At 46.6% G+C, this 288,358-nt stretch overlaps 2 protein-coding genes across 6 annotated transcripts; both read right to left on the bottom strand.

Annotated features, from left to right (window-relative positions):
- Positions 1–4,677: 4,677 nt before the first annotated feature.
- Positions 4,678–54,093, bottom strand: LOC144161687 (uncharacterized). The gene is made up of 8 exons (XM_077692312.1): positions 53,898–54,093; positions 52,158–52,255; positions 49,290–49,512; positions 42,826–42,880; positions 31,249–31,337; positions 27,983–28,065; positions 7,302–7,539; positions 4,678–4,734 (listed from the first exon to the last, which is right to left on the bottom strand). Exons 1-8 carry the CDS (start codon positions 53,997–53,999, stop codon positions 4,678–4,680), a joined length of 945 nt encoding a protein of 314 aa, XP_077548438.1. The 5' UTR covers positions 54,000–54,093.
- Positions 54,094–77,875: 23,782 nt separating this feature from the next.
- Positions 77,876–257,467, bottom strand: LOC144162834 (phosphatidylinositol phosphatase PTPRQ-like). Of its 5 annotated transcripts, XM_077693513.1 has the most exons (71): positions 257,308–257,467; positions 253,414–253,578; positions 249,651–249,776; positions 245,301–245,591; positions 241,560–241,691; positions 238,864–239,022; positions 236,617–236,769; positions 232,404–232,537; positions 220,160–220,343; positions 220,029–220,099; positions 217,157–217,370; positions 212,856–213,164; positions 210,466–210,762; positions 208,485–208,735; positions 206,957–207,029; positions 205,842–205,948; positions 204,805–205,009; positions 197,938–198,044; positions 197,166–197,370; positions 196,261–196,367; positions 195,365–195,569; positions 192,672–192,778; positions 191,307–191,511; positions 189,335–189,441; positions 186,340–186,544; positions 182,772–182,878; positions 182,000–182,204; positions 181,091–181,197; positions 180,194–180,398; positions 177,400–177,506; positions 173,731–173,935; positions 169,901–170,007; positions 167,349–167,553; positions 162,776–162,882; positions 161,990–162,194; positions 158,571–158,677; positions 156,474–156,678; positions 154,874–154,980; positions 151,578–151,782; positions 148,679–148,785; positions 145,605–145,809; positions 144,791–144,897; positions 143,066–143,270; positions 138,962–139,068; positions 135,588–135,792; positions 134,781–134,887; positions 133,409–133,613; positions 129,504–129,610; positions 127,299–127,503; positions 126,204–126,310; positions 124,093–124,297; positions 123,193–123,299; positions 122,696–122,900; positions 121,166–121,272; positions 120,375–120,579; positions 118,971–119,077; positions 115,595–115,799; positions 114,782–114,888; positions 113,248–113,452; positions 108,378–108,484; positions 105,527–105,731; positions 98,427–98,533; positions 97,360–97,564; positions 96,647–96,743; positions 94,242–94,494; positions 90,793–90,832; positions 90,568–90,673; positions 81,891–81,940; positions 81,387–81,559; positions 79,093–79,235; positions 77,876–78,067 (listed from the first exon to the last, which is right to left on the bottom strand). In XM_077693513.1, exons 1-70 carry the CDS (start codon positions 257,357–257,359, stop codon positions 79,233–79,235), a joined length of 10,821 nt encoding a protein of 3,606 aa, XP_077549639.1. In that variant the 5' UTR covers positions 257,360–257,467; the 3' UTR covers positions 77,876–78,067; positions 79,093–79,232. The 5 variants fall into 5 exon arrangements, with proteins under 5 accessions (XP_077549639.1, XP_077549640.1, XP_077549641.1 ...); XM_077693514.1 differs by lacking the exon at positions 236,617–236,769; XM_077693515.1 differs by lacking the exon at positions 253,414–253,578 and having other exon boundaries at positions 257,308–257,466.
- Positions 257,468–288,358: the final 30,891 nt, after the last annotated feature.

The raw sequence follows: 288,358 nt of genomic DNA, 5'->3' as shown, positions 1-288,358 counted from the left end.
TAAGTAATGACATTATGAAAGCATAAAAAACAGTAACAAACAGAGGATTGATTGAGAGACAAGAAATTAAACCACACCTCTTTCTGAGTCGTCACCAGGTATGCTGTACTTATGCCAGCTCTAAGAAACTTCTAGAATGAGTTTCTGAGGACTCCGGCACATGCTTGACTTCGTACTTAGAATGAGCTCGCCATGTTTTTCAGGAGGTACTTCGGCGGATACAGCCTGAAGTGACTGTTGACTAGGTAAGAATGACTAAGTGTTTCTAAGTGTGTGAAGTATTCTTAATCCTAGGCTCTAAACTAAAGATTCGAAATTAAGTGGCGATTGTATAGTTCCCCTCACAAACTACGTGCAGCACTGTGGATGCTACGACACCATAAACGAATCGGCGGAGCAAAAATCTCCCATATTGGCTGCTACGTTTCCCATTGCAGCTTCTAAATAACACCACCTAGCTAGAGGTGTAAGTTTGGGAGTAAATGAGCCGTCCCATATCGCCGAGAGGAACCTGCCCAACCGCATGCAACTTACAGCTAGGAGCTTTCGTATGAAGAGAAAACAAATACAGAATAGGAATATTCCTATTCAGGCGACACAGTTTAAAGACTAAGAATACTAGTGGAAGTAAATTGTTTGTTGTCAGTTCCAAAGCGATGCTTCTTGCAACGGAAACAAAACAATTGGCTCCAATCCACGCTGTGAAGGTGGTTGGAAAGCAAAGCTTAAACGACACCCGCAACAATTGCCCATGCGACATCACTTGAATTCACACACGTGGCTGTGCCGTCACGCTCGTCCCAAGGTAAACACACTTAAGGTTTGCGCAGGGCGATTTGAATTTACCGCGATCCACTGCTACAGGCCAGGTTTCTGGATGCCAGCGCTGCAGTACGGCGGAGACGCACGTGAATGGAGGCGGCCGACTACAAGGTTTATAGAACCGCGTGGCCGTGCTCCACGTGCGTTCCAAGCAGAACGTGGAACCTAGCTAGTGGAACCTTTCGTTGCTGTTGGCGCGTGATTTTTCATATGCCGCCAGGAGGCGGCGGTTTTCTGCAGTAGATGTGGAATATCATTTGCTATCGAAGAACCAAGCATCCATGAATTTTTTAATAAAGGAACACTGTAAATATCCCTTGTGTAATAATTTCCTGTCTTACATTTGCGCAATGTCTTGTTCTTGTTCAACAAAGTTGACAAGTATGAACATATAAACCGGGCTTAGACGTTTACATTTGGCTGTGAGTATATAAGACTGTATAAGTATATATAAGTATATAATATCAGTTTTACTTTGGCCGGGTAGCTGAATTGAGTCACAGACAGACAGACAGACAGACAGACAGACATACAGACAGACAGACCAAAATTTCTGTGTTTAAGTAGCCCAAGAAAGACTATCGTCTTTAAAAACGGAGAGGAACGTCTTTTGAAGGGGGAGACAACGGAACTTATCCATTCTAATATTCTAGTTTGGGGCGACACAAGCGCGGACACCGAAACAATGCGACATGTGCGCTTAGTGATTCCCATTTATACCGATTTAAACAAGCTAGTTTATTAAGTTTGAGAATTGCAAGAAAGCTGAGGGAACTTTTACATACATACATACATACATACGTACATACATACATACATACATACATACATACATACATACATACATACATACATACATACATACATACATGCATGCATACATACATACATACATACATACATACATACATCATGCAGCACTAGCCGAAAATAAGTTCAGTTTGGTAAAAGTGTTAATAAAGTAAATAACCCTAAATAAGTATTCATCTAACTAGAAATTCGCCGGTTTCAGCTAGCACATAACTCCAATCGATTATGCCTTCCACTGACACTCAAATGCGCAGAATTCACGTTTGGTCGTTTCTCGAGTTTTTCAACCACACATTCTGATGTTAGAGTTTATAGCATTGCGCTCGTAACGGAGGCGTAGCTAGCAATGTGCGCAGTGCTCGTGGTTTTTTTTTTCCTGTATAAATAAACAGCCTGCGGCAATGGATTGACTTGTCATGCTAAGTATGTCCGCATACTTTGGATCGTCTCATATTTTTTCGAACCTCGCCAGTGGACTTCATCTTCTACAACCTTGCGCGGAGAACCTCTAAGAACCGTGGCATACGCACACACTAATTTCCTGTCGTGGTGTGTCTACTCTCGATGTTATCAGATCTTAATGTGATATGTGGTGAATGCCAGAGACGGGCGCAAGGCCACTACGAGGTGATGTTTTAGTCAAATAAAAGTTATTTGCTTTCCGTTCGGCAGTTATGTTTTAAATACTCATCCGCTTATTTCGCTGTCACACGTGAATGCCGACAATAAAATACATAAGGAAAAGCGAGTGAGCCTGAAATCTCAGTCATGTGTTAAAAATATTTATTCTTTGAAAGGGTGTAGAAACCACTTAAAGAACTGCGTATTAAAGGAGAATCCCCTGTTCTGCAGGGATTTCAGACAACTGCTGCGGTCTTGGACTAGTAGGGCGAACTCTGAAAAAAAAAAAAGAAAAAGAATTGGCTCCAATCCGCGCTGTGAAGGTGGTTGGAAAGCAAAGCTTTCAACGACACCCACAACAGTTTCCCAGGCAACGTCACTTGAATTCACACACGTGGCTCTACAAAGAGTCAAACCAGAAATTCTGCCAGCCGTTACCTGAATTTCGCGGGGGTGGCGTCCCGAACGTAGCAGCAGTGTCGGCCACGGTCGGGCTAGAGCGGCGGACGCCGCCGCTGTAGCCCGGCCGTGAGTCGGGAGAAAGAAAACGGAGAGGAGCGTCTTTTCGAATGGTTAGGCAGCGGAATATAGCCATCCTGATGTACCAGCTTAGGGCTACACCACCGCGCGACACAAGCGCAGACACCGAAACAATTCGGCATGTGAGCTTAGCGATTCCCATTTATAACGATTTAATTAACTAGTTACTTTTATAAGTTTGAGAATTGCGAGAAAGCTGAGGGAACTTTTATGATCGCTTTTTATCAGAACCAGCTGCTCCTTTCGCCTTTTGTAATAACTCTTAAAACGCAACCGAATTTGTATTCACCAATTACGAAAACGGAGCCCCATTCGTGGCAAGCAGTGCGCAAAAGGTACCGTTTCTCTAGCTGCCTGTCTGTATGTTGTCTCTACATTTTGTTTTCCCACCCTGCAAACCAATCCTTAGTGTATGTTTGCCGCACGACCACTTAATTCCGTAGGGGGCGGGTTATTCTGGAGATGCTGTCGAACAAGTTCATCAAGCCGTGCGAAGGCAGCGCGCAATGGACGTGAAGCTGCACCAAAACAGGCCCAAAACAACCGCCTCTAAAGCAGACGACAAAGCCGTGCCGCCGACGCCGCCGCCGGCGAGCAGGCACTTCCGCGCGGTAAATTCACAGTGTGCCCCGTGAGTGAAACCCTCCGCAGCGTTAAGGGTTTGTTGCCCCGCATGTCACGAAAGAACCGTTGGCTGGTAGAACTAGAAAGCTTTGCTTTAAAAAGGAGAGAACCAATAGACTACGGCGAGGGTTTGTGGCAGAAGGCGAACGATATATTCACCGCTGCATACATGTGTACTAAAGGGTCACTTGTACCCATTGAAAAGGACTGAATTGGTATGTATTATATGACTACTGAAAGTTTACCTGCACAAGCCACTTGAAGTACATTCAGGCATGCGTGAACCAAGAGGACGAGGGCGCTAAAGCAAGTAGTAGCAGCCAACAGTCAAATTAGGGGTGGATGACGGCCAAGCACTGCTGGAAACAGAGTGCTGGAAACTGAGACATGAATCCAGCATAGAGTTTCATACTAATATACACTAGAGGGAACTGTGGCGCCACTGTCTGCGAGAGCCGCACTTCGGCGAGCGTTCCGTCATGTACCGGGCAGGCACGTTCCATTTGTCCTTGGCATGGCTCATGAACAGGCTGAAAAGTTGGCTCTGGCCGCAAAAAGCGACAATATTACTGTAGAAGGTTCATCAAATTTCTTTTGTTATTATAAAATTGAACACCCAGAAAGATTATTTGTCAGTGATTATGTAGAACCTTCATGCACGATGAACAAGAAAAAATGTTACCCTTTTTTGTTGATTTTGGCTTCGAGACAAAAAAGAAGCCATATGGCTATCTAAGCCAAGTAGGCCTAGAACGACGTCACTAGCTATCAGCCATATCGCCTACGTTACTGCCTTTCACAACTGGCGAAAACAAGAGCAAGGCCGCATCAATGCTACTATCCGTAAAGTCTACAAGATCGCATTGGGTCTGCTACAACGTGCGAGCACCGAAAGGCTTCTTGCTCTAGGGGTCTACAATACCCTAGATGAAATAGCTGAAGCACAACGCGTCGCTCAAGTTGAACGACTCTGCAACACGAACTGGACGTTACATACTACAAAGAGCCAGCCTTACACCTTCAAGCAACCCAGAGCTCATGAACAAAAGTCTACCAGATACACTTCGACAGCACCTCGTCGTATCACAGCTACCCCGCAACATGCATCCTGAGCATAAACGGGAACGACGGCTCACCAGGGCGAAAACCTTGATCGACCTCCATGCACGGGACAACGGAGCAGTGTATGTCGATGCATCCCATCTGCAGCATAACATGTAAGTTGCCGCAACGATGCCTGCCACTACGGGAGTACTTCAATCAGCAGCCGGCGTCCGAGTATCTACAATCGCCCAGGCAGAAGAAGTCGCCATCACCCTGGCCATCACAGATCCCCAGTGTACAATGGTCCTCAGCGACTCCAAGACTGCAATCCTCCACTACGCCAGAAACACTGTGTGTGCGGAAGCTGCTCGTATCCTTCGCGGTGTGCGAGCCACTGACCGTGCCATCTACATCAAATGGTTCCCTGCCCACATGGGACATGATGTCTCGGGGAAGGGCAACCCTAATCATAATGAGACAGTCCACTCTGCAGCGTGACATCTAGCTTGCCGCACGGCAGGGAACGACTGCACTGACGCCTCGGAGTCACACGACACGGGCAAGGAACCCCTGTTAGCCTACAGTGAAATTTTACAACGGGACCGCAACAATAGAAGACCTATACCTCCCGCACACCTTGGTGTAATCCGTACGGAGGCGGTCCTCTTTCGTCAACTTCAAACTTACTCTGTTCTTACCCCAGCCTTTGCCCGGTACGTATGCCCGGAGGTGTACGCCAGTGACATCTGTCGTCTATGTCAAGAAGCACGAGCTACCCTGGTACATCTACTATCTGCCAGCCTCCTACTAGCACCACTACGACGTTCCCACCGCAGTTTGAGGCTGCGATGAGAAGCGAAGACTACGAGACACAAGCCCGGGCCACTAGACTACTCAACAACGCACTAGACCAACAGAGGCCGGCTCGCCGTCCAGAGGGGATTACCCATGGCACCACCCAGGATAATACCGGACAGCACCGGTATTTGGGTTTGACAGTGCCTGGGACAACCACATCCCCCTCACCGGACGGCTGAGCACTGGTCGCTCTCACTGGCTCCCCTAACAGGGTAGCCTCCCCTTGACTCGCTCTTGGGTGCTGTAATAAAGTTTTTACTCACTCACTCACTCACTCACTCACTCACTCACTCACTCACTCACTCACTCACTCACTCACTCACTCACTCACTCACTCACTCACTCACTCACTCACTCACTCACTCACTCACTCACTCACTCACTCACTCACTCACTCACTCACTCACTCACTCACTAGCTGCAATGGTGCCGCCCACGGTGGCCCGAGACTGCAGCGACAGATTTCCCCCTAGTATATATTAGTATAAAACTCTATGCAATACAGTGGACCACGGGCAAACCCTGTCTGCGTGGCTGGTTGTAACGACGTGAGACAGCCTTCTTTCCGCTACGTTTTTTTTTGCGCACAACATTACTTTGAGGATTCCTATAGATATGAGAAGTTCAAACTGTGAAGGATCGTTAATTTCGCTGGTTTACAATATAGTGGCTATATATGTAAATTGAAGACAACGCAGGCGCAGGCGTTCAAAACAAGACGCGAGATGGGGTCGTAATGTAATGCACCCAAATCAAGTTTCGCAGCAACGGGACTGGGCCAGGATATTCTGACGAAGAGACGTCGGGCACCTCAGTTCGAATGACGTTTGTAAGCGGTTAAAGGGGCCATGAAGACATTGTACAATTAGGTAAATAAAAAATTAGCAGTGGCTTAGCTACGCTATGCCAGGATATACGTAGCGTGAATTAAGGTTGAGCTGGTTATTCTTATGTTTCCTGGTTGTCTAGTATTATCTGATTATCATGGTTACAACTGCTAAAATGATTTTCAATCCAATCGAATCTAATCCAATCCAATCCAATCCAATCCAATCTAATTCAATCCAGTCCAGTCCAGTCCAGTCCAATCCACTCCAGTCCAGTCACTGCTCCTCGTTCATGCGTAGCACGGCTCTCCAGGAGCCACGCGAAACGGCTATCAAGCGGCTCCGGCGCAACGCGAGACTTGGCTACTGCGCAACGGAGGCGCACAGCTGGGCACGCGCCGGCGCCAGTGCGTCTGCCGCGGCTATGACGTCACTCCTCTGGAATGCGCAGACCGTCGAATATGCAGACCTAATTCTCTGCACACCCATTTCCAAACCAAGACAATACAATGGAATTTAATCCAATCTAATTCAAATCCAATCCAATCCAGTGTTCATCGCTCTCGCGCCATTCTCGCGCAGCACGGCCCTTCAAGGTCCACGCGAAACTGCTCAACCCCGGTCAGTGTAGTTTACGATACGAAAAGATTGCTTCGTCGGGATTAGAATAATATAGCTGGATCACAAACTTCGCAACAATAATGGAGATATTAAAGAAAAAATGAAGCCGTGGGAACTCCTCAGCCACTTTCGGCCGATTTCTGTATGACGTTCAAAGATTTTGTTTCCCCGGTTAGCGAGTCCTGGTCAAAGCGATCGCTAAGAAACAAGACCGGGGGATTTTAGTGAAGCCTCTAGTTCCGTTTTATTGTATCAGGTGAATGGTAACCCGCAGTTAACACACCGATGACTGCTTTTAGCGCTGGCCTCTACTGAGCCACTTCTGCACACATTCCTTCTGTTAGCGTAAGATCTAACAGTTTTAAAATATTTCCTGTATTTTTTTTTTGCGGCAAGAAACGTCTTTTACGGCTGGAATGAAGCTCAGGAAGTTGCGAAATGCTAGTTCCTTGAAAGCAACAAAGCGGAATTTTGTTTTCATGATCACTTCAATGCGAGTATTAAAGTTATTGGTGTTAAAATTCCATAACTTACGTAGTGGGATTGCTTCTGTCGGACGTTCGCCGAGAATGTTACCTCCAGGCGGTTCCAACGTTGTAGCTTTTCATTCGGCACAAACACTTCAGGCTTGGGCTCGAAAGACAAGGAGAATACAAAACTTGACACCCCCATCTGCACTGTGCACGTAAACTTTTCCCACGATTCCAACGTGACTGCGGACGAGTATACTCGTGTGGGGGCGCCGGACTGATCTCCGATGAATACTTCGACACTGAAAGAGATACGGCGTTTACAATGAGGCGGTTTCAACGAGGACCAAGACACTGGCACAGACTACGGAACGCAATTAATAGTACTTGTAAATAACTTTTTAATTATTGCAGTTAGGCTTGGGATTGTAATGTGCAAATTATAGAGGGTCATGAGTAAACCCGATATCCAGTGTTAGATGCGTGAAACAGCGATTGCTCGCAGACCGATAGGTTATAGAGGTTCATACTAATATATACTAGAGGGAAATGTGTCGCTGCAGTCGCGGGCCGCCGTGGGCGGCGCCACTGCCGATAGCGACGTTCCTCGCTTACTTGGCTTAGCTATCATTATGGCTTCTGTTTTGTTTCAAAGCCAAAACAAACAAAAAAGGGTAACGTTATTTTTCTTGTTCATCGTGCATGAAGCTTCTATATAATCACTGACAAATTAGTCTTTTTTGAGGTTCAATATTACAACAAGAAAACATATTTAATGAACCTTATATACACTAGTTTTTTTTTTTTTTTTTTTTGCAGCCAGAGCCAACTTTTCAGCCTGTTCATGAGCCATGCCAAGGACAAGTGGAACGTGCCTGCCCGGTACATGACGGCACGCTCGCTGAAGCGCGGCTCCCCTGGACAGTGGCGCCAGATTTCCCTCTAGTGTATATTAGCAGAGTCCTTCAATGCTTCTCTGGTCATGAAACTCCCGGCCAAGTTTCGTACGGGGACAAAGGCTACCGCGAGTGGCGCCACCGCAGATTGGAGGGCATCGGGCGGCCGCCGCTGCACTGTAGCCAGACCGGCAGTCACGAACGCAGTAGCAGCATGCCCGTTCGTACCAAATTTTTTTCGCCACTCACAAAATGACAAGTCCATTTGAGCGGCCCACGACACGTAAAGCGAAAGCGCACTGCTGATAAGGCGGCGAGCGTCTGTTTTATCTTAGTGACCCGTTCCCTGCCACACGCGCTCTGACCACGCCCCCGGTTGCCCTCCGATCAACACCAGCGCCGCGGCGCGGCAGCGTACAAAGCTCTCCCAGAGCGTGATGGCGAAGTTTCATGACCAGAAGGGCATTGAAGGACTCTGATATTAGTATGAAACTCTATGCTATAGGTAGGTTTCACCGCACAGAGGCCGCTGTGAGAGCACCACTTTTCCTACTAAAGTTGTCTTCTGTGCACGCTTGGACATCGATAAAGGAGTGGCGATTTCCCGAGCAGTTATCACCCACTGCCTGCAGCATGCCGTGCCAACAATCTATGGGCTAGACACTGAGACGCTGTGTGAAGAAAGACGGCCGTGATGAATGCACCTGTTCCTCGCTTCCATTTGTATTATCTGCAATCTTACTGGTCGGCTACAATAGCAGCAACTGACCTATTTTCGCCTGCGCCCCTTAAGCTGTTCGTTCTTCTCGTCCTTGCTATCATGGCGTTACCTTAGATGCCTTCTTTGTGTGGGCGCCCGTGGTTGACTAGTGATAATCCCAGCTGTTGGTGTCTGGGACAGAGCACCGACACATACGTAATACGAAGGCTACGAATCGATAGCGTGATATGCGTGGCATCTTTCCTTCAAGAGATGACACCCCGAACCACCAGGATATAGAAAATGGCGCTGCTTCTTGTGAGGCAAACATCAGCGCAACGTGCCTATAGTGCGTTTGGGCTGAGTACTGCAGCTTCTACGGCCGCGCGCATCGGGAGCTCGGAAGCTGCAAAGCTCCGCAAAGCCATGCCGATGTTCTGAAGTCACTCAGAGGTGCACACTTCACACGCACGCCGCGCTTTATCACGGCCGAGCAAGAGCGGGCGAGCGCCTGCGCTCTTACTCGGCCGTGGCTTCATCTTGCCTGCAACGGAAAGTGCAGTGCGGCGTTGCTCTGTGTGATGTCAAGGCGTGGCCATGGGTGTGCAGCGCTTTGCGGCTGCCGAGTTCCAGATGCGCCCGTCCGGACATGACATGACATGACAAAGACTTCATTAGATGCGAAGCATCTCATGGTCGGGGCTATGTCCCACGTGCGCCGTCCGCACTCCACTGCGCATGCGTGTCTCTCCTCCATTCTCCTCCCCTCCAGCTGCATGACACTGCACATTCGCGCCTCTCCTCCATTATCCTCTCCCCAGCTGTATAAAAGCAGGTGCGCGCTCTGCGCGGCGTCCAGTCTGCTCCGAGGCACCGCCTGCTCCGGTTCTGCTCCGGTGCTGTAGGATGAGTTCGGATGGAACCAACAGCCCCGAACCAACGGCACCCACAAATGGGAAGTTGAGTGAACCCCCATGCTGATTCGCATCCTACTCATGGTTCCCCTATGGGAAGATGGTGAAATTTCGAATCGCCTGCAGTAGGCACCGCGTTGCCGGGATACCTTGACGCGGCCTAACGTCGGTCCTGTCTGGACCCTCTACTCGTCAGCGCCCTCGCTACCCGCCCCCAGGCTAGTCGCCTTTACCTCGAGGGGTGGGTTATGCCTCGCAGCTTTCGCTCGGTCGCTGTCTTTCGAGGGCCTCTAGGATCTGCTGGACGGCCGGGAGTCGGTCTTCCTTGTTATAGCTCTGCGCTGCGTCTTGAAGCCACGGCGGGATCACAGTCTCTGTTTCCGCTTCTGCTGGTCTTGCTGCACAATCCCACAGGATGTGGATCATAGTGGCCCGAGCCCTGCGGCACACCTTACACGTGCCGCGGCGGCCGCTTTTCTGATAGAGGCGAAAAGCAAAAACGCCCGTGTATACGAGATTTCGGCGCACGTTAAAGATCCCCAGGTGATCAAAATTAATCCGGAGCCCTCCACTACGGCGCGCCTCATCTGACTGCGTTGTGTCGGCGCGTTAAAACCCTAAAATCAATCAATCAACACCTTACACGTGTCGTCCGGGTACTGTTCTGGGCATATGTGCTTCATTATGACCGGAGTCAGTAACGAGCCCGTCTGCTGCTGTCTAAATGGCGCTGCCATTACTGGTCTGTTCATCCGATAGTACTTTGTCGTTTCGCATCCGGAGAGCTGAAGTACTCAGCCCATAGGCTGCGGGCAATTACTGTTTCACGGATCTAGCGCTGGATATCGGGTTTACTGACGATCCTCTGCAATTTCCACATTACAATCACACGCCTAACAGCAGTCATAAAAAATTAGCATGTACAAGTTAAAGGGGCCCTGAAAGAGGTTTTGCTGATACATGGGTGTTCACATTTTCTGGTAAAACCACGTCCTAGTAATCACCTCCTTCAAGAATTTTTGTGAAAGCAATCATTATTGGAGGAGTTCTTACAAATCAAAACATCGCATTTTCGCCCACGCCGCGATTCTCCCTCGTTTCGTCCACCTCCTCGCACCACGCGAGCGTGGCGGCCCGTGATGCCCCGCTTCTCGGTGACATCTAATACTTTTAATACTTTATTTGTACTCATGGTAGGTGAAACCAGGCGTACAGGGCCGGAAAAGACAGAATTGCCCATACCAGTCAGGCTTGCCAGTCAGGCTTGCAAGAACATCCGGTTGCACGCGTCGTCTGCTACTGCGATATTCTGCGCCGCAGCTTCGCTTTGGGACGCGGCCGTCCGACTTTCCGACTGTCTGACTACGAGTGCCTATGTGAACACTCAAACCGTTCCTGCAGCCATAGAGTTTCATACTAATATTGTCACGAAGACAAGGACGAAGCAGTTGTCTTGAATGAGAAATACGTTTATTGGAGCGAACTTGTGCTCCTCTAACAACTCAAAAGAATACAGAGGCGGCGAAGCAGCGGTCAACAAAGTGACTTGCACAGGCGAGTGTCGTCGAATCGAATGCCCCGGCGTCCGCACTGCAGGCTTTTTATCTTTCGGCGCGCGTGGTTCTCGAAACGTCGATTCGCATCGAGAACATAGTAGATCCAAGAAGATTATTCTGGGCTGTTCACGTTAGATCGGAATGCTCTCCCTATCACAACAGATAACACATGCGGCACAGAAAGAAAGAATGGAACACGCGCTTCCCTTGGCGCAGAGATAACGCAGACCGGCGCAGCCGGGCGGTAAAAGCAAAACACAAATAAACAAACCCAATGTATGGTTCGCGGCATTACCCCCCCTCTAAGAGTGCATCGACCCGATGCTAACATAAGCGACAGTCCGAACAAATGAAAATAAAAGTTCGTCATCGTCCGTAGAAAGGTTTTAGGCGAACCACGTGGACGACTTCAGGCCGCCTGCGTTGTCGTGATGTGCCGGAGTCACCATCAGGGATCACTTCGTAGGTAAGTTGGCCAACACGTCGTAGAATCTGGTAGGGTCCGAAATAGCGTCGCAGGAGCTTCTCACTGAGTCCGCGTCGTCGGATGGGAGTCTAAACCCACACACGATCCCCTGGTTGGTACTCGGCGTCTCGGCGTCGGAGGTTGTAGCGGCCCGCATCCACCAGCTGCTGGTCCGTTATACGAACTCGAGCGAGCTGGCGGGCCTCCTCCGCACGTTGAAGATATCCGTGGACGTCGGCGTTGAGGTCGTCGTCTTCTACGTGCGGAGGCATGGCGTCGAGCATCGTAGTCGGCCTTCTACCGTAGACAAGCTCGAACGGCGTCAGCTGCGTCGTCTCCTGGATAGCCGTGTTGTACGCAAACGTGACATACGGGAGCACTTCGTCCCAAGTCTTATGTTCAACGTCAACGTACATTGACAGCATATCTGCGATTGTCTTGTTCAGACGTTCTGTTAGTCCGTTCGTTTGGGGGTGGTACGCCGTCGTTCTTCGGTGATCCGTGTTGCTGTAGCGTAATACTCCTTGCATCAGCTCCGCAGTAAATGCCGTTCCGCGGTCTGTGATTAGGACTTCCGGGGCTCCATGTCGCAGCACAACTTGGCTTATAAAGAACTTTGCCACTTCTTGTGCAGTCCCCCTCGGAAGAGCGGCGGTCTCTGCGTAGCGCGTCATGTAGTCTGTCGCTACGACAATCCACTTGTTCTGTGATCGTGACGTAGGGAACGGGCCTAAAAGGTCCATTCCAATCTGTTGAAATGGTCTCGATGGGACGGCGATCGGTTGCAGAAGTCCGGCGGGTCTTGTCGGCGGCGTTTTTCGTCGCTGGCAGTCACGGCAGCTCCGGACGTAGTGGGTGACGTCAGAGGTAAGGCCGGGCCAGTAGTACCTCGCCTTGATTTTTCCAATAGTGCGGGCTGTGCCTAGATGTCCGGAAGACGGGTCGTCGTGGCACGCTTCCAAAATTTCGTCACGAAGGTCCGCGGGGATGACGAGAAGGTAATTCGCTCTTGTTCCGGGGCTGAAATTCTTCTTCACGAGGACGGAGTTTCTCAGGCTGAATGCTGGTAAGCTGCGTTTGAAAGTCCTAGGAACGGCAACGTTGCATCCCTCGAGGTACTCGATTATGACGCGTAAGTCGGGGTCGGCACGCTGCTGGGCGGCTAGGTCGCTCTCCGTCACGATCCCGAAGAACGCGCTGTCTTCATCAGAGTCTTGTGGTGGTGGGTCGACGGGGGCGCGGGACAGGCAGTCGGCGTCGGAGTGTTTCCTGCCGGATTTATAAACGACTGTAACGTCGAACTCCTGCAGGCGCAAGCTCCACCGCCCAAGACGGCCAGAGGGGTCCTTCAAATTGGCGAGCCAACACAGCGCATGGTGGTCTGTTACAACCTTGAATGGCCTTCCATACACGTATGGGCGAAATTTTGAAATCGCCCATATAATAGCCAGGCACTCTTTCTCAGAGGCAGAATAGTTTTTCTCCTCCTTCGACAGACCACGGCTGGCATAGGCGATTACCCTTTCGCAGCCGCTTTGCTTTTGGACAAGGACGGCACCCAAGCCTATATCACTGGCGTCCGTGTGCATTTCCGTTTCGGCATTTTCGTCGAAATGAGCGAGCACGGGCGGGCTTTGCAGGCGTTTTTGCAGCTCGCAGAATGCTTTTTCTTGGTCGTTTTCCCAGCTGAAAGGGGTGCTGTCTTTCGTCAAGCGCGTGAGTGGCTCTGCAATGCGTGCGAAGTTTGCGACGAAGCGCCGGTAGTATGCGCACAGCCCGAGAAATCTTCGCACGCTCTTCTTGTCTTTCGGCCTAGGGAAGTTCGCGATAGCTGAAGTTTTTGCCGGGTCAGGTAGGACTCCCGCGGCGTTGACGACGTGGCCCAAGAACTTGAGTTCCTCGTATGCGAAACGGCACTTTTCAGGCTTCAGCGTCAACCCCGACGTACGAATGGCCTCGAGTACAGACTCCAACCTTGCAAGGTGTTCGTCGAAAGTCCGGGCGAATACCACTACGTCGTCGAGGTATACGAGGCAGGTGTGCCACTTAAGGCCAGCTAGCACAGTGTCCATGACTCTTTGAAACGTCGCTGGTGCTGTGCACAGCCCAAACGGCATCACCTTGAACTCGTATAGGCCGTCTGGGGTTATAAATGCAGTCTTCTCTCGGTCTCTCTCGTCCACTTCAATTTGCCAGTAGCCGGTCTTCAGGTCCATCGATGAGAAGTACTTCGCGTGGCAGAGGTGGTCGAGGGCGTCGTCGATTCGGGGGAGGGGGTACACGTCCTTTTTCGTGATTTTGTTCAGTCGCCGGTAGTCAACACAAAACCTTAATGTGCCGTCTTTTTTCTTTACGAGTACGACGGGCGCAGCCCAGGGGCTTTTCGATGGCTGTATAATGTCGTCGCTGAGCATGTCGTCGACTTGAGTCCGGATGGCTTCCCGTTCGTGTGAAGAGACGCGGTACGGTGACTGTCGGGTAGGTCGGGCTCCATCTTCGGTTATTATTCGGTGCTTCGCTAGAGGGGTCTGACGTAGTTTTGCGCTCGACGAAAAACATTCGCTATAGCGACGCAGCAAAGCCAATAATTTTTTCCGTTGTTCTTGCGGTAGCGCCGGATTCACGTCGAAGGGCTGCGGGAGCTTGAAGGTTTCTACGGGGGTGCGTTCAAAGTCGGCGACCGCGATCACGTCACTTGCTTCTTGCGTTTCTTCGAGGAATGCAATTACCGCGCCCTTGTTTAAATGCTGGTACTCCTCGGTGAAATTAGTAACCAAAATGTGGGATTGGTGTTCCTTGAAGCGCGCAATGCCTCTTGCGACAGACACACCGCGGTCGAGAAGCAACCTTTGGTCACTCTCCACGATAGCGTCAACGTCAGGAGCAGCACCTTCACAGTAGACGGTGATCATCAAACTTGCGCGGGGTGGCAGGGTGACATGATCATCGGCTATCCTTACAGCTGCACGCTGTTCGGGGTTCGGTTCCGGCGTCATCGAGTGATCGGAGGAAAAAGTTATCGCCTTGGTCTGCAGATCAATTATTGCGCCGTTGTCCGTCAAAAAGTCCATTCCGAGAATTACGTCGCGGGAGCAGTTAGGCAAGATGACGAACGCGGCAGGGTACGTCGTGCCGTCTATGGTGACGCGCGATGTGCACGTTCCACTTGGCGTCACGAGGTGGCCTCCTGCTGTGCGTATATGCGGACCGTCCCATCTGGTCATAACTTTCTTCAGTTTAGACGCAAATGGTCCGCTCATTACCGAATAGTCAGCTCCAGTGTCTACGAGGGCGACTACGTCAAAGCCGTCGATGGACACCTTGACGTCAGATGCAGTCTTCCTCGAGTTCCGGGTTCGTCGGGGCGTCGTATCTCTGCTTGTACGTGTTGACGGTCGGGCACTGTGCACCGTCGTCGTCGTCGTCTTCTCAACGGACGTCTCGGTCAGGTCGGGTACCCGTCGCGCCGTGTAGCTGTCGTCGTGTTCAGGAGTCTCGTCAGGGCTGGGTCGGGTCGTCGGGATGAGGGCATGTCGTGAATCACTGTTTTCGGCGCGTCCTTGCGTCGTTGGAGGGTTTCCAGTATTTCGCCGTAGAGCAACTTCACCTCCAGAAGTTGCTGCTTTTAGTTTCCCCCGCGTGGGCTGGGGGACCTTCCACGTGCGAAATCAGCATTGCTACGGCGGTTAGGCGACTGGTATGGGTAGGGCGATGGCGATCGGTGTGAGCGGGCTGGTCCTCGGTTGGTGTTGGACAGGTATTCGTCGATCTCAGTAGGGCGCTGGCCGGGTCGGGGGCGTGGGGCGTCGACGGAGAAACCACGCAGTCCGAGTCTCCTGTACGGGCAGCGACGATAGATGTGATCGGCCTCCCCGCAATGGTAGCACAGCGGACGATGATCTGGCGTTCGCCAAACGTCAGTCTTCCTCGGCGTCTGGGTTTGGGCTGTGTACGGCGGTACGGTCGACGGCGGCGAGAGTGGGGACGGCGGCGACAGTGGACGGCGGTACGGTGGAGCTTCTTGTAGACGGGCTGGAGCAGGGCGGGGTCGACGAACAGCCGCAGAATAGGTCATCGCCTGTGGCTCGCGGGGTGCCTCGGATGGCATAGAAGTGCCCAAAGCGTGTTGAACCTCTTCGCGGATGACGTCAGTCAGGGAAGCCACTTGAGGTTGCGGCGTCGTCGGAAAAAGCTTCCGAAGCTCCTCCCTGACCACTGCTCGGATGGTCTCACGCAGTGTGTCGGAGCTTGTAGCCCCGGCACCGATCGTCTCGGGAACCATCACGTTGACCGGGCGATCGTACTGCTTCGTTCGAACTTCCAGCGTCTTCTCCATCGCGGCCGCCTCAGACGCGAATTCGGCCACCGTCTTGGGAGGATTGCGGACAAGGCAAGCAAAAAGCTCCTGCTTTACCCCTCGCATGAGAAACCTTAGTTGCTTTTCTTCTGTCATCTCCGGATCCGCACGTCGAAACAACCTCTTCATCTCCTCAACGAAGATCACTACCCCTTCGTTGGGGTGCTGCGTTCGAGTTTCGAGTAAAAGCGCTGCGCGTTCTTTTCTGACCACGGTAGTGAAGGTCTTAGTGAACTCGCTTTTGAACTGAGCCCAGTTTGTCAAGGAGCTCTCGTGGTTCTCGAACCAAGTGCGAGCCGAATCTTCCAAGTAAAAGAAAACGTGCCGGAACGTTTCTGCGTCGTCCCACCTGTTGAATTTCCGGACGCGCTCCAGTTTTTCCAACCATTCTTCCGGGTCTTCTGCGGGGGCTCCTCGGAATGATGGCGGTTCCCGTGGCTGCTGCAGAACGACAGGAGGATTGGCTTGGTTGAGCATGGTGCTGGTTGCGACGTCTTTCTTCTTCGTCTTCTCCGGTAGTAGACCGAACTCGGGTGGTAAATCTTGCACGCGGAGGCTGGCTCTTGTTGGACTGGCTTGGCGGCTTCCAGAGGTTGTAGTGGGCATGAAGGGTGCGTACCCCGCACCTCCACCAGATGTCACGAAGACAAGGACGAAGCAGTTGTCTTGAATGAGAAATACGTTTATTGGAGCGAACTTGTGCTCCTCTAACAACTCAAAAGAATACAGAGGCGGCGAAGCAGCGGTCAACAAAGTGACTTGCACAGGCGAGTGTCGTCGAATCGAATGCCCCGGCGTCCGCACTGCAGGCTTTTTATCTTTCGGCGCGCGTGGTTCTCGAAACGTCGATTCGCATCGAGAACATAGTAGATCCAAGAAGATTATTCTGGGCTGTTCACGTTAGATCGGAATGCTCTCCCTATCACAACAGATAACACATGCGGCACAGAAAGAAAGAATGGAACACGCGCTTCCCTTGGCGCAGAGATAACGCAGACCGGCGCAGCCGGGCGGTAAAAGCAAAACACAAATAAACAAACCCAATGTATGGTTCGCGGCAATATATAGTAGAGGGAAATCTGTCGCTGCAGTCGCGGGCCGCTGTGGGCGGCGCCATTGCTGCTAGCGACGTTCCTCGCCTGCTTGGCTTAGCTAGCCGTACGGTTTCTTTTTTGTCTCGAAGCCAAAATCAACAAAAAAAGTAACATTTTTTTTGTTCATTGTACATTAAGCTTCTAAAAAACTACTGAAATTTTGGAGGTTCAATTTTATAATAAGAAAACAAATTTCATGAACCATCTACGGTAATATTGTTGCTTTTTTGCAGCCATAGCCAACGTTTCAGCCTGTTCATGAGCCGTGCCAAGGACAAGTGGAACGTACCTGCCGGGTACATGACGGCACGCTGTGGCGGCAGACAGTGGCGCCAGATTTCCCTCCAGTATATATTAGTATGAAACTCTATGCCTGCAGCTAACCGGAACAGAAACTCTGAACGACTACAACGTCATGTGATCATTATTGGTAATTCGGGTCTTGCTCTTTCCCCCTGACCCACACCAGGGCCTCAGGCCTCCTCCTAAATAAAGGTCATTCATTCATTCATCGTTTTGCTAATGAACCCTGCACTCCCCTCACGGCTGGAATAGCTGATGGAAGGAATGGGGACGGACTGTTTCGCTTCCACGCCACGCCGAAAGATGGCGCGAAAAGAGAGCGACCAGCTGTCACTGCGCGTTCGCAGCGACGACAGGTATTGGTACATATGGGAGTCTAAAAATTTCCCCGCATTTCCCCGAGGGGAAGAATGTGAAAGTGCGAATGCAGGAGTTGAATTTGCGCGGTTCGGTAATGTTCGCGAAAGAGAGATCACACACACACACACAACTACAAAGAAAGAAAGATGCATTTATTCACAGACACCTATTTGTGTTGTCGTTGTACTTGATTGCTAGAGCGGATCTCAGCTTTGAAATTTCGTGTCAGTACTCCTTTAAGCGGGTGCATTAGCCCTTCTCACGCCCGATTCCTGGCCAATCCCCCACGTGGGTATGTGCCATGTCAGCGGCCAGGCAGCGCGCGCCCATCTCCCCCCGTTGCCAAGGAAGACGAGGAGACTCCTGGCCAATCCCCCACGTGGGTATGTGCCATGTCAGCGGCCAGGCAGCGCGCGCCCATCTCCCCCCGTTGCCAAGGAAGACGAGGAGCGCGCGCTCCCGCAGCTGTTGCTATGTGGACGGACGGCGGTCGCCGGAATTCAGGGTCGCTTATAAAGTGCATTCGCACTTAAAATATGTGAGGAAGGGACCGAATAATCGCCCCAAAATTTGTTAGAGTGAGTGCGCACATGCGTTCCGAACCAGCGTCAGTTTATGTATTGCTTAATTCGCGCCAATACCGAGCTAAATGGTGTTTTGGTAGCGCCATGCACGTGCGTACACAGGCCGTAGTAGCATTTGATTCCGTTATTCCGATCGATTCTAAACATTTATAACCGGAACAAAAACCAGCCGAAGGGTTGCACGGTACGGCACCGCAACTTTTCCAAAGTTCGTCGTACACTCCATTTTCATGCTCCCCCTTTACTTTCCGGGAAACTTCTAAGCGACCCTGTGTTTACCAACAACTAGACAAGTACGCCTTAACAGATATTACGAGATGTCTCGGAAGAACAGTGGAGTTTTGGGGCCTAGCACGCCCGCCTCTTTGTTCGACTGTGCATATGATTGCACAAAATGATTAATCCACCCTCGCTTTTTCCCATGATGGCCTGAGGCCGTTTTCTCTCTATAAAGGCTATTCGTTCATTTTTGTTCACGTGCTCAGTGCTTCCGATTGCAATATGGGGAGGGTTTGGTGGCCGGTGGCGGCCCTATATTCCCCCTCCCCCTCCCCCCCCTCCCAGCCTACCTTGTGTCTTGTCTAAGTGTACAAACGGAAACTGCGTTTACTCTATGCAAAGACATACCAATTTATGCAAAATACACAAATCAGTATTTCTTTCTCTGAAAGTACAATTACCTCTTAATACTATATACAAACAGATCGTTCTAATGACCTAAACGATGCACTGACGGTTGATGTGGAGGTTGCGCAGTTCTACTAAAAAGTTTTATTTTGGACTCGCGAATGCGATTCGCCAACCATGCCACTTAGAATATACCGCCACTTGGAACAGCATTTGGCCATTTGACCAAACCATGCCGCTTGAAATAGAATTTGAACCCGAGACTTTGAATGAGTGATCGCGAGGCTTTAGTCTAGTGCGCCACGTCAAAACTGAAAACTGCGCGGGAATAGTCTGCTTACTAGATTGAGACCTACCCTTTGTGTAACCTCAATGCTTTCTCCCTGATTTCAAGAATTACCGGCTGGTTGACTGAACATTTCTTAAATAACAGTTGCGCAGTTAGGTTCCACGTACCTTAGCTGATCTCCAGCAACAACACTGTTTCCACTCCGACTGCGATTTCGCCTTGAGGTAATAGTGCTTGTCGTACTTTTGTTTTACGCCTTACGCTAAATACTTTGGTCGACATTGATTCCTTATTACCTAACAAACCTTACGTAATTCCTCTTCCGGGGTGCTATTCTAGAAGGCCCGAGTTCTGCCTACTCCCGAGTTTCCAGCTGCATGGGTTATGAAAGTAGTGACTACGGAGCATCCGATACACCTCGAGCGAAACGGCGCAGTCGCGTACAGCACGCCTGGCATATTCAGCGCGCTGTATTGGCGCCGCTTACGTTGATAAAGTACGGCTTGTGCTATCTTCCGCATGCAGCACCATATGAAATCGATCTCCCCTAGCATAGCACTAGCATAGCACCTCCCCTAACACTGCTACTTTGAAATCCCCAGCCTGGCTGTTGATAAGCGCCCGGACCGGGGAGGTCCGTTCTAGATGCAAAGCATCTCTTGCTCTCGGCTCCGTCATCTGTCGTCCGTCCGTCCGCACCTCTCCCGCTCTCCCCACCAGCTGTGAGATAGCGCGCGCGCTTCTCCTCCTCTCCCTATCTCCACGGCAGCTGTGCAATAGCGCGCGCGCTGCTCCTCCTCTCCCCCTCTCCACGCCAGCAGTGCGATAGTGCGCGCGCTACTCATCACCACAGCTGCGCGATAAGCGCGCATTGCGCGCCTCCTCTCTCATCTCCTCCTCTCCACTCCACATGCTTTATATAATAAACCCGGTCCGCGCGTCGCTCCCTCAGTTGCTGCTTCGGTTGAGTCACGCTGCGCCGTCCGGAGTTCCGTCATTTTCCGTTATTTGAATACCCAATCTCGTGAACGCTTCGGAACCTCCGAGATGCTTGGCATCAACTCAGGGTTCTCTCGCGGGAAGGTGGTGTCATTTTTTTTCTCGGTGTTCTGTTCTTCCACTGAATTGTGTTTGCCACGTCACTTGAGGGTAGACGCAGTGCATCTCTGCGCAAGCACAAACTAAGTGATCGAAGGGGTCCACTGTAGCGAACGGAACGCGCCCTGCTCCCGCCGACCATCAAATATGGCTTTTGTTTACGGCTTGGTTGAGTGTGCACGATGGACGCTTATCAGAAATCACCCGTTGCATGACCGTGCGTTTTGTTTATTAGAGCGGCAGACAGCTGCCCTCGAGGGGTTGCGTGACGCGCGTTTCTTGTGAAAACGTTAATGACAGGATAGCTTATAAACGTATTACATATACTGTCAAGGAGACAGTCGACACACCGATAGCCGGTTGAGGCGGTCTATTCACAGGGGTGAGGCCGATAGGAACGCAGGTCCGAGCGTTGAGATAACCCAGATCGTTTTCGTGCATGCACCTTCTTCCATGCATCGCGCATGCACGGTGCATGCACGGTGCAAGAAGATGCATGCACCATGCATGCATCTTCTTTTTCTGGCACGTGTTTGGAGCATATTCCGGCATCTTATTGGACCTAATCCTACCTTCCTCTTCCACACGGTTGATGCTGGTGCGGCGCATACCCTGATAGCTTGATGGCCTGTGGCATCTGTTTATTATCCTCGCTACAATACAATCAACGGAGCGTGTATATTGTCAGAGGCGATCTTTACACATTTCAACGGGTTTTGTTCAGCGCCACCGTCGTATGGCAGGAAGCAGAGCATGACAAGCGAGTAAAGGGGAGAGCTAAGAATTAAAGTAACCGCGTGACGCCCGAGGCGGGTAAGCGGGAGTGGAAAGGGCGCGAAAGAAGAGAGGGGAATGAGGGGATTGAACTCTATGAGAAAAAAAAAAAACACCTGTGGAGAGCTTCGTCGACAAGAGCGGTGAGGAGCAAAATGAAATAAAGCAAACAAATCTGAAAATCTGTTGTCATTGTTGCCTTTCCGTCCTTTGTAGTACATGACCACTTGTGGGATTGCCCGGCAATTGGGAGCTTCGAGGAACTAATGGGGCCGGTTCGCAAAATTCATAACGCTTTTAATTTGAGAAGTAAACGTTGTAGAATAGCGCCTGCAGCGTGATGAAGCCTGAACGTGATGTCACGGGAGTAGGACAGGTGCACACTACCCCCGAAAACCGCCGATTCTAGGGAGGCCGCGGCGTGTTCCTGTCTGCTTGCTGACGTTATTAACACACTAATACGAACAGAGAAAAAAGAAGAAACTGACGCAAACTCGTAATAGCAGAAAAGAAGCCTTTTGAAGCAATCCGTGCCAAAAGGCAAAGAAACAAAAGCGACGAAAAAGGCGCAAGTAAAATGTATCACAAAAGAAGTTGCTAATACGTATCGCCAGGCTTTCACCTCAAAACCACGTAAGCAAACTGGAGTGCCCCGAGGAAATTTTTGTGTCGAAAAGCGGAGGGTTCCAATAACGTAATACGAGTCCCAACTGTTTTGAATGTGGCGCGCTTCTATCACCTGCTTTCTTTTTTGCCACTCAGCCATTGTCACGTGATTGCACTGTCTGCCACCGACGGCAGAAACTGCTTTTTAGGAAGAATCATTTTAAACAAAAAGCTCATATGAACGCGTAGAATAAAAGATAAACTGAACTTTGTAGTGAAATAGAGATTAATCAAGTAAAAGTACAATGAAATAGAGTAGTTCGATTTGCTCGACCCCAGTAGCCACTGGTGCAGCAGCGGAGTGAGAGAACGCAGTGGAAGATGCGCCACGCCCTAGTCGCGCATCCTTGCAGTGCTCTGCCCTGGACCGGTTCCGTCACCTCAATAATCAGCAACTAGCATGAATCGCATTTTAAAGCTTTTTAACTCTGCCTCGAAACATTATCATGAGCTTATTATTATCACCCCAGCTCCGACTTGCCTGAGTTTCGCTCAAACTCGGGTCTAGTGGAATCCGGCTGCTAGCGGGTCTAGCGGGTCCTGCTGCTCTTAACTGGGGCGCTATTCCAGAAGGCCCGAGATAGCTCGCTTCCGAGTTTCTAGCCTCTCGAGTTAACGATCATTCGATAAACCTCAGGCGACACCGGCGCAATCACGCGGAGCAAGCTGAGCGTTACCAGCGAACCCGGTTGAGGCCGCTCACGTTGAAAAGGACGACTTGTGCGAACATCCGCGTGCAGGGCCACCTAGAATCCAGTTGCAATATGCACTCAGTTGCGTAAAGTAGATAATCCAGCTATTTCTTTTAAAAATCCGGCCTGGCTTCAGCCTTCTTGTAAAACTCCGCCCTCTAAAAGCGGCGCACGGCGCCTCCGATTTTATCAGTGTTCTGCTCTTCCGCTGAAATGTGTTTGCTACGTGGTTTGAGGGTGGCTCCAGTGCAGCTCAGCGCAAGGCTAAACCAAGTAAGCGAAGCAGTTCGCTGTGGCGAAAGGAACGGGACCTTCTCCCGCCTGTCAAACGTGACCGGCTTTGTTTACGTGCGGGCGGCGGGCTTTGTATCAGACATTGCCCTAATTTAGCGTGTCATGAGCGTGTTTCAACATTTTACGAGTGCGTTTGAGACGTTGAAGGTGTTTCATCCGTCGTTGATTGTGTTTTTGCTGTGTATGAATACGGCTGCCGTGGGAAAATCTTGCCGTCTTGGCCGCTCCTATCGTTCTGACTAGAGCGAACTCATCGTTCGGACCGAACCCCCCGGCTGTGGCAGCATTTGACTGATGGTGGCCTGGCGAGTTCGTTCGTTCGTTTTTTCTGCTACGCTTTGTTACCAGAGCATCAAATGCAAGTGACTTCGTGGCTGCGGCGCCACACAACCGACGAAGTGGACGCCATGGCGGCCATGGTTGGGTGGGGCTTCGGTCGCTACGCCGCGCCCACGAATGGGCTGGGTGTGTGTGATTGACACGAGAACTCGGAGGAAACTCTGGATAGATATTGCATGGCCGAGTTGAACTCGTGACGCTCGTGTTGGCGGCTGCTGCGGCGTGGTTCATTGTTCATTGTCGCCGTAGCAAGCATATACCTATCCCGAAAGAGTTTTTTCTTTAGCGGAGGAGGAATTTCAAGCCCTCTTTTGTCTCTCGGATGTACAGTGGGGTCCACTGTTAAAGGGAAACGGCGAGCGCGTGTCCGCTGCGCTCCGCGTAGCGCCGGCGCCGAGAAGTGGCGAGAATCGGAGACAGCCGGCACATGCGCACTGACCGCTTCAGGCGTGAGAAGCCGCTCTGTCGTCTGCTACGCCACTCCGCCGCGCCGCTCAGCTTGCGATAGCTGAGGAATTTCGTACTTAGCGGCCAGGCGAAGCGCCGAAGCAGACGACAGAGCGGCTTCTCACGCCTGAAGCGGTCAGTGCGCATGTGCCGGCTGTCTCCGATTCTCGCCACTTCTCGGCGCCGGCGCTACGCGGAGCGCAGCGGACACGCGCTCGCCGTTTCCCTTTAGCAGTGGACCCCACTGTACTATGCATTGGCTGTGCAGCCATCTGGCGCACGACCCCCTTTGCGATGAGTTTGAGGCGGCTTTCGCTTCATCACTGCAGAGGGCAAGTGTTGTGTGCGCTGCGGTTTTACGCGAAGGACACCATCCACGAAAGTGTTGGTAGCGACCGAACCAGCGACCGCCCCCAGTCGACAGTTAGCCGGTGTGTGTGCAGTAGGATTACTGCAGGCATTTTTTTTCGCCTTTTTTTAGGTGGTTCACCGGACATGGCATCCGCATGTTCTACAGAAAAGGAGCCGGTCGAAGTAATGCCAAGACAAAGAAATGAAAGCGCGGAAAAACATGCAGGTGAAATATATCAGTTAAGAATTATCGCAGGTACAATTATGTGTTGTTATTAAGTATCGCCAAGTTTTCGCCTTCAAATCACGTAAGAAGACTTAAGTGCGCTTAGGGAATTTCGTATCTGAAAGCGGAAGGAGGGTTTCGATAACACCGGGCAGCAATTACTTGGAATGTCTGGCGTTTTCGTCACCCACTTTCTTTTTTTTTGCCCGTCACGTGATTGCATTGTCTGCCATCGACGGCAGAAATGGGCAGAAACTGCTTCTTAGGACGGCAAATTTGGAACAAAAAGCTCATCAGAGTGCCTAAAATGAGAAATAAATGAACGTTCTAGTGAAATACAGATTAATAAAAAAAAAGCGCGATAAAGTAAAATAAGTTGGATTTGCTCGCCCCCAGTAGCCACCAGGCAACAGCGGAGCAAGAGAACGCAGTAAAAAAAAATCGCGCCATATCCACGGAATGAATGATGATAAGTTGGGCGAAGCTCGAGAGGGGGAGATCATCGGTAATCGTAACTCTCCCGTGAAAGTTCGCCCATTACATCATTAAGAAAGACGTAAGACTGTGTGCGTACATTGTACAAATCAACTTTTATTTTCGGAGTCAATGCTCCCAGGCCCAGACCTGGTGAAAGACCCCGCGCCATCGAGGACTACCCCGCACCTCCACCACAATTTGTCACGTAGGATGGGACACAACGGTAAAGAAAGAACTTTTATTTAGGGCGAACTTGTGCCCGAACAAGACGAGAGGAAACGAGCAAAGGTCCTTGCGTCTCGTTCGATCTCCGAGAACGACTGCCTGCGTTCGTGGCGTGATCTCTTGCGTGATCTCCCCCTCGCAGTGCACGTGCGCTCGCGCCTCCGTTGGCGAACACAGACAAGCTCGCGCTCCCGGTGCCGAGTTTGCGCTGCCGGTTGCAGCCGGTTCTTGCGCGTGCAACGCGGCCCACTTTGCGACATCTCCGAAAGCATGCGGCGGTCACGTACCACGAGACACAAGGGATGGACAGACCCATGACTTAAGGAGCTTCGCCCCTAAAAATACGCCACGCCGTAGTTGCGCCTCCTTGGAACGCGCTGCCCAGGACCGGTTACGTCACCGCAATGATCAGCAAATAGCATGAATTGCATTTTTAAAGCGCTTGAAACCCGCCTCGAAATATTAATATTACGTTACGTGGGCGTCGCTAGAGCTCGTGTTTCCCGCGTTCAGCTCCATCTCAGGCCCTCTGGAATTGCACCCCTGAGCTTACAAGCGTTGCTGGTCGCACACGAATATGCAGTGTGCAACTCCGGGAAACGAATTGTTGCCAAAGTGAACGGCCGAAGCGTTGTAAGCCGAAATACGGATTGCATCAGCGCTATAGTGTTGAGTTGTATTGTTTGTGTGGGCTTCATGTGCCTTACAGTGTTTACTACACTCTAGGAACTAACCAAACAGAGCAGCATTCATTACGGCACGAATGTTGTCGGGGCGCAGTTTTCACCTCTCGATCGATTACCGATGACCGCTAAGCCGATTGGTCTTGCCGGCGCCTTCGGTCAGCGAGCCAGTCACACCACGCGGACTTTCGATCGGCCGACGTGTTCGTATCACCGTCGGCGACGTGTGACGAGGCGGTCTGCCAACTCCGAAGTCGGCGTCGCCGTCTTGTCGCCCTCGTGTCGGCCTAGCCAATTCTCCTTAACGAGAAGCGTGGTAATACGGTAAAAAAGACACAAAAAAAGATAAATATCGACGGACACGATAGCGTTAAGCGTGCTGTAGGAAACGCGAATTTACCGAATGGGCCGCAGCGACCCGTAGACGCTGAGCAGACGACGCTTCTTTTCGACGGAAGTGCGGGAAAAAGGCATCCAATTGCAGGATTTCTGCTTTGTGACGCACATGGGAGAATCAATGACGTACATGCGTCGCAATGGTGGTGCTGAAAGACACGCGGGAAAGGGTGCGAACGCGGCAACAAACTTTGCAACGAAAGTGTGAGCTTTACGCTGCAAATAAAAAAAGTTATACTTGGAAAAGATGACGTTGTCCACCCAATTTAACACTGCTCTTGTTTCATTTAGTCTGCTCTAAACGCCTTTCAGAACCCCTTTAACTGTTGCCCTAAATACCAATTGAAACTCGTTTTATTGCGTCCGCCACAGATCACGTCGCGCAAGAAAAACAATTTTACCCCGGAAAGTATATTTTTGAAAGTTACCTAAAGTCTTTCCTGAAACACCCTGTATAACTCTTTACTGCAGGGATTCGGCTGGTTCCTGCGGCGCAGTGGGAGTATATGACAGCGCGGGAGTATATGAGGAGTTTTTTTTCTCGAAATGCGCCAAATCAAGAAACCGAAACTAAATCATCTAAAACTGTAGTGATAAAAAAAAAAACGCGGCAACTTCCCCCTAAAAATTTTAACAAAAAAGGCCGGATAACGCCCTGCAAACGTGTACTTAGAACGCTTTGCGTTTCGACAATGAGCCCGATTCTGTTTTGGCGCGGATCTAAATGAGGCAAGTCTATTTTCCCGATGGGAATGTGATTTTGGATTGACGTCATATCAACAACATGGCAGCCCCCTTCCGAGTTCCCGCCTGACAGTTAGAGCTGTCAGGCGGGAAGAAGTAACCATTTAGGATATTAGTAAATCACCAAATAAAGTTATGACTAGAAATTGCTAACAAAGCAATTTTTAATTACTTGTGTCAAGGTACTTTCCCTGGCTGACGTGTAAAGCACATCACAAAAAACCTTTGACAGCGTTGCATTTAGGCCCCGTAACAAAGTTTCGCTGTTTCCTCATTTTCGTGGGTGGATTTGGCTCAACAGGAAAAAAAAAAAAAACGCCTCATATACCACTGTGACTACGGTATCACGAGGGTGGCCATTTACGCGCACGCAGACCCGATCAGACAGGACCATAATGGCGACCTACGCGTAGGTCTTTACATCAACCAAGTTCTCTCTCTCCTTCTTGCGTGCAATGACCATCTTTTTCATCCGGGCAGCGATACTTGCACTTGCCTTGTCTCGAGGACACAGCTACGCGCTTTGCAGAAACAGAAATGTGAATTTTGCATTGCACTAGGCCAAAAAAAAAGCGCGTCATCCCTATTTCATATTTGCCGCGCTTTCGAGGCGCTTTTGCAAAGAAAGTGCTACGAGTTGTGCCGCGCCTCCGCCAGATGGCACCACGGGTCCCGCGACCGCGAGAAGACGCAGTGAAACATCCCCCTCGCGAGGGGCATGATCAAATGCAGAGCATTTCCGGGGGCGCACGACGTTAAGTAGTTTGCGTTACGTTAATGTTGTTGCACTTTTGGCAACTGCTGACGAGAGAGCGCTCGCCAGCAGTAATTTGAATGAGTCAACGATATAAGGCGCGTTCGTAGCGTCCCATTCTGTGTCGGCTTTATGGCGCAGTGGGTAGAGCACCATGTACATTGCGTTCCGCCGGCAGGGTCGAGGGATCGAAACCGGGCGCCGGAGAGTTTTTTTTTATATAGTAGAAAGGGGTGCGGTGCGGACTACGGACGTCAACGCGGGTGACATCGTGAGTTACTGAAATGCTCTGCATTTAAAAGCGCCCTTGAAACAGTCTTTCAAATGCTTTTCTCAAGGTTTACCGTTACGCTTCTCACATTTCTGCCTTTCCGTTCAACCATAATTACCGAACACAAGTCAAATTGCAGTGAACGCACTGCGTCCCACTTACTCTCCTTGTCCATCGTACTCGGAGGTGTGTACTACGTACGTTCCTACAGGAAATGTCAAACCCTTCACGTGAAGGTGCGTCCCCTGCAAAACAATGAGGACGGGGAAAAGTTGTGTGGTAAAAGATCATCATCATCATAATCATCATCATCATAATACTCGTCATCACCACCATCATCATCATCACCATCGCCACCACCATCATCATCACCACCATCACCATCATCATAATCATAGCAGCAACAGCAGCAGGCTATCTACGTCCACTGCAGGGCAAAGGCCTCTTTCACAGATCTCCAATTATCCCGGTCCTGTGCTAACTGTGACCAATTTATCCCGCAAATTTCTTGATCTCATCTGCCCGCCTAATTTTCTGCCGTCCCCTGTCACGCTTGCCTTCTCTAGGAATCCACTCGGTTACCCTGAATGACCAACGGTTATATTTCCTCCGCATTACATGCCCTGCCCACACCCATTTCTTCTTCTCAATTTCTACTAATATGTCCTTAACACGAGTGTGTTCCCTGACCCACTCCGCTCTCTTCTTGTCCCTTAATGTTACACCTATCATCTTCAGTTCTATTGCTCGCAGAGTCGTCCTAAATTTAAGTTGAACCCTCTTAGTGAGCCTCCAAGTTTCTGCCCCGCAAGTGAGTACCGGTAAGATGCAGCTGTCATACAGTTTGTTCTTCAGGGACAATGGTAGGCTGCCATTCATTATTTGCGAATGCCTGCCCAATGCACTCCCCATTCTTATCCTTCTAACTACCTCTGCCTCATGGTTGGGATAGATATATTTAAGCAAAAAACGCCCAATTTTACCAACGCACTTCAGCCGACCATCGGCTACACTTCGCGGTGCACGTTAATATATTGCGTGAGCAATGAAACGGTCACGTCGGCAAAAAGTTGACTGCCGCGGTTCTCCGGACTAAGCGGAATGAGGATTGGGGAGCCCTGGAAAGGGTGAGGGGAGCGGGTTGCGATGGATTGCTGAGGCGGGGGGGGGGAGAGGCAGTATGGCGACAATCAGTATCCCTCCTCCTATCGATAAGCACTGTGGAGGTTCGCCCAAATGGATTCAATTCTCCCGCTTTCCACTGCCCGAGCTCCATCTACGGGAACCTTTCGTTACTGTGGGTCTGTTGGAATGCCGCCACTAGGGCTAAGCTGGCGCACGAGCGATTTTTGTATTTTAGGTTCGAAGCATTGTTTTCAACGCGTATATTTTATTTGCAATCACAAGTTAAGCCCACATTTCTTTTCAATTAAGGGAATACTGCGAGTACCAGCTGTGTTATGGTGTTTTGCCTAAAATTTGCGTCATGTTTTCTTTTTGCTCAACAATGTTGACAAGTAAGAAGTGTGCGTCCAGATTACGCGGTTCGGAAAAGTTTTGCCTGAATAAAGTGCTGGTTTCAGAATGCTGTTAGGTATTGGCCGGTTGGCTCAATCGATGCCATGATTTGAAGCGCAACAAAAACACACGGCCGAAGAACAGAGTAGGACAGACAGACAGAGACAGAGAGACAGACGGACGGACGGACAGACGGACGGACGGACGGACGGACAGACAGACAGACAGACAGACAGACAGACAGACAGACAGACAGACAGACAGACAGACAGACAGACAGACAGACAGACGGACGGACGGACGGACGGACGGACGGACGGACGGATCAATATTTTTGGGTTTAGGTAGACCACGAAAGTCTTTATAAACATTACTGGGGTTGTTAATTAACTGCTCCCCTAATTATAATCCTCGTGTAATTAGCATGTTGAAATCGCTCGTCTAGGCCCCCACTACATGTTCCTAAAAGACGTTGCTAAGTCGAAGGGCACAACGCAATGAATATGCCCACTTTTTTACTCAGCTAGAACCCTTGGGGACAGGGTAACGTTGGTGCTGCATGCACGCCCCTCCCTCATTTCTGAGGCCCTGGGCTCGACTCCCATCCAGTCTCTAGTTCGCCTCATTTCTCTTCAACTCAGTTTTCTTCTTATCTATTTGTGCCGTCGACTCCTTTGTCTGCCGTCTCTCGGTGGTGCCACATTTCTTACCTACCGCGTCAACTAATAGCGTAATGTCTTTGCAGCAGTGAGTCTCTGGTTGGTTAACTACCTGATCCGATATGGAATCTGCTTGTACTACACGAATAAGAGGAGACGTGACACACGCTCAATGCAATTGCCTAGCCAAATGCTGTACCATTTTAGTTTATTTTTAGAGCTGTACGGACATTTGAGGAAGAAACATGAGTAAATAAATATAGAAAAATGAGCGCTGCGTTTTAAAGTGTCGGTGATCAATGTTCTCAATATTCGTGCCCTTAAAATATGGCCTTAAACGAGCTACCCCGAAGAAGGTGCTGTTATAAGGCGAAAATACACTGGAGTGCTGACCAACGGTACTGAAAGTAAGGTTTTCACAGCCTCGTAGGCCTCAGTGCGTAACGGCTTCTTAGGCTATATAAGAAGCTGATAGTATAGGAAAAACCACAAAGTATTGATTCATTCATTACTTTTTCAGTACTCTGTGTGGGAACAGGTGTCAGGAGGCATTTTGAAATGATAAATCCTGAAGTTTATTGGAAACATCCTCCGGGTGTTCGGCGCTCGTTGACACTGCTTGCGGGCACAGCGTTCGTGCGCCCAGGAACGCTTGACCCCGAGTGTTAAAAAAAAAACAAAAAAAAAAAAACTTTTCGTTATTGCTGTCTGACACCGAAAGCCAATTATCTCTGCTTTAGTGTTTACTAGACCTATTACGTGAGGTTGTATTATCGACTGACATGAAGTCATCATTGGGCAGGTCGCATGAGAAGTTTTGCCTGTCGTTCGTTATCAGACAAGCGTGCAGCTTTGCTTTGAAGCTACGTTAATTTCTCGGGTCCAAAACATCGCTTGAAGGTTCCCTATATCGGTACCTATTTATCTTTCCGTTTTAAAAAAGAAACAAAAAAAAAAAACGTGAACGCGCAATTCTGTTATATGGCCAACTCTGTATGTTATATGACTGGATCCGCAATCGTAGAGCCATTCGGCAATATTTATTTATTTATTTATTTTATTTCTCACATTACCCACAGCGCCAGTTTTACATTACTGTGGGGGCGGGGGGGGGGGGGGGCACAGCACCTATTTCATTGATAACTAAAAGCAGTTAGTGCAGCACACGTGTATACAACGATAGCTACAGTTACCGGTCATTACAGACGGTGTAGAATCATACACCTAGATGAAACAGCTTGTGGAACTTACAAAAAAATCAACGTCTCCGCTCTCCCATGAGAAGTGCATTGACAGAGTTGTGTGTTGGGGATTTTTGAGCCACAATTTGAACAGATGTTCTAAGAAAAGAGAGAAAAGGGAGGTGTCCGTTACTACTCAGAACTTCGAATATAGAATTCTTCCGCAAACAATGTCACAGGTTAAGACACAAATGAATACGCTTTTCATGTGAAATTGTAACAACTGTTGCCATTTTATTATCCTGACGTGCATAGTTATTACAGAGCATGGGTGCTTAGGAAACGCTGTTATATTTGGCATGCTTACTTGTTTCTTTTAAAATGGGAAAGAAACAATGCTTCAAGAAAGATCCAGCCTCGCACTCCCTCACCAATGATCGCGCCGCCTCATCCAACGGCCTTTTTTGTCGTTCTTGAGACGCCTTGGTACCTCTGGCCGATTTTTCAGCCACTTTATGAGCTGTGACACACCACAAAGGTTGTCGGTAAACGTTAAAGACAACGCGCTGACACATTGAGTAAACTCACTGATAACTTTGTGCTACGGAATATTGTTCTGATGCTGGAGGAATAGCGGCACTCCTATCCAGGATATGTTTTCGTGCTTTTGAGTCTGCATCTCATCTATCTTGTTTGCAGCGAACACGATTTCTGTGTAAGACGCGTAGACGAACAGGCTAGAATTTCAGTTGAGCATTCATCACTTGCTATAAATAAAAATAGCGCTTCACCGTACTGCTTGGCACGCTGCAACAGAGCACGAGTGCAAGCAGGTGGCCTTCCTGGACCCACCATGGTGGCTCAGTGGCTAAGGTGCTGTGCTGCTGGGCTGAACGCCGAGCCTTCAATCCCGGCAGCCATGGTCGCTTTTCAGATGGAGGCGCTAAGCGCAAATTCCCGTGTGTCCGGATTTCGGCGGGCGTTAAAGATGTTCAGGTGGTCAAAATTAATCCGGAGCCCTCCACTACAGTGTGCCTCACAGCCCAGTTGATGCTTCAGCGCGTTAAACCACCAAAATTAGTTGAGTAGGTTTTCTGGTAGGGTGTGCGAGGATTTAAGCCAGTGGTCGCAACCTTTCGAGGTGAACGGCCAAGTTGCATGAAGCCGACGCGGCAAGGGGCGCACGGCAAATCGGAACGAGTAGGGGGAGTGTGCTTGTCTTTTAGCGGTGCAAATAAATGACGTGAAGACGTTATCTTGCTAGGTGTCAAGGATGGGGGCAATTCCAACTCCAAGCGATCTTTCTTCGTATCTAATACCACTTGAGGCTAACATTGCCATGTCAGGCTTCTGCTAGATAGGAAGTGGCAAGGGGAAGGTGGTTATGACGGCGTGCCGAGAGCCGTATAATACTTGCCCGCTCGCCAGGTTGCCTAGCGTCACTAAATAAAGGCTTTTAGAGTATCGGAGCTCTTTTCTCTCATTGTTATGTGCCGCCAGGATTTTCATTGGTCGGTCGGCACCACGTAATATTTGTTTACATATGGGCGCAGCCATTTTGTTTCTGGGCGCCTCTCTTCTCTCTCTCTCTCTGCTGCGTGGACGATAAAGCGGCCGGTCGCACTCTGCCCGTCACAACCGGCAGAGAGATCGTTGGGGGTGATGGCAACACTGCAAGCCTGAAACAAAATGGCCCCCAGACGCTTCCGGGAGCACGAAGTGGCGGTACTCTTAAGCGTAGCCTATTTAGTGACGCTAAGGTTGCCGACCCCTGATTTAAGCTGTTATAGCCAATCCCCATAGGGGGTAGGTGCCATGCGTTGATATCCGTAACGGCGGGCGGCAGCTTGTTTTGGCGCTAGAAGGCTCCCACAGACATGCACCCCACTGGCCCACGTATTCGCGGAGAGTAGTGGCTTCACACGTTTCCTTCGGCCCACATGCATGCTTCCACTCCGACATGTTGAAATGGAAGTGTGGAACAGAATGTTTGAGGTGGCGATATTTCGTTGTAAGAGTGTGCAAGCACGACGCTAGAACGCTAACTAAACACGTTGATATGCCACGCTCCACCTCTTAACCAACGAAAAGGATACGAACGCACTTTTAATTACGAAACGAATACTCAGAATTGAGCTAGGAGTACAGTTTACAATACAAAATCACGGGAGTTGACAAGAAAATGGCATTGCTGAGGCTCCGAATGTCCAAGTTCTTAACCCCTAGTATTCTTAGGCAGAACAGCAGCGCTGCTTTAGCAAATGCATAAAAAATGGAAGGAGTGTTTCAAGCTAAGCAGAAGATGGCGTTGGTGTGCACAGGCAAAACCGGGATTGTCCCCTCAAGGGAACGGAGTCTTTCTTTGACGTGTTCCTGATATTCGACAAATGTTCGCTCGGATGTGCACATGTCACAAGAGATCAAAACCCTTTTCTCGAGATAAAGATGTTTAAAAGGCGAAGCTTTCTGCAGCGAACCTGAGTCATAGTCAAAGTCCAAAATCCAAACTGGTTCGACCACGTCCCCCTAGCAACGTTGACTACAAAATATCCGCAAAAATTTTATTTAGTTACCGTCAACTTGTAGTCACTAGTTTAGTTGGGTCCCACCAAACGTGCGGTATTCGGGGCAGGAGTATTCAAAAAAATATTCAAACAAATATTCAAACAAAAAATGGACTTTTTTTGGCTTTTGATCGGCAGCAGTCAACGTAGACGACGTGTTGTGTAAGACATCAAACTGTGCTATAATCAGTGCACTACACAGCTTATCGTCAATCGTATTCTGTCTAAGCGATTTCTATCAAGTCTTCTGTCAGAGAAGGCTGCCCCCTCTGACCATTTCTGTTCGCCTGTACCTCGAGCCTCTTTGTCTTAGCATTCAGCAGACTCAACGAGTGAGGGCTTTTTGCTTACAATCATGCGAGGTTAAGGTACTTGCTTATGCGGATGTTTTAGCGTATTTTTGCGCTGACAAAAACAGTATCCAGGAAGCCCTTACAGTTACTAAGCCGTTCTGTGATGTGTCTGGAACGGACGTTAACATGTAAAAAACCAAGGGATTCGAACGAAACCATCTATATGCGCTAACATTATTTGGGATAGTGCCCCTCTTCCGTAACTAGGCGTATCTTTGCATCAAATATGGAACACAGAGCCTCATTAGTCGTCAGCACTCACACAAATAAGTGCGCATAGAAGGCACGGAAAGGGTGCGATCTCTCTCTTTAGAGAGAGAGAGAGAGAGAGAGAGAGAGAGAGAGAGAGAGAGAGAGAGAGAGAGAGAGAGAGAGGTCGTGATTCGGGTGAAAAGAAAGGAAGTGCACTGGGGATATTATTGAGCCCATCTGGGGGCTCACCTGCATACAACCTAGTCCGGGGGGAGGGGGAGGAGGGGGGATGAAAGATTAGAGAGGAGAACGGGGGTGATAAAAGAGATAGGTAAGCTAGAAAAAGAAAAGCGTGGAGCCTATACGTAAAGCTAAGCGAAGCAGCAGCAATGGCGCGCACAGCAGACTGCCGTCTACAGGCGCTTGTTGAATCCGGCGGCCTCCAGGTAGAGCAGCAGGTGGCGGAAGACGTCACTATGTTTGCACGTGCACAAGTGTGTAATGCCTTTCTTGCTACAAAGCTCCTTCATGCGCCTCAGGTGCTTCTCTTTGCGCGATCAAAAGTTCAGGCTCCACATTTAGTTTTTGCTACATTTGTGTGAAGTTCTCAATGGAAGCTCATGTGCAGGGGCAACTTGTTTCTTCTTTGAAAGGCTGGGCTCATGAATTAAGGTTTTGCGCTCATGTATAAAGGTTTTGGGCTCATGCCATTGTTTGTACACTAACTTGCGTCTGTTTTTTTTTTCTGCAAATTGGTTGATCTTTTAAAGGCTGGGGGTTTTGGTCTTACGCATTTGTTTGTACACCAACGTGCGTCTAGTTTTTTCTTCTACAAATTGGTTGATTTTCATGCATTTGTTTGTACACCACCTTGCGTCTCGTTTTTTCTTCTACAAACTGGTTGATATTCTTTTAAAGGCTGGGGGTTTTGTGCTCATGCATTTGTTTGTACACCAACTTGCGTCTCGTTTTTTCTTCTACAAAATGGTTGATCTTTTTTTAAAGGCTGGGGGTTTTGTGCTCATGCATTTGTTTGTACACCAACTTGCGTCTCGTTTTTTCTTCTACAAAATGGTTGATCTTCTTTAACAAGCTGGGGGTTTGGGGCTCATGCATTTGTTTGTACACCACCTTGCGTCTCGTTTTTTCTTCTACAAACTGGTTGATATTCTTTTAAAGGCTGGGGGTTTTGTGCTCATGCATTTATTTGTACACCAACTTGCGTCTCGTTTTTTCTTCTACAAAATGGTTGATCTTCTTTTACAAGCTGGGGGTTTGGGGCTCATGTATTTGTTTGTACACCAACTTGCGTCTCGTTTTTTCCTCTACAAATTGATTGATCACTCACATTTTCTGACTGTACTTCAGCAGCGCATAAGTTTCCATTTGCCTTTTTTTTCTGTTTAAAAGAACGGGTGAAGTTAAAACAAAGCCCCCATGGGGATTTCTCGACGAGGTTGTGCAATCCTTTCACTTACACTCAACTAGGGGTTCGGAAGGTAGTCACCGATTCCCAACAAACCTACCGGAATTACCAGTCGGGGTGGGGGTCCCGAGCTGCACTTCGTGTGTTCAATACTCCCAAGCCAGTTCCATTCAGCTCATCTGGACGCCCGCTCACGCTTCCATGGAGGGCAACGAATACGCCTACCAACAAGCCTGCGCTTTTACGCCCCCGGCTACGTAGCTGCACGAGGGCAGTCACCCGCTTGTCACGGTCAGGGACATATCCCAACATTATCGCCTTCAGAGACAGGCCGTACACCCGCCCCACCGTGATCTTTCAAGGGAACAGCAAACTACCCTACGGCTCATACAATCCGGCTCCTTCCCACACCCGATGCGTATTCAATTAATGCACCCGAATGGCTACGACACTGAATGTAAATTTCACTCAAAATAGGAACACTCTGCCACATAATCGGGGTGTGCGACTTTCGCCCTGAGCACCCTCCTCTCTTTCCGCCAACTACCGAACAAGAGCAGTGGGGATGCAGCTGTTCAGCCCCTCTCTGCCTACACATATTCAGCTGGTGGACAGAGTACAGGCGGCGCGGACTCTATATGGGCTCCAGTGAAGAAGGAACCACTCCCCTGGGCTGCCCTCTGGGCCGTTCAGAAATCTCAATAAAAGTATTTCCTCATCCTCTTCCACCTTAAACTTTCTTACCGTGCGTTATTCCTTGGAATATCTGTTCAGTATGCCAAGGAAAACTATGTCGAGCACTCTAATTGAAAGTATATTCCCTGTGCCTATTTATCGACAGCTTTACTTAGGCCACCATAGACGCAATGTTTTAAAGCGTGTAATGAGTATGCCAGTTCCGTCAAATGCAAAAACGTTTTTCTTCAAGCTTCATTCTTCCACGCTCCCAGTTAAGACATGGCTGCGCGAAAAGGGAATGTCTATTCCTTGGTCCGACAATTGTCGCCTATGCAATGAACCAGCGACAATTGATAATTGTTTTGCGTTGTCTCGTGCCGCAGTGTTCTTCCGGGACGTTTTGCAGCGGACTCTCAAAAAGGAAATTGAAATTACTGCGCGCAACATTCGGTTCCTGCCTTTTCGTAATGTTACTCGGGTACCTTATGACGTTTTTGTAGTGCCAGGCTGGCACAGCTTGTGGCAGTTCTGCATGACTAACCGGCATGGGGAACTCCCCAGTCCAGCTAAGTCTATTTTTCGTGAGCTGGCTGCATTGCTGTGATCGTGAGTGGGCCTACATTTTCAATGCATTAAGGAAAGAGAAGTCCGAATCGCGTGATCGCAGAGACGTTGGATTTATAACGCGAATGACCCAGGTTCGATTCCACCCACGGGCAGCGTTTTTTTTAGGCGCTTGATGTACCTTAGCTATGCGGGGCAAACCCTCGGGGAAGACGGTGCTTTGTAGGGTGCGCAGCTGGCGTGGCCTCCCTTATTTTCACACTGTGCATATGGTAAATAAATCGGTCATCGTATAGCATGGTTCGTTTCTTTTGTAGCGTAAGCTACACTGGCCGATAGATAGATAGAAACTTTATTGTTCATGTGACGGTGGGGCGAATCAGCCGCCTCGGTCCAGGCAGCCGCTGTGGGCCCTGATGATGTGGGCCGCCAGTTCCCGTTGCTCTTGGAGACTCGCCGCAACAGCCAGCCACTCTCCGGTGTAATTGTGTGGTTGGGTAGGGTTGTAGGGACACTCCCACAGAATGTGGTCCTGGGTAGCGGGAATAAGGCAGTGCGGACAGTGTGGGACAGGGGTTTCCGGCATGCGTTGGAACAGATGGAGCCGAGTGGGTGTGTGCAGTGTATATGTTTGCGCCTGCCGAATGACTACTTGCTCGCGACGGGTAAGCCCGGAATGGAGAGGAGGGAACGTGCGGCGTATGCTTAGAAGGTCTGCTAAGGTGGGGAGGGGAGGGGAGGACAAGTATTTGTGTCGCGAGCGTCGACAGGGCCCGGAGGAGAGCTTCGCGGGCAAGCTGATGAACGCGTTCGTTCCCTGCAACGCCTGCGTGACCAGAGATCCAGTGCACGTGAAAAGGCCCTTTAACATTGTTGAAGAGGGACAGTGAGGAGGGGAAAGCGAGTAACATGCTGACTTGGAATCGGTGTAGACGTTGGTCGTGCAGACGGGGGATGAGTGTCAGCAGTAGCAAAAGTGGTGGCGGGAAGTTCGGCTTCTTCTGGGGAGGTGCAGCGTCGAGTGATGGAGTAGTGAGTACCGACTGAAGTAATGAAGGCGACCGCACCGAAGTTATCTTCAAATGCCGCATATCTGAATACGTGGCGGATATCGGTATCAAGGTTTATTTTCTTGGTGTAGTAAGCGGCACGAATAAGGTGGCGTTCAAGTGGGATTGCGTTCCTTGTCCATGTGGCGGGGAATTGGTGCTACGGTCATATGTTGGAGTATTTTGTTGTCTAAAGGAGTCGTTTGAAGCCGGGAAGGAAGGGACGGTTATCCTAATGTGCGTAAGATATGAAGGCCTGTTGCAGTTTCGGAGAGGCGTTGTCGTTGGTGGCTGCTATGAATGTCAAATATATCGGAAACCGTCGGGAGAACACCAAGTTGCGCAAGTCGGGTGGTGCTAGTGGTAATCGGAAGACCCAGAGATAATTTTGTAGCTTTGCGGATAATAGGGCCAAGCTTCCCTTCCAAGGTGCGAGTTAGGACGGCGTACGGCGCTTGATAACGAATGCGGGAGATGATAACAGCATGGCGGAGTTGAAGAAGGTCTTGTTCTTTGAGTCCCCTGGAGCATGTAGTGACACGGCGCATCATGTTAAGGATGGGTTCGGCCTGACAGAGGATGTGTTGCACGGCCGAAGCTCCTCCTCCATCAGATTGCATGTGAAGGCCAATAACTTTCAAAGTTTTTTGTGGGTGGATGGTGTTGTCGTAATGATGAAGGACAACTCGAGGTGGTTTTCTATGACGGGAGGGCGCAAGGAGCAATGAAGTTTTCTCAGCCGAGCAAGCTAGATCGATGGTGTGAGCTGCTTGATCAACACCTCTGAGGGGGGCTTGAAGGGTGTCTTGAATGAATCCCGGACTGCCGCGTTTGATCCAGATAGTAATATCGTCGGCATACAGAGAGTACTGAATTTCAGGGAAAGATTGTAGAGCGCGGTGGATACGGCGCATGGCGCGGTTAAATAATGTAGGAGAGAGGACCGCGCCCTGAGGAATGCCTCTCTGAGGGTGAGGTACCGCGTCAAGCTTGTGGTCGCCAATTCGTATGGTCAGGGTACGAGATTGAAGGAAGTCCCGGACGTAAATGTACATGTTCGAGCCGCAATTTGTACCTGCTAGTTCTGAGAGCATAGCGTCGTGATCCACATAGTCAAATACCTTCATTAGGTCTATAGCGAGGGTGGCTTTTAGCTAGGCTGAGCTGGGAGACTGAAGGATGTCCTCGTATATGCGAAGCAGTGTGTCTTGAGTAGATAGCTGTGAGCGATATCCCATTATAGAGTGAGGGAGTGCTTGGTTATAAAAGGGGAAACAGCGCAAACTCAGACAAGACACAAGAAGAAGGAGGTGACAAAAACGAGCGCAGCACTCGTGTTTGTCACCTCCTTCTTTTTGTGTCTTGTCTCAGTTTGCGCTGTTTCCCCTTTTATAATCATGCACCAACTCGCCCAAGCCTTAACTCTTGGAGTGCTTGGGTATCCTCCAGATGTTGCTGAAGGTGATTGAGGGCTATGAGCTCCATACCTTTGCCAACGTGAGAGGTCAGTGTTATAGGACAGAGATTCAGGAGATGTAGATGTTTGCCGGGCTTCGGGATGAAGATCATGTGGCCCTTCTTCCATAAGTTACAGAGTGATATTTGTCCTGTCCAAACGAGGTTGATGGCATGTAAGAGATGGTGTTGGTCAGCATCTGGCATATTCCGAAGTAGGGTGGTAGTTACCGAGTCGGGACCAGGAGCTTTGCTGCCTCTACACATACACAGGGCGATGCGAAGCTCAGCCAAAGTGGATTCCTCATCAAGTTCGGGGTTTGGAAAGCCATTAATATTCAGAATACCTAGGTTGACACAAAGAAGGGATATAAAGTTTCTTCATGGTGGCCAGTACAGTGGCTGGGTCTTTGTGTTGACTGGTGAGGCGATTGATCTTCTGGGTGGTTATTATCTATGTGGAATCGGGATTTATAAAGCTTTGAGTATACGCCACATCTTGCTAGTGCTCAGGGTGTTCTTAAGTTCATCACATATGCTATTCCAGTGTTCCATACGTAGGTGGTTAGAGTATTCTTGAATGTGTTCGCTAAGTCGATTGATTCGGGCAGGGAGTCTACGGTTTGTTTTGCAGCGAGTACACCGCTTCAGGAGAGAAGCGTGGGCTTCCCAATTGTGTGACAGGTGTGCTTCTATGTGAGAAGTGATCTCGTTCGTGGCAAGAACCTTGGTATGCTTATCAAGAGCATGCATAAGTTGCCATGTCCAGGTAGGTACGTCTGTGAAAGGGGGGTTGCAGCGCTGTTGTCGATTTTTATGCCAATCGGTGGTGCGCACAGATTTTCCCTTGATTCGTTTTGGAGATGCGGAGACCGTGATGCGTAGGATTGCATGGTCACTGCTCATATATTCTTGAGTGTGTTTCCATCGTAGAAGGAGAGCTCGAGTAGCGAAAGTGAGGTCGGGTTGTTATTGCGTTCCACGGAGTTGCCCATACGTGTGTATTCTTATACGTCGTTGTGTAGTGTGTACCCAGCTTCTTGTCCAGCACAGTGCACCCGGCGGCCTTTCCTGCATTTCCTGGTATAGCCCCAGGCAGGATGTGGGGCGTTGAAGTCGTTGGCCAGGATATGCTGAAGGCGAGTTTTGGTTCAAACAAGGATGGAACAGTTCTTCAAGCTCCCGTAGAGTATTACGAGGGGTCTGTATACACGTTGGTGATGAGCAGAGGGCCGCGCTTAAGAGAAATTGAAACAGTGAGGCTATTGGCGGTTTCATGGTTTCATGTTCAAGAGTAGCCGTGAGGGTGGAGTGGACCAGCGTGGCAAGGCAGGGACTTTGCTGAAACGTGACATATCCAGGTGGCGTAGGATTTAGTCCTGTCTCTTGGAGGAGAAGGATGTCTGGTAGCTGAGGTTGTGACTCAAGCCAAATGAAGAAGGCATTACGCTTGTTCTTGAAACCATGGCAGTTCCATTGAAATATGAGTACGTGGTTTGCCATGATTATTCCGCGAGAGGTGACGGTACTGGAGGGAGGGGATAAGTAGACTGCAGTTGAATGAGTAATAAAGCTGGAGAAGAGAGATTGAAAGTGCTTACTCTGCTCTTCAAATCGCATATTCGGCTCAGTAGAAAAGTGGGAAACGTTGTCGGTGTATTCTTGATGTTTCTGCTTGAAAAGGGCTTGCTGCTCGTGTGTGAGGGAAAGTTGGTGAGTCAACTGCTCGAGGCTTTACCGACCGAGCTGGCGCCGACACTTCTGACCCAGACGCTCACTCGCTTCGCTGGACGAGCAGAGACAGGCTTGCGTCTTACAGGGAGCTGACTACTCATTACCGGCTTGAACGAGCCCGCTACCCCCCCGCTCATCCATCCCTCAGTAAAAGGCAATCTGTGGTTGGGCGGCTTCTTCATACGAACTCGTACCTGAACCCCGTCGCGTATAGTCATTGTTATCCTGGGCAGTTTTCAGAAAAATGTCGGAGATGCAAGGAACGGGCCGATCTTGCAGATATATTATAGGCATATCCTCACGACTCCTCAGAGCCGCAAAATTAGCAGTAATGAGCAGTGGGAGACCGCACTGCTCAGCTCAGACCCGGCGGATAAAGTCTGGGCCATCCAGTTAGCCGAAGACGCTGCTAGGACCCAAGGGCTCCTGGCCGACGCCTAGGATGGAGGTCTAGCTCTTCTCCACAAACTGGACAAATAAAAGTTATTTCTCTCTCTCTCTCTCTCAACTGCTGTTGGAGATGGGATATTGCCGCATCAAACGTCTGGGCGTACTCTTCAATACGATGGGAGAGAGAGGCGTAATGGTCTTCTGGTGAAAGGGTCACTGGGGCGGACGGTGAGCCCTCTGAAGAGCGGCTGCGTTTGGTTGCCGGTGTCGAAGCCTACACTGGCCGAGGTTGAGCAGTTTCGCATGGACCCTGAAGTGCCGTGCTGCGCAAGCGCGAGAATTGTATTGAATTTTATTGGATTGGATTACATTGTATTGCATTGTATTGGATTGGAAATCCAATCCAAATGGAGTGTGGGTGTGTAGAGAATTGGGTCTGCACATTCGCCGGTCTGCGCATTCCTGAGGAGTGACGTCATAGCCGCGGCAGCCACACTGGCGCCGGCGCGTGCCCAGCTGTGCGCTTCCGTTGCGCAGTAGCCAAGTCTGACGCTGCACCGGAGCCGCTTGATAGCCGTTTCGCGTGGCTCCTGGAGAGCTGTGCTGCGAATGGACGAGGAGCAGTGACTGAACTGGACTGGCTGGACCGGACTGGACTGGATTGGATTGAACTGGACTGGACTGAATTGGATTGGATTGGATTGTTGGACCTTAGCTCACGCTACGTATATTCTGGCATAGCCGAGCTAAGCCACTGCTAATTTTTATTCTGCCGCCACGTAACAATGTTATGGCTGTTTTACGCGCCGTATTTAAGCTTCGGCGATGAGAAGAGCCACAACGGCTTGCTCCGGCGAATTTTACCCTGTGGAGATAATTAATGTGTGTCGAAATCTGGGCATACGGGTGTTCTTGGTTTTTGCCGGCATATGAAAATCTGCCGCAGCGGCTGGGAGTCGAATCCGCGTCCTTGGACTCAGGTGCAGTTTTCGGGAATATCCGCTCCGACAACATTACTTGGTATGCGTTCGGCTTTGATTCCGAAAAGTTCTGAAACACCTGCAGAATCATATATCCAGATGCGCAATGGCATCACCTGCCAGTGTTTGTTGTCGCATTAATGGTTCGTATATCCTTTTGACATTTATTTTCAGCTCGTTGGAGGCGCTATACAAAATATTAGATGCAGCGCTCTTAGAATGGTTACGGAAATATTTGAAAATATCAAGTGTCATAGCTTACTTGTTACATCCCTATACATTGTTACCCGTCCGAGATGGGTGTAGTTGAAATAGGCCTGAAAAAGAAACAATTCGGTTGATTGCGTTGCTTAGGGAAATCCAAGTATGTCATTACTGAAAGTACACGTTTGTTCAATGCTAGGTTTTTTTTGACAAAGGTATAGGTTGCTGCTCAGAATTTCAATGTGCTTATCGAATGCACTGCCCACATCATACTTCATCTTCAAGTTTCCTTTTCATGACTTGGATCAGTACAATTAACTCTCACATAGATACGATAACGAGGCACTTCTTCTAAATAATTTTGGGCCTACTACTTTCATCCTGAAGGCGTGTCGTTCACACTTGTGTAAACATATCTTTTGGTATTTGTATGTTTGCCTTTGAATAGCAACTGAACTTTCCAACTACTATTGTGACAGCATATCTTCCCTAATTTCTGATTGTACTGACTGTACCAGACGTCACACGTAAGCGTCAGGTGGCTCATGGTTTGCCCATGTATTCACAGCCCCGACATTCTCTGATGAGGCGACTTGAACGCCTTTCCTGAACAGGCTCTAAATAGTTTTGGGCCTACTACTTCTAATTGTGTAATACCCTTCCTTAAAGGGGCCCTGAAAGGCGTTTTGAGCACACTAAATGAACTAGCGCAATCGTTAGATTAAGTCGTCAACATCATCTCTGCCAAGTATTACTGTCTTAAGCGCAGCGGAAAGCTCACACTTTTGTTGCAAAGTTTGTCGCTTTTTTCTCACCCTTCCCTTCGTGTTTTTGGACGACACCATCTTCACATGTCTACGTCGTCGATTCCCAGATGTTCGTCATGAGCTAGACATCGTGCTATTAGGCGACTTTTTCATGCACTTCCGGCAAAGAGATGAGTCGTCTGCTCAGCGTCGGCTCGCCGGCTGATCTGCCAGCGTAGTGCCACAGTGCTTGGACATTTTACGACAAACGAAACAAGTGTAAACAAACGGTTAACCGTTTGTATTGAATGCAACACGGCCATAACACGACATGGATATTCTCTTACCTGAGCACGTTCCATAAAGAAAGCGTTGAAGGCCCGTGGCACTTCTTTCGTGCAATCGCAGAAAACGCCCTGAGCCGAATGCCCGGGTTTGACGCATACATTTTATTCAACTTCAAAACGATCCAGAGATGCGTTTCGAACAAACACAACGTCACAACATGCGTTGCAAGTCTGAACCGCGATTGACAGACGATGGGTTGTCTCCTCCTGCCCGTCGTAAATTCGGCACTCACCTCGCGCGCGGTTTGCGGGGACGAACAGCAAGGCACTTAACTCTGGCGCACAATCCGAGATGGCTTTTAGCCACGCACACTGCACATACCCCATGCGAGGTTGAGTCGTACGTCACTCGAGAAAGATAATTCAGACCATGGGAAGCACTGTCCACCCGCCGAAGCACAACGTCGCATTTCATCGCGAAACAAAGGCGTCCACAACACACACACCATCGCCTCCTGTAATGCCAAACGCATCTCGCACTTCCCAATGGGAGTGAGCGGTACGCCTGCAGTGCCCACATGTCGCGAGGTGGGGCCCCAAGCTGAACCGGGATCACGGAACCATAACGGACATCTAGAGTGGTTTGTGCCTTGTTGCCAAGGTTTGAGATTGTCAACGAAATGGCTCTCGCTCCAGCGCTAGAAAGCTCAGAGCCGCGCCGGAGCATGTTTTGCCAACGTTGCCGCTCTCCACCACGCGTCGCCCCAAGCTGAACTGGTCACATGATTGAAGCGTTTTGTGCACGGGTTCTGTATCGGTTAAAATGTCTTTTTCACATGCCGCTGGCAGGAATTACCACCGCCGCAAAATAAGACCCGGCACCAGCGGGGCCACATCTGATACGGCGCTTTTTGGATAAACAGTGCGCGGTGCATCAAAGAGAACGAGCGCACGATCCTCCCCGTGCGGCTGCGAGTTCACCACCAATAAAAAGTCACGTGCCGCCGATAGCAACTGCAGCAACGTACACCGCGAAAGGGCAAGGCCAGGCCGCCGCACACATGCGGCCAGATTTTTCGTTCGCTTTTCCAGCCTTGAGCGGAGTGCGGGATTCATGGTGTCAACAAAGCTTGCCCGTAGAAGACGGCAGTATGAGCAGCGCAATAGCGGAAGTACGTCACCGCTGAGGAGCGCAGCATCATGGGAGGGAAGGCTATCGCGCCGTCAACAGCGGATAGCAAGTTGAAAGGAGGAGGAAACGCGGCGCGACGATATTGCGCGGTTTTGTCTTACGATTTCTCAGCTAGTACTCATCGCTTTAACAAAGTTCTTGCGGGAGGAGATTGCTAATACGTTGCTTTATTTGGTTACATGTGCATCCATGCATCGGCAGGAGGTATTTCAGGACCCCTTTAAAACAATTCTCAGTCTTTCCGCCTACTCGGACTCACCATCCCCCCACAGGACGGACCAGGCTCCCATACAGTCATACAACTTTAACGCACCATGACTCGGCTAAGCCAATTATTTCGTCGTATCACGCACAATGAGACGGGACGGAAGGAACCAGACATTATCCGCCTCATTCAAGCTTTTCTCATAAGTCACGTTACGTACGGCACACGTTGCCCGCCCCTCAAACCAGCCTAACCGCGAAAGCTAATATTCTTACTTGACAAACCTACAAGACGGCCCTCGGGCTTTCTACAGGCACATCGAATGTCACGCTCTTACATCTGGGCATACACAACACGTGATAAGAGCTCTGTGAGGCACAACGCAATTCGCAACTAAAACGGCTTCAGCCCACTAATGCTGGACGCGCGATCCTGGTGCGGCTTGGATATCCATCGCCTCCGGTCTCCGGATGCAGACTACGTATTCCAATGTCTATACGGAAACACTATACAGAAACACAGACAGCCCAATTCCTCGAAATATGAACCGTACCTGTAACATTGGAAGACGAGGGTCCCGCTCCAACTATCTTCAGGCACAATATCAACATCAAAAGGATATACTTTACACAAATGCCTCTCCCTACGTAACCAAAAACGCCTATGCAATATCAGTGGTGAATAACAAACTTCAGACAGTCGCCACAGCCACTGTCCTCACCACGGACACCGCCGTAGCCGAGGAGGCAGCAATTAGCCATGGCAGCCACCACAACACAGAGCCACTACCTGACGATACTGACGTATTCCCAAGAAGCTTGGGGCAACTTCCTGCGAGCCACTCTCTCCTCGACAGCCTTCCACATTCTCAAACATAATCCTCACCTACCTGACCTCTGCACTATCTGGGCACAAAGTCATTCAGGAATAGTCGGCAATGAAGCGGCTCATACCGCGGCTCAAGAATCACTATACCTGGCCATTGCGGACAGCCACAACCCTATGTCAACCACCCCCACCCACTACACGCCCAAATCCCTACTAACACGCAACGACATAGTCTCTCACTGCCGACTAGACCTCCAACGGTATCGTCCCCCACACAAGCAACTAACCAAAGATGACGGAGTCATTTCGCTAGCTTCAAACTAACACCTTCCCCCACAACACACTCTGGTACAAAATATTTCCCACCTGATACTCACCCCAATGCCTCTTCTGCCCCACATCAGGAACACTATATCACACAATGTAAGCATACCCAAACACGCCAGATTTTCTTCCCAATCTCAACCCTACCCGTTCACATCGGGCAGCGACGATGACCAGCTCCGACCCCCGCTCCCAGCTTCGGCTGGTCAATAGGGCACGTAAGGCCGACTACAGCCATGGAGGCCTGCACGGAGGACACCCCTCACTGGTCCGGACGGGCCGCAATCACAACGGATTTGATAAATATGTTTTTTTTCGCCTCCTCCTCCTATAAAGGGGAATAATTTCCATGTCGTCGTCGTCGTCGTCGTCGTCACCACCACCACCACCATCACCAGCACCAGCACCAGCACCACCACCACCACCACCACCATCATCATCATCATCATCATCACGATCCTGTCTAACCAGGCAAAGGCCTCCCCCGTAGATCTCCAATTATCCCGGTCCTGTGCTAACTGCTGCCAATTTATCTCCGCAAACTTCTTGATCTCATCTGCCCGCCTAATTTTCTGCCGTCCCCTGTCACGCTTGCCTTCTCTAGGGATCCACTCTGTCACCCTTAATGACCAACGGTTATCTTGCCTTCGCATTACATGCCCTGCCCACGTCATTTCTTCTTCTTAATTTCTACTAATATTTCCTTAACACGCGTTTGTTCCCTGACCCACTCCACTCTGTTCTTCTCCCTTAGTGTTACACCTATATTCTTCGGTTCCATTTCTCTCTGGGTCGTCCTCAATTCAAGTTGAATCCTTTTAGTGAACCTCCAGGTTTCTGCCCCGTACGTGTGTACCGGTAAGATGCAGCTGTCACACACTTTCCTCTTCAGCTACAATGGTAGGCTGCCATTCATTACCTGAGAATGCCTGCCGAATCCACTCTACCCCATTCTTATCCTTCTAATTACCTCTGCCTCATGGTTGAGATCCGGGATCACTACTTGGCCTAAGTAGATATATTCGCTTACCACTTCCACTGCCTCTCCACCTATCTCAAACCGCTGTGCTCTCCCGAGGCTATTGAGCATTACTTTACTTTTCTGCATATTAGTTTTCAGTCCCACAATTCTACTCTGCTTGTCCAGTGCGGTAAGCATGCTTTGGAATACGTCCCCCGAGTTACTTAGCAAGGCAACGTCAGCAGCCAATCTGAGGTTAGTGAGGAATTCTGCGGTAACCCTTACGACCACCTGTTCGCAGTTCAATTTTCCGAATACCTCTTGAAAGCGCGCTGTGGATAACATTGTAGAGATTGTCTCTGCTTGTATGACGCCCTTCCTTATACTATGTTACTTTACCTTCCTTATAGGTATTTTACGTCCCAGTGTAGTAACAACAACAACAAAAAAAAATTGGCCACTTATTTGCCCGCTTCGCTGCAGAAGACGGTATTATTCTGCTGCCTCTGCCCCGTAACTGCGTCTCCCCTCTCCCCGACCCACCTCACACCCTACCCTACCCTACCCACCTCCACCCCACCTCACCTCACTTTCCCCTTCTGTCTCGCTCTCCCCACTGGAAATACGATGAAGATCTGCTGAAATCAATTCAAATTTCCCGCGTTCGCACCGTTCACGCGCAATTTGCAGGTTTGGATGCTTTTTTACTGTTATGTTTGAGGTGCCGCCACCTGCTGGAACATCAGCTCTTTTTTAGGGGTTTTTTAAATAAAACGCTGCTCCAACGTTCTTTTTATTACCTCTAATGAAAATCGAGCCCACGTCTATACTTATTAAAGGAACGCTTCTGGTATAAGTTATTTATTTTCGTTTTGCCTGAAATCCGCCTAATGTTTTTTTTTTTTCGTGAAGACAAGTAGGCAGGCAGGCAGAGGTTTAGGGGACCAGATTTAGGGGAAATCTCCAAGGTGGATGTCAAACTTTTCTTCACATAAAAAAAGGTACTGTGGCCGTCTTAAGAAATTAAGGGGCCTAAAATAATGACATTAAAACTACAACTACTAAAATATATTATGTGCACTCAGCGTACAATAGGCTAAGTACGGTGTATACACCTACATCCAGTTCAGCATGCGCCCTGCGTACAGGCACGTATAAATAGTATGTCTGCAGCTTTTTGTTGTAGCACCGCAATGAAACCTGCAGAGATTTATTACGAACAATACACAATGGCCGCAATTGAGCAAGCACACATTCGCCTTAACGCAGCGCAACACATAACCCCCATGCGTGTTGTCATCCTCATGCAGGTGGATGTGCCTCCATTTCGATGGTGTTGAAATGTTAGCAGCCATTGTTAGAATATCAATAGGCCTAGCTATCCAGGGATTTAAAGGAGCCATGAAGAGAAAATACAACTTCGTGTAATTTGAAAGAACTAGGATTCAGTATCTCACTCAGCTCCATTACAGCCACAAAAGATGTTTTTTAACGAAAAAAAAGCAAGAAGTATTTAAAAACTTTCAAATTTTGCGCCACAGTGACGTGTTAAGAGCAAGAATGACGTCGTACGGGCCAACAATAAAACATAATTTTCAGTGCGTTAACTGCACGTTAGCATTCAAGTGATGCGATCAAATGGAACTAGAGGCCTCATTACAGACGTCCAGTCATGTGTCATCGCGACAGGTCAGTTAGGCGGCCGCCAATCGCACAAACAAGGTTCCGTGACGTCATAGAAAAGTTGCGGGAAATTGGCTAGAGGGTCGCCACTGCTTCACACGTTTTCTTTAATATCTCCGTTATTTGTTCGAAGATTGCGATGATATTGGCATCATTGTTATTGGAACTAAGCAGTCTTTCTAATACACCCAACTTGTATTTTGTCTTCATGGCTCCTTTAAATAGAGCTAGAAGTGTCGCAAATACATGAAAATATCAATGACAGAGGACGTCACTCATACAAAAAGAAAACTCACCTCAAACGTTTCTTTTCCTACAACCGCGATAGATACTGTGTAGACGTCGCCTTCTGTCACGCTGCCCCTTATGTCCGTCACAGCTTCCTTAGGGTCTGGGCTATTGTCGACCGAGCGCAAGCGAACATCGCCACCTGTTAAGGTCACACGTATAGCCGACAAAGTAAACTTTTTGAAGTGTCTAGACAGACCGCTGTAATGGCAGCCATAGGTGCCCCCTTCCCTGAAAAGAGAAGATCGCAATATCGCAATGCATTTACTGATTTCTCATGAATACGGGAAACGTCAAGCTCAGCACTAACGCGTTGTTATTTTGCACTCTAAATGTACTGTTTTCATACTTTCATTTTTTGTTGTTGCGACGATTCTGCGACGCTTTACGATGAGTAGACCCATGACGAACAAGATACAATGCTAACCGGGCGGAACATACAGTACATTTCTGTAATCGCGTAATGACCGCATGGGTAGTTAGTTACCCGTACACGGAAAACAGAGGGCAAAGCTTTGGGAGCTGAAGCCTCCGCAGAAGGAGCCACAGGAAAGTTAGGCGTCAACGGGCCATGATCGAAATACAGCATGGCGTGATGCAGGCTGAGGGTTTTATTGAAGCCGTAACGAGAGTGTTTTAAATGAGGACAAACTGGGAAGACATCATCATCATCACCACCAACAACAATAACAACAACAACAACAGCCTGCTTAGGTCCACTGCAGACGGAAGGCCTCCCCGTTGACCTCCAAACCCCTGTCCTGCGCTGATCGAGCCCCTTCTTTGCCTCTTAACTTCCTTATTACGACCCTCCATCGAGATATTCTATGGACAACTCCCAAAGAAGTATTTTTACCGAAGAAAGAAGTACTTCTCTCAGAGCCACTGAATTTCCAGACGTAGGCGGTGAAAGGAGGAGAAAAACTAGAACCGGAGGACGCAACCACTGCACTCGCCATAGTCTCCAGATCTTTGTGAGGAATTCACACACATTTTTAAAAAGCCTCGACCAGCCTGCCTCAACAAACAGCCAGGATATAATTTCTCGCACGCCAAATTATCAGAAGCAACGATGTAATAGTACGAACAGCTCAGAAAACAAGGACACCACGCTGTAGTGGTGTCTACTCATGGCAATCGGGCGACACAGGAAGAGGACTCGAAACGATCCTTCCTACCAGGGCTCCTGGAATGCAATGTCATCATGCAACACCACCCACTCAACCATGTAACAATGGCAACCGCCTTAGAAGACTAGATTGGAAGATTTGATCCCCATCCCATACGGTTCTCACTGTATGTGGGGGTGGAATCGGATGGGGAAAACTACCGAACAACAGGTATCGTCATTTCACCACTCTGGACGTCACACTATGCTCCAACAAATACCCCCCCTAAGCAAGTACCCAGCACATCGGATTTCCACGGCGAACAAGCATCCATAAAAATCGCAACTCTGCAGACGAGCTGTCGGAGCTCGCTTGGGACCAGCACGGCTCCACAAAACTTGCGGTAGCTAGTTCAACAGGCCCGAAGCACAGAAAGGGCTACAGGAACCTGAAAAGGACACTGAAGGATACAGGAAGGACACTGAAAAACAGGATTCACGGGTTATGCCTATTGTTGTGGTGAACCCCGCGAAGTTTAGAATACCAACTAGGGCAAGAAATCACGCTAGTAAAGCTTAAGGCACTCTCCGTCTGGACGGAGAGGTGCCCTAGGCCTCGGTAGCGTGATTTCTTCGCTTTTAATAAAAGCGAAGTGACGTCGAAGGACGTCACTTTTAATAAAAATATCCTGCTGCCTTTTTGTTTTTTGTTAATTACGCAAGGGCATCACGACTTACATAAGCGGGTGGCGCTGCCATTCACCATGGTCCTCTACATTCCTTTCTACATCTACATTTACATCCCTGCTTTCTCGCATGCCGAAAGATCTCCCTTTAGAACTGTTTTATGCAAGGCTGCTTAGCATGCTTCACTTAGCTGCATTGGAACAATGTGGGAAAGCCAATAGTACAGCTAAGGTCACCTTATTTCGGATGAGAATTATGGACAAAGCCACTTCAGCGTTCCTACCCAATACCAATTAAATGCTTAGAAGACATATTTCTAGGTCAAAATATGAGGGCCCTTGGGTATTTTGTGTTTGTAGCGTGATGCTAGGCGCGCAGACCGGCTCCATCGCACCAAAGGACAGATGGCTGAACGGACGTAGCTCATCAGCTCCGTACCAAAAACAGCGGAATATAGCTCCCGTCTGTTAAATGAAATTATATAACCCCTATCGCGCGTGGAGGCAGCTAACTCCGTCCCTACTAAAACCATGGGCAATTATTCCTGCTGGGTGGTACAATACCGCTTCATCGTCATCGTCATCATCATCATCACCATCAGCCTGGTTGTTTCCACTGCAGGACGAAAGCCTCTCCGAAAGCCTCACAATATCGCTCAGCAGGTCACAAATCCCCGCAAGCTTTCACTGCACAGTGTACGATTCGCCGAAGTAATCGTATACGAGCTACAAAGCTTGTTGCCATGGGAAGTAAAACCTGCATCATCGAAGTTGAGTACGACGACTGAAAGTTGTGTTTTCATCACATCACATCCAATCCTTTTATTACCTTAAAGACCTCCTAGAGGGGGTATTACATAAGGGGTGGGAAACAGATACAACAAATGCAATACATATGCAGGGTGGGTATAAGTACTAACAGGGGTAGCCACTGCAGAAAGGACAACCATAACGAAATTTAAAATTTCATGCTTCCGCATTTCAAGTTCCACGTGACGGCGCATAAAGGGCCTACTTCCTCGGTACATAACGCCAAGTCTTTTCATTACGTTTGAGAAGTTAACAAGAAGAGGCGGTCTTACTTGGCACCTGCGAAAATGAAGAATCGCATCGTCCAGCCAACGTAGCGCGGAAAGGGAAGAAGAAGTCCTTTTATTTCCTCTCCAAACCGTCTACCGGCCTGAAAAAACAAGTATTAAAAAAAGCGACGGTTGTTATAAAACCCCAATTTATCAGAAAAAGCTTTTCCACTTACAACAGCATTTGTAAGGCGGACGCGTTGAAGGGGCACTTTTTTCAGAAAGATAAAAAAACTGCGGTTGATTCCTCTTTCATAGGAACCAGTAATTAATTTTTATTAGATGCGAAGCAGCTTATGGTCGAGCCTGTTTCCTCCGCCGTTGTGTGGGTGCCGCTGTGCGGCGTCCACACCCCCACTGCGCATGCCTGGCCAGGTACCGCTGATGATGATTGTGGCAGGATGCCCCTAGGGATTGGCCAACCAAAGAATCCATCACGAGATAGCTTCGCGTTCAACCACTGTCGTCATCTTCCCGTAAGGGAACCCTGAGTAGTATGCGAGGCATTCCTCCTCTCCTATCCGACGCTCCTCTCCTCTCCGGCATTCCTCCCCTCCTCTCCGAAGTTCCTCTCCTCTCCGGGATTGCGCAACGAATGGCAACACCTGCGGCTCCGCGCGCGATAATGCGAAGCAGCTTAGGGTTAGGACGCGACGGTAGCCGCTGCATACTCCGCTGGGGGCGCCACTGTGGCTCCGCGGTATAAATGACGCGCGCGCGCGCTCCGCTCTCCTCATTCTCCTCCCGCAACGCCGCGATCGAACTGAAAACTAATGGGAACTTGAGTCGACCCCATGGCTGCTTTTTTGCATCAAGGATTGCACATCGGGTCCCGAAAAGAGAAAAGTACTATCACCAGCATATATTACATAATTTACTTCTTCACCAATATTAACGATGTCGTTTATGTACATGATGAATAACAATGATTAATAAATAACAATACTTTCGTAAAAGTTGTCTTTGCTTCATATTTCGCAGCCTGCCATCTAGCTTTATCTAGTGGATGATTGGACTCATCATTTCGCTTACGTGTTAGGCCACGCACAGAACGCCAGACGGGGCGCCATCGATGGCGAGATTGAGGGACAAAGCGTTGTCGGATCAGCCATTTCACCCTCGCCTTGTCCCGTGGTACGGCAGCGGGGAGGCTCAGAGCGAGCGAAGCAACAAGAAAGAAAGGCACAGCTTGCCCACAGAAGATTAAATGCCAGTTGCGACTTGATGAATGCCCTCGAAATACAGTAGCGTAGTAGATCTTTCGCTATAGCGCGTTTGGAAGGAAGGTTGTGCTACGCATAAAAAAACATTCAGCTACAATTACAAACTAAAGTGCCCGCTGAAAGCAGGCTCCTTAATGCTGTTTACAAAAAGAGCAATTCATTACCAAAAGAGTAAATTGGCCCCATCTATTTTAAATGTCAAACAGTCGACGCTTTTGTTTTCATTGAGGCCAGTTCACTTATACCACAGAAAAGTAATAATTTTTGCCTAATGATGTCGGCTTGGTTAAACTTAAGCTCGAATTTAAAGACAAAATGTACCGGCGAATCCCCTCGGGATTCCCCGGTTTTTGTTTAAAGTTGCGTTTCTCGTTTAAAGTTTCCTTCCGCATTCATACGCCCGTTGGGGCGCCTACAAACTAGTCGTTAAACCCGATGAATTTTTTCAGCTTTTGCTTAAAACCAACCGGTTCGACTACCCAAAGCGGCCACCCAGAAAGACAGGGGTCTGTTTACTCACCTGAAATGTGTAGTGAATCCCGGGATATCGAAGGACCTGCTCGTACCTTTCCTTCATCGGCAATGGCCACGTGTAGGTGGATGGGAACTGTCGCACGGCCATTGCGTATTGCTATTCAAAAGAACAGCTCAGCTTGAAGTTCCCAGAATTAGGGGAAAAATTGCGGCCTGTCGGTCTCACGAAGGATCGGAGTACACACGTCCTTCGTGCACGAGACGTAAGCGCGCTGTGCGTGAAAGACCACAGATGGGTTAGGTATATGGCCTGATGCACCGCCCTCTGAATGCCTAGTGGCGCTTCTTGATTTGTGGCAACTCTGTCGAATATTGCATTGAAAATAGATTGCTGGATGAATATGAGGGGATCGCCGGTACTGTCTACGAGCTCCCTATTGCAACTTCAGATGTTAGGGCCTTCATCTATCTACTGTAAAATATAGCCCACTTGCGTACGCATCTGCCAGTGGAACCGAGACTCACAGGCTACAACCGAAAACCTTTGCATTGGGGGGTGGCGTCTAATTCAGTGATGCCTTAGTGAATCATCCACGAGAATACATGATTTTTGATTGGCTACTGGTGAGAGTGCCATGAAGAAGGATATAATCTGCACTCTGCGATTGTCTTTCTCTGTAAGACGTCTTAATAGTGTCAGAGATTTCCAGAAGAGCTTCTGGCATATTGTGCTAAACTCGCAAGAGGCAAGGGAAATTTATTGTCGAATTTGACGCTATGTTATCGCCAGAAAGAGGTCGTTCATTTTCCCGTTTCCAAAGGCGTAGAAAAAGACGGGCTCTCGACGGCCTATCTGTGAACTGGGCCGGTATTCAACGTTAAACTGACAGCATTTAACAACCGATCCAAAGCAGCATATGCATTGCTGAAGAATATATGTAATAAGGTCGCGAATATTGGAGCATTTTTGTACAAGGGGATCATACCGATGGTGGAGAAGTACAGGGACTACAGCTCTTCAGCTCTGCATCGACCCTTAACCCCCTCAGCACTGCTGCTAGGAAACCAGTTTTGATGCTGAATTACCCACCGAAGAAACGAAATTGACGACTTCAAGTGGAGGGCGAGGACAAATAACGAAACCTGTTTATTGCAAACATTCTCAAGTGAAAATATCAGCTATGGCAAAGTTGAAGCAAAATCCAAATAATTAAGCTGCATATCAAGATGATCACATGAAACAGTGCCGACCCACCAGTAACTTTCTCGCACTTGCCATATGACGTCATGGGGTCAAGGTATCCCTTATGACGTCACTGAGACAAGGCGCAGCACGGTATATATAAGGTTAATTCTAGTAAAATCAGGAACTGATCGCATATTTGAGCTAACAAATGTGAAAGATTTCTCAGTGTGCTCGGCAGCCCTAAATGGTAAAATTCGCGCTTCATTTTGTGCACTGAAACTACCGCTGCTCTCTAAACGCCCCGCATACTTTAGACTCCTTTCAGACTTCCAATAAAGGTGGCGCCGGATGCGGAGAGCTTTCAAAGCACGAACATCGGTTACATGGTGATCTATAGAGCAATAAATTTGTCGCGCTTCCCGACTTAGAGGCAAACGTTAGCGACGGCGTGCAGTGTCCGCAAGCGGCGCAGTTGAAGTGTAACTCGCCGAAATATAATTATTAAAGCCGTGTTAGGACTTGCCAATCACTGCTACAATTTAAGTTTAGCAAACATTCCACTCTGTACGAGTATAACGCAATAATTTTAGCCGGCGAACGCAGTTCCCCTATTATATTTTATATGAGTACGTCAATCAACTTCCATCCTAAGCCCTTCGAACAGTTCGCCTTTCACCGTCGGAATACCGGTAATAAACTCCGTACTTGGCCTATAGGGTTACATAGACAAACCACGCAGCTGCAGAGCGCGGTGCAGCGTTCATATGGCTGCCAGCTGCGAAAGGTATACGGTGCTTAGATGACCATACAACCGCACGTGTGAAGCGCCCGAGCTTCCGACGCCACGTTTTATACAACGACGCGAGGGGTGTGAATCATTTATGAGCGGAAAGTGCAGTCGAGAATTGCAAGCCAGCTGCATTTCCAGGTGCAAAAGCAAAGAATAAAATCGACCAATTTGCTTTGCGTATAGATTGTATTTACTAGCGAGGCACGCATGCAGGCAACAATGCGTACGTCGGCACTGGTTACGACGGGCACCGCGGGATGGCGGTACTTGTCCGTGCTAAGCACATGACTGTTGGAAGTTCTAAACTCTACCCCATCAAACGCAAAGTGATGCATCGACTCCTCCAATGTAAGTGTGATTAATAGAATATCTGTTCACACCACCAATGCGAATCGGGTTGAAGTGGAGCAGACGACGCACGCCAGTGTTTCTTTTTCTACGGCGTGCGCGCCCAGTGGCACAAAATTGTCGTGAACTGGGCTAGTTGGTACAGATTCATAGTGGTGAAACAGCGCGCAAAAAACAAGGCAGAAAGAAGAGGACAACAACACGAGCGCTGTCCTCCAGCAGACAACAACACGAGTGTTGTTGTCCTTTTTTTTGTCCTGGTTTTTCGAGCGCTGTTTCACCACTATGAAAGCACTGGCCACGCCCTGTGAGTGGCGCTTCGGCTATGTCCGTGGCCGTTTCCTGTGTTGCCACGCGAATAAATTTACAGCTAAGCGTTTCAGTGAATACCATCTATACCCTGGGAACTAATTGTGTTGTATTTGTCAGCTCCAATAAACGAACATGTTCGCCTTCGAACATGTTCCCCATAACTAGGGGTATACCAATATTGCTCACTTCTACTTGCAACTTCCAAACTTGTAGTTCATTTGACCTTAAATGTACAATGAAGTGATTTGTAAACATTGCGGGATTACAAGTGCGAATTGTAGACCGGAGCAACGTTTATAGATACTATAAACGTTGGTCCGGAGTCCATAGGCCTTGTTTCGACCATTGTGAGCGCGTTTACGCGAATTTATTTAGTAGAAAAATCAATTCGAAAATGCTGTCCTCCTCTCTTTACGCTCGCCCATTTTCTGTGGCGTTTTCATGTGACGTCAGGAGGAGATCACTTGGCTTTACTGAGCTACTGCACGGCAGAGTCAGTCGTCCCAGCGTTTAGTCCGCCGGCCGCCGACGGCTCGTCGCAATTCGTTCGCTCAGTTGAAACGAAGCCACGACACGTTTGTGAATGAAAGATTGTACCTTTCTTTACTTTTTTAGTTTGTACACTGTATCTAGCTCCAAGTCAAGGTCGCTCCACACAAGCGCTGCACAAGCGCACGTGCGACGTTTAGCTGACTGGTACGCTAGTAGGAAAATCTAAGGCCACTTGAAGGCGGGATAAGAGTCAGCGAAGTCAATATAGGTACTAAGGAACTAAAATCAACGGATACTTTTGCTGTACAGCGTTAAACTAGGGAGCACGAAGTACTTTTTTGCGCTGGGAGGACAAGCACAGCGTTCAGCAGCACGACCACACATCTCCGAATGCTTTTACGTCGAAGAAATACAAGTGCTAGACGTGAGATATTGTGAAAATTTGGGTAAAGCTTCCTACACGAGTGCTATACAAGAAATAGTCACCTAAGCTACTTGAAATGCTAAAACTAAATAAAAGTGTCCACTTGGTACATATTACCAATATACCTTATATTTGGAATGCTGCCCGCGCTGGCCCGTGGCCGACTTGTCTGGAGCGCTGGGTATGTTATTTTGCAAGTCACAAGTTCGAATCCCCAAAGGTACTGTGCTGTGTGTTTACGCCGAGACGCAAGGGAAACCCGAGCCGACGGCGCGCAGCCGGCGGCTCGGCCCGCCCGACGAGGGAATTACGAGGGCGCGACCCGGGGAGGGGAAGCGAAAAATAAAGGCACTCTCAGACTGAACGCCAGACGTGTCGGCTGTATGTTTCTCGCGCTCCGCGAACACTACATGGTGGCAGCGTACGTTCGAACCTGCTACGAAGGCACCGATGGAGGGGTCGCAAGCCCAGGAAGGAAAAATGGCCATGTCCAGTTTTCAATGCAAGCCTCCGGAGGAATTTACTTTCGCAAGCCCAAGTGAGTGGCCGCAATGGAAGCGGCGTTTTGAACGTTTTCGCATCGTGAGTGGCCTCGCCTCGAAATGCGCGGTGGAACAAGTCTACGCATTGGTCTACTTTATGGGCGACAAGGCAGAGGACATCTTTGCCTCATTCAAGTTGACAGAGGAACAGAAGAACAGCTACAACGATGTTTTGCAGGCGTTCGAGAACCACTTCGTGGTTCGAAGAAATGTCGTGTACGAAAGAGCGACATTCTTCAGAAGAGAACAGCGGGAAGGAGAAGGTGTCGAAGAGTTCGTCACTGAGCTACACCGACTGGCCAAGTTGTGCAGTTTCGGAGAACTGCATGACGAGATGATCCGGGACCGGATAGTAGTGGGCATCAGGGACCGCAAGCTGTCTGAACGAATGCAGCTGGATGCGGAGCTGACCCTCGAAAAGGCCACCAACATGGCGCGACAGTCTGAAGTCGTAAAAGAACAAGCTGCTACGCTCCACCGAGACAAGGAAGGAAACGTGGACAGAGTCGGCCAGACTCGTAAAATGACTGTACCTCCAAGAAATCGGAAGGGGTCTGCAACACGAGACAAGAAGCCGCCTGAATCCGAAGCAAAGCAGTGTATGTTCTGTGGCTACTCGCAGCACACTACAGGGAAGTGCCCTGCACAAACCGCGACGTGCAACAAGTGCCGCAAAAAGGGACATTTTGCCCGTGTCTGCAAAGGAGGAGCATCAGTTCGGGAGATCGTCAGTAGCAACGATGCATTTCTCGGAGCCGTCTCATCCAGCTGCGACGACAAGTGGATGGCTACTGTGGACATCAATGGGTCGCCCGTCACCTTCAAAGTGGACACTGGAGCTGATGTGACTGTGATTCCTGTGAAAACGTACCGGAGATTTTTCAGGGATCTTCATCTCCAGAAGCCAGACAAGGTTTTGAAGGGACCCAATGAGCGACAACTTCCTGTTTCCGGCATGATAACGGCAGACATGTCATACCGCGACACGTCTATGAAAGGAAGCATCTACGTTGTGGATGGTCTTCAGATGCCTCTCCTGTCAAGGAAAGCTAGCGAAGAGCTAGGCATTGTAAAACGTCTTGATCAAGTCCTCATTCAGAAAAGCGAAGCTGTCAACCCACAGGGTGAGTTTCCCAAGCTGTTCTCCGGTCTTGGTAAAATTAAGCTCGCATACAAGATCAAGCTTAAAGAAGATGCTGTACCGTTAGCGTTGACCACTCCTCGAAAAGTTGCCATACCATTAATGTCGAAGGCCAAAGCAAAACTTCAAGAGATGGTTCAGCTTGATGTTATCGAGCCAGTTGAGGAACCAACAGAATGGTGTTCTGGAATGGTCATTGTTCAGAAACCTGACGGAGATGTACGCATCTGCGTAGACCTGACTGAGCTAAACAAGTTTGTAGAGCGAGAAGTTCACCCTCTGCCTGTCAGTGAACATGTCCTTGCGCAACTTGCCGGAGCCCAGTACTTCTCCAAAGTCGACGCCAATTCAGGATTTTGGCAGTTTGAGCTTGCGGAAGAGTCTCGAAGCATGACCACGTTCATAACGCCATTTGGCAGGTACCGGTTCAAGAGAATACCGTTCGGAATCAGTTCAGCGCCTGAATTCTTCCAAAGGAAGATGTCACAGTTTTTGGATAACCTGGAAGGCGTCGTGTGTAACATGGATGATATCCTGATCTACGGCAGGACACAAGCAGAGCATAACGCCCGTCTCAGAGCGGTTCTGGAAAGGTTACAGAAACATGGCGTCACGTTGAACCGTGGAAAGTGCGAGTTCAATGTTCAAAGGGTAAAGTTCTTGGGACACATCGTTGATAACCAAGGAATTCATGCCGACCCGTCAAAAGTGCAGGCTATCATTGACATGAGACCACCATCAAACACTCAGGAGCTGAGAAAGTTTCTCGGAATGGCAAACTACCTGATGAAGTTTGTCCCGAACATGTCAGAAATAGCTCACCCCATGAACGCTCTTCTAAACACGAAAAGCGAGTGGGTATGGACCTCAGCCCAACAGAAAAGCTTCGAACTGCTGAAGAAAAAGCTCTCTGAAAGTCCAGTTCTATCAGTATTTGACCCAGAGAACATGACTGTTGTTTCAGCAGATGCCTCATCGTTCGGGTTAGGTGCAGTTCTGCGACAGAAGCAGAAAGATGGAGTCTATCGACCTGTAGCGTACGCATCCCGTAGCCTGTCAGAGACAGAAAGGAGGTACGCTCAGATTGAGAAAGAAGGCCTTGCTGTGACCTGGGCATGTGAGAAGTTTCAGGAGTATGTCACTGGATTACAGTTTACCATTGAAACTGACCATAAGCCGTTAGTTCCGATTTTCATGTCGAAACATTTGTCAGATATCACTCCCAGGCTACAAAGGCTAAAAATGCGCATGATGCGTTTTTCCTATAAAATGACACATGTGCCGGGCAAGGACCTTGTTGCTGCTGACGCTCTGTCTCGACAGCCGCTACCTCACCGAGATAGCACTGAGCTTGAAGAAGAAGTTGCATGCTACTGTAACGTAGTATTTTGGTTCACATACTGCCGCTACTGTAGCATGAAGATCGGAAGGAAAAAGTCGAGACGTCGAAGAAGTTTTAAGGTTAACTTGTTTACTTTACTGGTAACATTGATGAAATTTAGCACATACAAACTTGAAATTACACTTATTACATAGATTAGAAAGACAGTCAAAGATTCAGAGTACTTAGCGGGACATAGTTGGCGGGCGAATGGCTCCCGGCGGGAGGGCACGACGACGAGCGGCAGAGTGCGGCTTTCCTGGTGTTGCTCGCTCTCAATCGCCAGAGGGGCCGCGTTATATTTGCTTTGGGGGGACGCATTGGGGGAAAAAGCGCATCCTAGCGTGTGCGGACTATCGGGAGCAAGTCTTAGGCACAGCCGCAGCCAATCAGGAAGACGCTTCTAAGCTCCAATCAGACATGTCCCCACCAAAGTGAAAAGGACCAAAAACACAGACACAAGGTTTCGACTCGAAGGCGCCCGCTTCTGGCAAAAGAATTACTGGGAAGAATAAAGTAAAGGTATACAAACTCGAAAAGGAGAAAAGACAGGCGGCCGTTTGAAGGAGACCGAGGGAGAACATAGCGGCCCGCGTCGGCGCGCAACGGGGGTCGGAGACGCCAGTGCGCGGTAATACAAGCCGAGGCGAGGGTTCGCTTCCCCCAACAGCCGTCGTCTCCCGGTCGGCCGACGGGCCGACACACGTGCCGGAGCCGTTTCTCAGAAAAATAGGGGGCCACCGCCCAGCCGCGTCCGAAGCGCTTTCGCACACAACATTTTGGAGGAAGAGCCCTGGCTGTGGGCAGAACTTAAAAAACAACCAGAAAACATCAAGAGATCTCCGCTTCGCGACACTACGTTAGAAGCGTAATTGCCAATCTTCCGTCAACTGACAAGAGACTTGCGGAAATTCGACGAGAGCAAGCGGCAGATACAATTTGCAGCAAGTTGAGCAGCTACTGCAATGATGGATGGCCAGACCGCAAAGAGCTCCCTTTCGAATGTAAAGATTATTGGCAGCACAGGTCAGACATAGCTGTTCAAGATGGCCTTCTCATGAAAGGATCAAGGATTATAATTCCTGGGCCCATGCGCAAAGAAATACTCGCGAAGATACACCAGGGACATCAAGGAATTGTTAAGTGTCGAGCAAGAGCCCGAGAGTCGGTATGGTGGCCGGGTGTATCGACAGAAATCGAAGAGCTTGTTCGCCGATGTACACAGTGCGTTAAAGAACAGGGATACAGACATGAGCCGTTGATGCCATCTGATTTTCCCGATCGACCCTGGCAGAAAGTTGCCATGGACATGTTTCACTGTGGAGGGAAGAACTACTTGCTTGTGACCGATTATTATTCAAGGTATCCCGAGATCGCCCTGCTTCCGAGTATGACAGCGCAAGAAGTTATCAAGCACGTGAAGTCTATTTTCGCAAGGCATGGCACGCCTGAGACAGTTTTCAGCGACAATGGACCTCAGTTCAAAAAACTTGATGGCTCTGCTTTCCGCCAGTTCGCGGAAGAATGGGGCTTCGAACACGTAACATCAAGCCCCAGGTTTCCGCAAAGCAATGGCTTCGTTGAGGCAGCCGTGCGGATCATAAAGAAGAGCCTACAGAAAACGGGGGACAGTTATGTTGCTCTTCAGGCGTACAGAGCCACGCCACTTGCAAATGGCTTTAGCCCTGCGGAGTTGTTAATGGGACGGCGTCTGAGAACGTCTGTTCCGGCAGTGTCTAATTCGCTAGATCCCGCTGTTGTCGACAATACAGCGCTCCGGGCGTGGGAACTGCGCCGAGCAGCCCAGCAGAAGAGAAACCACGACAGAAGGCACGGGGCTCGGATCCTCCGTGATTTAGAGCCGGGAGAAACTGTGTGGATAAAGAACCAGAACAAGACTGGAACGGTGCTTTCATCGGCGGGGTCTCCGAGGTCTTACATCGTGGAGACAGACACAGACCAACTGAGAAGGAACCGAATCCACTTAGCCCCAGTCCCTGAAGTTGAGGTTCCAGACTCATCGAATGAATCAACGCCTGGGAGAAACCCGCCAGCTTCGCAAGATGCAAGGAGACGTGAGGTGGGAGAAGCGCCGGTTTACGACGACCAAAAGCCGCCAGAAACAAATGAACCCCAGGAGAGCTCATCCACCCCACAAGGCTACAAGACACGGAGTGGACGTGTAGTCAAGCCTGTCCAACGCTTGTGAAAGGGAAGGCTGAGAGGGGAAGATGTGCTGTGTGTTTACGCCGAGACGCAAGGGAAACCCGAGCCGACGGCGCGCAGCCGGCGGCTCGGCCCGCCCGACGAGGGAATTACGAGGGCGCGACCCGGGGAGGGGAAGCGAAAAATAAAGGCACTCTCAGACTGAACGCCAGACGTGTCGGCTGTATGTTTCTCGCGCTCCGCGAACACTACAGGTACATTGTGTTTTTTTTTTGTATGTTGACTTTTTCGTTTTCGGCCGATGTTTTCTGTACTGAGTTCACCATTTTTGGGCCGTACCGTTCACTGCTCCACGAACTAGTTCACAGAACGCGCGCTGGCTGACACTGACGCGCTAGCGAGTTCTCGTTGGCGTGCTGTCGCCATAAGCACCGACTGCTTGCGGGCAGTGGGCACAGGCCAGAATCAGCAGATCCTTGGCCTGGTGCGAACACGCTTTTTACGATACAGGCATGAGTGAGGCAAGCTCCAAATATGCGGGAAAAGCGCACGGCATTTGAGCGTCTGCGGTGACGCGGAGCGTTCATCCACTGCATAGGCCTCGGCTAGTGATTGCTACGATTCCAAGCCGTCGTGGGAGGCTTATCTTAAGCATTTTACAGCCGTCAACATGGCAGAAGCGCGGTACGACGATTACTGAGATATCGAGAATGCCCATCTAACGATGCCGTCGGATGTCAAGCATGTTGTTTTATAGGAACGAAACCGAAAGTTGTTTGAATGCTAACCAATCAAGGTGCGTCTCCTCCCGCCGTCACAGCCTTTAGTTAGTGCGGCCGCCGCAAACCGCGCATGGTAGTTTTAAATGCAGAGCATTTCTTTGACTCACGATGTCACCCGGCGTTGGCGTGCCTCGGCGTCCGCAACAGCCGTTCCAGGTGCGCCCTCTCCCCCACTCCTCCTCTCCCGCATCACGCTACCCTCCTCGCTCTCAACAACAGGTCCGCACCCCTCCCCCTACACTATATAAAAAATAATACTTACCGGCGCCTGGTTTCGATCCCACGACCCTGCGGGTGGAACGCAAGGTACATGGTGCTCTACCCACTGCGCCACAAAGCCGACACAGAATAGAAGGCTACGAACGCGCCTTATATCCTTCACTCATTCAAACTACGTCAAGAAGCTGCTGATACAACGCATTCACTACCTGTGGGCGGAACGCGAGGTACATGGTGCTCTTCCCACTGCGCCACAAAACCGACACAAAATGAAAGGCTAGGAACGCGCCTAAATCCTTGACTCATTCAAACTACGTCAAGAAGCTGCTGATACAACGCATTCACTACCACCAACTCCCCAAACACTAAACGTTAACGCAATACACCCACCCCCTATGCGACGCATTTACTCGAGTCCCCCTCGCGGGGTTTTTTCTTTCGCGCTTTGTAAAATAATTACCGACTTGTCAACCGGATAAACGATGAAAAGTTGTGCTAATTTGAGCCAGTCTACGCAGTGCAAGCAAAAACGGGAGCTTGACAAATTCACTTCAGTGTCCCTTTAAAGGGACACTGAAGTGATATGTAAACATTGCGGGATTACTAGCGCAAATTGTAGTCCGGAGTCCCCAGGCCATGTTTCGACCACTCTAGGCGCGTTTACGCGATTTTATTTAGTAGAAAAACTAATTCGAAAACGCTGTCCTCCTCTCTTTACGCTCGCTCATTTTCTGTGGCGTTTTCGTGTGACGTCAGGAGGGGATGAGCTGGCAATTGGCTGCGCCACGGCTGCGCTACTGCACGGCTCCCCGGCCGACAGAGTCAGTCGGCCCAGCGTTTCGTCCGCCGGCCGCCGGCGGGTCGTCGCAATCAAGGAGGTTAAAAAAAATTGCTTGGTCGCAATTCGTTCGCTTAGTTGAAACGAAGCCAGGACACGTTTGTGAATGGAAGAATGTGCCTTTCTTTACTTGGTTTGTTTGTACACTGTATCTAGCTCCAAGTCAAGGTCGCTTCACACAAGCGCTGCACATGCGACGCTTCGCTGACTGGTACGCCAGTAGGAAAATATAAGGCCTCTTGAAGGCGGGAGAAGAGTCAGCGAAGTCAATATAGGTACTAAGCAAATAAAATCAACTGATATTTTTACCGTACAGCGTAAAACTAGGGCGCGGGAAGCACTTTTTTGCGCTGGGCGAACAAGCCCAGCGGTCAGCAGCACGACTACGCATCTGCGAACGCTTTTCCGTCTACGAAATGCAATTGCTAGACATGAGCTACTGTGGAAACTCGGGCGACGCTTACTGCACGATCGCAGTACAACAAATAGTCACCTAAGCGGCTTGAAATGCCAAAACTAAATAAAACTGTAAACCGGTTGTACAATACATACCCTATATTAGCAAAGCATTCGCGTCCCGCTCCGTGGCCTAGCAGTCTGGGGCGCTAGGAATTCACCGCGAATGTTTTGCGAGTCACGAGTTCGAATCCCCGCGGGTACGTGCTTTTTTTTTTGTAAGTTAACTTTTTTTGTTTTCCGCCGATGTTTTCTATATTGAGTTCACCTTTTTTGGGGCCGCAACGTTCATGGCTACACAAACTAGTTCACAAAACGCGCGCAGGCTGGCACTGGCGCGCTAGCGAGTTCTCGTTGGCGTGCTGTTGCCATAAGCACCGACTGCTTGCAGGCAGTGGGCACAGGCCAGAATGAACAGACCCTTGGCCTGGTGCGAACACGCTTTTTACGATACAGGCATGAGGGAGGCAAGCTCCAAATATGGGGGAAAAGCGCATGACATTTGGGCGTCTGCGGGTACGCGGAGGGCGTTCATGCACTGCGTAGGTCTCGGCTAGTGAATGCTACGACTACAAGCCGTCCTGGGAGGCTTATCTTGTGCATTTTACAGCCGACAACATGGCAGAAGCGCGGTACGATGATTACTGAGATATTGAGAATGCCCATCCAACAAAGCCATTGGTTATGTTTTACAGAACCGAAACCGAAACCTAAACTTGTGTGATAGCTAACCTTGGGCATCGTCCAATCACGGCGCCCCCCCTCTCAACGTCACAGCCTTAGTTGGTGCGCCCGCCGCAAACCGCGCATGGTAGTTTTTCTTCTTTCGCGCTTTGTAAAATAATTACCGATTTGTCAACCGGATAAACGATGAAAAGTGTGCTAATTTGAGCCAGTCTACGCAGTGCAAGCAAAAACGGGAGCTTGACAAATTCACTTCAGTGTCCCTTTAAGTTTTTAGATCATCTCATGCTCGGGGCTGTGTCTCTCCCTCCCTTGTTGTTGTCCGCCGTCCGCACTCTACTGCGCATGCGCGTCTCTTCAGCCCCGTCAGCGTTTTGGCTGACGTCAGGGAAGACCACTATAAAAAGAAATAGTTAGGCCGCACCCGGTTTCGATCCCACGACTCTCTGGCCACAATGGGAGGTACGTGGAGCTTTTCCAACTGCGCTACAAACCGAGACGGCAGCATGTGCTACGAACGCACCTTATGTCCTTCACTCATTCAAACTACGTCAAGAAGCTAGTGATACAACGAAGGCACGCGAAGCTGAACGTCAACGGAAACGACGAACTGAAAACATTAGAGGAGGATGTTGAATTTCCCGTGGGAAAGCTGTGGCGGGAAGCGCAACGCGCCTTGCAGCTCAACCAGAGAAAAGGACGAAGAGGGCGGGCAGCGGGGTAGGAGCGTGAGCACGCAATAAAGAAAGGCGAGAACTAGGAGGTGTTCGATCAGGTAACGTTGGTGTCGGTCTCTTTGCTGTCTCTACATTTCTCTGTCTCTACACGGGAGTTCACACTACGTTCCCATTCGGGCTCCGATAAATGAAACAACATAACGGCAACACAATGGAACCTACACGGAACCCCCATGAAGCTTCCCATCCTCCTCATGATTCCCCACGGGAAGGTGGTGTAATTTTTGAGTTTTGTTAAGCTTGCTCCATTCATGCCACTGAACGCTGCGAGCAATCGTTCACGAATTCATATGCTTGCACGTTTAGTATGCGGGGCGGAAGTAATCGGGCGCCTTTTACACAACTGCATTATGTAATATATACGTATGCAAAGAAAACATCGCTGATGAATTGGTGTTCATAAATCGCAGGACTGCATCTCCATGCTTACTCCCGCACTGAAGAAGAATGAAATTGCAATTTCACTCTTCCTACTGGAGAGAGGGAGACGATGCGCAGGTTTGCTCTTCACTGGCGCAGGGGCGGAACTGGGGCTCCACTCCGCCCCACACGAGAAGAATACGCGGTCAGTTTTGCTCTTCCTCCTCGTGGGGAGCGAACATTGCATTCAACTCCCCGCAGCTTTGGAGGGGAGTGCGCCAACGCTTACCAGAGTACAATAACTGTTGGACTCTCGAAATACTCCCCAAATTTTTATAGTGAAGAGCGTCTCGCTGTCGGCGTGATTCGAACTTCACGGGCGGCAGACTCTGGGAGTGGAGACTTGTCCGAAGGACGCAGATGCCGCAGCCATAGAGTTTTATACAATAACAAAGGAATCTGGCGCTGCGATCGTCCGCTGCAATGGGCGTGATGGTTAGTTCTGTCCGGCTTGGCGCTCTATGGCTTGTCGAAGTTGCTATGGATTGAATCGGGCAGGTAGTTTCGTTTTCGTTTTGGACGTACATGAACGCATTTGCTTCCCTACACGGGGTGTTGGAAGAAGCATTCAAGAATACGTTTCTCCTGCATGCCACGCGCGCACTGACGCCGCCCTGAGTAGAATGTTTTACTAGCAGAGTTGCGAATTGGGTGGGTTATTAATTCGTTGCCGGCACAGCGATCACAAAAACACAAATGACGGCGCTGTGTGCGGCGAAGTTGTCTGCGAATTAGGAATTGCGGCGCTGCTCATTCGGCAGAGAAATGTATTTCCGAAGCTGATGACGGCTGCGAAATGCTTGGAACAGCCACTCCTCTCGTGCGAACGCCGGCTCCTACGGCGTAGACCAGCTGTACCGATGGCTGATAGGAACGCTGCTTGATGAATGACACTAATTCGGGCTAGAATAACTTCCCCAAAAAGTAATAGATTTTCTTAGGAGCAGAATACCTTTCTTAATATTAAAAACTACCAGTGTCAAAACTTTTACGAACAGTTGTTGGAGAAGTCCGCGTCCCGCTGTAATTGGCGGCAAATGGCAAACGTACTCCGCAAACCTTCTCGACTCTGAGTTTGCTTTTATTTAAACGCGCCGTTTTATTTCGCACCAAACCTGTTTTTGGTTGGTAACTTTTTTGTTTGCCATGTAATTTGTAAACTGCGAACCGCGCAATAAGAGTTTTGTTGAGAACAAACACAATTTGCGGAGCCTTAGGGCCGTTTCGATCCTACGCAATCCGGTTCCAGAACTATCCATCATTCCCATCGAAGCGTAAGCTCCGTCTCGGGATTTGCGTTGACACTAGCGCCAGTTTCCCCTCTAGTTATTATTGTCTGAAACTCTATGGCCTCCTCCTCCCTCTCCTCTCTCATACTCAGCGTGCGCCGCTATTACCAACCCCTCACGAACTCTGGAAAGAGTGTTGTGTGTGTCTGTACTATGTTCGCGCCGTGTGCAAAACACAAGGGGAGAACTTGCTTGATGTTGGCGCTTTGGGTATAAATAATGGCCCCCAAGTGCTGAAGTGTATTCGTTTTGGAGCAGCGAATCAATGCTCTGACTGTTCAAGTCCTGTACTGTAACCTCGTGCGGAAGGGTGTTGTTCTTGTATTGCTTCGGCTCGTCTTTCGACATGCACTAAATCAATTCAGTTTGCCTTCAGCTCCACGGCAGCAACATTTTCTCATCCCCACGCTACCACTCGCATGATGGAAACGACGAAGTCCGCTGCTGGGACGCCTTCCCGTATGTAACAACCGGTTGCAAACGGTGGGATGGCAACTTTGCAACAGCACCCCGATGAAGGAGGGTAAGCAAGGTGCAGTGTGGTCACTGCAATTTGGCTTGTGTTGAATAAAATGTACGGTTAAATGGAAAGTCAGAAATTTTGGTAGCACAACGTTAAACTTAGAACAGGCATTCGAAATATTACTTTAGGTGCGCTTTTGGTCTACTCTAAGCAAGCATGTACTTAACTCCAGCGCTGCGTTTGAATAAATGTACCAAAAACCTTATGCATTGCACAATTCACACGCCTATTGCAACAAAGCAGAGATCTGCCTCCTACACGGCAAGTGCAAGTATTCTTTCCCGGATAGATTGGGTGGTAATTACGCGCAAGAAAGAGAGAGAGAGAACTTGGTTGATGTAAGGACCTACGCACATGTCGCCGTTAAAGTCAAGGCTGTATTCTGTCTGTGACCGCGTGACTGGCTTTATGAACCCTAGGTAAAGTGGTCGTACCTATCTTCTCTGCCGGCCTGGACGTCCGTTGCGCTGCGGGAACCAGGCGTGCCTGCGAGGCATTTAGTGAATTATCGAAGAGCGGAGAACAGGCCTCAGTAAGGTACACATTACACTGTAAACGCAAACTAGCCGGAAATGGAGTTTCAATCAAGTAATGTGCCCTGAAAAGTACCTATAGCAAAAAATGTACTCCCTAGGCATGATCTAAAGAAGTGGACGAACCTCCATGGTAGTACCGTTGCCCATCCGGGTAGCAAAAGGGAGGATTTAGAACAACTTAACACCATTTGTGAGATGGCGTTCCGTTCCTTGTATACTACCACGTCCACAATAAACGCCCTATCTGAGGTAATCATCTCAAGCGGGCGGTCGCCATGTTAGTCTTCTGTTGTCTCCGTGCACCAGCACTTCAACCGTGGCCTAATGCTAATTCGAACGAGTAAGCAGGACGCGACGGTTGCACGCAGCTACAAAACCAATACCGTACGTATACCCGTATAGATGCTTCAACCAGCGCGATCACAGGCAGAGAGCGCGGCCGTGTTGTCTCAATCTGTTTATTTTGGCGATAGGTGTTGTCAAACTCTGCTGCTAACGAAGATGCAGTTCTCGCCGTTGCAAACAATTGCAATGTTCATCTGCTTCGCTTGCTTGCGCATACATAGACGATTTAAATTCTCGTGCCAGCGCGCCAACGCACCCGACTGCAGCGACTCAACTTGCCCTGGCGGCACGACTGGCTGCCCGGATGTAAACAACTATCAACGCAGCGCGGCCGGTGACGGCGCGGCCGGAGCTTCAAGCCTCGCCTTGGGCCGTCGTTTTTTCTTATTTGTGAAGGACTAGTAGTGCCATTTGGTGGAAAGATTTTCATGTGCCCCTGTCACACGAGGAACGGCCGCAAACAGCATTTGGATACGGCGGCAGGTGTGGACAGCTCGCTGGTAAGTGGTCTTTCATCAGTCGATGCATTTATCAAACGTTTGGATAGGGTTAACAGCGCAGTACCCGGGTTCCCGTGCCGCTCACAGCTCGTACACGCACGGGCAAAGAAAAAAGCGCACACTCGTATTATTTTACTTGTTTGTGGGTTTTGGGGTATGCGTTCGCATTCTTTTGTAGGCCGCTTTGTAACAGGGCATTCGAGATAAAATCGTTTGTCGCGCGCGGCGTCGTTTCAAAGCAACGTGACGGTTACTTCGTGCTGGCGAAAATCAGCGCAGTCAGACGGAAGCGGGAAGGAAGGTGGAGAGATCGGGAAAGAGGGCGCTAATATATAAAAGAAAGCGTAATGCAAGACGAGAAATGTAACACAACCCGCCTGCATTTCTCCGAACTTCAGGACAGAGCCGCACACGGGTACGTTGTCACAAACTCGAGCGTACGACGTCTAAAAGTACCGTATATATATATATATTTTTTTTTTCATTTTTCAACGTGACCTGAGCCACTTATCTTCTCATTGCCGCGCATGCAGACCTGATTGTGTCCCTGTGTTTGAGCGCACAGCCATCCTTTTGCGACATAAGAACCAGCGAACGCGAGAAATTGTAGAAGCCAGCCACATCAGAAAAGCTGGTTCCGAATGTATCAGTCATCCCTCTACGCCCTGCTTAATCGAGAAGTCGCATATTTAGACGCACATTGAGCGCTATTTCGGTGCTTCTTCTGGGAATGCGTGTTGGGGGTGGGAGGGGGGTCTTAATCCATGTATGATGCGGTTATCGGTGCTGATTTTTCGCCTTTCCTGCGCCTCAAAGTTCGTTTTGTGGTTTTGTTGTTACGGTTTTTTAGTATTTTCGGCTGATTGCGCCGAGAACTGTGACGCATTGGGGGCGCGGCAATTGGGCGCTTGGGCATATAAAGCTTTGAATTGTGCAATAATAAACTAGTTGCGAGTGTGCGCTTGTGCCGTCTTCATGTGTTTTTTCCTCGTTAATTTGCGCGCAGTTTATTTTTCGCAATGCATAATTACCAACTCACCCAACTCGCAACCCTTTTACAGATCCTATACTCCGTAAAAATGAGTTGCCTGTCCTTTTAGGTACGTCAAAATCTCGCGCAGCGCATCATTCTGCCAGGGGGCCATATCCTAATGTCAATGCACACACTATGAAAGCAGCTTGCACTTAATGCGTCACATTGTCTGCTGATAAGCATTTTAGATTCGCCCCTCTCATCATCATTCACTTCGTGGAGATGGCGGGATTTTTTTTCATAGCTTGTTGTCACTGCAGTAATTAATAGCAGAATCAGTCCTACAAATCACAGAAACGGTTCGTTTCACGTTGAAAATACTCACAGTAACACACTTTGCACCACACGGAGGAACAATCGGTTGCAGTGATGAGGCATAAGGGTAACTTGTTGTTAAAGGGGCATTGAAGACAACCAGCAAGTTGATTTCAAACGGAAGTCGGACCTCCGCATAGCCATTTCAGCATTGATTTAGTGCCAAGATGCCTTAAGTGCTGAGAAATCGCTGTTAAACTGCTCATCAAATGTGACGCAAACACGACTGCAGTCGCTGTTTGCATCAGGATAAACCGGAAGCAAGTGAAGCAGCGGTGATTAATAGCAGTATACAAGCAACTGAATACAACATTACCACGTACCAGGCAGTTTGGTCAGTTCCGGTGAAATCGCTCATGCTTCCCCAAACTCCCCTGTCATTTGCCGTTCGAGACCACTAAGCAAAATGTTTCTCCATTGGACCTGTGATCAGTATTTACGCTTCACTGAAGAAAAACATTGGCCTTTTGAGGCCCCGCAAGTTTTGGCGTCGAACGATTTTCTCATGCGTAGCTCGCATGCTCCCTTGGAAAGCGGTACTGCCACCCCAAGTATGGACGAGTAGCACCATCCAGCGGCAGCCAAGAAAGAAGTTGTGCGCGTCAGGCCACTTAAGCCCTTCCGGTGAAAACGTGTTTTTGCTAGTTTCAACCTTATTTAAAAAAAAAAATGCCAGGTGTAAGAGGGGTATAATAGTGTTCTCCGTGAGCGAATCTATCAACCTAGAGAGACTTGCATTTTAACTTCACTGTCATTTAAAGTTGTGCTCGAGTATATTGTGCGGAAGTAATATCTTTTTTATTGCTGCAAAAGCCACGATGGTTAATGTACTGGCACTTGGTTTTATGAAGCCTTTGCATTCCTAATTTAAGTACTGAATCTTCGCAGGGAACCTGGCATAACAATTTTATTACTGTACCGAATTATTAAGTTCATTTAACCATAGTGTCTGTTTTGAATTTTACATGTGGGTCATTTTTTTTTCTTTTTTGCTTTTTCAGGTAGATGTTCCTTTGACTCCCTGCCTGCATTCCGCGAACGGGGAAATTAGCCTCCGCATCGATGGCCAGAGTGTCTTGACTGCATCACCTTTACTGGGAGGACTGTGTAGTCTGTTTGCATCGTTCTGGGTTTTCAACATTCAATATCCCAAGAAGGCACACAGAGCTCTAACGTTTGTGGAACATGCCTTTTTGGACCTTGCCAGCACCAAACCACGTGTGAAGGATTTAGAACTAATTAACTTTTATCGCATCAATATCCCTCACCAATATTTTATTTGTTTTCAATACTGTAATCATTGGATAGTAGTTTAAAGAATTTCGTATTATGTTTCTGATGTTTTCTTTTATTTTACTGAACAGGGGATATTTGATGGGCCCTTCAATATGCTGATAATACAGCTATCTTTTAGTGAAGCAATATTATTAACCAACTAATATAGCTTGAAACAATTATCTAAATAATGTTGGCAACTGGTGCCAAATGAATCAACTTAAAATTATCGGAAAAACACGAATTACATGGCTTTTTCTTCTCACTCTGAAGAATCTGTCGCAAAACCACGCATTCTGTTCTATATCCTTGCAATTAACCCCTCAGACTGGGTCACTTTTCTTGGCGCATTTGTGTCTTTATCAAAACACACTGGTATTTTCCGCAGCATATTTCTCGTTCTTTATATTACTCATTTATCCATAGCCATCTCATTGCTGTCTGTCTCCTACATCATTTATCTCTTGTGCCTTTACCATCTACAAAATGCTCGTTACCTTTCAATATGAAATCGTTACACAGCTCTCGCTCATTTCACCACCAATTGAAAAAATTTTTTGTTGTAAACCACTGCAACCATTTTTTTCACTTTCTGTACTGAGTACTGATGCGTACTGATAAGTACACACGCGTTCTCAATCCTCTAGTATTATATAATGATGTCACTTACCATGCCGTTGTGTTTGTGCCTATATGTTTTTCGCGTATTTCCAGTTCTTGTAGTAATATTGTTTCTACAGTTTGTTCAACTAGCACACAGATCGCTCATTTCACCACCAACTGAAATATTTTTGTTGCTGTAAACCACTGCAACCATTTTTTTCACTTTCTGTACTGAGTGCTGATGCGTTCTGATAAGTTCTGATAAGTACTGACGCGTTCCCGACCCGCTATTATTATATAATGATTTCACTTACCATGTGGTTGTGTTTGCGCCTATCTTTGTTTGTCGCGTATTTCCAGTTCTTGTAGTAATATTAATTGTACGGTTTGTTCAACTAGCATTCTATTGCTGTCTTCCATTCCTAACTGGCGTGTTTTTAGCAATTTACCATTTTTGCTTTCTTATAGGAGGTCGCCCAAAGTTTTTATTTCGGAGCCTCCTTGTGTACACCATGTACCATGTAAACTTGTATGCGAAAGTTCGTTTGAAATAAACCTGAAACCGAGAAAAACCGTGTGAAATCAGTACTCCCGCAGGGAACTAGAAACTCTCCCTTGTGGCCTTGAAAAAACTCCTTTCGGAAGGCCTACAAAACGTAAAACTCCATGCAAAAGAAGTAAATGCTTCCCTTGAACCTCCTCAAAACGCCCCTAAAATAACATAAGTACTTCCCAAGGGAGCCATAATAGGCTCCTATTCAACCGCCTAAAAAGTCCATAAACATCACTTAAAAACGCCTTGAGGAAGTAAAGAATACTCCATTTTGATCTCCTTAAATTCTCCCTAACATTTCTTAACACTCCCTAACTACCTCCTTTCTATCACCTAAAAACACCCTGTTTTGAGGAGGTAAACAAAACCTCCCTGTTCTATGTACTAAAAAAACTCCTACAAGGAGGATCACTAGAGGACAGGCGAAAAAGAACCTCTAGGGAGTATATGGGTGGAAAAAAAGTTTAGAGTGTAGAAACCAGTCCGACTGCGCACGCGCAGAATGGCCACCAACAATTGTGCGCGTGCGCAGAAGCACCCACCGCGCACCGAGCGCCTTATCGGTCTCAGTTCTCTGTGCTGTAACTTTAGTGATGAGATCAACGATACGGGAAATGAAAGGAGCCACTTCGAGTAGAGACGGGCCAGACAAGTTTTAAGGAAGAAGGAAGTGGTGGTGGCGAAAACATTTATTGCATTCGTTGGGTGGCGCAACAGCAGACTTTTTGTGTGGGGTCCTCAGTCCAAGACTATATTCGGTGGGCCCGCTCGATAAGCCGTTGTTGGTCTTTCAGGGCAATGCTGGAGAGAGGAGCCTATCAAGATGAGAGGGTGTGGGTATGTATAGGAATGAGCATGTCTAATGGTGATACTAACGGATCCAGCGCGAAGCACTGTGCAAGAGAAGTGGAGGGTTGTGCCGGGCGCACAACGTATGCCTGCGCCCCGTACATGAACGGTGGTGTACTTGAACGACCAAGGCAGAAGGAACGTAGTTTGGGGACGCACTACAGAGGGGCCACTGCGCAGTAAAGCATGTTGTGTGTACTCGTGGGAAATGCCCCCTTGCCTGCTCTGTTGGAACGAACAGACTTCGCAGCCCACGATTGCTGTTCCTGCACCGTGCACGAGTTCTTCGCTGTCTTGAATGCAGTTTGTGCACTTAAAATTGTTTCATTTATTCCACCTTAAATGCCCGAAGGCTTTCTACCGATGGTTTCTACCAACCAATGGTTTCTACCAACTAATTGGTTTCCAGTAACTAAATGGTTTCTACCAACACCAATACGTATTCTTTGCCAATGGCTGGTTCCTTGTTGCAATCATCCAGTTGTTAACGCAATCTCTCTTTCAGTATCCAAGTATTTGTCATTACCGCAACACGATGTATGGCAGGATTCATCGTTCTATATACTCACCACCCGGCAAGCTAAAGCCCAGTAGAAATATTTATACGCACAGTCCAAATTGTGCCGGCCGGGTTCGTAGTCTCAGTGCCTTTCGAACCCAAGTTTCAGGTTTTTTAGCGGTCCTGAACCGCCGGAAATCAACGTTCTCGTCCAGCGTCCAGCTATCCAATCCTACCATGTAAGTTCTGGCAATATAACAACCCCAATATTTGCATCAAACGGACTGTGAAACGGAGCAAATGCAACTTTGTTACCTAGAGAGAACTAGCCTTTGGGAACTCACTCAGCCCCAAACCGGCCACGAAAGAATTTTGTTAACAGGAAAACCGAAGCAATAAATAAAAACTCCAATTTCGCGGCAAGTAATGAAATCCGGGGAATGATGCAATAAAAGCCAGCACTAAAGCATAGTTGTCAGTCTGTTAACTGCCGTTATCATTTAATTGATGCAATCGAATTGAACTGAAGGCCCCAATACAATCATGCAGTCATGCTCTTTGGTAGTCGCTTTAATCGGTTCCCAGCAGTTGCACCAACAAGACTGTGTTTCGCCATACAGACGTCAGCGGAATGTATCTGGGGAGTCGTCACTGCGTCATTCCTTTTCCTAGTGGATTCATTATTTGTTTCAAAGCAAAGCTTTGTACCTCAACACCACCTCCTTCCCCCCCCGCTCCCCAGGGTTCTTTCGCGACCGTTGGTGTCAGCAGAAAACTCCCGCGAACAAATAAAACAAGTTACGGCACCACCAGGAACCGAATCCAGAATGAATAGAGAAACTGAGGGAGAGCTCGTTGTCTTACCTATTGAGCTACAATCCCACGCGGAGACGAGCGAGACAGACAGTGCTTATGCCAAAGGGCATACTGTCGCAATTAAAAAAAAAGAGACAGAGAGTGCACTCACCAAGCACATTTGCGGGTTTACCCCCTGCATTTTCGCGGAGAGGTATGTGATAGCGTCACGCAACCTCTCGCGCCACTGTGCGCTCCGCACACTGCACATGTAGCGGCAGTGTGCGTGCCTTGCGCATGCGCTAAGAGTTCGCAAAAATTAAAGGATGCTCACACCAATGCATGTCATCTCTCCTCCGTCTCTGCCACCGACCTCGTCACCTCCGTCGGCGGCGGCAGAGACAGAGGAGAAGTGAGACCGTCTAACACATCGGGTTTGAGCTTCCTCTAATTTTATGCAAAAATAATTTCCACTCAGGTGCTTCACCAATACAACTCTACCAACCACCATTCATGGATCAAGCATTGATTTAACCTCAGCAACGAGTATTTCTTTGAAGTAAAATAGCGTGTGGTTATGTGCATTTCACTTGTGTCTTGTTTCATTCTTTACGCGTGTGAATTCAAGTGACATCGCATGGGTAATCGTTGTGGGTGTCGTTTACAGCTTCGCTTTCCAACCATTTTCACAGTGTCGATTGGCGCGCACTTTTTTAGTTTACGATAAGGTATGTCATTATTATCCGGACGAAGCGATATTTCAACGAACCAAACTTGTATATCGTCTTCATGGCCCCTTTCCCGCTTTAAAATATTGATCGCAGTAGGTGTGCCATGCCTCTTCGTCATACTACGCTGGCAACGGCGCATTGCTGCGAAACTTTATTTGGATACATGGTAAAACGGCACCCATCCTGGTTTTTGCTTTGAGCGCCTACGTCTGCGCTTACGTCTGCTCCTTGACCTTTGATACCCCCCAAAAAACATAACGGAAATGAGGCTGTCTGACGCAGCCACATCCATACACCGTGCGCGTGTTTGGCTTACGGTAGTGGAATCTCAAGTTCGCGCGTGGCTTACGGTAGTGGAATCTCAAGTTCCAGCACTAACTTGTTCAGCAGTATTGGTCAAGCCACTCTGGTCTTCATACCACAGTTTCGTCTCGGCTAGTTGCTTCTGCGTCCTTCTTAGCTTGGTTCACGGATGCCTAGATGTACCTGCAAAGCTTGCGCGAACTCGCACTAGCCACATAATAGAGACTGACTCGGTTCACTTCGAACGAGACAAGATAATAATGACTATGGGTATATGATTCTAGGTATGTGCTTGAGAACACCGGAGCAACGCTCTTCGCGACATCCCAATTCCTTTCTTGTTATTATTTATCGTGCCCTTGTAGTGCAACTCTCCGGAAGTGGCCCAGAAATATGCCTCACGAACGGAAAATCCCTCCGATGTCCAGTTTTCTATAAGTGGTTTTAAGTTATTTTCTTCGAAAAGTAGGCGTTTCACCAATTTTAAATGCAGAGCATTTCAGTAACTCACGATGTCACCCGCGTTGACGTCCGTAGTCGTAGTCCGCACCCCTCCCCCTACACTATATAAAAAAATACTATCCGGCGCCTGGTTTCGATCCCTCGACCCTGCGGGCGGAACGCGAGGTACATGGTGCTCTGCCCACTGCGCCACAAAGCCGACACAGAATGGGAGGCTACGAACGCGCCTTATATCCTTGACTCATTCAAACTACGTCAAGAAGCTGCTGATACAACGCATTCACTACCACCAACTCCCCAAACACTAAACGTTAGCGCAATACACCCACCCCCTATGCGACGCATTTACTCGAGTCCCCCTCGCGGGGAGATGGGCCCAATTTTTATTTAAAATTTGGGCTCACTAACCTTCTCTTGTGTGTTTTAGTGTGACCACTTTAGCGGGACAGTGAAATACGCGGAAAGATTATAATGGAAGCAGTTATTCCAAACAAAAAACTAATCACGTTTTTTTTATTTCGGTGAAACGTTACGTCACAATGTGCTTAAAGCCTGCCTGGTCTTTCCATTCAGCACATGGTCGTTTGGTAACATCAAGAGTGGACACAGCATGCACGAAAGTTTTTGTGCGCGTACGCCAATGTCGTCAGTGGTGCTCCATGCAAGGTCGTAGAAGCTGCACTCCACCTGCGACGTGTAAACACTGTTAATAAAGAGATCCCGTATGAGAGAATGTAGAGTGAGCACGAGATGTCGATTGTATGTTGCAGGCTGCCTATTTGTGGAGGCGAAAACGTGATGCAGCATGCGTTTCAAATTTTTTTACTAATCGGAAAATGTCAGTTGGAGAAAATTGGATCAGAGACTTGCGTCACTGCGCACTTCATTAACTATGTCTCACGACATAAAGTTCCACTACAAATTGTAATTTTGCAACTTGAATGTAGTTTAAAAGAGTACTGTGGGTGACCAAAATGGGGTGGTGCAAATTTAAAAGTTGTTGCGAGGTATAAGTGCTTGGAATTGTGTGCTAGTAAACTGATTGATTCTGAGTAAATTGGTTCCGCGCAACTGCAGTTTATCGATTATCATTTTTATCAAACTCGACCAGTCCTTTTCGTGAGAATGTGCTCCACTATATGTACAATGATGTGTGTCTATTGTATGCATGCATGTACGCAATATGGGCAGGCATGTTTGCGTGTATGTACGCATGTATTTATGTGCGTATGTATATATGTACGTATCCATGCATGTGTGTACGCATTGGTGTGCGTATGTATGTATGTATGTATGTATGTATGTATGTATGTATGTATGTATGTATGTATGTATGTATGTATGTATGTATGTATGTATGTATGTATGTATGTATGTATGTATGTATGTATGTATGTATGTACGTTTGCATCTATGCACCATGGACATGTGAAACTTGGCCATCAAAACAATACATTCGGGCGTCATAACTCACGGTAATCCTCTCCCTGACAGCCGACACTATAATTTTATCAGCAGCTGAAGAACGAAGAAAGCAGCCACAATAACTGAAGATGTTTTTGTGTCACTGATGGGATGACGGTGATATAGCATACCCAGTGCAGCACCTAGTATGTGAGATGGACTATAGAATCATCACGTTTTTTCGAGGCTTTCATTTAGAGGGGAGCAACAGAAATTGCGTACCTACATAGCAACACCATCGTTCTTACCTAGTCAACAGTAACTTCAAGATGGCTGGCACGGACGTTGCACATGGACGGGGCACTTCCGGGTATTGCTCAAAGTAGATGTTATCACAGGTGGGTGTGACACCCCAAAGTGTTGTCCGTGCCCTCTGGCGAATATACTGTCACTAATAATGCAAAAGGCCGAACACAAATACATGAGTAACGGTACGCAATACAGAATAAGTATGCACAGCCACTAATTGACCCTGCTGAGCATGCACAGCTCCGCAGTGTCAATCTTGCAGTGAAATGTCAAAAAGCCTGCTACTAGGGTTGTTATGCACTGGTTGCTAGTAATAATAAAGAACTATCACTTGACAATTCTTTTCTTAAACATGCTTTGTGCTCACAGCATTATTTAAAATCTGTAGCAGTGAAAACATTTGTTTTCCTTCACGCGTCTTTTGCAAGAATTATGCTTTACCATAATTACGGCCACGAATACGTTACTGGCCAGTCATTGACTCTGCCAGTTATATTCTCTTAACAATAATTTTTAAAGATTATCGTGTTTAAAAGTGAGTTCTTTCTTTTTTTCAAAGCTCTTGCGGCTAAGTTACTGACGGCTGATCAAGACACATCGCTGAAGTTGCGCAGAGAGGTGGCGCAAGTGTTATAATTTATATATACCATAACTGAGCATGATACAAACCAGATAACTGTTACAAAATAGCATCACACTAATAACCGGGGAAATACCTGGAATTGCAAGTTTTAGAAAATCTCTATGATGCCTTCGGCCTGGTAAAATGTGCGACAACACGCGGACACAAGAAGAGACAGTTACACAAGACGAGCGGAAGTGCAACTACCTGTTATTGTGTCCCCGTGTTGTCGTGCTTTTTACCATGTCGAAGTCGTTTACCTATCTAGTGACACTGATTTTACCAACTAGCCCAAATAACTGCGTCGAACTATGACTTTTTTGTTTAGGCAGACGTGAATTGCTCGGGGCTGGCTGCACCTTGAAGGACCCGTTAGTTCTCCGTGATCCAGATAAAAACCCTCTATTAAGGCGCCACCATGAACTTGACAGTAAAGATCACAACGGAGAAATACTCCTGCCGAAGGGCTTATCATTTTGGCAGTTTCGAAGGGCAAAATTGCAAAAACCAGCCTTAATGGACCAGTAGCCATGCTGGAATCGCCACCTAAGGGACGAAATCGTACTTCTCCCCAAAATATTTTGCTGTTTTTCCGGCACGTGAGAAACCAAGATGATTTGTCTGATTGCGGACGCAGATGCGATCTTTTCCTGTCATATTAGGTTTAACAGAGTGTGCCCCAATCCTAGAAACAGTTTACCTTTCCACTGTTGGGCCACTCGGCGGGCAGCGTATTCGAACCAAATCATCTGTATACTGTGGGTCTGTCCAACGTTGACAACGCAAGCTCGAAAGCATGCGAGTTTTCACTCGCACTTGCAGTCAGCTCAGTCAAGTTTCCAGATCCAGACAAGCCTTACGGGTAGTGTGGGTGCTTAGAGCTTTCTAAGAATGTGAAGGCAAAAGCCTAATTAGGAATTCAGGGAAGGAAAATCTTCAGAGAGCTTCCCTCACTCCTCAAGAAAGGTGGGGCCGCTCTCTCAAGACTTCTCCCTGACATCCCTCTAGCGTTGCTGAGGAGCAAAACTTTCCTTCCCTGACACCCATCTATGGCAAATAAATACCGTCACTCACTCTTCACCGCGTCCTCTGTCGCCCTTTCTCAGAGCCCTTCGCCGACCATCCCCCGGCACTTCTGTTTCGCCTTTCCAGGGTGCGATTCCCGGCTCGCGACCCCGTTTTACGAACTTACTGCTTTCTGTACGTCACAACGATCGCGCTTGAAACAAACATCTAAGGCTTCCGCTTTGAAAATCTAATGGAACTCACGCGAAAGGGTGGTCGAACGTACAAAACGCGAAGGCCGTACCTCTGCTACTCGATTAAAACTTGTCAGAACAATTTTAACAGGCGAAGCGTTGAACAAGGGGAGCGGCTACGTGTGTTTTATTTCCCACCATGTGTCTGTGGAGCCTTGAGTCAGTGATGGCGAGGTGGATCACTTCGGAACACAGACTGCTTATCTGGTTGGCGACATTAGCACTAGTTTTTGAAAAAAATATGCGGTTGCATTAAAAACGTTCACTTTTGTTGACACTAGTTTTTTCCCAGGCGCTGACGTTGACATACGTTTCAAATATTTTTTCGGTATACGTCGTATGCACGACATCGCAGAACAGTAAAGATGTGAAAAAGTAGCGCATTATGTGAAAAAAAGAAGAGAGGCATCACCATGCGATCTTCAACGCCGAGATTCGCTTTGTCTTCTGTAACGCGCTCATGGAGGTTTTTCACAAGGTCTGGCCTAGACGAAAGGCCACAGTGTGGTTCAGCCAACGTTCCCGACGCGTCTTCGCTGAGCGTTTTATATGCCGTGGTGACGAACGACATCCCGTGCTCCTCAGCTGAAAATAACAAAAAATGTGGGCTCGTATCATTTTACGAACAAACAGATGTTTGTCTTCTGTATTTTAGCGATAAATCGCAAAAAAAATGTATCCAGTGAGCAACGGTACTACGGCAAGACTCGTTTACATCAAGTTCAGAAGTGAATGTTTTACCCAGCAAAATTTAGAAGATTAGCCTGCCTAAATTGCTCCTTACAAATCTGTCCAAAAAACTGTAAGCATTATGTGCATTGTGTTCCGATGAGACTATGTAGTCTTGTACGTTTGTCAAGAGAATTTGAAAATGAATATAAGAGGTGCACTTAGATTGGCGGAAATTGAGTCTCACCAGCTTGGTTTGGCGATGTGTCACTCTGCTTCGCTGCAATGAACTTTCGCCTGCAAACCGGAAAACAATAGCGGCTTATGGCGTATTGGTGGAAGAGTAAGGTAATATTGTGTGGAACTATAACCAACTGCCACAGCGTTTGCAAGGAAGTCCTGTTAAGGAATAGTGCATTTAGAAATGGTGCATCAGTGTGTTCGTCCCTGGTAGATCAACCCTTCGTTCTACACGCCCGTATGGGCTTTTCATTCCTTTCCTGGGTATCATTCCGACTCCGAAAGCATTCACTTGAACAAATTGAACGAACTGAGCGGAGCAAATTGAACGAAAAAATAGCTGCGGATTATCTCAGCTAACCTGTATGTGGACGATATAACAATCTGGATTGCCAAAGGCTCTCCCGGCGTTATGTAAGACAGCCTACACATGGCAGCGGACTTAGTCCGCACCTACGCCAGCCGATGTGGTTTAGCTTGTGCCCCGCAGAAGTCGGAACTTATAATAGTACAAAAATGCCGCAGGGACATTTCAGACATCAAATTTTGGCTCGATGGCGTACTCATCAAACCGAAACCCTCAATCAAGATATTAGGGATGACGTACCAGGAAAACTGCAAAAACACCCTGCTTCTCAACAGGCTCCAAGAAACCACGGCTCAAATTGTTCGGATGCTGCGTTGGGTGGGGAACAGGAGCCATGCACTAAAAGAAAACGACATGGTCCATCTTGTGCAGGCCTTCGTCGTCTCCAGAATCGTTTACGTGGCTCCTTATGCGGTTTTGGGGACATCGGAGCGCAAAAAGCTAGACGTCCTTCTTAGAAAGGCATATAAACAAGCCCTGGCACTTCCTCCAAGCACTTCTACGGTACGACTCACGGCTTTGGGACTGCACAACACCATCGAAGAGCTCATGGAGGCCCACCTAACGGCGCAGAAAGTAAGACTCGGAGCAAGCCCAACGGGTCGGGAAACGCTAGCTACGCTTGGTTACACGGCGCCGCACATCACGGAAAAAGCAGTGGACATCCCGCCTGAACTAAGGACCAGAATTCTTGCCCGTCCAATACCCCGGAACATGTCCCCTCAACATCATGAGGGAAGACGTTTAGCAAGAGCAACTGCGCTAGAAAAACAGTACGGAGGACAAGACTACGTCGTATATACAGACGCGGCGGAATACGCGAGGTACGGGGTAAGATCGGCGGCCGTTACCTCCACAACCAACCTCCTTTCCAGTCTGACGCTTCGGTCGTCGAACACCCAACAGGCTGAAGAGACGGCTATCGCCGTTGCCCTCTCCCAGACAAAGGCCAGCGTAATTATTACGGACAGCCAAGCCGCCTGCCGAGCATACCAAGCAGGTAGGGTTTCAAGACAAGCCCTTCGGGTTCTCCTTCAACGGCCACCGCAGAAGCAGGTCACAATCATTTGGACCCCGGCCCACTCTGCTCTTCGCGGCAACCAGACGGCACACGTCCTGACCCGAGAACTCGCCCACCGGGCACCGCAAGAAGAGTCGGAGCGAACCTGGCAACCGCTCCTCACATACGCCGACATCACCCAACATTATCGATTAGCGAGACAACTCTATCCCCCAGTCACCGATCAGGCCACGAAAGAACAGGAAGTCATCCTGAGACAACTACAAACTAATACACTGTAAACGCAAACTAGCCGGAAATGGAGTTTTAATCAAGTAATGTGCCCTGAAAAGTACCTATAGCAAAAAATGTACTCCCTAGGCATGATCTAAAGAAGTGGACGAACCTCCACGGTAGTACCTTTGCCCATCCGGGTAGCAAAAGGGAGGATTTAGAACGACTTAACACCATTTGTGAGATGGCGTTCGGTTCCTTGTATACTACCACGTCCACAATAAACGCCCTATCTGAGGTAATCATCTCAAGCGGGCGGTCGCCATGTTAGTCTTCTGTTGTCTCCGTGCACCAGCACTTCAACCGTGGCCTAATGCTAATTAGAACGAGTAAGCAGGACGCAACGGTTGCACGCAGCTACAAAACCAATACCGTACGTATACCCGTATAGATGCTTCAACCAGCGCGATCACAGGCAGAGAGCGCGGCCGTGTTGTCTCAATCTGTTTATTTTGGCGATAGGTGGTGTCAAACTCTGCTGCTAACGAAGAGGCAGTTCTCGCCGTTGCAAACAATTGCAACGTTCATCTGCTTCGCTTGCTTGCGCATACATAGACGATTTAAATTCCCGTGCCAGCGCGCCAACGCACCCGACTGCAGCGACTCAACTTGCCCTGGCGGCACGACTGGCTGCCCGGATGTATACAACGACGCAGCACGGCCGGTGACTCGGCGCGGCCGGAGCTGCAAGCCTCGCCTTGGGCCGTCGTTTTTTCTTATTTGTGAAGGACTAGTAGTGCCATTTGGTGGAAAGATTTTCATGTGCCCCTGTCACACGAGGAACGGCCGCAAACAGCATTTGGATACGGCGACAGGTGTGGACAGCTCGCTGGTAAGTGGTCTTTCATCAGTCGATGCGTTTGTCAAACGTTTGGATAGGGTTAACAGCGAAGTACCCGGGTACCCGTGCCGCTCACCGCTCGTACGCGCACGGGCAAAGAAAAAAGCGCACACTCGTATTATTTTACTTGATTGTGGGTTTTGGGGTATGCGTTCGCATTCTTTTGTAGGCTGGTTTGTAACAGGGCATTCGAGGTAAAATCGTTTGTCGCGCGCGGCGTCTTTCAAAGCAACGTGACGGTTACTTCGTGCTGGCGAAAATCAGCGCAGTCAGACGGAAGCGGTAAGGAAGGTAGAGAGGTTGGGGAAGAGGGCGCTAATATATAAAAGAAAGCGTAATGCAAGACGAGAAATATAACACAACCCGCCTGCATTTCTCCGAACTTCAGGACAGAGCCGCACACGGGTACGTTGTCACAAACTCGAGCGTACGACGTCTAAAAGTACCGTATATATTTTTTTTTTTGCATTTTTCAACGTGACCTGAGCCACTTATCTTCTCATTGCCGCGCATGCAGACCTGATTGTGTCCCTGTGTTTAAGCGCACAGCCATCCTTTTGCGACATAAGAACCAGTAAACGCGAGAAATTGTAGAAGCCAGCCACATCAGAAAAGCTGGTTCCGAATGTGTCAGTCATCCCTCTATCGCCCTGCTTAATCGAGAAGTCGCATATTTAGACGCACATTGAGCGCTATTTCGGTGCTTCTGGGAATGCGTGTTGGGGGTGGGAGGGGGGTCTTAATCCATGTATGATGCGGTTAGCTTCGCTGATTTTTCGCCTTTCGTGCGCCTCAAAGTTCGTTTTGTGGTTTTGTTGTTACGGTTTTTTAGTATTTTCGGTTGAGTGCGCCGAGAACTGTGACGCATTGGGGGCGCGGCAATTGGGCGCTTGGGCATATAAAGCTTTGAATTGTGCAATAATAAACTAGTTGCGAGTGTGCGCTTGTGCCGTCTTCATGTGTTCTTGTCCTCGTTAATTTGCGCGCAGTTTATTTTTCGCAATGCATAATTACCAACTCGCAACCCTTTTACAGATCCTATACTCCGTAAAAATGAGTTGCCTGTCCTTTTAGGTACGGCAAAATCTCGCGCAGCGCATCATTCTGCCAGGGGGCCGTATCCTAATGTCAATGCACACACTATGAAAGCAGCTTGCACTTAATGCGTCACATTGTCTGCTGATAAGCATTTTAGATTCCCCCCTCTCATCATCATTCACTTCGTGGATATGGCGGGATTTTCTTTCATAGCTTGTTGTCACTGCAGTAATTAATAGCAGAATCAGTCCTACAAATCTCAGAAACGGTTCGTTTCACGTTACACACTAACACACTTTGCACCACACGGAGGAACAATCGGTTGCAGTGATGAGGCATAAGGGTAACTTGTTGTTAAAGGGTCATTGAAGACAACCAGCAAGTTGATTTCAAACGGAAGTCGGACCTCCGCATAGCCATTTCAGCATTGATTTAGTGCCAAGATGCCTTAAGTGCTGAGAAATCGCTGTTCAACTGCTCATCAAGCGTGACGCAAACAGTATACAAGCAACTGAATACAACATTACCACGTACCAAGCAGTTTGGTGAGTTCCGGTCAAATCGCTCATGCTTCCCCAAACTCCCGTGTCATTTGCCGTTCGAGACCACTGAGCAAAATGTTTCTCCATTGGACCTGTGATCAGTATTTACGCTTCACTGAAGAAGAACATTGGCCTTTTGAGGCCTCGCAAGTTTTGGCGTCGAACGATTTTCTCATGCGTAGCTCGCATGCTCCCTTGGAAAGCGGTACTGCCACCCCAAGTATGGACGAGTAGCACCATCCAGCGGCAGCCAAGAAAGAAGTTGTGCGCGTCAGGCCACTTAAGCCCTTCCGGTGAAAACGTGTTTTTGCTAGTTTCAACCTTATTTAAAAAAAAAATGCCAGGTGTAAGAGGGGTATAATAGTGTTCCCCGTGAGCTAATCTATCAACCTAGAGAGACTTGCATTTTAACTTCACTGTCATTTAAAGTTGTGCTCGAGTATATTGTGCGGAAGTAATATCTTTTTATTGCTGCAAAAGCCACGATGGTTAATGTACTGGCACTTGGTTTTATGAAGCCTTTGCATTCCTAATTTAAGTACTGAAATTCGCAGGGAACCTGGCATAACAATTTTATTACTGTGCCGAATTATTAAGTTCGTTTAACCATAGTGTCTGTTTTGAATTTTACATGTGGGGCATTTTTTTTTCTTTTTTGCTTTTTCAGGTAGATGTTCCTTTGACTCCCTGCCTGCATTCCGCGAAAGGGGAAATTAGCCTCCGCATCGATGGCCAGAGTGCCTTGACTGCATCATCTTTACTGGGAGGACTGTGTAGTCTGTTTGCATCGTTCTGGGTTTTCAACATTCAATATCCCAAGAAGGCACACAGAGCTCTAACGTTTGTGGAACATGCCTTTTTGGACCTTGCCAGCACCAAACCACGTGTGAAGGATTTAGAACTAATTAACTTTTATCGCATCAATATCCCTCACCAATATTTTATTTGTTTTCAATCCTGTAATCATTGGATAGTAGTTTAAAGAATTTCGTATTATGTTTCTGACGTTTTCTTTTTTTTTTTACTGAACAGGGGATATTTGATGGGCCCTTCTGTATGCTGATAATACAGCTATCTTTTAGTGAAGCAATAATATTAACCAACTAATATAACTTGAAACAATTATCTAAATAATGTTGGCAACTGGTGTCAAATGAATCAACTCAAAATTATCGGAAAAACACGAATTACATGGCTTTTTCTTCTCACTCTGAAGAAGCTGTCGCGATACCACCCATTCTGTTCTATATCCTTGCAATTAACCCCTCAGACTGGGTCACTTTTCTTGGCGCATTTGTGTCTTTATCAAAACGCACTGGTATTTTCCGCAGCATATTTCTCGTTCTTTATATTACTCATTTATCCATAGCCATCTCATTGCTGTCTGTCTCCTACATCATTTATCTCTTGTGCCTTTACCATCTACAAAATGCTCGTTACCTTTCAATATCAAATCGTTACACAGCTCTCGCACATTTCACCACCAATTGAAAAAAAAATTTGTTGTTGTAAACCACTGCAATCATTTTTTTCACTTTGTGTACTGAGTACTGATGCGTACTGATAAGTACTCACGCGTTCTCAATCCTCTAGTATTATATAATGATGTCACTTACCATGCCGTTGTGTTTGTGCCTATATGTTTTTCGCGTATTTCCAGTTCTTGTAGTAATATTGTTTCTACAGTTTGTTCAACTAGCACACAGATCGCTCATTTCACCAACTGAAATTTTTTTGTTGTTGTAAACCACTGCAACCATTTTTTTCACTTTGTGTACTGAGTGCTGATGCGTTCTGATAAGTTCTGATAAGTACTGACGCGTTCTTGATCCGCTATTATTATATAATGATTTCACTTACCATGTGGTTGTGTTTGCGCCTATCTTTGTTTTTCGCGTATTTCCAGTTCTTGTAGTAATATTAATTCTACGGTTTGTTCAACTAGCATTCTATTGCTGTCTTCCATTCCTAACTGGCGTGTTTTTAGCAATTTACCATTTTTGCTTTCTTATAGGAGGTCGCCCTAAGTTTTTATTTCGGAGCCTCCTTGTGTACACCATATACCATGTAAACTTGTATGCGAAAGTTCGTTTGAAATAAACCTGAAACCGAGCAAAACCGTGTGAAATCAGTACTCCCGCAGGGAACTAGAAACTCTCCCTTGTGGCCTTGAAAAAACTCCTTTCGGAAGGCCTACAAAACCGCCCCAGCTTTGCAAAACTCCATTCAAAAGAAATATATGCTTCCCTTGAACCTCCTAAAAACTCCCCTCGCGAGGCCTACAAAACGTAAAACTCCATGCAAAAGAAGTAGATGCTTCCCTTGAACCTCCTCAAAACGCCCCTAAAATAACATAAGTACTTCCCAAGGGAGCCATAATAAGCTCCTATTCAACCGCCTAAAAAGTCCATAAACATCACTTAAAAACGCCTTGAGGAAGTAAAGAATACTCCATTTTGATCTCCTTAAATTCTCCCTAACATTTCTTAACACTCCCTAACTACCTCCTTTCTATCACCTAAAAACACCCTGTTGTGAGGAGGTAAACAAAACCTCCCTGTTCCATGTAGTAAAAAAAACTCCTACAAGGAGGATCACTAGAGGACGGGCGAAAAAAAACCTCTAGGGAGTATATGGGTGGAAAAAAAGTTTAGAGTGTACCTACCCCCACCCAACACGACTACACGCCATCCACCCTACTCTTTACGATCCCCTATGTACTCACTGCCAAGCACCAGGCACGCTGTACCATATTGTCTGGGAATGTCAACTGAACCCAGATCTTCCCCCCATCCCCAACCCTTCACGCGAGCAGTGGGAGAGTACGCTGGCCAGCTCTTCTCCTGAAACGCAGCTTTTGCTAGCGGAAAGGGCGAAGACAGCCGGTCGTACCAACAGAGTCTTGGACTGAAGACCCCGACCACAAATATGCTCACTTCAACTGTGATTAAAGTTTTCTCTCTCTCTCTCTCTCTCTCTCTCTCTCTCTCTCTCTCTCTCTCTCTCTCTCTCTCTCTCTCTCTCTCTCTCTCTCTCTCTCTCTCTCTCTCTCTTCGCCGGGCGCGAGGCGAGTCACGTAGCCTGAGACGACCCAGCGGCGCATGTATTGAAAGCTGCGCGGGTGGTAGGCTGCCACCGATCAGCTGATCGGTGGCAGCGGTTGCTGCGGCCGTCGCTTGTGCTGAGCAGAACGACTAAAAACGGGGCCTTGTGCGCAGCGCCGAGAGCGGGCCCGAGGAATCACGCGATGAGCTTCGAGGGGTGTGTCGCCGGAGGTGCGTCTCCGGTGAAGAGGTGAAACTGCGCATCCGCCGCGAAAACGTTGGACGAAAGTAGTAAAGCTTTGCTTTAAAAGCACCCGTCCAACGTCTGCAGCAAGGAAATGGCTCCTAGACGCCCTAACTACAGTTCTAAGTTCAAGTTGAAGTTCAAGGTTATTTCCCTTTTTTAATAACACAAACAAAAGAGGTCCCGAAGTGAACTGTCGGGGGGAACCTCGTTACATAACGTAGTTTTCATTAAAAAAACGCAGCAAGCAGTTGAGCAGGTTTTAGAACTCTAGCTTGACCAACGCCTTAAGAAAATACAAATTCAGTTTCAAAGAAAATCGACCAAGGTAGAGATTGGATGGGAATTGAACCCAAAACTACCCCACTGCAAGTTAAGCGCGTATCTCCTACGTCACTCATGGCTCTAGATGACTGTATGTGGACGTTTAGTAATTGCTCATTTGCCTTTGTCTTTTTAACGCGTGTAAAAGATTAGTTCTGGGGCCTACAGCGGCAATTCGAGCATGGCAATTGGAGGCGTAACAATTTCCCGAGTGGCAAACAGGTTTCAGAGAATTATGTGCCGGTTGGCAAGCACATAATTCTCTGAAACATGCGTCGCCACTCTCTGAATTCTCTAAACGCTAACCGGCACATAATTATGTGCCGGTTTACATAAGTGGCGCCATCGTGCGGCATCCATTCAAATCTCCGATATTAGGGCATTCCCTTAACATATGGCGCCTGGGAAGTCCAAACAGCTGGGTATGTGCCTCCCTGATACTAGGCCTAACAGTATACTTAAACCCTTCTTCAACACATTAGACATTGGGTGACGCAAAATTAGTTCCAGCTTGATCGCCGCGCGTTGTTAGGTTCAAGGGGAGGTGACCTAACGTTGGAATTGAATACAGGCTTAACAATATACCCACTCGGGTGGATTGACGAGTGACGATGACAGCTGCCGTCACAAGATCAAAGCCGTTTAACCGATTACCATTTGGCTGCTATGTAAATATACCTGCCACAATTACTTCATGCCTACACAGTCGGAGTGGGGACAGCTGTCGTCAGAGGCGCACGGCCCATTCACCAAATCACATTGTCTGTGACGTCAACATACGCCATTGACGAAACAATAATGGGCGTTTATTTCGACAATATTGCTTTTGCCTTTGCAAATATTTAGAAATTCTTACGCTTCATCACTTTTTATTACAAGGATTGAGGGATCGCAAAAATATTCAATAAATTAATTTCTAGTAGATACCATATTAACTTGCACATGTGTACTGCCCGAAAACTTATTTCATGAATAGGTAAAAGAACTCACCGCAGACAGCAGCCCGTAAGAGTTGCGACAGCTATGATGATGAGGAAGAACACTGCAAAGGCCCCGATGATGATTGGAAGGCTTGGCAGCCCGCCGGTGCTGTTCACTGCAGAAACATTAAGAGCACATACTTTCCTTCCCCTGCGTTTTCTAACGCAGTCCGTTTTGCGCTTCAAGTCCCATTACGAAGGTAACGACGTTCTTCGCCTGGAGAGCTATACTCACCTATAAGTGGAGCGGTCAGGCTGTACCCGTAGAGCACCTCCTGGAAAACATTGTGAGATCAGTCCAAGTGCCAAGTCGAGAATGTGGTTAGCCTACAAAATTTACTCGAGAGGTTTCTTAGAGCTGTGTAGCAAGGAATAACTACATTATATCTGGTGGCGGCTCTAAGAAAAAGGGGCGTGATTTAATTTTTTGTGTCTGAATCTAGCCTAGGGTTTTAGCGTTTTTTGATGTTTTCGTAATGTCCCTACTTATAGTCATTGCCATTACACCTATAGAAGGGGTTAAAGTTTAAGACAGATAATTTATGTCCCCTACATTTGCAAGCAGGAGTCACTTTCCCGTCTTGGTGGGATGACGTGAATGACAGAATGTGCACATCTTTTTATTCTTACATCTGTATCGTAAAAATACACGTTTTACACCATGTAATTAATACACAATTTCACAATGCAGTTGAAGTAAATGGCAATAAATTAATAAATTATTTTTCTATTGCTACCTGCAAAAAGCATAATGGTGGTTACTCCACTCAGTTGAAGGAAACGACACGTGGCTTTTATGCTAGCGAGAAAAGGCGAAATAGCAGTCATCACTTTCTTTGCTTAAAGAATTCTTCAGCTTTTACCATGGTTTTGTATTCAAAGACGAAAATAACTGTGGGACTATAGGTTGTATTCCCTGAAGCGGCACGCATGCGGGAAACCATGCGCACGCACCGCCTTGCTGTTACCCAAGCGTCTGTGTTGCTAAGCCGACGCCCCACTGGTTATGTCGGGCTCCACGAGATGGTAGTACTTGTCCGTGCTGGCGCCCGATGAAGAACAGCTCGTGACAGCAGCCAGTTTTCGGTTTTCGAAGCTGTGCCCCACCGAACGCGGAGTAATACCTCGATGCCAAATACCGCTACGTGCAGCACCATAGGAGCTACTTATCGCCTGAAACGATTGAAATCGTCGCACGACTAGGTAGAACGCTAAAAACTTCGGAGCTTACGTGTGCATGCAACTGAGTGGCAGCGTCGTGATGGGCCGAGTCGCTTGCGTATGCAAGTGAAAGCCGATGGCCACTCAAGGTCTGTCACCTGTTCAAGGAGAACGGAACTATTCTTGCCGAAAATTTTTCCGAGCGGAAGCCGAACTTACGTAATTTATTCAAAGGGCGCTTGTGATTCGCCAGTGCTGGTGCCGGCTGGGCAGTGCTAGCGCGACACGGCTCGGGAGACGGCCTTGCATGCGCTAGCTGCTACGCTACCATCGTATTTAAATCAGCGTACGCGTGAAACATTTCTTCAAAACCATTATTTGACTTTTGCACCCAACCACGCATTAGACGGCACTTGTGGTGACATCCGTGGTTACAGGCAACCGCAGCGTCGCTCTCTTGCATGTCGTGTAGCTTTCGTTCGCCGCCTCACTGTTTCATTTTCCGGGGATGCGAAGTACTCGAGGGCAAGTCGAGCGCCACGACACATGTTAGTGCGATTAGTACTACATCTGTGGTGGCGCTAGTCGAGGGCAAGTCGAGCGCCACCACATATGTTAGTGCGATTAGTACTACATCTGTGGTGGCCGCCGGGAATCGTGTTGAAATGCGGCAGACGATACACGCTGGTGTTTTTCTTGTTTTCTGCGATTTGCGGGTGCAAAGCGCATGCGCACACAGAGCGGGCACTGTCATTGCGGTTTTCAATGCTATCAAACGAAGACATCACCCGCTAAACTTTTCAGTGAATACCGTCATTCCCACTAGCACCTATTGCGTGTCTCCGTTGACGGCGACGCCTGGCTCAAAAAATTACAAATATTATTTATGAGTGTGCGTTGATTATAAAAACACGGTTAAAATGTCAACGCATTTACTAGGAAATAAAAGAATTCAGCGGTTGCAAAAAATTTCAATTGTACCCTTTTTCACCACCACAAAAAAGCATGAAAGCCCAGAGCACAAAAAAGACTCCACAGAACAAACGTTGTCGAGTGCTTTCATGAACTACGGATAATATATGCATGACTACCTTCTTCACGGCATGTCATCTCACACACAAACGACAGCTACAAAGCATTGCGGTAGATATATAACGTATCTAATTAATTCTCTATATCACTGCATAAAATAACGCTTCAAGAAAAGTTTACCTCTGACCACTATCTCTCACTTCTCATCTTTCCCAGGCCTGCCCATTGCGAAAAAAATGGCCACGTATCTGCTCGTTTTGTTGCAAATGTCGACGAAAGACGACAGTCGACTGGCGCCCCTGCCAAGTAAATGCCTCCATTCTCTTCCACGTTCGCCTGTCATGCTGTTCCTCTCCCGTCTAACTCCTTCCAAGATAACACGCCAGAAGTTCGCTCAAGTCAACTTAAATTTACCGCGTTCCACTGCTCCAGGCCGGGTGCCTCGATGCCAGCGCTGCCCCACGGCGGAGACACGCGGGAATCGAGGCACCCCACTCCAAGGTGAAACGAAAGCGCGCAGAAACAACGACAACCAGGAAGAACTATTACAATGCAACGGAGCGCTACTTTAACTAAACATTTATTGAAAAAATACGAACATATATACATGAAGAAAAGACACCAAATAAGATGCTGCATCACTTGGGCCAGACACAAGCGAACCTTCTGTTAGGTAGTATCCAGATAGTCTACTTCAAGGTTAGACAAAGATGCGGAGGGGGCACTTACACTGTTATCACCCATTCTCGAAATGTGGGCTGCCTCCACGATTTGGGCTGCCTCCAAGTGATGCAGCATCTTATTTGGTGTCTTTTCTTCAAGTAGACATGTTCGTGTTTTTTCAATAAAGGGTTAGTTGATTGTAGCGCTCCATCCCGTTGTAGTCGTTCCTCCTGGTTGTCGTTGTTTCTGAGCGTTTTCGTTTCACCGTGAACCCTTACCAACTTGCCCAGCTATTTTGTTACCCCACTCCAACATTTATAAACCACGTTCCCTTACTCCACGGCGTTCCAAACGGAACGTGGAACCTATCTAGTGGAACCTGTTGTTACTGTTGCCGTTGGATTCCTAAAATGCCGCCAGGAGCTATAGTAGCCCGGACAACAGCAGGCGACGGTTTTCTGTAGTTAATTTACTATTTCATTTGCTATCGCAAAAACCACGCATGCATGATTTTTTTAATTAAGGAACAATGGCAATATCGCTGATGTATTGATTTCCTGCCTTATATTTGCGTAATGTCTTGTTATTGTTCATGAACGTGACAAGTATGAACATTGCCACGGGACGTAGGCGTTTAGATTTCGCTGTGGGTATATTTCTCTTTCACTTTCACTTTCATTCTCTTTCGCTTCTCTTTCACTTTTGCCGGGTGGCCGAATCGATTCAAAGACAGACAGAACGAATGACATACAGAAACACCAAAATTTATGCGATTAAGTAGCCCAAAAGCTTATCGTCTCTAAAAATGATTTTTCATTTAATACTCACCCCTGAGAAGTTCGTCTCCACGAGCAGTCCGAAGCAATAGGCCACGCCCCCCGTGAGTGGTGGGTTCTCAAAGCCACCGATCATGTGTCCTCTCCCGACAACAACCTCCACTGCACTCCCGTTGAGATCGCTCGGTGACAAATAGGCGGCCACGTAGTATCCCAGCTGCATTTCTAGCGCCGTCGTGACGTTGACGAGCTTCACAGGTTCGGTGATGTTGCAGGCTTCCCACCCCACAATCACGTAGTATCCGCTGGTTGAACGGGAAACAGAACATGGTGTGGGCGGTTGACCCGAAAAGATTCTAGGTGGTCCGAAGTTTTGATTTTTGCTACTTCGGGTTCTGCAGCGTCAGAACCCCTTATGTTCAGCGTCTGGTCAAACGATGGAGACTGCCGTGACCTATGCTTCTGAGTTTAAATTTCACATTCATGTTGTAACATAATAATGACAACTCCTGAAAATAATCAGCTACACATTACGGGTAAACATATTAAGCACAATTAATGTTGATGAGAAGACAAATTTACAATGTAACTGGCATTTAATGGAGAACCTTGCAAAGAGTTCTAACCTCGATTGGGCATTTACCGTTTTCAGACTATTCAACTGCAATTTTGTGGTTAAGGGTGGTCTGCTCGCAATGGCTCTTAAGCACTGCTTTCATGCATGACTGTGTAAATTCAGCCATGGAAAATAATATTAAGCACAACATAGAGTATTTTTCCGTGCAGTTACTCAACTTTCTTCCTTAATCGGCAACGAATTTTGCAAGAAGCACAATTCGCTATGTGTACATACAACTGCAGGTCGTTTCATTCATGCCCTATACCATCAGAAATGAAGAAATGTTTGGACCAAACGCAATGCTATGTTAGCGGCCACCAAACGTGGTATTCATAAGAGCGGTAACCCTGTGCGCCGTTGCGAGAAACTTGTTTGCCAGTTTAAGTAATGAATTTGAAAACAATCTGTTTTCCGCCAGGTTCGACAGTGCAATCGCCTTTAAAATTAGTACAAACACGAACACAAGTCTCTTTTACAAGGCGTTTTACTAAGCATCCTCAGGGCGCTACACTAAATTTACAATCCAGAGCACTGTTTTTAGAAAAACGCTACATTTTTTCATCGCTGTGGCCACAAAATCTCCAAGAAACTGACACATTTTAACCCAGGCCTTCAATCCCCAGTCTATTAAACGTAAAAAATTGGCACGCTTCCAATCGACGCCTCCGTACAGGCAACGTAATAGTTTCTTTTGCAGCAGCCTTTGTGAAATTCCGTCTCAAAAAATTACCAAATGAGAAAAGAGATGTGGTTGTGAAACAATTTTAAGCACAGATGTGATTTACCCTTGAGGAATACTCAGTGAGCCAGTGCAAGAAAAGCTCCCGCAATCTTTGTTAAAGGGACCCAGAAAAGCCTTCTGTAAAAGATACAAAATGCCTGTATTGTCGTGTAGCACCAATATAGCGATGCAATGCCGTTGGAATTATTGATCTACATTCAGTATTAGCTGCGCCAGAAGCAATTAAATGCACCTCTCCCCACTTGCCGATCGACTCCTCCTCCCTCTCTGCTTCCTTCAAAGCAGCTGGAAACACTGGCAATAGCCATGTGACATCGCGACGCTCGACTTCCGTTCTGCGCCAGCTACATTCCTGCGCCTAGGCACGCGTCAATCGCTGCGGACCCGCCTTTGCCTCGTGATCGCGCAGGGAGGAGGAAGAGCAGCCGGAAGCCAATGGCAGTAACGCCGCCGGCGGCCGACTTCGCCGGCGATTGGGCGAATCAGGGAGCGCCTTCGCCGTTGCGTCAGCCGCGATCGCCGTTGCGTCAGCCGCGGTTGCCGTTGAGTCAGCCGCGGTCGGCTCGCTGCGGCGCCGCGCTCATCGGCTGAGAAAGGCGATTTTCAAAAATTGTTTACAAATTATCCGTGCAACGCATGGGGCTCACACTTGGCTCAAAAATCCCCCGTTATGTGTTCTACCACCTGCATGCATTTGATTGTCACCTTCACAAAGCTTTTCGGGGTCCCTTTAACTGCATAATTCATACGCTTCGTTAACTTTGTTCACAAAGGGCGGTCAAGTTTTTTATAGCGTGACACAGATTTCAGTTGATGCCTTTTGTTGTGCTCCCATTATTGAAGGTATACCTCACAAACTATTTACGAAGTTAAACAAATATTTTATATATTGTATGCACTATTTTATTTTCCGGATCTCTCCTACTAGAAATAACATTTTTTGGCAATGGTTGAGTATAATGTTTATTTTCCCTAGAACAAACTCGTTCATCATACGAAATGTTTGTTTCGTGACACAAATTTTGCATGGCTTATCCTAACAAAAACTGAGTGGCCATACCTATATTCTGCGTGCATTACAGGCATGAATACGTACGTTATTGGACCTTTGGCGTAGTCGATAGGGCTCACGACCACGGTAACTTCACCGTGTCCGCTTATTTTCGCAATGGGCTCCACCTGAGGAACTGGTTCTAAAAGTAGAACATGTTGTAATTTAAGCATAGCATTTACACCACCTGCAATAAATATGCTAAGAGAAATAACAATACACTCAATAAAAATGCCTTGCTGGGCGCAAATCTTAGTCTTCATAAGGCAGCAAAGTGCAAGAGGGGTAAAAACTATACAATTGACGAGATACTTTCTCAATCTGCGATACATGGCTCCATAAAAGTCGCAGACAGAAAAGTCGCAGATTACAATTTTGATGCTTCGAAACATTGACTAATAATTTGCTCATTAAGATAAAGGGTTCAAATTTTGACGTCGTTTCGGAGCTGACTGCTCGCTAGTTGTCTTGGTCTAATTTATATTAAGTACGTGCTAGGATTTATTACTCAGAAGTATGAACTAAACAAGGTGAAATGGGAACTTGCGTTCCGCTTGAGTTGACAGGTTTATATTAGGTATTATTGCAGAACAGCTACGCATATTTTTGTTTTATCGATTAAAATTATGGTCCACCAATACAGACCTGCGCAGATGAAGAAAAAATATGGTCGGTTGCCACCTATTTCTCCGCATGCAACCAGGTTGCACAAGCATATTTCCAAAGTTTATCCTACCGGGCGGAAGCGGCATACTCACGTGAAGCCTTGGTGGTGAAGTTTTTACAAACGGCCTTTCCGACTCCAGCGATCGTACTGGCCTGGACACACACGAGGTACGTAGAACCAGGAAACAGTCCTGACAACGTGATAATTGGTGGGACCGAGGCATCCAGAGTGGCTGACGTTGAAGACCACGAATCGAGCAGTGTGTCATTGAACGTGTGGACTAGAGATGAATTTATCTATTGGGTACAGAGGTAGGGGAAAATTGTGTTTAATTCTATTTTTCAACATGTCTCAAAGAATGATGGCACGTGATGAGAGATGGTGGCATGCAAGCAAACTAGCAGCATTCTTTTATCCCCTAATAACTGTTATGAGAAAAGGATGGTACAGTATCGTAAATTTTGAGGAGAGGGATAGGGATAACGCTTTCAATTTTAATCGACAACCTATTGCTCTCGCTCCTGAGGAAAACTGTGATAACACGATCCTGCCCAGGAGTAAAGACGTACCCTTCAACAGTCAGCTGATTCGCTGCTGTATCTCGGGAGAGGCAGGACGTCTTCCTGACCTAATACGGCGAATTTGATAAGCATCCCGTACGAAAATGATCATGATTCCTCATAATAATCTAAATCACATCAAAAGACAAAGGTCACCTCATCGTCATTCAGAAGTGGGTAATCTTTATCAGCCCGACTAGTACGCATCCTGGCGTTGGCACGTACGAGCAAATGATTGCTAGCAACAGCAATGCCATTAACACTTAGCAAGGTATTTCTAAAAACAATTACATACTCAAACTGTCATGCGTAACTTTCTGTAGTCGGATCTAAGCTAAGGAGATGGCCAGAACGTATGTATGGAACCACATACAGGGCGAGTGCTTTGCTCAGAACTTCGCGGGTGATTATTTTTCAGGATTTAGTAGCATTGCATCATTCTAATAATCAAATTATCTCTATGTGTTTGAGCTTACGCAAAAATGTTTCGACTTATAGTAAATAACCAATGAACTATCTCCACTCATGGAATTGAAGCCAATGGTTCACGTTGCTAAATTAGTGCACGTTGGTGACCTAACTACACTTGGTCTCAAACCTTGTAGCTTTTGAGGGCTCCGTTCTTTTGTCGTGGTGGATCCCACATAAACTTTAGGCTGTGTTCTTTCTTCTCCAATGTCCAAAGACCTTCCGAAGCACCTGGAACTGAATATTACGCATACGTAAGTACCACCTTTACCGTTAGTCCCACCAACGACCATTGTGGAAATGTTGAGGCATTTAAAAATATGCAGAATCTTTATTGGGCATTTGAAAAGGCCCAGGAGCTCACGTGACCCCATCGGTTTTGAGAAAGTGCATAATAATACATAAGCTCAAGCCCGGCAATGAGTAGGATAAAAACACAACATTACGATGTTTGCGTACCTATGCAGTATCGGATATTCCTCCATGAAATTTTTGTCTTAATAACCCGTCCTCAGTGTACGCGAAGAATTCCGTTACCCTGAAGCCAGGCGCCAACGTTTGAATGGGTCCCCAGACACCAAGCCTAAAAAAATCTCATCATACAGCTAAGATGAACGTTTCCCGGTCTATTTCTTGCACTCTGTCAAGAACACCTCAACACAGATATAGTTAAGTGACCTAAACTTACAAGTGGGGTCTACACACGGTGAAGAACACGTTAAAAAACTCGTTGTAAAGAGTTACCATGGGCATGGCACATGAAAAGACTGGGTGCGTTTTTGCTGCATGACGAAATATACTTGTAACCTTATCAATGGCTGCGCCACTTTTATAAAGACGGTTGTCTTTCCTGGGCTACTTGAAGGCTGATATTTTGGCATGCCTGTATGTGTGTCCGTCTGTCTGTCTGTCTGTCTGTCTGTCTGTCTGTCTGTCTGTCTGTCTGTCTGTCTATCTCTCGATTCAGCCGCTCGGCCAAAGCTAAAGCAGTTGTTTAACGAGATGTTTATATAGACAAAGCCGTTTCTAAGCATATAAATCTGGTGGTAACGTTGATAGTTGTCAGCATTGTTGAACGAAAACTAATCATTACGCATATGTGAGAGAAAACGTCATATAACAGTGATATTTTCAGTGTTCGTTTATTAGATATGCATGGATGCTTAATTTTTGCGATAGCAATGAAGTGCGAACCGCGGAGTGCACCGCCGAGAACACTGGTGGCGGAACCTGGCAGCGCCGGGGGTGCACATGCATTTGTGTTTCCCAGGGCCGCTGCCAGGTAGCGCCATCAGTGTCGCCACCAGTATCTTCGGCAGTGCGCTGCGCGGTTCGTATTTGCTTTCTGTAGGACTGTACGTGGCTACGAAATTTCGCTCAGTTCCGCAATTAGGGCATGCATTGTATACCGAGTGCACATAATTCTGGAAAGTATGGCGCCAGATCACGCGGTTTTCTACCCTTCAGCAAACATGGCACGGGTCATGAAGTGCCAAGCCCAGACGCGAAGACACTCCTAGACAACGCAAGGAAAACACAGACTTATGCAGCAAGACTATGTATCGACAATTGCAGGGAAACAATCAGATTTATTTATTTGTTTGTTTAATAATATTGTTAGCCCCAGTGGGGCCGTTACAGGGTGGTAGACAACAAAACAAATAACACTAACAAAGCTTCTCAGCCCGATACAAAGACGCATTTTCATACACAAAACCAAGACCAAATTTGAGCACAGATACCATTTGCACGCAGTGGCAAGCTATACGCCGCGAGCTTCGCGATCGCTGCGCCGCCTGCCGCCGCTTCTCCGCGGTGTTTGCGGGATTTGCGCTGCCTGGCTGATTCGGGCTCGTGCAGTGTTTTGGTTCAATTTCGCTTCTTTTAGCATTTCCCGCTCTATAAAACTTGTGAGGGTGACGTCTATAAACAAAGAGTACGTTTAAGTAACTTAAAAACCATCTGCGTCTTCGTGGAGTATACTCAAACGCCAACAAGAGCTACCCGCGGGGCGCGGCTCTGCGCGCTTCATCGCCGCCCTTCCGGGCGTCGGCGACGTCTGCAGCATATTACCACTGTGCTCTCCGAATACAAGCACAAATGAATTCTATTGTCGCCTCGCTTAGACCTGAAACTGGCGCAGTAAGAGGTTGGTTTCGTTTTGCAGCACGGACAACGAATGCGGCTTCGTTTCGAATATATATATCGTCACAATCTCACACACAAATCTCACGTTCACTTTCCTTTTTGTTTTTCGACTTCAACGAACAGCTGATCGTTCCGTGGACGCATTTTTGGAAGTATACACTGCAGGAGGCAGTGCACAAGCGATGAAAGCTTGTGTCGAAGGAAGAGTGTGGTATCTGATAACGCCCTCTGATTTCTTTTTGTGCTTTATTCTGCAGGCTCCCTGTGCCATATGACGGTGTTTCGAAGAAGCGTTTAGTCGCGGAAGCGGATTATATTCTAAGCCCATCTCCGCGCTGCTCGCGGAGGATATATGTAGCAGACGAATGTTTATTCGCGCTCACCTCACGACAAGACTACTCTTTGTCGTGTGCTGGATCCCCGAGTATAATTCTGCATTATCCATCGTACTTTCGTGGAATGTTCGCCGAATGAAGACACACGTGCTTCTAAGTGGTGGTGACCAACAAATGAGGTATGATATTAGCAAGCGTAACTGGCCTGCTGTCAGGTATGAGTGCTCCGCTAGATTATGTAAGCGCACAAAACCGATTTACATAGTAGTGTATAGCCGTAGCATGAACATCTGAGGAAACGCTGGTTACGGAGACACTGTTGGTAAATTTGATTGATTGTGGGGTTTAACGCGCCGACGCAACGCAGGCGATGAGGCGCGCCGTAGTGGAGGGCTCTGGATTAATTTTGACTACCTGAGGATCTATAGCGAGCGCCGAAATCTCGTACACACGGGCGTTTTTGCTTTTCGCCTCCATCAGAAACACTGTAAGTAAATTTCAGGGCAGTGTAACGTATACAATCAGTTCCATGCATGCGCCGGTTCCGCGACGCTCGCCTGTGACACACACCCGGCGCTTATGCAGGCTGAATGTACCGCACTAGGATCGCGTCAGAAACAATGACGCTCTCTTAAACACACCCCATTTGCGAACAGAGTGACTTCTTCACGTAAACATGGATTTCCAACGCCCACAAACGGTAAATTTCAGTCGTGAACGTGCCGCAAAAGCAGTGGCGTCAGTGGAGAGCCGGAGGGAGACTCCCGCGGCTGCTTTAGAAACGAGCCGCTAGGTGGATTTCAGTGGCGCCCCTACAGGCAGCGCTCAAGGCGTATAGCGACAATGAAGACAAGCAACACGTGTTCAACAACGGGGTCTCATCGGCCAAGCAACATCCCCGCATGCAAGCGGCGCAGCAAGTGTTCTGCACTAGAATGCGCAGGAACTACACCAAGAAACATGTGCACAGCGCGTGCGCAAGACAGAAGCACCCCGAAATGCAAGAACACACGAATAAAACGTTACAGCAGCTGTCAATCACTTATAAGTGAGTAATGACGAAGCAGGGACAACTCAAACTGATTAACCGTGACTGCGGAAATTGCAGCCTGTGGAAGTGCATTCCAGTCTTCTATTGTTCCCGGTAGGAACGAATATTTAAAACTAATTGCGAGAAATTGCGAGAATTGCGAGAAACTGGCCCGCATGGCTACCCCTGACGGTGCGAGTGTTCCTAGGTTTTAAATACGGACTAGTGTCTAAGTTTAGGGAATTGTTTTTTGGCATAAAAAGAAACTTCAACCTAGCTATTCTTCGTCGGTCTGAAAGGGTAGGTAGGTTGAGATGGCTTAGCATGTCACTAACCGAATCAGTGGTTCTAAATCTCGACAGAATAAAGCTAGCTGCTCGCGATTATATTTTTTCTATCTTATCAATCTGGCATTTCCTATACGGATCCCATATAATACTCGCATATTCTAGCGTAGGCCGCACAAGCGTCAAATATGCCGTAAGCTTTGCTTTGGTTGATGCCAGTTTTAATTTTCTTCTTAAAAACCACAGCTTCTTTTCTGCAACGCTGCACAAGTGATCAATGTGAGTTTTCCAACTAAAGTCTTCAGATAGGGTGACACCCAAGTATTTAAAATGCGTTACTCGCTCTAACTCATGCCCGCCTAATCGGTAGGAAAACGCCAACACATTTTTTACGTTTTTTGTGACTGTCATGTACGAGGTTTTGCAATAGTTAACTTTCATTTTCCATTTATTGCACCAGTCGCCCAGATTATTGAGTGCAGCGTTTAGAGCCATCTGATCTTTACGATGAGTTATTCTTGAATATATAAGGCAATCGTCTACGAACGGGCGAAGCTTAATATTAGGTGAAACTGTTTCTGCAATGTCGTTGATGTAGCACAAGAAGAGCACCGGGCCGAGCACGGAGCCCTGGGGAACCCCAGAAGTCACCCTTAAAACACGGGATTTCACACCATTAATTTCAAGCAAATTGTGTCCTGTTAGAAAGGTACGATTTAAGCCACTCTATCAACTTCTTATTTACGCCGAGGTGTACTAGTTTCTCTATAAGCTGCGCGTGGGGAACCTTATCAAAAGCCTTTGACATATCAAGGCAAACTGCATCAATTTGACCCTTTTCATTTAGAGATTGCGCAAAATCGTGGGTGGTTTCTACCAATTTTATGAACAGGCATTTACTCGCATTTTATGATGACCAAACATTGTATAAAGAGTGTGGTGAAAACCTCCGAACACACGAATACTGTGGACTGCCAGTCATTTAAAGATTCTTTCGATGCGGCTAATCTATTGTTTTGAAGTATATTGCTGGACGCATACCCCTACCGCCATTCCGTATTTGTTGCAATGTAGAATCCTTCTTGAGCCCAGTAGGCTCTTTATGCTCTCGTGTCAAATTAAGCGTGTTTAATTTCATGAACGTATTTCAAAATGTTTGCATGAGTATTTTTACCGAAGTAAAATTTTACCCGAATTTTTACCAGGTAAATAAATTGTTACGCACATGCAACATATGCACATGCAGCGCTTATGCATTTTATTCCTAACTTATTTTTGGGAAAGTCAACTGCTTGACGTGCATAGATGCAGCGACAACTTTCTCTACTGAAGAGCAATGCTTTTGAGCCTGCGCACGTTTTGCGTTGGTTTGTCATTTTGATGTAGTGACACGAAATAAAATTTTAGGTTACGTAAACAGCATTTTGAATTTTTTCTACAAGCTGACGGTTACACGTTTTTTGGTTATTTTTGCATGCATGCGTCGTGTAAACGATGGCGTTTAATAGCCTTCGTATAACATTCCACATGTTTTCACCCGTATTTTCAACTATAATGTGCCCTTCCGCATAACAGTATTACGCTGTTTTACGATTCTGGAAAATTCCGGGAGGTGCCTACCGTTGATTCGTGGTTGTGTCAGCGTCTTTAGCTGTAAATTTACAATCTGTTCTCTTGGGCTTCCGCACACCTGAAGTTAGATTTGCGATCTCACTTCCCAGTAAAGCGTCCTACATAGCCCGTAATTTTGCATATTTTACATTTTAAAATGTTGTGCCATAACAACATTTATTTTATTCCACGTATGGGATGGGACAAAAACTAAAATGCCAGTGTGTCAATATTTAAGGGCAATTTAGAAGCCCTAGGTGGTCTGAAATATTCTGTGGCCGTCCTCAGCTGATATGGAGAGTAAATATTCTGTGGCCCTCCTCAAAAGTGCTGATACGGGGAGTAAAACGCCCAAATGCAACACATGCCTTCAATTTTTTCGAGGATGTTCCCATAAATGGCTTTTGAAGATATAACATCTTACTCCCGTGTAGTTCGTTTGGGGCTCACCAATAAAACAGCTGACCCGCTATTTTTACCAGCCTGTTTCTTTCACTAATAGATGTTCTGTGCTTTTAGATCCCGCAGTTGTGAGTTGTAATTACGAAGTTCTACAAAAAAAAAATTCCCTCTCAGTTCATCGATACAGCTTCACGAAGAGCCATTGCCGAACCCCACAACTGATTTATAGGCTACAGTTGCCTGCCGAACCAATGCTTTCAAATAGAAATTTTCCTTTTGGACTTCTTCAAGGCTTTTGATGGGGTACGTCATGGAAACTATGTGCAGTTTCCATGACGTACCCCATAACTGTGGCGTACCCCATACCCCATAACTGTGACGTACCCCATAACTGTGGCATGTATTGCATTTGTATGCTATTTGTAGGATCGCTTTGCATGTGATATTAAAAGGCAAGATTTTGAATTCATACATTATTCGTCTAATGCTCTACTTACGGAGCTTCGCAGGGCAGTGCATTGGGCAAACGGCCACTTAACCCTTACGTCACTGTTTTAGCACATATAGTGCCGTGTGATGTATCCAGCGGACACCCGGGCTTGTTGCGTTACACCGGGAGAGGTCGAAACAACAAAGAAAAACGGGGGAACAGGTGAGACAGCGGAAGATTAGAGTGGGGGAGGAGGGGATGGAGGGAGTGGGAAGGAAATGGAAGGGAAGTAGACAACGGGGAGGAAAATGTACGTATCCGGCAAAGGGCACCAGACCTACAATTGTTTTTTGAAGTCATTTTCAGTGAAGCAAGAACATGCGCGCCCACGTCCAAACTGCAGATAAGTTAACAGTAAACCTTTTGTCATCATCCAGCGGCAGGACTCTGATATCATTTGCGCATCTATTTATACCTGGCTGCGGTAGCGTGGCTTCGATATTTATTCAGGTTGCGACTGTACTGGAATTAATTTTGTTCTGGAAAGTGCACCTTCTCTGTAATTCCGTGGTAGTGATGTCCGCCTGCTTTTGGCTTGCCAACATTGCAAGCATAAAAAGCAAGAATATAACATTCGACATTTTGAACCGTCTTTTCCCACACCAAACCGTATCCACTTGGGAATACCTCTTACGAAATAAAGCAAGGTGTCATGGTTTTTCTATTAACTTTTGGTGTCCGATAGATCAAAGAAAACAGAACTATGGCGGCACGCGTACGACTTTGTTGCGTTATAAAATTGTTTTGTGCAACATTTTAATAAAACCTGGGCACGTGCTAAATATTATAGGGAATTAGCGGGTGCCCAAATTAACCAGGGGACACGCACTACGACCCTCTGCACCGATTATAATACTTGAAAGCTTGAAACCTGACATTTAAACCATGAACGATGACACGCAGTAAAGAAGGTGAAAAAATTCTAACCTGAAGTGTTGGTAGTAAAGTTGTCACAGACGGCCTCTCCGAAGCCAGCAATGGTGTTGGCCTGAGCACAAATCCGATATGTGGACCCCGGAACTAGGTCCTGAAGGCACACTTCTGTGGTGGCAGAAACATTCTGAACGACTACGTTTGGGCACCATGATTTTTCTGGCACATCATTGAACGTGTCGACTATACATGAATTTACCTGGGAAGTGAAAAGAGAAAAGAGAAAATAATAATTTATTTTGTAAAAGCTGTACAGCGCGGCTCCGAGCCTGGCTACCAATGTAGAAAGATTTTCCAAATTATTTGCCAGCTTACCTAACTGTGACAGTCGAAATGAAGAGATAGAACGAAGACAGGTGACATGCATGATGGGGTGAAGAAGGTGTACACAAGATCTGGCGGTGACCAGCATATGATATGCTACCCCGTTATGCAAGTAGACCACTGTCAATTACGAAATCAGCTGGCACCCTCAGAAAAACAGATCATCAGGCTGTCATATTGCCGATCTGCCCAGCCTCATTCTGACTTGCAGTCGCATGTGCTTAAATAAAAACTCAAGAGGTGCTTCAAAACTTTCACGTAACACAATAAATATATTCCAGAGCTCTCGAAATATTTCGTTTACCTATGGAAACATTATTGGTATTCGCTAAAATAATGCCAATCAATAAACACTTGGTACCTAATCAGATAACAGCCTTTTGCTTCAGGTGAGTATTGACGCAAAGTTTGTTTGATTTCTGCTGGGAGTTAATTGGTAGATAAACAATACAATAACACTGAAACACGGGCTGGTTGGTAACGATTCATGGCTGTAACTAGTGTCACTAGAGAAGACTACAGAGTATCGGCACTCTTTTCTCTCATTGTTTCGTGCCCCCGCTTTGATCAGTGGTCGGTTGGCATCATGTGACATTTCTTTACACTGCAACGGCTCATGGGCATCGCCATTTGTTTTGTTTATGCGTTTTCTGTCGGTCAACTTTGGTAGTCGCAGCTTCTCCTCCCTGCTCTGCGGCTGCGCGTGACTGGCGTGGTTCCGAACGCAAATAAAAGATAACGCGCTTCGCAGCAGTTCAACTGCGGAAGCGTGTCCTAAAATGTCATGTTGCTGCGTCTTTGGCAGTGTTGTTTATAAATGACCTCGTCAAGATTAGTGGTCAGGCCACGGAATCGGCAATCTGGCAACACTGATAAACACCAAAATGACCTCCATTGCTCACTTGTGTGCTTCAGTGACGGCACTCTGTATCTTATCTAGTGACACCAGCTGTAACTTCCGCGCACAAAAGAACGAGGACTAAAAAAAACCCCGCAGACCAGCGCAGACAAACAACTGGATGTTTATTCATCACTTACCACATATATACCCTCTTTGACAACACCCGCGCATGATCAAATATGTACCTGTCATGTCATACACACAAACACAAGAAAAACGCACTTTACACTTCACATTATCCCATGTCGTCTAACAACTTAATTTTCTTATCGGACAGGGTTACTGACGGTTGACTTGTGCATGTTCCCTTTATTTTCGACATTTACCAAGCTTCCACTATCTCTGTTGTAGTCCTATACTGGCAGTGGAACTCCGCCGTCGTTTGCTCAAGCAGTGGCTCGCTCTTTTTTGTTGTGCACTCTGCACTATGCGCAGCCAGGTGCGTGTATGCCAGACCTATAAGGCTGGATATATGTTCTGTGAGCCTTACATTTGCGCACCTACTCGTTTGAACAACGTACCTTTGCTCACATGTGAACGGAATCTTGTATACAACGCGTTTTCTGCATTCTAAAAATTTGTACGTGTTCCACCAGCAAGATAGGACTACAAGAGAGCTAGTGTAAGCCCGGAAAATGTCTAAAATAAAGAAACCATGCATAAGTCAACCGTCAGTAGCCCTGCCCGATAAGGAAATTAACTTGTTAGATGACATGAGGTAATGTATAGTGTCAAGTGCTTTTTTCTTGTGTTTGTGTTTACATTTTATTATGCGCGGGTGTTGTCAAAGAGGGTATATATATGGTGAGTGATGAATAAAAATCCAGTTAGTCTGCGCCGGTCTTCAGGTCTTTTTCGTTCAGTCATCGTTTTTTTGTGCGCTCAAGTTACAGACAGTAACTATACAACCTCTCCTGCTATTCCGTCAGTTCAGATGTGCAAAGCTTTAAAGAACTGTATGTTATTCTTTGTTTTCCTCTTAGCGAGTGATTTTCGTTTTTGTTGAATATTCTTCGTAGACCTGTTTTTCAGAAATTCGGATCCTGTTTTACAAATAAGGAACTTTATTTCGTAGCTCTAGAAACTGTGAAAAGTAGGCCTTTTTTTCTTGTGTGAAGTCATGATGCAGAATTAAATCACTCTTACTTTTGTGCTCTTGTGTTGTTTTTTATTGTTTGTTTTGCTTTCTTTTTGTTTCACACAGTGAAGTGTCACATGCCTTAGATAAGGTATAGCTGGCTCTGTTATATTTCAGAATTGTGTTTATTGTGTCTATGCATTTTTTCTATTGTTACTTAATGTATGTCATGATTATTATCAAGGAACATACGTAAGAGTGTGCACACTTATACATTGTTGTTCGTATATAGGTGTGTTTTACATGTGTATACATCTGTTCATTTCCCGTATATACTAGCGTGTGTATGCTTTTTGCTGTTGCCAAGCAGCTGCTGTGTTTACGGGCTGCCAGGCACCCTTCAAGTGGTAGCTGGCCGCTTTTTCGCCTGGTGAACCCCCAACACTGTAATGTTGGAAAATAGGCTTGAAACTTGAAACTTGAAATGTCTGAACCACTGTGCTGTTCGCGTTGCTCACATACAAAGCAGGAAATGTCGTTACCGTGTAACCTGTGATGGCTCCGTTCGCTCGGTGGGGAGGATCCCATTGAATTTTCAGGCTGTCTTCTGTCTGCATCGTAGACCTAAAATTGTGCGGCGACTCGGAAGCTGAAAACCGAGAGATAATAATTCCAAGGTTTTCAACAGACATTCGATCCACATTGGGAACAAACATGCAAGCATGGCAACAGCGCAAAAATGCCAAATTAGAAATTGTTCTTGTCTTCTGATAAGGTTCAGCAGTGGCTTCAGGTGCGATTACAAATGCGCTGCATTATTTCTAAATGAAAGTCTTCAAACATATCAGTTGAATACCGATGTTACAATACCATTCATCGGTACAGGTAATATTGTTTCTAATAGTCACTTGTAGGCTTCCTTGCTTTATACATCAACGGACTTTTTAGCGAACACCTGTGGTCAACACTGGGGTTGGGCACATCAAAGTCATCAGCTGGATGGAAGCAGCTCTAGCTTTAACTTAAGGTATTTGTAACTAAAAGGGAACTCTCAGTTGCTGTAAATAAGAAGCAATGCTGGAACAAGCTGACACTCGCCAAAAAGAAGAACAACAAGGTAAAAACAAATGATAAAGCTGACACTCGCCAAAAAGAAGAACAACAAGGTAAAAACAAATGATATTTCGGGGCCCTTACGGATCCATTGTTCATTTATGAAACTAAAAGCGGCTCGGACATATTTATACATGCGTGGAACGTTCAAAAACACACGCTTTCGTAGGAATGGGCCCACATGTCCGATTTCTTAAGAGCGTGCGGAGTTCAGATTGGATGCGGACGGATTCTCGGAGTAGGTGCGTTGATAATATTTCCTTGGTGGCAATGATTCTGGCCGAGTCCCAAGCGATGTCGTGACCAGTATCTTTGTGGTGTTCTGACGTGTCGTTTAGCTGGGTGCGACCGTTAGCAACGTCGTTTTGTGATCATTTAGTCGTCTCTTTAAAGGGGTCCTGAAATACCTTCCGCCGATGCATGGATGTACATGTACCCAAATAAAGCAATGTATTTGCAATCTCCTCCCGCAAGAATTTTGTTAAAGCGATGAGTATTAGCTGAAAAATCGTAAATCGAAAACCGCACATTATCGTCGCTCCGCGTTTCCTCCTCCTTTCGACTTACTCTCGGCTGTTGACGGCGCGCGAGCCTTGCCTCCCATGATGCTGCGCTCCGCAGCGGTGACGTACTTCCGCTATTGCGCTGCTCAGACTGTCGTCTGCTACGGGCAAGCTTTGTTGACACCATGAATCCCGCACTCCGCTCAAGGCTGGAAAAGCGAACGAAAAATCTGGCCGCATGTATGCGGCGGCCTAGCCTTGCCCTTTCGCGGTGTACGTTGCTGGCGGCACATGACTTTTTATCGGCGGCGAACTCGCAGCCGCACGGGGAGGGTCGTGCGCTCGTTCCGTTGATGCACCGCGCACTGTTTATCCAAAAAGCGCCGTATCAGATGTGGCCCCGCTGGTGCCGGGCCTTATTTTGCGGCGGTGGTAATTCCTGCCGGAGGCATGTGAAAAAGTCATATTAAACCGATACAGAAGCCGTGCACAAAACGCTTCAATCATGTGACCAGTTCAGCTTGGGGCGACGCGTGGTGGAGAGCGGCAACGTTGGCAAAACATGCTCCGCCGCGGCTCTGAGCTTTCTAGCGCTGGAGCGAGCGCCATTTCTTTGACAATCTCAAACATCGGTTGCCTTGGCAACAAGGCACAAACCACTCCAGAAGTCAGTTACGGTTGCGTGATCCCGGTTCAGCTTGGGGCCCCACTTCGCGACATGTGGGCACTGCAGGCGTACCACTCACTCCCATAGGGAAGATGCGAGATGCGTTTGGCATTACAGGAGGCGATGGTGTGTGTGCTGTGGACGCCTTTGTTTCGCGATGAAATGCGACGTTGTGCTTCTGCGGGTGGATAGTGCTTCCCATGGTCTGGATTATCTTTCTCGAGCGACGTACGACTCAACCTCGCATGGGGTATGTGCAGTGTGCGTGGCTAAAAGCCATCGGCTTGTGCGCCAGGGTTAAGTGACTTGCTGTTCGTCCCCAAAAACCGCGCGCGAGGTGAGTACCGAATTTACGACGGGCAGGAGGCAACCCACCCTCTGTCAATCGTGGTTCAGACTTTCAACGCATGTTGTGACGTTGTGTTCGTTAGAAACGCATCTCTGGATTGTTTTGAAGTTGAATAAAATGTATGCGTCAAACCCGGGCATTCGGCTCAGGGCGTTCTCTGCGATTGCACGAAAGAAGTGCCACGAGGCTTCAACGCTTTCTTTATGGAACGTACTCCGGTAAGAGAATATCCATGTCGTGTTATGGCCGTGTTGCATTCAATACAAACGGTTAAGCGTTTGTTTTACACTTGTTTCGTTTGTCGTAAAATGCCCAAGCACTCCGGCACTCCGCTGGCAGATCAGCCGGCGAGCCGACGCTGAGCAGACGACTCATCTCTTTGCCGGAAGTGCGTGAAAAAGCCGCCCAATAGCAGGATGTCTAGCTCATGACGAACATCTGGGAATCGATGATGTAGACATGTGAAGATGGCGGCGTCCAAAAACACGAAGGGAAGGGTGAGAAAAAACGACAAACTTTGCAACAAAAGTGTGAGCTTTCCGCTGCGCGTAAAAGAGTAATACTTGGCACAGAGGACGTTGACGACCCAATCTAACGGTTGCGCTAGTTCATTTAGTGTGCTCAAAATGCCTTTCAGGGCCCCTTTAAGTTTCCAATTTCGCTTATACTGGCTGCGCCGCAAATCTGGCAAGGACTTTTATAATCCACCGTGGGGTATCCTTTAAGCAAGGAACAATACAGATTTATTTGAGCAAGACAGTATTAAAGAGGGAATTACAACTTTTGATGTACCTCTATGTTCATTCACCACCTCTTCTCACCTTTGTAACACCCTTGCACCAGCTCTAGTGCGCGTGAAAACCATGCAAAATACACCGGGTGATACTGTCAGTAAATAGCACCAAACACCCCCTCGACGATTTTGTCACTTTTCTTGCGCCAGCTCTTCATTCATTGGTGTGCCGTCTGTAAGGTACGTACACACTTTTCGTCGAATGGATAAGGCCTGTGCTGCTGAGATCCCGGATCAAACCCTCAGAAGCGAGTTCGATCCCAGCTGTGGTGACCGCGTTTCAGATGGAGGAGAAAAGCATAAAGGCCAGTGTATACAGTTTTTGGTGCACCTTAAAGATCCCCAGGTGTCGAAATTAATCTGGAGCCTTTCGCTACAGCGCGCCACATTGCCCTGGTGTAGCTGCAACACGTTAAACACCATAATTTATTTAAGGCTAATTAAGGTTATTAGGCTTTATTTAAGGTTATTAAAAAGCTTTGTAGGCATACCTTAACAGTGCTCGAGTCCTAGAGCCCCAATATTTTCATCTTTATCACAACAGAGGCAAATGATTGAGCAACTGCGTTTTTATGGCTCCTGTTGCAACTCCGTGATTTTAATAATCTTAGTCCCGAGCTGCGTTCTACGAATCACTTTATTTAAAAACAATGCGCTACCTTTTTCCGCAGCATTTCTCGCAAACATGTAATAGACTGTGAACTTTGCTAGATGCTAATACTGTGAAATTAGTGCAGAACTTATCAAATTATATTTAGAGGAGGACAGTTAGACTAGAGCTTTACATGCTTGCACACTCGAAAAAGATCAGGCCGCACCGTGATAAACACATCGCACATACCCACCGCAGGGCTTGGCCACAACAGGACGGAGTTTTACAAAGCGTGCTATCATAATCGCCGTCTTTCGATCCAGCCGCAGCCAAGAAATCCCGGACTTAGGACGCCTTTCACGAGTCTAGGCCACTACATCAGCTTCTGATGGACAAATAAAAACATTTCTCTCTCTTTTTCCGATTGCCTGCTCCTTTGTTGCCTCGGCGTTTTGTCATGCTTACATAATCCCTCAAACAGCGACTTCCCATCTGAATTGTATTCTTTTCTTAATTGCTCTAATTCTGGCTTGCTCATACGGAAGCTTCCTTAGGGTATTTTATGCATTCGGTGTTTTGTAGGGGAAGGGTCCACCGACTCTTTTTTACTGAACTTAAGAGGCGTTTCTCGCTGCCCAGAGACTCATATTTTACACTTAGTGCTATTTGTACCTTGATGTAGACATTGCCGCGAACCATGCATTGGATTTGTTTCTTTATGTTTTGTTTTTACCGCCCGGCTACGTTGGGCTGTGTTATCTGTGTCCCGAGTGAAGCGCATGTTCCATTATTTCTTTCTTATGCCGCACGGATTATCTCACTTGATAGAGAGAATGTTTCCTCCTAACGCCACTAGCCTACAATTGTCTGCTTTTATCTACAGTGTTCTCTGTGAAATTCCACGGTTCGAGAAACGCTCGCGCCGAAAGAAACATGCCCGCGGAGCAGACGCCGCGGCATCCAAATCGCCGACACTTGCCTGCGCATGTCACTTTGTTGACTGCTGCTTCGCCGCCTCTGTATTCTTTGAGTTGTTAGGGGATCACAAGCTCGCTCCAATAAACTTGTTTTTCCTTCAAGACAACTACGTCATCTTTGGCTTCGTGAGAATATTTTGTACTGTGATGGCGATACATTTTATTCCAACTTAAACTTGGAAGTTATCGTTAAACCGACAGAGGTATTATTTTGCGCATTCTAAAGATGGTTTCGAGCAGTTAAATCAAACAACTCTAACTTTTCTCTTCAGCGACTTCGTTTCGTTGGAGCAGCAGCTCTCCCTACCCGGTAAGCTTTCGTTTCCCTTCAGCTTTTGTTCTTCCATCAGATTTTATCGCTATTAAGTTAGATCAGTCAGCAATAAAGGGATTGACAATGAGAAAATTCGATACTCACTCGAAGCCTTGGTGCTGAAGTTCTGGCAAGCATCTTCTCCAAAACCTGCATTCGTGCTGGCCTCGATACAAACGAGATACGTCGATCCAGGTAAGAGATTTTGAAAGCAAACTTCTGGATGGTCAGCGGCATTGAGCACGAGTGACTTTGAAGGCCAAAGATGCGGCAGTATGTTGTTGAACGTACGAACCAGAGAGATGTTCGCCTGCACAGTAGAAACGTCAACAGAAAAGACTGAATATTGATTAAAATTTCCGACTCATAACTACACAACGACAAATTTTAAGCGGTCCTGGTGCCCATGCATTGGCGTAATTACAAGTTATTCGCTAAATTGCGGCTGCTTGGTCGTCCTCATCATTCTTGTTGCATTGGCATAAATGTGCACGTGGCTTACAGTTTCTTCTGATATCGGTCGAGTGGAAGTCGCAACGCCGTTGAAAAAGATTTCACAGAACAATTGGTTGCAGAAACCAGGCATCTGACTACAGAAATAAAGTGTAAACTCTACAGTATGAACAAGTTTATAGGAGAAGCATACATGGCTGAAGCCTAGTAGGTTCCTGGACATCTATTGTAGGCGTGAGTTAATAAAATAGCTTTATTGAAACCCCTTTTAGCTAACACAATACGTATCAGTGAATAAATCTTTTGTAGCATATCAATGTGTGTGAACAAGAAGAATATTCAGTTAGACAACTTTATTAGCTACTGACACTAGCAGGAGAGTTTATAGCTTCTGACATTGTCTTGTGCAAAGGAAACTTTGATAAATTGAGGGTATACTTTAGTGCATAATTGATTATTGCATTCTTCGCCTTATTAAAAACAACCGATATACTTGTTTTCTTCGACAATGAATTCTAACCTTACCACCCATTCTAAAAATGATGACAAAACCAAGTGAGATGACCGCCTTTAAGGAAGCTTTCTCCTGTGGTTGGCTCGCGCCGCCCCAAGAGCGGTGTTAAGAAGGTTTTCGTGGCATAAAGTTTCTCAGGTACGGCTCATGTTTAAGTGCGGAAAAAAGAAAAACAAACCAGTCGTACGCTGCAAGCAAATTCTTCCGTTTGCTTGCCTATTTTTGTCTCAATTGGTTTTCACGTCTAGAACAAATCCTTCTTGACCAACTTGGCCGAACCCCTAAGTGGGTATACGCAATTGTTTATGGGCCACCACCATCACCATCAGTCATCAGCCGCACAGTTATTGTAGCAGACCCCCAGCGCTTGGATCCAATTAACATACTTCAAATCATTAAGCCTTTTCGTCGCCTAGCTCCCCCCCCCCCCATATTTCACTGCTTCTCTTTTCTTGCCGGTGCGCACTCATTAACTCGTTACAAGGATGCCTCGGATTAAAGCAACGCCTTGGGAATTAACCGGTAGTTGTCACACCATGAGGGTTTCTTTACGGAGCCCAGAGAATGATCACTCATGGTATATTAACCCGAACGAATCGATGAGTGGTCAGATCCTCTAAACAACCATATGAGGAATAACTTTTTAGACGTGAGAAGAACAAAACAATTTACCTTGTATCCTGTCAGGGCCCCATTCTTCTGGCGAGGAGGATCCCACATGATTTTTAAGCTGTGTTCTTTCTGCTCTGCCAACGTGATATTTTCGGGAGCCTCTGGAACTGAATGCACAATGATAACTGCATGGGGAATCCTGTTAGATAACGTTTTGAGAAGTTTGGCAAGCTATATTTTGTGATGTCGATGTATTGGCATGCCATCATCATATCAGGTGACATAAGCGAGTAATTGAATCATGAGTCCGTGACGAAGTTAGTAAAGCAAACTGACGTGTCGGCAGAGCTGCATCTGCCTTGATTACAGTAAATCGGTAATCAAAGTTATTCAAACGGACGTCTTTCAGTTCTTTTATTCGGATCGAGAAAGGCGTAACGCTCCTGAATCATCAGTTTGCGTTATTGGCGTCGTCAACGGCCGTGTTTCAACAACTGAGGAAGGAGTGCAGAATTTATAAAACAAGATAGCATCCCGATTTAAAGAACGCGCAATTTGATGCGTCATGCAACAACAATAGTACGGCTGAAAAGCACTCATGACAACATACTAAAAGCTACAGATGGTTTGTACATCTGCACCTGAAGTGTATGTTACTCTTGCTATGCCTACGCAAAAAGTGATTTTCAGAAAAACAAAGTCTCGCGTCTTAACCTGTGGGGCTCTTCCCTGGTTGCGTACAAACAGGCAACAAAGATAAGCCATTCAAATTCGTTTCACATGCTGTTTAAGCCCTAGGCCAAATTTTACCTTCGAAAAGATCGCCCAGTATAAAACCTATAACGTTGCACAACGTGGCAAGCTGAAACATACCAGAAGTTTTGACACTGAAGTTTTTGCAAACAGCTTCTCCAAAACCTGCGCTTGTGCTGGCTTCAATGCAGACTTCGTACGTCGATCCTGGGGTAAGGTCTTTGAAGAAAAACTCAGACGTGTTGGAATCCCCCAACACAACAGACTTAGGCCGCCGGGATTCGGCCGGGACATCATTGAAGGTGTGCGCCAGAGTCAAGTTTACCTGGGCGTAAGACAAAGACGAAAATAAACTTTTAATCCCTTGTAGGTGAAGGCAATACCCGTCTGTACTCCACGGGGAAAAAGTTTAAGGAAGCTTCGAAGACTTTGCACGCACTTCACAAATCGGTACGTCTCGCATAACCTTATCAACGGAAACTCTTTATTGTATAATAGTTATGCGATAAACACGACACAGCTACCATGATCCAGGTATTGATGAACGTAACGACCCAGCCATACTAAGAAGAGAGAGAGAGAGAGAGCTCTTTAATGTGGGCTGGAGAGGTCAGCTCTGCTAGCGGCAGTGCTTGCTACGCCAGATGGGGATGATTACAATGCAGTGAAGTGAATGTGAGAAATCGGGAAAGCAGCAATAGAGAGAAAACAAAAGTTAAATAAAAATGGCACGCAATGTAGTGCAAGGAAAAAACTCGAAATAAAGTTAAACAAAAGACAAGAAATATTGAGCGAATGGAGCCCAGGAACGCAGAGCGCCTAACAAGGAAAAGGAATCAAAGCGTACACAACGACGCAAACGCGTACAGACGTAGCCATGCACACAATGGAAAAATTATTACAAAGTTTTGTCCAGTCCTGAATCTCGCAGAAAACGCAGAAGAATCTTCGTCCCTAAATATGAGTCACTGTTGTTGTCCCAGGGTCCAAGGCTTTGATGTGATAGGGCATACATATATAAGAAAATAAGTTCCGGCTTTCGCAGGATATGTGACACTACTGGAACAAAAATTGCGTTATTTGAATTCTCCGACGATGTATACCTTTTGTATAACAATCAGCGAAGGATTTCAACCTATATAAAAAACGGATGCATCGCGATCAGGTTGGCCGATTTCGTGGCACTTCTGCGCTACTCGGCAGTTGGTGAAACGGCTTAAATGTGAAAGGGACACGCATTACTTTACAGTAAGGACTGACTTCCGGTTAAATATGTAAAATAAGGCGATGTGATGCCATCATTTACACTTCCAGCTAAGGGACTGTGTATTGCAATAAATGTCTGGTAATAATTCTTCGCAACCCCTAACGGTTTACTACAGGGCGGGAAAACTCTATAGTAAATTCTTCCTCTACAAAATCGCCCGCAACTTTTCCAAGTAATTATGTAGGACAGCGGGAAGGAACATATTGTAACGCTCCAATAAGGCAGAAGAAATGATGCTTAAACAAAGTAATCAGTGTTTACGGGCACCCCAGCTGTCTTACTGGTAGCGGTCACTAGAAAATAATAGTGATAAATGAAAGCGTCTAGGTGCTAGAGACTCACAGGCAGCCGCTCTAAATCAATCAGTAGCCTTCCACTACAGCGTGCTTCTTAGCCAAGGTGCAGATTTGGTGAATCAAGTGTATAGCGTTGGAATTTAGATTAAGACTTTCAGTACACTTTTAAATCGTCACTGCTTCAATTAGATGAAAGAAGGCTAAACTGCAAATAAAGGTGCGAAAACGCCAAATACGGTCGTACTAACTCTAATTAGGAAAGTAGTGGTAACGAGCAATACGGTAGTACTCATACCAGCATAAGTGGATCATGATTACTTAACCTGAGCTAATATACCGTTGAAGCTTCATTTTGTCCTACAGCATAGTTCTGAATCTTTATTATCAGTTAGAATATTTGCAAACAGATGGAAAAAATTCTTCCCAAAAATACAAGAACCTGCGCTTACGGAATAACTGTTACGAACATTTTGGGCATTTTGTTTACATTGCCTCCCATACAGAAATACTTCAGTAGTAAACAGTGTTAGTATTAACGCATAAAATTGCTATGAAAACACTCCCTGCTTATCTTGCATTTCTCCGCTGGCATAGATACGGTCTTCTCTTTTATGTGCGGAGTACCTTAGGACCGCACAATGTCCTTCCGCATCCGTGCAAAATTACACAGGCGCAAAAAATTACACAGGCGCCGGCAGGACTGGAGCCTGTGTCTGGTAGACCAGGCAGAGTTAGTGTCAGTCGTCTTACCCATTGGGCTAGGACCGTGAGTTAGTACCCGAGAGTCAAACGGCTTACTCCCTCGCCTGTAACGGTGCGAAGTACCTTAGGATCTCCCAATGTCCGTCCGCGTCCATCCGTGCGCTCACCACCATCAAGCGAAAATCAAGCAAAATTCGATTTGAGCCGTGAGTTGCAGTTTCATTTAGGGAATAATCAAGGTGCAACTCATGGTTCAAATCGAATGACGGTCGGGGCGCAAATTCTATGTCACTGGGGGCGCAAGTTGGATGTCATTTCGGGTCCTCGTACTCTGCACCCTCACCATCATCCACGGAGTAGAGATGCTACCATTTTTTGTACTTCTTTAGCAGCTCCTACATTTTTTTACTATTCGCGTGGAGATACAGGGTCTCCCAAGAATAACTCACTAGATTGCTTCCTTCATATCTTAAGCTAACTTACTCACACAATTTAGTATCTCCAACGCACGATGACGGTAACTGGGAGAAGATTTAGAACAAAACTTCCTAATATAGAATTTTTATACATTGTGTAGCATTCACCGTTGAACCACGTTCGCCGCGATTTCCCATGCAGTGACCAGGACAATGTTACCGTATGTGCGAGATAAAACCCAATCCATGTCAGTTGTATGTGTCGTTTTTTTACTGTTTGACCCCAATCGTTACATATTTTTGCCTTTTTTTACTTCTGCGTTGCACTTAGCATAGTTCCCATTTGAGGACGTTTGATACCCGCACAGCGTATTTTTATGCTGTTTTTGTTCCGTTTAGTGCCGCTTGAAACAGCAGCGCAAGGCACTCCGTTTTTTTATGTTTTTGTCGCACCTCTCATCGAGACCGCTCTAAACTTGTTATTTATTATTTTTATACCCAATGCGACACAAATGTTCATAAAGAGACTGTTTTAATTTACGTTTGTGTACTTGTGTTTGTTACGTCTGCCCAACCATAGCTGTGCGGAAGGACAGTGTTGAAATGTATAAACTGTGCGGCTATTGCTAGTAGTTTAGAAAGTCGTTGCCGATACCTAGTCACTTTGAAGTTCACTATTACAGAAGGCAGAGATATGCCGTACCCCTATACAATCAAACAAAATCAACGAAGCCAGTAAAGCATGGTTGGAAATGTGGAGTCGCATTTCTAGCTAAAAATGTTTGATACGCGTTACAAAAACTGAGTCTGTTCACCCTGTAGGCGTCCACTACCCCGTTCGGTCGGTGCGGAGGATCCCATCGAATTTTGATGCTGTCTTCTCTCTGTTCCATTGACCTGAGGTTTCGTGGAGAGTCTGGAACTGAAACCGAGAGCATTAGTGCAGCCAGAAGTTCTCAGAATTCCTTTGCAGATTGCGCAGAATGTGCAAGCGTAACAAAAATGCGAACAATTATAAGATTTTCTGTACATTTTGTACCAGCTTTAGGAGGTGCAATGTATTGTGCTACAAAGGCGTTCTAGCAGTTGTCATTAAAAATATTTAAACATGTCACTAAAATTCCCAAAGCTGGGTAAATTCTCTGGGCGTCTTTTTGGAGATCAGAAGTTTGCGAGATGATTTTATAGTAAAACGTACACTTTCATACGCTTTAGGTGAAGTAAGTGTAGCCGATGCTACAGCTCCGATTTCCATTCCGTTCAACAATAGCACACCTTACTGGCTACAACCTTCTGTACCCTCTAGCTGGAAACACTCTGGCAGTATGTAGGAACAGAAAAAACGTAGCTTTCTGGCATGTATCTGCGCGTAATATTCAGCCTAACTCTCGCCAAATAAAAAATGTTGGGACCAGACCTGTAGCTTATCTAATACCGTACGCAGAAACTGGGAGCGAATTTCTGTGAGATACACACAACGTCCCGTCCTACAGTTTTCTGTCTGGGCGGGTTCCATTCCGCAAACTTAGTTTATGAGCCTTTTCTGTAATTTAGACCCTACTCTGAGGGTAACACACCCCAAGAACAAGGTAGAGTACAAACACATCTTACATGCCGTGGCAATAAACATCGCTGGGTCTATTAATTTAACCTATGCCACCAACCTGCAGCAAAATTAAAACAAAATATCGCCAGTAAGATGTCGGAAACATCTGTGACTCAAGGGCGGATATTGTATTCAAAAGGAGGAGGAATGGACATAATTCGAATGATTTGATTAATTGATTGATTGATTGTAGGTTTAACGCGCCGACGCAACGGAGGCGATGAGGAGCGCCGTAGTGGAGGGCTCCGGATTAATTTTGACCACCTGGGGATTTTTAACGTGCGCCGAAATCTCGTACACACGTTTTTGCTTTTCGCCTGCATCATAAAAGCGGCCGCCGCGACCGGGAATCGAACCCGCGACCTTGTGCTCAGCAGCGCAACGCCTCAGCCACTGAGCCACCACGGCTGGTATAATTCGAATGAGGAGAAGCTGTCGGAATTTGTCCGGATAGAAGATGCTGCGCCTGTTTTGTCTCAATATAAACAGGGTATGTTCAAAACATGGTTCATTCTTCTCCGCGTTCTCTTTTTTGCCGTACCTTGGGCGGTTATTCGTGGCGGCACTACTATTAGGTGCGGGGTGGGTGGGGGAAGGAGCAGGGACTACTTACCCGAAATCTTGGTACTGAAGTTTTGACAAGCCGCTTCTCCAAAGCCAGCTGTCGTGCTAGCCTGAACGCAAACAAGATACGCAGACCCCGGAGACAGATCTTGCAAGTAAACCTCCGGCCTGTCAAATGAGTCCAGTGTAACTGATTGCAGAGACCATGCATCTGGTGGTACGTTATTGAACGTGTGAGCCAGAGAGGAATTGGCCTGCGGATTAGCCAGAAAATCAACCACCAATTAATATTGCGTCGCTGTAGCGTCGCAAAGTGAATTAGGACGACATTTACAACAGGATATGCTAAATGGAGCCCCCATGAGGTGTTCACAATTGTAGCACAGAGAGAGAGAGATAGCTGGCTTGCTACGCTAAATGAGAGAAGAGAAAAAAGAAAAAAGTGAAAAAAAAAACGTGAAAACGAAAAGATGTCATTTGATGCGCCCAAAAGTTTCAATCACAAAACCCTGTCCAGTTCTGTGTTCCGAAAAAACTCCAAGAGAGCTTTGATTGCACGTACAGCCTGACTGGGACCCGACCAAGGACCCAAAACAGCCCTCAGCTCAAGCCCCGCACCAAGCTGCCTGCACAAAGATAATCTGAGTTTCTGTCTGTACAAGGTGCACTTTTAGCACAGAACTTGTCATTGGCTTAGGAGTTGTCATAATTTACGTGCCCAACTGTATTTTTCTGGGGCAACTGGTGCAAGCGAAGGAATGTTCGAAAATGCCTAGCTAATAACGTGCTCGGTAGTGGGTCGCGCGTGAATTATGTCAGAAAAAAAGCAACTGTTTTCACCTTGTATCTTGTCAGGGCTCCATTCCTTTGGCCAGGAGGGTCCCACTCAACCTTCAGGCTGTGTTCATCATGCTCCGTCAGCTTGATATTTGCTGGAGCCTCTGGAACTAAATACGCCAAGTCACAGTTTTTTTTTTTTGGCTTTAGGGCGGAGGTGTATGTTTGAAAAATTACCTACATCCCCGTGCTTAGAAGGGCGCGCAGCGGAGCGCTACAACAAGAGGTATTGAAAAATCCCTATTTACAATGAGCTATGCGCTGCACATTGCTGCTACAGTTATACTGTCCTATAGTGTTTAATACAAGGGCACATGTAAATGCATGCCATTTTATGCACGTGCGGAAATTTAATTGTTGATTGATTGATTGATTGATTGATTGATTGATTGATTGATTGATTGATTGATTGATTGATTGATTGATTGATTGATTGATTGATTGATTGATTGATTGATTGATTGATTGATTGATTGTAGGGTTTAACGCGCCGACGCAACGCAGGCGATGAGGCGCGCCGTAGTGGAGGGCAACGGATTAATTTTGACCACCTGGGGATCTTTAACGTGCGCCGAAATCTCGTACACACGGGCGTTTTTGCTTTTCGCCTCCATCAGAAAAGCGGCCGCGGCGGAAATTTAATTGATTTATATACAACGAATGATAGTATGCTTAAGGAAGATCGTGTTCTTTGCCAGCCCACGACTATCATCTTCCATGCTGCAACAAAATAACAATTGGTTAATATGGTACTCACCAATTTGACTGCGTATAATGCATGCGACGGCAGCTACCTCTACGCTATGCGTTAGTCGTTATGCTATAATACATTCAACCATTTTATAAAATAGTTTAAGCAAGAATGCAATTCGAGCAAGTTAATCAGCGTAAAAAACAAAAAGTAGCAAAGTTTCGTCGCAAGTCAGTGCTCGTACAGTGTGTAGTATTTAATGTTCAGTCGCGCTGTTTTTTTAGATGTTTCTGTGTGCTCGCTTTTGTACGGATCTGTGAAGTGAACAAACTGCTCACGTAGCATTGGTCCTTATTGTTACACCTTTTTGCACCATCGCATTATACTATGCCAGGCAATCTGAGCACATCTGTTGGTCCTTCGGTAGCATCCCGTGGCTCCGAGTGCAGACATCCCTTGATGCAAACAAGGCTCACGGAGCACTCATCACCACCATCAAGAAACCGCTTCCTGCCCGTAATGCATTTTCGTTGTTTGCTTTCCGCATACAAATTATCCTTGGAAGCCCCAAATAGCAACAGAAGGGTCTGAGCTCACCGGTTCTTATCAAGAAAAGAAAACAACCCCAATGAACGGCACGAAGAAAAAAGCGCTGCGTGTGTTTAGCCTATTTTTTCGTTCCGTCATGAGCACTGTTTTGTTTCCTTGACGCCACAAGAAGCGACGACATTAAAATACTTTTTGAGATATTGTACAAAAATTATTCCGACTATTTACCTCCTTCTACGCAATTACCTTACATATACCACGTAACGTTACACTATTCACAAGCAGGTACTTACCAGATGCTTTGGTGCTGAAGTTGTCACAAACGGCTTCACCGAAACCAACGCTTGTGCTGGCTTGGACGCAGGCTTGGTATGTGGTTCCCGGAGTGAGGTCTTTGAAGTGAAACTGTGACGTTTCAGATCCCTCCGTCACCACAGTCTCGGGCAGCCATGACGTTGTTAGCATATCATTAAATGTGTGGGATAAAGTCAAGTTAACCTGCAGCAGAGACAGGAAAGCAAACAAGTAGTTCATAGTTATTCGGCAAGCACTGCTAAATGACAGTGGCAGAGAATGAATTTGTCAAATGATTTGTCAATTGATTTTCAATTTTTGATTTTCATTGTTTTGCCCTTCGCCTTTGTCTTTCATTCAAGGTAGTATTAATTTACGTTTGCACTGCTGATGCCCTAAGTACTCATAACAACTTTGTTATGACAAGCTAGTCAGGACAAATAAATTTCGGTACAGTATAAGGTGAGTTAATAATACTGTCACTTTATGCACCCACCTGGTAGCTGGTCAGAGCGCCATTGCTTTCGAGAGGCGGATCCCACAAAATTGTTAGGCTCTGTTCTGTCGCATCCAACAAAGCAATGTTTTCTGGAACTCCTGGAACTAAAACCACAAAGGTGCTAACGTTGACCATTTCTCCCACAACTGAAGACACTCGGTACCAAGATTTTTTGTGGTATCGCAACATTGTTAGCTATCGCATGTTCTGAGAAGAACAATGCGGTAGCTAGACACATTCCATGACTAATTTCACCGATGAGCTTGTTTAATAAGAACACGTGTCACTGAACCTGCGAATTTCCGTAAATCTTCAAAAAGCTCAGCTACCACAGCAAGCTACGAAATATTGTATCCAGAATTTCGCAAGTGGCTGTTGAATCTGTTCGGTTATCTGAAATCTTGAGCATAGGTGAGTCCGTGTTATTTGGTGCACAAAGTTATAAATTGAATGCGAATCTACCCCTTTTTAAAAAGAGCAAATGCAGTATTTGAAGAACTTGAAGCCCTGGTTCATTTAAATCGTAGAACACAATTACATATCCTTTTTCTAACTTTGGGGAAAGGCCCTCATTGTTTTGAGCGATCCATTCTACAATGCAAGAGTAAATGTTTTCTTTTGTCCAGAAAGATGAGCATAAAATTATTTTCTAGATATTTTTCAAACAATACAGTTTAATTACTTTAAGCAACAGCTTGACACCCTTGATAGCCTAGAAGTAAACACGCCCATGTATAAGTAAACAGAAAAACGTTGTTTTTTTAGGCTTGAGCCGTATTCACTATACATACACATTGCAAGTTTTCTGCTCGCTTCTTTATTTCCTCAGGTACCCAATTTTGTCCTAAGCACACCTGCTCCAACCTTGAAAAATACCGGAAAAGCCTAAGCACTCACCCGAAGCCTTGGTACTGAAATTTTTGCAAACCGGCTTTCCAAAGCCAGCTTGTGTGCTGGCCTGAACACAGAAAAGATACGCAGACCCTGGGACCAGGTGAGACAGGTAGAACTCGTTGCTGTCCGAGGCATTTAGCGTCACGATGCTTGGAGATATTGGTTTCCCTTCTAAATTGTTGAATGTGTGGGCTAGAGAGGAGTTCACCTGCGCAGTAGCCATGCAGAAGTTGACGCAAAATTGAAATCGTTAGTTGTTGCGAAGCAATGACGTATGTGGCTATAAGCAATATTCCTTCATAGCATTGATAGATTTTTTACACCGTCTGGTGCCGCACGTAGGTATCACCATTTAGAGAAGACCGTTGCCACATTTTCAAAAGCAGACAAAGAGGAGGCGAGTGAAACCGTTATGAAACCAGTAACGTTTTATAAGTAACTTCAATCTACGTCTACGTTATGACGAAAGCTCTCTTTAAAATAAAGGGCGGTTCTTATTTTTTTAACACGAAAGTGTTTTATTCACAGATACACAAGTTTTCGTTTACATCATAACCGTCACGGAAGTGACGCCAGTACAACGAAGCAAGTGGCCTGTAAGGGGTGCACCCCTGCACACAGGGTCTTCTTGGGGGGAAGCACCTTTAGTACTAAAGAGTACGTTATACTTAGGGTTGTCCGTTCTCGTGTGTTATATTTTAATTTTTAACACAAAGGTGTTTTATGCCGGGATACACCAAGATTTCACTGACGTCATATCCGTCACGGAAATGACGCCAGTACACCTTTGCCGAAGCGACCCGCCAGCAGGACGCTGCTCGCCAAGCACACCCAGAAGTCAGCCGCCAACCCGCGAATCAAGCTCAGCTGCACATTTCGCTGCACATTTCACTTTCGTGTTTTACATATTCCTATGACAGGAGAATCAACCACAGTTTTTATGTACAATATAAGCTTCACAATAGTCCTCTTGAACATCAATATAGGCCTTCAGCGTTCCTGTCAGCGCTGGTAGTCTCATTTTAGAAGCGCCTGAACAGCATTCTCTGTGAGTAAAGAGAACACAGCTGAGGCCTTATGGTAGACGAGGTGAGCCGAAGCAAACTGAGGGTGGCGACCGGTGTGCCTCGACTTCCTGTGAGCGGAGCACTCCAGGCTCTTGCATCTGTTCGTTACTTGGACATCAAAAAATAAAAGGAAAAGAGAAGGAAAAGGAGACCGACACGGAGCCGTCCCTTTCGCATTCAAGCGTGAATTGGATGTCGTAGTGGAGGAAATTTAGATGCTTTTCTGAATCTAAACTGCGGTGGTCTACACTACGCAAAGACTTTGCGTGTCTATGTCTTTACGTTCTTTACATGTCGGTGTGTCTATTTTTATCTGTATTATTGTGCCTGTACCGTTGTTTTGCCCTTCGCCTTATGCAATACCCCGCAAGGGTCCCCTGAGGGAAACCACAGTGATGACGATGATGAATAACTCAACGGATCTGCATGTGAAGTAAAAACGTGTTAGTTTCTTTTTGTTTCTGTTTGTTGGCCAGTGTTAGGCCCATTGCTGTTTTTCCTGCTGGAATTGTGTGAATGCCCGCCTGCTATGGTCTCGCTCGAGACTGGCAGTATTGAAAATAAATAAATAAGGTACATAAAAATATTCGCACTGGATTTCCGCCTAGGGTAAACACGGCGACCATGGACCTTGCCTTCATCATAGGGAATAGAGCGAGAGAAGTCTGCAAAAACAAAATCTAACTTCTCAAGAATTATCAAAATGCTGTTATAAAAAATTTCGGGCCATTTTTTTATGCAATGAAGGATCCCTACTGGCCAGGTTAGTTTTACAGTTAGTATTGAGAGGGAACCAGATGATTCACGGCAAGTATGTGGTTGGAAAGAACGTGTTTAGAGATATTCTTTAATAAGTTATCCTGTTACCTCTACCGGGTTCCGGGGCCCTGATTTCGATAAAACCACAAGAACCAAAACATGCACATGCGACTACTTTACCACCCATTAAACCGCATCGACTTTGAATGTAAGATAAATGAGATGAGCTTGTTTCGCGCAACGAATTACATGTAGCTTGCTATTCGAGGGAGAAGCAATGTTTCACACCTTGTAACTTGTCAAGACCCCATTCCTTTGTCTGGGGGCATCCCAGCGAATTTTGAGGGTGCTTTCTGTCTCCTCTGACGTTCTCACGTCCTCCGGAGCTCCTGGAACTAAAGGCAACATATGTTTATTTAGCGTTTTTTGTTCTGAAAAGCGTCTTCTATTATCATAAATTACTCTACCGTAAATTAGCCACGACTGAATCACTCGGCGAGGCTTCAGAAAGTTTGAAAACATTTTTCAACGTCTAGTATAATATCGGTAGTCTCGTTATTGGTCCCGTCAAATAGTGGCCGAAATTACTTTGTTTTTATGTGCGAAAAAGCTCGCAATTTTTCGTTTGTTCACATTGATATTATTCTATTTCTATTCGCCCTATTCGCCCCCATGGCTGCACACACGGTCCTGTTCATTGTAATTACTACTGATAATACCTTAGCGGACTATATAGATACATGTAATATAAAACTAAATGCTACACTATCGTTTTTAATGTAATGTAAAAAAAATCTCCAACGCTTGGCCTTCAAATTATGTACCGCATGATTAAAAAAAAGGTCTACTGTAACTGTAAGTTCTACTGTAATTTTGTAACTGTATGAAAACACCATTCCACGATATTAACTAACCGTAACACATAATAAAATAACAACGTAACAAGACAACAACAGGCCTCATACTGTAATAAAACCGTTCACGCTTTGCGGAAGTGCACTGGAATAATATACTTGAATTAAAACTATACGGTGTTTTATTATATTGCAGCATAGCTTCAGCTTGTGAACTAAGAAATATTTCTTTTTCACTGTCAGCCCAAAACCCATAGATATTTTAAATTGTAGTTAGCTGGAGCCTAAATGCCACCCATGACATGCATGTAAATATTCAGAATAAATGAAGGGGTTGCGTGGAAGCCATGAAAACCTGTATTTTAAAAGATATATAGCTGCAGTCATATACATAGAGAGAGAAACAATCACACGAATCATAGCCGCCTTTTACGCCTTATCTTGGTGGTAACCATTCACTGCCTTATTCGCTCTAAACGTGTGTAAAGCTCTCAAAGCCTGGCTAAAGTCGAGAGTGCACAACACTCACTCGAAACCTTCGTGCTGAAGTTGTTGCAAGCGGCTTCTCCAAAGCCTGCCTCAGTGCTGGCCTGGATACAGACCAGATACGTAGAACCCGAAGACAGGTCGGGCAAGATAAATGAGGCTGTTTCAGGGGCATTCAGAACAACGGACTTGGTCAAAAGTGCTTCAACTCGCATCTCATTGAACGTGTGGACCAGAGTTGAGTTCACCTGCGGAGAAACAGGGCGCGCTGACTTCCAGTTTTTCTTTGTCTTTATCCCAATCTGTTTGATAACAGCACTCCTGCACGCCAGTTCCCTACTTCAAATTGCCATTTCTTTTTCTGCTTGGGTCCGCAACCTGGAGCAAGATGTCACCATTATACCAAGTTAGAAAACGAAGAGCCAAAAGCAGACCCACATAAACTAGCAATAATAACGAACTTGTACACGGCCCTACATACGTTAAGCCTGGCGAGTGACATCTTGTGCTGAGGAAAGTTATATGAAATCTGCCAGAAAGCTAAAGAAAGAGGGAAAGAGAGCATGAATATTTTATGTGGATCTGACAAATGTTTTTGGCTAGATGGCAGGTAATCAGACCTCTGCTGGGAAGCGTACCATGTCCAGAATTCCCACTTCATGGCTGGATAGTTCTTACAGTGAACAGCGTTCTCTTTACCACAAATGTGTTTTAGAGTTAGCATGCTGGTAGTGATGATGCCTCGTAAGAAAATGCGAAACCAAAGCATTCTTTCTTTTTCATTATTTTGTGCAGACGTTTATAAGAGCTTAAGTTCAGAAATGATCGACATGATATTTTAAACTTGACGGTTTTATTTTTGTAGATTGAATATCGCTTCATATTATGGGTAAAGCTAAGGGTTTTCGTGTTAATCCGAAAAAATTCGAAAAATGCGCCGGTGAAATTTCGGACAATTCAGGTTTGTCCTATAAACACCGTTTTTAGAGCACATGGCAGCAAAAATATGACTATCGAAGACTTCAGGATATCTGGTAAGTTATCGGCAGTACTGGCCGTCAGCACGTTTCGGCGATATCTACGAGTGGCCACCAGTCCCCGGCCCCAAGGAGGCTAGTTGATCCTCTTTGAAGGCTAGTGACGCTTGCCTAAACATGCGTTATCTACCTTCATTTGGTTGTGCAACCTCACGCACGGGCCGTGACATGCCTGCTTTTTACTGCAACGAAGTATGTGTACACCTCCCCCCCTGTTTTAATTCTGGTGAAGCCAGTTTACTCGGCACGGCTGAGGCGCTCCTCCTCGCCACAGCCGACACTGCTTTCACAACTGTTATTCCCCTCACCACGGCCGATGCCTGTTTCACAAGTTGCGCAATTGGCTGACAGCGGTGTTGGCGCCGTGATCAGATGATTTTGGAGAACCAACAAACGCGCGAATTGGCGTAAAAATGACGGAAATCCGTCACCGCCGCGCCAAACGCGTAGCGGCCGCCGTTGCCGTCTCATATTCCACCTCGCCGACTAGCTCCGAACCTCTCCCGGTTGAAGAGCAACTTGCGGTCGGATCACCGGAAAACCGAGTCCCCTGGCGGAAACCTGGCGGGAAACCCTCTTATGCTACCTTTCGATGCAAAAAAGTAGCATAGGAGGGTTTCCCGCCAGTTACGAATCGAGCTCAATCTTGAGGTTTGCAAGCGCGATCGGACGAAAGCGGTGATACTCTCGTCACCGCTGAGTAGTGGCACAGAAGGCGAGAACTTCCACAAAGGCCACAAATTATATCAAATAACTTTACCCAGATAAGTGTGCAGTAATATTTATGTAATTCCGTATAACTACGACCGCGCAAAGTTACCAAACGCTGGCCACGAAGTACATTTCTAGCGCCATATAAAGTACATGCACGCAACTGGTACAACTTCTCGATCGGGATCTAAACGAGCCGTGTAGCAGGGGCGGTGCGTCTAGCGCACTCGAAAAGTCAATCGCGCTTCGCTTCAATCCGGATTGAAAGTGCCCGTGTGAGAGGGGTATTAGCTGCATACGCAGAAGCACTCTTTCTGTGGTCATGTTCTAGATAAAATTATGATTATACTTACTTTCTGCATGCAGTAAATTTGAGTACAGGCTTGTGGAAGTTCGGATAGTAAACCGAGTAATTTAACAATCGTTACCAAATAGAAGATGAAGGTGTGAAAGATTAGACCAAGTGTTTCTGTACAGCAACCGAAAGCAAATTCTCGAACCATGTAGCCGGTCAGTGCTCCATTCTTCTGCTTAGGAGAATCCCATTCAATCTTCAGGCTGTACTCTGTCTCCTCTAGGGGGCGTGCTCTCTCCGGAACACCTGGAACTAAAAGCGACACTTTTTTGTATGCTTCAGTGTTTTTTTGCTTCAGAGTAACGGATTCGCTGAAAGCAATGGTGGGCAACATTTGATATAGCAGCCATTAAAATTTTATTCAACATGGTGTACTTGTGTATCCAAAAGCCCAGAAGCTTTCGAAAAGTGACCTTCTTTTCTTTTATTTATTTATTTATTTATTTATTTATTTATTTATTTATTTATTTATTTATTTAGGTACCCGAAGGACCCAAGTGGGCATTGCATAGGAGGGAATGAGTTGAAAGCCGACACAACGTACAATATTGTAAAAGAAAAGAATCAACACAACAAAAGTGACATTAGAATATCATCAAGGCTCGAAAAGTCTACAATTGCAAAATACAGCGTGAAACATTATATCCAAAAAACAAAAAGTGTCAAAGTAACAGAAAATCTGGTATTTGAAAAGCAAGAACACACATTTTCAGCCTAGAAAAGATGAGCATGATGAAGCCAAGTTACAGGGTATTTTGAATCGCTAAAAACGCGAGGAGTGCGGTTTGAAAAGAAGAGCGTCTGTTTGGTCCACAAGGCTACAAGGTAAAGAATTCCATTCATAGACTGCCAGTACAAGGGGTGAGTTCTAATACTTGTTTGTTCGGGCGAAAATTGGGCTAACTATGTGAGCGTGGTCGGTGCGTGCGGACGTACAGGGTGCCGGGAGAAAAAATTTGCGAGCGAATGGTGTTGGACGATGGCACAGGTAATGAAAAAAAGTTAATATTGAAAACTGCCTGCATTGGGTGAGAGCGGGGAGATTACGTTCGTCCTTTAAGGCAGATACACTCTGGTATCTTGAGTACGATGACAGAATGAAGCGCGCGACCTTGTTCTGTACGGATTCAAGCATGTTAGACACATTTGATGTGGATGCCAGATGATTTGCGCGTATTCTAGTGAAGAGCGGATAAGACTATTATACGCGTGAAGCCGTGTCTCTGAATTAGCTAAATAAAGGCGACGCTTGAGCAGGCCGAGCTTTTTACACGCCTGTGATGCGATTTTTTCTATATGGGGGGTGCAGTTTAAATCGGAGGTGAATGTAACTCCTAGAAATTCGAAAGATGAAACTGTTTCAATTTTGGCATTATCTATTAAGTAATTATAAGTTTGTGATCTTCTCATAGAAGAAAATTGCATATGCTTAGTTTTTTCTACGTTTATTTTCATCAGCCATTTTTCGGACCATTCAGTTAGAGTTAGACCAATCATGACAGTTAGACCAATCATGCTGGAGTGTAGAAACGTCACCGGAAGTTACTATTTCTTTATAAATTACACAGTCGTCAACAAAGAGACGAATTGATGAGAAAATGTTACATGCGAGGTCGTTTATATAAATTAGAAATAGTAAAGGGCCTAGTACGGACCCTTGGGGGACTCCTGATGAGACACCCACAGGGTTAGAAACGTAGTCGTTTAATCTTACAGATTGCCAACGGTTTGTTAAAAAGCTGCGAATCCAGTGGGTTGTTTTGTCATCCAGAATAAGGTGACAAATTTTAAGCATTAGACGCTGATGTGGAACCCGATCGGAAGCCTTAGACAAATCGACAAAAATGGCATCGGTACAAAGCAACCTGTGCTGCGAAACGTGGAGATCAGTGACCAGCTCAAAAAGTTGTGTCTGACATGAGAAATGTTTATTAAATTCGTAATGATTGCTAATTAAGGAGTTATTCTGGTTAAGGTGGGTCACAACATGCGTGAAAAGAATATGTTCTAGCAACTTGCAGCTAATTGAAGTAAGTGAAATAGGTGTATAGTTAAGAGAACCAAACTAGTCGCCAGATTTGAAAAATGGTAGGGTATGGGCAAATTTCCAATCGTCCGACAAGCAACCTAAATCTAGGGATTGCTGAAATAACAACGAATGCAGCTAAGCTGAGTAAGGAGAAGTTATTTTCAAGAGCTTCGCTGTTATAGCGTCAGGCCCGGGACTAGTCTTGGAAGCTGGGTGTTCGATAGCGCATGCCACGCCATGGGCTGTGATTACAATGGGCGTAAAAGTAGAAGCTATGCTTGGTTGCGACGGCTCCAAAGAGTCATTTAAAGGCAGCTCGGTGGTGAAAACTTGGGCATAGGCTCTGTTAAATTCTTCGGCACATTATTGCAAGGATAACTTATCCCCGGTTGCATTGGTTAGGACGGGCACCGTGTTTTTGTTCTTGGGGTGAAAATTACTCCAGAATTTGCTTGGGTCGGTTTTCATAATACCGACCCAAGCCATTAGCTGTCAATTAGCAACGCTTTACGAAGTTACTTGAGAAGTTGCGTAGTTTTTTTCTTTGTAGTTCAGGGAATGTGTCAGAAATACAAATACAAGTGTATTTGTATTTACACTTGTATTAGAAATACAAGTGTAAGTGCGTGCCGTCCCTCAGTTAAGAGGGGACTCGTGTAAAATAAGAAAAGGCTACGCACAGTTCACGCTAGAGTTCTAGCTCAAGGACATGTTTTGCTAAGTCTATTTGTGGTTCTGTTGATAGAAAGCTCAAAGGCATGTCGTGCGGCACCGGAAAGGGTTGCGGGGTGAAGCATATGTCTTCTTCTGTACCATGCAAAAAGTGTGTTGTCTACCTTATACCATGTCCATGCGGTTATGTGTGTATTGGACAGACAAGTCGGTGTAATAATGTCAGGTTTTTCAGGTTGTTAGAACATAAAATGTCTTTAGGAGGGGACACCTACTCGCACGTGGCTCAACACGTTTCCAAGGGAAAATGCGAGCCTGCGTTCCAGGAAACGGTGATATCTGTGAACAGGGACAAGTTGACACGCGAGATTGTTGAGGCATATAAGAAAAAAAGGGGGTGTGGTGCTTAGTGTGTTGTCGAATCATTTACATGACAGTTATTTTGAATTTTTAAATCGCTCTGGAACGTAAATATATAACACGCGCCTTCATGCACACAGTTTGTTCATGCCTCTCACGTTTTAGAAATAACACGCCAGAGTGTGACGTACGTATGATGCGTGGTCACATGGGTTTAGGTTGAAGTATTTAAATGTGTGTGTGTTCTAATAAAAATCACTTCTGAGTCAGCGCTGTGGTTTGTCGTCTCTTTTTCTAGTGTCCGTGTCTAAGTGCGCTATCTTCAAGATGTCCCAAATGCACTACCAACTAGCCCAGTTGTCACTTCTTTTACAATGGTTCAACGCCCGTTTAAATAAGTATCCTAAATCTACATGATGATCAAAATTTTAAGCGGAAAATTATCACAAGAAATTACAAAAAATAAAGATTTAAATTTGTTTTCAGGCAGAAATTTGTTCCTTAATTCTTCAATTTGAAAGTGATGTTCTAATTCAAGAATTTCAACCCGTTGATGAACTCATTTTACCCGAATACTAAAAGCTTTTGATTCGAAACCAATGACTCCGAATGGGGCATAAAAACGTGTAGCCCGCACCTGCATTATAAGTATTTTAACTAAATATTCCATCAAAGCTGGTGGTGCAAAGAAATTTATTTAGCCTTATTTCCGGTTTTAAGTTAACATATTTAATTCAAGGTTAAGCAGAGTCGGGTGAAACGGTAACCAAACAGTGCCTATGACTGATGAAAAGCCAATTTTCGGTATTTTGTTTCAGCTAATCCTTGGGCGGCAACACCAGGGGTTCGACGGTGGAGGAACTTGGCGAGCGTATTCAATCATCTTAATCATCCACCTATTTTAGATGTATATGCCTTCCGCGTCCACTCTGAGTTTCACCTGGTAAGAATACATGGAAAATTTTCCAGGTTTTTGGAAACAAACTCACCGGAAACCGTTGTGCTAAAGTTTTCGCAAACAGCATCTCCGACGCCCGCGCTAGTGGTGGCCTGTACACAGACCGAATACGTTGAACCCGGAGTCAATTCTGTCATGTAAAACCAGGTTCTGTCAGAAGAATTCAGGACCACTGACTTCTGGGACCAGAAATCGGCCGGCAGGTCATTGAAGGTCTGGGATAAAGTTGAGTTCACCTGCGGCGAGAGCGAAGAAATTCTTTTGCGGCTTCTACTTTACGCGACTCTGCTGCTGCAGACCTCAGGGTGCTAGTTCATTAACAAGACATAATTTTTTTTTCGTACAAAGGCTCCACACCATCAAGGCTGAAGAAGTTACATTAACCAAGAGTGAGAAAAGAATGCAAAAAAATCTACGCGATCTTTTTACAGCGGCTTTTGGCGAACCACAATGCAGGCGCCGCATATGAGCTCGATGTTCACTGCAAGAAAACTATATAGATTAGCCAGAACCTTCTGATAAAAACAGACTTCAAATATTACAAACTGCTACATGCGAATGTTCAACCCCATTGATACGAATAAGCGCTAAAAAGCGGCCAAGAACAAGGCCCTAAAAGCTGCGTCTCAAGTAGGTTTTGAAGCAGGAAACCGCTCCATATAGCTTGGAATTATACAATTATGGGGACCTTCATCAAAACGTGTGGAATTTAAATACAGAACAGTGCTCATTTCTGATGCTCTAAATATCAGCAATTCTATTTGTTGCAGAAACATTACATCCACAAAATCTTCGTTCCGCAAAATATTGGCGCGCATCAAACGAGTACCAATGGTGTACCGAATGAAACTGATTTTTTTTTGCATTTTTAATGAGTGTTTTTTTTTTTCTGAAATAACGCGGAACCAACGTCCTGTTATTTCAGAGGTAGCATGAAGGTGGTGCCACCTTACCGTACAAAGGATAAATTGGATAGTTTGCCTAAAGGAACATCTTCGTTAAAAAATGCTTAGGTGATTAAAAGTGGCTGCGGGTAGTGCTGCCACACTTAGTGACCATGAATAGGACTAATGGAATTTCATAGCGTGCAGGCACTTTTTTATTCCACCACTGATTTTCTTTTATTGATTTCCTTATACTTCCCGGCTGACACTGGTTTCAGGGATCTACATTATTTGTCTCAAAGTGTTGAAATCATTCCGTCTGGGTACCCTTATCTCATCATACGTGTAACGTGTTGACGACCAAGGTATATTCAAAATAGGCAAAGGAAATCAATTTGGTATAAGGGATTTGTATTTGATTTCAATTACAAATCTCTGGGAAATTTTTATCCAACAACATTTTTTTCTATAAATACTCACGTCTGCAATGGCCCACACTATATAATATTATCAACTTACCACATAGCTAGTCAACGCTCCATTCTTTTGGGCAGGCGGATCCCATTGGATTTTCAAGCTGTCTTCAGCCTCCTCCAATGACCGCAAGTTTCCGGGGGAATCTGGAACTGATAGCACGCGTATGATTGTAGAGGCAATTTCGGCTGATCCATAGTGTTTTTTATCTAGAACTGAAGTCTTATTTTCGAATCCATTATTACTAGACTGGTAATAAGATTTCAGAATACTTGTAAATCGGAGGTTTTATGTTACATTTCTGGTTAAAACGCACAAGCAGAATAACTGTTCTCCCGCTAAGCGCAAGAAAAGTCGTACTATAATTCGTTCGTTACTAAATGAAACTCATATAGATTTAACATCTTACTGCTGCAGTGTGATGCGGCGTCAAATGAGTATAATTCTTTCGTTATTTGTCGTTTATTCGACAGAAAGATAATATTTACCATAACAAAAGCTGAGCGAAGCTATAGGTCGAAATTAAATTTACTTGCCGGGCATCCTCCGAAGGTGAATCAACGCAATTTTGTTTAGCACCCTGACGATACTTGGAAATTTTTTTTCATGATAATTCGAAGAAGCCAATTTATTAACCACACACCACATACAAATATCAAGCATCAATAATTTCTCCACTGTGCGGTTACATTTAACTTTATCTAAGCTCGAAATTTGATTCTCATACCATAGCAGTAATTTCACCACCACTCTCCCTAATTTGTTGCATTTATTTCTGATTTATTTACATTCTGCTTGTGTACGATATGAATTACGAAAAGTAGTTCAAGTGTTAGAAGGCAAACAACTCACCCGAAACCTTTGTGCTGAAGTTGCTGCAAGCCGCTCCTCCAAAGCCTGCGTTTGTGCTGGCCTGAATACATACCGAATACGTGGATCCCGGTGTTAAGTCTAGCAGGTAAAACGAAGCTGTCTGGGTGGAATTCACAAGAACCGACTGAGGTGACAGTGCTTCATCTGGGGGGTCATTGAAGGTGTGTATCAGAGTTGAGTTAACCTGCGAAGAAAAAAAAAAAGCTGTTTATTTCGATCGTTCTCCCAGTGGCCCCAATGGTAGCCCATCCGTTTAGCTAAGTACCCTAGGAAAGCAATTCGCTTTCTGTCTAGGTTCTAACCATTAAAGGGACCCAGAAAAGCCTTCTGTAAAAGTTACAAAAGGCCTGTATTGTAACGTAGCACCAATATAGCGATGCAATGCCGTTGGAATTATTGATCTACATTCAGTATTAGCTGCGCCAGAAGCAATTAAATGCACCTCTCCCCACTTGCCGATCGACTCCTCCTCCCTCTCTGCCTTCTTCAAAGCAGCTAGGTACATTCCTGCGCCTAGGCTCGCGTCAATCACTGCGGACCCGCCTTTGCTGCCTTTGCCTCGGGATCGCGCAGGAAGGAGGAAGAGCAGCCGGAAGCCAATGGCAGTGACGCCGCCGGCGGCCGACCTTGCCGGCGATTGGGCGAATCAGGGGGCGCCTTCGCCGTTGCGTCAGCAGCGATCGCCGTTGCGTCACCCGCGGTCGCCGTTGCGTCACCCGCGGTCGGCTCGCTGCGGCGTCGCGCTCATCGGCTGAGAAAGGCGATCTTCAAAAATTGTTTACAAATTATCTGTACAACGTATGGGGCTCACACTTGGCTCAAAAATCCCCCGTTATGTGTTCTACCACCTGAATGCATTTGATTGCCACCTTCACAAAGCTTTTCGGGGTCCCTTTAAATTATGATCACCACTTCAACCATGTAAGTAAACAAAGAGTACGAATGCCGACAAACAGTGACCCTGCAATGGGCCCTATCAATAGCGCTACGTTCACTTAGAGCAATGTAGCCATTTATGAACATGACGCAACCCTTGCTGCACAGTAAGACGGCTATACGGGCGCTGGCGATTGTGTGCCAATAACAAGGCAAGATATTGACATGGTCTACCTTCTGAAATGTTCCGGATTCTAGATTGCTCAAGCATCAAAATGTACGTAATAGTTTTGTTTATCAACCCTACACAAGGCGAAATGTCCGCATCTTTTTTCCGAGAAATAAAGTTCTTTTCTTGACTACACGCTCTATTGTTTTCCTATTTTACAAAGACCGTGATTTTAAATACGCTTTGGAATCCCCTTTCAACATGAAAAAGTCCAATTTCAGCTTTTGGAAGTACAGTAAATATTTCCTCCTGTCAACAACTTTCTTTTCACCAGCAAAGCAACTTCCTGTGCCTCTCCCAGCTTCTGCTAGGGATAACGCATCTTCAAGCCAGACTGCTTTTACTCTTTCCCTTCTCTTGCGAGAGAAAGTTAAGGAGGCTTGATTTTCAATTATTATTAGATGCGACGCATCTCTTGCTTTCGGGCTTGTCCCTCCTGCGTCGTCGTCGCGGCGTCCATCCGCATCCCTCCTCCGATCTTCTATCCCACTGCTGTGTGCAACACTCTCACTCCGGCTCATTAGCATACCACAGCTGGCGCGCTTCGCTGCGTAACGCTGCATTAACTGCTCCGGCGCGCGCAAGTGCGCGCATGCGCGACTCTCCTCCATTCTCTCCTCTCCTTCAAGCGCTGTGAATATAAAGCGGGTATCGCGCTGCGGCGGTTCAGTCAAGCGCTCGCTCTCACACTTGACGTGACCTTGCTTGACTACTTCGTGCTTGACTTGATTCTTCCGATGAAGACGTGATGGAAGCGACGGTCCCTTCAGTGAATGGTGTGACACAACAATTACGCCCATCGTCCCACGTATAGGAACACCCGCATGTGATGGAAATGCATCATACGCGTCCACAACACGTTTCACGCGATTTAGAGAATGATGATAATTGCAGGGTTTAACGCGCCGACGCAACGCAGGCGATGAGGCGCGCCGTAGTGGAGGGCTCCGGATTAATTTTGAGCACCTGGGGATCTTTATCGTGCGCCGAAATCTCGTACACACGGGCGTTTTTGCTTTTCGCCTCCATCAGAAAAGCGGCCGCGGCGGCCGGGAATCGAACCCGCGACTTCGTGCTCAGCAGCGCAACGCCTTAGCCACTGAGCCACCGCGGCGGGTCGATTTAGAGAATCAACCCAACGGAAACACCAATTGAACCCCCCGATGTGTCGTATCACAACAGGGTTCCCTCGTGGGAAGATGGGCGTAATTTTTTTTTATCGCGTGATCTGATTTCTTTGGGTTTCATAATCCGAGTTTCAATATATATTGGATGCCATGTCGCACTGTGGGGCGTATAGTAAATGATTACAGAACTTAAAAAAATGCTTCTTGTGCACAAAAAAACGATACGTAGCGTTTACGTAAATCATCTTTTGCGAGTATAAAGGTAGTTAAGTTACTCAATGTGCTACATTTTAATGCGCATTTTGGCGAAGATAGCTTTAAAGCACCTTATCTCGGAAGAGAGAAGTTTGCGGGGAAGATGTCGCACTTTCCCATGAAAAGCGTCATCAATACTTTAGTATGAGTGAACCCGCCTACTAAAAAAGCACTACGTGTACTTATGAGAAACGCTTATAGATTACAGGAACGGGAAATGAAGGCCATAGGTAAAGTGGCAGAGTTTCGTGCTGAAAGCATTGCTAATAATCCTTTTTTTTCTTAATTAGTTTTTTATCGTTGATGCTTTCAAGCCAATACAATAAAGGTGTACGTAGTGCACATGTACACCATACTTGCAGCAGACTTAATTCTGTTGACGGCCTTGGGGAAAATGAAGCAAAGGAAAGAGCTGAATAAAGATGGTGGAAACGTGTTTTGCATGACATGCATGCACCTAAACATTCCTGACTGTTATTATTGTGATAAAATAACTAACACATCTGGTATTTTCCATGGGACCACGCAGAAACCAAGTTAATGATTGAAAAATAGAGCGCGACTTGGGCAACGACACTAAAGAATAACGATGGGACGTTGTCCAAGTCATGCTTTAGTGTGTTTAGTGTCAAAGTCATTTCTTTAGTGTCGTTGTCCAAGTCGCGCTCTATTTTGCAATCATAATGCAGGAACTTGCCCAACAGCAGTGTTTAATGAAACCAAGGTTAATTAGAGCTAGTTGACACTGCAGTCAAGGCAGCTTAACAAATACGCCTGGGGAATGAACTGCTCTGAATCTTTCTGAAATGCTTTGAACTGCTCTGACAGCACGCTTGTGCTCATTCAGCGTCACAGTATTCTCCAACCTTGTAGCTGTTCAGTGCTCCATTCCTCTTGCTCGGAGAACCCCACTGAACCTTCAGGCTGTATTCTGTCTCCTCCAGCAGCTGCAGATTTTCTGGAGGGCCTGGAACTAAAAGCAACACTCCTATACATAAAATAGCGCTATGCAGAGTGCGTTATGCTCCATGCCTAGAAGCAGCGCCAGAAAGCATGATAACAGCCGGTAACTTTTCAGCTTCGAGCGGTGGTAAAACGACGGGAAGCAAGAAATGAGGATGCAACAGGCGCTGTTTCTTTTCTACCACCACGACCAGCACCTGCTTGGTCCCTCTGTCTTTGTCCTCGTCGTGTTAGCGCTGTTCCAAGTATCCAACCATTAACTAGCTCGATTTTCTTTACTAATAACCGTCCTATTATTCAGATTAGTGTGCAGGTGTATAGAAATGCCCGAAACATTTTCCGAAGTAAGCTTTTCCCCACACAACCTTCGCTGCTACCTGGCTACAAGTGAGATCAAAACTGGCCCATTTTGCCTGTATTCATCACCTAAAATTGGAGGCACATCAACGCATAATCATAGTAAAACAATTGTGTAGCGTTCATATGCGGCGCCCTGAATAAACAATAGGTATATAAAAGTCACGTTGGATTTTGGTAGTGTGGCTAACGATGGTGCTGGTAGCAACAAATTAGGGGTTTGTGCGTAAGGCCACGCAATAGTTTTAACAGCGAAGCTACTAAGCAAATTGTAATTTTTCCTGCCCGAATATGAAAATACCACGAAAATGCCCAGTACTCGTGTGCGAGTGCCTCGCTGCGACGCCCAGCGTCGCCGGGACAAGTTTGTCAAGCCAAGCATACCCACTTAAGGAGATTGGCTAAAATTGGCAAAAACAAAAATCTCCAGCGTTTGCAGCAATCGTGGCAGCTCTGGCTCGGAACGAGAAAGACACGCCACAGCATATGCCCTTCCGAGGAGATTTCCAATGATTTCAGTTCTAAAAAAAGAAGGGAGCTCACACTTACAACAACAATGATGGAGTAAAGGTCGTTGCGCCAGCGAAGAGGAAGCAAATCAGCTGCAATCGTGGACTTAAACCGTCGTAATGGCCGCGAAGGTTTCGTACAGCTTCGCTACGGTCAAGTCTTACGCGTCAGGGGGCGCCCCCTTCATTTTTTCAGATAGGCTAAAATACAGAGACCCAGGGCGTGTTACGACTCCGCGCACGCTAGGATAGCCCGTAGAGTTCAAATACTTCCAGACCTCTCCGCTAAATGGCACTTCACTTCTTAGTTCAATGGCCCTATAATGTTCCGCCACAACAAAGCAGCAATTATAACTGTGAGGTGCAGACACCCACGGTGAAATATCCCACATTTCCCTGCTGCCCCAAACAGCAGAATGAGAAAGTACACCAATTCATAGACAGTTTAGCTTCCCGTTTCCCGCGAATTGCGGCAGAAGTTTCAAGAAACGCACTTTTAAACCAAAGCTTTCTATGTCTCACTGATTCGACTGTGAGGCCCGAAAACGCACTGCAGGAAAGCCAACTATCACTAAAGATGATGCTGATTGCGGAAGTAGCTCAAGAGAAAGTGCTTCCGTTGACGCAATCGAACTGGGTCGCTCGCTCTTTGAAGCCGGCATCTATCTTATTGCGCTACTACGACAGGGTAAAGGCAATTGGAATATGAAATGGATGCATACGCGGGCAAAATTAGACTGATAAATTGTACAGCCCTCCATCTAACGTCTATGATGATTTAACGGGACGCTTTCTTCATGCGAAATAAAATGGCGAAGGGTCAAAGTTAAAGCCTTTGTGATCAAAAGTTCAATCTGAGAGCGAGTCAAAGTCAAATCTCAACGAATCAAAGTCCCAACTCAGACGACAACCCATTGCAGAAAAGCGAATCATACACCTTTCGTTCCAACGACGACTATGGTTGAACGGAAAACTTTCTTCGGGTGAAATAAACTGGCGAAGCGTCAGAGTCAAATCCCCTGGGATAGAAACAACAAAGTATGCGAGAGTCAAAATCAAACCTCAACGAGTAAAAGTCCAAACCATCTGCGAGCCAAAGTCGAAACTCAGACGACAAGCCACTGCCTAAAACGCAACTTTTTCTCAGGATGATGATGATCGTGGAAGCACCTCAAGAAAGAAAACGCTTCCCCTTGTCTGATTTGAACACCGGTCCTTTACGTTATGAAGCCAACGTGTATCCGATTGCGCCAGTCTGACACGGTAGAAGCAGCTTGGATTTGGAGAAGGGTGCATGGACGTGCGAAATTAGACATAAAAATCCCCCACTGCTCCCCTACGTCTAACAACGACGTTGATTGAACGCGAAGGTTTTTCCTTGCAAAATCAAACGGCGAGAAGTCACGGCCGCGGAGGCCAAATTCAGTCTGCGTGCGAGCAAAATCCAAAGATCAACAAAAAAGTCGAGGTGCGAACCGTCTGTAATTCAAAGTCCAAACTCAGACGACATCCAAGGAATCCTTCACGAGAAATCTTTGCGTTCAACCATCGTCGTCGTTAGAAGAAGATGGCAACGTTTTTTTACGTCTTTAAAATTACGCTGCTAAGTTTACACTGAATATTCACTTACGGCGTTGTGAGATCTGCCAGACATTTTGAAACTACATCGATGTTCTATACATAGATAGTGGAATAAATTTCAGAATGAACATGCTGTCCTAACGCTATCCATTTGTATATTTCAAATGAAGCCGTAAAGTCAGAAGGAATACACTTCCATTGGCACAGTAACTACAAAATCCCGCTTATATATCAAAGCCACTTTCTTAAAAGAAAGTGGTTAACACGCGAAACATTTTCCGGTGCAGCCTGAGAGAAAGTCACAGCCTAAAATTCAGACTGCTTAAACCGTGTCGGAAAGGCACAGTCAGATCGACGTCATCTTAACAATGCGAGGGACCCAGGTTTCATTCCGACCACGGGAAGCGTTTTTTTTTCTTTTCTTTTGAGGCGCTTCATGTGCCTTTGTGGAGACCATGGAATCATTATTATGTGCAATTCATTGTATAAAGTTCGCTTTCCTGCAGTGCGTTTTCGCGTACAGTCGCCATCAGTGAGGCAAAGAAGGCTTCGCTTTAAACATACAGATATAAGCATAATCATATAAACATAAGCATATGCACCATAGCAGCGACGTAAATAACTGCGAAACCAAAATTTATGAAAATAAAATAAATGTCCTAATATCGTGCGCGCAGACATAAGAAACCATTGGGCATTTAAACCACAATGGCAATGACAGCAGCAAAACCAAAATGTTGTAGCTACAAGGTTAAACGGGTCACAAGTGAGAATACATCGCAGTAAACAGCAGTTTAATGCGCTCACAATTTTTTAGAAAAACAGAAGCTGCCCACAGGTCACTCATAAGTTTAATGTGCTGACCGTGAAAGGAAGGCAAAATTTTGCGATATTAGAGTCACCAGAAGTCTTGTAAATCAAGGCTAGCTCCAAAACCACGCACAATATTTATCATCATGGTTTAGAGAAGTTAATAAATGTTCTATATAAAGGCTTTTCCCATGTGTCTGTTTTCTCAGCAAAGGGCTTTCCAAATGTGTTCTACGAGGAAACCTGCTTTTATTTTTGGCGTGAACACGACGGGGGACATGAAAAAATGCCTTAAGTTTCATTTTATTCATGAGTACCAAACTTGTAATTGAAAAATATTGAGGGCGAAAACAGCCTGCAGCTTCCTTCGTAACAACTTGACTATTGCATGCAACAGGTAAATATTGCGTCGATGCGGGTGTTATGAATGAGTGTACGGTAAGCTCTAATAGTCGTTACTATACGACAGATTTCGTTTAAATGTTAGTTGAGTGAAGCGAAAGTTTACAAATTTTGCGTATCACCTGTGCTAAAAGATTTTCCTATCTTTTTTAAACCAAATTTTGGCGCGGTGACTTAAAGATTCAGCGGGAATGAAAACTGGGACAAGACGTAAGGCGCCCATACTGGGAATCCACATTTCTTAACGCCATATGTCTTCACGTATTCCGTTTGAACTTGCCCTGGACACATTAATGTTCCAACTTACCAGTGTTTGTACATGAACACGTACCCTTACTGAACGCTTACCCGAGGCGATTGTGCTGAAGTTCTTGCAAACAGCATCTCCGACGCCCGCGCTAGTGCTGGCTTGTACACAGACCGAATACGTCGAACCAGGAGTCAATTCTGTCATGTAAAACCAGGTTCCGTCAGTGGAATTCAGGACCACTGACTTCTGGGACCAGAAATCGGCCGGCAGGTCGTTGAAGGTCTGGGATAAAGTTGAGTTGACCTGGGGAGAGAGCGAAGAAATTTTTTTGCGGCTTCTCTTTTACGCGACTCTGCTGCTCGCAGACCTCACGGTGGTAGTTCGTTAACAAGAGATAATTTTTTTTCCTACGAAGGCTCCACACTATCAAAGCTGAAGAAGTTACTTAACCAAGAGTGAGAAAAGAATACAAACAAATCTACGCGATCTTTTTGCGGCGGCTTCGTTCGAACCACAATGCAGACGCCGTATATGAGCTCAATGTTCACTTCAAGAAAACTATAAAATTAGCCAGAACCTTCTGATAGAAACAGACTTCAAATATTTCTTTGACAACAACAAACAAAAAAGTTTTGTTTGTTGTTGCTTTTATTGACTTTATTTTTTACGCGTTATTTCGAGCTAACATTACATTTATCATATTTGTGTTCGCGTATGCGTTGTCCTTTTTATGTTCTATTTCTCCCAGTGTACATATTTTTGTTCGTATGTTTGTTTCTGCTGCATTGACTACCCCCTATGTAATACCCTCCTGTGTGAGGGCCTTTAGGGGTGCTTTGAATAAATAAATAAACATATAAATAAATAAATAAATAAATAAATAAATAAATAAATAAATAAATAAATAAATAGATAAATAAGTAAATAAATAAATAAATAAATAAATAAATAAATAAATAAATAAATAAATAAATAAATAAATAAATTACAAACTGCTACGTGCGAACGTTCAACCCCATTGATACGAATAAGCGTTAAAAAGCGGCCAAGAACAAGGCTCTAACAGCTGCGTCCCAATTACGTTTTGAAGCAGGCAACCGCTTCATCTTGCTTGTTTTTATACAATTATGGGGACCTTCACCAAAATGTGTGGAATTTAAATACAGAAGAGTGCTCATTTCTGATGCTGTAAATATCAGCAATTCTATTTGTTGCAGAAACATTACTTCCACAATATCTTCGTGCCGCAAAATATTGGCGCGCCTCAAAGGCGTACCAATTTTTTTTTGCATTTAATGAGTGTTTATTTTCTGAAATAACGCGGAACAAACGTCCTGTTATTTCAGAGGTTCTATGAAAGCGGTGCAAACTCACCGTACCAAGCATAAATTCGATAGTTTGCCTAAAGGAACATTGTCGTTAAAAATGCTGAGGTGATTAAAAGTGGCTGGGGGTAGTGCTGCCACGCTTAGTGGGCACGAATTGGACGAATTGAACTTCATATCGTACAGGAACTTTTTTTATTCCGCCACTCATTTTCTTTTATTGATCGCCTTATACTTACCGGCTAAGACTGGTTTCAGGGATCTACATTATGTGTCTCAAAGTGTTGAAATCATTTCGCCTGGGTATCCTTATCTCGTCATACGTGTCACGTGTTCAACACCATGATATATTCAAAATAGGTTAAGTAAATCAATTTGGTATAAGGGACTCGTTTTTTATTTCAATTCCAAATCTCTTGGAAACTTTTATCCTACAGCATTTGTTCTATAAATACTCACGTCTGCAATGGCCCACACTATATAATATTATCAACTTACCACATAGCTAGTCAACGCTCCATTCTTTTGGGCAGGGGGATCCCATTGAATTTTGAAGCTGTCTTCAGCCTTCTCCAATGACCGCAAGTTTCCGGGGGAATCTGGAACTGATATGCACGCGTATGATTGTAGAGGCAATTTTGGGTGATACGTAATTTTTTAATCTAGAACTGAAGTCTTATTTCCGAATCTATTATTAGTAGACTGTCTTATATAACAAGATTATGGAATACTTGTAAATTCGAGGTTTTATGTTACATTTCTGGTTAAAACGCACAAGCCAGAATACCTGTTCTCTCGCTAAGTGCAAGAAAGATCATCCTATAGTTCTTTGCTAGATGAACCTCACATTGATTTAACACGTTAGTGCGGCACTATGATGTGGCGTGAAATGAATGTAATTCTTTGGTTGTTTGTCGTTTCTTCCACCGAAAGATAATATTCACCATAACAAATCCTGAACGGAGCTATAGGTTCAAAATAAATTGAGTTGCAGAGCAGCCTTAAAAGTGAATCAACACAATGTTGTTTTGCACCTTGACGACACTTCTAAATATTTTTCAGGATAAGTCGAAGAAGCCACTTTATTAACCACACAACACATACAAATATCAGGCATAAATAAAAAATCTGTTCTTTTCGGTTACATTAAAATTTATCTAAGCTCCAAATTGAATTCTTATACCATAGCAGTAAAAACGCCACCCAACGCCCTAATTTGATGGCATTCATTCCGGCTTTATTTACATTCTACTTGTGTAAGCTTGCATGAATTACGAGGACTAGTTCAAGTGTAAGAAGCCAAACAACTCACCCGAAATTTTTGTGCTGAAGTTGCGGCAAGCGGCTTCTCCAAAGCCTGCATTTGTGCTGGCCTGAATGCATACCGAATACGTGGATCCCGGGGCCAAGTTTCGCAGGAAAAGCGAAGCTGTCTCGGAGGAATTCACAACAACTGACTCAGGCGACAGTGCTTCAACTGGGAGGTCATTGAAGGTGTGGATCAAAGATGAGTTAACCTGCGAAGAAACAAAAAAACTGCATTTCTTGCTCGTTCTCCATGTGATCCTAACAGCATTCTGTCACTTTATTTAAATGCCCTAAGTAAGCATTTCTCTTTCCGTCCAGCTCCCCAGCATTACATTTCAATCCCAATTAGGACCATGTAAGTAAACAGAGATTGGATAACGACAAATAGTTAGGCTGCAGTGACACCAATCAAAAGGCCTTTGTTCACCTAAGCGTCAGGGCGGTTTGTGTCCTTGACGTAACCGTTATGTGCCGTAAAATGGTATACAGGCACTGCCAAATGTGTGCCAACAGGCAGGCACGCAATTGAAATGGTCCGCCTCGTCAATTTTTCAGGATTCTAGCTTTCATAAATGGACACTGAAGTGAATTTGCCAAGCTCTCGTTTTTGCTTGCACTGCGTAGACTGGCTCTAATTAGCACACTTTTCATCGTTGATCCGGATCACAAGTCGGTAATAAAGCTCGAAAGAAGAAAAAGTACCATGCGCGGTATGCGGCGGCCGCACCAACTAAACGCTGTGATGACGGGAGGAGGTGCACGGTGATTGGACTATGCCCACGATTAGCATTCAAACAAGTTTCGGTTTCGGCTCTGTAAAGCAACATGCTTTACATCCGACCTTACCTGATGGGCATACTCGATATCTCAGTAATCGTCATCCACGCTTCTGCCGTGTTGTCGACTGTAAAGTGCCTAAGATAAGCCTCCCAGGAGGGCTTGGAATTGTAGAAATCACTAGCCGAGGCCTATGCAATGGATGAACGCCCTCCGCCTCACCGCAGATCCCCATATTTGGAGCTTGCATCACTCATTCCTGCATCGTAAAAAGCGCGTTCGCACCAGGCGGAGGGTCTGCTGAGGCTGCTCAACAAGTTTACACTTTTATTTAGTTGCAGCATTTCAAGCCGCTTAGGTGTCTATTTGTTGTTTAGCGCTCGTGCAGTGAGCGTCCCCCAAATTTCCACAATATCTCACGTCTAGCAATCAAATTTCTTAGACGGAAAAGCGTTCGCAGGTGCGTAGTCGTGCTGCTGACCGCTGTGCTTGTTCACCCAGCGCAAAAAAGTGCTTCCTTCACCCTAGTTTTACGCTGTGCAGTAAAAGTTTCAGTTGATTTTATTTCCTTGGTACCTATATTGGCTTCGCTGACTCTTCTCCCGCCTTCAAGAGGCCTTATATTTTCCTACTGGCGTACCAGTCAGAGAAGCGTCGCATGTGCGCATGTGCAGCGCTTGTGTGGAGCGACCTGAACTTGGAGCTTGATACAGTGTAAAAACTAACAAACTAAAGAAACGCACATTCTTCCATTCACAAACGTGTCGTGGCTTAGTTTCAACTGAGCGAATGAATTGCGACGACCCGTCGGCGGCCGGCGGACTAAATGCTGGGCCGACTAACTCTGTCGGAAGGTCGGCGAGCCGAGCAGTAGCGCAGTCAAGCCAAGTCACCTCCTCCGGACGTCACACAAAAACGCCACAGAAAATGGGCGAGGATGCAGAGAGGAGTACAGCATTTTCGAATTGATTTTTCTACAAAATAAACTCTCGCAAACGCACTCAAAGTGGTCGAAACGTAGCCTGTGGACTCCGCACTACAATTTGCGCTAGTAATCCCGCAATGTTTAAAAATCACTTCAGTGTCCCTTTAAGCATCTAAAGTACGTAACGGTTTTTTATCAACCCTACACAAGGCCTTATGTCCGTATGTTTTTCCGATAAATAAAGTTCTTTTTTCTCACTACACGCTTTATTGTTTTCCTATTTCACGAAGATCTTGATTTTAGATACGCTTTGGAATCCCCTTTCAACATGAAAAAGTCCAATTTCAGCTTTTGGAAGTACAGTAACTATTTCCTGCAGTAAACACCTTTCTTTTCACCGGTAAAGAAACTTCTAGTGCATCTCCCGGCTGCTGGCGATACAGCATCTTCAAACCACACTGCTTTTACTCTTTTCCATCTCTTGCAGTGTAAAGTTTAAGAGACTCGAATAATTTTTCAGCATTATTTGTCATGGGATCTGATTTCTTCAGGTTGCATTATCCTTGGTTTCATAATATAGCGGATTTCCACGTTGCAGTGCGGGGCGTGTAACCGATGAGAACAGGACCTAAAAATTTTTTTATGTGCACATAAAAAAACGATACGCAGCGTAATGTTTTCGCGCATATAAGAACACTTACTGAATGTGCCACATCTAGAAGCGCATTTTTTCCAGCATAGTTTTAAACCTCCTCACCTCGTAAAAGAGTAGTTTTCCGGAATATGTTCCACTTTCCCAGGAAACGCGTTCCACAAAAGGCACTAAACAGTCTGTAAGCAATACTTCAGTACGAGGCAAGCCGACAACTACAAAAGCACTACGTGCACACCTTATCAGAAACGCTTTTCGATTACAGGAAGGGGAAATGAAGGCTATGGGTAAAGTGGTAGACAGTAGTATAGTACTCAAAACATTCCGAATCACTCTCTCTTTCTTAATGTGTTTTTATTGCTGATAATTTCAAGCCAATTATATACATTAAAACCCTTGTGCGTAGGGCACATGTACACCATATAGGCAGGAGAAGTAAAACTGACAACGGCTATAGGGAAATGAAGCAAAATGAAGGGCTGAATGAAGATGGTGGAAACGTGTTTTGTACGACGTGCATGCACCTAACCATTCCTGATTGCTGTATTGTGTTAAAGTAAGTAACACGTCTTACATTTTCTATCTGACCATGCAGAAACCATACTAAATTAGAGCTACTGGCCAGTGCAGCCATGGCAACTTGAAAAATATGCCTGTTTAATAAACTGCTGGGAAATAAGAAACAACGTGCTTGTGCTCATTCAGTGGCAACCAATCCTCCAACCTTGTAGCTGTTGAGTGCTCCATTCTTCGTATTCGGGGAACCCCACTGAATCTTCAGGCTGTATTCTGTCTCCTCCAACAGATGCAGATTTTTTGGAGGATCTGGAACTAAAAGCAACACTCCTCTACGTAAAATAGCGTTATGCAAAGTGCGCTATGCTATATGCTTAGAAGCCGTGCCTGAATAATTTTAACAGCTCGTAACATTTCAGATTCTAACAGCGCTATCACGACGGGTACAAAGAAATAAGGATGGAACAGGCGCTGCTTTTTTTCCCTACGACCAGGACCAGCGCCTGTTTTGTCCCTCTTTCTTTATTCTCGTCTCGTCGTGCTGGCGCTGTTAGAAGTAAGCAACAAGCTCGACTTTTTGTACTGTAACATTATTTCAACGGTAAAAACTCTGCTATTATTCAGATTAGTGTGCTGGTGTGCGAAATGCCCAAATCCTGCTGGAAGGTGAGATTTTCCCTACGGGGCCTTTGCTGCTAACTGCACAGAAGTAAGATCAAAACTGGCCCAGTTTGCCTCTATTCATCACCCAAAATGGACGGCGTGTCGAAGCACAATCATAGTAAAAGAATTTGTAATGTCGCGTTCATATGCGACACCCTGAATAAACAATATCTATTTGCAAGCCATACTAGAGTGTGATACTTTGGCTAAAGATGGCGCTTCCATCAACAAGGAAGCGGTTTGTGTTTACTGCCACGCAGGTGCTTTTCAGATGGGTGAAAATACAAAGACCCATTGTGTGTTACGTCTCCGCGCACACTGAAATACCTCGAATAATTCCAGAGGTATCCGCGAAATGGCACTTCTTAGTACAATGGCCCAATAATGTTTCACCGCAACAAAGTAGCACTTGCAATTGTGAGGTGCAGCTACCCACGGTGAAATATCCCACAATTTATGGTTGCTCCAAAAAAGAGGACAACAAAGATATAAAGTACACCAACCAATGGACAGTTTAGCTTCATGGTAACCGCGAAGTGCGGCAGAAGTTGCAAGAAACGCGCTTGTAATGCGACGCTTTCTATGTCTCACTGATTCAACTGTGAGCCCCGAAAACGCACTGCAGGAAAGCCAACTATCTCTGAAGATGATGGTGATTGCGCAAGCACCTCAAGAGACAATACTTTCGCGGAAGGAATCGAAGTAAGTCCTTCGCGTTATGAAGCCGGCGTCTATCTGATCCGCCACTACGACACGGTAAAAGCAGTTGGCGTTTGGAGACGGGGACGGACATGCACGGCCAAAATTAGACGAAAAATTATGCACCCCTCCATCTAACGGTGACGATGATTTAACGCGAAGCTTTCTTCGTGCAAAATAAAATGCCCAAGGGTCAAAGTCAAAACCTTTGCGATCGCAAGTCCAAATTGCGTGCAAGCCAAAGTCAAAGCTCAACAAGTCAAAGTCCCAACTCAGGCGACAACCCACTGCAGGAAAGCCAACTTCACAATGAATATGCTCTTCGGACACTAACCATTTGCAAATTTCAAATGAAGCCGTGAAGTCAGGACAAACACACTTGATTTTACGTATAGTCATCACAAAATCCCGCTTAAAAATCAAAACCCCTTTTTTAAGATTAAGACGGTAAACACGCGAAGTTTTCTCTGTTTCAACTTGAGCAAAAGTCACTGTCCAAGATCCAAACTGCTTCAACCGTGTCGGAATTACGCAATCGGATAGACGTCCGCTTCATAATGCAAGAGCCCCAAGTTTCATTCCGACCCAACGAAGCGGTTTTTTTCTTAGTGCGCTTCGTGTGCTTTTGTGAAAACCCATCATTATTATGTGATATCTGATTGTCTGAAGTTAGTTTTCGTGCAATGCTGTTTCGCGTACGGTCGCCATCAGTAAGCAAAAAAGGCTTCACTTTAAAATTCGGGCGTAGAATACCATAGTAGCGACGTAAATTACTATAAAACCGAAATCTATGCAGATAAAATAAATATCCTATAATCGTGCGCCCAGACATACGAAACAATTGGGCATAAAAGGAACGCGGTGCCGATGACAGCAACATAAAAACAAGAAAAAAATTGTAGCCACAAAGAGAAATTGATACCGATTGAGAAAATATCGCACTAAACTGCCGTTTAATGCACTCACGGGTGTTAGAAAAATAGAAGCTGCATACAGGTCACTCGTAACTTTAACATTAGAGTTGACCGGAACAGGAAAAGCAAAATGTTACGATGTTAGGATCACAAGAAATATTGTAAATTATGGATACCTCCAAGCCAATATGCATTAAGATATTTCTCGTCATGGTTGAAAGTTTCAATAAATGTTGTTGATGAAAATGTTTTCTAGAGCTCTTTTTCCTCAGGAAAGGGCTTTCGAAAGGTGCTCTACGAGGAAAGCTGCTTTTATTTTTGGGGCGAAAGGACAAGGACATAAAAACTGTCATAAATTACATTTCATTCAGGACTGCCAAATCCGTAATTGAAAAATATTTAGAGAAAAATACCCGGCGACTTCCTGCGTAACAAAATGACTTATCCATACAACCACTAAACATCGCGTCGAGGACATTAGGAAGGAGTGTAGGGTAAGCTCTAATAGCCATCACGATACTACAGATTTTGCCTAAATGTTACTGGAGTGGAGAAAAAAGTTTACTAATTTTGCGTACCACCCATCCTAAAAGATTTCCCTGTCTTTTTCCAACCCATTTCTTTTGCAGTTACTTGCATGTTCAGCGGGAATTAAAAGAAACTGGGACAAACTGTAAAGCGGTCATACTAGAGATGCACATTTCTTAACGCCCTATGTCTTCAGGCATTTCGTTTGAACTTGCCCTGGACACACTACTGTTCCAACTTACCAGTATTTGTAGTACATGAACACGCAACCTTACTGAATCTCGCGAAAGATGAAATGCTCACCCGAGACGATTGTGCTGAAGTTCTTGCAAACAGCATCTCCGATGCCCGCGCTAGTGCTGGCTTGCACACAGACCGAATAATAGGAACCTGGTGACAGTTCCGTCAGGCGAAAGGAGGTTGTGCCAGATGAATTCAGGACAACCGACTTTGTGGCCCATGATTCGGCAGGCAGGTCGTTGAACGTCTGAGCTAAAGTTGAGTTCACCTGCGTTGAGAGAGGGGGACTTCTTTTGTTGCTCTAATAGGGGAAACTGGGCTTGCATCAGTGCTTGGGAGTTTTATATAGCAGGCGAAAGACGAGGTGTTGTTCTATGAAAGCCCGCCCTTTTATTGTTTAAATACCAGGCTTCAATTCTTGGCACAAGCGTTAATATAGTTACGCCAACGCACAGTTCAGAACAGGTCTTGTCGTTTGCAAGCTGGCTACTTCGTGTCTTTAGTAGAAAAGGTTACAAATAGACCAGTAGAAAAGTGGGTAGAAAAGTTTACAGGTCACAAATAGACCGGAGTACGTTCTCTCTAGTCTTTTAAAGGGAACATGACTGCTTTTGTATTCCTAAAGAAGAGATCAAAGCTTTAATTCCGGAATCGCTATAAGCCAAAAGTCTGCAATGCAGAGATTATAGCTATGATTCAACTCGCGATCTTTTACGAGCTAAACGTCTACCAACCATGTCCTCAAAGTGTAAAAACTACACCTACTAACATTGTTCTTTCTGTTTGTTTTTTAAATTGTACGTCTTTGATCATTGTCAATTTCACGGCAAATATAGGTTTGCCTGTCAAAAACTGCCATATGCTAATGTGCCTTCTTTACAATGTAGGCCTAATTTTTCGCCCCACATTTTACTGTTTGTAACAGACTCTGTGTGTCCCGTTAACATGCTGCTCACAGTTAGCATGGCTACGCCATTTATTAAGGCACGAAAATTGACTTTTAGCACTTACAGTGAAAATATTTTTTCATTTGTAAACAGTTCCCATTCACTGAAACCGCGCAATGCGTATATGAATGCAAAAACCAAAGTATGTGCACTGTAGACGCTGACTTAACTCAGTGTTCGTGAAATAAAGGCAATCTCTAAATAGGCCCCAGACGTCGCCTAAAAAACTAGCTTGAAAATATTAATAAAGGGCCTCGAACAAACAAACAACCTACCAAAGAAGTTTAATTACAGCAAAAAACGGCACACAGAGAGGCGTTGCTGCTTGATCTCTTCGCGATTTCAACCCAGACAACCAAATTATTTTGTTTAGTAATTTTCTGCTCTGAAAGAAGCCTCTTCTGGAGGATCTCTGAAGATATCAAGAGTATTCACTTTTTGCAGAAACTTATAAGCCTCAACAATTTTTCGTCTTGCTGGAACCGTATATGTGCACAATATCGTCGTTGCACAAATTTTAGGCTTACATACAACAAAAGCGTCGCCACCAGATCAACCAGTTTTTGTGCTGGTAGCGATTACTTATTACCTGAATGGACATTGAACCAACATGCCGTTATCTCTTTTAAACCCCACGACTGGTCGTACAAAAGTTGCACCGAACTTACTCGTACAGAACTAAAATCGTAACGCACGCCTCATGGAACAGTGTGGGCGCTTTTAGGTGTGTTATCGCCACCTGCTATTACGAGCAAACCGGTTTCGTAGGCGAGGAAATCACTACCTCCATTACATATCGTACAACTTTATTTATTTTATCTCTTTTTTATTGCTCACCTCTGATCGTAACGTGACTCTGGTGTCACGGAATAGCTTACCGTACTTACCCGATTCTAACGCGCACTTTTTTTCCGGAAAAATAGGTAGAAAAATCGCATGCGCGTTAGAATCGGATACGAAACCGAAACCGAAACAGCGGAAATTTCGTCCCACCCATCGCCATCGCCATGTCAAGATGGCGCTGAACTTTTAGCAACGATTTTTCGGACGCAGAAAGCATAGGCGCCTAGGCTTTTCTATCGGCGTTCACACAAATCGTCAAATAGTTCCACTTGCGCGCTTGATAACAGCAATGGCAGCAGCGGCTCTCACGCGTTCAAAACGAGCGGTCGGCTGAAGCGTGCGCTTCTGGAGAAGCTCGCGGGATGGGCGTGTGAGTCGTGGGCCACGATCTCATCGACCATGGTTGAACGTTAGTTCAGAAGTGTGGCATCGCGAACGTGTTTGACGGCACCGAGGACGAGAGTGTTGTGGTCAGCGGAGAGCGACGAGGAGTGAAATGAGTGAGATGACTTCGGGAAATAAATCACCCGTTTCTCTCACATTCGTTTTTCTTGCTCACACAGTTCCGTGCGCGTTAGAACCAGATGTGCAAGTTTTTTCGGTTTTTTGTCAGGAAAATCGGGTGCGCGTTAGAATCGGGTAATTACGGTATTTGTCAAAAGAAGGTTAAATCCAGCTCTATGAACATCTCTTTCTCCTCAAATGTGCCAATGATTTGGCATTTGGGCGTCTTTGAGAGGCGCATACCTCGGCAAAGTTGGACAGGCTCGCTCAAACTCACTCACAACTTAATTTTTCGAATCACCTCTGACTCAAACACACACTCATTGCTGAGCAAATCATCTACGCTCACTCAAACTGAAAACTCACTCGGGCTCAGAACTGAATTCGGCACAGAACTCTAATGGACTCAGAAGTCACTTCGGCTCAGAACTCAAAATGAACTCAGAACTTACTTGGGCTTAAAACTCAAAATGGACTCAGAACCCACTCGGGCTCAGAACTTAAAATTGACTGAGAACTCACTAGAGTTAGGCGTACTTCAGCTAAGTCGTGATCACTTCGGCGCAAACTCACTCGGGCTGAGGCGCACTCAATCTAAGTCAGACTCAAGCTCACTCACGATCACTTCAGCTCAAACTCACTCGGGCTTACTCGGCCTGAAACTCCACAGGCCACGCTAGCCTGCAGCTCCCTCAAACTGGAAGTCATGCGTCAGTTTGAGATCAAAATTAGTCGGAGTGAGTGGACTCATGGATGAGTCCGCTGGCCTCTGCACCTATGTCAGGCCAGAGCTGAGTGTAGAGGCGTGAAGCGTTGCCACGGGCAATTCACTACTAAGTTGAACAGCACGGAGGCCGACCGCAAAAGGCAAAGAAGAAGCGCTGAGCACAGGCTGGGAGAAAATAAGCAAGTCTTCGTGAGTCATCGGTCGCAATTCTTTACAACTTTAACCTCTGGGAGCCTTTTCACTTTGTATTCCGAAGTTTGTTTCCACTTTTTTAAAACACATTTAGTCTTAAACTTTAATGTTTTGTCGAAATACTGAGTACAAATATATGCTCATACCACATAGCTGGTCAATACTCCGTTTTTCTGGGCTGGCGCGTCCCACTCCATTTTCATGCTGACTTCAGTTCGCTCCGATGACCACAAGTTTTCCGGAGAACCTGGAACTGAAGGTGCATAGATTTTTGTAAAGGCCAAGCTCGTCAACCCTTCTTTTAGAACCGGAGCCTGCAAATACAATACAGTCGAAAATGCGAAATCTTAGTCAAACATTTTCCGCCACGCGAATAGAACTGATTGTATGTATTAGGTAAGCTTCCTCTCAAGACCAACGCGGTACTTTGCTATGGCGATATCCGTGTACGGTCTTGGTTCGTTCTATTACTAGCCCCTTATAAATAAACAATTATGACAGCTGCCAGGCCAAAGACCACAAAGGCCAACATCTGTCAATAATCTATAGCTAGTGTGCTTCCATGCGAAAACATCTAAAAGGCCTGTTGCTCCAACTTGAAACTGAGTAACGAATACACCACCATGTATTCGGGTTGTCCTCAGTAATACGTACGTCGCAAGCATTGAATTTGCGTTTGGATTGTCTTAACATTACGTGTAAATTACAATAAGACAGGTATATGGTACGCGTTAAGCTTCAAGTAGATGTGGAGCTATTGTTTAGCTTGTATTACACAGGCGTAAATTTAGTTGGTTTTGGTGCTAAACAAATCTGCACATTTTGCGCCCCATTTTAAAATTCACATTTGAAACAAAGTGAACAATCACATGTTTGGTCAAGAACGTATATTTCTTGTTTTCACAATGGAGATGGGATATCACCTGTAACAAGTTTTGTCATGTCTGTGTGCCTCCCATCCGGTGCATTAATGCTCAAGTATAGGCGAGCCATAAATGTTATAAAAGAAACTTTCCAAGATAATCCTCCAAAGTACATTAGCTTCTAGCCCCTGTTGAGTATTCCTTAACTGAACAGCCCGTGCTACCGCTGTTGCTCTACTATTGTGCACGTGAGTGCTCCGACCATAAGCAGCAATACAAGAAAAATATTAGATTTCTTTATTACCAAGGAGGCAGGTGGCTTAAAGAAGAATGCTAAAAAGGCCTCAGCAGTGGACACAAATACGAGTATTTCCGGTACCTACCATCTAAAAATGTTGATGCATTTTGCAAATCGTAAAACGCTAATCTAGAGGAATAAACGTAAAATTGTAATTTAATTTGACGAAACTACTACTTCAAAGCTTTGAAGGATAGTGTATAATATTTATTTTACAACAGACACATGCTACACCTCCATGATCTTCTTTCGCCTGGACAAAAGTGGCACCAGATTTCCAAAGCAGTTTTGACGCTACCTAGGGTAGGATGCTTGCTGTGGTAGCATTTTATAAAGAAGATACACCGCTTTATGAATCCAACATGTTGTATGTCTATTTCTTCTAGGTTTCAGTCCGCTCGGCCTCTAGAAGTGCTTATTCATACCGCTTCGAACAGTGCCATTTGAGCTAACGTAAATTCGGTTGGACGTTGCAGGACGTTGACACGCCCAATGACTCTTACCTCTTTCATGTATTTTCCTTCGAACAGACTTCTGTGAGGCTGTCTAAACTTGACAAAATATTGCTGACAGGTCAGCACTCACCTGAAACATTTGTGCTGAAGTTAGCACACAGGGCTTCTCCAAAGCCTGCCCTGGTGCTAGCTTGCACACATGCCACATACGTAGAACCCGGAGACAAATCTGTCATGTAAAGCGATGGATCTTCGGAGACATTTAGGATGGTCATCTTCGTAAGCCATAATTCAGGTCTGAGGTCGTTGAAGGCTTGAGTTAGCGTAGTATTCACCTGTGCAGTAAACAAAAGCAAGAACGTCCTCCTCTTTCTTCTGTAACGACTACAGAAGCACCAAAGTTTTACTTTCTCAGCATGAAGTGCGGTTTAAAAACAATTTTACTGCTTGAACCAAGCACTGAAATCTGCTATCAAACCAGCAAAACAAATAATGTGCGGTGGTAGCTATTAGCGCGATCTTTATACTCGTCCATAGATAAGTTTCGTGTTTTGACCTCTTCACAAGATGCGTGTTTTACGACGTGTACAGCAATTATGTTTGATGGACTTATCATACGTCAAAACTGTTTTGGTATAGGGGGCAGTTTAGGCCAAATTTAGATAAAATAAACTAGACTCCTCGCTTTGAACAACTTCCAGACGGTGAAATATCTGTAACCTTGGCATCACATTATGTTTTCTTTATTTTTTCTGCATTGGTAAAGTGCACGTGATAACAAGAATTCCTGCAAATCCAGCCAAACTTAGCTGCCATACTTCCAATATTTTTATGTCCCTCGTATGTTATACAGAAACCAGTAAGCTGAGAGGTATGTTTATTTCTTCAACAAAGTAGAAATTTGAACTGGTTGGTACATTTTCAAGAACAGCATAAACGGCGCAACGGACAAGTAAGGACAAAGGCCGATGCACTGACTAATAACCAAGTGATTTATTTCCGCCAACGGTTAATAAAGACATGGGGTGACACAGACAAACAGTAAAGTTTTTAAGCTTTTTGTTTGCTTGTGTCACCCCTTCTTCATGCGTTTATAAGCCATTCATGGAATCAAAGCATTTGGTTGTTAGTCAGCGCATCGTCCTGGTGTGCTTCCTTGTCCCGTTCATTGCGCTGTTTCTGCTGTCTTTGAAAATGTTTATTACCCCTACCAGGCATATGAGCTACCATCATATGGCTGCCACCATGGCAGCTACAATCATGTAGCCAGAACTTTCCATTTTAATGTGGAAGCATTCTTAGGTGACTTCCCACAAAATCAGCCTCGCTGGCCATGTATGGCTCATACCACTATGCACTGCATAGCTATATATCAGCCATATGAAGTACTTAACAAAAGCCATGAGCGTTTAAGTATAAAGACACCTATCAATAATAAAAGGTTCTTCAATAAAAGTCCGTACCCTTATGACTCCGGGCGTCCCATGCAAACACACGCACGTGTACGCGCGGATAAGAGTCCCTTGAACGAATGCTTAGGTACTGTCGGAAATTTCCACATAGCAGTTTCCACATTTATTTTCCATGACACAATTTGTCAAAGGTCTGATTCTCGAATAACAAGCGCCCATCCACAACAAATATTTCCGTCACATCTGCTAGTCATCGTGTAACCCAACCAGCCCCTTCCTAAATTTAGGTATATTTCAAGGGAACTTTTTTAGCCTTATTTTCGGGATGCCCTCCCACCTTCGCGGCTGTCCCACTGGCAACTGCAATAATTCAAAAGACGTATGGGCATGCCTATCAAGGCCTCCCCGATTGCCTGAGGCGACTTCTTTTGGTGTATTTAATTTCGCATTAACCCTGGTTTCTGCAAGGATGTCAATGCTTGCAATGCTGGATGTCAAACTGTCCTGCATGGGGCGTTTTTAGAAAACGTGCCTGTTTATGGTCATTTTGCATACACAACGACATATCATATTAGCATTGCCACATACGAGGGATATAACATGCAACGTCTAAGTTTTATACGGTTTAATTGGAATAAATGCTATTATAATTTCCTCTAGTAGTGAAAAAAATCGTCATTGTAGCCTGGGCGTGGTTGGAAGTAACATGACGAGTGTAATACATGCGCAAGGTTTCGAGCACCTTTTGAGTAGTAAAGTGCTTTTACGATATAGACCGACCCGTCTTTTGTAAGTTAAAATGTTGATTATCCTACCTGGTACCCAGTCAGAGCTCCATTATTTTGTGTCGGCGCTTCCCAATGAATTTTCACGCTGTCTGCAGTCTCGTCCGATGACCACAAGTTCTTCGGAGCATCTGGAGCTGAAGTGTTTAAGTAAGTTATTAATGTGAAGCTTGTTCCGTAATATCTTTACCGGTTATTTAAAACAGCGTACTGCCCAAACTCCAATGAACCAACGGTGAAAAACTGCAAACACTTTCAATTCCTCACTTCAATGAATATTTTAGAACTGTATAACACCTATTTAACAGTTCTTGTCCATTATACACAAGTGCTTGCGTAAGAAGGACCCGTCCAAAACTTCTGATCCCTTTCGGTATTCGGCTTGTCTACCAATGCGATATAAGAATTTACGGATGACCGGCAAGACCATGATAGTGCTTAACAACTAGCAGTTAGACTTTCTATTCACCGTTGTAGACTGTGTGCAATGGCTAATTTTCTATTATTTCTGGTTTAAGTTTAGGTCAATCACACCAACACTAACCTGCTGAACTTTATAGTGGCTGCTGAACTTCATGGCAGCTACTAAAACTTGTATAAACCACGCACTTGTTCTAGCATAGCAGCGAATATGTCATTGCTGAAGGATTAGTATTTACACGTTGGAACTGGTAGGATGTCGGTTCAGTGCATGGTATGTTTCATTTTGCAATTCTGTGAAACATCTCTTTATATCCTTGTACGTACACATGAACAAATTTTTTAAATGTGAATAAGGTATATGAAGGCTTTCCATGCCTACTAATTGTTTCTTCTTGTAGTTTACCAATCCACGAAAAAAACTAATCCGCCTGCTAATCACCAGAAGAATTGAAATTATGCGTTCTTGGAAGCGTCAATATATCACGGCAGAGCTGTTAATGACACGTTATGCGAGATGACAAGGTTGTGACTGCCCAGTGTTCTGCCCCACCATGCTTTGCGGATCCTCACCGATGTGTCCTTGCACGCTAAGTGAAAAATCAAAGCTCCGATCATAAGTTGAAGACTTGCTGGGTTTACCAAAGCACTGAAGACCAGACTGTGCAGTGTTAGAACTGGGAGCCGGTGCTCGCCGCCGATTTAGACAAGCGGAACTTTCTCAATATTTCAGTGCAACAAGCAGGATTTTCCAAGAGTAGTTTCGGGAAAATCCCTTCGCGCCTCGTATGTGACTCTGCGGGGTTCAGTAAATAACAAAATTATTGACAGATGCACCTGCGCATGTTCCCGTGACACCGTTTCCAGAATAAAATGTTAGCGCACTTCGCATATGTGCAACGAGTTTGCATCACCTGGCGACCTGTAAGGAGTGATTCTCATGGTGGCGAATTGATACAAGCATCTACCGGAACCACGTGAATTACCACCGCTGGATCAGGTTAGATGATGGTTCCTATTTCCAAGACTCTTATGTTGCGGGTGAAATTTTCCACTCTACCTACGTGAACGCCTCTCATTGTGCGTCTAAAGAGTTTCTCCAGTTACTGAACGGAGGAAGAAGCCTCAAGATTCACCCATGAATCAAAGGGAAAACGCTAGAAATAAGAATTCAAGAAGTCGTTTTTCTAGCTCTGGCATTGCTTGTGAATTCTGGCACACGATTGCAGTGTAAATAAACACACTTTAGTCTTGTACCTTGAGCTCATCGCTGCGATATTACTGTGAGTTCATTTATCAGACCATTTACGTCCACTACAGAACGAATTCATGTCATCCCGATTATTTAGAGGCGCCGTCCAAATAATACAGTAGGGCAACCAGATCCTGGTCTGATGAGAGAGCGGTTTATGTCCCAGTAAGCCCTCCTAGTATGGTTCCAATATCTAGTTTAGCTCCACAGGTGTCCGATGAAACTTCTTGCCACACAAGGGGCAGTGCTCCAAACCTTGGTAACCTCCTCAATTCAAATCAGGTCTGAAATTAATCGGTGATATACGGTACGTGCACTATTGGCTGGGCAGATTTCTCCACCTGATGTACGGCGGTGAAGGCTGCCAGGTACATTACAGGTAGTTAGCGTTATTATGATGTTGACTTCCCTCCGTCGAGACATACCTAATAGCCCATTAAGCAGATGCCAAAATGCAGTAAGGGCAAGCTGGACAGCGTACCAAGTACTGCGGAGACTGGTAGCCTCCTCCCATTTTATCATGTTCTTCTTAACAGCATAGCGCTATAGAAAACAGTGTTCGAGTGAGCTGTGCATGTGCGACGACAATGATAGTGGAAAAAAAGACATCGGTCCGTTTCCAATGTCCGACGATTTGCCATCTGCTTTTGGTGGTTTCTGCTTGAAGATTTGTGATGCTCACTGTGGTAGCACCATCGCAATGACACAGTATTTTAGCGTATTTCATAATAGTTCACACTCAGCACAACGGTGCTGCATTTTTGCATTATTGGGTCGAGTAATCATCTGACAATGACTTACTTTCTCAGACCTCGCGGTCATTTTTGTAGCTATGCTTTCCTTAGCTTGCGCTCAGTCAAATGAAATCTGCAAGTATTTCGGTCCCTTTCGGCCCTGGCGGTGTCAACTGACACCATCACAAAAAAGTTCCTCTAGCACGTGGAAAACGAATCCAAAAATAATATTGTTTTGGGAATTGTTCTTTATTTATGCTTGTTGCGATAGATATCACTGTTGTTTCATTTTAGTGGAGCTGCACCCTACGGAGAAGAAGAAGCAGCGGTGAAGACAAAATTACGACATTGAGGCTGAAAAAAATGGCGGGCCGGGTTTGTGTCCCAAGCTTGTATACGCGGATTACCAAGTTCATATATTGTTTGTAGGTTCATGCAGTCAAACTTTAGGAAAATATGGAAAAGTGATATCTCTGCTCGACATAAAATATTTAATTGCCAGATGTCATAATTAGTTGCCTAATTAATAAATCTGTTAAAACTTGTATTTCCAGCTCTATTTTTTCTTTTGGGTCTTAAGTGACCCTAAAATTCAATAAATCACACAAAAACGTTGTTTTGTTTGAAATAATAAATTAGGGCTGAAAGGGTTAAGAAAATTTGACCGGGCGCCTAATCTACATTGTGGCAGGGAAGCACTTTCCAAGCGGTGAGTTAATGACTGCCAATCCAACCTTTTGGCTAACCACGCCTTTACTTCTTCTATACGATTTATTTGTCTTTGAGACAAAATAGTTTTTCGTTGTTTATTCCGCAAGTTTAAAACACCAATGTTCAATGAGCTTCAATTTCGCTCATTCTTAACGAGCATTTTTTTCTGTTGGTGGGGTGGGGTGGGCAGGGGGAAGCTGCTTAGGTTAAAATTAGCCGTACGGAATATTCACAAGGGAAAGATGCTCTGAACCAATTTATTTTCTCTGCTTCCTACCGGGACGAGGTGTCCTACATAAATGACTTGAATCCCACGAAAAGAAAACACTCACCTGACTCTTTCGTGCTAAAGTTACCACACAGGGCTTCTCCAAAACCTGCACTTGTACTGGCCTGTACGCAGACAGCGTACGTGGAACCCGGAAACAGATCTCCGAGGTACAAGAAAGTCCCTTCAGGGACGTCCAGGGTGAACGATTTTGTGGCCCACGATTCTGGTTTCACGTCATTAAAGGTGTGGGTGAGCGTTGCATTCACCTTTAGTGATAAGAAGGGAAATATCTTAGTCAATAATCAGTTTCCGTCACCAGTAAACCAAAGAAAAAGTTCAAAACTGCTTTGGCAATCATTGCCAAACATATTGTTTAAGAAGTGTTTTACAACTTAGAGATAGTATACTAATCTAGGCGAAGATGGCAGGTAATGGTAGCAGTTTTGAGCCAGAGCGTATTAGGTTTTTTTTACAGCCGCACTCAAAGTGTTCTTTCTAATTTTCAAGTTAGTTGGCACCTTACCTTAACCGGGATGATTAGTTTGTAAAGAGTACATAGAAAGTGATTCGCACGCTCTGCCCAAAATGCGATATGTTAGCTCATTTTACATCTTGCTGCCAAACATCCGAATTTTTTCCGGTCGATTCATCATTTAGAGTCATGACTGCAGCCTTTCTTCTAAACAATAGGCTCCAATCCACGCTGTGAAAATGGTTGGAAAGGAAAGCTTTAAACGACACCCACGGCAATTAGTACATAAACGAGTACATAAACAAGAACTAGTGAGTTTTATTTCCGGCAGATGGCACCTATATTTCAATCATTCAAAAATGTCAAGTCTCCAACCTGGTAGCTTGTGAGCGCTCCATTTTTTTGCATCGGCGCATCCCAGTGAATTTTCAAGCTGTCTGTAGTTTCTTCGGATAACCGCAAGGCAACCGGGGCACCTGGAACTGAAGCAGAGATGTCATACTGATATTTTAGCTGAAAAAAACGCTACCTTTCGCAGAAAACTCTGAAGCGGCTCTGGAGATATGTCAATGAAATAAATATTTCAGCGCATGGTGAAGGGACTTCACGGCAACTTTTCGCGGGTTTTTGCATCAAAAAATCCTTGAAAGTCCTGCTTGTTCACCAGTGTCCTCACCATCCATCCCATAGTTTGCAATTGCGACAGCGCAAAAACGGTTTTTGCTAGATGGCCGGCGCGCTGAGTTTAGATGGATTTTGCCACAGAAAGAGATAATCTTATCGATAACCGAGAACTTTGCGTGTGCGTAGATGTCTAACATAGCGCGCGTTACCCAGACACCACTTCGACTTGCGGTTGTTTCCGAGGCCTCTATGAAAACAAAAAGCACGGCAGTTTTTCCGGCCGCTCCCGAAGTTGCAATTTTTTGGGGCTTTGAAAATGAGACAGGAAAGAACAATGTGCTACGCTCTAAAAAAAATTGTAACTTCCAGTGAGCATTGCATCTGAAATTTTCGTTAAGCAATTTCTTTCCGCCCGATATTAGCGTGTTCAATCGGTGCTCTCCTTTTTGTTGCCGTGAACTGGGCCATTAACTCCAGATTCCGGGAACTGGCCCATTCATTCGATCAACTGGGACATTGGAAACTACCAGCATTTGTTCATTTTATCTTGCCTTTCCTCCCCATCTCTTTCGTCCATCGTGACCAGTGGTACTCCTTTTCTAGTAAAGGTTCTTCACTACTACTAAAGTTAATTATAGTTCTGGAATTTTATGTATCACGGTGAAAAATATTACTTGTGCACAACAAAGATATTTGGTGTCTTAAAGTGTCTGTTCTCACAAAATCATTGAATTAATATAACCGCGCCTTTTTAGAAGACCTGCTTCACGGCGTGAGTACCTTGCAGAACTATAAATGCGTCCCGGGACCATGCTGGCGCATTGGACAAATGACCATTTCACATTGTTCCAGGAGTGCGAAGCCTGACGTCAGCGCGAAATATATTCCGGGAAATTACGGGACCTTGGGCTGTTGGCAGAAAACAAAGCGTCGTTGCAGTCCTCAAACAGGGTGTCAAACTTTCGGCGCCGTCAGTTTCTCGTATCGTCATACATAGAAACAAAAATGGCGGGCAGAACTTCCTTTTGGGAATTTTCTTATACTGCGTAGCATTCTTCGTAGGTAATATTAGTGTACCCTGTGTAGCCTGTGCCTAATGTAAATTGTCCTTGTCTGGTTCGTCTTCTGTCTAAATTTTTTTTGCGCTTTAAATTTGCACTGTTAATTAATCGTTTACAATTTGGTGTACTGCCCCACAGTCTTGTCTTCTCTGCGCTGCATGGTTTCAACTTAACACGCGTCAAGAAAATGCGCTGTTTTCTACACAAGCGCAGCAGCGGAAGTGACTTCCACCCCGTGCGCAAATCTGACGCCGTTACTGACTTGGTGGCGCACGCAAGCCGTGTCGGGTGTTGCTTCAGCCACGTGACTGCATCCCGCGCGTCTTTTAACGTTGCTGCTTTGATCACTCCTTTTCACAAGAAGCATGTATAGAATTCGAAATTGTAGGCGGCCGCGCGAGCGCTATAAACACCAATCTTGGTAAGTCAGCCCACAGAATCCATGCATATACATCCATAAGATGTCCAAGGCTTTTATATTATAGCTAAGCTTCATATAGCTATAGGTGAAAGGACAATCCGGTGGCCCCGTGTACGCAAAAAACTCCTCCTCCGCTACCCCATGCGGATGCTAGAAAAAACCATGTTGCAGGGTATTTATAAGGGGGGAGGGGGGAAGAAGAGTCTATCTTGCAGCACGGCGGGAAAGTGAAGCTCAGAAAAGCGGTGACGGTGGACAAGGTAGTAAGCGGTGAGGTTGGAGCAGCGTCAACGTGTAAGTGGCGAACATTGGCCGCACGTATTGAAATTTTGGGCTTTAACGCGCCGAAGCTGCACCTGGGCTGGGAGGCGCGCCGTAGAGGAGTGCTCGGGAATAATTTTGACTACCTGGGGTCGTTAACGTACAACGCAAGCTCGACACACACGGGCATTTCCGCTATTCGCCTCCATCTGAAAAGCAGTCACCGCAGTCGGGATTGAACCCGCGTCCACATCGCCTCAGCCACTGAGCCACCGTGCCGGGAACCGGCCGCACGTTACTTCGAAATGGCTAGGCCGAGTGTAGGACGTCCTGCCGAAGAGCAGGCAGCTTGCGATCACCGACGCCGCGAGCAGGAATGGGAACGAAATAAAATACCAAAAACACGCAACCTATGATGAGAAAGACTACATACATGTAATGAAACATAACGAGTAACCCAGGGTAAACAACGGCCGCAAATTCGAGCTTCGTCGGTTACACATTTGTACGGAGTGCATGGGCTATTTGTTTTTTTTTTTTCAGACAAGACAGCTTATGTTGCCCGTGGAAAGAATGTTTTTCTAGTAACGCATTCGTGTCACACTGACCCAAACAGTGAAACTAAATGCAAGGCGATTGCAGCATGCTTGGCAAGCTAACCGATGCCAATCTTGCGCCGATAAGGTCCTAGTTTCTTCATACTTTCCTGAAACGGAAGATATGGCGAGTTGCATTTTAAAAGTTTAAACAGCGCGAAAACAAGAAAAAAAAACAGATAGTACTAACACAGTGTTGTGTCTTTTCGTGCTCCCGTGTATTTCGCCGTTCTTGAACTTCTTATTCTCTCCGTATTTTGATATAGCATAGGTTACACTGCCTCAAGAAAGATCTTCTCCAGGCAATGGGCACCTGTTTTGTAGTGAAGCTATCTTTATGGAGGTCGGTGTGATTGGTTTTTCAGCTGACTTTCCCACATTGGGTTTTCGCACAGTGATGCATAGTTATAAAGAAACTTCGATGTGAACGGAGCCCGATAACACCGACGGGAGATACGCCGCGCCGATGCGGCGTCCGACGAGCGTGCCTGCGACACGGAACGTAAGCGACAAGCGAAAATCGGCGATGCATTTTGTGAGTCAGAGGAGGCCAAAAGCATCTGCTGTGACAGGGTTCCAAATTGGAATATTTCAAGGGCACGTGCGCCAGATTCCAGACTTTCGTGATCATCGTTTTGGTTCGTGCTGCAACGTGGGCGACAGGCTGTTGTTCGATAACGATTGATTGATTGATTGATTGATTGATTGATTGATTGATTGAGTAAGGAGTGAGTGAGTGAGTGATTGATTGATTGATTGATTGATTGATTGATTGATTGATTGATTGATTGATTGAGTGAGTGAGTGAGTGAGTGATTGATTGGTTGATTGATTGATTGATTGATTGATTGATTGATTGATTGATTGATTGATTGATTGATTGATTGATTGATTGATTGATTGATTGATTGATTGATTGATTGATTGATTGATTGATTGTAGGGTTTAACGCGCCGACGCAACGCAGGCGATGAGGCGCGCCGTAGTGGAGGACTCCGGATTAATTTTGACCATCTGGGGATCTTTAACGTGCGCCGAAATCTCGTACACACGGGCGTTTTTGCTTTTCGCTTCCATAAGGAAAGCGGCCGCCGCGGCCGGGAATCGAACCCGTGACCTCGTGCTCAGCCGCGCAACGCCTTAGCCACTGAGCCACTGCGGCGGGTTTGTTCGATAACGGCCTGACATACCTGACCGCACATCTGAAAGAGCTCTACCAACCACCACACCAGCTTTGCGCCTCAACCACTGCCACGTAGTGAAACTGATGATGATTTATTTATTTTCCTCGTCTCTGTCTCGCGCCGCTCTTATGGCCTCCTTTGAGGCATAAATTCAATGCGTACTTTTAAATAAACTTTGACAAAATCGGTTATTTACTTGTGTATTGATTTGAATGTGCCCAATCCAGCCCATGCGCTAAGCAATGCTAACATGCCAGGATTATTCCACGAGTGATATGGAATGATACGTGCTTCGTAGTTATGCTTGCTGGTAGGTAAGGCACATAGATGGCGGCAGCAGCTTTTCGCAGTACGAATAAACTATTCCCAAAATATGACCCGAACCTCCGTAAACCCCGCGTCACGAAGGAATAAGTGCTGTGCATTAAAAATAAGCTAATGTGTGTTAAAAGATGCGCATACTTTTGTCTTTACTCAAGTATGGTGTCAAGCTTTGCGACAAGATCCAGCAAAACTGCAGAATCGTACATCTACTAGTTTTTTCGTACTGTTTCTGCAGTCACGTCTATACCAAAATGCTGACAAAATTAGTATTTCTGTTCCCACCAGCACGGACATTGGACTGTCTTTGGGTAATTTGTATATTATAAACCATTTTACCTGAAGAAAAGTGTGAAGTAAATCTAAGAAATTCCTTCATACTACAGGGTCACACTGCCCATTAGAATTTAATTTTTTTGAGCTTTATATAAGCTATTCTTCCCACAAAGGAATTTGAGTGACAGGAGATCATGGACTCACCAGTGGGGCTGGAGCTGAAATTTGCACACATGGCTTCCCCAAATCCAGCGCTATTGCCGGCCTGTACGCAGACGTTGTACGTAGAACCCGGAGACAGATCTGTAAGGTACCATGAGGTGCCTTCGGAGGCATTCACCGAAGCCGTCTTCGCTTCCCACATTTTGGGTTGTTGGTCATTGAAGGTATGTACTAGAGTTGAAACCACCTGGAAAGTGAACAGAGGGGAACTTGGGATAGTTACTTCTCACGACTTGTCGTTCTTAGCTTTTTAACTAAGTCAGAAGCACCGGAAAAATATTCCGATACACTGTATTGATTTAGTAAATAAACATCTCGCTACTTACACCTGGAAATTATGTGTGTGATCGCAGCACACAAAACCCGGATAGTAACGTCAACTTATTAGGGTTTTAAAACCACGTGTCTGGCTAACGCGTTGGTGAGTTTTTTAGGCTGACTTTTTGCTAGTATTAAGCTAGGACTTTTTTAAAGGAATGAGATCATAAAATAAACTTACGTACAACCCGCACCCTCCCCCCAAAGTAATATCGTCGTCTACCTTGCCGGACCCTTCTAGTCACACCAACTAAATCTCATATCGAGGTTATGCCAACGGTTTAAGACAACCTGGTGCTGAATACTTTGATCGATGCTGTAAGCACTATCTCCTGACAGGGACATGTCTCGTCGCTTTTGCTTCTTTTGTGGTAAGGCATATTCAATAACGAGATATTTCTTAATATATTTCGCTGTTCTAATTTATACCTTTGCAGAAGTTAACAAATATGTAATTTTATATACGAGTCTGCATCCAGGAAATACATTCAACCCTTGCCTTAACGTGCGAAGATATTTCTCAGACCCTTTTAAATAAATTATCAGCTCAAACAAGAGTTTTTTAGAAGATTTTCTGCCTCCCTCCCCCTGCAAAAAAAGTTTAACAGATGTTTCTACTTTGAAAAATAGTTTTTCAGCATATCAAGTCGAACAGTTCATGCCTCCTGTTCCAAAGGCCAGCCAACTGAAAGCCCCTTCGTATCCCTTCAGCTTTTCTTGACAATTCAGGAGTCTTTTTGTGTTGCGCCTGTTTTAAATAACTTAGCCTCGTGTTGAAATTTGTCATTTCGGGTCATGGCCCTGCTGTGAGGAGTCCTGTAACCTTCCGAGCTTCTCACTTAACAGTCTGAAAAAAAAGTGTGTGAGTGTGCGTGTCCAGTTTCATTACATTTAGTAAACCTGCCTCCGACCTTGAGCGCGGATTATTATCTCCGTTAAAACATGCATCATTGTTATCCTACAGCAGGATGAAACACGCCCAATTTCCAGGCACAGTCCACCGCATAAGTGAAGGTAGCATCTACGTCCTCTCCAATGTGACACGCATGAATGATGATTTCACGGCGTGGGCCAACACTACTGAGATCAGGAATAATGCCTCGACCTTCCCTCAGCGTCCCTTTAATCAAACTGAATAAATTGAGGAACGTTAAGGCGACTAAGATGACCCGATACCATATGTATTTTTGTAGTCATGCCAAATTTTTTCATTCATTTCATTTATTGATACTGTCAACCCTCGCTTGAGGGTCATAACAGACAAGGAATACGATAGCTAGTACAAACAGAAAAAAGAAAAACAAGAAAAGGCAATGACAAAGCAATGCACACAGGAACAGAATTGGCAGTAGTTCAACCATGACTAAAATAAGCATCAATTTCGCTATCGAAATTTTGCACATCTGTGCTATTAACAATGTGGTGCGGTAAACAGTTCTATTGTTCTATAGCATGTGGAAAAAATGACCACCGAAAAATGTCAGTGCGAGCCTTGAAAGGTTTAATGGGAGCTTCGTGATTCAATCTCGCGCTGCGTTTTCCTGAAAGGCGTATGTACTCGTCTTTAGGTACTTTTAATAGCCCTTGGATTATGCGAAATAACGTTTTATGGTTTTGTTTTCGTCTTCTAATTTCCAGTGATTCTAAACTGCACGAATTGAGCATATCAGTAACTGAATCCAGCCTACTATATCTAGAGCATACAAATCGTGCTGCAAGCCTCTGAATTCGTTCTAACTTGGTGACCAAGTGTTTCTGGTGGGGGCTCCAAACCACGGAGGCATACTCCAGTCGAATAAATGTTTTGTACGCAAGCAGATTAACGTCTATTGGTGTTTTAGGCAACTTCGTTCTTAGAAAACAAAGTTTTTTAAATGACTCAGAACAAATCAATTCGATATGACGATGTCACGCCAAGTTGTTCGTAATTGTCACCTATAAGTATTTAAAATAAAAATTTTAGAGAGATTGTTGCTCCCGATGTTGTACTGAAAATTGAGAACATTTTCCTTGTTAGTGATGTGTACATATGTTGTTTTCTTGAAGTTAATTTGCATATCCCATTCGCAACACCACAATTGCAAATCTTGAAAGCAGTTGTTCAACTCGAGTTGATTATCAGTGCAGGTTACAGGCATATAAATGAAACAATCATCAGCATAAAGTTTCATATGTACAGGTGGCTTTGAAATAGTAGTTATACAGAATACAGTTACCTGGTAACTCGCCAGAGGTCCATTTTTTTCTACTGGTGCGTCCCAGTGGATTGTAAGCCTGTCCGTAGTTTCTTCCTCCGACCACAAGTTACGCGGAGCGGCTGGAACTGAAATCGAGTCGTTATTACACGGCAAGTGTTCTGTGCTCCGCCTCATATACTATTTCGAAAAATATAATTCTACCATAAAAACCAAAGCCGCCCAGCAGAGTGCAAAATATTTAAAAATACTGCATCAAGTGAAACTTAAGGGTATGAAAAGCATCGGCTTGGGACGAAGTTGCTTGATTTTAGCGGGAAAACAAATTTCAATTGGAGAGGTGATTTAATATATACACGCTGGCTTTCAGTGTGCAGACTAGGGAAGCACAAATGGCAACCGTTAATTGCGATGTCAAGTTCAGGTTCCTCACTCATTTTATGAAAACCACCCGACAGCACTGATATCGTTGTGTTTAGCTTGCTTCGATTTGCGTGCGTGCGCGTGTGCGTGCGTGCGTGCGTGTGTGCGTGTGCGTGTGCGTGTGCGTGTGCGTGTGTGTGTGTGTGTGTGTGCGTGTGCGTGTGCGTGTGTGTGTGTGTGTGTGTGTGTGTGTGTGTGTGTGTGTGTGTGTGTGTGTGTGTGCGTGTGTGTGTGTGTGTGTGTGTGTGTGTGTGTGTGTGTGTGTGTGTGTGTGTGTGTGTCGCAGTCGCAGTCGCAGAAGCGTTTTTGAGAAGCTCGCAGAAGTTCGTATTCGTGTATTTGGTGGTGAACATGCTCGAAGACGACCAATCCAAACACATCGGTCGCCACAATCGGTCGCCACAATGGTCACAAGCGATCCTCGTAGTCCTTCCTAATGCCGACTACGGGTGGAAATTCGCGTGTAGCTGATGGAGATACTCGCGGCCCTCAGTCATAGAGTTCCATACTAATATATAAGAGGAAAATCTGGCACTGCAATCGCGGGCCGTCGTGGGCGGCGCCATTGCAGCTTGGCGTAGTTAGCCATATGGCGTTTCTTTTGTCTCGAAGCCAAAATCAACAAAAAGTGTAACATTTTTTCTTGTTGATATTGCATGAAGCTTCTAAATAAACACTGACAAATTTTAAGGAGCTTCAATTTTATAGGAACAGAACAAATTTGAATAAACTTTTACAGTAACATTGTTGCTTTTTGCAGCCAGAGCCAACTTTTCAGTCTGTTCTTGATCCACGCCTAGGAAAACTTGAACATCCCTGCCTCGTACATGACAGAACGCTCGCTAAAGCGCCACTCCCACAGAAAATTTCCCGAGATGGCTCTGTAGTACTATATATTAATATGAAAATATATGCCCTAATTAGACAAACGGGAATGGTGATGTCAGTCTACAGGTCACAAGTTCGAAGGGAGCACGCAATGTTCTGTCTGCCTCAGGTCCACTGCTTATGGTTTCAAGGCGAAGTTCAATTCGTTCCATATCTACGTCTGTCGCCTGTGAGGCGAGATGCGTCAATGGGCAGACGGTCTTGTTTTGTGCTGTTCCGGGCGTTTCTTAGAAAACGCGGTAGCGCTAACAAGGGGTGATTAACCGGCCTGTATCGTACGGAGTCGTGCAGACATTGCGGAATCAGGGTGAAGACGATCATTACGTAAGAACACTGGAGGATATCTACAATGGGTCCACAGCTACCATCATCCTCCATAAGAAGAGCAGTGAAATACCTACAAGGAAGGGCGTCAGACAACGAGACACAATCTCTCCGAAGTTATTCCCAACATGTTTACAAGAGGTATTCAGAACATTCGATGGGAACAGGTGGGCGTAAGGGTTAATGGAGTATACCTCAGTAACCTGAAATTTGCTGATGACGTTACTTTGCTAAGTAACTCTGGGGACGAATTGCGAAGCATGATTGCCGCACTGGACGAGCAAAGTAGAATCGTGGCCGGAAATGAATGTGCAGAAAACTAAAGTAATACTCAATAGCCTCGAGAGAGTCCAGAGGTTTGAGATAGGTGGTGAGACAGTGGAAGTGGTAAGCGAATATATCTACTTAGGCCAAGTAGTGACCCCGGATCACAACCATTATGCAGAGATAATTAAAAAAAAAAGAAATGAAGTAGAGTGCATTCGGCAGGCATTCGCAAATAATTAATGGCAGCCTACCATTGTGCCTGAAGAAGAAAGTGTATGATAGCTGCATCTTACCGGTACTCACTTACGGAAAAGAAACTTCGAGGCTCACTAAAAGGGTTGAACTTAAATTGAGGACGACTCCGGGGCAATGGAACGAAAGATGATGGGTGTAACGTTAAGAGACAAGAAGAGAGCGGAGTGGGTCAGGGAACAAACACGTCTTAAGAACATATTAGGAAAAATTAGGAAGGGCATGTAATGCGAAGGCAAGGTAAGCGTTGGTCATTAACCGTAACAGAATGGATCCCCAGATAAGGCAAGCGTGGCAGGGGCGGCGGAAAGTTAGGTGGGCATTAAGAGATAAAGTGGTCGCAGTTAGCACAGGACCGAGATAATTGCAGATCTATGGAGAGGCCTTTCGCGTGCAGTGGGCGTAGTCAGGATGATGATTATGATGATGTATGGACAATTCTTTAGAACGAGCCATCCGAGCTTTGTTGTGGGCTTCGACATGTTTCCTTCTTGATTCTGGGCTCGTGTGTTTTGACGACCCCCTTGGAGTTTCCGCAGGAGGGTGAAGCTGGTTCACATGATAACTCGTGTACACATCTAAGACTGATTGTTAACGCGGCCAATCAGCGGCCTAGTTTCGGGTAATTAATAAGCTCTCTTCACTCTCTGCTTTACGCGCCCTTGGAGGCGGGGTTGTTGTGGTAAAAACGAGGTGCTTGGTGTTTTGCGGGGAGATAGAGAGCCCCGCTAAATGTCTTCTCAGCTAAGTGTCTTCCCTGACCTCTGTTTTCTGGTCTAGGCTGAGTTGTAAAGAGTTCGTATGAATAACTTGTACATTTGTAAATTTTGTTTGGAGTAGACCGTCGTCTTTTACGTGCCGTCGACCACAAGACCACCAGCCATCTTTTTATCTTCGGTCACCGACAGAGCAATCCGAATCTTCACATCTCCGAACTTGAACTTACGGCTTTAACCAATAGCTGACATAAAAAAAAAACATACTGATTGCCCTGGCCAAAAAGATGCTAACGTTTAGGCCTACATGAATACAATTCCATTATAGCGCACCATCCCACTGGAAGCTGATGTATTTAACGCGACAGTAAATGGCACAAGTAGAGCAGGAACCACAAGGCACATTTACAAGTCAACCGAAGTTTCACCTTCTCTACAATTGAAAATATTAATGGTGAAAATTTTGCCCCGCTGTAATAGAATTGATTGATTGATTGTAGGGTTTAACGCGCCGACGCAACGCAGGCGATGAGGCGCGCCGTAGTGGAGGGCTCCGGATTAATTTTGACCACCTGGGGATCTTTAACGTGCGCCGAAATCTCGTACACACGGGGATTTTCGCTTTTCGCCCCCATCAGAAAAGCGGCCGCCGCGGCCGGGAATCGAACCCGCGACGTCGTACTCAGCAGCGCAACGCCTTAGCCACTGAGCCACCGCGGCGGGTCGCTGCAAAAAGAAGATTTAACATGCATTCAACTATATATTTCCCTAAATTCATTATGATGCGAACTTGTACCATAGCCTTTAAAAACTACGGAATGCGCAAATGATCCAGTTTAACTACCAAGAAAAGTCGAGAAAGCCATCCAGGACACATGAACTGTCCTAATTTGTCTGCCTGTTCTTCTTATTCCGAATTTTGGAGGTTCCTTGTCAAGCTTGCGCATTCTCACAGAAGCATAAGAGCAAGTAAGCACTCACCAGACGCTTTTGTGCCGAAGTTGTCGCACGCGGCATCTCCAAATCCGGCGCTCGTGCTGGCTTGTACACACACGCGGTAAGTGGATCCCGGGACCAAACCTCTCAGGTCAAATGAAGTCCCCGCGGAGGCATTCAGTGCAGACGATTTCGAAGCCCTCACACCAGGCTGTGGTGCATTGAAGGTGTGTTCTATACTTGAATTCACCTGCAGCGAACAAACGTCGAAAACCTATTTGTCATTTTTTTAAGGGCTACAATCATTATTATAGCGTTTTAACAGCAGATCTTTTTAAGCTTTTAGTTGCGCTCTCCAACGTTACCGCAAAAAAATACCAAGAAAAATACCAGGCGCCGGTGAGCGGGAGCCTCGATAGGAGCTCACGGCGTCGTTTACGCTTGCATGTGGGCTTGTGCCACGTAACAAGCTCGCAAAAATACTACAAAAAAAAATACCGAGCGCGAGTGAGCATGTGCCATGTGAGGAGCGCCAGGAGTCGGCCAGCTAGACCTTCGAAAACACTCTTCCCAGAGTTTGTGGCGCGATCTCTCGCGTGCAATTATCGCCAGTTCTTATGTGTTCGCCTCTGAAGGGGGAACATGGACACAGAGTTTGCGCTAGAGACGCCTATAGTTCACGAAGCCGTTTGTTGCGGCTTCTATCACGTGCTAACGCGGTCTGCTTTGGGAGACACACGAAAGACTGCGGACAAAATGATCCGGGCCTGCCGGTCAGGGAGACGTTTCAGCAGCAACTTTCGAAATCCATGTGAGGCGCAACTGCCCGGTCTCCGACCAAGGGAGAGGGGCCGCCAGTTCTGCTCTTTCTCCAGCCTTGCACCTGTAGTGCAAGCTGCGCCATTTTTTTTACGGTATGCAACTGTAGTGTGTAAACATTTTTCCAGCTTGTGGCTGAACTGACGCTGCGAACATAAAAAGGCAGATATTGTCTTTAGTTATGGACCCAGAAGTTTAGGTCTTGAATTTAAAAGTCTCTGATGCCAGCTGGTCTAAAATTATCTGGAGACTTTATTCGCTAAGGAGGCAAAAAACATGTAATTATCACTACAAGAGCCTGTTTTCCTCAAGTATACGCCTGTTTATTGTGCAATTGAGGAAAATTGATTTATTTATTTCGCGGAGAATACTTGGCAATGCTCTTTTTCTGCTCTAAGCACGTACTTTTTCTGACTCCCTCGCCTTTTGCGTTGCCGAAGTTTATCCACCAGTCCCGCAGTTTTGATTTTTTTTTAACGCATGTTAGCTTAAGTACTACAGAGCCTTTGCCGGCATCCTTTATACAAACGGGAAAAAATTACGGGGTGCTTACAAATTCCGAAGAATGTGAAGAATACTTGGTAATGCTCTTTTTCTGCTCTAAGCACGTAATTTTTCTGACTCCCTCGCCTTTTGCGTTGCCGAAGTTGATTCACCAGTCCCGCAGTTTTGATTTTTTTTAAGCGCATGTTAGCTTAAGTACTACAGAGCCTTTGCCGGCATCCTTTATACAAACGGAAAAAAATTACGGGGTGCTTACAAATTCCGAAGAATGTGAAGGCGAAGTATTATTGGACCTTTTGTCGACGTGCTATTGAACTTTCTATTGAACTTTGCGGTCTTGCTCGTCACTACCATTGCAGCCCCCTTGACAGCCCCCTTTAAAGCTCCTTCTTCCCGCTGTTCTCGGGCACAAGTTAAAAACAGCAATAGCTAATGTATTGTATCACTCCGCCGAAGCAACGGACTCGGATGTCAACGCGCGCGCGTTTTGAAACAAGATTGCGCTTAATGCGCAATATCGTCTTTTTCTTTGCACCTAGTCTTTTTGCAGTCGCTGCAGGAATTCAAAAGCAGATTAAGTGCGGGAACCCACGGAAACGGCTCGTGTCACGTTGAAAATACTAGCAGCAAGGCACTTTTTGCGCCGCGCGGAGTATTAGCCGGCTGCGGCGATGAGGTGCAGAGGCAACTTTTGTTGCCAATCTTAATTTTCTCCCGGGTATAGCAATCGTCACCAGATTCCTGTTCGCCCCCGTCAGTGCCTTCATCTTTCAAGGCGACTGGAATTGAACGGGTGGTAGCGGAAATCCTCAACCGGCACTGCCGTTTCTCTTTCTATACTCGGGAACAAGTTAAGAACGGCAATAGCTCATGTACGGTATCACTCCGCCTAAGCGACAAACCCAGGTGTCAACGGGCGGGCGCGTTTTGAAAGTATAGGGCTATGATATCGTTTGCCTTTTCCCGCGTAGTTTGTCTGTTGTCGCTGCTGAAGTTTATAGCATATTAAGTAAAAAAGAAGTCACCGAAAACGGCTCGTGCCATGTTCAAAATATTCTCAGTAACGCACTACTTGCGCCGCGCGGAGTAACATCCGGCTGCGGTGGTGAGGCACATCGGCAACTTCCGCTCGGCAACATCGGCAACTAAGGGGATAACTACTTAAGAACTCACGAGGAGCAACTTAAGTGTAAGGGAAAGTGAAACGCGGCTATAATGAAGCATAGAGCTCTGTGGAAGTATAACAAATATGAAGTAGTGAGAGGAATGTGGAAAAGAATAATGGTTCAGGGTCTCACATTTGCGAATGCTGCACTCGGCTTAAAATCAGACGTTCTATCAGGCCTTGAAGTGAACGAGAGAAAGGTAGGCCGTTTGGCTTTAGGCGCGCATGGAAAAACAACTAACGAAGCAGTGCAGGGCTGGGCGTCGTTTGAAGTTCGAGAAGCGCAGAGTAAAATATGTTTTGAGAGGCGGTTAAGAGCAATAGATCAACGTAAGTGGGCAGCTAAAGTTGTTAGGTACATGTACTTGAAAGCGTGGACACGCTGTGGTTAAGGAAGACTAGAAGGCTAACGATGAAATACGGAAAGAGCAGTGGAGAATCCAAAATAGCCAAGGTAACCAAAAAAGAGGCAAGGCAGATAGAAACGTATAAATGGAGAGAAAAAAATGGAAACTAAAGCTTCGTTAGAGATGTACAGGGCTGAGAAATTGGACATCAGAAAAGAAAATTTCCACAATAATTCCAAGGGCATTGTTTTGCTTTTTGAGGCTAGAGCAGGTTGCTTGCGAATTAATAGCCGTGTGGGGAAGTACTCACAAAATGATAGGGTATGCGTGGTCTGCGGAAAAGAAACAGAAACTATGCGGCACATAGTGTTAGGATGTGAGGGTATCCATCCAAATCTACATGAAGGGAATATTGGGCTTTCAGAAACCCTAGGATTTAAGGGTATCAGAGAGGAAGTTAACTTCAAGGCTGTCGAGGGGACGAAAAGAAGATTAGAATGCTGGTGGACGAAAAGCAGAGAGGGGAATATTGCCTAGGACAATTACCACCTGTAACAGGAAAAAAAAGTATTTTGTGCCTACTAAGTTTTTGTGCCTGCCCTAAGCAGAGCTAGTATTAAACCAAGAGTGTAAAACATGGTTATATTAGTCCTTTTGGCGAGATGACACGTCATCACCCCGCTGCAAAGGGGAAACCAATAGCAGTCATCGTCAATCATCATCATCATCGTTGCCGTTCATAAGTTGTACCCGAGTATAGGAGCGCGATCCCCACCTCGCACTACAATTTACTGTACCTCAGGATTTCCTCTACCTCACACCACGTTTTCTGCAAACGGCGATTTAAAGATTTCGGCTAAAAAAAGTAAATCACCTTACCCAATAGCTCGTCAGAGCTCCATTCTTTAGGGTCGGTGCATCCCATTGAATTTTCAGGCTATGAGCAGTCTCGTCTGTTGACCGCAGGTTATTCGGAGCGCCTGGAACTGAAGCCGAAACGTTACTGTAGGGCAAGGCCTCCTGGGCATCTTGACGTACTGCTGGAAAATCCGCTCAGGTTAAAAAGTGTTGGTGTGAAACATGAAAATCGGTCAAGAGATGTAGAATGAATAAGGCGGGGTGTGCGGTTCAAATCCTTCACCAGTGTAGCCACGAAGATGTGGGACACTGCTGAATTATGTCATCAAGTAGCATCAGCAACTACCCATCATACTTCACAACCTATGTTGTTACAGGAAGAAGGCGCCGCCAATTTTAGCAACTACACAGTACTATCCATCATCAGACATTAACAACACACGACGAAGTGCATCCCCGCCGGCTGACCCTCAACGCATTGCCGTTCCATTGATGCACGGGTCACCATTCCATCCCATCCATTACTACTAAGTAAACCAGTTCACCAGTAACAAAATGAAAGCAGCAGCGTTTCATATAGTGGGGCCATCACTAATAATTTATAAATCATTTGGAGAAATTAATTTTAATTTGGCTCTAAACATTTGGCTCTAGGAAAGTTTGCATTGCCAGATTTTTCTAGCTGGGGACAAGTTTTTAAATACCTGTTTCCATCTCACTTAAACTTAAAAGTATGTTGCTCCGTAGGTCACTTTTATGGTTACCAGCTTTCTTCTTGGCACCATTCTTAAGGCTGGTAGATTGAAAAATTCGGCTTTAAAACGTCCCCGAACCCTTCCAAGAAAACCGTTTCAGTTGAAGGTGTTTTAAGGTATGCCCTTTTACTTGGGATACGTAACATATATTTTACAGATATTGGTGGGCTGTCCCTTTCAAGGAAACCTGAAATCAACTAAACAAGCAGAAAGCTGTGCAAGGTAGGCACGCTACACCCGAAAGTCATTGTTAATTTTGAATCGTTTACTTTTTCTTAATTCATATTTCTTGCGTACAGCCTGTAAAAGGCTTGTCTATAACACAGCTTTCGTACTCTCAGCCTTATCCTGCCCCGCCGGTGCGGGATTTGAATAAAACTACTGCGGAATTCTGAAGTCTTAGCCCTTCGCTTTTGCCTCCGACATGTTTGGAACGAATATGTTTCGGCAGTTTTCGGATGTGGCTGGTTGAAGTTGAAATCGCTGTTATAGACAAGCGTTTTACCGACTGTACACTACTAGGTGATGCTCCAAATGCTGTTGACCCTAAACGTCGTCATCACTCGTTTCAATAATTGTGACGGAAAATGACCAGTTGTCAGGGTGTGTTACACAAACTGCGGTGATGTACACGCTTTGCAGAATGTGGCAGAGCATAAATTGACCAAAACCTATAACCCGACACTGTCTATGTATGACTAGAGCTGCTCGCAAAAAGCAACCAAATTGAAAAAAAAAAACCCGGCCACATCCGCAACTGAAGCGCGAAGACTGGGGAAACAGGTTAGCTTGCACTAGCTTTAACTTTGCTTTTTTTAGGTCTGCCCATCTTATCAGTAGGTCGGACAATGATGCCACCAAGCGCAGGCCACCCTTCTTAACTAGGAGAACACCTGCACGTCAGAGCTTACGTCACCAGTAGAAGCAGCCAATTCCCAACGCGCGCCTACCAGCCCGAACATCTCCCCGCCGCGACGCGCACTCCCCACACCTGCTCGTCGGCTCCTTGCCTCCTCGCCACTTTCTCTCACACTTCTTGACCTAGCATTTTCTCCTCTCCACTTTTTTTGCGCCAAGTTTTGAGCGGCGCAAGGAATGGGTGGAACTCAAGCATCAGACAGTGCCGCTGTTAAAAGCTCACTACATTCGCAGGGCCCCATGTAGTACATGCCTGCCGGTTAAATAAATAAGGAGCTTGCCGAAGTTAACCTGGTGTTGTCTGGCCTATTGTTCTTATGCAGTGAAAGAGCACGCATTCATTTCTGTACACAGTAAAATGACGGAGAACACGCTTTGAGCTTTATGAAACGCCGCTAAAATTTAATTCTCCGTCGATCACGTCCACTCTCACTAATAATCTGAGCATTTTTTTTGTTACAATGTTCGTATCGTACGCGCCTAACGCTTACCCAATTTTGTCACGGGGAGAAAAAAATCGAACTTCAAAGTAAACTGGTATTGCAACAATGCTACAAATGCGAATTCAGGACGACAGAGGTGCGTTACATGAAATCAACATTCTAAACAAATAAAGATGTATGAGGCCTCCATGCTGACTGATTTTACACCTCAGACTAGTTTGCGCGTCTTAGAGATGCCCACAACAAAGTTATAGTTCAACCACAGTCCATTTTTGCATACATGACCCCTTCTCCTCAATAGAAGAGGGGTGTTCGTCATTGTCCTGACGTCCTGTTTTGTATGTATATTAAGAACAAATGACCAAACGTTAATACGCTCAAGAAGTCCTGCACGACCTGCAATTAATAGCTTTCGGCCTAAATTAAGTTGTGCATAGAAAAACCAATCACTGTTTCCGACTGCCCTTACGGTCGTTTCCTAAAGTCTTGCTTATTTTCGAACAATGCCTACCAGCGGCGTCCACAAACTCTGTTCAATGCAGCGCAAAACGGTTTTTAATTAAAATCATACGAAAAGGGAGGTTCACAGTTCACATCAGCTGCCCTCCTTCGTACGTGTTTTTTAAACCCCGGATTTCAGTGAAGTTGCCTACACGCAATGCGTTGTCTGGCGGACTTGAGAAGAAATTTAACACTCACTTGAAGTTTTAGTGAAGACGTTGCCGCAAACCGCTTCCCCAAAACCAGCACTGGTGCTGGCCCGTACACAAACCCTATAAGTCGAACCTGGCGACAAGTCTCTCAATTGAAACGAAGTTGCTTCGGATGCATTCACTGTGGTCGACTTCATAGCGCGCATTTCCTGCGGTAGGTCATCGAATGTGTGCTCGAGAGTCCAATTCACCTGTAGTGTGGAAAAAAAAATAAGCAGTACTCATCATTGCTCACAATCTCTAACCACGCTATAGCATTCCACTTTAGCGCACACCTTTCCAAAAGATGTTGCGACCACAGTCTATCTGCAAGACCGTGATTTGTCTCAAGATGCCGATACATCGCATGTTAAATAAAACGCAGAAGGTTTCTCTCTCCCTCATTATGCTGCTACAAGACAAGCGTCGAAGTTAAATACGCATAAGTTATAAGGCTTCGCTTTACGTAGCAGCCACTTAGTGTCCTGAAACTTTCAAAGATTTTTCTGATGACGTGGCTAAAAAGGCCCTGTAATTCCTGAAATCTCGAAACCGGAGCGGGAGTCCCATTAGTCAAAGTTGTGCCCCTTCTTCAAAGCGTGTGGTATCATACTGCTTTCTCTGATGATGCAACATGCCTTATGTACATGTTAGGCCCGCAGCAGCAAAGAAGGTGCCATGCGGCATCCACGTCGTCTACGATGGGAGCAACATGAATAACATTACGCGAGTAGATACTGTTGGGATACAAAGTATTGCTACCCGCTTCACTTGGGGCCGCTTAAACTGTACTGAAGAAATTTGGGACGGGTTGGTGGTGACCCCGAAGGGGTCTCATGAGTCAAATACATTTCCAGAAACGACACACTTGTTTGTTCCACGTTAAAAAAAACAATCCAGTTACCTGGTAGGTCATCAGTGCTCCGTTCTTTTCTACCGGTGCATCCCAGTGAATTTTCAGGCTGTCTGTGGTTTCTTTCTCTGTAGTCAAGTTACCAGGAGCGTCTGGAACTGAAATTGAGGCGTTATTGCACAGCAAGTGCTATGTGGCGCCCCAGCCCCATTTTTCGAAAAATGGACTTCTTCCGGAAGGGAACGGAAGAGGCAAAGATAGTAGCGGGCATTGAGCGATAACTGCCTCAAGCAAAATTTCAGAGGACTTAATTCGTGGCATTGAGACTTTGGAAAACTACGCTTCTTTTTCCTAGAAAGATTTTTTTAATATATACTCCACTGGTTTATAAAGTTACTTGTCCCACTTTGAAAGTTTGATAGTGACAGCGCACATGACAAACCTTCCTGACGACTTTTTGACCATATAGCAGCCACTATAACTACTATAGATTGCCCCTGAACAAAAAAAAAAACTAACTTCCATGATGGCCAGAAACTGTCTTTGCATGAACACAAGTCCAGGATTGGGTATACGTTTTGTTGTGAAAATAAAACGGCGTGAGAAGAGGAGGAAACATCGGGCACCCTCCCTAGTCAAGCTAAGTTTTACATACATTCCAAGTTTACAAATCAAAGTTGGCGAAATATTTTTCTCCGCAATAAAGCAATATTCAACACGCGTTCCACTAAAAATTTCTGCCCAACGAATTAGCCAAGAAAATTTTATCAAACACTTTCAAACCTCCCGAATGTGAGTAAGAAAGTTTAACTACGAAGAAACGCTAACAAATGTTCACAGGTCGTATGAAGTGTCCCCCTTTGCATGTTTCCTGATTCCATCCGACTATCGCGAGGCTCCTTACCCAAATCGCGCAGCTAGCTGACAGAAGCATAAAAAACGAAAAAAAAAAGCACTCACGTGACGCTTTTGTGCTAAAGTTGCCGCACACGGCTTTTCCAAAGCCTGCGCTCGTGCTGGCCTGTACACACACGTGGTAAGTAGATCCTGGAGGCAAATCTCTGAGGTGAAATAAAGTAGCTTCGGAGGCGTTCACAACCGCCGATTTTGAAGCCCAGAAATCGGGCTTCAAGTCATTGAAGGTATGTTCTAAAGTTGAATTCACCTGCAGGGAACATAGATCGAAAATGTATTCGTTATTTGTTCAAGGGCTAGGACCATTAGGCGAGCGATAACTAATTTGCATGGGACCGAAGGGCTCTTCATGGTATTTAACTGTGTTGAGTAAAACTTTCCGCACTTATGGAAAAAACTCTTCTCCGCGAGCAAAGAAGACATATTTTTCTCGGGTGGGAACATTGCGTTTCAAGTTTACCATTTAGGCGTCTTCTATTCAGCCATTGTCTCAGTTGTATTTGGTATCGGTTGTTCCACAATTTTAGCTAGGGGCATTCTTCGCATAGAATGTAGAAAATGTAAGTTATCCAATCTACCAGGTTCTTGTCCCCATTGAAGGCTACGTAGGTTTGGTAAATAATTGAGTAAAACATCATAGAAATCTTTTTTGCGAAAATATTTCAAAATTCTCGTAGTGTGCCTGCTGAAGCAAGCAATTTTAGTTACCCTGAATATTGGCGTTGCCAAGGTATATGTCATGAATTTCTGATATTGAAGCACACTTTAGTTCCTGCACTACACGGAATTTTGCCGAATAAAAAAATCAATTCATTACCCTGTAGATCGTCAGTCCTCCATTCTTTACCGTCGGTGCATCCCACTCAATTTTCAGGCTGTCTGTAGCTTCCTGTGTTGACCGCAGGTTATTCGGAGGTCCTGGAACTGTAGCCGGAATGTTACGTGCGGCAATGCTTTGTGGCATCGTTGCCTGCTACGGGCAATTTCGCTCACGTTTAAGAAGTGTTGAAGTGAACCAAAAGAAATAGCAATCATGAGATGTGGAAGGGAATATGCGTGATGTTTCGTTCAAATTATCAGACCAGTGTAACCATAGAGGGTGGTGCGGCATTATCGATTCCTGAAATGTAGATATCGGGCGGGACAATGTGATTGAATGTGCCTGTCATAACAAATCATCCGCAGCCACCTACCTATAACACTTTACAACCTATATCATTCATTTCGGCAACTGGTCATTGATACATGCCATCAGACACTATTCATGATTATTTTTTTGCATCTTGAGGGCATCGAGACTAAGCATGTCCGCACTATGTCCGCACTTTCCACAATGATCAACCATTATGCAATGCGCTTAAAAAAATTAAAGCCGTTTCACTCAATGTGAAAGCTGTCGGTAGCACGGAGCAGGGATTCGCCATAATAGGGTGTAGCGCCGTTATCCGCTCACTGCTACCACCAAATGCAATTCAAATTTCCCGCCTTCGCAGCACTCGCGCGCCCCCCTGCCTGAAACTGCGCCAGCGGGAGTTCCGTTCTTTTTGTGATTGCTTTTCCCCTAGCACGTGCCGGCGTTGAACCGCCAGTCGGGATCGAACCCGCATCCACATCGCCTCAGCCACTGAGCCACCGTGGCGGGAACCGGCCGCACGTTACTTCGAAATGGCTAGGCCGAGCGTAGGACGTCCTGCCGAAGAGCAGGCAGCTTGCGATCACCGACGCCGCGAGCAGGAGTGGGAACGAAAGAAAATACCAAAAACACGCAACCTATGATGAGAAAGACTACATACATGTAATGAAACATAACGAGTAACCCAGGGTAAACAACGGCCGCAAATTCGAGCTTCGTCGGTTACACATTTGTACGAAGTGCATGGGCGTTTTTTTTTTTTTTTTCAAACCAGATGGCTTATGTTGCCCCTGGTAAGAATGTTTTTCTAGCAACGCATTCATGTCACACTGACCCAAACAGTGAAACTAAATGGAAGGAAATTGCAGTATGCTTGGCAAGCTAACAAACACCAATCTTGCACCGATAAGGTCCTAGTTTCTTCATACTTTCCTGAAACGGAAGATATGGCGAGTTACGTTTTAAAAGATTAAACGGCGCGAAAACAAGAAAACAAAACAGATGGCACGAACACAGTGTTTTGTCTTTTCGTGCTCCCGAGTTGATTGATTGATTGATTGTGGGGTTTAACGCGCCGACGCAACGCAGGCGATGAGGCGCGCCGTAGTGGAGGGCTCCGGATTAATTTTGACCACCTGGGGATCTTTATCGTGCGCCGAAATCTCGTACACACGGGCGTTTTTGCTTTTCGCCTCCATCAGAAAAGCGGCCGCCACGGCCCTGAATTGAACCCGCGACCTTGTGGTGCTCCCGAGTATTTCGCCATTCTTGAACTGCTTATTCTCTTGGTATTTTGATATAGCATAGATTATATTACCTCTAGAAAGATATTCTCTAAGCAATTTCCACGTGTTTTGGAGTGAAGCTAACTTTATGGAGGTCGGTGTGATTGGTTTTTCAGCTGACTTACTCACATCGGGTTTTCGCGGAGTGGAGCATAGTTATATAAAAAAAATTTGATGCGAACGGAGCCCGATAACACTGACGGGAGTCAATTGTTTACGCCGCGCCTATGCGGCGCCCACAGGGCGCGCCTGCGGCACGGAATGTAAGCTACAAGCGAAAAATGGCGATGCATTTTGCGAGTCAGAGAAGGCCACAAAGTATCTGCTGTGACAGGGTTCCAAATTGGAATATTTCAAGGGCACGTGCGCCAGATTACAAAGACTTTCTTGATCATCATTTTGGTTATAGCTGCAACGTGGGCGACAAGCTGTTGTTCAATAACGACCTGACATACTTTGGTTTGACCTGACCGCACAACCGAAAGAGCTCTGCCAACCACCACACAGGCTTAGTGGCTCAACCACTCCCACGTAGTGAAAAAGCCGATGAATTATTTATTTTCCTTGTCTCTGTCTCGCGCCGCTTTTATAGCCCCGTTTTACGCATGAATTCAATGCGTACTTTTAAATAAGCTTTGACAAAATCGGTTATTTACTTGTGCTTTGCTTTGAATCTGCCCAATCCAGCCCATGCGCTAAGCAATGCTAACATGCCAGAATTATTCGACGAGTGATCTGGAATGGCATTGCTTACACGTGGTTCGTAGTTATTTTTGCTCACGGGTAAGGCACATAGATGGTGCTAGTAACATTTTGCAGTACGAATAAACTTGCAACAAAAATTGATCCGAACCATGCAAACCCCACGACACTAAAGGGCGAGTGCTACGCATTAAAAATAAGCTAATGCGTGTTAAGATATGCAGAATCATTTGTCTTGACTCCCGTGTGGTGTCATGCTTCGCGAAAAGCTCCACTAAAACTGCACAATCGAACATCTACCGTGTTTACTCGCGTAACGATCGCACTTTATTTTTCAAAAAAAAATTGCTGCCAATTTAAGGGGTCCGTTCATTACGCGGGATAAATTTTTGCGAAAACCTTTTGAGCACAAAAAACGCAAGCAAGTTACGGGTCAAAATTTTGCAGTAATGCTCATGAACATCATAAAAATAATAAATAAACACATCACAAAAACTTCGCACACCGCTGCCAGCCGCTTTGCAAAGCGACGCAAAACGCAGTGTTTTCATGAATTACAAAATGCGCCGGCACGAGTTTGCTGCGAGGTGACAACAGGTCGACCAGTAACTGCCTGCCGCTGTCACAGTGCGGGATATCAAAAGAGACATGGCTGCCGACGCAGAAAGCTGAGCGCGTTTTTTTTCTTTGTCTTGTGAGTACATCATGTGCATTTAGTGAGAGTTTCTTCCTCATAAATTTTGAACGCATGCTTGACGAAATCGCGAATATCGTAAAGTCTGCGGCGGTACCGTAACCATGTCCGTATTGAAAGGGAATGAAATAGAGGTAAGCCCGATCATCATCACCTAAACTTGGCACCGATACGACATAATTCTGCGCCAAGTTCAAGGCCGTTCATTGCGCGGGAAATTAGAAAAATCGAATTTTGAAGACAAACTTTAGGAGTGCGCGATCATTACGCGATTGCGATCATTATGCGGGTAAATACGGTATTCATTTTTTCGTACTTTTTCTGCAGTCACTCTATACGAAACTGTTTACTAAATTGGTATTTCTATTCACAGCGGCACGGGCGTTGGACTCCTTTAAGTAATTTGCATATTATAAACCCTTTTACCTGAAGACAAGTATAAAATAAAAAAAACTTCGCAATTCCTTCATACTGCAAAACCCCACACCCGTTAGCATTTAATTTTTTCCTGCTTGATATTAGGATATTCTCCACACAAAGGAATTTGAGTGACAGGAGATCATGGACTCACCAGAGACGATTGAGCTTAGGTTTGCACACAAGGCTTTTCCAAAGCCAGCGCTATTGCTGGCCTGTACGCAGACGTTGTACGTAGAACCCGGAGACAGATCTGTAAGGTACCACGAAGTGCCTCCAGAGGCATTCACTGCAACCGTCTTCGCACTCCACATTTCGGGTGGTAGGTCATTAAAGGTATGTACCAGAGTTGAAACCACCTGGAGAGTGAACAGAGGGGGAATCGGGATAGTCACTTGTCGCGATTTGTCGTCCTTAGCTTTTTAATTAACTTCTGAAGCACCGAAAAAAATTTCCGGTACACTACATCGATTCCGTAAATAAATATCGCTATGTAAACCTTAGAGTTATGCGGTTGATCAAAGCACACAAAACCTAGTTAATAACGTCGTCTTATAAGTGTTTTCAGACCACATGAGTGGCTCACGACTGAATGAGTTTTTTAACATGATTCGTTGCTAATAATTTAACTAGTATGTTTTTTTACGAAATGAGATTATAAAATACGCTTTCGTTCCCACTGCAAACCAATTAAAACCATCTAATTTTCCTCGCCCTTCCAGTCGCACCAACGAAATCTCATATTCAGGTTGTGCTCACAGTTTAAGACAAGTAGAATACAAATGTGTGCTAGTTAGTACATTACGGCAATGTTTTCTGCGCAGTTTTTCCTTGTCGTCGTTCAAGACAAACTGGTGCTGTGTAATTTTATCGGTGCTGTAAGCACTAACTCCTGACAGGGACATGTTGCTTTCTTTTCTTCCCTACTAAAGCCCGTTCTACATGGTGCGATTTTCCCTACGCATTCGCAGATGCGGAGTGCTGGTGCGAAAAACGACCCTTTTTCGTTGCTGCGGCAAAGTGCCGAATGTTTGGAATGGTCGAGCATCCCCAGCGAAGGCCGCTCGTGCGACGTAGGGAGGCCGGACCTGCGGCCAATAGGAGCACAGCTAGGTGAACGTCCCGACATCACCATCTGGACGCTTAGCAACCAGATTTTGTTGCTTGTATACGCGCGGCGTAAGCACGGGTTCACCGAAACCACGGTGTGACCGAAACAAACGCACGCGCGTTCACAACAGGCTGTCGCGCGCCGTTTTCATCGAATGCTTATTAATCGGTATCCCCGCAAGTGGAGCGTTGCCCGCGCGGAAGTGATTGCTCGCCGGCGGCGGCGTCGGCGGTACGGCTTTGTCATCTGCTTTAGCGACCGTTGTTTTGGGCCTGTTGTGGTGCAGCTTCGCGTCCACTGCACGGTGCCTTCGCACGGCTTGATGAGCTTGTTCGACAGCATCTCTAGAATAACCAGCACCGGACAGAGTTAGGTTGTCTTACGGCAAACACACGTTAAGGACTGGCTTGCAGGGCGGGAAAACAAAATGTACACACCACATACAGACGTCTGGCCGCTAGAGAAACGCTACCTTTTGCGCACTGCTTGCCACGAATGCGACTTCGTTTCCTATATTGGTAAAAACCAATTCGGTTGTGTTTTAAGAGGTATTATAAAAGGAGAAAGTAGCAACTGGCTGGTTCTGATAAATAGCAATTATAAAAGTTCTCTCAGCTTTCTCGCAATTCTAAAACTTACTAAACTAACTAGTTTAAATCGGTATAATGGGAATCACTAAGCTCACATGCCGAATTGTTTCGGTGTCTGCGCTTCTGTCGCGCGGTGGTGCAGCCCCGAGCTAGCACATCACGATGGCTAGGCTCCGCTGTCTCACCCTTCGAAATACGCGCTCCTCTCTTTTCTTTCTACGACTCGCGGACAGGCTACAGCGGCGGCGTCTGCTGCTGCGTTCGGGATGCCACCCCCGCAAATTCCAGGTAACGGCTGGGAGAATCCCTGGTTTCACTCTTTGTAGAGCCACGTGTGTGAATTCAAGTGACGTCGCATGGGCAACTGTTGTGGTTGTCGTTTAAAGCTTTCCTTTCTAACCACCTTCGCAGCGTGGATTGGAGCTTTTTTTTTCAAATCACAACAAGCTTTGCTCACGGCATACATGATTCGGCCTGCAAACAATGTGCCTATGAAATGCGAAGATCGTGGCATTCGCAGGCCATGTAGACGACATTTCTAGGCATTGCGAACTTCGAAGTGCGAATGTTCGTTCTGCCGAATTCGCAGACGAAAAACGCACCATGTAGAACGGGCTTAAGACATATTTAATAACGAGAAATTTCTTAAAATGCGTCGCAGTTTTTCTTTGCACAAATTAACTGCTATGTACCTTTATTTACGACCCTGCATTTGGGAAATATATTCAGCCCTTGCCATGACGTAAATAATTCTTGACTCAAACAAGAGTTTTTTTTTTTTTTTTGGTTTTTGAGTACTTTTTACTTTCATGCGTTACAAAACGTTTAACAGAAGTTGGTTCTCTGAAAAACAGTTTACGGCATATCTAGTCGAAACAGTTCATGCTCCCTGTTCAAAAGGCCTGCCAACAGAAAGCCCCTTCCTATCCCTACAGCTTTTTTTTTGACAATCCACGAGTGTTTTTAGTTTAAAAACTTAGCCTCATGTTAACGCTTGCCATTTGGGGTTGTGACCCGCTGTGAGGAGTTGCTCCCTTGCCAATTTGAAAAAAAAAATGTGCGTGTGTGTGTCTGTGTGTCCGGTTTCGTTACATTGGGTAAATGTGCCTCAAACCTTGAACGCGGATAAAAGGGCTTTCCCTGAAAACACTATTCTTATCAATATTATCCTACTTCAGGATGAAACATGACCGATTTACGTTCATGGTCCACAGCATCAGTGAAGGTAGCTCATACAGCATCCACGTCCATCCCACCGTGACTCGCAAGAATGATATCACGGTGTGGGCGAACACTGCTTAGGTAAGAAATAATGCCTCGAACTTCCTTCAGAGTCCCTTCAATCAAACTGAACGAATTGACAAATATTTAAGGCGACTAAGATCAGCCGATAACAGAAGGATTTTTGTAGGCATGACGAATTTTTTCCAGCTTCAAACAATCGTTACCCGGTAGGCCTCCAGCGGTCCATTCTTTTCTTCCGGTGCGTCCCAGTGAATTGTCAGCCTGTCCGTAGTTTCGTCCTCAGACCACAAGTTACTAGGAGCGGCTGGAACTGAAGTGAAGTCGTTAATACACGGCGAGTGCTACGTTGTGCACACAGTGGGATCTAATATTTGGAAAAATAATATTCTTCCATAAAAAAACCACAGCCATTCAGAGGAGAGCAAAAACATTTAAAAATACTGCATCAAGTAAAACCTAAAGATACGTAACGCGATTTCTTGGGAAAAAAAATTATAATTTTAACGTGAAAACAAATTTCAAGTGGAGCGGTGAATTTCATTTATACATGTTGACTTTGAGAGTGTAGAATAGAGCAGCACTAATGACAACCGCTATGTAAGACGTCAAGTTGCGGCACCGCATTTAATTTATAAAAACCGCCCAGCAGCATTGATATCGTTTTAGCTTGCTTCGATATGTGTGTGCTTGTGCTCGTGTGCATTTGCGTGTGCGTGTGCGGGTGGATGAGTGTGCTTGGGACAGTACGCATGTCCGTGTGCGCGTGCGCGTGTGAACCGGCGTGCGTGTGGGTGTGCCGGTGTGTGTTTGTGTGTGTCTGTGTGCGGGTGTGTGTGTGTATGCGGGTGTGTGTGTGTTTGTGTGTGTATGTGTGTGTGTGTGCGTGCGTGCGGGTGTGCGTGCGTGTGCGTGAGAGAGAGAGAGAGAGAGAGAGAGAGAGAGAGAGAGAGAGAGAGAGAGAGAGATTGCAGGCCAGCTGGGCTGACGTATTGTGGGAGTGGAACACGGACAGTTGGAGAAGCTTTCTTCGCTCGTGTTGGTGTTTTCCCGGCAAAACGCTGTTCTGGAGTAGGCCGTCGTCTTTTACGTGCCGTCGACCACGAGACCACCGGCCACCTACTCATCTTCGATCATCGGCTGAGCAATCCGAATCGTCACATCATCGAATTTCAACTTTAACCAATGGCCGACACAAAAAAATAGTGATTGCCCCTGAGCGAAAATAATATAACGGTTAGAGCTACAAGAATTCAAGTCCAAGATAGCGCGTCATCCCCCTGGAAGCTGTTAACTTTAATGCGACAGTAAATGAAACAAGTAGAGCAGGAACCACAAGACACATTTACAAGTAAACCGAAGAGTTACCTTCTATACAATTGAAAATAATGGTGGCGAATATTTTGCCCCGCTCTAAAACACGATTTAACATGCATTCAACTACATATTGTTACGTGTGTAATCAGCGACAGAGAGCAGACGGCGCCGACGCAGCGTTCTTTGTTGGCCACGCCAATCGTCCAGAGCGGGTGTGCGCCGTTCTGGCGTGTCTCCATCATCATCATCATCGTGATAGAGATCACAAGATCAATCATCACCACCTAAACCGTGAAGAAGATGAGGACGGGCCCTTCGTGAGCGCGTGTTCTTGGTGTGACCAGGCATCAGGCACAAGTTTCTCTATAAATACATCCTCTTATCCGCTGTCCTACTGGCCTTGTTCAATTGTTGCGCCGTGACACTGGTGGGTGCTGGGTATTGATCGCAGCACCTCTCGCACCTCAACCAAAATGTTACGTGGCGGAATAATGATGAGGCGAACCATGATTGATGAAGCGATGATTTAATGGTTGTCAGCCATCTTGGCGCGAGCACAGCTACGTCGCACGATGTGCGTCATCTTCTTCAAAGGTGGGCAAACATGGCGGCATGTGTAATTGTCCACTTCGACTCTTCCTCGTGACATTATGTACACCAAATTCATTATGAGGCAAACCTGTACGATAACCTTTAAAAATTACCGAATGCAAGTGATCCAGTGATCCAAAAGTCCAGAAAGCCTTGCAGGGCACATGAACTGTCGTCCTTTCTACGCGTGTTCTTTCCATCCAAATTTCTGGATGTTCCTCGTCAAGCTTGCGCATTCTAAAAGAAGCATAAGGGCAAGTAAGCACTCACCAGACGCTTTTGTGCCGAAGTTGCCGCACGCTGCATCTCCAAATCCGGCACTCGTACTGGCCTGAACACACACGCGGTAAGTAGATCCCGGAACCAAACCTCTCAGGTAAAATGAAGTCCCCTCGGTGGCATTCAGTGCAGCCGATTTCGAGGCCCTCACATCAGACTGCACTGCATTGAAGGTATGATTTAAAATTGAGGTCACCTGCAGTAAAGAGACGTAAAAACCTGTTTGTCATTCGAGGCGTTTCTTTTTCGAAATTAGCCAGATACAGGTCGCATAAAGCTGCAGTTACAAGAAAAACTCGGCAGCTTTCCCCTAAAAAAGGAATGGCTAAAAAACAGTTAAGATAACGCCCTGAAAACGTGTACGCAGATTGTAGTTCGTATCAAAAATGAGCTAGATCGTGCTGTTTCACTGATCAAAATTAGTCAAAATTAGTCCAATGGGCGTTTGTTTTGACTTGAGTGTTCAGACAGTTTCATGTGTGTTTTCGGAAGTTTCTTTTTTTAGCGTTTCGGAGCTGGCTTATTCAGAATTCAGACTGTAATCAGAACATCGGCGAAAGATCTGTCCCCTGATGTCAACGACGAATTGAATGGAGGAAGAGAACGAAATAAAACAAAGATAGGAAAGATTGATTTCCTTTCGTCTCCCAAGTTCCAACGAAGTAATTCTGGTTATATTTATTTGTTTTTTGATTCAATATTTACCATTTCAGCACTTAACTAAATAGCGGCAGCTTACAAGCCCTGGCAAATCTCCCCACAGCCATGTGGGGAAGTACTCACAAAAAGATTGGGTATGCGTGGTCTGCGGAAAAGAAACAGAAACTATGCGGCACATAGTGTTAGAATGCGAGGGTATTCATCCAAATTTACATGAGGGAAATATTCGGCTTCGAGAAGCCGTAGGATTTAAGGGTAGCACAGAGGAAGTTAACTTCACGGCTGTCGAGGCGACGAAAAGAAGATTAGAATGCTGGTGCGCAAAAAACATAGAGGGGAATATTGCCTAGGACAGTTACCACCTGTAACAGGAAAAAAAAAGTATTTTGTGCCTATTAAGTTTTTGTGCTTGCCCTAAGCAGCGCTAGTATTAATCCAAGAGTGTAAAACATGGTTATATTAGTCCCTTTTGGTGAGATGACACGTCATCACCCCGCTGCAAAGGGGAAGCCAATAGCAGTCATCGTCAATCATCATCATCATCGTTGCCATTCTTAAGTTGTGCCCGAGTGTAGGGGCGCGATACCCACCTCGCACTACAATTTACTGTACCTCAGGATTTTCTCTTACCTCACACCTCGTTTTCTGCAAACGACGATTTAAAGATTTCGGCTAAAAAAAAGTCAATCACCTTACCCAATAGCTCGTCAGAGCTCCATTTTTTAGGGTCGGTGCATCCCATTGAATTTTCAGGCTATGAGCAGCCTCGTCTGTTGACCGCAGGTTATTCGGAGCGCCTGGAACTGAAGCCGAAACGTTACTGTAGGGCAAGGCCTCCTGGGCATCTTGACGTACTACTGGAAAATCCGCTCAGGTTAAAAAGGGTTGGTGTGAAACATGAAAATCGGTCAAGAGGTGTAGAATGAATAAGGCGGGGTGTGCGGTTCAAATCCTTCACCAGTGTAACCACGAAGAAGTTGGACACTGCTGAATTATGTCGTCAAGTAGCATCAGCAATTACCCATCATACTTCACCACCTATGTTTTTAAAGGAAGAAGGCGCCGCCCATTTTAGCAACTACACAGTACTACCCATCATCAGACATTAACAAGACACGACGAAGTGCATCCCCGCCGGCTGACCCTCAACGCGCTGCCGTTCCCATGAAGGAAGAATTCTTGCTCCGTGGCCGTTCCATTGATGCACGGGTTACCGTTCCATCCCACCCATTACTACTAAGTAAACCAGTTCATCACGTAACAAAATGAAAGCTGCAGCGTTTCATATTGTGGGAAATCACAAATCATTTGTGAATAATTTGGAGAAAATAATTTTAATTTGGCTCTAAGCATTTTGAAATTTGAAATCTGGCTCCATGTATGCTTTAAACGAGACACTATACTGTTCGCACGCAAAAGCTGCATTTCTTTTTCTACGTGTGATTATAAAACCGCGTAAAGGGATAGGAAAGTTTGCATTGCCAGATTTTTCTAGCTGGGGACAAGTTTTTAAATACCTGTTTCCATCTCACTTAAACTTAAAAGTATGTTGCTCCGTAGGTCACTTTTATGGTTACCAGCTTTCTTCTTGGCACCATGCTTAAGGCTCGTAGATTGAAAAATTCGTCTTTAAAACGTGCCCGAACCCTTCCAAGAAAACCGTTTCGGTTGAAGGTGTTTTAAGGTATGCCCTTTTACTTGGGATACATAACATATACTTTACAAATATTGGTGGGCTGTCCCTTACAAGGAAACTTGAAATCAACTAAACAAGCAGAAAGTTGTGTAATGTAGGCACGCTACACCCGAAAGTCATTGTTAATTTTGAATCGTTTACTTTTTTTTAATTCATATTTCTTGCGTACACTACTAGGCGATGCTCCAAATGCTGTTAACCCTAAACGTCGTCATCACTCGTTTCAATAATTGAGGGTGTGTTACACAAACTGCGGTGATGTACACGCTTTGCAAAATGTGGCAGAGCATAAATTGACCAAAACCTATAACCCGACACTATCTATGTATGACTAGAGCTGCTCGCAAAACAGCAATCAAATTGAAAGAAAGCCGGCCACATCCGCCACTGAAGCGCGAAGACTGGGGAAACAGCTTAGCTTGCACTAGCTTTAACTTCGCTTTTTTTAGGTCAGCCCGTCTTATCAGTAGGTCGGACAATGATGCCACCAAGCCCAGGCCACCCTTCTTAACTTGGAGAACACCTGCACGTCAGAGCTTACGTCACCAGTAGAAGCAGCCAATTCCCAACGCGTGCCTACCCGCCCGAACATCTCCCCGCCGCGACGCGCACTCCCCACACCTGCTCGTCGGCTCCTTGCCTCCTCGCCACTTTCTCTCACACTTCTTGGCCTAGCATTTTCTCCTCTCCACTTTTTTGCGCACCAAGTTTTGAGTGGTGCAAGGAATGGGTGGAACTCAAGCATCAGACAGTGCCGCTGTTAAAAGCTCACTACATTCGCAGGGCCCCATGTAGTACATGCCTGCCGGTTTTAAAGAAATAAGGAGCTTCCCGAAGTTAACCTGGTGTTGTCTCGCCTATTGTGCTTATGCAGTGAAAGAGCGCGCATTCATTTCTGTACAGAGTAAAATGACGGAGAACACGCTTTGAGCTTTATGAAACGCCGCTAAAATTTAATTCTCCGTCGATCACGTCCACTCTCACTAATAATCTGAGCGTTTTTTTGTTACAATGTTCGTATCGTGCGCGCCTAACGCTTACCCAATTTTGTCACAGGGAGGAAAAATCGAACTTCAAAGTAAACTGGTATTGCAACAATGCTACAAATGCGAATTCAGGACGACAGAGGTACGTTACACGAAGTCAACATTCTAAACAAATAAAGAGATATGAGGCACCCATGCTGACTGATTTTACACCTCAGACTGGTTTGCGCGTCTTAGAGAGGCCCACAACAAAGTTAGAGTTCAATCACAGTCCATCTTTGCACACATGATCACTTCTCCTCAATAAAAGAGGGGAGTTTGTCATTGTCCTGCCATCCTGTTTGTATATATATTAAAAACATATGACGAAACGTTAATACGCTCAATAAGTCCTGCACGACCTGTAATTAATAGCTTTCGGCCTAAAGTAAGTTGTGCATAGAAAAACCAATCACTGTTTCCGACTGCCCTTACGGTCGTTTCCTATAAAAGTCTTGCTTATTTTCGAACAATGCCTATACGAGCGGCGTCCACAAACTCTTCAATGCAGCGCAAAACGATTTTTAATTACAATCATACGAAAGGGAGGTTCACAGTTCACACCAGCTTCCCTCCTTCGTACGTGTTTTTTTAAACCCCGGATCTCAGTGAAGTTGCCTACACGAAATGCGTTGTCTAGAGGACTTGAGAAGAAATTTAACACTCACTTGAAGTTTTCGTGAAGACGTTGCCGCAAACCGCTTCCCCAAAACCAGCACTGGTGCTGGCCCGTACACAAACCCTATAAGTCGAACCTGGAGACAAGTCTCTCAATTGAAACGAAGTTGCTTCGGATGCATTCACTGTGGTCGACTTCATAGCGCGCATTTCCTGCGGTAGGTCATCGAATGTGTGCTCGAGAGTCCAATTCACCTGTAGTGTGGAAAAAGAAAAAAGCAGTACTCATCATTGCTCACAATCTCTAACCACGCTCTAGCATTCCACTTTAGCGCACACCTTTCCAAAAGATGTTGCGACCACAGTCTATCTGCAAGACCGTGATTTGTCTCAAGATGGCGATACATCGCATGTTAAATAAAACGCAGAAGGTTTCTCCCTCCCTCATTATGCTGCTACAAGACAAGCGTCGAAGCTTCATACGCATAAGTTATAAGGCTTCGCTTTACGAAGCGGCCACTTAGTGTCCTGAAACTTTCAAATATTTTTCCGACGTGGCTAAAAAAGGCCCTGCAATTCCTGAAATCTCGAAACCGGAGCGGGAGTCCCATTAGTCAAAGTTGTGCCCTTTCTTCAAAGCGTATGGTATCATACTGCTTTCTCTGATGATGCAACATGCCTTATGTACATGTTAGGCCCACAGCAGCAAAGAAGGTGCCATGCGGCATCCACGTCGTCTACGGTGGGAGCAACATGAATGATAATATTACGCGAGCAGATACTGTTGGGATACAAAGTATTGCTACCCGCTTCACTTGGGGCCGCTTAAACTGTACTGGAGAAATTTGGGATGGGTTGGAGGTGAACCCGAAGGGGACTCATGAGTCAAATACATTTCCAGAAACGTCACACTTGTTTGTTCCACGTTAAAAAACAATCCAGTTACCTGGTAGGTCATCAGTGCTCCGTTCTTTTCTACCGGTGCATCCCAGTGAATTTTCAGGCTGTCTGTGGTTTCTTTCTCTGAAGTGAAGTTACCAGGAGCGTCTGGAACTGAAATTGAGGCGTTATTGCACAGCAAGTGCTATGTGGCGCCCCAGCCCCATTTTTCGAAAAATGGACTTCTTCCGGAAGGGAACGGAAGAGGCAAAGATAGTAGCGGGCATTGAGCGATAACTGCCTCAAGCAAAATTTCAGAGGACTTAATTCGTGGCATTGAGACTTTGGAAAACTACGCTTCTTTTTCCTAGAAAGATTTTTTAATATATACTCCACTGGTTTATAAAGTTACTTGTCCCACTTTGAAAGTTTGATAGTGACAGCGCACATGACAAACCTTCCTGACGACTTTTTGACCATATAGCAGCCACTTTAACTACTATAGATTGCCCCTGAACAAAAAAAAACTAACTTCCATGATGGCCAGAAACTGTCTTTGCATGAACACAAGTCCAGGATTGGGTATACGTTTTGTTGTGAAAATAAAACGGCGTGAGAAGAGGAGGAAACACCGGGCACCCTCCCTTGTCAAGCGAAGTTTTACACACATTCCAAGTTTACAAATCAAAGTTGGCGAAATATTTTGCTCCGCAATAAAGCAATAGTTAACACGCGTTCCACTAAAAATTTCTGCCCAATGAATTAGCCAAGAAAATTTTATCAAACACTTTCAAACCTCCCGAATGTGAGTAAGAAAGTTTAACTACGAAGAAACGCTAACAAATGTTCACAGGTCGTATGAAGTGTCCCCCTTGCTTCTTGATTGATTCCATCCGACTATCGCGAGGCTCCTTACCCAAATCGCGCAGCTAGCTGACAGAAGCATAAAAAACGAAAGAAAAAAGCACTCACGTGACGCTTTTGTGCTAAAGTTGCCGCACACGGCTTTTCCAAAGCCTGCGCTCGTGCTGGCCTGTACACACACGTGGTAAGTAGATCCTGGAGGCAAATCTCTGAGGTGAAATAAAGTAGCTTCGGAGGCGTTCACAACCGCCGATTTTGAAGCCCAGAAATCGGGCTTCAAGTCATTGAAGGTATGTTCTAAAGTTGAATTCACCTGCAGGGAACATAGATCGAAAATGTATTCGTTATTTGTTCAAGGGCTAGGACCCTTAGGCGAGCGATAACTAATTTGCATGGGATCGAAGGGCTCTTCATGGTATTTAACTGTGTTGAGTAAAACTTTCCGCACTTATGGAAAAAACTCTTCTCCGCGAGCAAAGAAGACATATTTTTCTCGGGTGGGAACATTGCGTTTCAAGTTTACCATTTAGGCGTCTTCTATTCAGCCATTGTCTCAGTTGTATTTGATATCGGTTGTTCCACAATTTTAGCTAGGGGCATTCTTCGCATAGAATGTAGAAAATGTAAGTTATCCAATCTACCAGGTTCTTGTCCCCATTGAAGGCTACGTAGGTTTGGTAAATAATTGAGTAAAACATCATAGAAATCTTTTTTGCGAAAATATTTCAAAATTCTCGTAGTGTGCCTGCTGAAGCAAGCAATTTTAGTTACCCTGAATATTGGCGTTGCCAAGGTATATGTCATGAATTTCTGATATTGAAGCACACTTTAGTTCCTGCACTACACGGAATTTTGCCGAATAAAAAAATCAATTCATTACCCTGTAGATCGTCAGTCCTCCATTCTTTACCGTCGGTGCATCCCACTCAATTTTCAGGCTGTCTGTAGCTTCCTGTGTTGACCGCAGGTTATTCGGAGGTCCTGGAACTGTAGCCGGAATGTTACGTGCGGCAATGCTTTGTGGCATCGTTGCCTGCTACGGGCAATTTCGCTCACGTTTAAGAAGTGTTGAAGTGAACCAAAAGAAATAGCAATCATGAGATGTGGAAGGGAATATGCGTGATGTTTCGTTCAAATTATCAGACCAGTGTAACCATAGAGGGTGGTGCGGCTTTATCGAATCCTGAAATGTAGATATCGGGCGGAACAAGGTGATTGAATGTGCCTGTCATAACAAATCATCCGCAGCCACCTACCTATAACACTTTACAACCTATATCATTCATTTCGGCAACTGGTCATTAATACATGCCATCAGACACTATTCATGATTATTTTTTTTGCATCTTGAGGGCATCGAGACTAAGCATGTCCGCACTATGTCCGCACTTTCCACAATGATCAACCATTATGCAATGCGCTTAAAAAAATTAAAGCCGTTTCACTCAATGTGAAAGCTGTCGGTAGCACGGAGCAGGGATTCGCCATAATAGGGTGTAGCGCCGTTATCCGCTCACTGCTACCACCAAATGCAATTCAAATTTCCCGCCTTCGCAGCACTCGCGCGCCCCCCTGCCTGAAACTGCGCCAGCGGGAGTTCCGTTCTTTTTGTGATTGCTTTTCCCCTAGCACGTGCCGGCGTTGAACCGCCATTTTTTTTCGCTTACTATCGTAAAAACTAACCCAACGAGTCTTCCTAACTAAATGAACGCGGGCGCTGCAGGTTTGTTACGTATTTTGCCTCAAATGTACCTGCAGTTTTTTTTTTTTTTTGCGCTAAACAACGGGGAGATGAATGACAAGCGCCAGCGGTTCACGAGTTTCGAACGCTTATACCCATGTAAACCGCACGGCTTTCGAAGCCTGTGTGGGACGCCGCGACAACAGCTGCTACGAGGGAACGCCGTGTGGCTCTACTTGGCATAGAGTTTCTTACAGTATACACTAGAGAGGAATCTGGCGCTAGCGTCTATGCGGCTCACATCAAGGTCGTCTGTGTCGTCATGGACCGCCATTATACATCGCGCTCGCCTTAGTTTCATCATTGGCTTGGACTGAAACGTTTTAGTGCCCGCACATTTAAACAAAGTGCCACAAAAACGCGAAGAATAGTGTTCAATTATGGAAGTGGAAAATAAAAACAGGCTGTTTTAAAACTAAGAAAAAAAGAATTAAAGCGTATTTTTGCCGGAGCCGTTGTGCCTGCTATTCCGTAGGCCAACTAGTTACGAACAATGTTATTATTAGGGGGGTAACTCTTTAGAGACTAATTTTATTAGTGTTACCATTATTTCGAAAAATAAGTTGTTTGAAGAGTTTCGAAAGTTTTTTGAGCGTGCCTATGAAAACGTTGCCCTCGTGGTGAACCGGTGCACCGCGACCGCCAGCTAGTTTAGCAAGAAAAATGAAAACGTGGCGTTAAACAGTCGTGGACGATGACAAGATAGGACGCATACAAGCGCCCGTATCTGCCGTATCTTGTCTTCGTCGAAGTACGTTTTGTTTCTTCTTTTCGTCGGCTACTAATTTCGCGGCGGCATATATTACCCGGTCAGTCATACGTCCTTCGACTGCGGCATGAGCAACGTCAGGTGCGATCACGCATTGCCTGCTGTTTCACTGAACACGGCTACCACAGAAACGGGAGGATTTCGGTATTTCGGCTTCCTTGTAGCTCGTAAACGTGTGAATGCATAGTGAAGAAAGCAAATCCCAAAAACCGCTTAAGAATCCAGTTGTCATGCCAAGCCCAAGTCAAAAAGGATGTATTCCCATGAACCCCCATGACGACATGGCTTACGAGGCGCAGTTTCCTCTCTAGTATACTTACTAAGAAACTCTATGCTACTTGGGTCCATCGAGCGAGCTACGACGCCAAGACGAGCCCCTAAAGTCCACTGCACTTAAAAATGACAGGTTTAACACTTCCAGACCTAGATATCACGAGCGAAATCATAGGCTATGCGCACGGTGTTTCGTGAAAGTTTGTTTTAGCTTGAGATTTGAAAGCCTGCCGTCTAGCTGATGGATTGGCTTCATCATTCGGCTGCACTGAAGATCATGCACAGGCAGCCGAGCCGCCGCGCCATCGATGGGGAGGCTGAGGGACCAAGCCTGTAGTAAAGGAGCCGTAAACCCTTTCCTAGACGCGTGGTTCGCTTGCGTTGGAATGCTCGCACAGACAGCCGAGCCGGTGCAGACCGATTATCAGAGCGAAGCGATAAGAAAGAAAGGCGCAGCTCAAGCCCTCCAGCGGCGCAAGACCACTGGCGACGCGATGAATGATCTCGAATTATGTAGCGTAAAAAAGCTTTCTTTTTAAAACAGAAATCAACCAAAGAAGCCGAAAGCTGTGTAAATTTCGTCCCCTACAGCCTAAATTTTATTAGCAGCGAAGCTGTTGAGCAATTCGTTGATTCCGCCATTTTTTATACAACTCAGTATACGGAAAAGAAATCACTGGCACCTGAAAGATTCGAACTAGTGTCTGGTAGATCAACAGAGTTAGAGTCAGTCGTCTACCCACTAGGCTACGACCGTTTTTTTTCCGAATTGTATTTATTGCACTACATGTCAATGTAGGAAACGATATTTACAACACATATTTACAACTATGTACACATACAAATGAGTTGATTACTTGCACATACAAATGAGTCGATTACAAGCTGAAAAACAAAACTAAACACAATGAACAATTATGTACACCCAATAGCAGAAGTTTATGGACCACGAAAGCAGCAATTTTCAGTTATTCTGCCGCATGGCAGCCCGGAGTACTATGTGTGGTAGTTTTCATTAGTTCAGTACTTGTACGACATCTCGCGTGCATTCCACAGTTCATCGGGCTGCTATAGGAAGATAAATAACCTAAAATGGCCATTTCCCTGGTTCGTAAACTTTTGATAGTGGCTGTACACTTAGGTAAAACGGGGGCAACATCTAACAACTAATATGGAGGACATACCAATAGGGCGAGAATCATTTTGGTCATAGTCGTCTTCAAGATTAATGGTCATGGGGCAGAAGTTTGCTCGGGAAGAAACCATAGGCTCAGCGTGGCTATTCAGCATTCGCCTTTTCCATAAACACGCAGAGCGATCAAGAAAACAATCATATGGCACATCACCGTCTGTAGGTGATGCGAGGTACCGTATACCATGCGGAGTCAATTCAAAGTCCTTCTCAAGAGTTCTTTGAGGACATCCCAAAATAGTATGGCATCCTTACAATTTATGAAGCTGTGCTCAATAGTTTCCGGTACATCGGAGTTAATATCCGAGAGTCAAACGGATTACTCACTCGGCTGGGTGGCTCGCATATTTTTGACTCGAAGCCATTTTTCAAAATGTAATCCTGCTGTGACGGTACTGTGAGCATCGCATATGCAACCCGTGGCAGGCGTGCGGCCAGTATTTGCGCTGCGTAGCCGGCCTCACAGTCACATATCAGCAGCAGGACATGATCCCCAGCCTATAATGGCTGCCGCTTCCCTTCTACATGGTCTTCCAGTGCAACCGGATGCCTCCGCTCCTACGAGCCGAATTTCCGAAACATGTGGGCCACCATTACCTCCTTATCAATTAAGCTCAGTTATGGCCTCTGTATCTTCGAATCACACGTCACCTGATGCAAAGCCACAGCTACAAGAAGAAGCATGCACCGTGTTCCCACCAGTAGAGGGTGAAACCATCTCGGACTCTGGGGAATCAGACAAATTTTGCCCCCTCCCGCAAAAGCGCCCCCGTAATTCTTCACAATGTCAGCACGTCGCCGACAGAAAGTTTGCTCCATATCCTCCAAAATGTGGTCTCGTTGCTATTATAAAACCAACAGACCCTTTAAAACACATCACCCGTTTCAATCCCCTTGCCGTGAAAAACGCATTGGAGTCCGTGGCTCCCAGCACGACCAAATTACAGATTGAACCTACTAGCCGTTCATACGCGAAATAAGGGGTTTCACGGAGCGCCTGCTAAAAATTACTAGCATTGCAAAGATCCAAGTGCACGCATATGAGCCCCACCTCAGAAATTGCGGGATGGATCTAATTAGAGGTGTGGTCACGAACCTGTCAGACTCGGAAATCGCTGATGCTTTGCGTGAGAGGGTGGCTATACGTTCGATCCGAAGATCAGGACAAAAATCACAAAGCGTGCTGATTGTGTTCACTACTGAAACTACGCCGGAACACGTCATTATAGGCTACACATGGCACCGTGTTTTCGAATACAATGAAACTCCAAGACAGTGCACGAAATGTCAACGTTTCGGCCACGTGGCTGCGGCATGTACATTTTCCTTGCGCTGCGCCAGATATGCAGGTAACCATGATCGTTCTGCTTGCGGTGTTAAGGATCCTCGCTGTGCCAACTGCACTAAGCAGCACGAGTCGACATCCCTTAACTGCCCAGTATGCCGTAAGGAGAATGACACGCGTCAAGTCGCGTCAAGTTGACTAAGAAAACTGATTATAAGTCAGCCAAGGCGATTGTGCAACAGCACTGCGGCACGACTACAAAGGATACGCCGAAGAGGAATATCAAAACTCCTGATGGGTACACCCCAGTCGATGTCGACAAGGGTTTCCCACCTTTACCTCTACGCGAGTGCGGGCAGCCGGTGAAACTCCCCATGGAACCAACACCACCCCAGCCAGCCTCCTCTCAAAGCCGCTAGTATAGCTGCCCCGCCAGATATAACTGTGCATACATCACCAGTTGTGCCCTCGGTTGCATCCCCACCTGCAGCTCTAACCTCGCCTACAGCAAAACAAACTGCTGTTCCCACTCCCAGAGAGACTCCAAATTCTGGTCTTGCAAAATCTCCACATCGTGCATGCGTTAGAGGAGGTCAGTCAGAAACCTCCAATCAACAAGGCTTGGACAAACTTAGCTCCTTAATTCTCTTTATGACAAAGGCAATGCGTACATTCCTGGCCTCGTTTTCCTCGCCAGAAGCTGGAGCCCTCGTCACCCTCATAGACTCTGCGGCTGGCTTCCTCACTGAGTGGCTGTGGGGGTTCAGCCACCCGGCTTGCACGGGAAATCGCCCCTATGGAAAGGGGCGGCTGCAAAAACGCAGGAACTTTTTTTTTTTTCATTTGTGTCATTATTCACCTGACGTAACATGTTAGGCTATCTGCTGGGCAGACCTCGTCAGCATCATTAAACTGCATTCTCTCTCTCTCTTCTCACCCGGCTGTGACTGTGGGGGAAAGAATAACGCCACCAGCTCGACACAGAACACGTGATAGAGTACACGTTGCTCATGCGGACGCCTAGTTTAAATGTGCGCGTTTCGTTCGTTCGTTCTGCTTCTTTGATTTGCTTTTTCTTCGTCGTTATAGCTACAAAAATACAGCAAAGGTCGCTGCGGCAGTGAAGAACAGGCAAATCGGCTGCAATCGTGGACTGAAACCGTCGTGATGGTCGTGAAGGTCGCGAAAAGCTTGGGTACATCCAAGTCCGATGCGTTGGTGTGAGCTTTTTTTATTTTTTGTGTTAGTTTTGAAAAATTTACGTTTTATTCCGCCAGTCATATTTTCCGTCCATTTTTGTGGCTCGGCTACATCTGAAACAAAACCTCGGGTACACCACTGGCAAATGCTCCAAGTTCTTTTGACTCTCAACACTGTCTTCGCCCATTTGGGTTATGTGCATTGTGACGCAGACTGGTCAGGCATCAGGATGGTGTTTCACAAACAGAGAAGATGTCTACCCGTTGCCGAACGTTGCAGGGCATCAATTTACCTTAACCTATATGAAAACGCTTTCTGTGACTGACTATAGCTGATTCGAAAAAATATCCAAAGGGAAAACGCGCGTTACATTCTTGTGGGCGCAGCTCGGGCTAAATGATTATGGAACTTTACTTCGTCAACCTTATGTTTTTTTCTTATTTCGTTCTTCAGAAGTGAAAGATGTCTATTTAATGTTGTACATAATGCAATGAACAAGAACATACTTTGAACAAGCAGCATGCTTTGAAACACTGAAGCTAAAAATGAATGCCCGACCTCTTCATTTCAGTACCACTAACAATCTACGCGTTTGAGTGGAATCTTTGCATTTTGTGCGCCTAAAGCTTATCCAATTTCGCCATTGAAAGATTAAGCGAAATTCTTTAAAGTCAATTTGAAACAATAGCACATAATCAAACTTCTAACACGACCGGTGATTTCCCGTTGTCAATATCATAAATAAATGTAAATGTATGCAGGCTTTTCACAGATTGCTAACAAATAAGACTGGTTATAACATCCTTGAAAACTTCACTTCGAGGTGCCAGTTATTGCACAGTTTACCTATGCATAGATTATAAACTCCCTTCAACTGAAGAGTAGTTTTTGTCATATGAATTGGTGTTTGCTTATACATTAAGAATAAATGACGAAAACTTTGGTTAAGAAGTATTGAAAGACTTTTGTTGAATAGCATGTGGCCTCGCCGTAAAAGCCACACACAGATAAAAACCACTTTACTGTCCACAGAAGCCCTTACTAGCCAAAAACGCTTCCTAAACGAGTCTTGCTTGTTTGGGCACAAATATGGCTAGGAGCGAACTGAATAATATTGAAAAAAAATCAGGGCATAGGTCTGCTGATTCAAAAATAGACGACAAGGAAAGTTCACCAGTCCTATCAGCTTCAACCCTGCGCATGTCTTTTTTGAACCGGAGATCTTGGTGGCATTGCCTACACGAAAAGCGTTGCCTGTCCGAAGCTTAAGATAAAGGAAACACTCACCTGCTCTTTTCTTAACGAAGTTCACGCAAACTGAGTCTCCGAAACCAGCGCTAGTGCTAGCCTGTACACAGACCGTATAAGTTGAACCCGGATACAAGTCTCTCAAGTAAAATGAAGTTGTTCCCGATGCATTCACTGTGTCCGACTTCACAGCCAGAATTTCGGGCGGTAGGTCATCGAAGGAATGCGTTAGAGTCCAATTCACCTGAAGTGTGGAAAGGGGAAACATCGGTTTAATTTTTGGTCACTATTTACCATTACACTTTAACATCCCAGTTCATAGCACACACTTCAAAAACGGGATGCTACCGTTACACTTCTTGTGCAAGGCAGCGTTTTCATAAATAACGCAACGCACCGCCTAGCTACTTACACAAACTTCGAACATTTTTGCACCTTACTTTACGCCGCTACCACACACGGTCGAACCTTAAATACGTACAAGTTAAAATGCCTTGAATTTTGATAGCTTCCAGTTACTATTGTGAAAATCTAGTACATTTTTCTGCCGGGCATAGTAGAAAGGCACCCGAAGATTCTTATCAGGCTGGTATCTTCAACAATACGAACACCTGGGATTTTCGGGAAATCACCCTTGGGAGATCTCTAACGGTCACAATGGAGTTGTCGCGGAATTCGTTAATGCCAATTGCTGAGCTTTTCTTTTATATTTCTTCACGTGCAGACCAATACACCGCCATTTGGCTTTTTGTACCAGCCACACGTGGTAGAAGAGGGGGTTCGGCTTTGAATGTTGCAATCCTTTTACCAAACGTGCTAACATGCAAACACAAATTTTACATTACTTGACTATTGTGTCGTATACAGTTACTTGTATACAAATACAATATACAATTACAATTACATTACTTGAATATGAGGTGTATACATTTTAAGAAGTCGCATAGGGTAATATCTAGATGCTGTCATTCAATTTATGGCATCTGGTGGAATTTAGTAAAAACTGTAAGGTAATACCATAAACTGCAAACGAAGTTCAACCTTTTATATGCTTTTAAATTTTCAAAACTGCTTACCTTGTAGAGGAGAAGTACTCCGTTCTTTCTCGGCGGAGAATCCCACAGCAATTTGACACTACGTTCTCCAATGTATACCACCCTTAACTTGACCGGAGGTCCTGGAACTTCATGCGCAGATTTATAAAGCAGCATGTCTGCGGTTATTTCCTTGCACTGCAGCAATCAATAAGGCAACTATTTCCGCTTAATTGTTAAATTACCACTACGTAAAAAAAACAATGTTTTATCGAAGTTTCATTAGGCGGCAAACACACTTCGGCTATGATTTCGAAAAATCGGAGGTTTACAAGGTTTTCAGTGACCTAAACGTTTCTGCCCACTGCGACTCAAAAACATAATTTGGGGGTTTAACGCTATGAGGCATGCCGTAGTGGATGGCTCTGGAACAATTTTCAGCACGTTGGGATCTTTAACACGCGCCAAAATCTTGACACACGGCTGATTTTTGCTATTCGCCTTTATCTGAACAGCGGCCACCGTGGCCGAGATCGAACCCGCGTCCATGGGCTAAGCTGCACAGAGCCTATAGCCACTGCGCCACCGCGCTAGTTGCCCACTCCAACGCAATTCATGTACAAGTTTAAACGTTTTACCCGCTTTTCCGGAAAAACCTTTTTTGCTAACATGATTGTTGCATCGACTTGACCTACTAATATGTCTTTTTTAAGTGCAGAATACATCACAATATCTGCTTGCCTCAACTATCTTTCCAGCTTTAAGTGCAATTCGTGTTATAATAATGTGCTACACAGGCGCATATGAAGTACTGCTGCGATTCAGTTTAGCTTGTGTCGAAATAAACGTTATTTCTGTATGACAAGTTTTTGCCATTGCCCGTTGAAACTGTGACAGGTGATAATTCCTGGCCAAGTGATTGATGGAAAGGCGCCGATTTGTATTTATAGCTCAGCACGCGGGAGTAGAAACAGCTGCACTGATCGTGTTGTCTAGGAGCCTTTCCGCATGGAAAAAGTAGTACGGCGACAGTGCATGGTTTCTGTGCCCCATTATTTTTGCGCACTGCAAAGTGTGTGCTGTTTTAAGATGGTTTGTATTGAGCACAACGCGAAACCTAACTTTTGCGGCGCTATAAAATGGCGTATAAAACTTACCCGCTTCTTTAGTTTTGACTTCAAGCTCAATGGAGGAAGGAGAGTAAGCCGTTCCTCTGTTCTTGGCCCGAAGCTGTATTTGCAAATAGGACAAAACATGTGTTAAATTCGTAGGAGGCACGAAAGTACCCCAATTTATTCATTCAACGCAGTAGGTTCCCTGAACTTTGTTTCTGAAACAGACTTAACTTTATTTTTATTTTCTTTTGACCAAGCAGTTACATGTTAGGTTAATTCCACTAGAACTTGCAAGGGGACGTTTGAAAAGGACGTCACGACCGCAATGAAGGAGGGTACGGCGCACGCAAATGCTAATAATTGTGTTATCAGCCTCCATCTGCCTGACCGTTGGTAACTGACACAACCCTGATCATCAAGTTGCTCCATGATGTTCCGATCATAAATAAATCACCTCAAGGTCCTAACGATATATTTGCAAGGTCACTGGATCAAAGAGGTAATTATGCAATCTTCTAATGACAAACGCGCGTCACCACCACCAGTGACATTCTAAGTGAACTCGGGACAAATTCGCAGAATCATGAAATTCACTCCAGTTCACGTCATGACGGTGCAGCATAGTAACGCAGAGATAAGTGGGGATCTAGTGTATCCTACCGCTGAAGAGAGGCTTAAATTAATTCAACATGTTTTATGAAAACTTTTTATTCGACAAACTAATTCTACCTAATTAAACACCGAACTGCTCCCTTATCCACTTATGGCTTTGTCACAATGACGTCTGCAAAGAAATTCCTTGTATATTCTGTCCCCAGAGGAAACTATAAACGTTAAAAAAATGTCTGATTAGTCAAGAAAAGCAATGGCGGGTAACAGCGCAAACTACACGAGAACCCGAAAAATGGCAGCATCTCCACTCCGTGGATGATGGAGAGAATGCGGAGTACGGGGACTTGAAATGACATCGAAGTTGTGCCCCGAGTAATATCCGATTTGCGCCCCGACAGCCATTCGATTTGAGCCGTGAGTTGCACCTTGATTATTACCTAAATGAACCTGCAACTCACGACTCAAGTCGAATTTCGCTTGATTTTCGCTTGATGATGGTGTACGCACAGATGGACGCGGACGGACATTGGGAAGTCCTAAGGTACTCCGCATCGTTACAGGCGAGGGAGTAAGCCGTTTGACTCAAGGCCGTAGCCCAATGGGTAAGACGACTGACACTAACTCTGTCTGGTCCACCAGACACAGGCTCGAATCCTGCCGGTGCCTGTGTGATTTTTTTTTTGCGATTGTAAATGCTATGCGCACGGACGCGGACGGACATTGTGTGGTCCTAAGGTACTCCGCACCTAAAAGGGAGAGACACAAACAAGCGCTGTTTGTGTTTCTCCAGTGCTTGTTTTATTCTCTCCCTTTTCGTGCTCTCGTCCAGTTTGCGCTGTTACCCTCCATGGAACATTACCAACCAGCCCAGCTTACACCACTCCTGCAAGAAAAGCAATGTCTTTTTATCGCGTGACTCATTTTAAATAAACTTGCAATTTTTAATAACATATCTTACCGAAAAGTAGTATATCTCGTTCGGTTCCAGGCCATTCACTTTGTAGCAATGCTGTTCTATCAGGCCTTTCTTGCTGGCACAAACCGTGTGGGCGATAACATGCTCAGTAATATTGTGCCACCGGTTCGCTGCAAAAAACTTCAACTGGTAGTGGTCCAACAAGCCATAAGGAGGGTAGGGGGCGCTCCAAATCAATGAGACGCTGTCTTGAAGTTTCATCGTAGTGTTTAGTAGTGTTGGAGGGAGAGGATCTGAAAACATAAGAAGATCGCTTGTACGTTCAGTCCTTTGCGCAAGTTTCATGGCAACGCAGGGAGTCAGTCGGCCACAACGAACGTAAAATAAAATCTCATGCTCGAGTGAGGCTAAAAAGGAGAAAGCACGAGAGAGCACATTTATTTCATACTGCTACTAAGAGTTCAGGCACCCTGAAGCGTTAGGCTTTTCCTTGAACTTTTTATGGCCCTGAAAATTTTGGCGTGGCTTAAAATATTTTAACAAAGGAGTTCCGTTCGTAAGGCTGCACGTTGGCATGTTTGCTGGTCACGAAGTGTGTCCGTGACAACTTTCTTCCACTGGACGTGGGCTCCCTAAAAGACAAGAACTCGCAGCAGAGAACTCGAAAAGTTAGTTGATAGATAAGACTCTTATGAATCCACTTTTCCTCTCTAGCATATATTTGCTTCATGTTGGCAAAGTAACAAAAAATGTAACCCCCCCCCCCCCGGTCTAACAACGGCGGTGGTTGAACGCAAAGCTTTCTCGTAAGGGATTCCTTGGTCGTCGTCTGACTCTGGTCTTTAATTCGCAGACGGATCGAATTTGGCTAATTGAGATTTCCCTTTGACTCACACGCAGTTCGGACTCTTGATGGCAGCGGCTTTGACTTTGACCCTTCGTCATTTGATTTCGCACGAAGAAACCTTCGCGTTCAATCATCGTCGTCCTTAGGCGGAGGGGGGGAGAGGGGAGTGCATGATTTTTCTCATTTTTCAGGTCCATGCAACCCTCTCCAAATCCAAACTGCTTCGACCGTGTCGGAATGGCGCATTTGGATAGACATCGGTTTCATAACGCGAGAGGCCAAGGTTCGATTCCGACCTCCGAAGCGTTTGTATCTTAAGGCACATCCAAGATCATCATCATCTTCTCCATCATCATCATCATCATCATCATCAGAGAAACTTGGATTTTCTGTAGAGCGTTCTCGGCGCTCACAGACGGATCAGTGAGGCATAAAAGCTTCGCTTTGAAATGTGCAATCATGCCTCAATGTGTGGCAAGTTGTTAGAACTCCGCAGTTCGAACTTTCCTCTGCCATAGCAAGAAACAGCGTTTCTGTTGCTCTTTTTCTTTTGTTTTATTGGCTTGATCCTTGCTATGGCCGGGGCATTTCGTTTTATAACTGTATATTGATTATCGCTACAGAAGAGGCCATCTACGCCCGCACCCCATTTTTTCGCCGCCACGCTGCATTGCATGCTACACACTGTTTTTAAGGAGGAGCATTTCGTCATATCAGATTTGGTGCCCTAAAAATTTTTAAAATTCACCACAATTTTTTCACGGTCTTCGTACCACTCGAAATAATTCTCCGGTTCATTACATCTGCTTTGCTTTTGTCCACGTGATTTTTTTTCTCCCACATTCATCGAACGAACACGTTCACAAACATCTTTTGTAATTACACCATGACGAAAGATCCTTTCTGCTTGACTGCACCGGCAAATGTTTTTAATGTAGTCTAATAAGCACTTGTTAGAATCAGAAGTGTTTTGTTGGGCGAGCTGGTTCATGACTTGCAAAAATAAAAATAATAAAATTAAAAATTAAAATACAAAAAATGAGAAGTGGCCATTGACTGAAAATTTTTTAGTAGAGGCTTTGCCTGTTGCAGAAATTCTTCGTTCCTCACTTTTATACAAAACTGAACATTTGCAATTAAATAGTTGCGCATAACGTTTTGAAGAGTAGGTCTCACCCGTGGCTGCAGTTGTGAAGGTCAGAGAGGAGAAGTTCGGTGAGCGACCGGCCACGTTCTGGGCGAACACCTTTGCCCGGTACCGTGTGAAAGGCACCAGATTGTCGTACGTAAAGGAGACTTCCTTCGTAGTAGCATTCCGAATATTTTGGTCCCACTCGTCATTGCTTTCAAGTTCTGAGTAGTAGGTAAGATTAGGCCCGTTCGCGATTTCACAGGGTACTCCGGACCACGTCAGACTTGACGAGGTATCGGTTGTTCGCACGAGCTTCAAATCGGCCGGGGCTCCTTCAGGAACTGCGAGACATCGCGGCAAGTCAGAAGACGTCGTCATGCAAGAGGGACAAGAACACTCTGCCCGAAGTCAAAAGCAAATTTGCATTTTCTGCAAGGGAAATTGAGCAGAGTAGCTGCAACCATATATTCTCAGTGCCGATATTATTAACTCTCCAAGCAAAAACAATAACAATACCACGCACTCCTCTGTTTAACGATGGCGTTAGTTGAACGCAAAGCTTTCTAGTTACAAATTATTTGGTTGTCTTAACAAAAACTTGTTGAGCTAGTTGGTTCATGCTTATTGCAAATAATAAAAAGGTGGGCGCTAAGCAGGAAAAGATGAAGTAAGTAACATACACCACACACACACGCCTAAGTTCTAAGTTCTAAGGCGTCTAAGTTCTCCAAACAGCTTCGGCCATATCGAAATCGAGCAATCGGATAGACGTCGGATTTATAACGCGAGGGACAGAGGTTCGATTCCGGCCACCGGAAACGTTTCTTTTTCTTTCATTTCGGCGTTTTCGCATTACAGACGCCATCAGAATACTAAAGCTTCGCTTTAATAAATTTACGTACAGTTATTACCCCTGCTATTAGAACGAAATTTGAAATTTTGATTTCGCGTGTATTGCTTCAGTGAAGTTGCAGTCATAATTTTTACCCCCAATTTACTCCTGCGCTATTCGGATCCTGTTAATCGGGCATACACCCGTGTAGCGAAATTCGGCCTCTTCTGGACCGGCATTTTTGCTGAAAAATATGCGAAGAAAAAAACGCTTTCTCGAATGGCAAAAAAAAAAAAAATGCCTGGCGTTTTTGTATGCACCGTTTCTGAATAAAGGATGGGCAGCTCAACCCCGCCAATAATACCAGGGGTGCGCATGGTTATAGGCCAGCGGCTGACATCTGAAACATCACTGGGCACGCTAAGAAATACTATGAAGCAAAAACAAAAAAAAACTCGACTTATAAACCTTCACTTGTTTTCTCTGGCCCCGTTCATCTTGTCGGGCTCCTTACAAAAAAACCTTAAAAATCACAGCATATTTTCTGCAGCTGTCAGCTTGCTCAATGACCGTGTCGACCGACCGAAACAAAACGTAATAATGTTCTAGTTCTTTAACAACTGCCCCTCATACATGTGTTTAATAGACGTTCCACAATGCCTGTATTGATAACGCGCCTATAGCCGCCTATATCACGTGTGGCTTCTAAAAGAATTGATAAATAAAATACAGCAGTCCTTAGTAATCACACGAGACCTAGCTTTGAATGTGATACTAGAATCACGAATGGCATAAACAAGACGAAAGTAGATCGTTGGCCCAAATCATTCAACTTCATTACTCTCGGCACCAGACCGGAAAAGGAGTGCACTTCTTGGTACAAAAATGGCCGCGTATCTTTGGTTGCAACTGTCGACGAAACACAATAGTAGAATGGCACCCCTGCCAAGTAAATGCCTCCCTTTTCTTTCCCGCTCTCCTCTCATGCTGTTCCTTTCCCGTCCCGCTCCTCCAAAGATAAACACGATAGATGTTTGCTCAAGTCAATTTAAATTTACCGCGTTCCCCTGGTCCAAGTCGGGTGCCTCGATGCCAGCGCTGCTGTACGGCGAATACGCGCATGAATTGAGGCACCCTACTGCAACGTTTATGGAACCCCGTTGCCCTACCCCTCGTGCGTTCCAAGCGGAATGTTGAAGCTATCTAGTATAACCCTTCGTTACCGTTGCCGTTTAATTTCTTTAAATGCTGCCTGGAGCTTTAATGGTGCTCGCGTCAGCAGGCGACGGTTTTCTGTAGTTGATGTAGTATTTCATTCGCTATCAGAAAAACAAAGCATCCATAAATTTCAATAAAAAACACTGCAAATATTATTTATGTATTGAGTTTTCTGCCTTATATTTGCGTAATGTCTTGCTCTTGTTCAACAATGCTGACAAGAATGAACATTGCCACCGGACTTCGACGTTTAGATTTGGCTGTGGGTATACAAGACTATTGCGCAGCTTCTGTTTCTCTTTGGCCGGGGGCCTGAATCGAGTTACAGACAGACAGACCAAAATTTCTGCGTTTAAACAGCCCAAGATTTAAAAAAGCGCTAACCATCAGCCGATGTGTGGAACGTCATGCTGTACTCCGGCCCGGGCCCAATTGTCACGGCAGACACGGAGACCTGGTACTTGACGTAAGGTTGCAGGGCTTTCAGGTTCACAGCCGTGTGCACCGCGGGCACGATGACTTCTGTGAAGTTCTGTTTCACTTGGCCGCAACTGGGGATTCGGGACGCTAGAGGTGTGTATACGATACTGTAGTGACGTATGATGCCATTGGCGTGCTCCGGTGGGTCCCAAGTACACAGAAACTGGCGGGATCCTGCTTTCCCCACCTGAACATTCCGGACAACGCTGGGAGCTGCGAACAACAGGAAAATCATCATGGAACATTGTTTGCTGGAAGAAATCGTTCAGAACTGGAATGGCGATGACGTGCGGCCGGTGCATTGCTACGCGGTGAAAATTCCGCACAAACTTCACCTCTTCCAAACCTCACTCACCAGGGTAGCGGGTGAAGCGTCACTAAATCAGCTACGCTGAAGAGTACCGCCACTTCGTGCGCCCGGAAGCGTCTGGTGGCCATTTTGTTTCTGGCTTGCAGTGTTGCCATCTCTCCCAACGAAACCGCCGCCGGTTGTGACGGGCAGAGTGTGACCGGCCGCTCAAGCCTCCGCGTAGCAGAGAGAGAGAGAGAGAGAGAGGAGGCTCCCACAAACAAAATGGCTGCGCCCATATGTAAACAAATATCACGTAGTGCCGACCGACCAATGAAACTCCTGGCGGCACATAACAATGAGAGAGAAGAGTGCCGATACTCTAAAAGCCTTTATTTAGTGACGCTAGGTTAAACTTCATCGCCCCTAGAGAGAATAGGGATTGTGATTCTCATTTGAGTCCCACCGGAACACACAGCCCTGCTCTTCATAAGAGATGTCAAGGGGCTATTTCTCAAGAGGTACCATTCCATATTATTCTACTGCACTGTCTAATTATCTGCCACAGTTGGGATTATGCGACTCATTAAACTTTTCCTGCTACATAAGGAGCGGAAAGGAAACGTAATGTTTTAGATGAGCTTCCAACTCTTCTAACGCATTTGTCTACTCTACTGCATATAAAAATTCTGAAGAAAGTTTGTTGATCCAATACTTTCTAGTGCCTTTCGCCGCCTATAACTACTGCCCTGTTGCTGGCACCCTGTAAGACCTGGTATAGGAGTGCTGACGAAGCCCTACTTTTAACCCTACCTATGAGCAGCGGCAGAGCAGCTAACCAGCTCCTAGCTCCCGGACCGGCAACGACTGGAGGAGCAGTCCCGGACGGTCAGACAGCACCGAGGCATCTTGGACTAAGGATGCCTCTCACAGAGTGGAGGCCTCAACAACATCCTCTTGCTCACGAGTTTATAAAATGCATCTCTCTCTCTTTCTCGTTATCACCCTCGCATGCCGAGACAACTTATAACATACCTACAAACGGGCAAGCATTTATCGAAGCCTCTCGTGACACAATTCGGAGGAATGGCCCGCCCAGGCAACACTGGGTTTGCCCCATGTCATAGCCCAATGCTTGAATCTTTCCCCGCAAACTTCAGTTTTTTAACGGCAACGGTAAAGCCTAGCGCATGGGTGTTTGTTATTTCCAATAGAAACCAGTGACCTGGCTTGGTTAGGTGTCAACGGCATTTTGTGCGGCAGAATATAACCTCACTGAGTCCCAGGGACAGGTATATCGACATATCATTGATGTAAATTTAGCAGAAAAATGATATTAGTACGTGACGTACAAAATAGCAATGTGGTTGAAGTTATGAATGGGAGGCCACCTGTTAACCTCGTTAATTACACCTCGTTTGTTTTGTACTGCTGTGACGTTTCTAATCGTGCCTTGAAGCGTTTGGACGCCTTAGGCAACCTTTGGAAATAATTATCAATTTCCTTTCAGAGCAATTGATGCATTAAAACAAAAATATCGGTCAGAAAAGATTTACAAGTGGATCTTCTGTGTTTCCATTTGTTTTTGTAGCTTTGTATTTCTGGTGATCCTCTTCAGACGGATACAGAAGTTTTACCCCTTTGACGCAGGTAAATACTTAAAGGGACACTGAAGTCCAAATGCAAGTTGCTCTGGATCCGTAGATTAGCTCACCGAGAACATGAATATACCAGTCGTACGCGTAGCTTTTTTAAGGTAGAAAATAGCGAAAACATGAAGGCAGGTGCCGCGTTAACTGGCTATAGGTGGTATTCACTGAAAAGTTCAGCAGTCAGTTTCTCCGCTTGGCAACACTGGAAATTGCCCCAGACATGGCCGAAGCACCACGGACATGGCGCGGCTTCTGCCAACTGCGCCCACACCTCGTAGAAAAAAAAAAACACCGGTTTGCGTTGTCTCCACCATTTCAACCCGATTATTAACGGTGGTGTCAACACAGATGTTATTAATCGCACTCTCATTGGAGTCGAGGATTACTTAGCGTTCGGTGGGGTAAAGTTTGGAACGTCCAACACACATTGTGTGCTTAGCATGGACAAGTACCGCCACCCCGCGGAGCCCAACGTAACCAGTGACGGCGCACTCACATGGTTGCCTGCATGCGCGCCTCGCCAGTGAATACAACTTATACCGCGTAACTTACACTGGACGTGGTTAAAACGTTTGGCATGGCCAACGTATTTTGTGGCTGTTGCTGGATGGCGCTACTCGTCCATACTTGGGGCAGTGGTACAGTTTTCCGAGGATCCGTGCGAGATACGTACGAGCGGTTAGTTTGACGCCAACATTCGCAGGGCCTCAAAGGAACATTGTTTCATTTTTTTACAACAACGCGTCAGTACTGACCACTGATCTCATGAAGAAACGCTTCGCTCAGCGGTCCGGAGCTGCAAAGAACGTGGGGGTTCAGGAAAGCACGACTGATTTGACCGAAACTGACCAAACCTCTCGGTACGTGGTAGCGTTGTATTCGGCTGTTTCTATACCACTATACATCGCCGCTGCCTCGCTTGTTGCCGGTTTATCGTGACGCAATCAGCGGCTGCAGTCGCTGTTTGCGTCACGTTTTATCAGCGTTTGATTACCGGTTTCTCAGCAATTAAGGTGTCTTTCGGCACCCAATCAACAATAAAATGGCTATGGGAAGGTCAGGTTCCCGGTTGAAACCAATGTGCTGGTTACCTGCAGTGTCTCTTTAACGCCAACCACTTCCCACCCAAGCACACAATTACTTATACACTTAAGGCTAAACGTGTTTGCTTACAAACTACTTCCCCCAATACAGTTTTCGTGCAAGCATAGCTGGTTACCTGAAGACGAATAGTTTTGTTCTCGGGCAAGTCAGCAGTATGTTAACTTTCCCGTCAATACGACCGTGCAGCGTCAGCACGACGAAGGGCATCCCTTGGTCTCCTGATAGTCGTAGACTGAGGTTAGTTTAAGGAGAAAGATGACGCGGCCATGGGAATGCGTAAATAGACGGGGACATATCCTGCTGCCTAGTTTATCTGGAGACTGTGAGCATTAGCACAGTGGTTTTGAAGCTGAGGCAGGGTTAAAAAGTAGTTGTATAGCGAGAATAACAGCGAACAAAATGTGATAACAAGTTGGAAAGAGGAGACTTATTGCTATTGTTCCAGTCAACCGCATTGTCGGCGTACGACAGCCAAGGTATCAGTGGTACGTCGTTCGAAATTTTGCGGCGCAAAAAACGTAACAACGCACAGATAAGAAGGCAAAAATTGGCTGACAATTGCAGATATGTTCGCTCAAAAAACGGTCAACTCTGCGTAATTTTTGTATTACCTGATGAAGGGGACATCGGCATACGGGGGGTAAGACAAAACTGCAGCAACATACAGTAGGGATGCAAGATATGCAAGGCCTTTTCTGAATTTTAATGGTGAAATTTTCAGCGATTGATGTACAAAATTGCGTTATTAGTCGTATCGGGTGGCAAATTTTTAATACACAGTATTCCGTTTCTTCTCATATGAAAGGCTTCTTCGTTGATAGTCATGCTCGCGACAAGAGCTTCACCTCGGTTTAAACAAGTTCGATGAGGTTATTGTTCTGTTAAAACACAGATTCGACTACCCACGCATGAGTAACCGCATGGCAAGCAAACATTAAAGAACATTAGACCTCAATACCGTACAAATACCACTAACATTAATGAATGAGCTTCTATGTGCTGACGGTCACTAAAAGTTCGATTCAATTTGTTTTGGCCACTTTTGCGAGCACACAGTTGTCATAAAGAGCACCACATGATCGTTATAGCATTGTATGCTCATGCAATGTAAAGGTGTGAACATATGAGGAGACTTTTTGAATGCCAAATAAAAATCTTACCGTCCTCAGCGGAGGTTGCGATGTGCTTTGCTGTCCACTTGCTGTACTTGTTGTTAGGCGTTTTCAAACGGAGCTGAATTTCCATTCGTGTGTATGGAGTGACTGGAACACGGTACACATTCGTGCCTGGTGTCGTCGTTAGTTCCATAGATTTTCCATTCGTCTCAAGAACGACGCTAACACTCCCGCAGAGCCAGTGTTCGGGAGCGGGGTTCTACAAAAGTTCGAATGAAACGCACCAGAAAGGGAGAAAAGGGACATGTAGCAACGTATAATAAAAAAGAAGTGCTGTGTTTTATTGATGTAAAAAGTATGGCAAGAAATCATACGCTTCAAATACATTGTCTATCCGTCCAAGTTTCGGCTGAAAGCCGGCCCTCACAAGAAACGTTGTGGTGCTTTAGACGCATCATTTTTATGTGAATCGAAAAGATTGTATTCCTCACGAGACAATAAACTCGGCGTTGTGAGCAGTGGATGGGGCCCAATTCCAAAGCGCCTTCAACTAAAAAAAAATAGCAGTGCCTTAGCTCGGCTATGCCAGGATATACGTAGCGTGAGCTAAGGTTCAACTGGTTATTCGTAGCTTTATTATCATAGGATTAGCTTGATTATCATGCTTACTGCTCCTTCAATGACACACACACGGTATACGCATTATGTGACACATGTATATATGTATTTAGTTTTGCTCAACTACTGATTGCCACAAACACGGCTCGGTCGTTCGGCGCAGCGTCAGACTTGGCTACTGCGCAACGGAGGCGCACAGCTGTGCACGCGCCGGCGCCAGTGCGTCTGCCCCGGCTATGACGTCACTCTGGAATGCGCAGACCGGCGAGGCGCGCGCAGCGGCGGCGGCGGCTCCGGCGCGCCAGCTGTGCGACGTCACTGCTACTCGCGCATGCGCAGCACGGCTCTCCAGGAGCCACGCGGAATTGCTCAACCTAGGCCAGTGTAGCTCACGCTCAAAAGCCATGGCTTGAACGGGAATCGAACCCAGGTAAGCGTGATGAACGGCGAATGTCTTAAACAATACTCTACCCGAACGCCACATGGATCACGGCTTTCGATGTACTGCACTCAAATCTGCTTGCATGCTTGCTGTGTGAAAGCATTATGGCTTCACCTGGCGATACTTTCCTGCTACAATACGCGAGTGCCATGCTGGTTCAACGAAGCTACCATTATGCACATTATTAGTTCTCAGTGGAAGACGAACGCACGATGTAAATGTAATTACGCGGCGGTCCGATGTCTTCATTGGGTATGCGACCGCCAGACAATGGTTCTACAACTGTGCACTCTCAGGGCTACCGTCGTCAACCGCTACCTGAAGCTTGATGTACAATTAATTTGATGTTTCTTGGCTCGTTATGAAGCTCAACTTTAAGGTTATCCTACTTCAGGGCTTACTGTAGGCCTAACAGCATTCTCATGTGGCCACTCACGGCGAATGGCCAACGAAGCGCTGAGTCGCTTCACCTAATTCCCATTTGGGTGAGACGGTAGCACCCGCCCACCATTGTTACAGGACCACTCAGGATATTGTCCACTGAAGATGACAGCTACCGTTGGATGCAGGCGGCCGATCCACAAATACTCATTTCTATGACGCTTTCGTATTCCAAACAGTCTAGCTCACTTAAAGAGGCCCTGACACAAAAATATTCTATGGTTTTTTGTCGTTGTTGTTGCGATAAGTAGCTAATGAACTGTTTATAACGTGTGAAATCCTCGTTTGCTTCAGCGCGCGGCGGTTGTTTAATTAGAGACCTTTTTAATGCTTCCAGTCGCAGTTTCAGTTTCAGCGGGTGCCGCGAAAGGTTGGACTTTGTATAAACAAAGCTGTTCACGTGATCACACAAAACTGACGTGCGCTGTGCCCGTCAACCCGCGCACATGAAGCAGAGCTGCCGTAGTACTATCCCTCCCGCGTCGGCGGGCGTTTCTGCTAATACCCTTACGTACTAATTTCGTCAGCCTCTTAATTAAACAGCGACCGTGGGCGCTATACAGGCACTGCGAGGGCAAATTGCTGCCGCTGCTAGAGAACGACGCGCGACGCTCGCGGCAGTGGGTGGAGAGACGTGAACTAGGAGCAACCGGCCGGTCTGCCAACAGGTCTGTCTACAGATATTAGGCTTTACACTGCCGCGGATATTCGATTTTCGCTCTCGTAAGCGGTGAGGTGACGATTTTTAATGCAATTCGCCATCACATCGTTACCTCCTTTCTCGTATGTGCAACTCTGTTTGGGACTCGAGTTCCATTTAGTGCAGCGGTAACAAGCTACCACTCGAGCTACCTGCGCCTGCCTGCGCCACTTTCCGGCCGCGGCTGCCGCCCGCACAGAGACCATGTTGGTTATATATCGGCTCCAACAGTGCGCCTGTCATGTGCCCGGCGCGTTTTTGCGTCCAGTATAATAAAAAGGAATAAAAATAGAGTGCCGGAAATCACTGTAGTACTTAGGTCGCGGCCAGCTGCCCGACGAGCCAACGAAATCCCGGCGCCTCCGCCGCCAACGATCCGATCGTTTGTAAGCTCGCGAGCAGAAGCTCCGACCTCCGTACAGAGCGGAGAGCTGGCGAGAAACGCCGGCAGTGCGGAAGCGGCCCACACAAACTCGTGAAGTGTTTGGATGTTGTTTATTTACTCCACATCCAAGTAGATTTCGATCTCGCGAGGACCTACGCTGGCCGCTCGGCCGCGGTACGCACACTTTAAAGTTGATTTTAAATAAGTTCTAGGCTGTATTTGCTGCTGATATTTTGCAGATGATGTATGTGTCTTTCACGAACCTTTTCAATCATACTTTATCAAAATAGGTTCTACTTTAGGCCAAAAATTCGGTATATTGGCTACTTACCTTCCACGTTACGACAATTTCGTTGGTGCTGCTGCTGTCAATGCTAACGTCTTGAGGTGGTAGCGTCGGGGCTGGAAAAGAATACTTCTGTTATTTCAAATACTTCATTCAGCTTCATTGAGCCGGCATACCTCCACATTCAGTTCGGAAGGGTGTAGTTTTGGCACCGTCCTCACGGAAGTTTCCATCTTTATCTACCACCAGAACCCGAACCTCATACGCTGTATTGGCATGTAGTCCGAGTAGCGGAGCCTTGTATTCGAGGACGGCGAGGAGGGCACCAATTGTCCGGCTTTCCCACAATCCGTTCGCCTCCTAAATAGACAGAAGCGTTATGTCCATCCTAAGAGTAAGACGTGCAATTATGACTTCATGGCACTCGTACGCTTCGAAGAGACTAGTATAGACGCCGTCATAACTTCAATAGGTGCAAACTGAATTTTCCAAAAGTGTACAGTCGAGAATAACGAGCAAGCCATTGTCTGTGCTTTCCTTGTTTCGAGTAAATACCTGGCCCATCGCGCTCCCTAGTGTTCAATATGGTCTTACCTGCCATGAGCCCCAATGATATAGCAAATACCGTACAGAAAGACATTTGAATGGCGTTTTTTAGCGGAGCACTAGCGGAGGCTGCTTTTACTGACTTCGGCCGCTGCTTCCCCTTACATCTCTACAAAAAGATATACAGAATTTTTGTATATCTTGAGTGAAACTTGTTGTCAAGCTATTTTCTGTAATATACCCGCCGCGGTGCCATGGCTCGTGGCTAAGGCGTTGTGCTGCTCAGCACGAGGTCGCGGGTTCGATTCCCGGCCGCGGCGGCCGCTTTTCTGATGGAGGCGAAAAGCGAAAACGCCCGAGTGTACGAGATTTCGGCGCACGTTAAAGATCCTCAGGTGGTCAAAATTAATCCGGAGCCCTCCGCTACTGCGCGCCTCATCGCCTGCGTTGCGCCGGCGCGTTAAGCCCTACAAACAATCAATTTCCTGTAACATTAGTGAAGAAGTTGGGTTAGGACTTATCAGGGATGCAGACAGAAAAAATGTACACTTTGACGTGAAGGCGGTGCCGTCTTAACGTCGAAGTGTGCGTTTTTGTGTCTGTTTTGTCCCAGCGCAACCACAATGATGTTCCTATATATCCTGAAATGAAAGTCATTGCTTAGATAAGCTGCTAGTGTTTTTTCGGAAAAATAATTGAGCCGAAGAGACAATAACTTCCGTTTAAATTTACATAAATAAACAGGGTGTTCTAAGCCCTAACATGACGCTAGATACCAAAGTCAACGCTGAGCAGTAAAAAAAGAAAACGAATGATCGTTGGCAATTGGTAAGTTCGAAACACCGTCCACTACCGTCAAACCCCCAAAGATCCAAATTGGAAACGAAGAACGAACCAATGCGACGATTTTTTCCGGACTAAGCAAACTCCAGTTCAGTCACAGGTGTTAGTCGTGCCCGTGACGACCCCACTACTTTTGCAATAATAACGCAGTACGCCCTTGAAAACTGCCTCTACAAATTGGTGTAGCGGTCTTACAGGCTGTCTCGGACTAACCTTACTCATCCACGTCCGATGTCAACAGCGACATTGCCACTGACTTAGTGAACTGTGCCTTCTGTGAATTGCACCCCAAGGCTAGTACTGTGTACATTGTGTGAATTGTGACCTTTCCCTTTCTCCTCCCCCTTCTCATACTCACTTCCCCGCAGGGCCTTTTGGCCTCTCATCTTTAATAAAGTGTTCTCTCACTCACTAAGTAAACTCATGTAGATACGACCTAAATGTATACCGATACATTGTTTATGAATAAAGGTATACTATTGTGCTCCTTCTTCGTGGTCAAGGGGGTGTATTGTCTTATCTAGAACCGCTTCCTTTTCGTTGCTTTCTAGGAACCGTTTTGACACAATGGAGGCCCGGTTTCACGCATGCGCCGTGTGTCCAGATATCTAATCAGAGTTGTTTGGTCGACCAACCGGTCTATAATTTGTCGACAGGAGGACTCCAGCTGTCCCACTAAGAAAGATTTCGCTTTAAAATACTCCTGTATACCTAGCCACAGTAAAAAATGTTCCCTCGTCTTTTCTGCACACTGAACCATTTTAGGTACGCCGTTTAGAAAAAAATAGACATGTTTTGTTAAGCGGCTGGCAGCTTCCTCAGCCTCCTGCAGAGCTCTTCCGCGTAGTCAAAATTGAGCGCAAAGCGTTGCTTCAGATCTATTATCATGCTGAAGAGATGAATGTTCAAGGTGGTTTTCTGATGATGATGATGGTTTGATTTTATTGGCGCAAGGCCGACACGGGCAAAGAGCGCCAAACAGAAAGTTATTTGATGAGCAGAAAACACGAAATAAAATCAGTTAAAAACTATGAGTACGGCTGGTGTAAAGGGCCAGGGCGAAGAACAAGAGTGGTTAAAAAATAAATAAGGTGGCTGGTGTACAGGACCAGGGGTAAAGCTATGGGTGGTATGAGATGAGTTGTAAAAAGTGAACTTGTGATAGGAACTTAAAGGTGCGCTGAACAGAAAACATGGCATCATCTCCTAAGAAGTATGATGGGTGTGGTGGAATATGTCGTGTGTGTAGTTGAGGGAAGTGTTTGCGTCGTGTAGTGTCGAGTGCCTTACATTCTATGAGGATGTGGATCACGGATAGGGCCTCTCCGCACCTGCTGCACTGAGGTCTTGGAGATCCAGTGAGCAGGTGCGAGTGCGTTGCGTGAGTGTGCCCTATCCGTAATCTAGCCAAGGCGACTTCAGTGTATCTATTGCGTGTGTCGGTGGTGTATGGTCCCAAGTGTGGTTTTATTACGTGTAACTTGTTATCGGTTTGTTCGCTCCAGTGTGTTTGCCATGTTTTGCGAAGTTGTTGTCTGATGTGTGGTTTCACGTCGGTGTAGGGTAATGTGGTTATGTCTACTGTATTCGAGAGTGTAGCAGCAGCGGCCATTCGATCCGCTGCTTCGTTCCCGGCTATACCACAGTGGCCAGGGACCCAGCAAAGGACTAGTTCAAATTTGTGGACATACACAGACATAATACCCTTGACTATTAGATTTACAACGTGATTTTTTGAAGACTTTGTTGACGACAACGCCCGCACGACACTGAGGGAGTCTGTATATATAATGGATTGTGGGATGTGACTTTGAAGGATATGATTAACAACAAGAAGTACACCATAAACCTCTGCCGTAAAGATACTCGTATTACTGTTAAGAGTTTTAGTGACATTAAGGCCGGGCCCATGCGCCGCGCAGGACACAGAGGTGGCAGTTTTAGAGGCGTCCGTATAAAATTCAGAAAATTGATACTTCTGCTGCAAATACAAGAAGTGCTGCAGAATTGCACATGTGGGAGCTCGGTTTTTATCTACATGTGTGAAGGATGTGTCGCATGATACAGGGCGGAGATGCCATGGTGCTATAAAATCTGTTTGAGAACTTTGTATGGCGTCTAAAAAGGAGACAGAAAGCTCTGACGCTTCCTCTCTAACTCTGTAAGAGAAGGGCGCAGAGAACGATGGTCGGTTTAGGAGTAGTGCAGTCATAGACGTATCATAAAAAGCCGATTTAAAAGGATGGTGTGGCATAGATGAAATTTTAAAAGCAAAAAGGAGATCTGTGTATGCTCGCTGACGTTGTAGGTTCCACTTATTACACTCCACATAGAGGCTTTCGACCGGGCTAGTCCGGAAGGCGCCACATGCCAACCGCAGCCCCAGATGAAGCACTGGGTCCAGCATTTTGAGGGATGTCTTACTTGCTGACCCATAAACAACGCTTCCATAGTCTAATTGTGAACCTATCAGGCTGGTAAAAACACGTAAAAGAAGTTGTTTGTCAGCCCCATATGAAGAGTGGGAGAGAACCTTGAGTATATTCATGGCCTTTAAGCATTTATGTTTAAGTTGTTTTATGTGTGGAATGAACGAGAGCTTTTCGTCAAGGACTACACCTAAAAACTTGTGTTCATTTCTGACTGGAATTGAGACACCATTGAGTTTGATGTCTGGATCCGGCCGAATGCCGCGCCTTTTCGAAAACAAAACACAAGTACACTTCACTGGATTAAATTTAAACCCGTTGCTATCTGCCCAGCCAGCTAGCTTGTTAACACCAAGCTGGACTTGGCGCTCGCAGATAGACAGGTTACAAGACTTAAAGGATAACTGCACGTCGTCTACATAGATTGAGCAGGAAATGGTTGGTGGCAGAGCCTTCCGAAGAGAGTTCATTTTTACAATAAACAACGTGCAACTCAAAACTCCACCTTGCGGAACACCGTTTTCCTGCACATGAACCCTAGAGAGTGCTGTTCCAACTCGCACGCGAAACGTTCTTTCAGAGAGGTAACTGGCAAGCGTGTTCCACATGTTACCCGACATTCCAAAGGATTTCAAGTCGCTAAGGATGCCGTACCACCAAGCAGTATCGTACGCCTTTTCAAGATCAAAGAAGACTGTCATACAGTACTGCTTGTGGAGGAAAGCATCTTTGATATAAGACTCTAATGCAACGAGTTGATCGTTCGTAGATCGCCCCGCCCTGAAGCCCGCCTGGCAGCTCTCGAGAAGACCGTTGTACTCTAAGAAGTACACGAGTCTCCTGTTTATCATCTTCTCGAAGAGCTTACACAGGCAGCTTGTCAGGGCAATGGGGCGATAACTGGCGGGAGAGGAAGGGTCCTTTCCTTCCTTTAGGAAAGCCACTACTATGGCCTCCCTCCAAGAGCGTGGAATGTGCCCCGAAAGCCATATTTTGTTGTATAGGTGTAAGAGTGTTTCAAGAGTGTCTGGGTGTAGGTGCTGTATCATGGTGTATGTAACCTTATCTGCACCTGGAGCTGAAGGTTTGCACGTGCTCAGGGCAGCCCTCAACTCATAGAGAGTGAATTCAGAGTTGTAGGAAGTTTTTGATCGGTCTTTGTCGTGTAAGGGCTTTTTTTCTACAGATGTTTTGTGTTTCATAAAAGTGTTCGTGTAGTGTGCTGAACTGGACACGTGTTCGAAGTGTTGTGCAAGCGTGTTAGCCTGGTCTTCAAGTGTGTCCCCTGTTGTGCTAACCAGGGGCAGGCTGTGTGTCTGTTGTCCTTTGAGCTTGCGTATACGTGTCCAGACTTTGTGTGTGTCTGTGTATGAATTAATGGATGTCAAGAAGGTGTGCCAACTCTCTCGTTTTGCCTCACGGCGCACACGTTTTCCTAATGCCTTGGCCCGTTTGAACAAGAGGAGGTTTCCCGACGTGGGGTACCGACGAAGGATACCCCACGCCTTGTTCTGGGCCTCTCGCGCCCGCCTGCAGTCCTCATTCCACCACGGCCTCCGCTGGTTGCGCGGGGCACCAGAGACGTGGGGAATGGACTTTTCGGCGGCGTCGAGGATGTGCGCCGTGAGGAGTTGGGTGGCTTCTTCAACGTGTAGGTGTCCTATGGATGTGTGGTGTAGTTTGGATGTCTCTGTAAATGTGTTCCAGTTAGCTCGTGCTTCATTGAACCTATTATGGGAAGATGGACTGCATGGGCCTTTACCTATGTATGTGAGTGAGGTGGGGAAGTGGTCACTACCGTATGGGTCAGTGCCCACAGCCCACTCGAGGAGAGGAAAGAGAACTGCGGAGCCAATCGCCAAGTCAAGACATGAGTATGTGTTGTGTCCTATGCTATGGTATGTAGGCTGTTTATTGTTGAAAAGGCATGCTCCTGAAGATGTAAGGAATTTCTCTATAAGGCGACCTCGGGCATCCGTGCGAGAAGAGCCCCAAAGAGTGTTGTGAGCATTAAGGTCGCCTGTCAGGATGTATGGTTCGGGCAGCTGGTCAACCAGCGCCTCGAAGTCAGAGCTTAAAAGTGAAACATCAGGAGGAATGTATATGGAGCATACCGTTATCAACCTATTAAATATTATCAAGCGTATTGCTACAGCCTCAAGGATAGTGTTCAGAGTGACAGGGTGGCAGGCTAAGGATTTCCGGGCAATTATGGCCACACCGCCAGAAGAGTGTGTGCAGCCATCCCTGTCCTTTCTGAAGACCATGTAACTATTCAAAAAATTTGTGTGCTTGGAATTCAAATGTGTTTCCTGAACACACATTACACTTGGCTGATTAGCATGCAGTAGTTCGTATACATCGTCAAGATTTTTAAGAAGGCCTCTACAGTTCCATTGAATTATGTTTTCTCTTCCCATTATTTAGTGTGAGAGCTACTGGAGTGTGTGTGTTTGTTTATGTGTCGTCTTTCGGGGCTGTGACTCTCGCCTTTTTTGGCTTGTCGGGAGGCTTTGGCGTCGGGACACGTTCCTTGCGCTGCGTTGCAGGCAGGAACGGCCCGACATCCATGTCGTCGTCGGATGTCCGAGGGGTGCCCGACGGACCGGGCCCGCCGGACTTGGCCCCCCCTCGGGAGCCCTTCGTTTGAGCCGCCACCGCTGGGGGCGTCCGGGGCGCCAGAGGTGGCACAGGCGGTGCGGTGGCGGTGGGAACCGGTGCGGGGCCCGTGGTGTCCATCACCTCGGTACCCTCCAACGCACTGGAGGACGGGGAGACAGAGGCGGGAGCGCCACCGGTCCCGACGGAAGAGGTTGCCACCACAACCGCTGCTGCCTCAGCAAGCGGCGTGGTGGCGGGTTGGGCTGCCAAAGGCAACCCAGAGGGGGGCGGCGGAGGGACCAGGTCAGACTCGCTGAACTGGGTCCCTGTGGAAACCAGACGCCGCTCCGCCCCCCGGCGAGCCGCATCGGCGTACCTCCCCAGAGGGAAAGAGGCGAACCTCTTTCGCGCCTCTGGGAAGGTGATGTTCTCCGTGACCTTGATGTTAATTATCTTTTTTTCAATTTGAAATTTTTCGCACTTGCGGGAGTACGCTGCATGCGGACCGCCGCAGTTCACACAAGTGAGGGTTTCGGATGGACAGTTGTCAGTCGGATGATCGTGCGCCGCGCATTTCGCACACGTCGTTCGGCCACGGCAAGAGGTTGTACCGTGCCCGAACCGCTGGCACTTAAAACAGCGCCGCGGATTCGGGATGTACGGACGGATGGAGCAACGGATAAAACCTGCATTGATGTGTTGTGGAAGAACTGCGCGGTCGAAAGTCAAGATAATGTGTTTGGTGGGAATCTCCTTGTCGTCTCTGCGGATAGTGATGCGTCTCACGGCAGTGACGCCCTGATCCTTCAAGCCGGCAAGGAGATCCGCATCGGTTTCGTTCAGGAGGTCTGTCTCGGATATCACACCCTGCGAGCTGTTGAGGCTCCGATGGGGTGTGACGCGGATGTCTAGATCAGCCAGTCTAGTCTGAGCTAGAAGCTTCGTGGACTGCTGCTTGTCATTTATTTCGATGATGAGTTCACCGGACCTTTGTTTTTTGCACTTATATGATTTTCCTACTATGGCTTCAAGATACTTGGCGATCAAGAAGACTGACTGAGATGCTAGAGGGTGGGTTGGATTGAGCGATTCCATCACAAGAAATCGAGAAAAATTATCCGGTTCAGGAAATGTTAAAGATGGCAATTGGGGAAAAGATACTTCGGTGCGGCCCCTTTTCAGGGACCGATCACGTTTGGGGGGGGGGGTTTGAAAATGCCATATAGCATAGTATAAAAGCAGGGAGACTGGGGTACTTTCTTCTTTGACCTTACCCTGGTAGCCAAAGAGGTCCCGGAGCTCCCTGCCTGGTGAACAGACAGGGAGCCCATCCGCCGGAGCTTGACCTGGGCTCCGACGGCCACCGTTCGTGGTTTCTAACCCTCCACCTATAAACACATCGCCACGGTTGGATCCAGCTTATGTTTGGGGGCTCGGGGTCCGCGGTATCGCCAGTACCGTCACCAAGATTGCTCAAGGTGCCCCGTGCGGGGAAGGTGGTTTTCTGCGGGCATAGAGTTGGAGATGGCCGCTGCATGTTGCGCGTAGCTGTGGACGCCTCGGATGTTCAAACGCACTGACTGCTGCAAGGGTTAGCGCGGGATTTGAGCTCTCTCTGAATAAATGGGCTTGGCATTGCATCAGAAATGGCGGCTATCATAGTCAATCTCCCTTCCATTCAAAAAAAAAAAAGATGCGGTCAATTCAACCACATAGGGCAAGAAAATCAAGAACACAAATGGCGCTTCCAAATGAAAGGCAAAATACAGAGGGAAGAAAAATTAGATCGGGAGAAGAAAATGATGTTTACATTAAGGGGATATGAAGACAAAATACAAGTTTGTTTCATTCGAAAGATTTCGAGTTTTGTAGTGCCCCCAGCGCTGGTCCGGATGCAAACTATGCTTCATTCACTGAGAAATTATTCAATTTAAATTAAATTTTCGATTTCCCCGCTAAATTGTGTGTTTTCGTGGTCTGCAATGACATCACAGGAACCCGCCGCTCTGCAGCCGATTGCGCACGGCCGGACTACATCGGCGGTGTTCACACGTTTGTTTCTGTTACTGAACTTAGATGGCGCCACCATACCGTGGCCAGCCATTTCTGCCTTTAATTTGTCTTTGACCGTATTTAAACCTGGCTTGTTTTTGTTCTGGGAGAAAATAATCGTTTCGTGAAACATAGTGCTCGCTCGACAAGTATGGTCACGTAAGACACCGTTGCTTGTGTCAATCGGCCAGTGTCGTCTGAGACAGCCGCAAAGCCGCAGTGCTGTGCAGCTAAACCAAGCGTGGTGCGCGCAGTACCAACAGCAGTACGCATCAGTACTTCTATGTTTACATGTGCTTCCGTAACTTCCACTGTTTGTCCCACCATTCTTATTCCTTAAAAAAGAATGTGCCCTAAATTTAAGCACAAATGGCTCGTTCTGCAAGCTTATAAGCTCAGCCGAATTTTCGTTTGCTTTTGCTGGCCTCCGCCAATCGCAGACCAGGCTGTTATGACATCATAGGTTTTGTTGCCGGAAATGAGCGAGGGGGTCGCATGGCCATTCCCTTTTTCCCTAATTATATAGCTTATTTAGCGAAGTTTGCGTTAAAAGTGGTGTCAGTATGAGTCTAACGAGGCAATCTTTTGAATGAACCAAACTTGTGTTTTCTCTTCATGGCTCCTTTAAGCACCGCATGCGAACTCTTAAACGAAGTCTACATCAGATAGACGACGTTTTCGCAAGAGAACGGCCATACTTCAGCAGTGCCAAGTACACATCCTGGTCGTGCGAAGTACCTAGCCAATCCTGTCCGCAATAAACGTTTTCCCGGAAGGGGAGCGGGTCGTAATCTTTTTTTCATTTTCATGACCTTAGGCGCCCTGCAATCGGAGGTACGCCAGAGCATGCTGTACGCCAAATCAAATTCGCGAATCCAAGCAGTAGTTCGAATTCTCACGGATAAAAGTTGATCGACTGGAGTGCATGGTTGTGTGGCTCCATGAGGGAACTGTACATTATTCATGGTTTACGCTACACGTGCCAAATGATTCCCAATTACAATTAAATAAATTATTGGACGCCGACACATCGAAGGTGAACGGTTAGCACGAGAACGACTGAACTACAGCGCGACTGGAAGGCACATCCTCGGCTCTCTTGGCATCCCCTATCCACCTACTGTCCCAACCAAAGTACCTCCAGACGTAATAGAAGGCATACACATTCCACCTATCCCAAAAAAGCATGCACCCCGTGCACAATCTAGAGCGAAGACACGCGCGGGCCAAAGCCCTACACAAACAGTGCGAAAAATCACAGAACGTGCCATACGTGGACGCAGCTTATTATGAAGGCCGCAACGTCATGGTTTTTGTGGTAGTCGATGGCGCAGTGAAATTCCATAGCTTCCGACTCAATTCGCAGGAACGAACCGGAAGCGGGGTGAAGAGGCGGCCAAAGCACTGGCAATGACGGCCTCCAAAAAATCAAATACGTTATCAGTGATTCCAAAACTACCATTATAAATTTTTCGAGGGGGCAAATACCACCACAAGCGTCTCAAATCCCTAAATCTGGGTTCCGTCGTGATGCGCGGACCGGCAAAATCTATATATGGGCGCCTGCACACTCCGACCTTCCCGGGAACGAGTGCGCTCACGATGCTGCTCGAGGATTCACCGACAGAGCAGACATCGACCCTAACACCACATTCACCCATTCGCTCCCATGGTCAGCAGGGATCGGCTCGTGTACTACAGGGACATAACAAACCACTACCGACTGGAACGGGCCCGATCCTCACCCCTCCCCTCGCTCACCCGTCACTCAATAAGAGGAAATCCGTCGTATGGCGACTATTAAGACGAATTGGTATCCGAACGCGCTTTGCAGTCTAGAGCTCTTTATTAGAGGAAAGCAGAGAGGTTTGCCGGCATGTTAACGCTGACATGTTACCCTGCGGGGTACGGGAGGAGGGAATAAAGTTGCAATAGGAAGGAAGGCGGAAGGGAGAGAAGAAAGAAGAAAATAAAAGAAGTAAAAAAAAGGAGGTAGCGTGTGCGTTGGGGACCGTCAGTGCGACACGTGAAAAGACTATGGACGGTTGTACAGTGCAAGGATGGTCTGGTCCTATATCAGCTCAGCGACGCCGATGTCATTGAGGTATTCAAATAATGCGGTTAGCACTTTACGCTGAGAGGAGGGAGATGGCCATGGTCCCAGAAGTGCTTTTAAAGTCAAGGAACTGTGGTTGAGGCACTCGATCTTCTGTGCGAGGTTGTTCCTTGCTTGACAGTATGTAGGACACTCCAGCAAAATATGCTCGACGGTTTCTGGTGAACCGCAGTTGTCCCAATAGGGGTTCGAGGTTAGGCCAAGGCGATAGCGCGAACGCACAGGTACTGCTACCCAGGGCAATATTCAGACAAATGCCACAAATGTAAGGAAAAGGCAGACCTAGCACTTATGGTATGGGTTGCCCGCAGGCCTCAGGCGGCTACACCGGCGCGCAGAATCACTCAGGCGGAGCAATGGGGGACCATGTTGCTCAGCTATGACCCAGCGGATCAAGTCTGGGCCTTCCGGTTTTCCGAGGACGCTGCCAGAGCCCAAGGGCTCTTGGCCGATGCCTAGGATCACCAGCTTTTCCCAATAAAGTCATTTCTCTTGCTCTCTTTCTGGACGCCGACAGCGTACGGCGATATCTTAAATAAAGTAGGTCCTCCGGGATACATACCGCTCCAAGAGAATAAAAAAATACTACTATAGAGCTGGTGTTCATTGAAAAGTTTATCTGTCAATTTCTTCGCTTGGCAACACTGAAACGGCCACAAACATGGCCGAAACGCCACGGCCATGGCGCGGCTTAGGCCACTGCGGCCGCACGCCGAAGAAAAAAATAACACCGGCGTTCGTCGTCTGCTCCGTTTCAGCCCGATTATCATCGGTGGTGTCAACAGAGTTGTTATTAATCGCACTCACATTGGAGTAGAAGCATTACTTTGCGTTCGGCGGGCTTGAGCCAGCTAGAGCTTGGAATTTCCAATCCATATCATGTGCTTAGCACGGACAAGTACCGCCATCCCGCGGAGCCCGACGTAACCAGTGACGGCGCATTCACATGGTTGCTTGCATGCATGCCTTGCCATAGAATACAGGCTATAGGTTTTGAGTACTAAATATGCATGCGCGCAATGTTCGCAAACTACTTTTCAGGATACTTTTAGGCAGCAGAAAAAATAGCAGTGGCTTAGCTCGGCTACGCCAGGATATACGTAGCGAGTGTGAGCTAAGGTTCAGCTGGTTATTCTTAGCTTTCCTTCTTGTCTAGGATTAGCTTGATTATCATGCTTACTGCTGCTTCAATGAAACACACACGGTATACGCATTATGTGACACATGTATATCAAGCGGATCTGGCGCAGCGTCACCAATCGCCCCAGAGCTAAGCTGGTTCCACATGTGCACCCTGGTGTTGCTTGATTCGACGCACGAGCCATCGGTTCCACATTCGGCCACCCCTCGCATGATTATCAAGTGGACCGGGCCGCCACGTGCGGAACGGAGGTCGGCGAAGACGCTGGGCGCGTGGGGTGTGTGAGAGACGCGGGGCAGCGAGCACTGCACTATCTGTGCGCCGTGTGACGTCACTGCTCCTCGCGCATGCGCAACACGGCTCTCCAGGAGCCACGCGAAACTGCTCAACCTCGGCTAGTGTAGCTCACGCTACAATAACCAATAAATTCAAATTCTGTGGGTTGAATGTATACCCGGTTTCGGATGTGGTATAAAGATTCAGAAGCATGCTGCCGCTTCATCTCTGTTATTCGCGTGAAGCACTTGTATAGATCTCGATTTATTTTTACCATACGGTTTTGTCTTAAATCCAGGTGGTTCCGTCAACAAGCTTTAACAAAATCCTCCAGAACGTGTAAGAACCAACATACTATGAGGATTAAAACACAAAACCGTAGCCTATCCTATCTGTGTAGAGGATACCCAACTCACCTTGTATTGGATGAGGTACCTTTCCGGAGTTCCCATGCCTGTGTCCCTTCTTGAACTCCACTTACGAAATTGAACAAGCGCTCCTTGGTCGGTTATGTTGGTAACCGAAGGACCATTGTTGAAGATTGGGTAACCTTGAAAGTGGATAAAGATTCATGGGCAGATAAAAGGAGTCTTGCGATACACTTTTAATATTCGCAGCAAATCGTAGCGAATCCTGCCCCGTTTTTTAGCTTCGATCTTTTGGTGTCGCTGCAAAAAAGCATTTCTAGCATAACAGTAAGCATGACCACAAAGTGTATATCGGCTATACCTGTAGAAACAGCTAGTACAAGTAGCACAAATCGCACATATCAACATTGTTCTGAGCAACGGAAACGTCAGGAGCATTTGAGTTAGAACATGCGAATGTAACCGAGAATTGCAATGTTTTTCCTTGACATCCACATGTAGGTTGATTTTTAACCAAAACAAACCAAGAACTGGGTTAAAAAACTGCACAAAAGAGGCGGCATTAAAGCACAGCAAAAAAGTAGCCCAGCTTCAGTGCACTAACGTCGCGAACGCTAACGTTAAAAGCGAAGCTGCCTGGCGTTCCCTAACCGCAAGGCTAAGCACCATAAAACTTCTCAAAGCCAGTACATCGTTTCCTGTTCGCGCCAATGCATTTTTGCCGTGTTCAACTGCTCGCGCCATCTACTGCAATCTTTTGTTACTTTTGAACCTAGAACAATGTCATGAAGGGGGGCCGCGAGCGCTTTTCACAGCGAAGCTGTTAGACACTCGTTGGTGGGAAAATTTCGTGTAAAAAAAAAAAAAACACGCAGGACCCAGCAGTTTGCTCCCAAGACGCCAAGCGCATGCGTCAGCTAATCCGACGTGCAGCATAGCGCTCAGTATTCGTTAAAAGAAAAACCACAAAACAAGCATGGAAACCGTATGATGGATGATAACGCGTCTATGAACAGTGGTGACCCCACCATGTCTTCCGGTAAAGATTAGGTTTGAAGCGGCTCTCGAAAGGGGAGGGGGTTGACGTCATTCGAGGGCTAACGCATGCATCAAGATAGGCAGCACCCAGCAGCTCTCGCCCAAGACGCCGAGCGCATGCATCAGCACCCGGCATTTCCCGCCAGAGAAGCCGAGTGCAAGCGACAAGCCCGCCGAGGCAACAAGGAACATTTCACACCCTTCCCCATCACCACTTTGTAGGGGTTTACAACAGCTTCGCTGGACATCTACTTTCGCAGGGCGGGATGGCGGCCGTGTTTTTGTTTTTTCACGGCGTTTTTTTTATTTGCGCTGTCAAAAGCCAAGCAGCCATGCATGCTTATTAAACGCACAAAGGAAATTTCATTTATATATTGATATCTTGCCCCAAAAGTGTCTATTGTTTTCTTTTTGTTCAACAATGTTGATGAGCATGAACATTGCCAAGCGTCTCTGTCAAGAATTCTTTTAACTTGCTTCATGTATGCTTTTCGATTGCTCTCCTCCTCGCAGGGTTATACCCTCTCCATGTCGCTGCGACCGCGTTACCACATCTCGTCCCATGAAAGCCTCAAGACATTGGCGCGGCTTGCATCATTTGGTGCAAGGCTAGGGAAACAGCAGAGCAGGCGGCCCCACCACGCTTCTTCAACTTCGGGAGTGACACTCTTGTTCGGCCACCCCATCTCTCCATTCGTCGGAGACCCGGCTGTTGCAGCTCACATGGATTTCCGAACTTGCCGCTGAAAGTGCTCCATGACTGACTGCAGGCCCGGATCGCCTCGTCTGCAGGCTTGCACATCTCTGTCAAAGTGGACCGCGTTAGCTCGCGCTAGAACCGACGGCAACCGGCTTCGCGAGCTCGGCGTCTGTAGCGCGCGCTTTTCCGTGCTTTCCGCTTGAGGCCCGAACGCACGTGAACAGGCGAGGAGGTTAGCACGTGAGAGATCAGGCCGCGAACGCTGAGCAGACTGTTCTCGAATATCGAACGGTGTCGGCGCGTGCGATGACGTCATATCTAGGCGAGGGCTAGGTTTGGCTCCGCCTACGCAGCTACGCGAAGGTCATGCCGGGCGATCGCGGTGGAGGAGTTCCAAAAACAAAGTTTAGTAATCTCGTTGAACGGTTTCGCCGTCGCGGGGAATTTGTCCTTCATTTGACCGCAGCTGCGCCGTACACTTGGCAACGCATCACGTGACTTGCCAGGCCGAACTCCGCCGACGGCCGCGTTTGCGAACCGCCGCCGCTGCCAGCTTGGCGCATGCGCTCTCCGCATGGTTCGCGCCTGACCACGTGACTGCCGTGTCTATGCAAGCTTGAACATGGATGGCAGCGAGGCCGGGCCGTCTTCTCTGAGCGTTGCACTGGAGCGGGAGGTTTTGAGTCGTCGTCAGCAAGCGGCGTCTGACCACCCCGCGGGTATCACCAGGCGAGCTGCTTCACTAGAGGTCCACAATTCCAAGCGCAGGAAGCTAGCGTCGAAACAGAGGAAAAGCGGGCCGTTCGACTCGGAAAACGCCGGAAGCGGGATCACAACCATAGACAAAGGGAGGCTTGGACGAATAGTATAATAATTGCAGCTAAATCTAAGGTTGAATAAGTGAAGCTAACACTTAAAGGAGCCATGAAGAGAAAACAAAAGTTTGTTTTATTCGAAAGATTAGGTGTTTCATAGTACCCCAAGCGCTTTCCCGGAAGCAAATGATGCTTTATTCACTGATAAATAAGGCAATTTAAGCCAAAATTTTAAATCTCCCGCTAAAATTGAACATTCCGTGACGTGTACAATGGCGTCATAGAGCCGGTCCATGAAACAGATACTTAGTATGTCGACTCCATATAGCACCCACACGCGGGAGTCGATCGAGACGGCAGCCATTTTAAAAATACTAGTAAAACCTAGTGCACCCGCAGCCCTAGTCATGGAATCGCCTGATCCGGAGAACAAAACTCTCGCCGAGGAGCTCGGGCTTGCATTTAACAACCTCACACCACAAAAACGCTCAATGCTTCTAAGTGCACGAGCGGCAAGAGTTGTGGGAAAAGCGGTGGACGTGAAAGCGACCATTCCGCGATAGCCACAACAGACGAACGCCCAGCCGTCGGCACCGCTGCCTCGTCAGCCCCGTCGCGACGGACGAATATAGACTGGTACGTATGTGCCGTATTTTGATTACGGTTAATAATAGTTCAATTTCAGTAGCAGTATCACTTATGCCAGTTGGCCGGTGTCGTGTATGGAAAGCCGTTCGCGCGAGCTCTCTGCTTCGACCAGAAAGATACGAGCGTCAATGCGCGGTGTTTACGGCATTTTTTTCCCCAAGGTCAGAGCGATTTGACGAAGTCGGCAACGAGCGCCAGCATGTTCCAGGAGTGAGCTAACGTAAGGGTCCCTGCCGTAACTGAACAAACTGAAGTTTTCAGTGGTTGTAAACTGGAAACGAGCTCGTAACGACAGCAGCAAACCAACACCATTCGAAACTTACGCGACGACTGGCACTATCTCGTCGCTTCTTGCTGTTCCTTACTCCCCTCGTTTCTATTTTTACCTTTGCTGGTTGGCGATATGACGGCCAACCTCCTGTGAAGGGATTACGATACGAAGCAAGGTCGCGGCTGTGCGTGCTGGAACGGTTCGTTGGCCCCGAAAAGCCTCGAACCCGAAAATTCGTCTGCGCGACGGCGAGATGTCGAGCTCGGCCGGCGCGCTAGTTTCGTACTCATTGGCGCACACGCTTGCGAGTTCGTTCGGACCTTCAACCGTTTACTCCACCGTTCTTTGTCATAAAAAGAATGTGCAGTATGTTTCACGGGCATTTAGCTCGCTATGCAAGCTGTAAGCCCTGCCTAACATGCGTTTGCTTTTGCCGGCCTCCGCCAATCGCAGAGCTTAGCCCATGTGACGGCATAGGTTCTGTTGCGGGAAATGAGCTGGTGGGTCGCATGACCATTCCCGTTTTTCGTAATTATGTAGCTTATTTGAGCGAAGTTTGCGTTATAAGTGGTGTCGTTATGGTTCTAACGAGGCAATCTTTCGAATGAACCAAACTTGTGTTTTCTCTTCATGGCTCCTTTAAACAGGTCAAATCAAGCTTTCGCTTTGCGTATCCAAAATTAGAGCTAAGCCGCAGCTATTTTTCTCTTGGTATTTTTCTTTTCATCGCCATCGGGCCAAGCTCAAGCTTAGACAGCTCTGCTGTTAAAAAAAAAAGGATAGTCTTACTTGCGTCACAGAAAGGCGCGTCCCTCCACCCTCGCCGACACTTCCCACCGTCACGGCGACAGGTTCCCGTGAAGATGTCGCAATGCGGTTCCGTCTCGCAGTTGCATACGCGGCTTTGCTTGCAGTCTGCGCCGTAGCGATGCGGCGGACACTCTGTAATGGCCGACATGTGAGAAGGGATGTTTAAAGGGGGACCATGAAGACAAAGTACAAGATTGGCACTATACAAGTACACACTACTTTGTTCTGATAACAGTGATACCGATTTAGTCGCGAACGTCTGGCAAACAATTAAGATATTAAGGAAAACAGATGAAGCAGTGGCGACACCCAGTCACTTCACGGTGACGTCTCTATGACGTCATAAAACCATGCTTGGGCCATTGACGGCCACCCATGCACCCACAGCCAAGAAACTACACTGGGTGATCGTAGTGGTCGTATCGCTTGTGAGCTAACGTGCAATCAACTCAGTGATAACTAGGCTCTTAATCATGTACTGCAGCTTCGTCCTGTCTTTTTCTTCGACATGGCAAAAAGCGTACTAGACGGGGACAGAAGAAGAGAGAGAGACACGGGACGAGCGCTAGACATCAACTGAGGCGTTACTGACAGGATAGGCAACATAAATATAAATGCACAGAAACGCTCAAAAAAGATACGGAAGGCGCAGCTTTTCACAGAGAATGTGACTGAAGCTCTAGACAGGCTTTTTCTTTTGTGTGCAAAGCCAGATATGGTGTGCTCACGCATTTGTCATTTTCCTTGATATTTTCCTTGATAATTCAGAACACCTCAAAGATCTCACCCGGCCGCGGTGGCTCAGTGGCTAAGGCGTTGCGCTGCTGAGCACAAGGTCGCGGGTTCGATTCCCGGCCGCGGTGGCCGCTTTTCTGATGGAGGCGAAAAGCAAAAACGCCAGTGTGTACGAGATTTCGGCGCACGTTAAAGATCCCCAGGTGGTCAAAATTAATCCGGAGCCCTCCACTACGGCGCGCCTCATCGCCTGCGTTGCGTCGGCGCGTTAAACTCTACAATCAATCAAATCAAAGATCTCAAGGAAAAATGTCAACGAAAATGACAAATGCGTGAGCCCACCTGGCTTTGCACACAAAAAAAGCCTATCTAGAGCTTCAATCACATTCTCTGTGAAAAGCTACGCCTTTCGTATCTTTTTTTTTTAGCGTTTCTTTGAATTTATTTTTATGTTACCTTTCCTGTCAGTAAAGCCTCCGTTGATGTCTAGCGCTCGTCCCGTGTCTCTCTTTTCTTCTGTCCCCGTCTAGTTCGCTTTTTACCATGTCGAAATCGTATCACCAACTAGCCCAAATTTCTGCGCTGAATAGTAATTTTCTTCCACCAGTGTCTGTGTTTTTACGCTGTTATTCGACGATGTTTTAATCATGTCCCTACTGCGTCACTCCTGTCGATATAGCATCCCTGTGGCCCAAAATTTCGAAGTTTTTCGATATTTGTTTTGCAATTTTTTCTTTAAAAAAACCTATTTCGTTGTTCAAGTAGCACTACGTGAGTCTCCAAAAGATGGTTCTTTCTAACTAAACACAGTTGTATTTTGTCTTCATGGTTCCTTTTCAGATTTAGCGACAGTTACTTCAGCAATAGCTAGAAGTGTGTAACCATGCCCTTACAAAAATACAGATTAGATAGGTATTTTTTTACTACAGTTTGAACTCCTTTTGAAAAAGCTGGAACATCAGCAACCGTCCTCTCAAGCAGCTTATTCTTTAAGAACAAGCTTTGATAACCCTCCGAACATTTGGTACAAACCACCTGCTAAGGGTGCCTGAAAGTTCCAGGAAATAAGAAAGGGTAATACAGCAGAATTACTCGATTGAAAATGCAACATAACTTGAATTCTTCGACAGTTGAGTTTGACATTACCCTCCGATTACGCGTAGGACAGGGAGGAAACTGATGGTCTCCCGTTTTGAGTATTGATTATGTAATTAAGTTTAGATCATACTCATAACGTTAAAAAAGACACCCGTGGGTTTTCTGTGCCCAATATTCTCCGTCGCTTATTTGCACTATGTTGCCCGTAGAAACAACCAGGACCGGTGGGAGAAATAAAGACGATTATAATAAGCCAAGGCAAGACTTTAAGCGCTTAAACAATAGAATAACCTTCAAAATTTATGCAGCTGAATGAATTCAGCCACCTCCTTCTTCGGGTACATAATCGAGCCTTTGATCATCAAAGAACTCTTGGAAACTTTGCCAACTCACTTTTGTTGCAAAACGGACCGTGAAACCCGGTTCCACAGGAACAGCCATAGGGGTCCGGTAGACACATTAGAATGTCCACGCAGGATTTGACGCTCCTGTCCGGGTTAGTATTTGAACACCGGTGCGTGCAATCCCTCCCAAAGTGGTCGTCACCGCACGCTGAAAAAAGAATAGAGTAGCCAAATGCATTTACATGCGGATGAAGAAGCTTGAGTCGCTGAATGTGCGAAGTATAACAAGTGCTAGTTATTTTCGCGTCCTCCGTGCGAACTACAGCGGAAAGCGTCAATGGACCACATCGGCCAAGGGGAAATCCCCATGGTGGAGTAAGTTTCTGCGAAGGAAAATTTGACATACACCTGAAATGCAGTTGTACGGCTACACGGGAAACCTGTACAGCTTTTTTCGAAAACTTCGCACTTGGAGAATTCTTCTTCAACTGCGAAGTTTCTGAGAAAGCTGTATGGCATTCCTTTGTAGCCGTACGGCTGTATTTCATTTGGCTGCCAAATTTTCTTTTTTTACAGCACGAAGCGTCGGCATACGTCTTCGATTGCATGCTTAGTGAGCCGCTTTTTACAGTAACCCTCACTTTTTCATCTGTTAGGCAGTCGTTCTTAGCAAGTATTCTGCGAGATTGAGCCCGCAGCAATTATAAATTTCACCGGGGATAATAAACGTTGCAGTGGTAGGGGAGGCTACGAATTGTCTCTGCGCTAGCGTGCATTCACCCAAACTGGACTCCCTCATTTGTTAGAACGTGCGTAACACCTATTATTGGTAGCGCTAGCCGGCCGTAATGCACTGCCAGAACCATTGCAGGTGGCACGTGTCAATCACTGTAGCAAACAGCGCTAAACCCTGGGCTCCACCAGAACCCGAACGCTCAAACCGAATGCCGATACGGAAGTGCCCGTTTCTTTTTTGCGTTCATGACATCTGCCCCACAATCATTTAACCTTACGGGCTTCTCTGTTCTTCGGTATGTATCTTTCTACCCACAGTACTTCATCCCGAAAGGAAGACATTAAAGCGATCTCTTCTTATTTTGTCCACTTGAGCAAATGTCAAAAATGCATTTCATGTAGAGCGGAAACTTCTGAAATATGGGAACTGAGTAAATAATTTATATCGTTTAGCACATTTAGTATCACTGCGTCATTTTAATGTGCGTGATAATATATGTTATTGGGTGTGTTTTTCATTGTTTCCAGGGTAAATTGTTTTATTCTTTTCATTCTTTGACTTATTCTCCCTGTTCGCTCTTCTGTGACAAATATTTTAAGGCGAATCCTTCAATCGTTCTATTTCAATCACGCGCTTATGAGGTACAGAAAATAGGTGGTTAAAAATGCGCGCCAATGCGCCCTATGAAGCTGGTTGGAAAGCGAAGCTGTAAACGACACCCACAACGATTACCCATGCGACGTCACTTGAATTCACACACGTGACTCTACACAGAGTGAAACCAGAGACAAGTGCAATGCACTTAACCACACCCTTTGTTACTTCAACGAAATATTTTTGCTAAGGTTAAATCAATGCATGATTCATGAACGGTGGTTGGGTGAGGAGAGGCACGTGAGTAGAAACTTTTTTTATAAAATTAAAGGTAGCTCAAACCTGGTGTTAGACGATCTCACTTCTTCTCCGTCTCGGCTGCCGCCGACGGAGGCGACGAGATCGACGGCAGCGACGTAGGAGAGGTGACGTGCCATGCGTTGGTGGGAGCTTCCTTTATTTTTTATAACTCCTAATGCATGCGCAAGGCGCGCACACGGCCGCTACACGTGCCGTGGGTGGAGCGCACAGCAGCGCTAGAGGTCGCGTGACGCTATCACGTCGCATTCAGCGAGAACGTAAGGGGTAAACCCGCAGATGGGCTCGGTGAGTGCCCTGTCTGTCTCCCGCGTCTCCGCGTGGGCTCGTAGCTCAATTGGTAAAACAACGAGCTCTCGCTCCGTTTCTCTATTCGTTCAAGGTTCGATTCCTGGCGGTGCTCTTTTATTTGTTGGCGGAGGTTTGCTGTTGACACCAACGGTCGTGACAGAACCCTGGGGGGTAGAGGTAAAAAGCTTCGCTTGAAAGTTGAACATGCCTTAGCTGGGGAACGTGACCCTGGGTATACGCGCCGGGAAAAAGAAACAACTGTGCGGGAAGAAGGTTGGAGGGGAGCCTTGAGAAAAGGTGACGCAGCGCGCTGCGGGAAAGGGAAACAGCGGCTGCCAAAGGAAAGTATAGGCCGCTGCCACGCATGCAATACGAGCTGCCTTGAGAGGCAAAGGCGCCGACATAGAATAACAGGGTGCTCCTGGTGATGGCTAGCGGGCGGAACAAGATTCGGAGGGTAATGTCCAGGCAGTTGATCAAGTGCTGACGGATGCGGACGCAAAGTTCAACACAAAGTTCATGAGAAGGATCAACAAGGAGGCTCCTGGCGATGGCGAAGGAGCGAAAGGAGCTCGGGAAGGCGCTGTGCAGGAGGATGGTCAAGTGGTCATGGGTGCATCCGCGAAGTTCAACAGAAGGTTCTAAAGACCAGAACATTCGACTAGGCATTCGCCTTCGCATTCTCATAAAGTTCTAATCAAACCCCGTGTCTTCTTAATTCCTAACTGTGCAACTTAGCTCCCTTGTGATGGTAAGACAAATCCAATCACTTGTCATCGTTTTCCTCACACGAGCAGTCTACTCACCTTCTTCACAACGCCGTCCTTTAAAGCCTGGAGGACAGATGCATTGCCCCGTTTTGTCGTGACATTGTCCGCCGTTTTTACAGTGCGGACAAGAGCGCTTGCAACCGGGGCCCCATAAGTCGCGGCCACAACCTGGAAAAAAAAACACATATGGGCACATGCTTCCCATTCATCTGGTGGCGCGAGCAGGTGTGATTCGGTCTGTGTGTGTGGTTGTAATGTATTTACTTGAAGTACGCGCAAAAGCTCACGCACTCATCCGTCTAACAACGACAATGGTTGGACGCAAAGCTTTCTCGTAAGGGATTCCTTGGTTGTCACCTGACTCTGGACTTCGATTCGCAGATGGTTTGGACTTTGGCTCGTTGAGCTTCGACTTTTACCCTTCGCCATTTGATTTCGCATGAAGAAAGCTTCGCGTTCAACCATCGTTGTCATTTTTGTTCAACCATCGTTGTCCTTTCGCGTTAAACCATCGTCATGATTTTTAAATGCAGAGCATTTTAGTAAATCACGATGTCCCCCGCGTTGACGTCCGTCGTAGTCCGCACCGTCGTTGTCCGCACCCGTCCCCCTGCACTATATAAAAAAATGCTATCCGGCGCCTGGTTTCGATCCCTCCACCCTGCGGGCGGAACGCAATGTACATGGTGCTCTACCCACTGCGCCACAAAGCCGACACAGAATGGGAGGCTACGAACGTGCCTTATATCCTTGACTCATTCAAACTACGTCAAGAAGCTGCTGATACAACCCATTCACTGCCACCAACTCCCCAAACACTAAACGTTAACGCAATACACCCACCCCCTATGCGACGCATTTACTCGAGTCCCCCTCGAGGGGAGATGGACCCAATTTTTTTTGTCTAACTTTGCACGTTCATGCACGCCCCTCGAAATCCAAACGGCGCCGAGCTTGTCTGAATGGCGTATAGACGTCGTATGGACGTCGACTTCATAACGCGAGGGACCCGGGTTCGATTCCAACCATGTCAAGCGTTTCTTTTCCGTCACCCACGGTCATCATCATCGTCAGAGAAGGTTGGCTTTCCTGCAGGGCGTACTGGACGCGACATACGCCATCGGTAAGATGTAGAAAGCTGCGCTTTGATAAACTTCATGGTCGGGTCTTCTTTTCTGATTTTCGTGATGCCAAAAGGAAACCCAGCCAATCGTAGTTTCTTGCCTCGCCTCAAATTCGCCAATTGAACTTCGCTTCGTATATGGCCTTCAATTCAAATGGGGTGTGACTTCAAACTATTTTTCCGGGAGTATTCTGGGTCCGTGCCGATTTCCCTCTGTGGATGACTGGATTTTGTTTATCGTACCGCGGATGGCATGGTGCCGGTGAAGTGAGAAATTGATTTCGCACGCTGCAAAAGTAATACTGCAGTTGCAATGCCAAGTCCATACCGGAGGCGACCACGAACAGCGTATCTGATGTCCATTATGCACTAGCCATGAATTATTTGTCCACACCATCCTTCAGCGTAGACGTGCCTGATGCAATACAGGAACACACCAGATGCTTCTTACAGCGCTGAATAGTGAAGCGCATACGACGCTCTTCATAAAGTCCCTTTATCTCTACAAGTTAGAGACATAACTTTCGATCAACCCGCCCCGCTCAGTGGTACGCCAGTTTCCCCCATGACTGCAGCTCTCCCGATGAAGTTGGGCTATTGTAGTGTTTTAGTCTCCTCCGTAAATAAAGCAGGAAAGCAGGGGTGTGGAATCCCGAGTATTGCAGCGCAGTTGAAAAAGTAGAGGGGATTCGTTAACGACATTGCCCCCAACTGTTTCCACATAATTTTGCAGCGAACACGGTTCATTGGTAACTAGGTTAAGTTTCACTCTGCGCGTTATGTGCCCTAGATGTGCCCGGTGTCAACGACGTGGCCTACACGTCATATCTTAGTCCCACCTTGTTGACTAATGACTAGGCATTGCATCAAGCGTAACTAAAAAAACTTACAGACGGTATCTCCCGTAACAGCTGAGAATATCCATCCCCGAAGTATTGTGTGTACAGGAAACGCGATACAGGCACTAAATTACGCAGCTGGTTTATTGATTAGTTAACTAACGAACGGCCAGTCGCACAACCTGAAGACTCTAATGCAGCTCCAGCGGCACCTACTGCCATCGCATGTCTGTGCAACCGCAACTGAACCTGGCCGTCACGTGATCGCTGAGTTGAGCAACAGCCATAACAAGACCACAGCATGGAAGCTTAAAGGTCGCTGGCGCGCGAAGGTAACCGTTATGTACTAAGGAGCTGATGAAAATTCTCAGCGGCAGAAATGAAAACACAGTCAGCTGCGACGCCAACTGTGGTCTGGTGATGTTCCTTCCTCAAACTTTATCACTAATGACGTCAGTGATGTGCAGTAAAGCAGCCGCGAGTGTGATCCCACGGCCTAAATGGGCTGAAAGTGAACAGGGGAGGGCGCTAACATATCATTCGACATTGAAATGTGTTGCAAGCCACTTTTGCTTAACTCATATTGGGGCTGCTTACATTTTTGTTTCACATTCTTTAACACATGCGTAGTAATAAACTCGGTTATCACTTGATGTAAAAAATCAAAGAACGCAGGCCCTTTAAAAGCGTGTGCGGTATACTCGTTCGGCGGGTCCGGTTTTAGCACACCACAAGGTCTACCTGCTGAAATGTGGCTCGCAAAACAAGTTCTCGCCATCACTGAATTCCTAAGATTTATTGGAAAACAAATTTATGGCTCTTACATGGTCCTTTACTGCCCAACAAAAAGTTTTTAGAAAAAAATGGCCACAGGTAATTAAATTGTGTGTATTCCCTCCCTTCTTAATGAGGCTCCGACAAGTGAAAATGCAAAGTTCAGAGCCTTTCACACAGAAAACAAACCCACACATATGTGTGGGCTGGGCTTCTATTGGTGTGATCTGCAGGTAGTAAGAATACCTTAAAAACGGCATCAGGAGCAGAAAAACTGCATCTTCACGCATTACTTATATTAAATGTTTTCAGGGGCAATTATATTAGTAATAAGATTTTGTGATAATAAATAATAATGAAGTTCTAATTAAATAATTATTAGTTATAATTATTATTATTATCATAAGTAATTACGGAACTAGTTCAAGCTTAAGGCGCAAGAAAACGTCACCAACGAGCCACTACCAAACCGCGAATAAATGAGATGCCAAGACAGCAAGTAAAATTTATTTATCGCTAGTTCAGCAGTGCACGAGCCCGCCACGCTGTACCGCCCAGCAAAATTTTCGTGACGACAAAAGCTCAGCCCACACAAATGTCTGGGTACATTTTTCAAGCGTGATGACGGAACGGAAACGAAGGGTACGGGTGTATTTTTTAGCTGGTCGTGTTTTTTCAAGTTCTAAAATTCGTGTCTTACACTTGTTACCCAGAAGACGCGAGAATGGCAAGGAATATTAGTTTGGCATGTTGAACGTGGCTAGCGTGATCGCGCCGGCAGGGATGCGGGCGCTATTTTAAATGTGCTATTTCTCGCCCCCTGGTGGCGAAATGAGTGAACTGCCGAAACCAATAAAGTCTCGGAAACGTTCGCAATGACTACCCAGGGCTGTGAAACCGAAACCGAAACAGGTGCCACTTAGTAAACGAATTTGTTGACCTGCACGTTTGTGTGGGCAGGGCCGTAAAGGGACAGAGAGCATCAAGCATATTTCTTTGTCCCCCATTCGCGACTAAGAAAATGCAGATAAAATCACTCACCGCGAACGATTAGCTTCATCACAGCCCGATTTTTTCCGGGCGCTATGAATCGTGGTCCACTTGCAACGTACACACCACTTTCGCCAGGGCCGGCATCTCGTATAGTAAAGGTGGACACGTTGCCTATTTCCAGTACATGAGACACCGTTCCTGCGGCAACATCCAGCTTGGCCCAAGACGTGACGTGAGGGTGCACGTTGTTGTACCCGGGGGCACCCTGGACCCCGAGTATTGCTGTTTCGTCGAGGTCTGTCGTGACTGTAAAGTTCTCGGGCAGGAACGTGGGCCCGTCTGCGCAAGAAAAACCCGAATCTGGCACTCAGTTTCTGAAACAGTGTCTCTGGGGGCAAACAAACGCCAAAAACCAGGCAGCCGCGTTGGTGGGTTTGTAAGACCCTCCCATCTATGGCCGCAGACGTAGTGAACGCGCCGCTCAGATACAAGGGCAGAGGGCAGCGGAAGAAACGGAAGGATCGACGAGGTAGCAGAATAAAGCAGGGAAGATGATTGCAGTGGAGTTGAAAAACGTTTACTTGAGCCGCAACAAGAGAAAAATGTGGTGTAGACGCCCGTGTGTACGAGATTTCGGCGAACGTTAAAGATCCCTAGGGTCAGAGCTAATCCGGAGCCCTCCACTACGGCGCGCCTCATCGCCTGCGTTGCGTCAGCGCGTTAAACCCCAATCAATCAATCAATCAATCAATCAATCAATCAATCAATCAATCAATCAATCAATCAATCAATCAATCAATCAATCAATCAATCAATCAATCAATCAATCAATCAATCAATCAATCAATCAATCAATCAAGATTTCTCTTATTAAATTCAGTTGGAAGCCAGCGCTCCTACCGTCGTATTTCTGTGTCCTTGTTTATATTCGCGCTGTAGCTATTTTTCACATTTTCGCGCTTACGTGCCGAAGAAAGACTACCGTCGGCAAGAGCAAGATTGAAACTTGAGTGAGCGATTTCGGAACTGTGTCAGTTACCACAAGACCGTGCTATTTCGTGTCGAAAACATTACATAAGACGTTCTAGCAGCCACACCAACGACAAAATACGGCTGATACATACAACCGCAGTTTCATAGTTCTCTGTATTTAAACATCGAAAGGCAGCTTTTCAGAGTCCTCTAAATTACCAATTGGCAGTCGTACGTTCTGTTCAATAAATTGCCTAGCAAGTTCTCAAGATTTTCTTTAGTTCATACAACCCAGGGGAACATTTGACCGGTGTGCTACCCGGTTTATTAAGACATGCTTGTACAGATTCCAGTGTACGCGATCACCCCGTTGCCGTTCATTCATGTTTATCTGCCACGAAAAGACGTCTCAGTGTAACCGACGTCACATTTCAGCTGTCGCTATATTTCACTTTGCGGGTTCTGGAAGTACACTGACTTTTCAAATAGTGTAACTAGCGATGCCTTCAGCTATACTGACTGCATTTCTGTGACGCCGCGCCGCACAGTAAGTAAGCACTCTTCCGTCTGCTCTTAACCTGTGTGGCCTAAAATGCTGTGGCCAAAATTTGATACCAAAGTAAACATCGTATCTGTGTCGAAACAAAGCAAGGACGGAATCTAGATACGACGGGTTTGCGCGCTGACTCAAACAAAAGTAGTTGTGTTGAAGATAGCAGGACTTGTGTCTCGGTTCAACAAACAAAACCGCAATAAACAACTCCGCTTGGGGACGTAACGCCTTACACACGTCCGCAGAGGCGCTACTACACAAATCCGCATTCCCAGCACCGCTGTCGACGAAAGTAAACAAAAAAAAGGTTACGCGTACATAAATGCCTACAGCAGGAACAGCCATGAAAACAGTTGCACTGAAACCGTGCCGCCAGGTGTTGACGGATATTACGAAAACATTTCATATGAAAGATGAGAAAAAAAAAGAACTTTTCTGCCGGCCTGCCATCTTTCGCTCCCCGCCATGAATTCCATTTCCTGAACAACCCTTCGGCCACCAGTGCCTACCGTGCGGCTGCGCAACTACTGAGTCGACAATTACGTCTTTTGTACGCACAGGAATCACGTGATACCTGAAGAGGTAGTGCTGTATTGTGTTTGTAAACACATCGGAATTCGTGCAAGTCATCTGTCGCTGAGGACGTAAGCTACCTTTACTTGGACCAAACAAAGGCTCGTGTTTGAACAAGTGGATCCTTTTTGGTACAAGAAAAATTCGAAATTCGTATTTGGTGGGTTTTTACGAGCCGAAGCTACAACTGGGCTGTGGGGGCGCGCTGCAGTGCAGGGCTCCGGGTTAATTTTGACCCCCTGGGTACAGTGTAAGAGAAGAGAGAGGTGTGTTGTTCGGGGCCGATTAGGGGGTCCCTTTTGCGATGAAAATTTCTGCTCAGGAACTCCTGTTGAAAGCAGCGCCCCTGGCGGCTGTTGCTTACCAGTTTGTTTCAGAAGTTTTGTTTGTTCAATTAATCCGTATTTATCGGCCTGAATAGTCTTATTTCTTTATTTTATGATATAAAATTTTACAAAACCAGTCAAATAACTGTTCAGTTTGATTTACAAACTAATAGGTGGCGCTGGCTACAACAGGAGTTGTCTGGGTAACACCTGCGCTCCATACAATATTTTCATCGCAATAGGGACCCGCGCTCTCCGTTGGTTTTTCCCCCGCACGACACACCTTATCTTACATTGTACACTGTAAACTGGGGATCTCTGACACCCTCCGCGATTAAGAAGAATGAAAAGATAGTCTTTTGCGCTGAATTGCACTTTTACCCAGCCGGGCTGCAATTCTAGTCTCATAGCTCGGTTTTAGCTTTTGTGGTTCATCATCATAATAGCCACGACTAGCCACCTTAAGTACTTTGTGTGTGTGCGCGTCTTTTCGAGAAGAAAATCAGTTTCGAGAAGATAACTTTCTCGCATTGCAAAGCAAATGGTCTCGAAGGGGCGAAGATCCCGTACGACGCATTCGAATTATATTTCCAGTCCATGAACGTGGCTGCGACTTCCAGCCTGCGCTTTTGTAGTATTTACTTCGGAGTGCAATTCACAAACAAAAGGCCCTACAATAAAGAACAACAATTTGCGTTCGAGCCAAGAACCGTTGAGTTTGGTACTGATAGTTTCATAGGTAGAATGGTCATCAGTGCTTAGAGCCTTGAGCAAATGGTGCTGGTGAACGTTAGGAAAAGCATTTTATAACAGACTTTACCGGCCGATCAGCACCGGCATGCCACGTTGAATAATAATTTCATTTTCTTCTGGATGTTAGGGTGTTTTAACACAAAAGTGTTTTATGCCGGGATCCACCAAGACCTGACTGACGTCATATGCGTCACGGGAATGACATCGCCAGAACAATTCCCATTGAGGCGGCTGCGCCAGGATTCGAGCCGGGGTCTCCGTCACCGCAACGGGAGTTGCCTGGCGCTTTACCCACTGTGCTGTGAGCTGAAGCGCTGACAGCTGTATGAACGCGCCATATATCCTTCCTATAACCTCCTCCATTTAGATGGTGCTGCTGTCTAAGAGAGGCTAAGCGAAGTAGTGCATAACGATGCTAATGAGCGCCGACAGTTGACGCCGGCTGAGCTCATCGCAACGCAACCGTCTGCCGTACACTCCACGGAGCAGAAACGCAGTGGTCGCACATTTGCCAAAGTGATGCGCCAGCTGGTCGTCGCTCGCCAAGCGCACCCACAAGACAGCCCCGGAAATTGTGCTATTTCGCTGCAGTTGACCGTGAGTTCACCAAACGATTCGCAGGCAACCCGTTCGGTTTCGTTGGCATGGTTCTCGAGCGCGTGTGAATTAATTCGGGTTTCCGCAGTGCTCCGGTGCGTGCAATACAGTGTCTAATGTTGATGCGTCCAACGGTGTCATACCGATGAAATATAAATAGCGATGTGCAAGCTCATATCGATGCGGTATAAATATTTAACTGATCCTGTGACGGCACATTTCACTTTCGTGTTTTACCGATTCCTATGAAAGAGGGATCAACCACCACATTTTTTACCATCTCCACCCACGCGCTACCGCCGTGGCTCTTCGGCTGAGTTCTGCTAGCGATTCCGAGAACGCGAAACGATCCCGACCACGGCGGACATTTTTTTTTTTTTTTTGCCAGAGGTGAATATCGAGAATACCTGTGTGTCGAGATAGCGGGCATGTTAAATGTGTACCCCGCTGGTCTCAATTAAAGCGTAGCCCTCTACGACAACGCAGTTATTATCCCAGATGTAGCTTCGGCATGTAAAACTAAAGTTTCTTTCTTTTATTTAACGATTTCTTTATGGTACTTTGTCACAGCCTCTACAGCAAAATACCCGAGAGAGTCGACGTCGATTGCCGTAAAATGCTCACCGCTTTCGTCATAGTACATGGCTGGCGAGGTGACGGTGGAGATTGCTGATCCATGCACGTCGCACCAGTACAGATTTGTCCTCGCATGGGGGTACACATTTCGGGGCACATCCAGCACGTAGACACCTGAAATTACGTGCCGGTGAAGCAAATCTTAACACCGTAAATCGCCGTTATAACGAAATCGCTTTACTCGAATTCCCGTTTTAGTCAATGTTTTTCGAGTCCCCAACAGGAGTGCAGAGGCAATACACCATCGCCGATTCAACCTATTACAGCTAACAATGAAGCCAGCTTCCTGTTTTGGAGGTGTTGTTGATTGATGGTAGGGTTTAAGTCGCCGACGCAACGCAGGCGATGAGGCGCGCCGTAGTGGAGGGCTCCAGAATAATTTTGACCACCCGGGGATCTTTAACGTGCGCCGAAATCTCGTACACACAGGCGTTTTTGCTTTTCCGCCTTTATCAGTAAAGCGGCCACAGCGGCCTGAAATCGAACCCGTCACCTCGTGCTCAGCAGCGCAACGCCTTAGCCAGCGCAACACTGAGCCACTGCAGCGGGTCTCGGAGGCGTTGTTACAACAAGGGTTTTGTTTTTCCGAGAGGGCAACTGTCTACTGAAAACCTTCTCGCACACATGACCCTTGTCTGTCTATAATTAACGGTCAACTGCACTCAAACTTCATCTCAGACAAATTTATTTTGAACGAACAGTACATTGTATACCAAACCAACTGGAACATGACTGGTAGCCCCGTGAAACGCCTTATTGTTTTTCACAGTCTTTTTATGCAGACTATAGGTAAATAGGGTTTTCAAGAGGTAAAACGTTTACTGCAGCTGGCCTCTAAAGAGCTTTATCACTTATGCTTGTCGAATGTCCATCGCAACTAAGAGTTCCACAGAGGTAGCTTTCCACGACATAGAATTCCGTCCCAACCTTTTGGCACGGCGCTAAAAGCAGCCTAACTCTACACGATAGATTGTTATAGCAATGCTTTAAACCTTCCGGTGCGGTGCACTATAATACGAACCAGTTCGTCACCAAGACAAAACAGGGCCTTCACCCTCGGTCATTTATAAGCCGGTCTACAAGGTTTCCAGCGTTTCACGATGTTTGCATGTCTTCTGAGCAGAAGATATATTTTCAAGCACAGCAGGACTGTCGCCATCTCGTGCCAGACGGGAGAACTTGAATGTTTGCCCTAGACTGCCCTTTCGGGGTATCGGTTAGTGATTTCGGTAAGTTCACTTGGCACTTCACCTCCAGTGCTCTACGGTCTAAACCACAACAGCAGCACTGGATTGGTCTGCTCTCGGAACTTTGTGCATGTATACCCATGCGTATATCTGGACGTATACGCATCCATACGTGCCCTATCATGAGTTTAGTCTCTCTCTCTCTCTCTCTCTCTCTCTCTCTCTCTCTCTGCTTTTCACAGGTATGTCAGCGCTGAACCTTCTTTTCAGTCATGATCGACGCCCTCATATGTTATCTCCCGTAAAAAGTACTCTAAAGCCACCATATAAGAATCCCGACTATTTATTGACATGTCATGACTTCATCAACAAGGTAGAGGTAGGTATTTTATTAAACAATGTCTCGTTATGTCGTTTTACCAGAAATAAATAAAATAATCAACGGAAAAAAATATTGACGAAGATTCGATCTGACGTGACAGTAGCCGTTAACGTCCTCATTTTGCTCATTGTCCGGTACCCAATATGAATTGGGCGAAAAGTTTTAATCCCTTGCTTGCCGGTCTTTACAATAGTTTTTCAAGTTTTTATTGATATTTTGTGCTTATATATGAACAGCACATTTTTTTTTGTATTTGTCTCTTGTTGGCGCACTGATGTAGTAGTTTCACTTGCGCTGATTTTATTTTTTTCGCGTCGCGAGGTCCCGTCAGTCATATTATCTATTCGCATTTGGCCATGTCACTCAACACAGTTTATCTTGCATTGTTTTGACACAAACGTAAAAAACAAGCATTGCTCTCAACGGCGCCCCAGAATGTAGGAAGGTCGTAGCGGAACACTATCCCGTTACGGTGGCAAGCAAAACATTATCCAAGTGGCGTTTTTATGAGTAGCCGACTTCAAAGAGTAGCATCACACTCGAAGCCACGTCGTTACTTCGTTTTAAACTGGTGACCGCATTGAGACCCCGCCATTTCACTTTTAAAGACGGTAGTCTTTCTTGGGCTACTTAAAAGCAGAAATCTTGGGCTGTCAGTATGTCTGTCTGGAGCGAAGGAATTTTTATTTTCCTCCCGTGGCATACACGAATACAAAACACTCGTGGTTCCAGGCTCTGCCACGTACACGTACATAGTGCATCTGTTACATTTGAGAACATCACGCCTTGTTGGTAGCTGAAGGGATAAACACTTTTCACAGAATGAAGTGGAAACTGCCGTTAGTTGTTTGTCTGTGACTCGATTCAGCCACCCGGTCAAAGTGAAACGGAAGCTGCGCAATAGTCTTATATACCCGCAGCCAAATCTAGACGTCTGAGTCCGGTGTTAATGTTTATACTTGTCAACATTGTTGAACAAGAACAAGACATTACGCAAATATAAGGCAGAAAATCAACACATGAGTGATATTTGCAGGGTTCCTTTATTTAAAAATTCACGAATACTTGGTTTTTTCGATCGCAAATGAAATACTACATTAACTGCAGGAAACTGTCGCCTGGTGTTGCCTGCGCTACTTGGCGGCATCTAAAAAATCGAGCGGCAAGTGTAACGAAAGGTTCTACTATATAGGTTACACGTTCCGAGTCGAACGCTCGTGGAGTAGGGCAACGTGGTTCTATAAACGTTGTAGTAGGTGGCCTTCGATTCACGCTCGTCTCCACCGTACGGCAGCGCTGGCATCGAGACACCCGACTTGGAGCAGTAAAACGCAGGAAATTTAAATCGACTTGAGCAAACCGCTACCGTGTTATCTTGGGAGGAACGAGACGGCAGAGTAAAAGCATGTGAGCTGAACGGCAAAGAGAAGGGAGGCATTTACTTGCCAAGGGCACCAGTCGACTGTCGTCTTTCGTCGACATTTGCAACGAAAGGAGCAGATACGCGGCCTTTTTTTTTTTTTTTTTCAATTCGTGACGCCACGCTTAAGAGACTGCGTAAAACGCCTGCTTTCTCCGATAACAATGATACCAACTTCATCGCAACCTTCAAAGAAATAATCCACATATTGAGAAAACAGATGAAGCAGTACGTAGTACGACTCCCCAGGCATTTTATGGCGAGGACTCTATGACGTGACACAATATTGCTAGCACGATTGGCGACGGCTTAGCAAATCCACAGCCAAAAAACATTATTTCGCAGTTGTAACGGGGCCTCTAGCTTCGTTTTATCGTGTCACTTGAATGTTAACGTGCAGTTAACGTTCTCCTAATGATAAATACGTTTTCAGCGTTCCCTTTACTGCGGTTCTGCTGACGCCATGTAGCCCCAAATGTGATAGCATTTCACTGGTTTTTGAGTTTTTCTTTTGTTTTAGAAAGCGTCTTACTGGTCTAGAACACAGCTGAGGAACTTACGGAAGCTAGTTCTTTTTTTAAGATTTATTCTTTCCCTTTCCAAATCGAACAAGGTTGAAATTGATCTTCGTGGCCACTTTGAAAAAGTGCTCCTAAACTACACCATTTCATTTTCCAGACTAACTATGCATGTGTAAAATATGATATCTTCCCGCAGTGAACTGACAACAAGAAGAGAAACACTTCATCTTTTCGTAGTTACCATTGGTTTGCCGTGGACGAAACTGAACGCCAGGAAATGGTATTTCTTTTATCGAGAATCCGAAATGTGCGGAGAAACCCGGAGGTACATAGCATTCAAGCTTCGGACTGCTCCGCGGGCCGTAGACGAAATTCCGGCTCAACATCGTGACATCCAGCACCTCCGCTGCAAATGAAAAAGGACGGTGTCAATGAACTTCCATTTATTTTCGGAATGTTCCGTTGACTGCATTGTTAAAGCAATTATCCTGAGAATGTGGCTAAGCAGTCCAACGTCTGCGAACACGCTCTGCATACCATACTCACAAACTGCTGCAATGGGCTCCTCCACTTCTTTTGAAGCGTACAAAATGTTTCCTGGTATATTGAGAACACATGCAATGGCTAATTAGCCAACTTCATATATACAAAAATGAGAGAGAAGTAACTCTGTAATATTGACGCAAGAAGTCAGCTCTGCCAGCGGCGGAACTTACTACACCAGATGGGGAGGACTGCAGTCAAGTACGTGGGGGGAATGTGGCGGATTATGCGGACAACAATGAGAAAGAAAACAAAAATTAAACACAAAAAGAAACAATAACATGCCAAAACAAAACTCTGAAGAGATAGTTCAATAAAAATAGTGCGGAAATTAGACGCTTTTTTATACCAATAGCAAAAAAAATCTTTATGAGGAGGAGCAATGAGCTTTATAGTAGCCAAAATTTTGAGCGGTTGAGGCCTAAAATCTTCTCATTCTAGGAGTCCTTGGTCGGGCACCGCCAGCCGAACCCCTCTTGACCAGTTGAAACTTTTCGTGGCAATTGGAGCTGGCCAGGATGTCTTACCACGGCTCAGAAGTTGGGCTGCGTATGAGACTACAGGAAGGGATAAGGACGCATTCCAAAATCATGTGGTAGAGGGTACAGGGTTGGGGCCAGAATCGTCATGTGGATGGGGTAAGTGTGGGAAGGGATACCGTGGAAGAGGATTCCATGGAGGGTAGGTGTATTGATGCGGGGATGCGTCGTAGACTCGTCCTATCTGAATTTGTCGCGTGGTGGGCAGCGTACGTCCAGTGAGGCTATGTTGCTCTAGGATGTCAGCATACGTCCGTGGAATTGGTAGGTCGTCTTCTGACGGTGGCGGCGTGGCTTGGAAGGGGAACGCCCGGTAGGTAAAGATTCCCAAACGTAGTTTGTGTTACATTTTGCAAATAACGGCTGTTAAGATTTATTGTTTCCGCATTAAAAGCGATCTTCGTATGAAGATATTATATATTATTCACGCACTGCTTAATCCTACAAACATTATTTATTACGTTGATTATTTATTTACGTTTTGCACTAATCAGCCAAACCGACAATTAACGTGGCAGTGCGCAACCAAATTATACGAAAAAAGTGTCAGACCTAAGCCGTGGTGTGACACAGAAGTGACAAGTGATTTAGTTTATATTCCCGCTGTTGCGCAGTTTGGATTGTCCCGCACACTTGACTCTGTATGTCGCTTTGAAACATTGCGCGTGCATAGGCTTAGTCTATACCACCAGCTCCCCGACGTCTCCTATAAAAGTACCCTGCAACGGTAGCAATTAACCCTCACTTTTTATTTAGTGCCTGGATGCACATTGAAAGCTATATTTATCGCTAGCCCGCAGAGACGCTGTGTGATTTACCGTTTCAGGAGGTACGTTGCCTAATCTCTGCTTATATTTGCTATCGAATGCGTTTATTGCATTCTCTGAAAGGTAGCCAGCCAATAGCCACTTTGTGACTGCAATGACGTCACTCGAACCCGCAAAGAACACGCAGGCCGAGAAAGAGAGAAACAGTTTTTGAGCCAGTTTTTAAGTCATATAATATGCGTAGTGCAGCACTGTTCGGCTCAAGCAGTTTGTGGCGACATAATAAAAAACATAATGCGCATGTTGCCTGCGTTCTAAACGCATTTAAGATTTTGAAGGAAAACTCCGGACCATCTCCACTAACGTGAAACCTGGGGAAGGGCGAAGCATGCACTGCATAAGTGTATTCTTGGCCCCTTGGCGTTTTTGCAACGGAAATGAAACTGATGATTGATTGCGGGGTTTAACGCGCCGACGCAACGAAGGCGATGAGGCGCGCCGTAGTGGAGGGCTCCTGATTAATTTTGGCCACCAGGGGATCTTGAACGTGCGGCGAAATCTCGTACACACGGGCGTTTTTTTGCTTTTCGCCTCTTTCAGAAAAGTGGCCGCCGCGGCCAAGAATCGAACCCGTGACCTCGTGCTCAGCAGCGCAACGCCTTAGCCACTGAGCCACCATGACGGGTCGGAGATGAAACCATTGGGAGGTACAGGTATACAGCTTTGCTGTAAAACTCTCTTGTCTTTGAAGCACGAAGCTCTCTAGCGCGAGGCGTAAACGAGTGTCCCGGTGTTTTTTAGTACGTATTACAAAGCGCTCCAGCGCGAGGCGTAAACGAGTGTACCGGTGTTTTTTTTTTTTGTTTTTTTAATGCGTGTTACGTTCTAACTTGAGGCGTAAACGAGTTCCCCGGTATTTTCTTACCGTGATTACATGAGACTACGATTACGACGATGACGACAGGAGACGCTGCTACAGCCCCAGCCCCTAAAAAACTTTCAAAAGTGCTACCGGGGATCATTAATGCTTCACCACCGGTTCCGTTGACACCACCACTACTACCACTATCCACTATACATACCTACCTCGGCGAAAATATTTTCTATGCAGACATAACTTACGCTAGGGCTCTGATGCCCTTGTTTGCTTTAGTCAGCCTACACAACGTTCAATAGTAATAAAGATATACATGCCAGTTTTAAGCGCATCAAGTTGTTAATGTAAGGAATTATGTAACAGTGCAACCCAACTAACCTTCGTGATTTCCGCACGCAGCCTACGACCCCAAAACAATCACATCGCGAACAGTTGCGCTGTCATGAACACGTTTGAGCCGGAATGGTTAAATTTCGCGGGTCATTTCAACCTCAGGAGCTACCTTTATGCGATAATATGAATTCGTCGTTAAAAATCACAAGACCGGTTGTGACGTTAAAAAAAAAACGCTTCTCTCAACCACCAAATTTGATCCGGGTTACACCTGCTTACGCTATCGTGAAGGGCACCTGCAGGTGAAACTTTAGGCTCGCAATTACGATGTGACTTACCCACCATGGATGATTCGTTAACTGTGCAAATAATCATTTTGCGATGTTTTTTTTTAAAGAGTGTCAGTCACTTCTCAGCGGCAGTCATACAGTGTTATCAGGGCAGTAATCTAAAGTGTTGGCACCTGCGGTGGCAATTTTTTATCAGCTAAGCCTAGAGATTCACCGCTCCCGTTCTTCAAAATTTTCAGACAAAATAATTGCCGATACGACAACCATTCGTTAAAGGGACCCTGCAACACTTTCGATAAGCGCGTTCGCTCTTTCCTTCGTGTCTGGAACCACTGCGAAGGTTATAGTTACCGCCAGCACGGAGCGGCATTGCGTGATTTGCTCGTCGCACCAGATACGCCTTCCATTTCTGTTTTGTTTTTGTGGCTTTTTTTAGTTGCTATCGAAAAGCGTTCATTGCTGCAACTGAAGGAAAACCGGCAAACAGCCGCTACATGGCTTTGGTGACGTAATTCGAGCTGTCAAAGAATGTCAAGACCACGAAAGAGAGAAAAATCTTTTGAGCGAGTTTACGAGTTATCTAATGTACATAGGGCAGTAATTTTTGGCTGGGGTACTTTGCGAGCCCCTAATCTAGGTACTGGGTGTGTTGGTTGACTACGTTCTGCAAGCATTTAAGATTTCAAAAAAGGTTTTAAAAAGTGTTGCAGGGTTCCTTTAAATTCGTCCGTTTCGCAAATTTTCGTCTTTACAAAACCATTGCGTGCATTGCCAGTTGAAACTCACCTTTTGCACCGGCGCATAGGATGACGAGCCCGAGAATATGTTGAAGATACATCGCCTTTGTTGTAGCTGAAGCACGCGCCACCGTAAGTCAGCGCATTCTCTTAGCCCAAGATCATATACGCTCGAGCCCGCCTGCTGTTGACACGCGGAGAGATCTTGATGTGGCAGCAAAAACGCTTTCCCCTCTGAGGCGGTAGTGCGTCACTTTTAAGAGGCCCGCCCTTTCCCCTGTCCCTCTCCCCGCCCCCGGATGAGTTATAGCGACGCAGCAGTGCGCTTAGGCTGATCTTTCAACAACGGCTTCTGCGGTTTCCCCCTTGCCACTTCCTTGGTTAGAGACGTGGGATCGACCGACTAGCCAAGCAGTTGCAAAAAAAATTGTTAACTATCAGGTTATTATTTAACCCAAGATGGGAGGAAGTTAAAGTACAAGAAAAAGATAAGAATGGAATGAACAAGACATACTGAACACATTAAAAAAAAAGAAAACAAGAAATGATAGAAAACAGACGAAAAAAAAATAGCAGTGGCTTAGCTCGGCTGTGCCAGGATATAAGTAGCGTGAGCTAAGGTTCAGCTGGTTATTCTTAGCTTTCCTGGTTGTCTAGGATTAGCTGATTATCATGCTTACTGTTGCTAAAAAGATTTCCAATCCAATCCAATCCAACCAAATTCAGTCCAGTCCAATCACAGCTCCTCGCGAATGTGCAGCACAGCTCTCCAGGAGCCACGCGAACGGCTATCAAGCGGCTCCGGCGCAGCGTCAGACTTGGCTACTGCGCAACGGAGGCGCACAGCTGGGCACGCGCCGGCGCCAGTGCGTCTGCCGGGGCTATGACGTCACTCCTCTGGAATGCGCAGACCGGTGAATGTTCAGACCCAATTCTCTACACACCCGCCCTTCAATCCAATGCAATCCAATGCAATGCAATGCAGTGCTCCTCGCGCTTGCGCAGCACGGCCCTTCAAGGTCCACGCGAAACTGCTCAACCTCGGTTAGTGTAGCTTACGCTACAAAATAAATGCGGTAGGAAAGAAAGAAACACAGCCGCGCAGAAACAAGCCGAGAAAGAAGAAAATTGTAAATAAGAGATAAAAGATATCGGAGAAGCTTTCCATAACTTCCCCCAGCAAAGTTTTTGATTCCTCAGCAAACATCACTCCCGGACGACTAAATTTATTTGAAACACAATACATTTCTTTCTGTATTGACACTGTTCAATGGAGTTCTACATTATCGTTTTTAAATGGCAAGCGGGATTTTTATTCTTATAATGATATTTCTTAATACTGCGCTATTGACGCGAGACCACAAGATCACATCACGGGGGTACAGCATTGTCATCAACACCTAAAGGTATACACACAAAAGTACAGAACACGAAATCCACGGCAGGTACAACCACGATCAAAAGTTTACGGACCAAAGAAGTGGCAATTTTAGGTTATTTCTCTTCCTATAGAAGCCCGACAAACTGTCAAATGCATGCGAGATGTCGTACAAGTACTGAACTAATGAAAACTACCGCACATAGTAGTCCGGGCTGCCGTGCGGCAGAGAAAAAACTCAAAATTGCATCTTTCGTGGTCCGTAAACTTCTGCCACTGGGTGTACATAGCAAGAACAATCGAAACAAGCAAAACTGAAATAAAAACAAAGAATTTCGCACAACAGCGTCAATCTCTAGGTCATCCCAGTATACAATGGTACGTGTAAAATGAAAATTTAAAAAAGAACATTTTGTGGTACAAGTGGTGTAACCACAAGCGAGACGAAGAATATGATAAAATATGTGAAATGTCCACATAATAGTGACCTTTGACTAACTGCAAAAGAAATGCGATTTTTTTTCCGGCATTGATTGGTACCTACTTCTAAAATCGTTAAAAGTAGAGGAGCCGCTGTACGAGTTATACATAAATCGCACTGCTCTTTATGCTAATTGTTTTTATTTTTATGATATTCTTAACAATAGGGTCGCCGCATCAGACTGAATTTTACGATAGCATTTCGTTTTGCCCTTCAAAGCTGTCCACCCCTATTTGATTCCCGCATACCACTCTAGCCGCCCAACTGTTGAAACCTTTCTTGTTACGGATTAAGAAATTTCGAAGACTTCACCGGGTTCATTTATATTTTCACCCCAGAACTTCTACCCACCGGGTACTACAGATTATTCGAGTGACCCAGAAGTGCGCCGAAGTGTCAGCGGTTTGTTTACTTTGTATACGCGGCAGAGAAGAGCGCTTTACAATCTATATACCCTTACATGTAGCTTCATAAAGCTAGAGACGATATCCGCCGGCGTACGTCAATGGGTCATTATTTTGGTTTGGAAGACACGTAGCGAGGATTGCTCTTCTGTGTGCTGTGACACTAACTGAGGCTGTGCCATGCATGCGTTCTATGTTTACAGCGCCAAATATTTGGCAACGCGCAAAACGTATAAGAAAGTCTCTGCTCTTGACACTCTGCTGGCGGGTACGGATGTCGCTGAGACGACGCGAGGAAATCAAGGCAAGGCCATCCGGAAACGTCCGGGAAGTCAGTATTGCTCTCTCCAACGTCATTGAAGTTTGAGAGACTCAGCGAGACAATGATAATCGATCAGATTGTGTAAGGTGAGGCTTTCCTCTTTTTTTCCTACAGCGACGAAATTAACGCTTGCCCGTACAGTGCACGAAAATCGTAAATGGCCTCCCCCTAACCCCTAACACTTTTAAAGACGATAGTTTTTTCAGGCTGAAATCAACGCAGAATTTTTGTCTGCCTGTCTGTCTTTTAGAAAAGGTTTGTTGGACAATACACACAAAACCTTGCACTACAAACACAGGAGACATAACACTCATGTACAATGACTGCAGCTATATACAGACACTGACAATGGTCAGCACTATAACGTTAACTATGTTTAGCAGGCGGTATGCCATTGAGTAATTATACAAGCAGATATAGTTGCTATAATCAAAGAAATAAGAATATATTTTCAAATGGCGAATTAAACAAACTACACTGATTTGAAAATAAACGCTACACGCACTTCCTGTGCAGAAACAAAACGACACGACCACTGCCTGAAGAACTCCTCCTCTCCAAGGAAACACAGCTCCTCCGACAGGCAAGAGAAAACTTTAGTCTTCTGTCTCTCGATTCAGCCTTGAGGCCAAAAGTTGAAACAATTCGTCAGAATTAAAGAAGTGTATATAGGCATCTAACCGTCCCGCATTGCCTAAACTGCTGGGCTAAGTCATGCATGTCTTCATTTTTCAGCGCTAACCGAACCTCAGCCTCAGTTTAAGCACAATGCAAATAAATCACCCTGAGCTCCCCCATTCTTGAAGTTAAAGATACATGTAAGGGTTGGTTTTTACGATAGCAAGTGAAAAAAAAATTACAATCGGTGCATATAGGGTCCAGCTCGTGCGAGATAAAAGCCAGAACAAAAAACCGAGCTCACGCGCTCGTGCTGGAGTCCAGGGTGATCAAGAAAAAAGCAGCAACAAAAAAATGGCGAAGCGTGCAATTAGTCGCGCAAACCTTCAACCATAACGGAGCTGGAAGATTTCTTTTTGATTATTTACATGTTCCGTCGTCGATTTTCACTCTGGTAGTGGTATTCATCGTCATATCCATCTATATCGTCGTCTTCCTCATGCATGACGGGAGGGCCCGGATCGTTTTGTCCGCAGGCTTTCGTATTTCTCCCAAAATGGCACACGTCAGCACGAGCTAAAGCCGGCGTACACCGGTTGATTGGTTGATTGTAGGGTTTAACCCACCGACACAACGCAGGCGGCGAGGCGCGCCGTAGTGGAGGGCTCCGGTTTAATTCTGACCACCTGGGGATCTTTAACGTGCGCCGAAGTCTCGTACACACGGGCGTTTTTGCTTTTCGCCTCCATCAGAAAAGCGGCCGCCGCGGCCGGGAATCGAACCCGCAGCCTCGTGCTCATCAGAGCAACGCTTAGCCACCGCGGCGGGTCGGCGTACACCGGCTTTGCGAACTGGGCGTCTGTAGCGCGACCTGTCTTGAGCTCCCCCCCTGGAGGCGCGGATGCACGTAAACTGTTTTCTTGGTATTTTTTGCGAGCGCCGCGCGCAAGCCTGGACGACACCAAGCGCTCCTCGTAAAACGAGTGCGCACGCACGAAGTAAACGGCGGGAGTAACTAACTATGACCCTCTGTTTGCTGATGGCGTTCTACATGTGCACCGCACACATTATAGCCAGCAACACCAGCTCCGCCGTTAGAATGCGCCCATGCCCTCCGTGCGGATGGTTAACCAACGAAGCTGTAACGTGCGTCCGGTGCTTCTGCATGTGTTGCTCCTTAAATGATTAGTAAAGTATCCGTCATTCTACATTGCGTGGTTGTGGTATTTTCTTACGCTCTCGTTCTTGCTCGCGCCATCGCTCGTCGTAAGCTGCCTGCTTCACAGAAGTATGTACGACGCCTTGCCATTCCGAAGTAACTTGCGATCGGTGTTTGTCATTACCACGTTGAGGTTGCTCCTCCAGAGCTACCCACCACCCCATGTCGCCGTTATCGCTTGATCTGTGCTGCACACAGTAGCTCGCTGCACGCCCGATCTGTACAAGCGAGATAAACACAGCCGCACTCGCTCCCCATACTCCTCACTCCTCTTCCTCGTGGTTACTAACAGCGAAGCTGTTTAGCAATTCGTTCAATCTGGCGTTTCACAAAGCTGAACATAACAGTATAAAAAAAGGAATCACCGACACGATTCCAACCTGTGTCAAACGGCTTACCAACTCGGCTATGACTGTGGGGAGAGAAACCATGCTCTTGCTCGACACAGAGCACGTGATAGGGTACACGTTGCGCCTTTGGGCGCCTAGTTTATTAAGTGTGCGCCTACCGTTCATTTTTAACACGAAAGTGTTTTATTCCGGGATTCACGAAGATTTCATTTACGTCATATCCGTCACGGAAGTGACGCCAGTACAACGAAGCAAACGGCCTGTAAAGGGTGCACCACTGCACACAAGTTTTTCTTGCGGGAAAGCAACCTTTGGTACTGAAGAGGACGTTGTACTTAGGGTTGTTCGTTTTCGAGTTTTATATTTTAACACGAAAGTGTATTATGCCGGGATACACCAAGATTTCACTGACGTACGTGATATCCGTCAGGGAAATGACGCCAGTACACCTTTGCCGAAGCGACCTGCTATCAGGACGTCGCTCGCCAAGCCCCACCCACAAGACAGCCACCGACCCGAAAATCATGCTCAGCTGTAGATTTCGCTGTACATTTCACTTTCGTGTTTTACCAATTCCTGTGACAGAGAATCAACCACAGTTTTGTTGTTGTTGTTGTTCTGCTTCTTCGATTTGTTTTTTCTTCACCGTTATGGTCGTGGCCGCAGCAAAGAAGAAGCACATCGGCTGCAGTCGTGCACTTAAACAGTCGCTATGGTCGTGAAGGATGCGTACAGGTTCGCTGCCTTCAAGTCTTCCGGGTTAGTGTCAGCTTCCTTCATTATTTTTCACGCATGCTTATAGGGTCGCAATGGTGGTGGTGGTGGCAAAGCGTTTATTGAGCCAAAGGGAAGGGGTAGGGCGTGGTTAGCCTCCTAAGTAATGAAATAATTTTTTAAGTACATAGGACCGCTCTCGCACAAGCATATAAAGCTTCGCTATAAAATATGCTTGCAGTTCCAACAGATGGCGCGAAGCAGTGCGAAGGCGGTAAAATTGAATTGCATTGAACAACCCTCTATTCGATTCATCGCAAAAGGAGCGAGGGGGGAGGATGGAGCTTGATGGCAGCGGAGGAGTTGGGTGGCAGGGCGCGGCCGGCGACTATCGTCTTTCGACGACATTTGCAGTAGGGCAAGCAGGTCCTAGGGCGAAGCACCCTAGGACCTCGCTTTGTCCGGTGCTTGGAGTCCGTGTACACAGTGTTGCGCATGCGCGGGGAGCATTGGATTGGGTTGGATTATACTGGATTGGATTGGAATGGATTGGATTGAATTGGATTGAATTTTATCGAATTGGATTGCATTGGAATTGCATATACTGTACACTCTCGTTGTAACTCATTTTCATGCGCGAGTGGGCAATGCCACGGGTGATTTACAAGAACGATCCCAGTGCTTCGCCCACTCGTCATGATTTACTTCGTGGAGATGCGTGATTTTTTTTTATGTTCGTTCACGGTGGTCTGCTGTTTTGGGGACTTTTGAATTTCTAATGCTCTGCCAAGACACCTGACCCCCATACAGCGGTTCCGTGTGCAGCGTCTCTTCCTTTAACTTTCCCTAGCTCTCCCTCTCTCTCTTTCTCTCTCTTTCTCTCACCTTGCTCCCGCTATCTTTTCTCAAAGCAGCAGCAGCGCGACCTGAGATTCTGTTCTGTGTTGAAAGCCCAGCCGGTACCGGTAATTTTTAGTGCGTAGCATTCTGCGTGGCATTCTTTCCCGAGTACCCCCACTCCCAGGAGCGTGTAACGCCCTGCATTCCCACGAAAATGCAGATTTCGCGAAAGTTCCAGATGAAATCCATAGAATAACGTAAACGGAGATAATTGGTCGAACGATATTTTGAAAAACTAAAAAATAACAAAAATATAAAAAATACGTAAAATTTCAAAACGTATACCGCATGGCATTTCCACAATAATGTTGATTTCGCGAAAGTTCTACCAGTAATCGCTATAATGGCGTAAATGGCGATAAATGGTCGAACAAAATTTTGAAAAACTGAAAAAATAAGAAAAACAAAATAATGACGGGAAATGGCGAACCGTGTAACGCGCAGCATTTCTACGAAAATGCAGATTTCGCGAAAGTTACAGATGTAATCGTTAAAATAACGTAAATGGAGATAATTGGTCGAACGAAAATTTGAAAAACTAAAAAATGACAAATATATAAAATACGGAAAATGTCAAAGCGTATACCGCATGGCATTTTCACAATAATGTTGATTTGGCAAAAGTTCCAACTATAATTGTTATAATTGCGTAAATGTATGATCATTGGTTGAACGAAATTTTGAAAAACTAAAAAAATAAGAAAAGTATAAAATTATTACGGAAAATGGCGAACCGTGGAACGCCCTGCATTTCCACAATAATGCAGATCTCGCAAAAGTTCCAAATTTAATCCTTATAGTTACGGAAATTGAGATAATGGCCGGACGAAATTTTTAACTAAAAAATAAGCGAAGTATTAAAAAATTAGGAAAAATGGCAAAACGTATAACGCATGGCATATCCACAATATCGTTAAAATAGCGTAATTAGGGATAATTGGTCGGACAGGATTTAGAAAAAACTCAGACTCAAGACAAGTGGCATAAGAATGCTACGCATTAGTAGATAATTCTCTGAATTTCTACAGAATTTTTTTTGCACTAAAGGTTTCCGTTTTACTCGCGTCCGCGATCCCATATTGTTGTTTAGGTGTAGCAGCGCATAAGGAACGAGGGCTGAATCGCAACTAGTATTTTATTGAAAGGGAGCACAAATATATACCGCATTTACTCGCGCAATGATCCCGCTTTTTTTTTTTTTCAAAAAAAAATTGTGCAATTTAAGGGTGCGCTCAATACGCGGGATAAATTTTTGGGAAAACCTTTTGAGCACAAAAAAAACGCAAGTCAGTTGAGGGTTAAAATTTTTACAGTAATGCTCATGAAGATAATAAAAATAATAAATAAAAACATAACAAAAACTGCGCATACCGCCGCCAGCCGCTTTGCAAGGTCACGCAAAATGTAGTGTTTTCATCAATTACGGAAGCGCCGGAGCGAGTTTGCTGCGAGGTGACAACAGGTCGACCAATAACTGCCTGCCGCTATCACAGTGCGGGATATTAAAAGAGACATGGCTGATTGATTGATTGTGGTGTTTAACGCGCTGACGCAACGTAGGCGATGAGGCGCGCCGTAGTGGAGGGCTCCGGATTAATTTTGACCACCTGGGGATCTTTAACGTGCGCAGAAATCTCGAACACACGGGCGTTTTTGCTTTTCGCCTCCATCAGAAAAGCGGCCGCCGCGGCCGGGAATCGAACCCGCGACCTCGAAAAGATATGGCTGCCTACGCAGAAAGCTGAGCGCGTTTTTTTTTCTTTGTCTTGTGAGTACATTATATGCCTTTAGTGAGAGTTTCTTCCTCATCAATATTGAACGCATGCATGCTGATATCGCGAATATCCGAAAGTCTGCGGCGGTAACGTATACCCATGTCCGCTTTGAGGGGGAAGGAAACAGAGGTAAGGACGACCATCACCACCTAGACTTGGCACCAATCTGAAATTTTTCTGCGGCAAGTTCAATGGCGTTCATTGCGCGGGAAATTTAAAAAAAAATCGAATTTTTAAGACAAACTTGAGGAGTGCGATCATTACGCGAATGCGATCGTTATGCAATTAAATACGGTAGCCTACACACACGTACAATTTTCAATAAAGTACTAGTTGCGAGTCAGCGCCCGTCTTCTGCATTCTTCTGCGTCCCACGTTCCTTTTGCGCTCTTACACTTCAACATGTATACCCACCAACTTGCCAAAGTACCCAATTTTTCGAATATTGTTGTACGTCGCAAATCTGTAGCAGGTGGATGAAGTGATCTTACCGGCGCTGATAGCTTGTCACTACAGCAACAGTACGGAGTTGCAAGATAGATGATTTGGACTACGATTGCGGCTCAGTACTCAATGCAGTGCTTGCCCAAACCGGCCCGCCTCTCAGAACACCAAAGGTCCTTGCGGGCTTCTTTGACAGCATAAAGTGGAAAAACTGAACTCATTTTTTGAACAAACGACGCTTCGGAACTGCAGCCCGATAATGATTTCCTGCTTTCAGTTTCTACGCGATTAAACGGGCAGCAGGCTTTAGACACCGGAAAATGAGTGAGCTGTCGCTAGCCCGATATCGGGAATTCCGGAACTTGCCTTCCTTTACGAAAGCCTGGATAACGGCTTGGAAATATTTCCACTTAGGTCATCGTCCTTAAACAGGCCTGCATAGTATCCATTTACGAAGTGTACGCACTCTTCCTGTCACTTTTTACGCGTGCGTGCATGCGTGCGCCCGCATCCACACAAGCTGCTGTCAATAAGTTTATTGAACAAGGCGCAGGCATTTATACGTGCCAGTAAAAAGCGCCGGCTCTACCCGTGACATGCGCAGTGCTACAGGGCTGCTAGCGTTTGCTGACACATTTTTCGGTCTGCCACAGCGACATTTTCTTTGAAAGACAGAGAAAAAGAAAAACATCTTAACTAACATAACAAAGTCAACAAACACAATACCAATGCCAAATTATTCTGGTATTGTATAGCGCCGGGGCTAACAGGAAATGCATTGACGTTCTTCTGGCCCATCCGGACCCAGCAAGACTTGGCAAAAAATTCACGCATCTCCACGAAGTGAATCATGACGAGTGACCGAAGCACTGGGGATCGTTATTACCGTAAATCCCCCGTGAGAGTGCTTACTGCTGCTAAAACGATTTCCAATGCAATCCAATCCAATAACATTCATTTTAATCCAATCCAATCCAATGCAGTGCTCCTCGCACATGAGCAGCATTGCTCACCAGGAGCTCTCTCTCTCTCTCTCCCTCTCAACCTTTTGTGAACCTTTTATTTTCGTCTTGTTAACCTTTTGTGAGCCTTTTGTTCACAGATGTTTCGATAGACGGTGCTGTGCCGTGAGCACGGAAACCGAACAAGCCTCGGCCTTAAAGTGCTTCGTCCCTAAAATGGCCTAGACGGCAAGTCGCAGACCGGGTATCCTGCAATACGGACGCCCTCCAGCGGGCGGGAGCGCTGATGTCAGCACTTATCAATAAATGTTTATTCTTTCTCTTTTCAAGGGTTGGCACTTGTAGTCGTATTGTCTGGTGCGGTGCGTGTAACAAGGTCATAAATTTGAAGCTTTAACGTACCGAAAACACACCTGGACTATGAGACGTGCAGTAGCGGGTGGCTCCGGAGGAATTTCGACCACCTGGGGTTCCTTAACTAGCGCCGAAATTTTGACGGACGGGCGTTTCGTTTTTGGGGTACATCACAAAAACAGCCGCTATGGCGGGATCGAACCCGCGACCTTGGCCTCCTGCAAACCTTCGGCGTTGAGCGCAGCTTTGCGGCTTATTAGGTCCATTCGCTGTGGATAGCGTCGCTAAATAAAGGCTTTTAGAGTATTGGCACTTTTCCCTCATTGTTATGTGCCGCCAGGGTTGTCATTGTTCGGTCAGCACCACGTGATATTTGTTTACAGACTGGCGCAGCCATTTTGTTTCTGAACGCCTCTCCTCTCTCTCTCTCTCTCTCTCTCTCTCTCTCTCTCTCTCTCTCTCTCTCTCTCTCTCTCTCTCTCTCTCTCTCTCTCTGCTGCGCGGACGCAAGAGTGGCCGGTCACACTCTGCCCGTCACAACCGGTGGCGGTTTCGTTGGGAGAGATGGCAACACTGCAAGCCAGAAACAAAATGGCCAGAGGGTACCCGGAGCCTCGCAGAAGTGGCATTGCGAGGAGTGGAAGGAGGGGAACAGAACGTGGGCTCTAGTGAGGTGGGGAAATGTGTTCGTTTGGATGCCTCGGAGGTGGCACTCTTGTTTCTCAGTGAGGGTTTTGTGCGCAGGCGCAGGGGGGGTATAGTATTGGTTCCAGACGATAAGGCTGGCTGATTTCATGGAACGACAAGAGGGGGCAGACCTACCTTCCACTGCTCGCCGAACCCCTGGCTTGCCCCGTCGGTGAACTCTCGGGCACTCTGGTGGGCAGCTTCGTTGCCAGACACGGCGGAGTGGGCTGAAGTCCTGATAATCCTTACGGGATGTCGGAGTGCACTCGAGGTAACCGGAACGTTATGCCCCAAAACAAAAACACTTTGCCCACTGCTTTGTGTGTTTTTTTTTTGTTTTTGTTTTTTCCAAGAAGCGATGTTTATCATTCTTTCTTTTGCCGCCCGTTCGGTGTGTCCGATGATCGTGCAAATGTGGAGGATAATTTCTGCGCGCACGCAGCCGTTACTGTTCCCAAGACGGCTTTTGACATCACAGAACAATTCGCTCCGGGGTCTGTCTCACACTGAACCGGTGATCCCGCGACAAATGTGTTTGCCTGCCACTGTTCGTCATTCGAAAGCTGATGAACTTCAATGGTTTAAAAAATGCGAGGATAAACAAGCACTTATGAGTTGTGAATGAGGACGCAATGCTGAGTGCCCCTTGCAGTTTTGCGCCGGGAGTTATTGGGGTTGTTCCACCCCACGGTAACGGTCTAATTAGTGTTCCATCATGGCCGCCTTGGGAGCAGTCATAGTTGATTTCACCCAATCAGCCGGACCGCTTCCGCTCTCTGACTAGCCAGAGTCACTGTTAATTATTGGTAGTGACGCTGACTAGTCAGTGAGCGGAAGCGGTGTGGCGGGTTGGGTAAAAATTAAGACAGACTGATCACTTGCAGTAGAGCAATCCTCGCTGGTGTCGTTTCGCAGCTGCAAGTAATCAGACTGTCTTGATTTTACCCACCTGTCAAACCACTTCCAAAGTGATCGGAAGCGGTTGGTACGGATGGTTGAAATCAACTATGACTGCTCCCATGGCGGCCATTATGAAACACTAATTAGACCGTTGCCGCGCCCCTGTGGAAGGCCATCGTAGCGCGTGCCTGATACTCAGCGGAACATCACACTTACTGCCACGGCTGCAACACCTCACTTTCAAAGTGACTTCGAACATTCACTCAAGGACCACAGGAAACGCACAGGTAGGCAACAATCGCTGCGTAGCGGTGCGGCCGTTGAGTTTCAAAGCAAAGCTTTCTAGCTCTATCAGCCAACGGTTCTTTCGTGGCGTGCGGGACAACAAACTCCCAACGCACTTGACGCGGCGGCGGGGGGGGGGGGAGGGGGGGAGGGCGGGGGGAAGGGGATGGCGGAGGGTTTCACTCACGGAGTATACTGTAGATGCGGCGGCGAAATTTACCCAGCGTTCCCCGCGCGGAAGTCCCTGCTCGCCGGCGGCGGCGTCGGCGGTACGGCTTTCTCGTTTGCTTTAGGGACGGTTGTTTTGGGCCTGTTTTGGTGCAGCTTTACGTCCATTGCGCGGTGCCTTCGCACGGCTTGATTAACTGGTTCGGCTGCGCACCTCCAGAGTAACCCGTATCCGACGGAATTAAGTCGTCGTACGGCAAACGTACGTTAAGGATTGGTATGCAGGGCGGGAAAACGAAATGTACAAACCACAAACAGACATGTGGCCGCTAGACAAACACTACCTTTTGCGCACTGCTTGCCCCGAATAAGACTCCATTGTCTAAATTGGTTAATACCAATTCGGTTGTGTTTTAAGAGGTATTACAAAAAACGAAAGTAGCAATAGGTTCTGATAATTAGCGATTACAACAGTTCCATCAGCTTTATCTCAATTCTCAAACTTAATAAACTATTTGAAATCGGTATAAATGGGAGAGAGAGAACTCTCTCTCTCTCTCTCTCTCTCTCTCTCTCTCTCTCTCTCTCTCTCTCTCTCTCAATTCTTAAACTTAATAAACTATTTGAAATCGGTATAAATGGGAATCACTAAGCTCGAGCACATGCCGAATTGTTTCCGGACGGACGGACAGACAGACAGACAGACAGACAGACAGACAGACAGACAGACAGGCAGGCAGGCAGGCAGGCAGGCAGGCAGGCAGGCAGGCAGACCAAAATTTCTGCGTTTAAGTAGCCCAAGAAAGACTATCGTCTTCAAAAGCGACTACTGCGCAGTGGTATAATGCTGGTTACTAGGGACAAAAACATGCAGCAGACGTCATCACAGGTAACCCATCCGACATTTGCAACGAAATCAGCAGATACGCGGCCAACTTTTTGAGTTCTTCAAATTCCCAACTTTTCGCAAGCGATTTAGGGCGAGCAACCTAGATCTTTTGGGAGCAGGCCCGCTGTTGTAGGCGGTTCGTGCTGGCTTGAGAAACCACAGTGGAATGACCTTAAAGGCGCGACTGTTCGCAAAGGCAGAGTTGGTATCATGGGTCCGCACGTTGTTGGGTTAGCAATTGCGCTATAGGGAGGAATTCAGGGCAGAAATAGATCAAGTGTCGCATACTAGCTGTAACCGGAGAGTGGCACTGTGCGCAGGATGGTGTGCCGGCGGAAGTGTATCAATTGTGGAAACTTCCCGATCCAATGTTTCGGATTCAGAATGCAGTGCTCCGACGCGTCACTTGTTCCGTTTCCTGCGAGACCGTAAGGGCCTGAGAGATGTTGCAGCTACCGGAAGATGAGTCAGCCACCATACACGCGATATTTTGAAAAGCGGAAGTTGCCCAGAATTTAAAAAAAGAAGTTTGAGGGCATGGGCAACACTTGTTTGCTTCATTCCTGTTTCCTCTCGCATTGGGCTCCAGTATTGGCGAGTCATCGGATATCGGCTATCTGAAAAGGAGACATTCGTGTTGCCTGTAGCCGACGATTAGGAAGGGAGTGCAAGGAAAGTGACAATTGTTTGTTCTAATCTGGCTGTGAGACGTTTCTTTCTTTAGAAAAACTTCCTGGACAGAGCGCATAGAAGTGTGCGCAACTTGGCCGAAGAAATGCGTTTAAACCAACTGGAGCTGTCTGATCCAACCAAGATGAAGTTGGGGCCCACCAAAATACTTAGGCTGAACGGAGACGGTCGTTTGGTGTGTAAAACCGGAACCGCTGTGGGCAAGATGAATGTTTTGTAGCGTAAGCTGCACTGGCCGAGGTTGAGCAGTTTCGCGTGGACCCTTAAGGGCCGTGCTGCGCAAGCGCGAGGAGCATTGGATTGGATTGGATTAAATTGGATTGGAATAGATTAGATTATATTAGATTGAATTGGAAATCCAATCAAATTGGAGTACGGGTGTGTAGAGAATTGGGTCTGCTCATTCGCCGGTCTGCGCATTCCAGAGGAGTGACGTCATAGCCGCGGCAGACGCGCTCGCGCCGGCGCGTTTCCAGCTGTGCGCCTCCGTTGCGCAGTAGCCAAGTCTGACGCTGTGCCGGAGCCGCTTGATAGCCGTTTCGCTTGGCTCCTGGAGGGCCGTACTGCTCATGCGCGAGGAGCAGTGACTGGACTGGACTGGACTGGACTGGACTGGACTGGTGGACTGGACTGGACTAGACTGGACTGGATTGGATTGGATTGCTGAACATTACCCTACGCTGCGTATATCCTGGCATAGCCGAGCTAAGCCACAGCTATTTTTTTTTTTTTGGAAACGAGAAAAACAATAAAAACGGCGTACACTTCTTCAAAATGGCGCGTGTTCGTATTCTGCGCCGAATGAAGGTTGATGTCCCGTTATGTTTCTCCCCTAGGCGTGGCGCGCCCGCAATAGTTACTGCGACAGCCCTCGGAGCACATGTTTTCTCGCCTCATAGGGCCGCTCGTCTAAACAACTTAACACATTTTGGTTCACTATATTCAACATTATCTCAAAACAGGTTCGGCTGAGTAGCTGAATATAATTGCGGCATCAAGCACCGGGGACGCTGCTGAAAACGTTGTTATTGCGTTTTCAAACATACCTTTGCCCGCAGTGTCCGCTGTTTGTCATAAAATCACACAAAAAAAACATTCATTAGGACTCCAGGACTCGCCCTCTGCGATGCTTCTTGATTGGGAGGTACGCGATTGGGAGGGTCCACTGCACACTCCGGGTATTCTTGGCTTCCGCAGAAGCCCACATGTGCGGTCGCGCTCGTATCCATGGCGGTAAGCTCCACTTCTTCTCGTCATCTTTTCATAGCTGACTGAAAGACTGCGTGTTTACTGAAGTTATAATAAATAGCTACTACAGCCGTCCATTTCAGGCGGTCTGTTTGACGGCTCTTCTTCAGTCAGATTAAGCTCGACGTGGGTGAATGCGACGCCTCGAACCAAGCTGATGTTTATGGCTCCCCACGCCGCCCTTCTTCAGTCCCGCCGAGCATGGCTTCGGTTGCATTCCCGACAGATGCCAAGAGGAACGCGTCTTTCCAAGTTACGAGCGACAGCTGGCACGTCTGCATGTAAGCCCTATGCGCGCATTCAGGCCACTCATTTGTCAAACACTCATTGTTGCAGAAAGGCAAAATGTGTTTGAAGCGCTTCCACAAGCGCTTCCACAGTTTGAAGCGCTTCCACCGACTACAGTGCAGGCTCAGGATGTCGCCCATCACCAAGCCATGGGCAGCATCGGAACGTGTGTGTCACGTGATTACGGAAGAATGTTTTGAGGTATATCCTTCAGAGTTCCAGCTATGGAGACTTGTCCAATTTATTCGATATCAAATACAGCTGGCACTGTGCCGACTGCGGCGTATTTTTGCCGGTAAAACCCAGTTGTCCAATATTTTTGGACGCCTACTAGTGCCACCTATGAAGTTTTGTGGGAAAGTTTAGCCAGCGCAGACGACAATAGGGGAGAGGACACGGCGGCATTCAGCAAAAAGGTGTTTTACGGCAACTGCCGGTGGATAAGTGCTGTTTACAGCATTTCGTGACTGTTTTAATGTGATATCTATGATTCACTGAAAAGGTAACGATGCCCAGGGCTGCCCTTACCTTATTCGGCGCCCTGTGCGAACTCCTGCAAAGGCGCCCCCTACCCTGTCCCCCTGGCCTGGCTATCAAACTCATTTTTACAGCGAAGCTGTCTGCGGTTATGATCCCGCAAATCATCTTCGACTGACAAGAATCGCACGTGAACGTTGCGCCACCTTGCGGCTCCCACTCCAATCCCCGGATTCGTAAAACTGTGTGCCCCTAACCTTCAGGGCATGATCAAATCCATAAAACAAACAGGTCCTAGGGCCTTCATATTTTGATATTTGCGCTAAAAAGTGTCTTCCCAGCAATGTACGTCTGTTTGGAGGTGAAACCGACTTTAAGGAGATCATTGTAAGCTTGGTCTTTGTATGCTGGCTTTCCCACATTGAAGGTTGCACAGTGAAGCATGTCATCTCTCCTGAGCACGAGGTCGCGGGTTCGATTCCCGGCCGCGGCGGCCGCTTTTCTGATGGAGGCGAAAAGCAAAAACGCCCGTGTGTACGAGATTTCGGCGCACGATAAAGATCCCCAGGTGGTCAAAATTAATCCGGAGCCCTCCACTACGGCGCGCCTCATCGCCTGCGTTGCGTCGGCGCGTTAAACCCCACAATCAATCAATCAATGTCATCTCTCATTCGCCCTAAAGTTGAATACGCATCTGCCGTCTGGGATCTAAATCAAGAATACATTATACCTGATATTGAATCCCTGCAAGACCGTGCTGTTCGTTTTATTTTTTCTGATTATTCTCCATACGCAAGCGTCACAGCGCTGAGAAATCGGGCCGAGTTGGTTTCATTATCACTTCGCCGCCGATATGCTCGCCTAACACTTTTTCATAAATTGTATCACCATGAGCGCCTTCGCGACGACTTCTTTCACTCACCCACTGTTACATCTCCACGGCGGGATCATTCTTGTAAAGTTAAGCGCATCACTTGCCATTCCTTTGCGTTCGCACACTCATTCATTCCACGCACAACACACTGGAATAACCTACCACAGCACATTGAGAGAGAAGCTAATATAACAAAATTTCAAGACTTTTTAAAAATGAAGCGACCTAATTTTGTTCTTGCTTGCGTATATTGACCTTTTTATTGTTATTATTTTATTTTTTGTTGTTACGTGCTTGCCTTGTAGTTATATGTTTTGGAAGTGTGTTTGAAGGTTCTTATTGCTTGTATTTTTTTCTAAGTTTGTAATTTGTGATTCTGTTAGCACCCATTCATGTTAAATTTGATGTATGCGCATGCTCCCCCCTATGTAATACCTTCCTACGGAGGGCCTTTAGGGGTACCTGAATAAATAAATAAATAAATCTATGAAGGGAGTATGATTACAGGTAACGGGCTTAACTTTCGTTTTATTTAAAGGAGCCATGAAGACAAAATACAAGTTGGGTTTATTACAAAGACTGCTTAGTCCCTATAACAATGATACCAATATCATCGCAATCTTCGAACAAATAACGGAGTATTAAAGAAAACGTGTGAAGCAGTCGTGACCCCCTAGCCAATTTCCCGCAACTTTTCTATGACGTCACAGAACCTTGTTTGTGCGATTGGCGGCCGCCTAACTGACCTGTCGCGACGACACATTACTGTACGCGTGTAATGGGGCCTCTAGTTCCATTTGACCGCATCACTTGAATGCTAACGTGCAGTTAACGCACTGAAAATTATGTTTTATTGTTGGCCCGTATGGCGTCATCCTTGCTCATAACACGTCACTGTGGCGCAAAATTTAAAAGTTTTTAAATACTTCTTGCTTTTTTTCGTTAAAAGTACATCTTTTGTGGCTTTAATGGAGGTGAGTGAGATACTGAATCCTAGTTCTTTCAAATTAAACGAAGTTGTATTTTCTCTTCATGGCTCCTTTAACGTTGTCGATACCAGTTATATGACAGTTGCCACTCAAATGTGTGGAAAGTTAACCTTGAAGTTGCGCAATTAATATGATCCGAAGAACTTTGCCAGGAGTGCTGCAATCAGGAGGCAGCAGGCTGCTTAGGCACAAAAGTTTGTCGCGAAGGTCTTTATCATTTATGTCATCATTTTTCTTGTGCTTGAAAGCACGATCAAGATCTCTGCACAGTCCAGTAAGCACCGCTCTTTCTGAAAGTTTTGTGAAGTTGTATAGGGGACCCCCCAGGTTTACTGATACTCCATCTGTGTGAAGCGTTCCCCGATTGGCATATTTACAGTGAGTACCATTTCATAGAAAAAAAATTCCTCTTTAATGTTTCTTCCCAATTACTTTCTTCCTCTTCACAGTCTCAGCTGCATTGTCGTTTCTTCTGCCGCCACATCGGAGCTGGCCTCATTATTGCATCCACGCCCATGCCTTCAGCTAGGGGCCTTAGCTGCCGCCAAAGACTTTTCGTATCCGTGAACCAGATAGTTTGGAATGTACTCTGAACATGCTCTCAGCAGCTGGTTACTTGCGACAATGTCACTTATTCTGTTTCTTTTTTGCGGCGCTAACCTGGAACAGGATGTCATGCCATACTACAATGCCTCGAGGTTTGTGAGCTGTTTGGCTATGCGTCGTGTTTCGTGCCTCACCCCGGCCCTTGCCTGCCGGGACACAGCCAGTTCAAGAAGCGCGTCGTAGAGCTCAGCTAGTGGATGGGCTTCAGGCTTTGAGTCCTGCACTCCCAGCTGGTGTTGCAAACAGGTTTTAACACGAGTCTTTGTACGTGATGCTTGAAGATCTTCCGTCCGTCTTTTAAAAACGACAATGGCGTCCGTTTATTTTTACGTAGAAAACGCCCGTAAAATTGTGGAATTCTTTTACAGTACCACGTACGCGTGTCTTCTCATTGGTTAAGCGTGCTGCGCAAAGAACCAGATAGACACGAGAACATCCGCGAAATAATGGAAGTGGGAGTCTTGGTATTTATTTATTTATTTATTCAAAGTACCTTACAGGCCCAGCAGGGCATTGGGTAAGGGGGACAAGAAGAGCAGATAATCAAGAAATAACAACAGAAGTTATACAAAAACTAGATATATAATACAGCAACGAGTCAGTGAAAAAGAGAAAAAGAACATAATAACAGCAAGCAAGAGTGGCAAGAAAATAAATACAAGCAATAATAACATCTATACTCGGTGACAACTTAAGAACAGCAGCGGATGTTCTCGCTGTGCCTTATCACCGTAGCCGGATGTTTCTCCGCGCGGCGCAAGTAGGGCGTTACTGGGAATATTTTGAACATGGCGTGAGCCGTTCCCGTGATTTTTTGGACTTAATATGCTTATAAACGACTCCAGTGACGATAAACAAACTGCGTGAGACAAGGCAGACGATATCACGCATTCATAGCAAACCCCTTTCAAAACGTGCGCGCACTTACGTCACGGGTCCAGCGCTTTGACGGAGTGATACACTACATGAGGTGGTGTCGTTCTTGAGTTGTAACCGAGTATACGCCTCGAGCGCGGCCTGTAGGGGCGCCACTGAAATCCCCCTAGCGGCTCGTTTTGAAAGCAGGCGCGGGAGTCCCTGGCTCGCTCCCCCCTGTCGCTGTTGCTTTTGGGGCTCGTTCAAGACAGCGATTTACCGTTTGTCCGCGTTCAAAATACCGAATAACGTGGAGCAGGCACTCTGTTTGCAAGCGTGGTGTGTTCACGAGAGTATAAAAGTTTATGACGCGATCTTAGTGAGATCTATATGAGCGCCGGGCGTGTGTCACAGGCCGGCGTCCCGAAGCCAGCATTTGCATGCAGCTGATTGCAATTCCGCTGCCCTGAAATTTAGTGGCAGTGTCTCCGTAAGCAGTGTTTCCTCCGATGGTCATGTTGCGGCCATACACACTATGATGTAAATCGACTTTGTGCACTTACAAAATCCAGCGGAGCACTCATACCTGACAGCACGCAAGTTACGCCTGCCAATATCACATATCAGATATTGATCAGTACCATGAACAAGGCAATGCGGCATAAATTTCACAAACATTGTACCAAAGAAGTACGATGGATAATGCAAAATTACACTCCGGAGTCAGCACACGACGACAAATTTAATGCTGTGTCGTCTTGTCCCGAGGTGAGCGCTCGCAAAGATTCATTTGTTACATTTATCCTCCACGAGAAGCGCGAAGATGGGCTTATAGAGTAATCCGCGTCCGTGACCAAACTCTTCTTCGAAACATCGTCGTATGACACAGGGAGACTGCAGAATCTAGCATAAACCGAAATCAGAGACCCTTATGAGATACGACACTCTTCCAACGAGCCCGCGTGTACGAGATTAGGAGTACTGACACGAAATTTCAAAGCTGAGATAACTATGTAAAACGCTTCCTTCAGCGAAACATATTTAAAATCCATTTTAATCTTCGCCCGCACGAGAAAGCCCAGAGCGGGCCGACGTGACATCATCTGCTACGTGCCCCAAACTGCCGACGTCGGGGCTCCCGTGACGAAGCCGACGCGCTGGCTGTGGTTGGCGCGCGCTGCTCGGGCGTGTGTACACGTCATGGTTTTGGGACTGACGTCATGCTGCCCGGGCCTGTGGGGACGGCGAAAACCTCGGCCGGTCTGGGCGCGCGCGTGCGCTCGCTCGCGCGCGCTTCCAGAGAGGCAGGGGGGGCGCTGCGAGCAGCCGAAGCGATCGGACGCGTCTCACATCGGCTCCGTGAATTATGCGAATTTTCGGCGGACCAACCAGCCCCAGAGAGTCCCAACTTTTACACATGTGTTAGGCTTCGTTTTCGGAACCCGCTGATACCACATTTCGGTGAGTCCCAGCATTTATTCCGGATTTACGAGACTTTGACGCTCCGCGGCGGCGCCGTTTTGCTAAGCCTAACGTAGGCCTAGCTGGAGCTCGGCACCCGGCCACGCCGCCGCCGGCGGCGGCCGCTAAGCCTATGCCGTCGAACATCGCTACCGTCCCCGTGACGAACGAGATGGAAGCCGCTATGGATACAAGTTCTGTCCAAGAAGTTACGCCACAAGTTCAACTCGACCGGAACGCCGGCCGAACAACCGTCATCGTGCCGGGAGAGGACCCCTCGCCGGACGACAACGCGGGTTGGACCATCCAACGCCGACGACCGCTACAGCACCCGGGAGAAGCATCGCAGACTTCAACCCCCGGTAAGCCCGCCAGCAAGGCACCCAAATCGCCACCTACCAGAGCGCAATACGCCAGGAAAGTTACTGCAAGCCTAACGAAAGCTGCACGCATGCCGAGCAACATCCCGCGCAGCGAGTTCAAGATCATCATTCGACCACGTGGTGGCATGCACACCGGCCGAACAAAGGCAACCGAACTAATGACGGCCATTATGGCAGCAACGGGAATCACAAGAGAGGCGGCTATGCGGGACACCATATGCCCAAACATAGCACAGAACATCATCGTGATGAGCACTCCAGACGAGGAAAGAGCAGTGCTATACGCCCAGCTCCGTTCGCTTACCGTCGGGGACCAAGCACACGAGGTGTTCGCATATCACGCGGCACCGGACGACACGGCCAAAGGAGTAATTCGGAACATTTCCACCGAAGACTCCCCCGAAGAAATCAGAGCAAACATCGTTAATGACTACAATCCTATGGCAATCGACGCGCACAGAATCGGCAGCTCGACCGCGGTAGTTGTGCTTTTCCAAGGCACCAAGGTGCCTGCGACAGTTAAATACGGAGCCGTACTGGTTAGATGCAGCCTCTACAGGCAACACCACGAGGTGTGCAAAACGTGCGGCAAAATCGGGCATCGCCATGACGTATGCCCGCAACCACATGCACGAGTGTGCTTCGCTTGCGGGAAGACGAACCCGGGAGAAAATCACGAAAACGAGTGCAAGCCGCATTGCAAACTGTGCGGGGGACCCCACCCCACCGGTACGGCAGGCTGCGTTAACAAATTCAAGACGCCATACTTGGTGAAAAAGAGACAATGGAACAGCAAGCACGCCACGTCACCGCAAGCGGGGCGACCTTCTAGAAAAGACGATCGCGATTTCCCGCCACTCGACCCCCAGCAACAACGCGGACGCAGCCGCAGCGGCAAGAAAGGGCAACGCTCGGCGAGCCGCTCCGCCAGTCGTAACAATAGGGGGAGGAGTCACAGCAAGAAGAGAGGAGCCACGTCACAATCGCGCGAGCGCGTGACGTGGGCCGAAGTCACCAGAGCGCCGAATGCGCACGCCAGATCCAAAACGCCACAGAAGCGCCGAGAGCAGTCAACGCAGCGGCACGACACGATGAAGAGTCTACGCGAAGAAATCTCAGCCCTCAAGGCAGAGAACGCACGCCTCAGCCAGCGACTGGACGAGGCCATAAGACTCCTGGAAAACCCACAAGCGCAGCAAAAGCGAACGCCGCCACTGCAGCCGGCGCGGCAACCACAGTGGGCTCAAGGTCAAGTCCCGCTCCCCCCGTCGCTGACGCCACGCCACCAACTGCGCGCGAAAACGCCACCACCAGCGCCGACCAACCCACAACCCACGCCGCCAACACCGCCACCCGAGAAGACAGAAGCGCAATCTCGGGGGACCTCCACGACCCCGCCGCCTGCCGAAACCGCAATGGAGGAACAAGAAGACGACTCCCCGTGCGCGAGGGAAGACGATCAAGAATCACGCACCCAAGGAGGCATCAGTGTGGCCGTGCGCCTCCGCCGCTGCACCGAACGAATCGACCGACTCGAAAAGCGCATGGACGCCTTTGAGCACCGGGTAAATGCACGTTTCGCAGCGGTGGAACGCCGCCTCGACGCACTGCAGGAGTTTCTCTACAGAAAGCTGGGCCGCGACGACGACGCGCCAAACGACTGCAACCACCCCGCTCAATCACCACCTGCATCATGGCCGTCAAACCAGCAACATGCTCGAGCCTAAAGGTCTGGCACTGGAACGCCAACGGGTTCCAGTGCAGAAAGGCGGTACTACAGCAACACCTGCAGAGCCTCGAGGCGCCCCCTGACGTCATCATGGTTCAAGAAACTCACACCGAAAACGCACCAACCCTCCCGGGCTACCGTACGCACGCAAGCCCCCCCAGCGCAAGGGACTGCGGTAAGGGGGCCGCTCAAGGGGTGTGCACCTTCATTCGGAAAGGGCTCACCTTCTTCAAGCACGAATACTTCCTCGGACGCAGCACCATCGAACACTGCGCGACCGAGGTAGTCATCGGCAAGAAGAAGAAGGAGTCCTTTCTTCTCATCAACATCTACAGTAACCCTACGCACCGGCACCAAAAATTCAAGAAACTCATGCACAAGGCGTTAAGCACGGCACCGACAGACACCATCGCCATCTGTGGGGACTTTAACGCATCACACAAAGAGCTCGGCTACCACCGCACTACAGTCAAGGGCAGAGACCTGCTGGACGCGGCGGCCGACGCCGGCTTCACCCTCCACACGGACACAGCGGCGCCCACCCGCATCGGCACCTCCGTCACGCGCGACACCAACCCGGACCTGGCATTCGTCCGCACGAGGACGTCGGCTAAGAAGGGGGTCGAGTGGCGGAACACGGGCCACAACCTGGGCAGTGATCACTTTATCATCGAGCTGGACCTACCGACCTCCGCCGTCAGGTCCAACGGAAGCCGGCGAAAACACAAACTCACCGACTGGACCCGCTTCAGAGCGGAGTGCCTGGAACCGCAGGGCGAGATCACGGACATCGAGAAGTGGTCGAAAGACATCGTGCAAGCAACCTCGTTCGCGACCACGGAAGTGGAAACGGACGAAGACGTGCAGCAAATCGACAGCCGCCTGGCCCACATGATCGAGGCCAGGCAATCCCTACAGAGACGATGGAGACGCCAACGCCATAACCGCACACTACGCAAGCGGGTGGCCGAACTCGGACGCGCCATCGAAAAGTACAGCCGCGAGCTCTGCGCACAGCGATGGCATGCCATCTGCAGCGAGGCGGACGGGCAGCTCCCCCAGGGTCGAACCTGGAAATTACTCCGCCACCTCCTCGACGAAACGAAGAGCAAAGGGTACCAGCAACACCGCCTGGATCAAATCATACACACTACCATCAAGAAGCTGGGGCAGGAAGAGACGTGCAAACGCCTCAACGAACGCTACCTCCCGAGCACACCTAGCGAGAATCACGACAGATATCACGGCCCGGCCAACCCAACCCTCGACCGCGACATCGATGAGTGGGAAGTCCGGGCGTCCCTACAGAACCTCAACTGCAAGTCGGCGGCCGGTCCGGACCGGGTCACCAACAAAGCCCTCCGCAACCTCAACGACGGGGCCATCGCGGCCCTCACGGATTACTTCAACCGGTGTTGGCGCGCGGGAACCCTCCCGCGACAGTGGAAGGCAGCCAGAACGATCCTCATCCCCAAGCCCGGCAAGCCACCTGGCATCGAGAATCTGCGCCCGATATCTCTCACATCGTGCGTGGGCAAGGTGCTCGAGCACGTCCTCAACAACAGATGGCAGCGCTACCTCGAAGACGAAGGCCTCTACCCCGACGCCATGTTGGGGTTTCGTGAAAGGCTCAGCACCCAGGACGCCATGATCCTGCTACAACACGACATCCTTGACGTGACCGTCCCTACCCAAGACAACAGGGCGGTGCTGGGCCTGGATCTACAGAGCGCCTTCGACAAGGTGCGTCACTCAGCCATCCTAGCGCAGGTCTCGCGCCTGGGCCTGGGGCAGAGATCATACAACTACATCCGCGACTTCCTGTCGCACCGGACGGTGGAAATACAAGCGGGCGACCTGCAGCTACCAGAGAGGGAACTGGGCAGCGTAGGCACCCCCCAAGGCTCGGTGATTTCGCCGGTGCTCTTCAACCTCGTGATGATCGGCGTGGCCCAGCGACTTTCGGGGATCCCACAGGTTCGCTACACCATCTACGCCGACGACATTACCCTGTGGGTCCCCGGAGGGAGCGACGGCCACATCGAAACGACACTACAAGAGGCAGTCGACGCCATTGAAGACCACCTGGCCAACACTGGGCTGAGGTGTTCCCCGCAAAAGTCCGAACTGCTCATCATCCCACCACCGGGCAGGTACCGCAAGAAAGCAGAGGAAGACTCCACCACGATCACACTACGCACGAGCGACGGCACCGTCATCCCCAAAGTGAGCAACCTCCGAGTCCTCGGCATGCTCCTCGAAGCAAGCCGAAGCAACGGCGCCACGGTGGACCGCGTCATCACGAAGCTGGGCATCGCCACCCGCCTCATCAAACGCATATCCACAAGACGTCACGGAATGAAAGAGACCAGCCTCCTACGGCTGGTACAATCCTTCGCCATGAGCCACGTGGCCTACGTGGGGGCCTTTCACCCGTGGAAGAAACACGAGAGAGACAAGATCAACGCGGCCATTCGCAAGACCTACAAAGCCGCGCTGGGGCTACTCAACAGCACCAGCACAGAACGACTACTGCAACTGGGCCTCCATAACACCCTGGAGGAAATCAGCGAGGCCCAGAGAACAACGCAACTCGACCGCCTCTCATCCACGAGGGCCGGTAGGAATATCCTCGAACGGCTTGGCTACGGCCGCGGCCGAGCGGGGACGGAACCGCAAAACACACAGAGCCTCCCAAGAGAGATGCTCCAACGCATCAAGGTACTCCCGCTGCCCCGCAACGTCCACCCCGATCACAATCCGGGACGCAGGGCGGCCAGGGCCAAGGCCCTCACCGAGGCGCACACAAACGATACGGGCGCCCTCTACGTGGACGCAGCGAGATACCCAGACCGCCCGAACACCTACGTGGCCGTGGCGGTGAAGGCTACAACTGGTGATGTATACAGTGCGTGCAGTGTCCGTGCTCCGACCGCCTTACAGGCAGAGGAGGTGGCGATCGCGCTCGCGCTAACACACCCGCGGTGTACCACAGTGCTTAGTGACTCGCGTTCGGCCATCGCGAACTACGCTAAGAACACAGTGTGCGATAGGGCAGTGAGTACATTGCAGTGTCGTGCAACGTCCGGCGAGCTGGCGACGCCGGTCACCCACATCCGCTGGTTTCCGGCGCACACGACCGTCGAAGCCAGCAGGCACCCCAACCGCAACGAGACAGCGGACGCCGTCGCGCGAGAACTTTCCAACCGCGAGGCGCCCCCCCGCTCCTCCCCGGCGGACGGGCACCCAGAAACCGAACAAGAACCCCTCGCGTCGTACGGGGAAATACTACAGTGGTACAGGCTCGGCAGGCGACTCAAGCCGCCCCCCCACCCCAACCTCACCAGAGCGGAAGCCGTGCTATACAGACAACTGCAAACGAACTCGGTGATCACCCCGGTGCTGGCGCGCCACGTGTGTCCAGAGGTCTACGAAAGTGTGCTGTGCAGTGTGTGCGCGAGAACGAACGCAACGCTAGCCCACTTGCTGTGGGGATGTGAGCGACACTCGCTGGAGGCAGACGGTGCAACGCGCCTGCCCGAGGACATTACGTATGCCATGAACTCGGGTGAGCACGAGGTGCAACTACGAACTATCCAGCGGCTCGAGGCTGCTCTCGCAGGGCAGAAGCGCAGGGAAGCGTCGTCGGGGGGTCGGCGGGTCAACACCCGAACACCCACCACGCACCGACCGCGCCGACGCCCGCGAGGCACTGCTTCGGGGACGACGTAATACTCGTCTAGGAAGGGCAGGCCCAGCGTGGCCGAGGTCCCTACCCTCCGCAGGAACCTTCAATAAAGTCATTTTCTCTCTCTCTTCTCTCCAGAGAGGCAGCGATACGGCAAGAATGGTGACGTCATGTTATACATGCTGTCATGGCGGCCACTCGGCGTTTTTCAGTCGAAACCGAAACTGGCACGAATAAACGACGCCGTAAATGAATGTTTACGCTGCGCTCGACCGTCTAATCTGTCATTCTATGATTAGTGGGCTGGTAGGCACGCATAGCAGCGAAAAAAACGTAACATAAAAATTTCGTGTCAGTACTCCTTTAAGGATCTCCAGGTGGTCAAAATTAATCCGGACCCCTCCACTCCGGCGTGCCTCATCGTCTCCGTTGCGTCGGCGCGTTAAACCTTGCAACCAATCAATCAACTCTTCCAACGACACCTCGTATCGCTTGTGAACTGCCAACCCTGTATTCTCCAAAAAATGCGTCCGCCGAGTGATCAGCCGTTCGTTGAAGGCGAAAAACAAACGAAAAGTGAACACGCAGCTTGTGTGTGTGGTTACTAAAACGTTCATTCGTTGATTTCGCTCCGCATTTGTAGACAACGATAGTTGAGCGTCCTCCTTCTCACCCCCCCTCCCCCCCCCCCCATGTCTAGCGAAATATCAGTGCATTTCGCATCTAGTTGGTCTGGTGAATACTACCTTGCTGAAACAAACGTCTTTAGCATTTCAGAAGCTGCACTCATTTTTTTTTTTCATTCCCCTACGACTATTCTTTTTTATTCCTGACTTGCAGACCTTTCATTTTCCCGTGGTTTCATTAACATATACCTTGGTTCTTACTATAAGGCATGAGTGGGCACATATCTGACAATGCACAGGCTTTGAGTGTACTTAACATTTTTGCGTGGCTTATATTCCCATAAAAGGCACAAGTTTTTGTCAGCTATTGGGTTATCACATCCCCGAAACATATTTTTCTACGACGTCCATATTCGAAGAAAAGCCGCATTTGTTTGCGCTGCAAAACGAACCAACCTCTTACAGTGCCAATATCAGGTCTAAACGAGGCGATCACTTGTGCTGACGTGTTCGAAGGTGACAGCGGTGATATGCTGCTGCCGTCGCCGACGCCCGCAAGAGCGGCCAAGAAGCGCGCAGGTACCGCCTCCCCGGGTAGCTCTTGTTGGCGTTAGAGCGCTCTACCAAGACGCAGCTGTTTTTTTTAAGTGCCCTAAACGTGCAGTTAGCTTAAAGATGTCACCATAACAAGTTGTTTAGTGCGCGGAAAGGCAAAGAGAAGCGAAGAGAACCAAAACACTGCATGACCACCTATCAGCCACGAAGCGCTAATCCCGCAAACGCCGCGGAGAAGCGGCGGCAGGCGGCGCAGCGATCGCGAATCTCGAGGCGTATAGTGTAGAAGCCGCAACCGCAAAAAAAAAAAAAAAAAAAAGAAAGAAAAAGGAAAACATCATGGTGCTCACAGAAAGGAACGCCAGCTTTCCTGTTTGGTGGTTTTACATTAATGGAAAAATGCTTGTGCAGGTGATTGCGGAATGTTTTTGGGTTAGTCAGCGATGCGATATTATCAGGGAGGCCGTTCCACAACCGGATAGCAAGTGGGAGAGCAGATGAATTGAAAGAGTTTGTGGTGCCGTAGATTCTGGTGAAGCTGCGTTGATGGATTAATCTGCGTAATGTGGAAAGAAGGCTTACAGTGGGTAACGGGGAGGGTCTGGTACGATAAATGTATTTGTGAAACATGCATAGAACCGTGATTTGTTGTCAGATATGCAATGGTTCTAGTGAAAGATGGTGTTTTATTTTTGTTATGCTTGAACTGAAGTCATATGTTTTGGATATAAACCGTGCCGCCCGATTTTGTACGGCTTCTAGTTTGTCAACCAAATAATTTTGATACGGGGACCAAACTGAGGAACGTGAGCTTTAGTTTTGGTAACACAAATGTTTTATAGGCTAGTTGACGAACCTTAGACGGAGAAGAATGCAAATTTCGACGTAAGTATCCTAATGATCGTGAGGCTATAGCACATATATATAATGTGGGTGGACCATGAAAGATTTGCCGTTAGGATCACGCTAAAACAGTGGGCACGCTAGTTCCCGGTAGATATCCCAGATAACGTACATATTGATAAAAGGACAACGTTTTAGCGTTAAACTTGGTGACAATAAGTTAAGGCATTTTTCGGCTTTTACATAGAAAATGCCACAAAAACCATGCACTGTTCCGTCTCATGACAATGATGGTTGAACGCCAACCTTTCTCGTGATGGATGCCTTGGTTGGCCAATCCCACACTGCAAGCTCTAGTATTACCCATTCTGGAGGTGTGCACCATTCTCTGGAATAACCGCATCAACTTTCCAGAATGCATGCACTCCGCAGGCATAACGTTTGAGTTTGTGGTCTACAGCATGTCGCTACCTTCTGCTGGGTGTGCAGTAAGTACGTTTAAAGCGAAGCTTTAGCGTTCTCACTGATGGCGTCTGCAATGCGAAAACGCCAAAGTGAAAGCTAGGTAAAGGTGGGCGGACGTGCGGAACGCGGCGGAGGCATCGACGGCTAAAATGGATAAGTGTTTGAAATTTAATATTTCGTTTTTAGAGCTGCAATGCTTTGGAGAGAGCAGATGTAGTTTTAGTGGATGTGGATTTAGGATGTGGATTTAGGATGTGGATTTAGTGGATTCAGGTGGATGTCGAACTTTCCTTTACAGAAACTTACTCCACCTTGGGGATTTACCCCAAATCTGGTCGATTAACACGTACCTGTCCTTCACTTTTAGTTGTTTATCAATTCGCTTTCGCGCTACTAACGACTAGCCTCCTGGTTAGCTCAGTTGTTAGAGCGACTGCTCCGGTTAAGCAGTGGTCCCGGGTTCGAATCCTGGACCAGGACGAATTTTTCTTCAACTGCGAAGTTTCCGAGAAAGCTGTATAGCTTTCCTTTGTAGCCGTATGGCTGCATTTAGGTGGATGTCAAACTTTCGTTTACAGAAACTTACTCCACCTTGGGGATTTCCCCTAAATCTGGTCGAGTAGTTTTAGTCAATAGGATAAGTGGAAAGGAGCAGGAGTTAGCGCAGGGAAGTGACCGAACCAAATGTCCCACGCGGTTGTTGCACGTGGTGGTTTAGACGCGAGATAGTTGTGATCCTATAGTTAGTAATTCGTGAGAGAAGAGTTGATGCTGCAGGAAAGAATCGCACGTCGTGTTTTACTTTTTGATTAGAAGGGAACGCACGAGAACGCGGCAGTGAAGTAAGTTCTACAAGCCTGGGACGCGCAGAACCATGTGCCTCTCAAGAAGCTGAGTGTTGTGCGCACAGGTTGTGAGCATGAATACCTGCTCGAGGAGGCAAGGCTCGAGTCGGTGGAGGACGTGGAAGGGTTAGGTGCAGTGCGTGTGGGCTAGTCTGTTGCTGATAACCGACGGTAAGGGAGAGCCACTAATCATCATCATCATCTACACCGTTACGCTACCGCATATCCCAAGAGAAGAAGGTAGCTGGTTCCAGCTAGTTTATGATTAAATTCCCAGCTTGGACCAGCTGGTTCCAGCTGGGAATTTAACCATAAACCAGCATGGGACCATGGGATCTCATTGTGCGTGAACCTTGATCACTGTTTCTTCGAAAGCATTTGGCTTTTGTACTGAATGAATCTGCCGTGGGCAAGGTGTGGGCGCACCTGTGACTATATCCGCACTCGCGGGCACTGCGCTGCAGCGTAGGCATTTCGTACGTCGTGCCGCTTTCCGGAATCGCGGTTCCATTCTCCGGTGGTGATGTGGAGCTCTCTAGGGCAAGTAGCATCTCCACACGTGTCGTGTCACTGCTGTTATTCATGTCTATTGACGCCATTGCCGAGAATCGGTGGGAACGGCACAGACGCCGGGGCCTGTTTCTTTTTTAAGAGCGGAGCAGTTATGCAACTGTAAGTTCTGTGTTGCAGGAAAAAATACCAAGAATATGCGGAGCGCTCGTGAGCACGTGCCACGCGTCGACCGCCGAGCGTTCCTGGCACGCGCAGTGGTTTAGCAAAAAAACAAAACAAAAAAAACTCCAGCGCTGTTGTTAAACGTACGCTACCGCGCATGTAATGCTCGGCATGAGAAACAATGATCTTGATGCATGATGACTACTAGCACAGAGCATAAAGCAACGACGGAACATGTAAATAAATAATTTCAAACTTGTACAAATACGTGGTGATGTGTCTTTCAGTGCTCACATATAAAGAAATCCTGCAGCTTCGCTATGGTTCAAGCATTGCGTGACTTAGCGCAAGCAGTTGAGCTGGTGGAAGTGTACAGTGCTGAGAATGACTTTGCATCCACCACAAGAAGATACGACCTCTTCGATGCATATGACGACGATTACTAGCACTGCAACTATGCAAATAAACAAGGTGTCCACGGCAATGCTCACCGACTGCAGCTTCGCCATTCACGGTTTGCGCGCGTGTATATGCTCCCCTGAATATGTGCATGCAGATATATGGTGGGTACTGCCATGGCGGTTTTCAGTGTTGCCAAGAGAAGCAATCGCCCGCTAAATATCTGAATACCATCTATAGGGGCAAACATATATCATCCACTGAACTTGTCAACCACCCTTTATAAAATTTGCTGGAAACTCCCTCCATCTCACTTGTTTTTTATTCCATCCCAGTCTGCCAGACTTTGTGGACTTGTGATTGGCAGCCAATGCGTTGGCCCGGATACCTAATTCTACTATAGGCTCGCTGCCCTCAGCGCTGCAACACAGCTTGTGCCGTCATCCACAGCTTTCAGAGACATCTTGGACCTCGACTAATTGAAGGCACTTGGGAAAACACTATTCCTTCTTTCTCTTTCTCCTTCTCTCCCTTGCGAGATCTCTCTGGCTGTC

This window comes from Haemaphysalis longicornis, unplaced genomic scaffold (genome assembly GCF_048455015.1).
Source record: "Haemaphysalis longicornis isolate Haplotype H1 unplaced genomic scaffold, Haemaphysalis longicornis Haplotype H1 scaffold_12, whole genome shotgun sequence".
NCBI lineage: Eukaryota > Metazoa > Arthropoda > Arachnida > Ixodida > Ixodidae > Haemaphysalis > Haemaphysalis longicornis.
This window is presented reverse-complemented; position numbering and strand designations above follow the sequence as displayed.

Coding starts and splice junctions, on each gene's coding strand:
- LOC144161687 (XM_077692312.1), bottom strand. CDS start 53,999: ATGGCCGTGCGACAGTTCCCATCCACCTACACGTGGCCATTGCCGATG. Junction 42,881..49,289: donor TAGGAAAAGAAACGTTTGAG/GTGAGTTTTCTT, acceptor TTTCTTTTTCAG/GCCTATTTCAACTACACCCA. Junction 7,540..27,982: donor GAGTACGATGGACAAGGAGA/GTAAGTGGGACG, acceptor TATCTCTTTCAG/TGTCGAAGTATTCATCGGAG.
- LOC144162834 (XM_077693513.1), bottom strand. CDS start 257,359: ATGTATCTTCAACATATTCTCGGGCTCGTCATCCTATGCGCCGGTGCA. Junction 245,592..249,650: donor CATGTACTATGACGAAAGCG/GTGAGCATTTTA, acceptor TTTCTTGCGCAG/ACGGGCCCACGTTCCTGCCC. Junction 143,271..144,790: donor GAGCGTTGACTAGCTATGTG/GTAAGTTGATAA, acceptor CTCTCTCCCCAG/GTCAACTCAACTTTATCCCA.